This window comes from Malaclemys terrapin, chromosome 3 (genome assembly GCF_027887155.1).
Source record: "Malaclemys terrapin pileata isolate rMalTer1 chromosome 3, rMalTer1.hap1, whole genome shotgun sequence".
Lineage (NCBI taxonomy): Eukaryota > Metazoa > Chordata > Testudines > Emydidae > Malaclemys > Malaclemys terrapin.
Window position 1 is genome coordinate 103,894,381 of NC_071507.1, and position 267,353 is coordinate 104,161,733.

Below are 267,353 nucleotides of genomic sequence, written 5' to 3' on the forward strand. Positions count from 1 at the left end.
GTTTCTGGAAATCCATTCCTGTAACAAACGTGTGTCAAGATGGAAATAAACTTTTTCTTTTGGATGGCAGTGAACATTGTAAAGATGCTTTTTGCTGATGCGTTTAGAGTTTGAACTGCGTTAGTTGGGAAAGTTCATCATAGGGCAAGTCACATGGGATTTCGGCTGTGTCTCTAATTAGCTGAACTACCCCAAGTAACATGGTCATCTAAGTTCTCTGAACTACACTGAAAAAAATAGAAGGAAAAAAAGATTGTATCCTTTTTGATAATTTATCACACAGAGAATGACTGTTTGTATAAAGAGGGAAGGAGGGGTTTTGTTTCTCTTTTGGCAATTTTTCCATGACATTCTCAGTCGAAGTGGAAGAGATTTATTTTAGTTTGTAGGACACAGACCTCACACCAAAACACTAGAACAGTAGAGGGCTCCGCCTATTAATAATTCTACTAGTCAGTGTTAACCTTATTTTAACTTTTGCTGGTAGCAAAGGCTACGGTTAAGAAGTGTATTGAGACATCTGTTCCCCATTCGTTCACATCCTTAATCTTTCTGAAAATTCTCCCTTTCAGATGAAATTTTCCATGATTGGTCTCAACCCCAGAAGTGGATATTTTCTTGAACGTTGAGCCATATTCATTCACCCATTTTTAAATTTTCAAGAGTTTTAAAAAACGACTGTAAAGATTAAAGCCTTTGGCAATAACTCAAATGGCTCATCTTTATGAGTTGAAAACATTTAGCAGAGCTCATCTAAATTATTTATTCATTAGTTAATCACTCACAATGTACTTGGAGCTGCACAATACAGAAAGGAAGATCCTTCCCCAAGGATAGACTAAATAGATAGACAACACATCACACTCAAAGGGCACAGCACGATGAGCGGTTCTATCTTTGAGCATCTCAGATGAGATTCAGGAAAGCCACAGAAGATAGAAGATAATCAGAACATGCATTTTAGCCAAAAGGACAAAAGAAAGGTTGGATTTAAAAAAAAAAATTGTAAAAGAACCAAAGAGAACTAGTGTATTTTAATGGAACAAGCTTGAAGATTTCTATGTGCCAGAGCATAGTTAATAAAGTCACTGAGACCTGTAAATACTATACTTGTAAAAGGAACAGATCTTTCTAAAGGTTGGGAGGAGGAGCTGGGGAGATTGGCAACAAAATTGTGCATTAACAAGTTTCTATGCATCAGAGCCACTAGGAACTTTACTTGTAATTGTATTTTGTAAAGAAGCTTTAGTCAATTGCCCTCATAGATCCTACTAATAGAAAAAAATGATATCAGTGTCATTAGGTAAACCACATTTGGGTAAAACTGGTTGTGAAATTCTTTTCTAAAATAAACTGTACTGAGAAAACCAAGATAATAGAAGATCTTGAAGGTAAAATTTGCAAGGACCATTTGAAGACATTTAATACTTTAAATAAATCAGGATTTTAAAAAGCTATATGAGATAGTGCTAAATATCTGAAGGGCAGCAATATAGAAGAGGGAAAATAATTATTCACACTGGGTACTAAAAGTTAAAGAGTAAAGGGCTAACATTGAAAAATTATGCATTTACTTTCTGATACGTAAAATTCCAAAAATGCTACAGGCTATGCTGCTCTCTGAAAATGATATATTTTGTTTAGTCATTAAGAACAACATTTTGATACTAAGACCAGACCTGGTAACAGTTTGCATAGGGGGAGGCATTTATAGTACAGTCTGTAAAAGTGATCAAGGAAAGGATAAAAACAGATTTATGGGAAGGGTAGTGCTTTATGCAAAGAGTTAGACTACTGATCCAAAAAGATCTTCCAACACTATCTGGTCTGAATATATGAAAATAAGAGATCTATTAAGGGAAGGGGAAGCGATATTGGAATCAATCATTGAGAGGTAATACTGAGCAGAATGATGACTTCAGTTGAAGTCAATATTAAAATGTATTGATCTGAGAGATAAATATTGACCAAAGTGAAGCCAAAGTCAATATTTAACTTCAGGAACAGTAAATCCCGATAGTAACTATAAAGAGCAGCCAGCATCACCTGTGTCTGAAATATATTCTATTATATTTTACAAGGGACTAGAAGCTTTTAAATGAGAATCATTTTCTTGGATTTCGGAAAGCCCCCTGCCTTGCAGACCAATCCAAACTGTATGCACTTTATTTTCCAAAGATCATATAATGGTTGGGGTGATCTAGATATTAAGAGAACCAATCCAGGCATTTAAAAGCTGCCTATTTAACTAAAAAACATTTGTGAGCATCTTTTGCAGATTTATGTTAATTATGAAATGCTGCAGCATGTTGGAAGCTGAAGCTATTTAACAGTTTATTGGAAAATCAATTATAAAGTATGTAACGTATCTCCACAATTTTCTGCCTTTTTTTTTATTTTCCCCTCAACACATCAATTGGACCCATAAAAATGTTCATGTACATAACAGTTCCCATTATATTTACAAGTTATTTCAATATATAAACTATCAGATATTGATGCCCATAATTTTGTGCTGGTGGTGTTATTAAAATTTCTTTCAGTTCTGCTACTGAACTGTATGTGATCTGTTTCCTAACCCACTGCCTAAAGTTTTACAATGTTAAATCGAAAAATCTCTCTCTTTTACTCTCTCCCTTCCTCTATGTCTTTGCTGGTATTAATGAGATGGAGCTGATTGTCACAAGTAAGATAAAAGCAAATTAATAAATACAAATAATTAAGCAAAAAACCCACAGCAGTTAACAGCCTTGAGGCAGCTCTAACAAACAGGTTTTCCCTATAACATTCTGAAGGATTTTTATGTTATTATATTAGAAAGCCATTTGGTTTTAAAACCTGCTGTATATTTATATTTATTTTTCTAAAATCCAAATAACACATTTACAATAAAAGATTATGTGGACAGCCCTGGAGGATACCAATGTTCCTAGTCTAGACTGTAGAACATAAACACAAGGAATGATGTACCACAACTGTATACAATAAGGCTTTAATTCTATCAGAAGGGGTTTTATGACATTAAGAATCATGACAGTGAACCTCAAATGGTTTATTCATGTCACCACAACCCAAAGATTAAATTAGTTCTGATGTACTTACGCTTAGGATCATGGAATTAGAGATGGAAAACTGTCCTAAATGCCCATTTCCCAGCCAATGCCATACATTTTCTAGTACACAGTCCAGTCTAGTTTTAAATGTCCTAAGCTACTGAGAGACAATGGCCTAGTTTTTCAAAAATTTGGGTAGTTTTAGACACGAATTTTCAGAGTTTGATTTTCAGAAACTCTGAACACTGAAAACTCCATCTGAAGTCAATGTGTTCAGCACCTCTCGCAAATGAGGCCAAGATGGGTGTCTCAAGTTGGGCACCCAAAATTAGTGGACACTTGACAATTTTGTATGTGCTATTGCTGTAGCCATGTTGGTCCCAGCATATTAGAGAGACAAGGTGAGCGAAGTAAAATCTTTCAGTGGGCCAACTTCTGAGAGAGACAGGCTTTCAAGCTTACACAGAGCTCTTCTTCAGGTCAGTTTTGGCATTTGTATCTAAATTGTTCCCTCTATTAATTTTGTGTTTCTATCTAAAAAATGCAATCAAATTTGTCTGGCAAGATATTCTTTTAATATTCTTGCAGCATATTTCTCATGGCTCTCTCAGCCTCCTGAACGCTAGATGGTAAGTAATTTCTTTAATAATATTTGTTCTGTTGTTTTAAAAGGAGACATGGACGAAAGCTGGGCCATTATTTAATATAATCCAAAATTTCATACTTATTTTCCCTGCTAGCAATGAGTTAAGCACTGACAAACTGTGAGATTGAGTACTTCCTAAAATACTGGAAAAATAACATCAAACTGTATTATAATAGCATCCAGGAAGTCAAGTATTTTGCTCGAGTTAAGCATCTCTAGCATTATAAACAAAGGTGATAATACTGGGGATTTACCCATTTGAGAGAAGAGAAGAGTCAAGCTCCATTCCTAATCAGAAAAAGGACATTTTAACAGAATCACATTAAAAAGGGATTGCATTGTTACTGCAACTTGGCTTTTGAAAAGTTTACCAACAAAAGAAAACAAATAAAAAACTGTTGAACTTGTGATATTTCTGGGGACAGATAATACACTCTTTGAAAAAGAAACCTCGATATATTTTCTTTCTCAAACCCAAAAAGATTTCATTAAGTGTGGCCATCATCAAGCCTTTGGCTGGATTGTGATGATTCAGTCTCTTTGTTTCCCTCGCACAGGATGAAGTCTTTATGCAGTATTGTCTGAATGTTTGCTCAGTTAATCTCCTAGCAATGTGTGATGAACAATCTGCCTATTGACTGTCTCAGCAATTGCTAGGCCCTCCACCCTCACCCCATGTTGAGACTCATCTAGTCTCTGCTGGCTGCTCATTTTCCTTTAAAAGAAGTGCTCTGTCTCTCTTCCCATCCCCCAATTTAAAATCCCCACCTCCCTCTGCTATCCCATACCCTTCTCTTCTCCTCTGTCCCTCCCTCTGGAATCTGGAAAATGCTGCCTACATCATAGTCTGTCCTTGGATAATTACTTAGTTCCAGTCACCTTGAGCTCTCATAGCACAGAATGATCTCTCTACTGAGTTTCGTATCTTCATTTTCATACCAAGGAAAACAAACTTAGTATGAACAGGCAAGTTTTGGCAACAGCTGTCATCACATTATCCACAGAGTGCTAGTAATGGATAGTTGGCGGGGGGAAATAGTGTAGGAAGCTATACATCACGAATAAAACCCAAGAACTGATCTCAGAGCAGGGCTGTTCACTCACATCAACTCAGAAGAAAAATAGAGAAAGGACCAAATAAAAATCCAAAATGCTACATACTGAAGTTTTGAACTAGCTTAAAATCAAAACCTAGGACCCAATTCTGCAATCAATTCCACTTGGGTACGGGGCTTTGCCTGTGCATAGCCAATTGCAGGATAGGGACCCCTACCATAGGAAAAACCAAAAGTACAATTCAAAATTCCTTAAGCCTTGGTGTTTTAAATCCAGACCCCAGGAAAGTTTTCAAAAGTACCAGCATGATTTAGGAGCCAAATTCCCTTTCTCAAAAGTGACTTAGGCACTAGGACATCTTATTTTGGAACCAAAAGCACAGTCCAACAAACCAAACCAAACAATTGACAGCAAAATATTCAACACTTTAAAGGATACCAATGATTTTTTTAAAACATGGGTTTGAAAAAATAATTAGCCTTTTCCTGAAGCAGCCTCAGAGCCAGTGGTTCAAACACATATTTCCCTGTGCATATGAACTACAAGTGTAATATCACACTTACTACAAAGTTTCCCTGGTGAACTTGCAAATTTCCTTAGACCAAACTTCATCTCCATGAGCTCAGTTTGAACACATTTTGCATGTATTTCCTTAATTCTTAATGAAATTTGGGTTCAAAATTCATGTTTCATACTCAAAATGTCTCCCATTGGGTTTTAAGACAAGCTTATTTCTCCCATAGAAACATGCTAGTAAAATAAATTCTTATCTTGACAACCTTTGGTTTATCCATTGCACTATTCCACATAGACATAATTAATCACTGAATGCATATGTGTAAGGGGGTATGAAGCAGAGCTTTGTTTCCTTTTCCAGGGATCTATGATATTGTTTTTCAAAATTTTATTCTTTGCAATGGCTTATGTTTTGAAGTTCTGTAGAACCTTGAACTACAGATATCATGAATCATATTTTCAAAAGAATTCCTGATGCACAAATAATGCCTTTAAAAGGAATACATTCCAGCACTGCTTGATTCTGCCTCGCAAAGGTTCAGAAAAGGAAGAAATAAACTTGTTTTAAAATAAAGGAAAATGCTGGCATTAAAGAAACTGTGCTAATAGAAGGGGTGCGTATAGTATACCATGGTTGTATGTCTCCAGCATCTTGTTTACACCTCAGGATCTCAAGTCACACATTCTTAAGAGAAGGATTAATCAAAAGCAAGGAGTTAACTACATGCCTTTAATTAACTTGATCTCAGAAGTTTCCTCCAGTCCAGAAAAACAGGAAAGTTGCATATTTTTATGCAGTTCTCTTCTCAAAGTACAGGCAGTAACTCATCCAATTCTGCAAGGTCTTTCCTATTCCTTGTCTCTCCCTCTCCAGTCTAAGGGTACATCTATACTTACCCGCTGGTTTGGCGGCAAGCAATCAATCCCAGAAGTGCTTGCCGTCAACGCCGGTAATCCTGCTCCGCGAAAGGAGTAGGCGGAGTCGACGGGGGAGCCTGCCTGCCACGTGTGGACCCACGGTAAGTACCTTTACGTTCGAACTAAGATACTTCGAACGAAGTTGCGTATCTTGGTTCAAACTGGGGGCTTAGTGTGGACCAGCCCTAACTTTCACCCTGCTGCCTCCTCAAACACACACAACACCAAGTCACCGCCAATGCCAATTACCCTACCATTACCCTTGTGCTTACCCTTGCTAGCACAATTCTTCCCTGCCCTCAGAGCCTCCCCAACACCCCTCACTTCCCTTCAACCCGACCCTCTACCCCTTCTTAGAAACACACACACACCGCTATGCCCCAGGCTGACAACCACATCACTGACAATACAGTAGAGCTGATCATGTTTCACCAAAATGCGCTGTTCTGTCAAAGCATATTTGTTTCCACAAAGCTTTCTTTGGGAGGGTTTTTTGGGGGGGGGAAAGAGACCAAGTGGGTGGTTCATATACTGGCCTGTGATGTAGGGGACCAAGGTTCAAGAGTTGCTCTGCCTGAGACAGAGCAGGTTTTTCATCCCAGATCACTCTGAATGAAGGAGAACATGGACTTGAACCTGGGTTTGCCATACCCCAACTGCCAGGATACACATCAGCCTCAGAACCCCGCCCATTCCTACCTGCCACCCACCACCACCACCAGGCTCAAAAGCCCCCCTCTTCTTTTCCCCAGACAAGAACCTCTCCCCACCCAGGTGCTTACTGGAACTAAAGAGAGGAGGAAGAGGCAGGGGATGACTGTGATGGCTACGGAGAGCATTATGCGGTCTGTTTGTGGGGCTGAACAGAATCTGCCCCTACTCTGTTCCCTACTCCTTTCTTCCTCCCTCCACTGCCTATAGTCTATGGTCTTTACTGGATTTCTTTACTAAGTTAACTGTCAGTTTACTCGAGGTACTTACCACGTTTGATCCAGGTGACTAATATTTGTTCTTTACTCTAGGCATCAGCCCCACTAAAAGCCCATTGAAGACAGCAGGTGATCCTGAATCCTGCAATGCATCACCCACACTACACGGAGCCTACAGTGCAGCTGACAGGTGAGGCATTTTTGGTGGGGCTTAGCCCCATTAACCCTTTAAGAACAGTAGCTGCCCCGGAACACTCATGGCACAGAGGAATGAAGAAGTCTAAGTTCACATGGCCAGATCCTGGACTGCATTAGGGTCTCTCTTTACTTCTCTACTAGTGCAAATGTGCCCCAAAGACAACTTACCTAGCTATCGGAAGTCTAAGGGGATCAGCAGACGGCAGAGAGCCACTGTAGCAGTTCCTGCACTTACTTCCCTGATAGGTCATGAAGATAAAGAGGTAATCTCTGGGGGGAAATGAGAAAGTGACTGGGATACCCATGCATCCTTCTGATTTCCCAGCTGCCATAATGGCCTCTTCAGTCCATAGGCAGCCATCTTCAGTTAGAGCAGCCCCAAAGAGACTACAAAAGTGGCTCAGAATTGCTTCTGCATCTTCCTCTGATCCTCAGCAGCAGCAAACACCCTTAAGCTGTGTCTGAGGAGCTGGCATTTTAACTTCTATTGCTTTCCCCTCAAGGAGCCTGACCAGCTCCCTTCCCCTGACCCACTGTCTCTTCCAGCATCGTGGAGCCAGAATCCTATGGATTCTCTGCAGTGAGCCTTCCCCATGGTTGAGGGGGGAGGGGGCTGGCATTCCCTCCACCCCCTTCATGACCTCAGTCCCAGATGCAGCAGGAGAACATGGGCCTTGCTTTAATAGTAACGCCATGGAGGTGCAGCCTATTTGGTCACATTTATCACTGTACTAATCTAAGGTTTGCTGTCCATAATTAATCAACCTTAGGCAAAATAAATAATCCAGCATTTTTCAACTTCAAAGTGCTTTTCAAACACTAGCTAATTAAAGATCAGGAACAATTATTTCTAAGTTACTTTATAGACACTACTTAAAAATGAAATAAGGACATTTTTGACCATGTGTGTGGGTTTTTTTTAGTTTTCTATTTGTTTTTCTTGTTGTTTTGGTTTGGGTTTTTTACTTTTACTCTACCAGCTACCTGCTAACATAGTAATAATATGGAGATTTCCATGCAGACCAAATATAGCAAAAGAAACAAACACAGTTGATTCTGATCCTGCAAATATGAAACCTTGTAATACTGCTTAATTTTTTTAAAACCCATTTCACACATTTCTTTTAGCTCCTAGTGGCCACATACTTGTTAAAACTTTGCAGACTTAGGACAAGGAAGGGAGAGGAAGAGTTGGTTCCTTTTATGTGGATTGACACCTGTCAATGGCTCAGTGCTTAAATAGCAAGTTCTCATTCTTGTCTGTGTCTCTCTCTGTAATGAAAATAAAGAGAACACAATAAAAATACACTAATAATCCTGAAGCACACCAGATCTTCCATGTAGAAATCATAGTCTTTTCTCTCATGAGCTGTAAGCTCTACATAAAAATTAATTGTATCATACAACATTGTGTTAAAGTAACATGAAGAGTTTAACAGACCCACAGAAATTCTGAATTAAAACAAACTCTTTTAACACACTACCCTTGACTCATCTTCTTACGTCTTAATCTCTAACCACACATAGGCTCTTTAAAAATAACATTAAAGAACTGAGTGCGACTTAAGAGTGTGCAGCACTCTGCCCACACTATGCAAACATTGAAGTCTGAAACGTTAACTGAATTAAAAAAAAAAAAGACTGATTTCATTCAGCTTTGGATCACAGGTCCTTAGTCTCTGTGTCTCAGCTCACTAGGTGTAAAATGGGAACAGCCTATCACACAGGAATGTTGTGTGAATAAATTCATTACTATTTGTGAAACACTCAGCTACTGCAGTGATGGGCAGGAGAGGTATATTTAGTGATGTAGATTTATTAGCCTTATTGTGATATATAAACCATTCAGGGCAGAAACAATGCTCACTGATTCTCACTCTGCTTGCACTAGTTAGGAGTAATTCCACTGGAGATGGACCACTTTTACACATGAAAGTGAATCAGGCGCCAGCCATCTCTTTCCATGCATCTTTTTAGGCAGTGTAAAAAAAATAAATAGGATTTGTTTGAACCCGGCTGAGAGCACTTACAATTGCGTCAAAGGACCCAAGTACAACTTTGTTTCCACTTTGTAGTTTAGACAGGGACTTTAACTATGTTCCAGATGCATTCAAAGGCCTTGGCCTTGTTCATTTGTTTAGCACAGTAACCCTGCCTTGAACAGAGCAGCATTGTAGATGTGTTTACCCAGTTTGGAAAATAATGCCATTAACTAATTTCTGAAACGGTTTTAAAAGCCAGGCTAGCATTAGGGGGAGCAAAAGGCACCACAGCACATATTTTAGCCTTGGCATGATCTGAGGCTCAGCAATACAAAACAAAGCTCTTAGAGTGCTAGTGTTAATGGAGGTTTTCCACTTTGTAGATTGTTTTATTTAAAAGTGGGGGGGGAGATGAAAAAATACAATGAATTTTAACTATTCGACATGCGATGCCTAAAGTTCTCTGTGTACTTTTAACAAAATAGAATTCCCATGAATATGTATGTGGACAGACTGAGAACTCACTTGAAGCGGTCACTATCTATTATATAAAAGTGTGTGGCTAGGCCACAGGCAAGACTCCTCCTCTCATGTGCAGATGTCAGAGCTCAATGTCCAGGTTCTGTAGCCAAAGGTTAGCTTCTGTGTTTAGGGAGGCGAGGTTTTGTAAACCACCCTCCAGATGTTGAATTGGGCACTCTTCCACTCCATGAGTCATTGTCTGCAATGCTACCCCTCTTCCCCCGCACACACCCCATCACAGCATGGAGAGGAAGCCAAACCAGTCTGCCATATAGTTGCAGCAATTCTGGATGAGCCAGAGAATAACCCCTGTTGAACCTGATCCAGGATCTATGATCAAGAGGACAAGGAGGCAGGTGCAGTGATGGACTCCTGAATTTACATAGCATGTTAGACTCTCTTTCCCACCAGTGTTTCCATGCTATAAGAATGTTGTCGTCGGCTACTTGGTGCTGCCGATCATCCATGAGTGGTAAAGGGCCAGTAGCGTTCTTGTCCAGGAGTGCATGAGCTGCTGTAGCAAAGTGGTGTTGAAAGATCAGACATGCTGTTACAGCCAGTCCACAGGAGTGGGATTCTTCCCCTGAATATGAGCGGACCTTCGAGTTGGGGCGGCAGACCTTCGAGTTGTTCCCTGTCTGAAAATGAGTCAGTCAGTCAGCTGGAGATGTAATAGATTGGTATCATCTGTCATAGCTCTCCAGGCAGACTTAACAGTAATGACATCGCATCAAAGGTCTGGCAGAGCTATGTGTGCTAGCACATATAACCTGGAGGCTGGTGTATAATTCGTGCAGCCACTAATAATGCAAGTGACTGAATTCAGCTCCATGTCAACAAACTGAATGCAGAGGCTGCACCCCCAGAGCTCAGAACAGCATTCAGCTGGAGCAAACACCAGGCCCAATACAGATGTACAAAAGACCGGTGGGTTTGCTCCCCAGGAGGTTCCCAACAGTTTTTGTAACAAGGCAGTACAGGAAGAGATATTTTAGGGTTACCATACGTCCGGATTTTCCCGGACATGTCCGGCTTTTGGGGGCTCAAATCCCCGTCCGGGGGGAAATCCCCAAAAGCCGGGCATGTCCGGGAAAATCGGGAGGCTCGGCCGGGGCCTCTTTGTGCGGGGCCGGGGGCATGGTGCCGGGCCGGGCCCGCGGGGCTGGGAGCCGGGCCGGGGTCGGGGAGCCGGGAGCCGCGGGGCTGGGAGCCGGGTCGGGGAGCCGGTCCGGGGTCGGGGAGCTGGGAGCCGGGCCGGGCCCGCGGGGCTGGGAGCCGGGAGCCGCCGGCCCGCGGGGCTGGGAGCCGGGCTGGGGTCGGGGAGCCGGGCTGGGGTCGGGGAGCCGGGAGCCGCGGGGCTGGGAGCCGGGAGCCGCGGGGCTGGGAGCCGGGTCGGGGAGCCGGTCTGGGGTCGGGGAGCTGGGAGCCGGGCCGGGCCCGCGGGGCTGGGAGCCGGGAGCCGCCGGCCCGCGGGGCTGGGAGCCGGGCTGGGGTCGGGGAGCCGGGAGCCGCGGGGCTGGGAGCCGGGAGCCGCGGGGCTGGGAGCCGGGTCGGGGTCGGGGAGCCGGGAGCCGGGCCGGGCCCGCGGGGCTGGGAGCCGGGAGCCGCCGGCCCGCGGGGCTGGGAGCCGGGCTGGGGTCGGGGAGCCGGGAGCCGCGGGGCTGGGAGCCGGGAGCCGCGGGGCTGGGAGCCGGGTCGGGGTCGGGGAGCCGGGAGCCGGGCCGGGCCCGCGGGGCTGGGAGCCGGGAGCCGCCGGCCCGTGGGGCTGGGAGCCGGGCTGGGGTCGGGGAGCCGGGAGCCGCGGGGCTGGGAGCCGGGTCGGGGAGCCGGTCCGGGGTCGGGGAGCTGGGAGCCGGGCCGGGCCCGCGGGGCTGGGAGCCGGGAGCCGCCGGCCCGCGGGGCTGGGAGCCGGGCTGGGGTCGGGGAGCCGGGAGCCGCGGGGCTGGGAGCCGGGAGCCGCGGGGCTGGGAGCCGGGTCGGGGTCGGGGAGCCAGGAGCCGGGCCGGGCCCGCGGGGCTGGGAGCCGGGAGCCGCGGGGCTGGGAGCCGGGTCGGGGAGCCGGTCCGGGGTCGGGGAGCTGGGAGCCGGGCCGGGCCCGCGGGGCTGGGAGCCGGGAGCCGCCGGCCCGCGGGGCTGGGAGCCGGGTCGGGGTCGGGGAGCCAGGCCGGGGTCGGGGAGCTGGGAGCCGGCTCGCGGCGCTGGGAGCTGGGAGCCGGGAGCCGGCCCGCGGCGCTGGGAGCCGGGCCGGGGTCGGGGGGCTGGGAGCCGGGGGTGGTCGGCCAGGGCCCGAGCTGACCCAGGCTGGCGCCGCCAGGGGCCAGCCTGGGCCGCGCCTCCTCCCCCCCACACTCCCCCTTACCTGCTTCAGGCTTCAAGCAGGGGAGGGGGCGGAGACTTTGGGAGGGGGCGGAGTTGGGGCGGGGGCGTGGGCGGGGTTGGGGGCGGGGCCGGGGCCCCCGGGAGTGTCCTCCATTAGGAGGCACAAAATATGGTAACCCTAGATATTTATTTTCAGGCGAGGCCAGTATGTCAGGCTACAGTCCCAATTATGTGACCCCTGATTGAAATGGCAGTAACCATCCTGTACATGGATCAATATGAGTTGATTGGGGGATGGGAGGCAGATTATCCCACATCTGCCTACTGTGAGTTCTTGCCCCTTACTCTGAACCATCTGGTATTAGCCACTATCAGAAACAGGATATGGGATTAGATGGATCTCCAGTTTGATCAACCTGGCAATTCTTATTCATATGCTGGGTGGGTGGTGGTTCTAAGTCTGGAGGAACCAAACTAAGTTTAATAAATTAGATGATACCTGAGTTCTAAAATCAGGTCACCCTGACTATATTATCCTCCCACCACACATCCTCACTTGAATCCCAGCATGATTTTAGCAGCCAATATTCTCGCAAACCAGACAACCAAAGAATAACATTTTATACCAGTTGAGCGCTGAAATTACAAAGTTTCAGATGATGTGCTGTGCAACATTGTCTCTAGTTCTAACAGCTCCAGTGATAATAGTCACTAAAATCAGCTCAGAATAGAAGGCAATAGGAACATGCAAAGGCAAATGGTTGTAAAAATGGTGTGATTAAAAATTTGATCTGTCGCAAACCAAACCACCAGGAATAGAAAATATTGCCATGTATTACGGGAAAGCTAGAATTTCCAAGCTTTCCATGGAGTGTAATGTTAGTTTGTATTCCTGATGATTCACAAGACATCATACCATAAATGGTCACCGGTTGCTCAGAAAACAAAAAATACAGTGCAACTTACTAGATAGGCCAGGGTGCTTTCAACATCCCAAGCATCTGGACCCATCAAGCACTTCCATAACAGCTCTTCAGTTAGATGCCCATTACTCCACATCATATTTTGTCACTATGCACTTTGAGACATACTGATTTAAAAACGTAGCAAAAATATATTATGCAAAAAATACCAGAAGGAGCCTATCCATATCTTTAATTAATGGTTTAAAACATTCCAGAATAGTTACAATATAAATCTGACACCTATGGGAATTCCATAAAAGGAGTTATATGAATGCAAACAGCATATATAAATCCGAAGGCAAAACAAAAAAAAGTTACATTATCTCTTAAATACCCAAGGATATTATATATGTGTAGATAATAATTAGCTGGTTTGTTTGATTTGTTTTGTTTTTCCAAATTTCATATCAAATTGTCAAGAAATAAGAGGAAAATAACTATTAACAAATCCTTCCATTAATGTTTACTAATAATCAGCCAGCTTTTCAAATTCATTCAAACTTTGTCAAGTTTCAGCTGCAAGTGGATTCCTGTAGTTTAATTATCAACCGCTGAAAAAATGAGATCTATAAACTCAAAACATGCTTAACTAACAGAGACGCTGTAACATGGCATGAAAAGACTTATTGGGACTGTTGAACCAGTGCCTGAGATTACTCTAGGGTTAGGAATTCTGTGTACATTGTTTAAAAACTCCGCCTGTTAAGTCTCTTTCTTTGTCATGTTAAAAAAAAATTAAAAATAGCAAGAAGTATCCCAGCTGGGGATGAAACCTAGAGACCCCATAAGCAACTTAGGTAATTATAGTGTTAGATAAATTGCAGTTAAGCCATTTGGGTTAACTGTATTACAACCAGTAGCTAGACCAACAAAAGGGTGAAAGGGGACAAAATGTGTGTTGACAACACTACTAAAAACCAGGCAGGAACAGCCTTTCAATGTCAGAGATCTGCTGCTGGCTTCAAGATATTATAGTCCCAAAGTACTTTAAGTCATAGACAGGAATTGGCTAGCTATAGATTATATAATAAAAAAACCCAATCAAACAAAAAAATATTCATCTCCCATAAAGGCTGTGATTTCATACTTCAGATACCAGCAAAGGAACTGTATGAATTTGCTTCCCAGATATAGTCAGGAAATAATGGAAATAGGTCCATGAAATGACAAAAGAAAGGCACCCTTTATATTTAGACAAAGGGCCTGTGTTTTCTTTAAATACAGGTGATTTTGTCTATTATATACTTTAATTTTCAACAATTGAGTTATATCATTAATATTCCTGTTTCCCAGGAGAGGTCTTATGAGACCATAAAAGATAAGGTCCGGTCTGTTGTTTGCAGACATTAAAGGTCCTTCTTATTCCATATTTCTTAAAGGTAAGGCTTTCCCCATTGTCCTTAGCCAAAGCTTTCTCGCCTTCTCTGTTCTTACTATATCTTCCATGCATCAGCTAGTGACTGCATATCTGTTATTACTGTATGTACCATGTATAACACCAAATTTTAACTCAGTAACTTGTGTGTGTGTGTGTGTGTGTGTGTGTGTGTGTGTGTGTGTGTGTGTGTGTGTGAGGGAGGGAGGGAGGGAGAGAGAGAGATTGGTAATGCATTCCCTTTGAGGAAGTGTCTAGTGGGGCACTGCAAGGATTGATGTTAAGTCTGGTCTTCTAGGACTAGATCTACAAAAGAATTTGGGTGGCAAAATCCAACATTTCGGCATCACTAAGATCCTCAAAACTCTTGTTCAGCTGCTGCCTAACCCCGTAGGCACCTAAGATTTCCACACCTCTCAGGAGAGTGCCCTAACCATTGGACTATGGGATATTCTGATGTGGGTCTCCCTCAGTCTCTCCTGTTCCACTGCGTATAAACTGAATATTCATTCATCAAGGGGACTGGATCCTGGGTTCCTTGCTCTCGAGCAAGTGCCCTTGCCACTGGGCTACAGAGACATTCTGCCATTCTTTCTGCCCAATGATCCAGGTTCCAGGAGTGAAGCCAGAGATGCAGAGAGCCTGGGCCCTCAGCCTCCCCCCTTAAGCTCCAGGGCCAGACAGTCAGACAGCAAGGGTGCTCGGACTCTGGCCCTGGGGCTGTGTTCGGGGCGGTTGAGTGCCTGGGCTGTCTACGTCTCTGACACTGGAACGAGGTGGGGGGTTGGGAGGCAGAGAATCAGGGTGCTCAACCTCAGCAGCCCTCCCAGAAAGCTTTTGTCAATTTCATAGGCAGAAAGTGAAGCTGATAAGAGTCTTTCAGGCCAGCAGCCAGAGAATTGTCCTTTTGATTTTCCCAATAGAAAATTGAAATTCTCCAGCAAAACTAAAATTTTCCCATAGAAAATTATGGCTTTGTGAACTTAACAGGGTTGTTGTTTTTTTTTCTGGGGTGGTGTTTTTTTTTTTTTTTTTTTGGTTAGAAAATCATTCTGATAAAAAATCTTCAGCCAGCTCTGAGCGTAACCCTTCTGTACTGCCCATGCAGTAAGTGCCATATTCTGCAGTGGCTGCCAGGATCATCACGGATGTTTGGCTGCCCTCCCTGAAGTCCTGCTGCTTTGGAGGCCCCTAATGTAATATATGACAGTTTGGGGCAATGAAGCAGCTGTTTCTGCACCATCCTTTCATCTAAAGGAATGGAAGCATTGCACTGGTAAATTAATAACTGTGAATACCTATTGGAATTGGGGTAAAGGTAAAATACTGAGTTCACTTTTCATTTTCCTTGTTGGGGACGTATCCTATGAGAGAAGCATCGCTGGGAGAAATTTCATAAAGACCTAATCAAACTAAGAATTGGGGAATGTGATGGAAGATGTAAGTCAGTATAGATAACTACAGGTTGATGGACATTGCAGTTACAATTTAAACGACTTGTACACACTGATGGCTTCTGAATTACTGTAGTTAACCTCTCAGATCTGGCATTATCATGGACAGCTCAGTGACGAGGTCTGCTGTATGTGCAGGAGTAGTCGAAAAACCAAATAAAATAAAATGTTGGGCTCAATTCAGAAGTGGACAGGGAATCATGCAGAAGATGGACAATGGGGAAGACTAGAGGAAATATAGTATTAATGTTAAAAAATAGGAGGAAAAAAGAATGATCATAGCAATTACCATCCTATAAGTAATTTATATTCCTAGTAAGAGGCAAGAAGTCACTAAATGTCAGGAGAATAGAACCATGAGTAATAAGTAGCATGGTTTTCTAAACAAAAAATACCTTGCCACTTCTGATTAGGGATTGGGGTTTTTGTGTTGTTTTGGCAGGGGGCGGGGGAAGAATTGCAAAATTAGTAGATGGAGTGCAGTGGATGTAATATTTCCTTTTCAGTAGTGTCTGATACAATCTTATGAAAGCTGTACTCATGCCATGTCAATGATCTGTGGTTAAAACAACTGTAAACCAAGGAGGATGATAAATGGCCCCATATCACATCTAAGATGGAACACTGAAAGAATTAATGTTAAATCTGGCCTCACTGAATATTTTCATTAAACAAGGTGAAATACAGTCAGAGTCCTGTGTCTGTTTACCTACGAGATTGCCACTTCTGTGTGGACTATCAGCACTTGCAAACCTCAGAGGCATTAAAGCCAGAAGCCAGCTCCTAGAATAAACTATAGATAAGCTAGGGTCCATAGCTCTGGAATTCATTTTTTGCTTCGATTTGCCCAGCTCACATCTAATAACCTATAGGGCACTGTAAGAGACATCAGTTTCTCAGGCCTGGTCTACACTACGGGTTTAGGTCGACTTTAGCAGCGTTAAATCGAATTAAGCCTGGACACGTTCACACGACGAAGCCCTTTCTTTTAACTTAAAGGGCCCTTTAAACTGGTTTCTTTACACCACCTTTGACGAGGGGATTAGCGATAAAATCGGCCTTTGCGGGTCGGAATTGGGGTAGTGTGGACGGAATTCGACGTTATTGGCCTCCGGGAGCTATCCCACAGTGCTTCATTGTGACCACTCTGGACAGCACTCTCAACTCAGATGCACTGACCAGGTAGACAGGAAAAGACCCGCGAACATTTGAATTTCATTTCCTGTTTGCCCAGCGTGGAGAGCACAGGTAACCATGCAGAGCTCATCAGCACAGGTAACCGTGATGGAGTCCCAGGATCGCAAAAGAGCTCCAGCATGGACCGAACGGGAGGTACGGGATCTGCTCGCCATATGGGGAGATGAATCAGTGCTAGCTGAACTCCGTAGCAGTAAAAGAAATGGCAAAGTATTAGAAAAGGTCTCCAAGGCCATGAAGGACCGAGGCCATAACAGGGACACACAGCAGTGCCGCGTGAACTGTGGGATAGCTACCCATAGTGCAATGCTCTGGAAGTCGACGCTAGCCTCGGTACTGTGGACGCGGTCCGCCGACTAGAGCACTTAGAGCATTTTATGTGGGGACACACACAATCGGCTGTATACAACCGATTTCTATAAAACCGGCTTCTATTAATTCGACCTAATTTCGTAGTGTATACATACCCTAAGGCTTTTCCTGAGGAGGAGAAGATCTGCATGTTGACTGGTGGCGGGGCGGGGGTGGGTGGGAAAGTTGAGTGTAGTAAAATAGAGATTGTGTCCATAATAGGAGCTAGATTATAAGAAGGAGCTATGCCATGGCTAGGAAAGTTTTCCAGGAGCTTTGCTTTTGAAGATATGTCTATTGTGTATTACTAAATGTTGTGCTTTTGCCATGGTATAATTCTCTTAGATGTTGTGCTAGGGCAATAGAAGTTGTAAGTAATTAAGTTATTTACTCCCTCTTCCAGATCATTACATTCACAGATATTAAATTGGGAGGAGTTGCTAATAGTGATGGCAGAGGAAGCTGGAGAGGGATAGCTCAGTGGTTTGAGCATTAGACTGCTAAATCCAGAGTTATGAGTTCAATCCTTGAAGGGGCCAGTTAGGGATCTGGGGCAAAATCAGTACTTGGTCCTGCTAGTGAAGGCAGGGAGCTAGACTTGACCTTTCAAGGTTCCTTCCAGTTCTAGGAGATAGGATATTTCCATTTATTTATAAGAACTAAAACCATTCAAAACATGGGCAGAACATTTTTTTAAAAAATCTAAAAATATAAGGTATATCTGAAACACAGATTGACAAGTGGAGAAAGACACTTTGAAAGCAGCAATACCAAAAGAGACCTAGGAGCAATATGAGATAGTGAATTAGATATCAGTTTGCAAAGTAATGTGGCACTAAAAAAAGCCAATACCATTTTTAGGTTTCTTATGTTAAGGGCATCAAAGCCCAAATCTAACAAAGCCAATGTGACTGCTCATATGCCTAAATCTAAATACATGTTTTCCTGGATCAGGGCCCAAGCTGTGGAATAAAGCAGTCAAACTCTTTACAGTTGTGGTGTAATCTCAATAGAAATATTGTGTTCAGTTCTATGCACCATATACTATCAGTAAGAGATTGACATTGTGACATTGGCAGGTGCCATCTCATGCCAAGGTCCCCATGTCTCAAGTGAACACTGATAACTACATAGCTGGAATCTGGCTGGCTCACTTGTAGGTTAATATTGATAAAATAGGTATTTGAGTTATAAGAAATTGTTCAGTGTTCAGACTCTGCTGAATGCCTGTGAGTTGCTGCATACATTAATCTTACTTATACTATCTGTGTTCTATGCTGTAAAGTAATATATGAGCAATTGTATTGTGAGCCACGTGTTAATTAGTGTGAAGAGCTGCTCTTTACAGAATTTGTTATGCCCCTCCCAAAAGAGGCGACCTATGGATACAAGGGCTCTGGGTGGACCTTAAAACTGGAAACTTCCCACATCTGGATTGAGGAATTGTCAACAAAAGGACTATTGTTCTGCTCTTCTCTCTATGAAGATGAGTCATGCAAGTGGACTCCACCCATCAGCTGAGTTTGCACCTCAGAGCACATGGCAGGAAGGGGATAAAAAAAAAAAAAACCCTAAACCAAAGGAACTAAGGCTATCTATGCAGCTTGGGTTCTGGGAGTGCAAGGTGTTTCTAGGCATAAGCAAAATCTCCCCAATTGCTTAGCCCTAAAGGTCGAAACAGCTTGCTGATTATAGAAGTCTATAGTACCTTTTGAAACCTAAGTAACTCATTCCTGTGTCTACGTTTGCTTGCTTGATCCCTGTAAATAACTCTCTAATTTCCTTTTCCTATTTATTAAATCCTAATATAGTTTACTATAGGATTGTCTATAAGCGTTGTCTTTGGTGTGAGACCTAAAGCACAATTGACCTGGAGTAAGTGACTTTTTGGGGGCCATCTGTCAGAGAGACACACTCACCTGGGTGGCAAGACAGACACAAGTACCCAAGGGGACTGTCTGTGACTCCATGCTAAGGCTGCTAAAGTGCCTGAGGGGTTTGTACTTGGTTCAGTTGGTTGGCGAAATCTAAGTTTAGAATTCACAACCAATGAGAAGTTTGTGCCCTGGTTTTTGTCAGTCTGCCCTGAGGCTGGTACCCACGCTTGTGTGTCACTGTTCAGAGCATCACAGACATACTGGAGGTAAGCCAGAGGAAGCAGTAAAAAATAAGGTGCTAGCAGGATTGGCTTAAGACCAACAGCTAATACATACAGTCTGGTTGAGAAAGGATTACGGCAAGAATATTGGAACACCAGGGATCAAGAGGATTTATTTAGGATAGAACATAGGGATAGAACAGAAGGTATGTCTACCCTGCAGATTCCTCCCAGTGGCACAGAGTCCATCCCCTGCACATCCCTTCCTCCAGCTAGAATAGGTACAAATAACAATGTATAGTGTAAGTCTCTGCTTAAAGACAAGACAGAACCTTAGGGTGTGTACCCTATATGGCTCTCTACACACTTCCCCTGCCTATACTGCTATTAGCAGTGTAGTGTCCTGCTGCGGAGTCATCCACCCCGCCCCTCTACTCCCACACTTCAAGGAGTCTTTTCCGAGCACAGTGAAGGATTCCTGAAGTGGGGAAAGATTCTGGCAGTGGGGAAAAGGCTCCGGCATCTAATCCAGTTTTAGTGACTCAGCCAACAGGGTTCTACTACATCCCTTGGGAGACTATTCCATTCCATTCGACAATTTCCCCTCATATTCAGCCTGTATTTTCCATTGCTTAATTTCATTCCATCATTCATATTTATAACTCCCTGAAAACCCTAAATAACTTCTGTCTCTCTATGATCTTCACAGGCTTCCAATATTTATTCATGGTGATCTGAGATTTGATGTAATTCAGGCAAGCAATATAAATTTGGTTATTTTAATCATCCCTCATAGAGTCCGTCCTGCCTCTTCATAATATTTTCAGTTCTTTGTTGAATACTCTCCAGTTTATTGACATCACTGAGATGCCCAGAACTGAATGCATCACCCTGTGTATTGTGTCATTAATGATATAAAATCTCTGAATGGAGCCAAGAATCACAATGGATTGTCTTTATGAAGAGGGCATCAGTTCCTCATTTAGGCCATATAAACAATGATACATCACCTTTACATTGTGAGAAATGTGACCGCCATCACTAATGCAAGAATTAAAGTAACCACTGGCATAACAAGAGTCAGAAGGTCAACTTCTCCCCTTATTTTCAGGGCGTAAAACTGGAGTAACTCCATTATAGTCAATGAAGTTACTCCAGATTTACACCAGTATAACTGAGGATATAATTTGTCTGGGAGTGTCCTAGTGTCGTGGATTGGTCCTTATATGCTCTACCATGTCAGGCATGATAGGAATGTTTCTCAAATGCTGCAACCATTACGAAAGGGTAGGTTTGCCGATTAAAGAAGAGGTTTTCAAATGCACAAAAGTCAGGTGCCTAACTCCCATCGATTCTCAGTGTAAGCTGGATGCCTTATTACCATTTGTGTCTTTGACAACTTTCCTCTGAATTACCAGTCCAGTAAAGCACTAAAGTACCTGCTTCAGTTTAAGCATGTGAGTCGTCCTGCTGACTCCAGTGGAAGAATTCACATGCTTAAAATGAAACATTTTTTAAGTGCTTTGCTAGATCATGGCTAAAGGAAGAGCGAGACAGTTCAGAAAACATATGAACTATAGGGTACTATTGCCCATAACTTGAAGTGAACCCAAACCTATGAACTTGGTTATTTATTTATTTTAATTTTCACATCTTCAATTTCTGGTTTCAGCTGTGAGAAAAAAAGCACTGCAAAGTGATCCCAGGCAAGGTAGTTCTCTTGGTACTTTCTTCGCATCTGGAATTCATAGGCACGGACTCTGTGGGTGCTTTCAGGCTAGAACACCCACGGGGAAAAAATGGTGGGTGCTCAGCACCAACCGGCAGCCCCCTTATTAGCTCCCCCCACCTGCCCACCGCCTTCTGCCTGCTGGCGGGCCCTGCTGATCAGCGCCTCCCCCTCCCTTCCCTTGCCTCCCGACTGCCACAATCAGCTCTTTTGCAGCATGCAGGAGGCTGAGAGGGAAGGGGGAGGAGCGAGGATGCGGCGTGCTCAGGGAAGGGGGTGGAGCGGGGGCAGGAAGAGGCAGGATGTGGGTGGGGCCATGGGGGAAGGGGTGGAGTGGGAGCGGGGCCTGGGGCAGAGCTGGGGGTCACGCACCCCCCAGCACTTTGGAAAGTCAGTGCCTGTGCTGGAATTAGAAAGAATTCTAAAATCTCACAAAACAACCTGATCTTGAAAGATCTTTTAACCTGATTTCCAGTCCAGCATATTCTCTGTGGTTTTGGATCAGATTCAGAACTTTGAATACTTCTCCCAAAAATTAACCCTCCTGCTGAGGTTTCCCAACCACTACTAATGCAGTGATCAGGGTTTCAATTTTAGCCTATTACAAAAAGAAAAGAGTTTCCTCAGGGACAAAAAAACCACACACTCCACAGATTCACCAGCATATGTTAGTTAATACCAAAAAACTTGAATATTTTTCATGTTACCCTTAGCTCATCAGCCACAGCTGTCATTTTCATACCACTCCTAGTCAATTTCACACTGAGGAAGCACTATGGGGCTGACTGGGGACATGCAATTGGGCAAACATCTCTGAGAAATGCTTGGCAAATCTGGCTTTTCAGCTTAGCGTTTACTTGCCAAAAACATCCTCATCCCCCACTCCACCCTCCACCCTGCCTAATTTAATTTCTAAAAGTCAGAAGCTTTAATAGTGAAAATCCTGCAAAACACTGTCTCTACATCTCTCTATAAAATGCGAGTGCAAACCTTATAATTATGTTTTGTTATACATGCAGGAGAAGCCAAGTCTTGACCACAAATGCTAATACAATTACTAACTATGTGTCCAAAAAGCTACTGAATATTTCAAGGAGCACTTTCCCCACACAAAAATACATATCAAAATACTCCTGTTACCCACCCCAGCCAAACCTTGCCAGTGATCCATGAGACTTGTCTCCTAGGTTAGTGCATCTGGTTTGTATAACTATTCCCCATCTCAATGCAGTAAGAAGTTGCACAGCTCTCTAGTGAGTTCAAGGCAAATGATTTTCAACAATCCGTCATTTCTATAACTGTTATTTCAAATGGGATCTGTACATTGGTTATGAATACTGAGTTTAAAATAAAAATAGACCACTCATATTCCTGAAGACATACTCTGTGTGGTATCCTTTGCTTCAGGTCTTCAGAACATTTTTGACAAATGTGTTTTGTGTGTGCATCCACATAGGGGAGTACATATACATACATGTATGTATGTGGGGGAATGGGTAGATATAGATATAATGAATTTTAATCCATTTTGAAATGGCTGGGGAAAGTAGATAATCCTTTTCAAATATTGCAATTTTATGCACTTTATTTTACAGATGAAGAATTCTTGCTTAAAGTGAGATTTAAGGATTTGCCAATAGCCTACAGTAAATACTTTATTCTTTTCTTTTTGCACTAGTATGACTGGCCTTCTTTCCCCTTCAGTAATCATTGTCTAAAAAAAGAAAACCTCTAGGAGCACTTCACTTCTGTCCCTTCCCCCTGGCAGAATGCCCAGCCTCAGTATGATGCTTTTAAACCCTTCCCCCCAGATACAAGGTTTTCACAACATTATTGTCCTGCACAGTACAGCAGAGCTGTGGGATATGACACCATTCATGCAGTAATACCCTGAGATATCTTTTTAGAGGAGTATATGAATACTCCTCTAAAAGCTGTATGTACACACACACACACACAAAATGTTTTAGCATAATGTGTTTTATAGTTGCATTGAGTAAGAAGAATCTGCCGGAAGGAAAAAACAATGAATACACACAGAGCCCAGACTGCTAGCCTGTCTCATTTGTCTGTGTGCGCATGCAGCGGTTTTACTGAAGTTCAGCAGTAATTTTGGTAAGTGAGAAAGCAGCTGTTATGGAAAAAGAACAGTCAACAATTTCCATATACTATTGTCCAATGGGATAGTTACTAAATAAACATTCTGGGCCTGATACTGCATTCCTTGCACAATGAAGCCAATGGGAACAGTAGGGCACAAAGAATGGAGGATCAGGTACTGGATAGTACCATCTTCTATAAGGGCACTGTGGGCAGGAGAACAGAAAATGAAGGCTGCATTATTAAGGGCATTAAGTTGGAAAAAATTAACCTGATGCATTTGTATGTTATAAGCAGTGCTATAGCTTTATCAGTCACCTAGAGAATCTATATTTTTGTACTGTATCTCACTTACAGTTGCCATATAATAAAGATCTTTTGTGCCAGTTTTATTTTTAAATAATCTTATTTGACATGGAACACTCTCCATAAGTATCTCAAAGCCAAGAGTCTTGCTTGTTGCCCAACCCTGATTTCATGGACATTAGTTCAAAGAGGGACTTACCACAAAGGCTAAAGGAGATGGGGTTCTCTCGGAGCTGATGATAGTAACAACATAAAACAAATACAGAGGTTGATCACTCTGTTGTACATTGGTTTTAATCCAAATATAGTGAAGATTAAATAAATAAAAGACAAAAGCATCTAAAACAGAACTAAAAGACTCTGAAACCCCACTGGATGAGCAAATTCACTTGTTATGTTTACTGAAGGGGAAAAAAGCACTTAAAATGCTATGTATTGGCTCACAAAACCAAAATAGGTTAAATATCTGCGATGTTCAGTTATTTGTGATTTGAGGGAGTTTTTAATGAACACTTTACTGCTCAATTGGCTCCTCTCATGCTCTTTGTGATGCTTTCATAATGTGGGCAGAAGTTTTACGGGCCTTGTCTTTCAGCCGTTTACATAAACCTCCCATTGAATTCAACAGTGAATAATATTAAGGAATGATCAATAGGGCAATGAGTGCATGCGTTGTAAAACATCTGGGGTACTGCTTGACACATCAGGAAGGAAGTGTTCCTCAAACCATTCAGCAGAGCTCTGGCACAGAGCTGAGAATCATTTAGAACCATGCACACACCAGTGATTATTTTGTGTGCCATGAGGAATTAATTGTTGACTCTGCATCCAACCAATAAAATCTTGTTTTTTATAGAAATGATTCTTTGGGCAAGACCTGATCAACACAGATTTAAAGTGTGTGGAAATACCCTAATCTTATTTAGCGGCTACCTTTCCCAGAGAAAAAGAAAACCTTAAGCGGATTCTTATAACCCTCCTCCTGTTGATGGGAATTACACTCATCCAATCAGAGAGCAGAGAATGTCACTTCTGAGATTAATCACAACCAGCCTCGAACTTTGAATATCAAATATTTGCAGTAAACTGTTTGCAATGGGAGCAAAAAAATTTGCAAAATTTGACAGTAAATTTAATAATGAATGGATCTGAAGAATATGATTTCTGAGAGCAGAGAAAGAGGCTGAAATCACTATGTAAGCGATCTGCTTCGCCCAGCTCTATTCATGAACTGTGTGGGGTTTAATGTTGTTGAGCGATCCCAGCTCCTAAGCAGATGTAAGTCACTGCAAGTTTATGATTACAGGGACTCAAGTGTCCATAGAAATAAAGTACTTTCTAGTCATAAGTAATCTCCATTACCTGCAGTATAAATCTAAAATCCATTTAAACATGAGGGTATTATTATAATAGATTCTAATCCTCCATGTGGAACACAATTCATTTGGCAGGGAAAGGAGGAGGTATGAAACAAACAAAAAGCAGCAACAAAACGAGCCATGTTCCACCAAATGTGAGACTTAAGACTGAGCCCTATTGAAAAAGAATGCCATCAAGAATGTGAAACCAAACCTCTCCCACATCTGTAGTAAAATTTCTCAGTCATAGCCCGCCTGCTGTTAAGTACCCAGACAGTGCTGATGAAAGAGTTCTAAGCACATTGGAATACGTGTCCTTCTGTAAGTGTGTATACAGGTTTAAAAGGCCTGCAGGCAAGGGATAGAAGCTGAGAATGAGGAGGATGGGAGGATAGGAAATTCAAGTCAATTTATTTTAGTACACAATCCTGAGCAGTGTCCCCTTTCCGCTCAGTAAATAGTGGTTGTAGCTACTCAAAATGCAAATGTAAACTTTTCACTTTTCCATTTTCTTCTTATTTCAGGACTCAGAAGGGGCCAAAGAAATGTAACACTAGCCTGTTTTAGAATGTATAAAGTATGTTTACCAAGGCAGGAAGGAATTTAGTAAATACTCCCTCCCACAGGATCTGTGGAGCCTAAGACAGACTGAACCAAGCAGGGAAAGGATAGGGGAGTAAGGAAAAAAGAAAACAACTTGAGAGACTCTCTTTTCTTTTCTAATGCTGTTGGGCTAAAGCATTCAAGAGTAATTAAAAGTACTCTCTCAAATTAGATTAGTCCCCAGAGATAGATTATTGTTTTTTGTTTTAAAAGTAGTAGTTGTTTTTTCCAAAACCAGCAGGAATGGAATAGATTTAACAATTATTAGTCAATGATATCTCTTTTTTCTTGTGATTTGAAATGGAATGTAAACACCAACCAGCCAGCCAAGTTCAGCCATTCAAGTGGAGTTAAATTCAAAAAGTAAACAAACAGAGTAAGTGTTGAAAATGACTCTTTGTTGGTTGTGGGGGGTTTTTAGGAATTATTTGAGTTTTAGTAATCTAAGGATCTTGATAAAACAGATAGTTTAATTATGTGTGATGGAACCAATTAGGTAAGGTGCCAAGTATCTTTCACTTGTTATTGAAGCAAATGGGACATTCAGGCACTCAGCACCTCGCAGAAAATGCTCAGCACCTTGCATAATCAAACCCAATATTGATTTATTATCCGATATGACAGTGAAAAAAGATTCAAATTTTACAGATGAATCTTAGTTCTTTTTTGGCCTAGTGTGACTTTAGTCTGTGCACACTGAAACTTGCTTGGATCTTAGAAGTTATTTCCTTGCAGATTAGAATGATGGGTTTTATTCCATAACTTTTATATGCCAGTAACAAAGCACTTTACAATATAATGAAAATTAGATCCCGATCTTATATTAGAACAATGTGGGCAGGCAGATCCCTGGGCCCATACAGAGCCTCATTGGCTTCAATCGGCCTTCACATATACACAGAGAACTGACCAAATGGTTCTCAATGCAGAATTGGGGCCTCGGATATCCTGGGTAAAATTCTGGTCTTATGTCAGTTCCAAGTCTTATGTCAGCTCCAGCAAAGTCAAACATACAACTCATACTTTTTCCATGTACAAATAAAATACTATAGGCTTTAACAGACTTTACAGCTACAGGTATGGCTGTAGGCAGCATATCTTGATCTAGCGCTGGATGGAATTTAGATTGCTCATTTGAGTGTGACTGTGATGAATTGGACAAGTGTGTTGTACTTGGCTGTATATGTTGCATCTGAAAGGGAATTTGTTATGGAGCTAAGTAGCCAGAGTGTTTGGCGATAATGGTATTAAAGTATAAAGACGTGAATTTTGTTTGGCCTAGGTGGCAAGGTTGCTTTAACTGGTCATTTTGTGTTGAAAGAAAATATATTTGTACAACTTTAATTCTATGTCAACCTAGACTTTCATGGAGAATTATTATAACCACCACCTCCAATCCATTCTCATTTATAAGGTGCTCATGATTGCCATTAACTTCACAACAAACTCTCAGTAGCTCCACCTGGTGAAACTTCACCATCACAAGACTAAAGGTAAAACAGCACTTCCTCTTCTGTCATCCTCAAACTATGGCCTGCTCCTTCTGTTCACCAACTTCTTCATCTGCAGTTTCATTTCACTGAGATCAGCCATAAGTGATCATCACAGCTTTAAATACAGGGGAGAGGCTAGGCATAGACGGCAGGTATAATAGGCCAAGCGAGGCTAAGCCTCCCCAAACAGGATGCATCACACCTCCCTTTGGAGGCACACCGCTGGCATGCCGCCTTTGGAGCATTGCTGCCGAAAGGGCACCCAGGCCGTGGCCCCACCCACACTCCGCCCCAAGGCCCTGCTCCCACTCCTACCCCGTGGCCTTGCCCCCACTGCTTCTCTTCCCATTCCTGCTCTGCCTCTTCTCCCACAGCCCCACCCACCAACTGCTCGTGCCTCTTCACCCCCTGAGAAGCAGAGAGGCGAGGACTGCAGGGCCCCCCGGGGGAGGAGGGAGAGAGAGGCACGAGCGGTGTGTGGGCCCCTCAGAGGAGGGGTCAGAGAGATGTGGGCGGCTGGTGGGCCTCAGGGGTAGGGTTGCCAGGCATCCGGTTTTCGACCGGGTTGTAAAAGTCTGGTTGGCTGCACAGCGGGGGCCCAGGGCTAAGGTAGGGTCCCTGCGTGCCTGCACTGGCTCTGCGTGGCTCCCGGAAGCGGCCACCAGGTCCCTGCAGCCCTTAAGGGCACGGGCAGTCAGGTAGGCTCCACGCACTGCCCCTTGTCCTGAGTGCCGGCTCTGCAGCTCCCATTGGTCGCCGAGCCTCCCTGGCCACCCAAGTGCCTAGGGGCCACAGGTACTTGGCACCTGCTTCCTGGGAGCTGTGGTAAGCACCAGGACCCTGCACCCCAATCCCCTGCTCCAGCCCGGAGTCCAATCCCACACCCAAACTCCCTCCCAGAGGCCTCACCCCGCTGTGATGCTCTTCCTCTCTCTTCCACCTCCATCTACAGACATCACCACCAAGCAACTGAAGCACTGATCAAAAGGGGAGAGCCTGGCTGAAGGGCAACCAGCCAGCCTGTGGTGAGAAGCATCTAAGTTTGTAAGGGCACTGAAAGTGTTAAGATCAGCTTAGAATGTGTTTTGCTTTTATTTCATTTGACCCAATCTGACTCATTATGCTTTGTCTTATAATCACTTAAAATCTCTCTTTGTAGTTAATAAATGTGTTTGTTTTATTCTACCTGAAGCAGAATTATTCTACCTGCATTTGGTTTGAAGCATGTCAGAAACTCCCCTTGGGATAACAAGCCTGGAACATATCAATTTCTTTGTTAAATTGACAAACTCATATAAGCTTGCAGCGTCCAGCAGGCATAACTGGACACTGCAAGACGGAGGTTCCTCGGGTTGTGTCTGGGACCAGAGATATTGGCTACTGTCATTCGATTTCACAATCCAAGCAACTTTACATGCCAGAGGCTGTGCGTGAACAGCCCAGGAGTGGGGGTTCTCACAGCAGAGCAGGGTAAGGCTGGCTTCCAGAGCAGATCATCAGTCCAGATAACACCAGGGGAACGTCACACCCGCACCCCCGACACCCCAACTCCCTGCCCCAGCCCTGAGCCCCTCCCCTGCACTCCAAACACCTCATCCCCGGCCCCACCCCAGAGCCCGCACTCCCAGCTGGAGCCCTCAGCCCCCTCCAGCATCCCAACCCCCTGCCCCAGCCCGGTCACAGTGCGTGAGGGTGGGGGGACAGCGAGCGACGGAAGGAGAGGGAATGGAGTGAGCAGGGGGTGGGGCCTTGGGGAAGGGGCGGAGAAGGAGTGTTTGGTTTTGTGCGATTAGAAAGTTGGCAACCCTACTCGGGGGAGGGGGCCAACAGGAGCGGGGCCTGGGATGGAGTGGGAGTGGAGCATGGGTGGGGTCTTGGGGGGAGGAAGCCGAGCGGGGGCATGCCTCAGGGCAGAGCAATGTCTGGGTCCCAGTGGGCCCCCCTTACTTCTAGGGAGCTTTCGGCATGCAGGCCCAACCCCCTCAAATGTGGGAGTCATGTGCCACCCATGAGGATAGGGCAAAAAGCCTTTTGGCGAACATTTTTCAACAAAATTTACTTAAGGCCACATTCATCCCACCCCTCTTTGTTCACTTTGTTAACATCCATGGAATGCTCATGGAGAGCAACATTTTCATCTTCCACATGTAAAGCAAATTTGGAATGTTCTTGCCTGTAGTAGTCACACCCATAGCGCTAAAAGAAGAGACAATACCTTGTGATTTACAATATTTGACCCATTACACCACAGTGCAAAAGCACACATTTAAGAAACCAGAGTTTAATAATCAAACAATATTGTTGAATAATTTCAAGCAAATTTATCTGCAATTGTGTGTTCAGCACCTCACACAATGGGGGCATGATCCTGCTTCAGGTCTTTTGGTGTTAATCACAGTATGAAAAATAAAATAATTTAAATCATAGTAATAATATTAGACTTTGTTCACAGATATTCCACCACCAGAAACCAAGGCAAAATTATTGGAACAAGTTATTATTATTTGCTCAGCTCTATTTATAATACAATACTCCACCACAGCCCTCCCCCAAAAAATTTTAGAACATAAAATAACAATTTCTTTTCATGTCCATGACTGTTCACTACCTCACATTTCAATCTGAAATCCTTTTTGCAACCAACATGGATTAAATGTGTAAAAACAAAACAGGGGCTTTTTTGCACTGCTTCTAGAACAACAGACAAACACAAATTGTAGGAGGTTGCCACATCGGTAATAATTGTGTGCAACCTTTTGTTGGGTTAATAACAGGAAAGCATACAAAATCTGTCAAAAAGAGCTGAAGGTCTCTTCTTTGAGACACTCTGTGGTCTTAGAGGTTTGTATTCTTTCTGCCTCAGTGTGATATGCATTGTCTCTTTTTGGCACCGTGATTATCTTTGCCTTGTTGTTAGCCTCAGGAGAAGATATCATTTACTGTGCCACCTTTGTGACTCTTTTGGTATCAGATAACCTACTTAACACTCACTATCCAGATGTTGAGAAATCTAGACTTTACAACTATGCAGTACCTACATGGCACTGATTCCTGGATCAAAAAGGCTTTTCTCCCCTCTTCCCCTCCTACCGTGGATAAGCATTACTGAAAAACATGCCAGGAAGACAATAGCCAGGCAAAAATAGCACAACTGCGATGTGCCTGCTTTTGCACTGTTTGTGCTCTTTTTCTCTCCCTGTCTCCAGAGAGCCCCTGCCTTAATTTTTCTCCATGATTGCACTAGATTTATTGCTCCAGTAAATTTCTGCAAAAGGAAAAAAATAAAAGAAGGTACTTGAGAACCCTGGGGATTGCCAGCATGAGATCACCTGACTACTCAAGGCTTGCTTCACAACAAAAACATTCCTTAGGATTCAACTGTTTTGCCAGTGCTAATCCAGAGCTGGAGATGAGCAGAGGAAAAAAGTGTACGTGTGTTTGAAAGAGTAGGGGGAAGCAGCATTTGGAGGAAAAGTGGGGAGGAGGCAGAGGGCTCTCTCTTGGTCCTTAAGGAATAGGAGGAGCCAGGCATGGGTTTGTAGCTCAGCCTTTTTTTTTGCCAGTTCATCTCTTGAAAATGGAATTGTGTTATATCATTTGCTACATTATTTTTGTTTTATTCTTAATCTGAGCGAAAGCTTCTCTTTCTTTTTATGCATCCGAAGAAGTGGGCTGTAGTCCACGAAAGCTTATGCTCTAATAAATTTGTTAGTCTCTAAGGTGCCACAAGTACTCCAGTTCTTCTTTTTGCGGATACAGACTAACACGGCTGCTACTCTGAAATTTTTCTTTAGATGCTACTAATTTGATATTCAGTTTAATTTGGCTGCATGATGTACAATACCCCACAGAACTGTATGTGATTATTTTAAATCTTTCATCACATTAGGTTATGCTTATAGGGAAGAAAAGGAGAAAAGATCCCGAGATGGGCAAGGGAAATTTCACCCATTGCTTGAAACTTTACACAGCACCATTGTGATGCATTTAAAAGTTGACAATCCCATTCTCACATTGTGCTTCATTTAAATCTGACATTCCAGTTACCTGGAGCAACTGCCTTGATGAAGAGAAACTTAGAGGGTATTCCACCAGGACATATTAAACTGTTACAAGTCATAAAACATCTGCACCCAATGGCAAGCTATAAAGCTGAATGTATAAAGCTATTAAAGGCATAGTATTGCTCTTCTCCCTCTGAGCACACTCAACTTGTTCACACACAAAAGCTTTTTCTATTATTATATCGTGAAACTCTTACTATTATTTCAGAGACAGAAGTTGCTCATAAGAGTTTGGTTATGTAGTTAGGTGGCATTCACACATTTCCTGTGAACACAAAACAGAGACTGTTGTATACTGCAGTATTTTGCTGAGCATGTAACAAAAGATTTTTTTTAAACCCATGATAGATTCCTCCCTCATCCTTGTCACACAATTTTATAAAAATGATTAAAGCACTAAAAATAAGATAAGATAAAATAATAAGAAGGTCGAGGCAAGGAAAAATCCATCAGTGCAAGAAAATGAGATGTTTAGAAAACCACAGTAAGTATTAGCCCAATTCTCTGTTCTTCTATTCTTACACTTAGCACAAGAACAAGAAAGGTGAGGGCAGGGGGCATGGGAGGGGAGGTGGCGTAAAGCCCCATCTTTGCTGTATACTTTTTGGGGGGGGGACAGTCAGGCAGGTCCCAGTGCATGCTGGACTATTGCTCCTGTAAGAGACATGAGTAGCAAAGTTTCAGAGTAACAGCCGTGTTAGTCTGTATCCGCAAAAAGAAGAACAGGAGTACTTGTGGCACCTTAGAGACTAACAAATTTATTAGAGCATAAGCTTTCGTGGACTACAGCCCACTTCTTCGGATGCATATAAGAAGTGGGCTGTAGTCCACGAAAGCTTATGCTCTAATAAATTTGTTAGTCTCTAAGGTGCCACAAGTACTCCTGTTCTTCTTTTTATGAGTAGCAAAGAATAGTCAGAACACAGCACACTGTGGCCATGTCTGCTACCTCCCCAAATTTTGGATAATTTCTACATAGATTCCTTGTACCAGCGGTCCACTAACCAGGAAACCTCTTATTTGGGGGAATATTCCTTAGGGGCCATGACGTCGCTTTTGTGAAGAGGCATAAAGTGGCTTTAGTAGAAGAGATTATCAGAGTCAATGTATCTGTCTGCTCCCTCTGCTTTCCCTGCTCTCTCTCCACACAGGATCTTGTTGATTTCTTCTGGAAGAAACTGACAAAATGCCATGTAGCCTTTCCTCTCTTCTCAGCTCACCTTCCCTTTCTCCTCCTTTGCCCTATTACAGATGCAGAAGTTTCTCATCTGTTCTCCTTCCCTAGCTCCTCCACTTGCCCCAGCAACCCCATCCCATCCCCCAATCCCTCTTGCAGCCACTTTCATTCCCCTGACTCTTAACCTCTCACTCTCCTCTGTCTCTTCCCTTCACAATAAAAGCATGCTTTAGTCTCTCCCAGCTTTAAAAAACCCAATCAACCCCACTTTCCCCTCTAACTGCAGCCCCATTTCCCACTTATCTCTAAGATCATTGAGCAGCACTGTCTACAATCTCTTTCTCAAGTTCCTCTCCTCCAATTCCATTCTAGACTCTCTCCAATCTATCTTTTACTCCTTACACTCCAATGAAACTGCTCTCAAAGACTGGAATGATTCCTTCCTAGCTAAAGCTCAAAAGTGATTCTCCATCTTGTTCCTCCTTGACCTGTAAGCCACTTTCAATATCTTTGACAATATTCTTCTTGAAATCCTTTCCTCCCTGGTCTTTCCATGAGTGTCCTCTCCTAATTCTCCTATCTCATTAATCACTCCTTGAGTATGTCCTTCAGAGACTCCTTGTCATCTACCCCCTCCAACTTTCTGCAGAGCTCCCCAGAGCACTGTCCTTCCTCCCCTTCTCCTTGTGCTAGAGATGGGCAGGAATTGAATTTTCCATTTCTTGGGAAATTCCATCATTTTGAATTGTTTCCATTCGGAAACCGAATGAAGACAAAGTTTCAAAATTCCCTCAAACAAAATTCTGGGGGCAAAGGGGAGAGAATCACTTAAGATTGATTTTATTGAAAGAAACATTTTGATCAAAATATTTGGTTCCAATTTCAAAATTTTATATACTATAATTTAAAAAATTAATCAAAATATTTGGAAATGGAAAATCAAAACATTCAATTTTGAAAAAGTCAAAATGGAGTATTCAGCCTTATCCGAATGCTCCATTATTTTTAAAAAATTGTCACAATTGACACATTTCTGCAAAACATTTTGCTTTTGACAAATTGACATTTTCTGACAGAAAAATAATTCAGTTGGAAATTTCTGACCAGCTCTACCCTCAATACCTTATCTCTGGGTAATCTCATCTGCAAATACAAATTCAACTACCATTTCTATTCTAATAATTCACAGATCTCTCTCTCTCTCTCTCTACTCCAGACTTCTCTCTTCCTGCTCAAACTAAAATCTTGGCCTGTCTCTCTGACATTTGTTCCCAGATGTCAAGCCACCAGCCCAAGCTACGCATGGCTCACACAAAGCTTTTAATCTTCCTCTCCCCCAAAACCCTCCCAACTGCCTCCCCTTTTGAGTAATATGGATATCTCAGTCATCCTGCCTGGCTCTCAAGCATGCAACCTTCGACTCATCCCCTCTATAGGTCCTCACATCCAGGCTGTATCTAAAACTTGCAGATTCTTTTTGCACAACATATCCAGAGGTGAAAGTAAAGCCGAAGACTTACTGGTACAGGGGCCAGCTCCGGCCCCTAGAAAGGGCGGGGCCTCGGATGGAAGGGCGGGCTGAGGTCAGCGTCCCACAGCCAGCCATTCCATGCTGCCTGGCCTGCACTGCCCTGGGCTTCAGCAGCGATTTAAAGGATCTGGTAGCAGCAGCCAGGCCCTTTAAATTGCCAGCCCCAGGGCAGCTGCTCCTTTTGCCCCCACCCCTGTCAGTGGCCAGGGGGCAAAAGGGGCAACAACATTAAAGCACTGCCGCGGCAGTGCTTTAAAGTCAGCTGGGTACGGGCCGGTACTGGTGGCCACTTTTTACCAGTACGTTGTACCGGCCCGTACCGGCTTACTTTCACCCCGAACGTATCTAAGATATGGACTTTCCGATTCATCTACCCAGCTCAAACTCTCATCCAGGCTATCATCTCGATTCCTGCAGCATCTTTTCTCTGGTCTTGACAAATGCTGTTTTGCCTTGCTCATATCCATTCAGAAAACTGCCACAAATATTTTTCTAGCCACTTTGACCACGTTTCTCCTCTCATTGATCCTTCCCCTGGCTTCCCCTTCTTGGTTTAATGAAACATGAAAGTGAAGACAAGCTTAAGGACCTTCATGGCCCACCCTTACTCTACCTATCATCTCTCATTCACTATTGAAATGTCAACTCCTGCCTCCAATTGGCCCATGGTGCCAACTTCTATCACATGCTTGTTAAATTTTCAAACAAGCACCTTCGCTCTTTCTCCCACGTTGCCAGTCCTGCTTGGGAGGGTCTCCCTGTGCAACCAGCTCATTAGCCTCCTTCAAAACCCTCATTAAAATCCTCCTTTGCCACAAAGCCTACAAAATACTTGATAATGGTTATATTGCTGGAGTGCCGCAACCACTGCCTATCGTGATGACCAGGAGTGTCTCATCGTTTCCTCGTACTCCCACCTCTGTCTGTGTCCATCTGTTGTCTCTTGTCTTAAACTTTGGTTGTATATTGTTTGGAACGGGGACCATTTTGTTCTCTGTTTGTACAGCGCCTAGCACCGTGTGATCTTGTTCCATGACTTGGGGTCCTAGATGCTATGGTAATATTACTAGAACTGATTAAGAAAATTGCCTGGGTAGAAAGTTAGAATCAGAGCTATTGCATCTATGTGCTGCAGCATACAGATCTCCCCTTTCATAAAGTCCCATGATCTTGGGCAAGGTTACATACCCTTTTGTGGTTCTTTATAAATACAAGGGAATGTTTGTAGTTTGAGCAGTCCACAAAATAACCATTCTAAAGCCTATACTATTGAAATAAACATGTTTTTCAGCAATTAGTACTTCAACATACACTGTGCTGCAGGAGGAAAGTGCTTCCAGTCAAATTAACTTGAACATCCATCCAAAACTTGAACTAAAGCTTTCATTGTTTCGGGTTTTACAATGCTACATACATTTTCTGGCTTATGCTGAGACTAGAGGTGTCGATACAAAAATACCATGAGGAAAGACCTTCTCTCTCTCACTAAGCTATGGCCAAAAAGACAGAATATAGAAATTTATGTGATGCAGCCGGATATTGCAAGCTCTCCAGCAGAATTTTTTGACCATTTTGGTTTTGATATGTGTGGATAAGATTTGGTTGATTATGCAAATCCAAACTGCACTATCACCAGCTGCAGTCCTGAGATACAAAAGGGCTCACTTCAGAGAGTTGTGGCAAGCTAAACTCAGCATTTTCTTAATCTTATGGATCTATTTCTCAACTGTAATATTGTTTTAATATGGTTTTGGGGACAGATCACATCTGTGTCCACCAGCCAAAGAGCTGGCACTTGACATTTAGTTTTGTTTCACATGTTCATTTAAGTGGCAGAAAAGCTGGCATTGGCACACTTATTGTATCCTCGATAGCATAACTGTCTCAGTAAACTTGAACTACATTTCTTTGTTCCTTGTCAGAGGACAGCATCTTTTACACAGATTTGTTAAGGGTGGCATTTCATTTGTGCAGGATAAAACAGGCTTTGTTAAGCTGTAGTACCAATTTTCAAATTGTAATATTATCTTTTAAGACTTTGCATTGAAATTATTTTGGTGAATTAGGGTTCACTGATTGTAACCAAAGGACCTCAGAATGCTCACTGGCAGGGGACATAAAGATACATAGGGGCCCAGCAATCCACTGGGTTCACCAAAAGAATAACATGTAAGGTCTCTAATGAAAGCCTGTGTCACATTGGTCATCCATAATCATTGTGAGATATATGTATGGAAAATAAGAGGAGTTTTGTATATATGCTGAGAATTACGTTCTTTAGGCCTTGTAGTTAAAGCCAGATTACTCAAAGGTAGTGTGCCTTGAGACTAACTTCTCCAGACAGGAAGTGGGAGACATTTTCTCCCTGGTGGACCGTTGTGTTATGTGTCTCACAATAGAAGTCTATTACCATAGGGAATCAAATGCTAATGAAGAATTTACAGATACTTCAGAAGGAAATTAACAGGAGGAGGTAAACAGCTGAACGGGGTGGAGAGAAAACTCTGTTTTCAAGTGAAGATGAAGGTCTGGTATATCTGAGGGTGTAGAGAGATGCTATGGTATCCATCACTCTGTGAAGACAAGCTGCCAGTGGGCTTCATCTTATCAAAGGTGAATATCAGCCATCCTGGGTGACAATGCTGGGGAAAAGACTTAGGATAAGCTATGCTGTAGGGGATAGGGTAATGTCTTGTGAGTTAAGTTTAGAAATAGTGTTATGATTTTATATGTAGCCATTTTTTCCCCAGTATCATCATTTGAATCTGTTCTTTGCTAACAAATTTATTCTCGTTTTCACTATAAATATTTTTAAGCCTTGTGTGTTAAGCAGAGTGGTGATCCTGTGTTAAAACTAGCAAGCTGGTGTGTACTGTTCCTTTGGGAGCAGTGAGTCTGAAAGTGTTCAGTGGAACAAGGGCTTGGGACTCCAGAAAGATGCTAGGAGGACTCGGGAGTTGGTGCATGCCTATCCTGTACAGAGAGATTGAGGCCTAGAGGCCAGTGCTTGTTTTGCTGGAGACTGGTGTAGTCAGGGAGCTGACCCACAGCAGACACAGACAAGGTTTCCTCATGTTAAGGGTTGGTGGTACAAAGTACCTCACAACCCTGGGTACCCTGGCAAGTATCACACTAGTAAATCTTGGCGAGTGAGCATGATCTAATATTTAGAGGAGAAAGCAGGGAGATGAGGAGTCAGCACTCCAGTGCTCCCTGACTAACATAATGCTGTCTTTTTACTTATCTTGGTGTGGCTGTGAAGAGCTTAAATCCTGTATATTTTCAGATTTGACTTATGTCAGTCTCCAGAGATATTTTACAATTGGCCTGCTTTCCAGAGGTGCTGAGCACCCATCTCTCTGAATTCAGTGGGAGTTTTGGGTGCTCATCACCCAGGATTGTGTTTATGCCATAATGTGTTTATGCCATAACTCTATATTGGGGTGTACTTATACTATCCTTCTGGAATGTGTTTACATGAACACCCAGTACCTAGTACTTCTTAGGAGTGCCTGTGCTTTAGCAACACTAGTTATGCTTTTGCCAAGTTCATGTACCAGACAATGAACTTGTAAGCAAGCGTTTGCTTTATGGCAGGGCCTGACTTGCTCATAGCATGGCTTCTGCTAACTTTGGTTCAAGCCTCAGGCCTTGCACCAGGCCCTATGTTCCAAGCTCTCACTCTATCTCCTACAGGTCTGATATTCTGAGCACCCACAACTCCCGTTTAAGTCAATGGGAGTCTGCCCTATGCAGTTACTATAGGAGTGGGCTTTAGGAAGAGTTAACATACACGTGACTGAAAAAGTAAATGTATAAAAAGTAATGGCACATCAGATGTGAACAAGGAATCATGGGCTTGATCCTCAGAACATCTGGGGATGGGATGGGAGGGGGCCAGGATGGAAGTAGCTTTAAACCACCATTCTGTTCCTGTGAATCTGGGTGTCATAATGGATCACAAATGGAATATGAACAATCAATGTGATGCAGTTACAAAATTGGCTAATATTTTGGGGTGCATTAACTGTAGTGTCATAGGTAGTACTCTGAAGGTAATTGTCACACTATTCAGTACTGGTGAGGCCTCAGCTGAAGTATTATGTCCAGTTTTGGGTGTTGTGCTTTAGGAAAGATGTGTACAAATTGGAGTGAGAGAGAGACCAGAGCAACAAAATTATATGAGGAAAGGTTTAAAAAAGTAAAAAACCGCCACAATCAGGCATATTTAGTCTTGAGAAAAGAAGTCTGAGGGGAGAACTGAAATGGTCTTCAAATATCTTAAGGGCTGTTATAAAGAGGACGGTGATTAATTGTTCTCCATATCCACTGAAGATTGGACAAGAAGTGATGGGTTTAATCTGCAGCAAGGGAGATTTAGGTTAGATATCAGAAAAAAAAATCTGACTATAAGGGTAGCTAAGCTATGGAACAGGCTTCTGAGGGAGGTGATAGAATTGCCATCATAGGAGACTTTTAAGAAGAGGGTAGATAAAAACTGGTCATTGATGGTGTAGGTTTACTTGATTTTGCCTCAGCATAAGGGGCTGGACTAGATGACCTCCTGAGGTTCCTTCCAACCCTACATTTCTGATTCTATGACAACCCCTAAATTAAAGTAAATAGGGCTCTATGGTGTAGCAGTAGGGCCCACTTGAACATACTTGATTATATCGTATTCACACTGAAGGACATGATAAAATAGAAACTACGAAAATTAGTTTCTCTGTTTATTGTGTGCTTACTATGTGCCTACTTGATTGAAGTTTATAGTGTGGTCTTTTTGGGGGGCTGTGTTCTGAGCCAAGCAGCCTGAGAGCATACAAACAAGGCTCTAGCCTGAAATCCTTTGATACCTAATCCCTTCAGGATCCCTTGGCAAGGGGGCTGGGCTAACTCAGGGAAAACAGGGGTATAAAACGCCAGCTCCTGACTGACCAGAGGGGATAATGAAGAGATGAGTTTTGCTAGGGAGTTTAGAAAACCAGATACATCTAACAAACTTACTCTAACTAATAATTTCCCCCCAACTCCCTCCCCCAAAAAGATCAAAAATCCCTGAAAGAGTAAAAATAAAGCAGGCAGAAATTCAGCAGCAAAGTGGGGGCTATCCAGTTTATTGCACTGAATGCAGCACGTACCTGACTTGTGGGTAGGTGGCCTACATGTGCCTTCGGTGTAAGCAATTCATGGCCCTCAGAAACCAAGCACAGGCTCTTGAGACCAGAGTGTCTGAACTGGAGGAGACAGAGGTACACAGACAATACTTTCAGAGACACAGTAGATTGGGCCACCCTTATTCTTACAGCCTATGCACTGTTGAGGAGGATTAAATTCTTGGGGAAGGAAAACAGCAAGCCAAAATGAAGAGAAATGATCCCATAGTTGAGACCCTCCTTCCAGATGACATCCTGGTATCCTCTTGCACTGAGGACACCCCTCTGGGGGAGGTGACTCCAGTGACTAGGAAGAGACAAGCACTAGTAATGGGTGATTCGCTTATTAGAAATATAGATCATTGGGTTTGCGATGACTTGGAAAACTGCATGATAAATTGCTTGCTGGGCATGAAGGCTGCATACTTCTTGAGACTCTAGATAGACTTGTGGTCATCGTATATGTAGGTACCAATGACAGAGAAAAGTAGAAGAGAGGTCCTGGAGGCCAAATTTAGGCTGCTAGGTAAGAGATTAAAATCCAGAATCTCCATAAAAAGAACAGGAGTACTTGTGGCACCTTACAGACTAACAAATTTATTTGAGCATAAGTTTTCGTGGGCTACAGCCCACTTCATCGGTGAAGTGGGCTGTAGCCCACGAAAGCTTATGCTCAAATAAATTTGTTAGTCTCTAAGGTGCCAAAAGTACTCCTGTTCTTTTTGAGGATACAGACTAACATGGCTGCTACTCTGAAACTTGTCAGAATCTCCATGTTAGCATTGACTGAAATGTTTCCAGTTCCACACGCAGGGCCAGTTAGACAGGCAGCACTGCAGGGTCTCAATGCATGGATGAGATCATGGTAGAGGGAGAAGAGTTTTAGGTTTATTAGGAACTGGGGAACCTTTTGGGAATGGAAGAGCCTATATAGGAAAGATGGGCTTCACCTAAACCAAAACAGAACCAGATTGCTGGCATGTAAAATTAAAAAGGTCATAGATGAGTTTTAAACTAAGGGCTGTAGGAAACCTGACAGGTATGGAGGAATACAGGGTTTGGATTGAGATGCCCCTTAGGGGAGGATTTATTAAAGGGGATACACTATACCCTAGAAGAGAGGAGAAGATAGAAGTATATGAAGTACAAGTAGGAACCAAAGAGAAACAGTCAAATGGAAAAGAGTCCCATTCAATTATATCACATGAAAGCAGACAAATAAATATTGACAAATTTTATAAGCACTTGTATACAAGTGCTAAAAGCCTAAAAACTAAGACAAGTGAACTTGAGTGACTGATAGTAAATGAGTATATTGATATAATAAGTATCACAGAAAGTTGGTGGAACAATGATAATCAATGGGACATAGTAATACCAGGATACAAAATATATAGCAATGACAAAATAGGTTGCAGGGCCGGCTCTAGGCACTGGCAAACCAAGCACGTGCTTGGGGCAGCACATTTTCAGGGGCGGCATTCCGGCCTTTTTTTTTTTTGCTTCCGGCGGCAAAAAACTAGAGCCGGCCCAGGCAGCAGCAGCGCCTCATGCGTGGGGGCGCCCTGGGACCACTGCAGTTTGCGCCATGGGGGAGCAGTGCCACACCTTGTGGCTGGGCCGGGCAGGCTCCGAGCAGGGGAACTCGGGCTGGGGGCCGCCCCACGGGGCACACAGAGCCACCTGCAGGTGCCGCAGGGCGGCTGCCCCCCAGTGCCGCAGCCAGGGCTGGGCGAAGCGGCCCGAGCCGCCCAGGGACTGCGGCAGGGCGGCCAGAAGCAGCAGCAGCAGCAGAGCCATAGAGGGCGGGGCGCTGCCGTGCAGGGCCCACGTCCCGCTCTCTGGGGCTCTGCTTCCTCTGGGGCTACCAGGGCGGTCCCCCGGCTCTGCCCTCCTGGGTCCTGGCCGTTCCTGGAGGCGGGGGGGTGAGAGCCCAAGGGTGGGGTGGGGGGCAGCCAAAAATTTTTTTTGCTTGGGGTGGCAAAAAACGTAGAGCCGGCCCTGATAGGTTGCACTGGTGGGAAAGTGGTACTATATGTGAAAGAAAGCAGAGAGAATATGATATAGTAATATAGCCTTTATTTTAAATTAAATTGAATTAATGATTTTGTGTTAACCTGCAATGGGTTCAGTTCCTGTCATTACAGTTTCCAAATTAATAGGTTGGAAGTTGCCATTTACGATTCTCTTCAATTAGGAGACTTTGAGGAGCACATGAAGAATGAATACAGTGACCACAAACACAAGTTACAAGTAAACAGTCTTCTTTGTATTACAAGTTACACCCGCATATCAAACCTGAGAGAGCCTGCAACATAGCCAAGGCTGTATTCATACTCACATCCCCTAGAGTCCGGTGGATCTCTCAACAGGTGATCATCATTAGAGGGGGCGTTCCTGCTCTGGTCTTTCCACTTTTACCTAAACAGGGAACCTCTTTTATATTGTTGTTCTGAACATGCATTCACATGCATGAGCGTTCCAACCTTTTTCCTTATCTGTATTTCCACACCTCATAAATGTTGGGTGCCCCAGTTTCCATAGGTTGTTCTCTTAGTTCCTTTTTCCTTATTAGCATCTTATTAACACTTACGTCAACCTGTTTCCAGGGTAACCTGTGGTCAGAACTTTCCATGATGTTACAATCAGGTGTCTTGTGGTCTATTTTTCCGTAACATCACCTATTGGCACATCTTTACAGTAATCTTGAGGTCTTATTGATGTAGGGTCAGTCTTAGGTCACCCATTTATGTCAAGTCTCTTTAAACCCAAAGCCTAGTGTGGCTAAGCTGAAAAATTACAGGTCTTAGCCTGTAGGCCTTCCATTACTTATATCCTTAATACACACTCGTCACTCCTAAATACTTGTCAAACTTCTACTCCTATAATCCTATCCTACTTATCTATTCATCACACATTGATTATATATGAAATAACATGTGAGTCAACTACAACAACACAATTAAATGACAAAATGAACTAACTGGCTACAGGAAAAATCTTAAATGAATCAAATGATACCATAGAATCTCTATGAACACAAACTCCATGCTCGAACAATAAGAGTATAGCAGTAGGAAAATACTTCCAACCACCTGACGAGAATGGTGATGGTGATTGTGAAATGCTCAGGGAGATTAGAGATACTAAAAATAATAATAATAATAATAATAATAATAATAATAATAATGAAAAATAAAAAACAGAAAACCCAATAATAATGGGGGATGTCAACTATCCTCACATTGACTGGGTACATGGTGACCTCAGGACAGGATGCAGAGATCAAATTTATGGACATCATTAATGACTATCCCTTGGAGCATCTAGTCCTGGAATCCACAAGGGGAGTTTCAATTCTTGAGTTAGTCATAAGTGCAATACAGAATCTGGTCAAAATGGTGCATATAGCTGAACCACTCAGTAATAGCAACCATAAAGTAATTAAATTTTACATCCTTATAGGGGGAAAATCCTAAAGAAACCCACCACAGTACCATTTAGCTTCAAAAGGGTGAACACCACAAAAATGAGGAAGCTAGTTAAATGGAAATTAAAAGGAACAGTCACAAGAATGATATGCCACATGGAAACTATTTAAAACTACCATCATAGAGGCTCAAACTAAAGGCATATCCCAAATTTAAAAAAAAAAAACAGTAAAAGGACCAAAAAAATGCCACCATGATTAAACAGGGGAAAAGAAGTAGTTAAAGGGGGAAAGGCATCCTTTAAACATTGGAAGTAAAATCCTACTGAGGAAAATACAAAGGAGCATAAACTCTGGCAAGTCAAGTGCAAAACAGGCTCAACAGGTAGTGATCAATGGCTCCATGTCTAGTTGGCAGCTGGTATCAAGCGGAGTGACCCAAGGATTGTTCCTGGGGCCGGTTTTGTTCAATATCTTCATTAATGATCTAAAGGATGGAGTGGACTGCACTCTCAGCAAGTTTGCAGATGACACTAAACTGGGAGGAGTGGTAGATATGCTGGAGGGTAGGGATAGGATACAGAGGGACCTAGACAAATTAGAGGATTGGGCCAAAAGAAATCTGATGAGGTTCAACAAGGACAAGTGCAGAGTCCTGCACTTAGGACAGAAGAATCCCATGCACTTCTACAGACTAGGGACCGAGTGGCTAGGCAGCAGTTCTGCAGAAAAGGACCTAGAGGTTTCAGTGGACAAGAAACTGGATCTGAGTCAACAGCGTGCCCTGGTTCCCATGAAAGCTAACGGCATTTTGGGCTGAATAAGTAAGGCATTGCCAGCAGATTGAGGGATGTGATCATTCCCCTCTATTCGACATTGGTAAGACCTCATCTGGAGTACTGTGTCCAGTTTTGGGCCCCACACTACAAGAAGGATGAGGAAAAATTGGAAAGAGTCCAGCGGAAGGCAACAAAAAAGATTAAGGGGCTGGAGCACATGACTTATGAGGAGAGGCTGAAAGAACTGGGATTGTTTAGTCTACAGAAGAGAAGAATGAGGGGGGATTTGATAGTTGCTTTCAACTACCTGAAAGGGGGTTCCAAAGAGGATGAACCTAGACTGTTCAGTGGTACCAGATGACAAAACAAGGAGTAATGGTCTCGAGTTGCAGTGTGGGAGGTTTAGGTTGGATATTAGGAAAAACTTTTTCACTAGGAGGGTGGTGAAGCACTGGAATGGGTTACTTAGGGAGGTGGTGGAATCTCCTTCCTTAGAGGTTTTTAAGATCAGGCTTGACAAAGCCCTGTCTGGGATGATTTAGTTGGGAATTGGTCCTGCTTTGAGCAGGGGGTTGGACTAGATGACCTCCTGAGGTCCCTTCCAACTCTGATATTCTATGATTCAAAAGTATAAGGCAGGTCAAAAAAAGAATTTGAAGAGCAAGTGGCAAAAGAAAAAAAATTGCTGTTCGTTTTTGTAAGTATATCAGAAGGAGGGAGCTTGCCAAACAAACAATCAATGGGGCCATTGGATGATTAAGGTACTAAAGAAGCACTCAAGGAAGAGAAGGCTGTTGTGGAGAAGCTAAATTCATTTCTTGAATCAGGATGTGAAGGAGATTGCCACACCCAAGGCATTCTTTTTAGGTGACAAATCCAAGGAATTGTCCCAGATTTAAAGGTGTCAATAGAAGAGTTTTTGGAATAAATTGATAAATTAGATAAGTCACCAAAACCAAGTGAGATTCACTCAAGAGTTCTGAAAGAACTCAAATATGAAATTGCAGAAGTACTAATTGTGATATGTAACCTATCCCTTAAATCAGCCTCTGTACCAGATGACTGCAGGATAGCTAATGTAATGCCAATTTAAAAAAAAAAAAAAGATTCCAAAGGTGATCCTGGCAATTACATGCCAGTAAGGCTAACTTTAGTAACAGGCCAACTGCTTGTAACTATGGTAAAGAACAGAATATCAGACATAAATGACATATGTTGGGGAAGAATCAACATGGCCTGGTAAAGGAAAATCATGCCTCACTAATCTATTAGAATTGTTTTGAGGATGTCAAGAGTGACCCAGTTGACAGACTACACAGACTTTCAGAAAACCTTTGACAAGGTCCCACACCAAAGACTCTTAGGTAGTCATGAGATAAGAGAGATGGTCCTCTCATGGATCAGTAACTGGTTCAAAGAGAAGAAACAAAGGGTAGGAATAAATGGTAGGTTTTCACAATGGATAGATGTAAATAGCAGAATCCCCCAAGGATCTCTACTGAGACCTGTACTGTTCAACATATTCATAAATGATCTGGAAAAGAAGGTGAACTGTAGGGTGGCAAATTTGGCAGACGATACAAAATTAACTCAAGATAGTTAAGTCCAAAGTTGACTATGAAGAGTTACAAAGGGATCTCACAAAACGTGGTGACTGGATGACAAAACGGCAGATGAAATTCAGTGTTGATAAAGGCAAAGTTATGCACAATGGAAAAAATAATCCCAACTACACATACCAAATGGGGACTAAATTAGCTGTTACCACTCAAGAAAGATCTTGGAGTCATTGTGGATAGTTCTCTGAAAACATCCACTCAGTGTGCAGCGGCAGTCAAAATAGCTAACAGAATATTAGGAACTATTAGGAAATGGATAGATAAGAAGACAGAAAATATAATGCTATTATATAAATCCAGAGTTTGCCCACACCTTGAATACTGTATAGTTCTGGTATCCCCAACTCAAAAAAAGATATACTGTACTAGATTTAGGCTAGGTCTACACTACAGACCTTAAAGCATCACAGTGCTGTTGAAAGGTCTCCCGTGTGACCACTGTATGCTGATGAGAGAGAGCTCTCTGGTTGGCATAATTAAACCGTCTCCAATAAGTGGCAGTTGCAATGTCGGTGGGAGAGCATCTCCCACTGACATAGTGTTGTCTGTACCAGTGCTTTTGTTGGTGAAACTTATGTTGGTCAGTGGTGTTTTTTTCATACCCCTGACCAACAAAAGTTTTACCAATAAAAGTGCTAGTATAGGCAAAGCCTTAGAAAAAGTACAGAAAAGGGAACAAAAATAATTAGTTCTATGGAACAGCTTCTGTACAAGGGGAGATTAAAAAGCATTGGACTTTTCAGTTTAGAAAAGAGAATACTATGGAGGAATATGACAGAGGTCTATAAAATCATGAATGGTGTGGAGAGAGTGAATAAGGAAATGTTATTTACCCCTTCACAGAACACAAGAACCAGGGGTCACCAAATGAAATTAACAGGCAGCAGGTTTAAAACAAAAGAAAGTATTTCTTCACACAATGTACAGTCAGCTTGTGGAACTCATTGCCAGGAGATGTTATAGAGGGCAAAAGTATAACTGGATTAAAAAAGGAATTAGATAAATTCATTGAGGATAGGTCCATCAATGCCTGTTAACCATGATGGTCAGGACACCAGCTCATACTATGAGTGTCTCTAAACCTCAGACTGCCAGAAGCTGGGACTGGATGATAGGTGGATCAATCAATAATTGCCTTGCTCTGATACCTAGGTCTAAGTGATTTCAGTTCTGCAGCATATAACAAGACTCTCAATTGAGTCTAAATTAGCTCTTATTATACCATGGAGAGAGGAAGGGTCAAATGGTGTCTAGGACCCTTAAACAGGGTCCACACCGCCAGATACAAGTACCTGTCCCCACCCTCTCTCAACTCATTGGGCTTTGGAACCCATGTCCCCTGCCTAGCGAGTGCTGTTCACTTGAGGGTGAGTCCCTCCATTGGGGTATGCCAGGTACAGTTCTGCTGCCCTCGGTTCACACAACAAGGATAACAGCCTTTTATTACTCCTGTCCCACTAACAAGGAGACTGGGGATCCAACAGCAGCCACAAGTGATCATTTGGGCAAGAAGTCCCATCATGCTGAGCACCTAGGCAGGGTAGGTGTGTCCATACAAATGAGATCAACTTCTGAAGTCTTTTTCCACAGCTCACCACTAGATGTCAGGGGAGAGCTCATTCAGACTCTGCTTACACTGATAAATCCTGCATGTACAAATATGATTAATTTGAATTCATGTTTCCATTTACAATGCTTTATAGAAGATATTGCTGAGACTTAATATTGTGAGCATCTTAAAAGTAGTTGCAGGATGTTCATCCAAGCAAAGCTATCTGAGAAAATGTCTCCAGAGGTAATTACTTGTTCCTTCTTCTGTAAATGGGTATAATCATTGCCCAGACTACTTTGGAGGATCGGTCCATCAATGGCTATTAGCCAGGATGGACAGGGATAGTGTCTCTAGCCTCTGTTTGCCAGAAGCTGGGAATGAGCGACAAGGGATGGATCACTTGATGTTTACCTGTTCTATTCATTCCCTCTGTGGCCCTGGCGTTGGCCACTGTCGGAAGACAGGATACTGGGCTAGATGGACCTTTGGTCTGACCCAGTATAACCGTTATGTTCTTTTTTATGGTTCTTTATTTTTATTGCTACTTTGGTATCTCTGGTTCCTTGTTCTGTATCTTTGAGTAGGGATTTCTTGGTTTTTTAAGACCCATGTTGATCTGTTACTAGTATGCTCAATGTTAACTAGATAGCGCCATTAGCCTGAGCAGATGCATTCTAAACTCATTCAGTTAATAAAACCACAGTGTCTTTTCATCTGACAAACTTGATTCTTGAGCACTTTCTAAAAAAGAAAAATCATGAAGTTTAGCCATTCTGACATATCAAAGATAACAATGATTCTTATCACTACAGCTGGTTGGATAATATTCATAAGGTTTATTTGATTATTTGTATGTTTTTGTCCATTATTTGACAAATATTTTTTCACATATTTGACAAAAATCTATAAGGTTGGCCAAAATAATATTTTATTTGCAAATTTTTTATTATTATATTTTACTAACTCTATTAACAATTTTGAACTGGTAAATTGCAACAAGCAATGAGTGAATCTTGAAAGGTTTCTAGGGTATATATGAACCATCTCCTACTCAGGTCTGCAACATTGGATTGGAAAATTTACAAGAAGAGGCTTTCTCCTGAGCTTTCCAGTGCTTCTGCTTCTGGTCACAGCTGGATAGATCATAAGATCAGCCTTTTTTGCAGCATCTAAGGCATTTCTGGTTCAGTTCCCAGAATTGAAACTATCCTCTTCAAATGTTTCTGAATCTGAAAGTGCAGTCATAATCTGAAAAATAACTGTAAAATGGTATTGTGGCTTCCATATTTATGGTCTCTCAAATGACTTTCAAGTCACATTTGTTGAGTTTAATGTAACAAGATGCATTTTTCAACAGCCAGCTCTGCAAACAATCTGGATTCTGACAGTCAAGCTGTGTCTTTTGGGACTCATAGCTCATAATAAACATTCTGCAGGCCAAATTCTACTTCAGTTACACCTGTGCAACACCTTTGCCTTCATTGGAGTGGCACACACATAAGAGCAGAAATTTGTGTTTAGTTATTCTGTTCACGGGTGTGTATTAGAGTAGAGTCCAGGTTCCTCACCCATAGCTGTATTGGCTCTGCACAGTTAATATGAGCCAACAGAAATACAAACTTATTTTATGTCACTAAGGTGAGAAAATATGATTTAATAGATCAAGACTCAGCTCTGTTAAATAAAAAGGTACCATTTCTACACAATCATTCTTCAAAGTAAAACTGCACTTAGATTCTTGTGTTTATACAGTGGCATGTGCTTCTTTGGTTCTCTAATATGTAGCAATGAGGGTAGTAAAAGGCCACGCCTGTTATCCTTAGTCAAAACAGCCTTTCAAGTTCCTGGGAATTTTGCTACTAAAAGGATTGCATGACAGGGACCAAGAGTTGTGTCACTAAGTCATATTACCAGATTTTTAGTAAGGCTTTCTTCAAAAACTTTAATGAAGTATTAGATTGTTGGTAAATCATGTTAAATCTATGGTTATTAATACAAGGAGGCTGGGCAGGTCAGATATTTCAGATACATTTTAGACTCACGCATATAACTGTGGCAGTAGCCTTTCGTTGTCTGCATTATCTTACTCTCTTTTGTGAAATATTTCATGCCATTCACATCTTGTACAATCTGAAGCACATCATAGTCCTTTATATCTTCTAAAGCCAAAGTGTACTTCAGTATCAAAACAAATCTTATTATCCTGTCTTACCAGATGGTGTGATTTGAGAGTACTAGAAACATTAATTAGGGCTATGCAGAGAATGGAAATTCTATTTTGTGGAGGGTTTTGAAATTTGCCTCGATTCCAATCAGGAAAGAAATCTGAAAATTTACAAATTCTCTGCAAAAGAAAATCCAAACAAACAAATCTAAATGAAAATTTTGAAATGAAAAATTGAAATGTTTTGTTCTGAAAAATGTTGAAATAAGACATTTCAACATGGTCAGATCTCTCCTTGCCCTGCCCCCAATTTTCTTCGTACATGTCTTGGCATCCTGTATGTAATGGTGTTATTACAAGCAGGAATACATTATTAGTATGGCCCTCCCAAATTCACGGTACATTTTGGTCCATTTCATGGTCACTGGATTTTAAAAATAATAAATTTCATTATTTCAGCTATTTTAATCTGAAATTTCATGGTGTTGTAAGTGTAGGAGTCCTGACCCAAAAAGGAGTTGTGGGGGGGTTGCCAGGTTATTATAGGGAGGGTTGCGGTACTGCTACCCTTACTTCTGCACTGCTGGTGGTGGCAGCTCTGCCTTCAGAGCTGGGCAGCTGGAGAGCAGCAGCTAATTATTAGTAGAAACAAATACTCCTGAGTCTAACATTACATTGATTCAGAGACTGGTTGAAGGGTCATCAAGTTATCTCTTAGGGCCTGTATAAAGAGAGATGTTCATCTCTTGAGGCATAGTTTTGGCCTGGTTTGCATAAAAGTGTTGCAGAGCAGTTGCTGGAATCTGGAAAACCTTTTAAGAAGTTGGGTCTGGTGCTCAGTGTGCTGTTCCACTCTGAGAGCTGAATAAAAATAGTACCTTCCTACCCAATAGGAACCTTGTTTGTAGTTATTTGTGCACCGGTAGCATCTAGGGCTATGAACTGAGATCAGGACCCTAGTGTGCTAGATACGTGCAAACACACAGAAAGAGAATTTTTGCCTCAAATAGTTTACAATCTAACTAGACAACACAAAGAAAGTATTGTTAAGACTGTCCTGATTTTACAAGTAGAGAACTGAGGCAAAGACAGATTAAGTCTCTTGCCCAAGGTCACTGCAGTAGAGCCAAGAATTGAACCCAGAGTTTTCTGAGACCCAGTTAGGTGCCGTGACCACAATACATCCTCGCTTTCTTTCAGAGTCATATTGTCTTACTTTACTGACAAAAGTCATATTAGCCTTACAATGCTAATTCAGCTCTGGAAGAATGAGCTGAATTCTATTCTGGCTTGTGCATCATCAGTGCTTTTTTGTTTTGTTTTAAATCCTTTTAGAACTTTTATTTAGAGGACGTCTTCCATCAAGCCTTCCTTCCTTGCAATCTTTGTATTCAATAGATCTGGATTCATTGAGCAATGTTGCTTGTAAAGAACTCATACATCTAAAAACTTTTCCAAATATTGTGCTAGAGTCTATATATATTATATTTAGGAACTACATTTACACACTGTTCAATTGCGGGGTTAGCTAAATCGAAGGCAATGGAAGATGACTTTTTTCTTATTATGATGTCTGGCACAAACCACAAGAAGCAGAGGGATTATTCATCACTGTTTCATTTTCTCTTTCAAATTTAGTGCATTTTAATGCTCATGAAAGGTGCCAGAATTATAGCCCTGGAGACTAACTACAAAGTTTGATGTTTCCCCAGGTGATAGCACAAGATTTTATTGGCTAAATAACTTAGTCCCTTACCAAGGGTATAACAGGTTTGGAACTGTACCATTTATAATGTAATTAGACCCTATCTAAACTCGCCAGCAAAACTATTTGAGTGGCATCTGTCTGGTAAGAAATGTATATCAAGAATTTTTCTAGCACAAAACAAATATCAAATATTGAGAAAATAGAAGAGAGCCAATCCCCACTTATGTTATTCAACATTTTCATCCATATTGAAATTTACATGTGGAAGACATGTAAGATCACTGACACTGGATGAATCACTCTCGTGGACAGATTTGAGTGATTTCACTATCTTGCTAAAGAACAATTTTTAAACATGGCCTTACAAGAAAAGTGCCAATACCATGTCCCTGGCCAGATAATTCCCAAACTGAAGTGTAAATGGAAGATCTAGCACATATCTCTTTCCCACTTTAGCTTTAATATATTTGTACAGAGATTGGCTTAAATAGGGTTTGGTGCTTTTCTAACTATTTATCATTCCTTGTTAATGCAATCACATTCAAGCTGACAAGAGACTGACCAAGGAGCAGTAAGATTTTAGAGATACTTTTACTATGTTCACAACCTTACTAAATACAGTGCAGTTTCCTTGTCAGAATTTTGATCAAATGCTTACTAAGAATGCTAAGCCATTCAGAACTGCACTGTACCTCTGTTTCATGACATGTGAGTTATTTGCTTTCATCTCCCCTTTACTGTATAAAAGAGGATCTAAGGCTGTAAAACTTCAATCCAGAGATTCATGCAGCTGGTACATAACAGATCCTTCCTCTCTCGTCATTGCAGCACAACATCAAACCAAACAAAATGTCTTAGAAAGCTACAGTATTTGCAGCTAGGCTGTCACAGATCTCCTTTTTTGCCACTGAAGGAAAGTGGCCAAATGCCCAGCAGCTGCCTTCTTAGTGACATTTTCACAAACATCAAGGTAAAGGAATCAACCTTTGTCAGTTTCATCCCAGCGATTTGTTTGAAACAATGAAATGAAAAGCTAAGGCCTCTCTCCTTGCTACTGGATTAGAGGATTAAAATAAAGGACACTTGATTTTATTGATTTAATGAGGGATGGGGGCTTTAGAGGAGCATCCCTCGTGATTAGAGAACAAGCAGTGTTTGCAGGTACCATCTCCCAGGCATTTCTTTCCTGTTTGCTTGGCTTTCATGGGAACTTGCTTATGTATTTGGCTGTTACGATGACCCATAGCGTTCAATCCTGTGCTGCATGAAGCAGTCAAATGCCTGCAGTGATTTCAGTCTCTCTCTCAACAGGGAAAGAAAGGCAAGTTGAAGGTATTGCAGCACAGTTCTGCAAACTAAAGAGATGCAGGAGACCAGAGGGAAAATATGCTTAAACATGCAAGATAAAGCAAAGCAGAGGGGAAAGAAATGACACCTCCTACCTGCAAAATACACTGTATGGAATGTATTATTCTCTTAGTATATTTTATCAGCTAGGAATTCCTCCCGCAAGCTATGAAGTGTGAGGTAGGCTAAAGGAGTTCATGCATGGTGTTTTGTTGTGGATTGATCCATGCACAGCTAGTTAATCTCTTCCCTAAGACCTTTTACCTTTGTTCTCTTTTTCTTTAGGTCATTCATATGATATAACTGACATTTTCATATGGTAATCTCTCATTGTACGGTTGCTCTTAAAGATTAGCCAAAGGGATCAATCACACTGGATTGCTTCCCCACAAAAACCAAAATTAATTCTCTATTGTCCACTAGGCTGTGTGATAAGAAGAGTTAGTGCTACTTAGGCAGAATGTATGCATTTAACTACCATTCATAATATAAATGAATGGCTGGTTTATACATACATTAGTATGTATGATTATGTGATGTATACCTAGAGAAATATTACTGTTTATGAATGTTTATAAATAATCCATACGTATAGTATCTACACATATAGTATCTATTTCACCCACAGATGAAACACCCCAAATTCCCTGTAGTATTACTGTCGCTATGAATTGCTATCTTAAAAAGAAACAGTTCCTAAAGAGCAAGGTTTCTAAAATGCATCCCTTCCCCCATCCCTTTTAGTTTACATAAAATGAGCAACTTCCCCTCCCCCACAGCTCCTTCGCTCTTTGTAGGCAAGTAAATCTGAAACCAGGGGGCAAAATCATTACTTCCCAATTATCTTAAGCCATGCAAAATAACCTCTCTCTCAAGGGCTGATGTTAAAATATGCACATGGTTCTGATGTCTAGACAGTTATGAAATATAGGTGTAGGGCTCTGTGTATGTAGAAGAGAAATGCATCCCAAATGAAGTGCTTTTATTAAAGTAGTATAATCACTCGGATAACTAATTACGTCAATACCACACAGTTAATTAAACCCATTATAGTTACTATCCCCGTGGAGGGGAGGTCAGACAAAGCAGCCATCCCCCTGACTCTGCTGTGCTAACAAAAGAGAGAGAAATTAAATAAAGTACAATGCTTTTTGCTCAGGTTAAAAAAGAAAAAAGTTTAACTACACAGTTGCTCAACAAAGAAACTCCACAAAGGTCATTTGTGTCTGTACATCTGCATGTGTGCTTTCCATATAGGGACCTCACAATTTACCTAGGCTTCCACTACATTCAAACTAATTGAACTGTTCAGGAGAAAATATTGCTCTTAGAAAAAAAACAAAGGGCTACATTCCAAATTTGTCACAAGTGTATTTAATCACACCCATTCATCATTGGACATACTTGATAAAGCATGACTGAATATAGAAATATGGGCTGGGAATGTCACTAGGTCTAGATATTGCATTTACACTAGCAAAACCTAGTTTCCTTCTGCTCCCACCTGGAACTTGGGCAGATTATGCCAATGCGTGACATCCACAAGTGCTGGTAAGAAGTGCTAGTCTTTACTTCCTGTCCCCAGCCACCTGGCATCAGTCAGGTTCAGATTGCAGACATCGTTATTAGGGCTGGCAGGAAAACAAGAATTCCACTTTGTGAAAAATATGGAGGTTTCAACATTTGGTTTCGCTCTACATTGGGACAAGAAACCAGACCTTTGGAAATTTTTCAGTGTAAAGAGAGGGATCCCAAAACAGCCAATAGCCTAGTGTTCAGGACGCTCACCTGGGATATGAAAGACCTAGCTATTGGCTAATCTGTGTGGACTTGAGAAACCTTCAAGTCAAAAACGGATACATTTTTGGTAAAAGTTGCAGTTTTGATTAATCGGGATTTTCTCACAAAAAATATTTTGTTGAGAAAACCCCAACTAGCCCTAATCAGCATCTTCTGCTTTCAGTGACAATAGTTAAAACGAGATCGTCCACAGAAACTAGGAGTTTCCTACATCTTATCCCCTTGATGTAGGAAGGAGCAAGACAGAAAGACCATAATTGCTTCCCAGAGATGGATTAAGATATTCTGGCGCCCTGGGCCAGAGCAAGCGGGAGGGGAGGGGATGCCAGAACTGTTGCCCCACCCCACCCCTTCAGCCATGACCCTGCCCCCTGCTTGCTCCTTCCCTCCCTGTTGCAACACTGAGACCGGTGAAGCTCTGTGCCCCCACCGTGGCCCTATGGCCACCGCAAGGAACGAGAGCTCCTCCAGTCCTGGGGCCACAGTGGGGGGAGATTTTTCCAGGGCTCCCAAATTGGCCGGGGCCCCTGGGCCCTTGCAGTAATCCACCACTGCTGCTTCCCCATTAGCCTTAATGACATGTTAATGAGAAGTAGTAGAGAAAAAGCTGAGGATCCTGCCATTTTTGTGAAGGCCAGGCATAGCTAATAGCGCTCACTCATGTCTGCCTGGTATTATATACATACACCTTCTTCAAAGTGTAAGGGATAATTTTCCTGGTGAAAATAAAGACATCCACATCCTGGTCCTTATTGTCCCTAGATATCTCAGAAGTCATTGTATGACTGACATCTTCTCAAAGCAGTCCATTATGCAAAGGGGGATTTGCAGTAACTCTTCTTCATAAAGAAAACGGAGTACAAAAAAAAAAAAAAGGCTTTGCAGTGAGATTGGCTATATTTACAAATCTGACCCTACTGGTGGGGGAGGTAGGCAAGAAGAGAAAAGAAATAGAGGAGAAGGAACGCTTTGATCCTAAACATGAAATGCTGCAAGCAACTCATCGTAAAACTCAAGCCCTATCTTAACAGCAGCTATGAGTGATTTCTGCTGTTGTGGCATAGGTTGTTAAAGGAAGCAGTGAGCATTCTAGAAAGCGCTGAACATGGGGCAATGCAAATTCTTAACCTTTCACCTTTTACATTTTTTTTTGCTCACAATTTAGCAGAGTTTTTTTGGCAAGTAGTACAGAAAAATTAAGGATACATACAAATTCCAAGAACAGTTACATGAATGCTTCATCCTGCAAGTTTACAAAGAAATAAAAATAAAAGTAAGGAGACAGAATGAAAAAGCAGAAAAAAAAGACAAGAGAAGACAAGACACAGTGGTCCCTCTTTGCCTGAGATAAATAGAGAAGGGTACTCCAAAATATTTGCAGTATCTGGAAGTCTGCAGTAAAATTGTTATCTAAGCCAATTGACAAGTTTTTAATAGTGGCTATGGTAAGTGTTAAACCAGTTTCATTATTTCCATATTGTTTACTTGTATTACAATATTGCCTAAAGGATGCAACCAATATCAGGTCCCCATTGTGCTAGGCACTGAACATACACATAATAAAAGACCAACCTGCCCTGAAGAACTTAAAATCTAAATCAAACAGACAGAGTAGGAGAAAGGAAGTGTTGTTATTCCCATTTTACAGATGGGGAAATGAATCAGAAAGATTAAGTGACATGTCCCAAGGTCACATATAAGGTCCGTGGCAGAGTCAAATTGATCCCAGATCTCCATAGTGCCAGTTGGGTGCTTTAATCAGAAAAACAACTTTCCTCTAGACACCAATGACAACTTTGTCTGCACCTCATCACAGAGCCTTCCACCCAAAGAAACTTGGGGTTAGAGTTTACCATTTTTCTCCATGAGAACTTTCAACTATATGATTTCAAACAATCCTCCTGCTCCCCACCACATATTCCCTGAATGGGAGAAAATTGTATTATTATGTTCTTGAGTCAATGATGTGAAAATCCTTGACCAGAAATTACCACAACCAAGAATTTTACCCATAAATTTTGTAATCAGTCCCCAACCTTCTGCAAATAATTCTTTGGTGTCTAGGGTATGAGCAGTAATGGGATATTTTTGTTTTTATTGATCTTCCATAATGGCTCTCTCCAAAGGAAACGCTATTTTTTTATATAATTAAATTTTGGAAGAGTGGCACTTGGGAGATCCAAATGCCACGAAACCGGGCATACATGTACAAAACTTAATACACAAACAAAAAATGGTCTTGTTCATTGTTGGGTTAGAAAAGGTGGACAGGGCCCCCATGCTGCAGTTGTTCATTATATCACAAAAAGAGTGTGAAAAAACTCTACTATTTAGCTATTACAGTACAGGACAATGGTTATACAAGAAGAAATAAAGAAAACCAAACAATAATTTAGAAATAAGGGGCCAAATTCTCTGCAGATATACATGGTTGCAACTCCACTAAAGTAAATTGAACTTCATTCATTGACACCAGAAGAGAACTTGCTAAAAGAAGAAGGGCCAAACCTTTGCTTCATTACAAGATTAGTCTCTTTAAGGCTTGGTCTACACTACCCCCCCTAATTCGAACTAAGGTACGCAACTTCAGCTACGTGAATAACGTAGCTGAAGTCGAAGTACCTTAGTTCGAACTTACCTTGGTCCACACGCGGCAGGCAGGCTCCCCCGTCGACTCCGCGGTACTCCTCTCGCCGAGCTGGAGTACCGCAGTCGACGGCAAGCACTTCCGGGTTCGACTTATCGCGTCCAGACTAGACACGATAAGTCGAACCCAGAACTTCGATTTCCAGCCGTCGAACTAGCTGGTAAGTGTAGCCAAGGCCTAAGAATGAAACAGACTTAGTACAGGTCTTGGTTTGGGCTAGCACACAATGGTATGGTATATTGTCACCTTCCTGCTCTCCAGTCATTAAGCTTTCATAAAAAAAAAAAGTCTGTTATTGTTGGTGAAATAGCTTCAAAATCCTGAATTGAATGCAACTGATTCAGTAAGGTCTGTCTGTGTGTACAGAACCTGAAACAGTTCAGGAAACTCAGACCTGCCCCATTCATCTCAGTGGGTACTAACTTAGATGCCCAATGATAATACTTTAAAACATCAACATAGTTAATTCACTGCTCAAAGCATGTGAGAAAGGAGAGGGAGGATTATATTATGAAGATCTGCACAATCTAGGCTATGGCACTACATCAGCACCAATGCAGCTGTGCCAATGTAGCACGTTTGGAGAAGACGCGCTATGCCGATGGGAAAGCACTCTCCCGTCGGCACAATTACTCCACCTCGGTGAGAAGTGTAAGTTATGTTGGCGGAAGAGCATCTCCCACTTACATAGTGCCCATGTGGACAGCATGAAACTTGTGTCGCTGGGGGCAGGGGAGAGCTTTTTCACACGCTCGAGTGATGTAAGTTAAATCAACTTAACCGGTTGTTTAGACAAGCCCTAAGTGACAGCTCACTGTGGCATACCAGTGAGAGAAGTTTGGAGACTACCATCACTTTTGCCTATCCCTTCCCTCTCTGGGAAGCAGAGCTCAGGAAGCCTAATAATGCATAAGAGCCTTAGTAAGGGGAAGCAAAGCCTGAAGAGCCCAGCAGAGGCAGAGCATTAGGTGTATTCAGACACTACTGAGGTGGAGCCAAGCTCCAGAGAGCGTGCATGGTCATATTTTTAACATCTGTACAACCTATTGTGAATGGTATCTCATGTGAGTGGAATTTACTTTGTGGGCAGAGCTTGGAAAGAGTACCATGTCTTCCTGCTCGCAATCAACCCAATGACTTAAAGGCAGTTTAAGTGGCTGACTGAGAATTCTTATTCAATAGTAAAATCCTCCAGTGGCATAGAACTGACTTAACTGACTCTACACTCCCTCCCAAAACCCTAGCACAAGAGGTAAAGTACGTGTAGCCAAAGGAAAAATTCAAGGTGTTTGTTTCTTGAAAGCTGCAGCAAGGCAGGAGTGAACATTCAAGGAAGAATTTCCTCGGTGAAATAGAGTGTCTTTACGGCTGTTGTCTTTATTCCTCTAATAAGGCTTCTTGTGCCACGTTAAAAGTCAGTGACACTTCTGATGATTATTTACTGTTGTCACATGACAAATCCCAAGCCTAAATAGGACAGTTGTCCTTGGCAAATATTTTCACTAATAAAAGCTTTTGGTTTTGCTTCAAACAGAAAGCACCTGTAAGCCATCCTGTCCTTGGCACCACAAGTGCGAACATCAATTAAGTTCAGGAGTAGGAAGCCCAGCAGCCATCTTCCAGGCCTCCACCTGTATGTCTTGAGGCAGCAGCATGTTTCAAGTGCTACAAACAGGGCCGTCTCTAGGCACTGGCAAACCAAGCACGTGCTTGGGGCAGCACATTTTCAGGGGCGGCATTCCAGCCTTTTTTTTTTTTTGCTTCCGGCGGCAAAAGACTAGAGCCGGCCCAGGCAGCAGCAGCGCCTCATGCGTGGGGGCGCCCTGGGGCCGCTGCAGTTTGCGCCATGGGGGAGCAGTGCCACACCTTATGGCTGGGCCGGGCAGGCTCCGAGCAGGGGAACTCGGGCTGGGGGCCGCCCCACGGGGCACACAGAGCCACCTGCAGGTGCCGCAGGGCAGCTGCCCCCCAGCGCCGCAGCCAGGGCTGGGCAAAGCGGCCCGAGCCGCCCAGGGACTGCGGCAGGGCAGCCAGAAGCAGCAGCAGTGGGGCCATAGAGGGCGGGCGCTGCCGTGTGGGGCCCACGTCCTGCTCTCCGGGGCTCTGCTTCCTCTGGGGCTACCCTGCCCTGGCTCCACAGCCCCCTGCCGGGGCAGTCCCCCGGCTCTGCCCTCCTGGGTCCTGGCTGTTCCTGGAGGTGGGAGCCCTGGCTGGAGGGACCCTGGGCTGAGGCGCGGCCCGGGAGCCCAACTGCGTATCCCAATCCTGCCAGCGCCGGACCAGCTGGAGGCGGGGGGGGGGGGGGAGCCCAGGGTTGGGGCGGCAGGGGGTGCAGGTGGGGGGGGGTGGGAGAGAGCCCAGGCAGGGGGTGTGGGTGGGGGAGGGCACTGGTGGGGGGGTGAGAGCCCAAGGCTGGGGTGGGGGGCAGCCAAAAATTTTTTTGCTTGGGGTTGCAAAAAACCGAGAGCTGGCCCTGGCCGCAAAGGTTGTCTCACTTTGCAAGAACAACCACTGTTTGACTCACTTGCCCCAAAAAGAATAAGAGTACCTGAATAGATCAGCCTTTCATAAAGTGAGGCAGGATGACATTGGGACTTCACTATTGACGCATAGCAGTGATTAAATTGTTGCAGGGTGTGTCTACCCTGCAATGCGCCCCGCTGACCAACAGTGGGGCAGCAGACACTCTGTCTCAATTTCCATTCTCTCAGGCTCCCTTAAGAACGCCACATGATCCAAAAGGATAGAAGACAAAATTCCCCTGCTGGGGTTCTACTTTATTAAAAACAAATAAACTTGAAATAAAGTCTTTCCCCATGGGCTCAGTTGCAGAGAACTCCTCTTTGGGGCCTGAGGGTCTCAGTCCTGGCCTCTCTGGCCTGTAGTCTCTCCCCTCAGGTTCAGGAATTGCACAGTTCTCCTTCTTGGGGCTTGTGGTCTCTGGAATATCCTCTCTTAGGTGAGCTTCTTCCTCTGTGAGCACCACCCTGGAACTGACCCTTAATGGCCTTTTATCATAGAATATCAGATTTGGAAGGGACATCAGGAGGTCATCTAGTCCAACCCCGTGCTCAAAGCAGGACCAATCCCCAACTAAATCATTCCAGCCAGGGCTTTGTCAAGCCTGACCTTAAAAACTTCTAAGGACGGAGATTCCACCACCTCCCCAGGTAACCCATTCTAGTGCTTCACCACCCTCCTAGTGAAAAAGTTTTTCCTAATAGCCAACCTAAACCTCCCCCACTGCAACTTGAGACCGTTACTCCTTGTTCTGTCACCTGGTACCACTGAGAACAGTCTAGATCCATCCTCTTTGGAACCCCCTTTCAGGTAGTTGAAAGCAGCTATCAAATCCCCCTCATTCTTCCCTTCTGCAGACTAAACAATCCCAGTTCCTTCAGCCTCTCCTCATAAGTCATGTGCTCCAGCCCCCTAATCATTTTTGTTGCCCTCCGCTGGACTCTTTCCAATTTTTCCACATCCTTCTTGTAGTATGGGGCCCAAAACTGGACACAGTACTCCAGATGACGTCTCACCAATGTCGAATAGAAGGGAATGATCACGTCCCTCGATCTGCTGGCAATGCCCCTACTTATACAGCCCAAAATGCCATTAGCCTTCTTGGCAACAAGGGCACACTGTCGACACATATCCAGCTGCTCGTTCACTGTAACCCCTGGGTCCTTTTCTGCAGAACTGCTGCCTAGCCATTTGGTCCCTAGTCTGTAGAAGTGCATGGGATTCTGCACTTGTCCTTGTTGAACCTCATCAGGCCCAGTAGCTCATCATTCAAGAACTATAGTCTCATTTCCCTTAAATTAGCTCATCACAGGTATCCTGGGCCCAGATTCCCCTTAAAGGAACCTGCACCCTGTGACATTAATACAGCAAAAAGATGCATACACAGAGGATAAAGCTAAATATTATAGGCCTTACTGTTTTCAGTACATGCAACTGTCCCTCTTTTGGAAAGACTGTCCTTGTCTCTTGCTTTCTTCCCCCCTTTCCAAATTTTGTAGTATATCTATTTATCTTTCTATCAATCGATCAATTGATATATCAAGGGAGATATAAGCTGTGTCCATATTTTCATCCTACAATGTCATTAACAATAACTTTCAATTGTTGGGGATGGCTGGTACATAGTAGAGAATAGACCATATGAATGGCATCAGTCCTTGATAATAGCCTTCTAAGCAATGTATTTGAACTGCTGTCATCTGTGCTCAGCAGAGAGGATACCCCACTGTATGCCTGCCATTTTTGGCTACAATTGAAGCCTGTTTAAAAGCCAAAGGAACATGTGTAGACTAGAAAGGAGCTTTATACACGGATATTGTAAAATGCTAAATCTGCAGCAGCAGCAAAAGTGTCTGAGCTTTCCTCCTGCAATCCTCTGGTTTTTATTCAAGATGCATGTTCAGTGCTGCTACAAATGTTGTTACTGACCTCTGAGCTAGTCTAAATGCTAAGAATATAGAACAACTGACATTCCTAAAGGTGAACTAGGAGACATCTCATCCAGACTCCACTCTGTCTGCCATTCTTCCTGCTTCAGATTCTGATGTCAGTTCTGACAGCATTAGTAATGAATGGGGTGGGTGCTGACAGGTGAAGATGAGAGGCCAAGGCAGAAGGAGAAATCTTTGAGACTGATCTAGTCTTATGATGTAGACTATGACTGGGATGTATAACTGAATAAAATACAGTTTAACATGTACTGTGCCGCCTCCAAATTAACATCCATTGGATTTTTCAATTTTTGGAAACCAAAAGGCTCATGTACAGATTGTCTACATGGAGACAAGAGGACAGCCTTGTTGTAACAATGATATTATTAAAGGTTATAATGGGAACAAACAGCTTCTTGTCTTAATCAGTAAAGAAATATGTGAAAGTTCAAGAGAAAAAGCTGCTAAGAATATGAAACAGCCCAAACAACCCGAGTCTGAACTAAGCTTTCCAGATTCTATCCTGGCACTACTTGACATGTTTATCAAAGTGGTTAAAATGTACATTAATATTATAAAAGTACAAGAACTGTAACTGGCACCCTTGTTGGAAATTTTGGCCAAGGAGTCTATGAAAGAATGAGTATGACTCCATGATTCTTCTAAATCAGCATTGCATTATATTGGCAGGGCAGCACAGGAGTATAGAGTTACCCCCAACCTATTGTTAAATAGAGAGCTGCAGTCTTCAGAACTGTCAGTTTGGCATATTTTATAAGCAACGAATTCACACAATAAGGACCTGACCCCAAAGCCCATTGAAGTCAATAGAAAGACACTCACTGATTTCAGTGGGCTTTGGAAAAGGCTCTATAGGTTGAAGCTAAAAAGCCTGGCCCAGTTAAAATTTAAGAAATCTAATCTCTGCTGAGCAGTAACCTGAGCTAATACCTGGCCCAGTGTGAGAGTTTCACTCATGCCAGTCCTATGGTAAACAGTCCCATTGACTGCAATGACATCACATGACCACTGTGAGAAAGGCTTATACAGTTAAGTCAACTACAAGTAGGTTCAGCCTCAAGGCAGCTCCCCCTATTTCAACATCTGTGAAGGACTAGATATCACAAAAATACAATAGATCTACTGCAAGCTTAATGAAAAAGCCACAAAAATGTTACATAAACATGGATGCCCAACAAATACCTTCAAACTGCCAAATGCTGCTGCAGTCACAATCCAGTAAGTGAGAAAATAGCATGGTATTTTTAAAAGACCAAGCAGTACCATAAACTTTGAATAAACTCCAATATTAATTTAATCAAACACAGAATACAGGAGTTTCTCCCAAGACATACATCAGCATAGGATCTATGTGGGATTGTGACACAGGTCTATCTTTAACAGGACAGATACTTCAAAGTATGGTGCAAGCAACCCTGTAGTGGACAGTTATGGAGCAACCTGTTCATAGAGGAAGTTTCTTCCTGACCTTCACAGCTATTGAAGATCTTATGGCCTGAAGCATGAGGATTTATGTATTGCTTCAAAAAGTCTCTTAATACTTCCTAATATAACTGTGAATAGTCTCATTATTATCCATATGAACATCTAATCCTTTTCTGAATCCTACCAAACTCTTGTCCTCTTCTGATATCTTGTGGCAATGAGCTCCACAAATTCAACTATAAGTGACCTTGTCTTCAAATTAGGGGCTCACAAGATGTGTGCATAATTGAGAACCTAGTTTATGTGTGCAATTACCACAAGTATATGCTCAAATGAAATAACTGCATTCAAAAATGGCCCATTAGATATCTAACAGGCCATTTGCATATGCTTACAGAACCATGGTAACCGCACATTCAGTTTTCATGCAGCTTCCATTGCATCTAATTAAAAAAAAAAAATCAAGTCTTGCATGTGTCCTGGAGGAAATCCATCTATATTCTGTGATAGCCACACCTTACTAGACATGCAAATTAGGAATATAATCTAATAAATTATGAATAGCTCAGTTTTCAAATAATACCCATTCCAGGGAAGCAGAGATTGGGCTTCATAAAATAATCTTATTCAGTGGGGTTTATGTCAAAGTTTTCTGTGTAAATTTAGAGCTTGTGAAAAGGTGCCAAACTGACAGGCCTCCAAGATTGAAGTTCTCTGTTTAAAGGACTGATACAGAACAGGCAGCAGCCTTGCTAGCTTCCCTCACACTGCCCTGCCAATAGGTCTTATCCTTGAGATGTAGGAAGTGGCCAAGTTACATATCTAACTGATCATATGTACCCACAAGTATTGAATTTGCATGGGAAAAGGTGCAAAATTATGCTTGCAGGTGTAAATTCATTTTTGTACAAGCTTAATTTAAAAGTCAGGCCCCAAGCATCCACATAAATGGTTTATTTTTTAAACAGTGATTCATCAAGTTTCCATTTAATTTTATGGACCTACCTATATTTCCTTTTCACTTGACTATATTATGACTTTAAGTGCTATGGCAAACATTTGACAGCTTGCTCAGCAGGGTCTGGGCTCTGTGGAGCTCACACAGTGTTACCTATTATTAAATGGGTTTCAAAATGCACTCTTCTGTAACCAGAGCTAAGATGTGACTATTGTACCTGTCAGCATGAAGCATGGTGAAGTAAAGTATTTGCAATATGGTTTATAAATCCTTGTAAATTTGAGCAGTTAAGAATTAAAAAGTTTACATAAATTTAAATTAAATAAAAATTGTTATAAATGATTATTGCAAGGCATCTGCCTATTCAGCTGTTATAGTTGCTTAATGTACAAAAATAAAGGTGGGGGATGTTGATCAGTGTGATAAGGCAGGACATGGTGTCTTTTTAGAAGCAACACTTTACATCCAGGAATCTCAAAGCATTTTATAAACATAAATTAAGCTTCACAACTTTCTTAGGCTACGTCTTCACTGGGGGGGGGGGGTCGTCGATTTAAGATACGCAAATTCAGCTACGCGAATAGCCGACTTATCCAAGCCGACTTACCCCGCTGTGAGGATGGCGGCAAATCGACCTCCGCGGCTCCCCTGTTGACGGCGCTTACTCCTACCTGCGCTGGTGGAGTACAAGCGTCAATTCGGGGATCGATTGTCGCGTCCCGATGAGACGCGATAATTCGATCCCTGAGAGATCGATTTCTACCCGCCGATTCAGGCGGGTAGTGCAGACGTAGCCTTAATAAGGGGCAAAGTAGCAACCCTTGAGGAAGAAATGAGATAATAGGTGCAGGCAATGCTGATGGATGATGACCTTTGATGTGATTTAGAAGTGACTGATGGCACCCACCTAGTGTTGGTGGAAGTTCTTATGGTCAGGGACTGCAACTTTGAACTCAGAGGGCCCTGGGAGGAGGGCATGCAAACTGGTGCTTGTAGAAAGTGTATATCTGCTCAAGTGCACAAGAGGGAATTAGAAGAGGGATAGCATCTGTTAAGCTAACAGTATGAGTCCATGCAAGAAAGAGATAGAGAGGGTAAGCATAGGTATTTGCTGCCTTTCATTTTAAGGTGTGCAAAGTCTCTCTTAAAACATATTGGAAAGTCCCAGTTTACATGGAATGGTTTCTAAAATGTTGAAGAAGTCTGCTTGATGTAGACTTATATTTATCCATTCAAAAAGTTGACAGACTGACTTTTTTTTCTTCAGAGAAATTTCCAAAGAGATGTAGTACACTTTATTAATTATACTATTTAGAAACAGAACCACACATTCATGGTCACCCCCAAAAATTTGCCACCTGCCTTAGATAACTGATTTCATCACAGTATTAGTAGATATTCCCTGTAGAGAATAGGATAGTTTAAGAAACACTGCAACCAGAGCTTGAATTGTAGTCTGTGTATTGATTTTATTGGGTTTTGGATCAGGCCTTTACTAAAGTAATTATTTTCCCAAGGCAAAACTGGCAAGTTTTTAAACGCTGATCACTGCTTAGTGTTGTTCTGCAAACATCCTTCAGGAAGGTGTTTCCTATGTTCCTGATGTCTGCTTTAAGACCTGCCCTCATTGAAAGTTACAGGTGCTCAGCCTCTCTCAGAATCAGGCCCCAAGCATGGATATTTTCATGCATTATTTAATTAAGTTTCTTTCAGCCCAGTAAATGGGCAGGGAGCCCCATCATGCTATGGCATACATACAGTACACTAGCATGATCAATTCTGATGCCATTCTAGTTGATTGTTATAGCAAAGTACATATTTTAATAGGCAATTCTATTAGGAGCCAAGCTCTGGAGCTTGATGTCCGAGCTAGCCAATTTGTTACATAATATTAAAAAAAAAGGGAAAGGCATAGTAAGTGACCTGAGTATCCACTGTTTTTCATTTTCAATGACGGAGACGGGGAGGAGATGGCTCACAGCACTTGAGGATGAAAAGTGAATTCTGGCCCTACACATTCTGGGCAAAACCCACTCTGCTCGCAGTTCAATGCAATGTAAACTGCTGCAATTCCCACAAAGTATATTTAATTTGGTCATGCAGCCCACTGACCTTGTTACCAGTGAGAAAACCATACAGTGTTGTCAGTTATGCTTCAGGCAACTAGAACAGTTAATACATTCCCTAAGCCTCAACCCCCACACACAACTTGGCCTGAATTAATGCTGTTAAAAGTTCATGAGTGTGTAAATAAGTTAATACACACACACTAGAGAGAAAGCACTGGTGCACCAGGGTTTTTGGAAAGGTATTATGATACTGTAGATGTGGAAATACAAATTAATTTTTCCTTTTCAGTTTCCCAAATAATTACTTTGTAAAAACAAAAAAAGAAAAAGTAAATAGTGTTTATTTTTACTACCATTTTCCTCCTGCCATTCACACTTTTATCTTCACCCTATTTTTTTCCAGTATATAGATTCAAACAAAAACAGACTATAATTATTGGACTTACACTAGTTGGAGAAATAAAATAAAACAGCCTCCTCAAAACCTCAAAAGCAAACAATGAAATAGATACTATATTTAAGTTTAAGCCATAGAGTACTACTATTTTTCCAGATTGTATATACATAGCCACCCATGCAATCATTATTTTGACAAACAACTGGGTATCTGTGACTGAGTTAACTGGGGATACAGGATCTATGCTGAAGTCAAGAGAAGGAATCAACAAATCATGCAGTTAATAACTGGGACTGTGGGGTCAGCCATACCCATATACTGTATGGATATTGCTAAATGCTTTGTTTTAGGCAAATCAATGTTTATCTTGTTTTTCCCCCCAAATAAAAGGTGTTCGTAGTTTCATATTCCTAGGGACTCCCAAGCACTAGTCATTGGGGAAGAACCTTGAAATGTGACCAGATGATTTAAAATTGAAGTTTCTAAAACCTGGAAGAGGGTAAAGTTTTAGGTGGGAGCTCAAGCCGAACATTGTTTGTTTTAAAAAGGAAACCGTACGCAGCATTGAACCTGGCTCTTACTGTTGCTGATGAGACATGGCAAAGGATCACATTTAAAATGATTAAATACTTCATTGTCAAGTGTATCAGTTTCACCAAAATTTTACCCACAGGCAAAGTCACACAAGAAGGGGAGAAAAGTGAGGTAACAGCAGGCTGATGGAGCTGCTAGGGTCAAGCAGTAGGTGCTAGTGTTGCTAGCACATGCAGTCTAGTAAGCTATCAGGATCCTGCATTGTGCTGCTCCCAAGGGAACCTCCATTAAAGAAAGCTATTGATTCCCCCTTCCCCCAATCAGACACATGTAAGTGAGCAGCAAACTAGGCACAGCTCCTTCCTTACAGCCTGTGATTTTGAAAGGGGGCCTAAGCCTTGTGGATTTAGAATTCTGGTTGGGAGCAGAGAGATCTGACCCAATATTGGTTTGCTTAAAGTACGGTACGTGCAGAACAATCTGAAAATCATTTGAATGTTGATGGAGTCCACAGTAAACATTCCATAGCTCATTGTTTGATTTGGCCACGTTTCCTGCAGATGAGACATCTGCTCAGAACCCCTTTGTTCTGTGCAGCTACATTGCTTATGTAATCTCTCATCGTAGTGTTGCAGCACAACAAATGCTTATATAACATCACATAATGACGCACAACATAAGACCTGATGCACTACTGGAGTCATGAAGCACCATATAATTCATGTCAGGTTGGGAACCCAGGGGCAAATCTATTGGTATATAGCTGGTGCAGCTGTCTGAGGTAGTTTATATAGAGCAATTTATTTACAGCTTATATCCGTGGATAATTCATGACAGATCCCTCCAATTATTTACTTTAATAACTTTCTCAGATTCTTTTCATTCTATTTATTCTCTATACTAAATCTGGCTAAACCAGAAGAGGGAAGGCTAGGAATGGCAGCATTCCTAGACTCTCCTATTATATTATAGAGCATTGTATTGAAGAAATAAAGGCATATGGATGCAAATAATGCTTTTCCCTTAGTGCATACACTTACAAGATGACTTCCATGTCCCTTTTACTCAGCACACCAAGATTGGAAACATTTTGGACTCCCTTCAACTCTGCTGAAGCCAATCCAGATGTTAAAAGTGCAAATATTTTTTGCTTTCATTCACTCAGTGATCATCCGAGGTCTGCTTCTGTCCTTGTGTAGCCTTTTACAGCAGCAGAGAAGAGAATGTAAATACACAGGTCATTTCCTGCCTCTTCACAATGGTATAAATGACTATGTAAGATGCAAGGCAGTGGACACCCCCAGGCTCCAACTTATTTGTTGCCTGCCTGATGATAAAAGGTGACTGGAGAATAAAGAAAGTAGTTTGTTTTCTCATTAAATTCAGTAGATCAGTCATCCTTTTCAGTTTAGTAAACTGGTAGAATTGTCTAAGACCTTGATTCTAGCAGGTCCCTGCCACTTCCTAAGTTCTGAATGCCGTAGCCTGCAAAGGAGTTAAAGAGTGACCTTTGGAGTGGCCCATAAATAAGCACAACTAGATAGGAGACCACCACCACCACGATGCGGAGGTTTCCTGTACCGTATTACCAGTCCTGATATACATGCCGTTAACTGGGGACTCATGAATTAAATAATACTAGAAGACATCCTATGAAAGTTGAAGTCCTGAATAGTGTAGTTACTGGGGTTACTCTGTACCCCTAAGGGTACCTGTAGTGTGCCCAGTGTACTACATCTCAGAGGCAAGCACTGTAGGTGGTAGCTCTGGTGGGTCCCAGTAACCACATGGCTAAAGGAAAGGGAGTCTACTAGGGCTGGCAGGAAAAGGAAAGGTTGCAGATATTCTAGACACAGAAGCTTAAATGATTATATCTCAAAATGAGCAATAACGGTTCTTGTTTGGGTCTGTAGGGCAGTCCAGTCGAGAGTCAGGGCTCTTCAGGACTAGTGCCTGGGGTGCCTCTCCAGGCCAGGCTCTATTCCAGCAAGTAGTATTACTCCTGAGGGCATTCTGCGCCAAAACATTTTTTAAAAATCTGTGCACAATATTTTAAAATTCTGCAAGTTTTATTTGTCAATAAAGCAGAGGCTCCTGTATGGCAGGGGGGAGCACAGGCCACTGGCTGCACAAAGGTGGGATATCACCCTGAAGCCCCCACCCACAGAAACAGACTCAATGGGGAGGCTGCACCCAACCCTGACACAGCACAAGGCCTGGGCCTACCCCAGAAACATGCCGGGTCCCTGCTCCCCTGCCACAGGCGCACCAGGTGTGGGGCAGGTAGGCTCAACCAGGCAGGATCCACATGTGGAGATGCTCTATGTGGCAGTATCCAGGTGTAGGGTGAGAGGATTCTGTGTGGGACAAGCTGAGTACAGGCAGCTCAGTGTGGGGTCTAGGTGTGGGGGGATCTGGATGCACAGAGGCACTGGGGGGGGGGTTCCAGGTGCAGGGGCAATGGGACTCTACAGGGACTTCCAGGTGAAAGTGGTAGGGGCTCAACAGAGGATTCTGAGTGTGAGCATCTCAGCAGGGGGGTCTGGGTACTGGGGGAGTGGGGGTCTTGGTGTAGCTAGCTGGAGGTAAGTGGTGAGTGAGTCTGGATGTGCGGGCTCTGGGTGGTGCAGAGGGTGGGGAATCAGAGTGGGGGTTTGAGTGCAGGGAGCTCAGGTGGTCTGGGTGCATGGGTGGGGGTCCAGAGGCAAGGGGTCTGGATGCAGGGGGGGTTCCAGATGCAGGAGTTGAGGTTCAGTGAAATGGAGTTTGGGTATGGGTATAGAGGTCCAGATGCACAGGGGTTGGGTGGATTGGGGAGCAGCTCCCTGTACAGTGACCCCCTCCGACCACAGCTGAGAAGCAATGTGGGGAGGAAGCAGGGGAGGATGCTTACCTTCCTGCAGCTTGGGGAGGCTTTTGGGGGTGGGTCTGACAAAGCCCCAGCCATTCCTTGTAGGGGAAGAGGAAGTCCCATCCTCTTTGCCTCCAGCCCAGCTGGAACTAGCAGCTGATCCCAGTTCAGGGTAGGAGCCAGTGGCTGGGGTGTCCCCAGCCCCATGGTGATTTACCTCTCCACTGGCTGCTCCAGGTGCCTGAAATGATATCCCTATGCTTATAGGGAGTGGTGCATGACTGTTCCTGCAGCTTCCCTTTACTTCCCTGTCAGAAAGTCCTTTTTCTGCAGGGAAGCAAAGAAATCTGTGGGAGACATGAATTCTGCACATGTACAGTGGCACAGAATTCCCCCAGGAGTAAGATAGGTGCTTGCAAGTTTCCAGGCCAGGCTCAGTTAGTGTCTCTCACTGAGGCCCCACTGCACTGGTTCCCTGCACAGCACTGCTGCTCCCCCCTAAGTGTCCCACAGACCTGCACCCAGGTGTGATGTCCAGCAGTCACACAGCTTATTCCACATGCAACTCTGGCCACAGAACTTGGGGCTTCTCTCCAGCACCCTGCTGCCATGAGACTCCCCTATTCCCAAGCAGAGCCCAACCAATTCCTGGTTCAGGATCTTTCCCTTTACCTGCCGAGGAGAAAGGAGGTGCAATGGGGAGAGGGCTGATGGGAAATTAGTCCTTACTTAGCCAAGAGGAAGGGGATGAACAGTTGGGAGGGGCTGATGGGAAACCCCCTGCTTTGCAGATCTATCACAATAGTAAGACACATTACAGTATCATTTACAAATAATTCTTCTCAGTTGAACTATGCAGGTACAGTCAATACCTGGCTTATTTGGAGAATTTTCCCTTGAAAATATTTTTTGAATATTGGCAACAATGCATGATGCTATATTATTCCATACTACCACCCCCACCACCTCTTCCCTTCCCACTTGGGTGTTGAAGATGACCTGGGGAGTTACTGATCTCTACTGCCCTTGCCATAGCTGCTGGAAATAAAAGAAGAGAGGGACCCAAACTTGTATTCTAACCACTAAAGTTCTGTACTATTGAACAAAACAACCTGTGTTGGAGGAGTCTTTGACTGACACCTAAATGGTTACTTCCAAAATGCACAACATGTTCCTAAGGTGGACACTACTGAAGATGGTCCTTTAGGTTGAAGTCAATTTTGCCCCCTTAACTTCCAAACTCCTAGTGACCCCCCAGTCTAAATGTATGTGGGATTTTATAAATTGTCCAAAATTTGGTTGCATGTAAGGAGCTGCAAAACCTCCAGTTGAGACCTACAAATTTAAACTATGCCATTCCAGAGCACAGACAGAAGCCTGCAGAAATAAAGGGAAGAGAAAAATAGTTTAAGAAAATAAGAGAAGTGCACACACTAAAGGGAAATGTTTTTAAAAATTGCTTTCAAGTCTTCTTGCAAACATAGTTTTGTTAGGTTAAAGACGGCATGGTTTATTCCTTTGGCATTCAGATTTACATGCTAATAAAAATGTGCTTATAAATTTGAATAACTACACAGTCCCAAACACTGTGCCCCCAAATCTAAAAGCTGCTACTGCCAAGGCAAATATATTAGACCTCTCCATCTGCAATCAATTATATTGCCCTAATGTGACCAGAAATCCCAGTCTTTTATAGCATAATCCCATTATTAAAGTGCGGTTCTGCTGCCTGAAAATGACAAATGTCATTGGAGCATTTCCTAATTGTCATCTTCCAATTTCCATGTCAAGTGTGTTCAGTTTAATTATGATTTTTCTGTCAGCTTTGCAAATCCAAACTGGATTCTGAGAGTCGAGCTGAGCTGTTTCCATTTGGTTCATCATTGTTAATAAAGGCCTTAAAGAAAACAGAAGGGGCACGAGTTTATCAGCCAAGTGGCAGTTTATGACAAGAATTAGTGTGGGGGGGGGGGAAGAGAAAGAGAGACATAGGCCTAGGACTATGGGGAAATGTTCCTTTAAGAGTCTCTGGCACCAACCAGAACCAGTTCTCATGTTATGCAGAGGCTCATGTTAAACAATGCTAACCAGACATGGAATGAAGCAGACCTCGGTCAGGCTCCCTGGCTCTGAATGATCACTGAACATCACAAAGACTGGCTCTTACAATTATGTCTTCTCTGCATTTAGGTATGTTAGGGATCTTTAAGCATCCCTAATTGAGGGGCATATAGAAGTCAATGGATTAACACGGGCATAAAAGCAGTGTAAAAAAGTACAGAATCAGGCCCATTATGTTCCTGGCACTTGTACAACCTTTACTGCTAATCCTGCAGTATGGCTGGTTGTAAGTGACAGCAAATAGCATTATCATACATGTCAGCTAGCAGCATCATTGCCACTTTCACCCCTCAACCTTGAGCAAAGTCCAGCGGTAAGATGTAGGGAAAGAGAAGGCATTTCATTTTGCCCAGACTGACTGTTGTTAAGGACATAGGATTATTTGTTAGTGTTCCACTGTCACAAAAACAAACCAGAGGAGCTGTTCTCATAAGGTTTCCCAGAATTAATCGTAGTTTATAGATATGAATGGCAGGATGAGGAGGGCAGGGTTGTTAGTGTAATAAATTTCCAGGGTGCCCTTGTTTCGTTTGTATACTTCTGTTTAACCAGCTTTTATTTCATGTTGTCTCTATTTTCAGTGCTTCCCCAGTTAAATCCTTTTTTTTTTTTTTAAAGTAATGACAGTTGGATGTGGAGGTGATTATGTTGGAGATAATCACTTCTGAAACTCCTCAGCAAGACAGAGGAAGCTAACATTTGAGTGAGCACATGATCAAGGGCAATAGAGGTTGTGAAGTTTTGTGGATCCCAGAAGGAACAGTCATTTGATTCTTCCAGGGTCTACCTAAGATGCAAGATTGGAAGACAGCAAGCTGGCCAAATCTCAACAAATCTTAAAAAGGGGGCTGATGTTATTTGGCTGAAGGAAAACAACAGGGGGAGATGGCAGAGATAACATCTGTCAAAGGATGACTAAAATTCCCAAATTAGGAGTTCTCAGCTTCTTCTGCATTTCCTGATTAGCAGTAGCCTGGCCAAGAAGATTGGCACGTTTCCTAAAAGAGTTGGCGCTTACCACAATTATGTACGACTTTGTCATCTCCAGTCTGCATCCATGCATTATACCTTATGTGGGGGCTACCTTTGAAGAGGACTGGACATTTCAACTGTGGTAGAACATATCTCCCTACTTAGTGATAATGCACACATGAAGCATATTACACCAGTGACCTGAGCTCAGCCCCAACTTCCTATTAATTTTGGGCTGGATGATCTATAACTTTTTTTAGTTTGGGCCCTAGTATCTTAGAGAACTTCTCTCTCCATGCTTTGATTCTCCATCTGACAGTCTTTGATTTTGGTTGTGGTCCATTACTCTGAAATTCAGGTTTGAGAGCTAAAGTGGGTTGATTTTCAGCGTACATTGCAAGGCTTATTTTACTTATTCAGGATCTTCCTTAAGAGGTAGACAGGGGTTTAATGGATAGCTATAGGCATTACATTATGTTGTAATGGGAGACAAAGGTTTTATCTGCATGTGTTGAGTGAGTTACATGGATCATCCCAAATGAGTGTTGATTAAATTTGTTTACTTCAACATACTCTACTGGGCTGTGTATATGCCAGGGGCTTTACAGAAAAAAAATATTTAGAAATGTTTAGAGACAATACAAACATTATTGTTTCTATCTCTTGCATCCATCCCTCTCTAAAACTAGGTGCCATAGTTATCAATAAAGCTTTGAAGACCTCAAAGAGCTACCTAATAGATCTACAGTAAACCATAGCACCAAAATTGACAGATGCGCTGGATAGCAGTCCTGGCAACCCTCCTCATGAGATCAGCAGAAGTTAGGGCAGCACTTGCAATACTAGCAGCAGTTTCAGCACCATACCCAATGCCGCAATTCGTTTCAGCACTTAGCTGTTTCCTGACTTATTCATCAACTCTTTTTCCAGATACCATTAGAACAAAATACAGACTGACACTAGTTTATTCCACTTCCTCAGCATGCCACTTGGCCTCTTCCTGTTCTCACATGTTCAGATTCCAGATTAAAAAAAAAAAGCTTCAAAGTTAAGACCTCAATACCAAGGACAAATATTCTTTAGATATTGAATATTACATGGCATTGGCAGAGAACTAAATTAAGTTAAGCAAAGTTATAGCTCATAAAGTAGTTATGAATGTTCTCTTGGCTGAGTCCCTTTTGGGATATTTCAAGCATTTGGTCAGAAGTTCAATTTTTAACAGTTATCAAAAATGCTGTGAAAGCTTCTTAAGATTAGACAGTTCATTTTACAATCAACTTTTTAAAAAAAAAAATGAGTTGAAGACCAATATTTGCCCTATGCCACATCTGAGGGTATGGGGGGAAACCAACAGGTTACGTGACCTTGTTGTGAGGTCCCGTAAAATAAAACAAATAATCTTAAGAAATCACATAATTTATTTTTATTATTCCAGGAATACTGAACTGGCACTCTTGTCTCTGAGCATATATTGCCAAAATGAATAGGATCTTGCACAAGAGCCCGGTTGTATGCAAAATAGATCTTATTCGTCTTAATACTTCATGTTTAAGAAACAGCTTTCACATAAGAATTCCAAGTGCCATACAAATACTAATCAGTCAACCTTGTAAAGCAAGTAAATATTACTCCTGTTTTAGATATGAGTAAACTCAGACACAGAAAGGTTATGTACCTTGCCCTGCATCTCTCATCCAAAAGCAGCACTAGGAAGAGAAACACCAATTCTGTAAGTTACGTAAGCAGGTAACTAACATTAAGTACACTTCTTACATACCTTGCTGAATTGGGTCCAGATTGTCAGCTCTTTGCTTTCACTAGATAACACTGCCTTTTAAACATGATCCAGCCATGGAGTAGTTGCTTCCTAAACAGAACCGCCCTTGGTCATCCTCCACTTCCCTCTCCCCCACCACCACCATGAGTACCATTAACATCTAAAGGAGATCCATTACCAATCAAAAGCCAGTATGACACCTTTTCAATAGAACTGAGAGTACCTTTTCCTGTTAGGTTTCAGAGTAGCAGCCGTGTTAGTCTGTATCCACAAAAATAACAGGAATACTTGTGGCACCTTAGAGACTAACAAATTTATTAGAGCATAAGCTTTTGTGGGCTACTGCCCACTTCTTCATCCGTGGGTTACTGCCCACTTCTTCATCCGAAGATGAAAGAAGTGGGCAGTAGCCCACGAAAGCTTATGCTCTAATAAATTTGTTAGTCTCTAAGGTGCCACAAGTACTCCTGTTCTTTTCCTGTTAGGCATTTTGGAAATACTGCAGTTCTACTTTCAAGCCATTCCTTCCACAGGATTAGAATGGTCAGTCCTTTCCCTCCAACCTAAAGAATATAACATATCTAGTTGATCTGTCTCCCAGTTGCCAGATGCTTTGGAAGTTCTATCGTAAGGAAGCCAGCGAGTAAGATGAAAGGGAAAAACCATGGCCACTCATCTTGAAAAAAACAAACTAATTTTCCTTTTCACATGCTCCTTCCTCAGTTCATACATCTTCCTGCCATGTCCCATTTTGAACTAGGGTATCTTTCTTTCCTTTCTCTTCCTTCCCTATCACAATCAGATTCCCTGACGCTTTTATTCCCCTTTATTAGCCATAATGTAATGTTATGCCTGCAGAACATTTCTTCATGAAGCCAATAATACTCAGTCATTTGAGCGGAGTGTAACATACCTGCCAACACACCTCATCTGAGGTGAGACTCCTTAATTTTGGATTGATTTTAACTTTTGAGGCAATTTATAAAAAGTATTTAAAATAATTGTTCGGGGTTTTTTCCCCAGTGAGGCAGATACAATCTCACTCATAACTGTCTGACTCATTTAAATTGCCACAGTAGATATTAGTCATCCTGATATCTTCTAGGAAAAGAAAACAGATTCCAGAAAATAACTCTTTATTAACCATTTCATTATTGCCTAATCCAATAAGTGGATGGGGCAAAATGAACCTCGATGTACCTTCGGCATCCATTTTGAATGCTCATCAAGATTTTTGAAAATTCAAAATCTCAGTGTAAAAGCTCAATGCATTTTTTCCCTGCAGACTTGCCACAATTTTTTGGCCAGCTCAAGCCCCAGTGTTCCAATGGCATGCTGGCACTTACAAGGACATCCCAGTATTCTGCAGCAAACCTCCACAACAACAAAAACAACATGTCTGCCATGGGGTTTACAACTCACCAGTAGGATACCTTGTAGTGACTCATCTGGGGATTAGCTCTCGAATGGTCTGACGCCTCCTCCTTCAGTTGCTCGTCCCATGATCTCTTTCTCTGGACTCAGAATATTCCCTCTTCATGACTCAGGTTGCTCCCTCTCCATAACTTGGCCTTCCAGCCAGGTAATTATAGTCCTCATGTTCTGGAGTATCAAAGTCCCTCTGGACAACTATTTAAGACAGTCCTCTGGTCCACTATCCAGTCTGTGACACTTTCACACCCACTATTCTAGGCCCCAGTCCAGGGACCCTATGTCTAGCAACCATGGTCTACACAATCTCAGACCCTGTTGCTGTTTCCCTGGGCTCCTTCTTGCTTTTTCTCCCCATCTTCTGGGCCATCTCTGGGTTACCCCTGGAGCGTCCTCTGTGCCTCATGACTTCTTTACCCCCTCGCAGATTTTTGCCACAGTCTGTATTCCCAGACAGGATCCCAGGTTTTACTCCCCTCTGGGCCTCCTCTTTGTCTCTTATCAGCTCCTCTCCTCTCCAGACAGTGATTGCAGAACTCCTCCTCTCAGCCCCCTCTTACCACCAACTTCCTCTCTTTATGCTTAACCCAGGTCCTCCCCAGCTGAGCTTCATCAGCCATTAGGCCTTATCAGTCATGACTCTCCTTGAGGTGCAGCCTGTCACAAGGTTAATTGGCCCTTTTTTCCTAATCAGGCCTTGTTCTGTTGGGTAGAAACCCCATCACAATATCCCACTCAAACACAGCAATGCAAAAACTAATCCCAGTACACGCTGGGACATCTCGTACACCAGCATTACAAATGTTAAAGGTGATATTTCTACATAGTCAATTGCAGGGTTATTGTCTAGTCAACTAAGTCAAATAGCTGGTTCCTCAATTTAGACTTTTACCTTTCTCATGAATATTATGGAGACCGTTTTGTATTGTATTATATTATAGCTAGATAATCTTCACACTTACTGTTGTGCCTATCTGTAGGGCCTAATTAATTGTGCAACCTTGAGCAGGTTAATCAGTGATTTAACTGGGAAGACATCCACAATCTCCTGTTACCAAGCTGGTGTCCAATACATTGATTCACCAGCCAGGGAAGGCTGTCATTAGTGAACAAATTATAAATAAAAAAACCTTTCTGTTCTCTGGTATATGCCAATAATTAGAGCATCAACCCTCTAATCTACTTTTCTTCAGAATGAGAGTGAAGGTCAGCAACGTTCGGCATGCGGCTCGCCAGGGTAAAGCACCCTAGCGGGCCGGGCCAGTTTATTTACCTGCTGACGCGGCAGGTTTGGCCGATCGCGGACCACACTGGCCGCGGTTTGCAGTCCCGGGCCAATGGGGGTCGCGGGAAGCCACGGCCAGCACATCCCTCAGCCCGCGCTGCTTCCCGATGCCCCCATTGGACTGGGACAGCGAACTGCGGTGAGTGGGGGTCGCGATCAGCAGAACCTGCCGTGTCAGCAGGTAAATAAACTGACCTGGCCCACTAGGGTGCTTACCCTGGTGAGCTGCGTGCTTAACGTTGCCGACCCCCGCTCAAGATGCAGACAGGTGCTTTTGAAAATTCCATTGAGCACCTATCTGCATCTTTAGTCATTTAAATACTTTTGCAAATCTGACCCTCAGTCACAGAAACCAAATCGTAAGGCATCTAGCAATTTGTGCAGAAATGTGTGCTACCCTTTTTGGAGACAGCTCCATCTCCTGACTTCATTCTGGAAGGTGGACAGTCATGTGTACTCCCTGGTCCTTGGGATGTATGGCCCAGATTTTCATCATAATAGCTGCTTCTCTATAAATCATTCTGCATCACTCAAAGTTATTTTTTTGTTTTGCAACATGTTGCATGTTTTCAAAGACAGATGAGAACTTGAGTAAATTAATATTGTATTAGTGAACAAGCTAGCACTAAAGTGAGAAACCCCCAAAATTTACCAATTTCCCCAGAAACTGAAGAAGAGCCTAATTAAAGATTATGTAAATCAATGCCCAGGCACTAATTGCAAATAGCTGAGAGTGACAATGACTGTCTGTTTGGTGGCCTCTCTGCAGGTCATTCCTTAGTGGACAAGTGTGATAAATGAAGTGTGTGTGTGGGGAGGGGGGTAGCTCCCTTTTATGAACACCCAGCCAGTTAGCTGTAAAATACCTCTTGGTATCTGTTCTCTACTTGCTTTACCTGTAAAGGGTAAAAAAGTCCCCCAGGTAAAGAAAAAAGAGTGGACACCTGACCAAAAGAGCCAATAGGAAGGCTAGAACTTTTTAAAATTGGGCAAGAAACTTTCCCTTTGTTCGGTTGTTCTCTCTGGGTTGCAGCGACACGAAGCAGCAATGCCATAAGCAGGAATGCTGTCTAAGGCTTGAACCAGGTATGAAAATTCATCAGATCATACCTTGAATTATTTATTTAAAACCCCGCAAATATGTAAATAAATTAAGGGTATGTCTACACTACGAAATTAGGTCGAATTTATAGAAGTCGGTTGTTTAGAGATCGTTTTTATAAGGTCAATTGTGTGTGTCCCCACACAAAATATTCTAAGTGCATTAAGTCGGCGGACTGCGTCCACAGTTCCAAGGCTAGCGTCAACTTCCAGAGCGTTGCACTGTGGTAGCTATCCCACAGATCCCGCAGTCTCTGCTGCCCATTGGAATTCTGGGTTGAGATCCCAATGCCTGATGGGGCAAAAACAGTGTTGCGGGTGATTCTGGGTACATGTCGTCAGGCCCCACCCTCCCTCCCTCCCTGCCGTGAAAGCAACGGCAGACAATCGTTTCGCGCCTTTTTTCAGCCTAGACGCCATAGCACTGGGATCATGAAGCCCGCTCAGATCACCACGGCAATTATGAGCACTTTAAACCTCACGCGCATTATCCTGGAGTATATGCAGGACCAGAACCTGCCAAGGCAAAACCAGGCAAGGAGGCGACAGCAGCGCGGCGACGAGAGTGATGAGGAAATAGACATGGACATAGACCTCTCACAAAGTACGGGCCCCAGCAATGTGCAAATCATGGTGTTAATGGGGCAGGTTCATGCTGTGGAACTCCAATTCTGGGCCAGGGAAACAAGCACAGACTGGTGGGACCGCATAGTGTTGCAGGTGTGGGACAGCCCAAGAATCAAAACTGGCAGAGCAGTCAGCACCAGAGCCCGTCCTTGCAACCCCACCAGAGTCAGGGGAGCCAGCACCAAAGAGCACCACAGAGTCTGCACCTGCAGCAGCAGCTAAACCAGTGCAAGAGGCTCAACCGGAGCCTGAAATTCCACCTAGTGCACCAGCGGAGAGCGGTTCAGTCAACAGAAACACCCCCATCACCTGCATCACTTCCAGTGGGACTGAGCCCAAGTTCACAACCCAATGAGGAACTAATGTCTCCAGCATCAAGGGAGCAGTTCCAGGCAGAGCAGGAAGCACAGAGCAAAGAGCAACCCACCGCCTCTCAGATCTTCTAATAGATCCAAGTTTGTTATAGAAGTAGGACTCTTATACAAGGAAACCCTTTCTGGTGGGCACAAGGAGGACTGGCATCCTCAGAGACAGTTGGTAGTTCCAACTAAGTATAGAGAAAAGCTCTTGAGCTTATCCCATGATCACCCTAGTGGCCATGCTGGGGTGAATAGGACCAAAGACTGTTTGGGGAAGTCATTCCACTGGGAGGGAATGGGCAAGAATGTTTCTACCTATGTACGGTCTTGTGAGGTGTGCCAAAGGGTGGGAAATCCCCAAGACCAGGTCAAGGCCCCTCTCCAGCCACTCCCCATCATTGAGGCTCCATTTCAGCTTGTAGCTGTGAATATTCTTGGTCCTTTCCCTAAGAAGACACCCAGAGCTATATATACTGACCTTCATGGATTTTGCCACCCAGTGACCAGAAGCAGTAGCTCTAAGCAACACTAGGGCTAAAAGCCTGAGACAGGCATTGACAGACATTTTTGCCAGGGTAGATTGGCCCTCCGACATCCTTACGGATTTGGGAACTAACATCCTGGCAGGGACCATGAAATGTCTTTGGGAAGCTCATGGGGTGAACCACTTGGTTGCCACCCCTTGCCACCATCAAACAAATGGCCTAGTGGAGAAGTTTAATGGGAATTTGGGGGCCATGATACGTAAATTCGTGAATGAGCACTCCAATGATTGGGACCTAGTGTTGCAGCAGTTGTTCTTTGCCTAAAGGGCTCTACCACATCCCAGTTTGGGGTTTTCACCCTTTGAACTTGTTTATGGCCATGAAGTTAAGGGGCCATTACAGTTGGTGAAGCAGCAATGGGAGGGGGTTACTTCTTTTCCAGGAACTAACATTTTTGGACTTTGTAACCAACCTGCAAAACACACTCAGACTCTCTGGGCCTTGCTCGAGAAAACCTACAGGATGCTCAGCAAGAGCAAAAGGCCTGGTATGACAAACATGCCAGAGAGCGTTCCTTCAGAGTAGGTGACCAAGTCATGGTCCTGAAAGCACTCCAGGCCAATAAGATGGAAGTATCATGGGAGGGACTATTTATGGTCCGAGAGTGCCTGGGAGCTGTTAATTACCTCATAGCATTCCCAGACCCTACCCTAAAACCTAAAGTATACCTGTTAATTCTCTAAAGCCCTTTTATTCCCAAGAAATCAAGGTTCTCCCATTTACAGCCCAGGAGAGAGACGACGCTGAGTGGCCTGAAGGAACATACTATGAAGGAAAAAGCAACAGTGGCGTAGAAGAGGTAAGCCTTTCCATAACCCGTGGGCGTAAGCAGTGACAGCTAATCCAGGAGCTGTGCACCAGCTTCGCACCAATGTTCTCAGCCACCCCAGGACAGACAGAACGGGCATACCACTCCATTGACACAGGTGATGCTCGCCCAATTAAAGCCCAACCCTACTGGATGGCTCCTCAAGCCAAAACCGCGATAGAAAGGGAGATCAAGGACATGTTACAGATGGGTGTAATCCGCCCCTCTGAGAGTGCATGGGCCTCTCCAGTGGTTCTGGTTCCCAACCAGACGGGGAAATCTGCTTTTGTGTGGACTACTATAAGCTAAATGCTGTAACTTGCCCAGAAAAGTATCCAATGCCACGCACAGATCAGCTATTGGAGAAACTGGGACGTGCCCAGTTCATCTCCACCTTAGACTTAACTAAGGGGTATTGGCAAGTACCGCTAGATGACCCAGCCAAGGAAAGGTCAGCCTTCATCACCCATATAGGGCTGTATGAATTTAATGTGCTCACTTTCGGACTGCAAAATGCACCCGCCACCTTCCAGAGACTGGTAAATAACCTTCTGGCTGGATTTGGGGAATTTGCAGTTGCCTACCTTGACGATGTGGCTATATTCTCGGATTCATGGGCAGAACACCTGGAACACCTCCAGGCTGTCTTCCAGCACATAAGCATTGCTGCTCCATGTCCCTGCAGCCCAGAGAGAACAACCAAACAAAGGGAAAGTTTCTTTTCAATTTTAAAAGGTTCTAGACTTCCCATTGGCTCTTTTGGTCAGGTGCCCACTGTTTTTTCTTTACCTGGGAGACTTTTTAAGCCTTTACAAGTAAAGCAAGTAGAGAACAGCTACCAAGAGGGATTTTATAGCTAACTGTCTGGGTGTTCATAAAAGGGAACTACCCCCCCCCCACACACACACTTATCACAACAAGTTTGCACATCAGAAAACTATGACTGTCACAATTCTCAGGAATTTGTACCCTTGTTGACAATCTTAGTGGAAAGGCAACGGCTAGGAATGAACAGAATGGCCATGAAGACCGAATCACCCTTATAACTCTAGAGGTAATCCTGCCAAGCCAGGAAAGAGGCACAATGGACACAGTAGCATTAGAAAACTTACATGGCTGTTGTCTATGCTTTCCCTGTTCCGTATGGATGCAATTCACACTTGTGCACAGAGGCAGTACAAAGTCTATGCACCACACAAGCCAGGTCTTCAACTGGACCTAGTCAGAGGGGTGAATTTATCCTAAAATGAATAGGAGATTTCATTATCTGGGACTATCAGTCTGGTGACTTTTGCTAGCACTAAATGTGATAAAACTTTTGCATAGATATTAGTCTTTAAGTCTGATGCTTCAGAAGAAGCAAATACAGGTGCTCGTGTGCTCGTGTGGCTGAATGCATGCTGTTCTTCCAACATATGCACACATTCCAGAGGAGGTTATTATACCAAGGATCTCATTCTAAACATGACATTATAGTTTTGGGTAGTCCTTTGACTGCCTGCATTATGAAGGAGCTTGGCACTACCTGGGGCCTCAGCAAGTGATGCAATTTTTAGCTCAATTCATCCTGAGCTTATGTGGTGATGGACAGACAGTGAGCTTGTAAGCCTGGGAAAGGCTGGGAGGGTGAGGGGGAGAGGGAGGAGACTTATTTGCTTAGTCTGAATCTCTGGAGTACAGCTTACTGCCATTCTAATGTAAATGTTGTGAGGGATGCAATAAAATATTAAACTGTATGAATAATTGATATTTACTTTATAGTAATTCAGATCCTTGCTTGTTTGAATAAAATCCATTATTTACAATATTCTACTTAACTAGGAGTGATTTCTCTTTGTTCATACCACTTACTAATTACTTGTTCCATATGACACAGTTTCCAGAGCTGCATTGAAATAGTTGTTGCATGTCAGTGTTTAAGAGTTTAGTATCCATATTCCAGATACAATATGCCACCAAAAAAGGCAAAAGAAAACGTGCACAAACACATTTTTGCGTGGTGAATGGTCTCTAAATCTCACTGGGGTTTTTTGGCATGCACAGTTATAACCAAGATACTGTACTGAGGGTATATTATTGTAGCAATGGCTGAATAATGAAAAAAGGTTCACAAGTGTTTTATCTAATACCTGGTTTGATTTCAATTCATTGTCCATGTAGTTATACTCTGCATCATTCATGAATATTCAGATGACCACTGGGTATTCGTAAAAAAGTCCACAAATCCTGAAATTCATATCAGACATGCATTCTACACTATTAATTCTACTGCTTAAAAGCTTCAGTAATCCAATTACAGAGCAGAAACTGTACCATCTGATTAGTCACACAAACCTGAATAGCAAGTAGTCAACATGAACAGTTTGCAAATAGCCGATAGCTTGAAAATTATGCATCCAAAATATTTAGTCACATATGACTAAAACTCACACATTTAACCAAACTTGATATAAATTAATGTCTTGGATCGACCTAGGCTAATGTATAGTAAAGTAGGTTTCAATTTTCCCTTAAAACACAAATACTAAGGGTCAGTATACAGCTCAGCTTTTGAAACCTGCTGACTAACTAGTGAAATTAAGAAATGTATAGTTTCAGAGTAACAGCCGTGTTAGTCTGTATCCGCAAAAAGAAGAACAGGAGTACTTGTGGCACCTTAGAGACTAACTAATTTATTAGAGCATAAGCTTTCGTGGACTACAGCCCACTTCTTCGGATGCATCCGAAGAAGTGGGCTGTAGTCCACGAAAGCTTATGCTCTAATAAATTAGTTAGTCTCTAAGGTGCCACAAGTACTCCTGTTCTTCTTTTTAAGAAATGTATGTTATAATAATGATGACATAATTCCTAAGAAACGCTTTTTTTCATACAAAGTGCCAGGCGTTTCCTCCTACACACATGATGGTTACAACTCTGGAATGTTTTAGAGGTAGACTACATGCACTCATCCACTTGATAAAGAGCTTAGAAGAAGGGTTTCCCATCTTACCATAAAAGTTGCAAAGCCTGCAAGTTACTTTTACTGCTTAAGAAAAACAAAATGAATAATGGAATCTGCATCAGTCGAATTATATTGGCAAAGTACTTATCAGCTCTGCAGCCTAATGTTTTATTGGGGAGCAGGGGGAGTTTGATGTATTTATAGGCATATGATTGCTGTCTGTAAATACATCAAAGGGGTAAACACCAGGGAGGAGAAGAGCTGTTGCAGCTAAAGGGCAATATTGGCACAAGAACAAATGGGTATAAACTGGCCATAAATGAATTTAGTCTGGAAATTGGAGGAAGGTATCTAACCATCAGAGAAGTACAGTTCTGGAACAGCCTCCCAATAGAAGTAGTACGGGCAAGAAACCCAACTAGTTTCAAGTGGGATCTTGAAAATTGTTAATAGTATTTTACGACGGAAGTCCCTTCCAGTCCTATGTTACTATGGTTTTGTAACATTACCTCCAGAAAATTCATTTTAAAACAAATGCACTGATAAAGGGCCATTACTACATTCCTAGTGCTGCCTCAACTCTCAGTGACCTCTTACATCTGAGATTTCATGTGAAGTCATTGGGAGTTTGGGCATGAATAAAAAATGGCGGATTGAGTCTATATTAAAAAGATGGATAATTTTAGAGATGGCCCAGACTAAAACCTCAGATCTGAACTCAGGTTCATATCAGAGTTTGCAGTCTGAACATCAGTAATGAAGTAACTCAAACACCTCAAAATTTGAAAGTTTGGGTTCAGGTTTTGACCATTAATTTTTGGTCATTTGGGGTTTTGCTTCAGGCCCATGTCTGTATCTATTTGTTTCCGCATGCATTATATAAAAATCATACTGGGGACTATTGTATAACCAGTAAATTAAAAATGTTGATTGTTTGACAGTGCTTTGAAAAAGTAAAGCACTAACTATTTATAGTCAGAACACCCTTTTTAATTGAAATGGGCTTGAAACAGAAAAGAACCAGACCTCTGGATGCCAGCCCATTTCTTACTTTCTTTTTTTTTAAGAAAACAATGATTCTTTATTAATATTGCCTTTTTGGTACTTGTATGGCAATCATTTGTAAAATTGCTTATACTTCCTAAATAATCACTACAATTGATAGAACTGTTTTTGTTTGAGAGACTTTATGTAAGGATATAGTCCCATCTTTCTACTGGGAGACCTTAAAGGCCAATCCATTTCTGCTTGTAAAGTATTATCCCTGTCTTCCATACAGGAAAATTGAGGCACTTGCCTGAGGTCACCAAGCAAGCCAGTGACAAAGCAACATTAGAAGGGAAGATTCCTAGTTTCCAGCCCTAAATTCTTATGTTTTTCTCCCACATCTGAGAGAACATGCAGTTTCATTCCGAACGACTCACCTCTTAGTTTAAGGAAAACAAAACAAAAATGTACATTTCCTTGAGAACGCACATTGTGAAAGTCTTACTAACAGACTAAACTGAATGTGCTGTCCAAAATAGAGGGCCTCGTAGTAAATAGACATGCAGACATCTCAGAAATTTGAAGCAGCACTGCAGAAAAACAGAATCATAATAGTTACGCAGCCCCATATACCACAAGTTCAGTCCAAACAATTCTGCCTTCATGCATATCTACAGAGATAACATATATACCAAACAGAACCTACCATTTCATTTTTCAATGGATATTCACTTCTGTGAGGATAGGGAAAACCATCCAGGAAGAAATAAGACCCCTTCACCCAAAACTCAGTCTCTGTATTAAATGTTCCATATACCTCTGCACTTCCTAGCTTTGGATGGGGACAGATCCACAAGTACCAGAGGCCCCCCAAAAAGGATTTTTATCATGGTATTTGCAGCTTGGATGAAACCAGGAAATATCAAAGACTTTGGACAAAACCTGACAGTAAAATTATTCCAGTGTTCAAATAAATTCTGATAAGGTCCTAATGTGTACTTGAAAATTAGGACAATTATTTGAACTGAACATCCCAATATTTTGGGGTTTACAATCAATACAAATGATAATTGTTGCTATTAGTTAAACAAAGACCATGAGTTATGAAGGAGATTATTCATCCCTGACTTCTGATTCGCATGCATCTTCTCCCAGGAACCATTCCCAACAAAGAACATGATATTGGAAACATAAGACAGATTCTCCATTCTAGAAATATAAAACACTTTCCATCTACCAGAAATATATCATATGAAGTATCTTTTCCCTTAGGCTGCTTGAAGCTATGGTGTGACTTGTTAGGCTCATTAGATTGACATTTGATTGATTTTTCCTTGTTTCCTTAAAACTTTGACTTCTTGAATGGCCATTTATTGCATTTTCATTGCTTCACTTTGCAGTCCACCATCCTTCAAAAGGACTTGACATGGATTGCCCCATAACCCTGTTAAAAGGGTTTGAGGTAGCATGGATTGTGTGGCTGTGCTATCTTCACACACCAGCTTTCTTGGAACTGTAAACAAGAGCTTGCTGAGGATTTATTAGTGGATGTGCAGAGTAAACAAAAGCCTACAAGGATCATGTTGGATTACACTACCTGTGAGCAGCAGATTGCAAGGCATGTGGAAGAAACCTGCTGGATTTGTGAAATGCACTAGACTGACTAATCACACACTGAGAGGGCATAAGAAAATACAACATTAGATCTATGAAAACCATCCTGAACAGTTGTTAATAATATTATCCAAAGTTTTCTATATAAAATAAAATCACTTTAAAATAGCTACTTGCAAACAATATAACTAAAGAAATAAATTCCATAGCTATTTCATCTAATCAGGTACAAGTAAATCGAGGCAGTTAGCCAAACTATTTGTCATGTCTTCAGTTTTATTCCAGCTGTTAGCAAAACAAAGGTACTTTTTAAAATTTGTAGACAAATGTAGTGCTCATTAAAGCAAAAGATTTAAAACATTGGCTAAAGCCAAGCACAGTGTGAAGTTGTGCAGGCAACGTGGAAATTCACACACACAAAACACTGTTGCAGGGTTCTTCAGCCCTAACTTGAAAGCCTGTTTCTACTGTCTTACGTCCTCTCTAGAACAAATATTACTTGTCATACTGTACTGTATGAAACTGTGTGGTTTTTTGTGATGTGGTCAATTTTCTGTCAGAGGCAGGATTAAAGAAAGAATAGATAAAACTGGCAAAAGCGTGTTTAAAGTTGTTGCTTTAAGGAAACCATAAGGACACCGTACATTTTTATTTTAATGGGAATAAAAGGTATGACAGGTTGGATCACAGAAACCCCCCTAGGAGCTGCCAACTGATGTGCCAAGACTACCCCTGCTCCTATTTTCCCTGCCAGCTCAGGACTCCAGCACCCTGTCTTGCTGAGCCAGACACTCCTGTCTGCTCCAACACAGACCCAGGGTCTGAATTACTTGCCCCAAAGCTGCAGGTTTACCTGAAAACAGCTCACAGAAGTGTGCTTGTCTTTAGCACTCAGATGCCCAACTCCCAATGGGGTCTAAACCCAAATAAATCCGTTTTACCCTGTATAAAGCTTATACAGGGTAAACTCATAAATTGTTCGCCCTCTATAACACTGATAGAGAGATATGCCCAGTTGTTTGCTCCCCCAGGTATTAATACATACTCTGAGTTAATTACTAAGTAAAAAGTGATTTTATTAAATACAGAAAGTAGGATTTAAGTGGTTCCAAGTAATAACAGACAGAACAAGGTAAGTCACCAAGCAAAATAAAATGCGCAAATCTACGTCTAATCAAACTGAATACAGATAATCTCACCCTCAGAGATGCTTCAGTATGTTTTTTTCTGAGACTGGACACCTTCCAGGCCTGGGCACAATTCTTTCCCCTGGTACAGCTCTTGTTCCAGCTCAAGTGATAGCTAGGGGATTCTTCATGATGGCTCCTCCACCTCCTTGTTCTCTTCCACCCCTTTATATATCTTTTGCATAAGGCGGGAACCCTTTGTCCCTCTGGGTTTCCATCCCCCCTCACTGGAAAAGCACCAGGATAAAGATGGATTCCAGTTCAGGTGACATGATCACATGTCACTGCAAGATTTCATTACCCACTTGCCAGCACACACATATACAGGAAGACTCACAGGTAAAACACAGTCATCTGCAGACAATGGTCCTGGTTAATGGGAGTCATCAAGATTCCAAACCACCATTAATGGCCCACACTTTGCATAATTACAATAGGCCTTCAGAGTTATATTTCATATTTCTAGTTTCAGATACAAAAGTGGTACATTTATACAAATAGGATGACCACACTCAGTAGATTATAAGCTTTGTAATGATACCTTACAAGAGACCTTTTGCATGAAGCATATTCCAGTTACATTATATTCACTTATTATAATGTTTTTATAAAACCATATAGACTGCACAACGTCACAAAAGGAAAGAGGAAAAGAAGGTGTATCATATGGGGTATAAGAGAGAGAATACTAAGCAGCGTCTCAGAACTGGATGGCAGAAAGTGCCCTTGAGGATGGATTTTCCCCACTTCAGAAGGGATAAAGTTGGCTGGGTCCACAGAGCCATATCCCCATCTCCCACAAGTTGGGAGTAGATGGACTTGCCATCCTTTACAGCACAGTGCCGCAGACAATGAGTGCTGAGGGACGCTTTAGAAAGTTGCAAGAACTAATTTAGAACTTCACTAATGGAAAAGTGTTGGAAAATTCAGTAACAGAATACAGCCCCATCAAGAATTTAACTCCAGACCTTTGAAATATAAAACCAAAAACTTCAATCCCATTCTACCCATTCTAGCTATTCTTTGGTTAACATTTGTGGGAATTTTCAGGTATCAATTTGGCCAGCAAAAGGATCTTATAGTTTTATGTAATAGAAGTGTAAGATGTTCTAAGCTGCTACATCTATAAAAGTTCAAAGTGTATTCTCTAATTCAGAGCAGTCCTAAGTGCATGCACAATTTAATGTAAAACAGATTTCATTTACTGCATGTTTTTCTCCTGCCCCCATAAGTATGGAATTTTCTAAAGGAACAAATGAGGGGGGATGTGGGTGCATTGCCCTGAAAATACCAAACAATTCAAATGTATGCCACTGCATGGATCAATCTGGTCTGAAGAGAATAAATGCAGCCTGTGTCTTTCCTTTTCACGGGCTGGTTCAGGCCTGTAAACTACCCTAATTCATGCCCCATGGCATTGATTCACAGAATCATCAAGGCATTCCCTTTCCCCACCTCAAAATGCCACTCTGCAAAAGGGTCCCCTGTCAAATGACAGCAAGTTGAGGCCAAAAGAAGTGAGGGGGGAAATTAGGGATCATGGTAGGCTCAGAAAAGCAGTATGGCTTCTTATCCAAACTGAGCTGAAGTGCCAGTCAAAACATGGCATCTCAAAACAAGATTACTTTAAGCAAGTAATCAATTTTAGTCCAATACTTCTTTTGCCCTGACTGTTTTCCCCATCCCGGGGCATGGATTCCAGTCTGAAACACCTGTTTATTTCAGAAGGGAGACATTCTAACATAAGTAAAAAGAAAACATGAGCTGACAGAGAGATGACATACAAACAGTGCCATAGCAAACAGAACTTCCTGTGCACACCCCAATTTCTATTCAACACCTCTAAGCATTGGGCAAGGCAGGAACTATGCAAGATTCCCAAACATACAACTCTTATCAGTGCATTTTGATCCAGATACCATAGTTATTGTGAGTGTCGTATAATGTACCGATAATCAGATCCTGCCTAGAGTGGGTGAAAATTTTCAGATACGTTTCACTGAAAAATGCAATTTTGGTCGACCCAAACCTATTCATGAATTTGCCAAATGGTTTCAGCCAAAAAAAATTGGGGGACTTAGATGCTATTCACATGGTGGTGGAAGTGGTATCCTGTATAACCTTCAGGTCAGTGGTTAGCACACTCACCTGGGATGTGGGAGACCTTCTCTTCCCCCCTCTGCCTGATGTGGAGAAGGACTATGAATCTGGGTTTCCGACATGGCAGGAGTGTGCCCTGGCAATGGGATGACTATTATGAATGACAATGAATAGTCACTGAGCCAAAGGAAGAGTTTAGTTGCTAGATTTTCCCTTTGAAATTCCATCCTCTTTCCTGTCTGTGTTTTGTTGTGTGTGATGAGAGTGAGCATGAGCTGAATGAAACATGGTAGTAACAGTTTGTTGTTGTGAAATACAGCAGAATTCCACCCTCCCAATGGGAATGGTTGGCTGGCTATGAATAAGTGGAAGAGCCAACTTAGTCAGGCCCTGCTAGTAGCATGTGTTCAGCAGGTCAGCAAATGGAACCCTGAGACACAGAAAACAGGATTAGAATACAGAGAGAGAGAAAAGAAGAACAGAAATCATGAAAAAAGGGACCTGTGGAAAAACTGGATAGAGACACCAATATGATTTTGGACCAAGACCCTTCTGCCATTATTTATGGTAATCTTGGTTGTGTGGGGGGATTGTTTTGTTTTGTCTTGCCTTGTCTTTGGTTCCTCTCTCCATGATAAAGAGGACTCATAAGTTCTGTTTTCTAAAGGAAAAGGATGTTCCCAACCTATCAAGCTATAAGAAGCCAACCCAATCGCTTGGTCTGTATGACATGCTTCTATTACAATTGTGAAAATTGCTTGGTTAAAGATTGCCAATTGTGATGCTAAATTATGTGTTAGTTTTGTCATGTGAGTAAATGAGGATTAGAATTTCCATTCCTATTTATTGCAGTATTTGGTAAACATTGGCAGTATACTCAGTGCTGTACAAGACAGTACCTCCTCCAAAGAGCCTAGAGACCAAGCAAAAGAGACACAGAAGAGACAGAGTACACTGGAAAGCCGAGAGGAAGGAATCTCATTTATGGCTCAATCCTACAAAGGAATAAGCACAAAAAGGTCCATTTACCTGCAAAGTCCACCTGAAGTCAGGATCAGCATAAGGGCACCATGAATGAGGCCCTTAAATTGTATTATTATAGTCTATCATAGCACTTGTAGCACATGAGTGGTATGGAAGAAAACACAAATGGTTTTGGATGACACCAATCCCTGTGAGGAAATCAGAAACACATATGCAAATATTAAAAAACAAATAAAATAAAAAATTTAAACTGATCTCTCTCCAAATGTAAGAAGCCAGTGATCAAACTCACCACATCTCCTATTTTCTTCTTTTCAGATATGACATTTGATAGTTTAGTTTTTTTCTGATCACATGCAACTTTAACATAATAATTAAACTGCATATCGTTATATTCCCAGAAATAATTTTATATGGCCAACAGTAGACCTAGACATGAGAGGGTTTTTTTAAAAAAAAAATTAGGAGTTTATTTGATTTTCTGGTTACATAAATGGATTTTATGTACTGTAAAAGTAGCTAATCTTGATAGATGTGCAAGTGGTAATACAGCTGAAGCCAGACAGTGTAGCTTTCTCTTTCCATGCTTCTTATTGACGAACTGCACTGATGCTTAAGTAAATAAACTGGCAAAAAGAAAATGGATAGAACACACAGAGGGAAATGATTAAAATTAAATTAAAAATAAATCAACAAAGTTCTACTGAAATGCAACGTAGGTCTCTGAAAGCTGCAGCAGCATCACAGCATAACACAAATGAAGAAAAATGTATGGATCTCTATGCATAAGCTTAGCATTCATCTATTCATACATCATTTGGGCATTTTAGAGAACATTTGTTTGTAATAATCAAATTGATTCAGCTTATGAGATCATCACATGTCGTCTCCAAAAAACTGTTGAAGCTTATCAAAGCAGCTGATGGATCACACTGCTCCACATAAAAATAAGCCAGTTTGAACTATCATACTAAGCTTCAAATACTTTAATTTTGTATATACACAATTTGCACCATTATGCAATTTATCACATGGCTATCACCAACACACAAATTTGTATGTAATGTCTTTTTTTTCAAACAATAAAATAGCATTTAATTTATATACAGCTCTTTTTCCTCCCTCAATGTACTGTGTCCCAAAGGAATGAGATAGATTCTGGGGAGCCAGTTCTCGATTACTCCATTCCTGTGCAGGGGTGGAGCAGGGAAGCAAAATTAGTTTTAAGCCCATATTTCTATACTGAGGCCATTCAGAAAGACCTTCCCTGTGTCATGGTCAGTGGAACTGGAAGCAGAGGGCAATGTTTCCTCTGGGAACTTTTATTAACTAGAAACCAGTGGAACCTGTGATGCAGGGAGTTAGGTTGGAAGCAGCTCAGCCACCTGGACAGAGCAATGCACAGGATTTAGAAAAGTTCCACTGGTTCAACTTAACCCGTATTCAGCTTCACTCTTTGTGAATGAAACACACCCAGACTTCCATTTTAGCTGTTCTGACTTGCACTCTGCTTTCCATGGCCCCTGGGAAGTAAAGTATAGCCATAAAGATGTGCACTCCAGCCATGCCTCTGATCCTTTCCCTACATTGTGGGCTGACAGTTGTAGCCATGTGCATGGAATTTAGAGGGAGGAGCACCAGTTGCAGGAGGAAAGAGTTTGGAGGAAGCACCAGGAAGTCAGTCTGTGTGTACATGGCTAGAATGCTAGTCGGAGCTGCAGCATCTCTAAGTAGCAACAGAGAGTCCTGTGGCATCTTTAAGACTAACAGATGTATTGGAGCATAAGCTTTCGTGGGTGAATGCCCACTTCATCAGATGCATGCATTCGGATGCATGCGGATTCACCCACGAAAGCTTATGCTTCAATACATCTGTTAGTCTTAAAGATGCCACAGGACTCTCTGTTGCTTTTTACAGATCCAGACTAACACAGCTACCCTTCTGATACTTGACATCTCTAAATAGTTCTCTTAATAAAGATCAAGTTTAGTTTAGAAACAGAGTCCTTTCATTACCCAGCACACAGTACATGAAACAGGAGCAGAGCCAATGTAGAGACCTTAGGCATCAGCGCTACACCAGCGCAAGGAGCCCTCTGTGCAGAAGCTATTGTCAGGGGCCTATTTTCTGCCCACATTCAGGCTCCTGTACCCTGTGAAAGCAGCTTAAAAGGGCTTTAGTGCACTTGAGAATTGACTCATTGTTATGAGTGATTGTGTAGGAAATGCAGCAATCATATTTTTATTATTTATTTGACTTGCAAGGCCACCTAAAAGCTTCAGCCATGAGCCAGAACACTATTGTGTGCAGCATTGTAAAAACACAGAACAAAAAGATGGACCCTGTACGGAGGCCCGTCTATACCAATGCAACTGCAAAATCAGGGCTTAATAAAGCAGCTTACATACAACCTTAGGCCTTGATTTTGCAAACATTTATATATGTGCTTAACTTTGAAGTCAATGGGTGTACCTGCATGCTTAAAGTTAAAAACATATATCTATGTTTGCAGAATCAGGGCAGTAGATGCAAGTACAAGTTTACTAAGACTGACAAATTCGATGGAAAGGTTCCCATTGATTTCAAAGGGAGTAGAAGACGACTGTTGAATCAGAATATTGCCTGAGTCACTCAGGTTATCTCCTAGTCCTTTTGGAAAACGCAATGGGAACTTGAGCTTCCACTTGAACAGTCACCAGGGACCTTCATATAATTATTGAAATTAGAGAATGAAATAATCTATTACATCAGCTTGTCACTCAGGAGGAGAATACAACAGCACAGCCCTCTAGAACAGCATTGCAAATGTCAGCAGTGAGAACAAGAACTTGCATTGGTCTTGAATCCATAACCACTTTTTTCCCCTCCTTTCATTTTAAGTTACAGCAACTAAACTCAATTTCATATAAACAATTCACTTAATGGGATGGAAGGATAAATGAGGTCAGGTACAGGGGCAAAAAATAGCCAACCCTACTATGTTTATTATTGTGGGTTACTTAAATGGATATTTGAAGTTAGGAGAGAAAGCAAAATGGAGGAAAGAGAGAGATTGGAATGGAGTAGAGGAAAGACATGAAGCTTAAAAGAAAGTGGGAGGAGAACGTAAGTAATAAAAGATAATAACATAATACAGACTGCAGTCCTGCAAAAAGCTTGTCATGGGGAGTCTGCTTGGCCAATGCACAGCCCTGTAAACTTCAGTGGGGGTAAGCAAGGGTGCCAAGGTCCATCCTCAAGCAGATTCACTTGCAGGATTGGGCCCAGATATATTTGGGGAAAGAGGGAAATAGGTAGTCACTTGGTGAATGAGAAATCCATAGTGATGAAGACACTACTTCCTGAATTATAATGTCATGCTTTTGATAGCAGGTAATGCTTAATTTCTTCCATTTATGAACTTCCTATGATTGATCAAATATAAACAAACACATATGATCCATATTGTAGTACAGAATGATGTAGATAGAATTTTCATTGGCATAGGCTGGGATAAAACATTGCTGCTTATTGATTAAAGATGACAGTATCTCATTAATAATTTTGGTATTTACATTACAGTGCAATAGCATGAATTTGGAAAATAAATGCATTACCCCACTGTACCTTTACACTCACATCCTCAAACAATGAGCAGATCAAAAGATATTAACACATACATGTATTTACCAATTTGAGTTAGAATATAAGAACGGCCAAAAGGGGTCAGACCAAAAGCCCATCTAGTCCAGTATCCTGTCTTCCAACAGTGGCCAATGCCAGGTGCCCCAGAGGGAATGAATAGAACAGGTAAACATCAAGTGATCCATCCCGTCGCCCATTCCCAGCTTCTGGCAAACAGAGGCTAGGGACACCATCCCTGCCCATCCTGGCTAATAGCCTTTGATGGATCTGTCCTCCATGAATTTATCTAGTTCTTTTTTGAACCCTGTTATAGTCCTGGTCTTCACAACATCCTCTGGCAAGGAGTTCCACAGGTTGACTGTGCATTGTGTGAAAAAATACTTCCTTTTGTTTGTTTTAAACCTGCTGCCTATTAATTTCATTTGGTGGCCCCTAGTTCTTGTGTCATGAGAAGGGGTAAATTACACTTCCTTATTTACTTTCTCCACACACATCATGATTTTATAAACCTCTATCATATCCCCCATTAGTCATCTCTTTTCCAAGATGAAAAGTCCCAATCTTATTAATCTCTCCTCATATGGAAGTTGTTCCATACCCCTAATCATTTGTTGCTCTTTTCTGAACCTTTTCCAAGTCCAATATATCTTTTTTGAAATGGGGCGACCACATCTGCATGCAGTATTCAAGATGTGGACGTACCATGGATTTATATAGAGGCTATATGATATTTTCTGTCTTATTATCTATCCCTTTCTTAATGACTCCCAACATTCTGTTTGCTTTTTTGACTGCCACTGCACATTGAGTAGATGTTTTCAGAGAACTATCCACAATGACTCCAAGATCTCTTTCTTGAGTGGTAACAGCTAATTTACACCCCATCATTTTGTATGTATAATTAGGATTATGTTTTCCAATGTGCATTACTTTGCATTTATCAACATTGAATTTCATCTGCCATTTTGTTGCCCAGTAACCCAGTTTTGAGAGATCCTTTTATAGTTCTTCGCATTCTGCCTGGGACGTAACTATCTTGAGTAGTTTTGTATCATCTGCAAATTTTGCCACCTGTTTACCTCTTTTTCCAGATCATTTATGAATATGTTAAATAGGACTGGGCCCAGTACAGACTGCGGGGAGACACCACTATTTACCTCTCTCCATTCTGAAAACTGACCATTTATTCCTACCTTTTGTTTCCTGTCTTTTAACCAGTTACCAATACATGAGAGAACCTTCCCTCTTATCCCAGGACTTCCTACTTTGCTTAAGCAAGGTGAGGGACCTTGTCAAAGGCTTTCTGAAAATCTAAATACACTATATCCACTGGATCCCTCTTGTCCACATGCTTGTTGACCCCCTCAAAGAATTCTAATAGATTGGTGAGGCATGAATTCCCTTTACAAAAACCATGTTGACTCTTCCCCAACAAATTATGTTCATCTAGTTTCAACCAGTTTGCTCAGTACTGAAGTCAGGCTTACTGGCCTGTAATTGCCAGGGTCTCCTCTGGAACCCTTTTTAAAAATTGGTGTCACATTAGCTATCCTCCAGTCATTTGGTACAGAAGCTGATTACAGAGGACAGTTAGTCTTGCAATTTCACATCTGAGTTCCTTCAGAACTCTTGGGTGAATACCATCTGGTCCTGGTGACTTATTATTATTTAGTTTATCAATTTGTTTCATATGCTTTTTTAAATCTTTACTTTGTGATCTCATGAAGTATTTTTCAAAAGGAATTACAAAGAAATTAAAAGGACAAAGCTTTATTCATTTCAGGAACTTTCAGTCAGATCTGCACTGTTCTACTGTATTATATAGGGAAATAAATCAATGTAAATATCTGAAAACAATGGAGCAACAAAACCTTAGGGTTTTTTGGTTGGTTGGTTGTTTTAGCCCTGGTGCCCCAGAAAACATTCTTGTTAGTAACAGCATGACTCAAATGTCTTACTAATTGTCTCATATTAAACAAAACCAAGGCCAAAAATACAACACAGACATTAATAGTATAGAATCCAAGAGAAATGGCCTTATAGGAAAAAAAACACTACTTTGTTATACTATTAAACTTGATTGCCATGAAAATAGCCCATAACACATTATGCTGATTTTGATCATTACGTTCTAATTGTCAAAAAATATGAACATTGCAACATTTTCAAATAAATATATTGAATGGGGAGTGCACATCCATATACAAAGTAACTTAGTGCGAAGCATAGGACTTTGTAACCACATAGCTTGTTACAATGTGTTGTGGTCTAACTATTTTAAATATTATGAGCCTTGTATAAATAATGAGATACTCCAAAGAAGTCAATAAAGTTACACAGTATAAAGTTAGCATTAAGAGATGATCATGCACTGTGTCAGATAACTGCATCGTGTCAGAATGGGAGTGATTAGAAATCGTAGAAATGTGGAGCTAGAAGAGACCATTAGAAGTCACCTATGCAACCACCTGCCCTGAGGCATGACCAAGTATACATAGACCAGGGGTTCTCAAACTGGTGGTTGGGACCCCTCAGGGGGTCGCAAGGTTATTACATGGTGGGTCGCAAACTGTCAGCCTCCACCCCAAACCCCACTTTGCCTCCAGAATTTATAATGGTGTTAAATATATTTTAAAAGTGTTTTTAATTTATTGGGTGAGGGGGTCACACTCAGAGGCTTGCTGTGTGAAAGGGGTCACCAGCACACAAGTTTGAGAACCACTGACATAGACCATACGTGACTGGTGTTTGTCAACCTGTTCTTAAAAGCCTCTGGTGACAGGGATTCCACAACTTTCCTTGGAAGCCTATTCCAGTATTTCACTATTCTTATAGTTGGAAAGTTTCTCTTAACATCTAACCTAAATCTCCCTTGCTGTAGATTAAGCCCATTACTTCTTGTCTTACCTTCAGTGGACATAGAGAACAATTGGTCACTGTCCCCTTTATAGCCATCCTTAACATAACTGAAGATTTATCAGGTTTCCCCTCAGTCCTCATTTCTCAAGACTACACATGCCCAGCTTTTTAACCTTTCCTTTTAGGTCAGGATTTCTAATCCTTTTATCACTTTTGTTGTTCTCCTCTGAACTCCCTCCAAATTGGCCACAACTTAAAGTGCGGTGCCCAGAACTGGACACAATACTTCAGCTGAGGTGTCACCAGTGCCAAGTATAGCAGAACAAATGCCTCCCATGTCTTACATATTACAGTCCTGCTAATACCCTGCAGAATTATTTTAGCATTTTTCACAACTGCATCACACTGTTGACTCATATTCCATTTGTGATCCTCTATAGTCCCCAGGTCCTTTTCAACAGCACAACTGCCTAGCCAGTTATTCCCAATTTTGTACCTGTGTATTTGATTTTTTCGTTCCTAAATGTAGTACTTTGCACTTGTCTTTACTGAATTTCATTTTGTTGATTTCAGACCAATTCTCCTATTTATCAAGGTCATCTTGAATTCTAATCCTGTCCTCCAAAGTGCTTTCAACCCCTCCCAGCTTGGTATCATCTGCAAATTTTACAAGCATACTCTCCAGTCCATTATCCAAGTCATGAATGAAAACATTAACTAGCACCAGACCTAGGACAGACCCTTGAGGGACCCCACTAGACTTGCGTCTGATGAAGTGAGCATTCACCCACGAAAGCTTATGCTCCAATACTTCTGTTAAGGTGCCACAGGACCCTCTGTTGCTTCCCACTAGATATGTCCTTCCAGTTTGACAGCAAACCATTGATAACTATTCTTTGAGTTCAGTCTTTCAACCAGTTATGCACCCACTTTATAGTAATTTCAGCTCAACCACATTTCCCTCATTTGCTCATGCAAACTGTGCAGTGAGAAACATAAGTCATTACCAGGAAGTAGAGCTGGTGGGGAGGGTGCATACATAGAAAAATAGAACAGTTTTTGCTGACCACAAGACTTTTTGTTTTGTTTTTTGGTGGCAGGTGGAGTAATACTGAGTCTTGCATTGTGGTTGGGAATAAAGTGGATAAATGGGTCACTTTTAAAACTCTGTGGCTTTAAGAGGACTTTTGATCTTAACTTTTTTTGAAAGGTTTTCAAGGATTGGGTAGTCACTAAAGAAACAAGAGTCGGATTAGATCATTATTCTAATATTATGCAACCCAGAAAAGCCTAGAGTATAATGTAACAGTTAAGGTGTCTCTAAAAATACCTAATGTTGTTTGCCATTTAAAAGTTGTTTGTTTATCATGCAACAATATGGGCCAGTGAGATGGGAGGTGGTAGCTACTTACTTTTCATTGAAGGCATTGTTTTTTGTGATTAATTTAACCGATGTGGGTTTACTTAGGGGGAAAAGTTTTTTCCCCTGTTAAAAGGTGGGAATGAGTCACCAAGTTTTGCAAACAGATGTGAGTTAAATAGAAGATTGATAAACTAGAAGAGGAAGATTTTAATTCTTTTGGATAGTTGATTATGAATAATTTCTTCCCCCAAAGAGGCCTGAGTGAAGCACCCATGACTGGTGCCTTACAGTAGATTTTAGGTATGAGAAAGGGGCATAGGAACAAACAGAAAGCTGGATTTAGCCATACATTTTAGGGTGGGATTCTCAGTGCTTGTCTTCGCTTTTTGCTAGCAATAAAAACCCTCCTTAAGTTACACAATAAAGAAAAATGACTACAAAGTAGAGAAAGCTATTTTGAAAGCAAAAGAGTTGTGTGTAATCTCTCATTCCTCCCTCTCACACCCAAATATTGTTTTTATATGGCACCATAAGTGGACCAGAATAAAGAAAAACTCCCAAATCTAAAATAAATAGACAAAACACAGAAACAGAATTAGTGTAAGAGAGGTAGAATGTAAGTTGGTAAACAGCGGTAGACTGGGAAGCATTAACCTCATGTTTCATTTCCTGTCATGAGCCCCTGGGCCTGTCTTCTTTCTCCTGGGTGTGACAAAATCATAGGCTGGGAGCACATGAAGCAGCATGACCATAGCTCTCTGCTGACTTGATTGGGAGCCTTGCCTCACCTCCCTCACACAGCCCAGCATACCCAGCTAGCCTTGTGCTGATTTATTGTTCCCCTTCGGCTGCTATCTAAAAGACAGATGCCTAATTCTTCCTCAGAGTTATGATGTAACACAGCTGAAACCACACCTGGTACCAAAAGAGCAAATGAGTCCTCAGCCAGTCTGTCCACATCATCAAGCCAGCAGTCACCTTCATTTTTTGTCTGGCCAGATTCCCCTCTCCCTATACCCTGCTTTTCCTGACTCCTCAATCCTAGGTCACAGTGAGTCAGGAGAGAAAGGGTAGTCAGGCTTAAGGTGAAAGGTGGAATTTTTCAGCCGAAGCGATGGAATTGGTTGGGGATGGGATTGTTAAACAAGGAGAAGAAAACTGATGGGGCGTGGGGACGACAACGGAAATGAAGAGATATAATAAGGGGTAGATCAGATGAGTCAGCAGATCACTATCAGGTAGTTGAACAAGTGGCCTCCTCCTAGGAATGCCCTGGTGGTTCCACAGCAGCCCAACAAATGGCCCCTCACTTTACCTTTTTAAGAAGCTCCTTAAATGAACTCCACACAAGTTGGGTCCCCCTTACCCCATGCCTCTTCTCCCTGGGTCTAATTTACTGACTTTTTTAAAAAATTAAACCTTTAGTCCTGGGGCTTTTCTCCACCAAGTCTGCTCTCTGCAGGTCTTCCCTGCCTTGGCAAGCCATTCTTATCCCTATCTGGCTGAAGTCTATTCTTCCAGCTGTTGAAACTGCTCTCTTTCCATCCCATACCTTGGGATCTGGTTTTATCCACAGAACACTTCAAAATAAAGTCTCCTCAAGTCCACAGATATACCCTGTTATTATGATTCTTCCCAAGCCTTTCCTGCCTGTAGTCTCACGCCTAGGTCTCTCCACTCATACCTACTCGCTCCCAACAAACTCTGATCTCCCTGAGTGCATATTCACCCCAGTAGCTTCCCACTGCTCTTCATAGGGGAACCAGGTGATCCCTCGTCAACAGAGGTTCCTTAGTAATGAAGGTTGACTGGCCGCAGACTCTAGCCCATAAGAGGCAAGCTGCACTGTTATATAGCAAACATCAAAAGTTTTAGTTTCTGAAATGAAGTTACTGTATCTATTTTGAGGAGGAGGAATGTTAGACTATGATCCTGCAATTAGATGCAAACAGGCATCGCCCTGAGATCATATGGAGTCCCCCTGAAATTGGTGTTTCTCTGCATGGGCACAGATCTGATTGTAGGATAAGGCTCTAATCTCTGCGTGTAGCATGTAATGGTTTTCTGAAGGACCTCAGTTTACTATGATGTTGGTCACGTATTAAAGTGATTTTTAAATGAAGGTTTGTATCACAGGTATGTTTTCTCTAAATAGAGGATAGTGTTTGTATTTTCACTTTGAAAAATACCTGTTTAACAGGTGGATATTCCAGCACTTTGTAAAGTGTGATGACATTGGGTCAGCTTGATTAGATGATCCCTTTAAAAAGGCCTTTTAAAAAGTACTGGGAAAACAAGTTTTGGGTGCTTAGTACTAAGTTATCAGGCAGAGATATTATTTGTCCTGTTTTCCCTTTCATTTTGGGTTTGTCAAATCAGTGGCCACATTTGAAAAACTAGCCATAGTTAAATAAAGTCTATTTCAGTTGAAAACAATAGTGTTTTATAAAGATTAGGTCCTCCTAGTCAGAAAATAGATTTAGGTGGCCACATGATTTAGGTGGCCAGGCATTCAGTTAAAGTATTGAATCACTAATATAGTTTAATTAAGAAATACCAATAGCAAACTATTTGTAAGCAGTCCAAAAGCTGAAATTTGATCACACAACACTGTGTGAAGAACTGTGACTAGCAACAACAAAAACCTTTCACAGTCTTTTCCTGGGGAACTTATGAACAGGAGAAAGTGGTATTTTCATCAAATAATTTTTTTCTTGGGAATTCTTTGCCCAGTTCTTTCAGCCTGCCACAAGGGCTCTGTGCCTAAATCTAAATGTATCATATTACTCCTCAGGTGATTGCTATCACTGAAGGATAAATAATAAAATAGCCAGGAGCAGAGGGGAGGACGTTCTTGGTAAAAATGGAATGCTAACCAAATGTTTTAATGCGATACGTTCGGGTTTTTTGCACCCTGCCGATAAACAGGAAAACTGTCTCCATTCAAATAGATCTCTAATATGCATTTTCTTCCAATTTCAAACCTATCTGAATTACACCAAATTTACCTGTATGAAAATAGAAGTCGTCATTGGATTTTACACATTTCATAGCATAGTTTTACTGTGATAAAATAATAATAATGCTATGACACACTGTGAAGAACTCTATTTTAGAAAATTATCATGCAAGACTGGGTTCAGGTTTATAATAATAAGATTGGCTTTAGCCCACTAATTCTAATCTTTCCTGTGTCAGTAATAAGTGAAAGGCCTTACCCATCTGATGATTGTTTGGTGACCTATTTAAAATGAGTTGTTGTTCTCAAGTTCTTTACTACTGAAGAGGTGTTCATGTCACAGAAGCAGCCACCATGGTTAGAACTAATTGGTACTTGTATAGCAGTTTCAGCAGAGAGAGCAAATACTGAATAGTTATGGAGACAGTCTACACTCACACACTTAGGCCACATCTACACTACAAGTTTTGGTTGACAAGTTACATTAACTGCGGAACCTTTATTCCGTTGTATCACTTATGCGCATGCATACTTGGCCTGAACACTTGGCTTGGCGCTGCGTGTACTCACCAGGAGTGCTTGTGTCAATGCACAGTGAAGTGCACCATGGGCAGGTATGCACCTCGCCATTGTCCAGTGCGTAGGACAGAAACTAGTTGCATGGGGTTGACTAGGAGTCGGGGTCAAGTTTCCATCATGTAACTTTCTCCATCCTGTAATGCCATCCATATCCCATAATCTTCACCCCTTTTTCTGAAATCCCACAAACCCACATGGTAACTTTTCACTGTCTCTGACAGAAGCATGGAACTCTGCACTATTGTCATGAGCGTTGCAAACACAGGATGAAAGAGCCTCCAGTATTTGCAGTGTTGCAGGGAAAAATCCCACAACAATGGACAAATTGCTGCAGGATGTAGCAAAAAACAATTCAAGGTTGTTGATGGTGTTCACAGAGCAGCTGCAGAAGGTGGAATGCTGGTTCTGGGACCAAGAAATGAGCACTGACTGGTGGGATCACTGTGATGCTGGCAGACCAGGTACCTGCTCCTGCCAAGGTCCAGGGCCTCACTGTACATTGTTAAATGCATAGCTGGAAACCAGTCTGGCTCACCTGTGGGATAATATACTTAAAATAGATATTAGTGTTATAAGAAAATGCTTGTAGGATGCTACATGTATTAATCCTGTATGCCAGGGTATGAAGTTATATTGAGTGTTTACATTGTAAACCTCTGTAATTTTATAGCTCACTAAACAGGAAAAGAAGCACTAATTAAGGTAAAGGATTCATTCTGCACACAAGATGTCCCATTGAAGTCAAATGAGGCATTATGTAGCATCAAAGGACAGAGACTTTGTGGACTCCCTCACTCCCTCCAGGAAGGGGAGACCTATGTATGAACTCATCCCAGTAGTTTGGATTCTGGGATGAATGGGATAAAAATCCCTGACAAGGAGAAATTTGGTCTCTTTATGCTGCCTGGACTCTGAGGAGCAAAGATTCCTAAGCATAAGCAAGAGATCCCCATGCTGCTTGGCCTGGGTCAGTCCTAAAGGACATTAGAGCTGCTTATTACAGAAGCTTATATTACTTTTTTAAATCTAAGACTGCAACTTATTTCTGTGTATGTTTCCTGTTTTAACCATGTAAATAACTCATTTCTTTTCTTAGTTAATATATTTTTAGTTAGTTTATTACAGGATTGGCTTCAGACGTTGTCTTTGGTTTGAAATTGGAGTACAATTGACCTGGGGTAAGTGACTGGTCCTTTGGGACTGGGAGTAACCTGAATATTGCTGTGATTTTTGTTGTAAAGTGACCATCTATCAAATAGTCCAGCTTGCCTAGGTGGCAAGATAGTCTCCTGGAGCATTTCAGTCTATCTGTGACTCCATAGTAAGACTGTTAGAGTGCTTTAGGAGTTCACATTTGTTACTGGGTTGGTGAAATCTAATTATAGAACATATAACCAATTTGGGATTTCTGTCCGTTTTTTGACAATCTGCCCTGAGGTTGGCACTCATGGTCATAAGCCACTCCAGACAGCATGACAATCACCTCGTAATGCAGGTTTGGGGTGATGAGCAGTGGCTGCAGATCTTTCAGATGCACAAGGCCACATTTCTGGATCTGTTTTCGGAGCTCACTCCAGCCCTCCAGAGCAGAGAGCTGCACTGACAGTTGAGAAGTCAGAGGCTAATGCTCTGTGGAAGTTTGCAATGCCAGATTGCTACCTGTCAATGGGAAATCGTTTTGGAGTTGGAAAACCCACAGTGTCATGCAAGTGTGCAGGGCCATTACTTTTCTCCTGCTATGCAGGACATAGAGGATAGATTTGCAGCAAGGGGGTTCTTGAGCTGTGGTGGGGTGATAGATGACAAACCTATCTCTATTTTGGCACCAGCACACCTTGCCACAGAAAGTACATCAACAGAAAGGGCTTCTTTTCTAAGCTTATGTAAGAGTTGGTGGGTCACTTGGGACAATTCACTGATATCAATGTTGACTGGTCAGAGAAGGAGTATATTGCTCACATCTTTAAGAACACAGGACAGTTCAAAAAGCTGCAAGCAGGGACTTTCTTTCCTAACCAGTGGATTACCATTGACAATGTTGAAATGCCAATAATGATCCTGCAGGATGCAGCCTAGCCCTTGCTTCCCTGCCTCATGAAGCTGGACACTTGCCACCTCAACAGCACCAAGGAACGATTCAACTACCTGCTCAGCAGGAGCCGAATCACAGTTGAATGTGCTTTTGGTAGATGGAAGGGACGCTGGCATTGTTTACTTACAAGATTGGATCATGGTGAGAAAAATATCCCAATGGATATAGCTGCCTATTGTGTCCTGCATAAATATATCTGTGAGGCAAAGGATGAAAAGCTGCCGTCAGGGTGCCGGGCAGAGTGGCTGTCTGCAGCATTTGAAAAGCCAGATGCAAAGGCTACTAGAAGAGCTCAAAGCACAGCTATTTGGCTCAGGGAGGCCTTGAAAGAGCACTTTAACAGTCAGTAACAGTAATGTGGTGTGGTAGACTGCGCTCTCCCTGTTCCTGACATTTTGGGGGCTATTAGGAATTGTGTGGTGCTTGGTGTACATGTATGAATATAACACTGTGTTAATGCACCTGTTCATTTTCCAGTGCTTGCTGTACTTCTATAAATATTGCAGTGTTTGTCACTGATGCTATGGGGTCTGTCACCCCATACAGTAACAAGTAGTGGGTGCTTTCAGTAGTGCTAGTCATTCTGCAGCAGATAGTGTGAAGCAATAAACATGAATTATACCAAATAATAGATTTTTACCGTGTACCAAAGCCAGTGCAAAAAACTATGTGCAATTAACAAACAAATACAATAAAAACTTCTGAAATAAATTAATGGGCCAGAACTTAAGAGGAGAGAACATTGATGTCCATTTCAGTTCATTTTGGCTACACAGATAGCAAGCATAACTTTCACAGGAGATCACGTATGAAGCTGTAGTTGTCCTTACTGTTTCCGGTGTGGCCTGGTAGAGGTAGAGATGCAGCCCCTGATGTCACATGAAATGTTGGGAGGTGTGGGGCGGTGCTAAAATGGAGTTTTTCCATTGGCTGCAAACAGAGGCAGGTCCATGATTATTGAACCTGTAGGTCAACAAAAGTTTGAAGCATTTGTGTTTCTGCTGGAAAAGCCCCATTATGTTCTTTTCCTATGTTCCTCTTCTTTTCCTGCTGGGACTTTCTCCTCTCCACTCTTTCCTTCTCTATACAGTCTGAAATATTCATCCTCCAGGCCCTCTGTTCACAGTCTGATGTAGCACTGTCTTGCAGGATCTCACTGAACATATCTTCCTGTGTCCGCTTCATTTTCCTCCTTATCATGGTCAGGTATTCCATCGGGAGGCGGGGAGGGAGGGAAGCCATAAAGGCAGCAGGTACAGATAAAACACATAGCGATATCATTGTCAAAATGGAAGGCAAAAATTAAGTTTCAGAACTCCTGTTGCTCCCCTAAAGTTTTAAACAAGACACGCTTATTGACACTTCAGCATTGTAGCATCTCTGCACAGCTCTGCTTTCCAGTCCCAGCCTTAGTGATATGGCCCAGCAGGGGTGGTGGGTGGATCAAGAACAAGGTGGGAATTGTTCATGAAAAAAATAAAATTTCAACCCCCTATTTCCTTGGGTACAAGTCCTAGCACTTCCCCCCCAGGCAGTGGTGATTTTGGCTGATCTCTCTCCTCAAAGTAACAAAGGGACAGAGTACAACTGCTGCTGGCATCCCGAAGCCACCTCAGCTCATATGCTGCTAACCTGTTTACTGGAACTGTACCTACCAAAGTCATCATGGACTGGCATGGGAAAGCATCCTACCACAGAGAAAGAAATAAGGCTGCCATCCCTAGAAACCTTCGGGAAAGGAATGCAGCATACTTCCATCAAAATTTCCTCGAGATGTCTCAGGAGGATTCAAAGGACATCCCTGTGTGCATAAACAAACTGCTCCACCTGCTCCCCAGCAGGTACCTAACTCTACAGGGGAATTAAAAGTAGATAACAACTCTACCTCTCTTATAGTGCAAGTAAATTAATGAAAAGTCACTACCTGTGTTCTGCTACACTGGGGTCAGGCACCAGCTGTACATTTAAACATTGTAATGGGAAATGCAGTCACACACTTACCCAAGGTTCCTTCCCCTGCCTCAGGCTCACCCTGGCTAAGCTGCTGGGAATGACTGGACTGTGGTGAGTCTTGGATAGATCCTGGCTTGTGGCATAGCTGAACCCCCACAGTCTCATGTCTCTCATCTTCCACTGCCTTTTCCTCCTCCTCCTCCACAGTGCTCACAGCAGGGGTTTGTGTCTCGGGCTCCATTGAAGTATCCATGGTGACCTGCAGGCTGTTGGTGAGGTCTCCCCCAAATACATGCAGCTCACTGTAAAAGTGGCAGGTCTAAGGATCAGCTCCAGATCAACTGTCTGCTTCCCTGGTCTTCTGGTGTGCCTGCCGCAGTTCCTTCACTTTCACGCGGCACTGCTGTGATCCCTGTCATGCCTCTTGCATCCCCCATGCAGGCTTCTCATAGATGTCTACATTTTTATGACTGCTCCAAAGCTGTGCTTGCACAGCCTCTTCTCCCCCCAGGCCCAAGAGATCCAATACCTCCTCTCTACTCCAGGCAGGAGCACATCTGGAGCGTTTAGCTGGCAGGATCAGTTGGGCAGTTGCACACGACAAGCGAGACATGTTAGGTGTGCTCACCAAGATGGCCAGTCAGCAAAAGGCATTTCAAAGATACACGGGGTTTCTGAAGGGGAGGGGCAGCTTGCGGTCTTCCTGACCCCGAGCAGTGAAGTTCACAAGTGTGACCAGAGCGGTCAGTGATGGGCATTGTGAGACAGCTGCTGGAGGATAGTTAGATCATATGGTATCTACACATATGGTGTCGACCACAGAATGGTGACCATGCTCTATGCCATTCAGGGAAGTGGTGTTACTGTGTTGCCGGAATGGTGCACGTACATTGGCAGGAGACAAATTTGAGCATAGACACATGCACAACAAGGTTGACACAATTGTTAAGATGGCATAAGCTTGCCTGATGATGTGCTCTATAGTATATTTTCTGTAGATGAACAGAGGACTTAAGGCTCCAAGGCTGTTGAGTCAATACCTGACCACTAAAATGAAGTTTGGCTGAGTGACTCTTTCATTCTGTCTTACTGTTTGTAGGCTACAATGTTCTTGAATTTTTATTTTCAGTTTAATTTTCATATTACAAATAACTATCAAGATTACAGCTCCATTTTAAAGAATGCATGGGAGTACTAAGAACTGCAGTCATTCTTCAGTTGTTTTAATGTCCTTATATAAATGTTTGTAAACAGCAGGCCATAAACCTGGTCATGAAGCCAGCAAAGTGATGTAATCCTGTGCATGTAAAGCTTTCCTATGTAACCTAACTTATGTTCCTCTTTGAGACTCAAGAAGATACAAGTCTAATGTGACCTTTCTGTGTACCCTTCATCATCATATGTCTTTCTACTATAGCCCAAGGGTAACTGCATTCAAAAAAAGTCGCTAAAATAGCAAGCATTTGGCTGACTTAATTTAGCCAAAGTTCTAACTTCACACGTTGTTCACATGCAAAGTGAGATACAATCTCTGGTGAGATGCAAGCTCTAGGGAGCCGATAAGATAGGATGAAATGTTTAATGAATGCTATTGCTTGTACTGTCCACTCAGATAGCTAAAAAGAGAATTTGTATGATAAAATCTTAAATCTGTGAAAGTAATTGCTTCTGACATCTCCAACTAGGCAGCAGGCTGCCCAAACATTGCTGTTCAGTCACAAATTCTAAGGCTAATGAAGTGAGAAGAACACAGTGTGGATACAAATTAAAACTTACTTATGACGAACAGCGTAGGGTTTTAAAACTCCCTTGTTTTGTGTAGAGAGGGCAAAAATAATCTGTTCAGAATAATCCCACTTTTGTACTTTTAGAAAATGCTGTAGACTTGTGATTCACAGCAAGAAATGGCCATAGGATAATTCTAATATGTTAAGGAACCCCCACACTCCTGTAGTGCTCCCTTGTAGATTCTTTTTGTAGATTTTACATTGTGGAGGAAATGAAATATAAAAAATGTACTACTTCAAAAATGATAAATCACAGCTTGCTTGCATTCTCTTTTTTTACCGTATCTCTCTACAGCTTACCCAAACATTTAAAAGTCCAGTTTTTCTCTCCGTGCATGTCTTTTATTTCTGATGGGAATTTTGTTTACAAAGTTGAAATCTATGGGCCTTATTTTCAAACTTAGTTGACTAGGTTAGATACCTTAAATGCCTGTTATTTAGGTGCCTAAATGGGTCCTGATTTTCAAATTTGCTGAGCATATGCACTGCTCATTAACTTAGGTGTCTTGATTAGGAGTTGTGAGTACAGTGTCTTTGAAAAATCAGACCACCTAATTTCAGACACTCAAATTTAAAAAATTTGGCAATAGCACATCACCTAGGATAAAGAACTAATAGCTAATTGATAATTTTTCATAGTGGGATCAGGATCAGTGCTAAATACTATACTAGTTTTTGAGCTATACCATCAGTAGCAAACACCTACACTTTTAAAATATTGGTCATGTACCAACATCAGAGAACACTTTCTTACATCTGTGGATGTATCTATGTCTCTGAAGTAGACACAATAGCACTGGGGGGCTGGGGGGCGGGATCAGAGTTAGAGAACTGAGCACTCTCAAATTTGCTGAGGCCAAATGGTGCAAACATTTGAAGGGAAGGCACATTGTGCTGTGATGAACACTCGTTGATATTGTTTGATACTCTCTGGCATAACAGAAGCCTTTGATAAACATGCTATTAAACCCCTGTGAATAATGGAAGATCAAGATAAAAAAGCAGAAGCCATTTCATATTTAATATCAAAATATGCATCCTACAGTCATTGCATTCCCACAAGAGAGAATGCCTCCCTCTAACTTGAAGCCACAAGATTTGAAGGACTTGCATTCCCAGTGGCTTCAATATGGCATTACACATTCTTCCAGATCAGCCTAGTGATACAGTCCAGGATCTTTGAATTAGAACAGTTACATCATTCAAACTCCTTGAATCATTATGCACATTAACCTTGAGAGTTATCATTAGAGAGCGTTCACTGATGCACAGATAACCACAGACCAGACAGGAAAAAATTGTAGTAGAACAAGGGTTCAAGGTCAGATGTCACCCAAGATTGCACATAATGTGTAAAAGAGTTTGCTAATAAAGATGCAGACAAGATTCCTCAAGGTCTCAAGGACAATTTTTCAATCAAATTTTTCAATATCATTGTGGACGCTGCCATCAATTTTATGAAGAAGCATTACGAGCAATTTAGCAAGCACACCATCTACTGGACTTTCCTCTACAACATAAAAGAACTTTTAGAGGACATTACCTAGCTCACTGAGAAACCTGATATTTTCCATCTTGGTGAATCAGACTAGCTGTTTAGGTTCACCTGAATTCAGCAACCCAAATTTTTTAAGGCTTATGTAAACCCCCAATCTCAAAATATAACCCAAAACTTAAGCGTGGTAGGTAGTGAAATGTGATTACTGTTTGGCTACAACTTGTGCACATAGTTAAACAACCCTGGGTAAAATTTTCAAAAAGCACCTAAGTCCTATTTTCAAAAGTGACTTAGCATTTAGGGGTAGGTCTACACTGCATTGTAAACCCAGGTCTGTGAAACCCCTGCTTAAGAATTTGGTGTTCATACTGCATTGTAAACCTGGGTTTACAATTGCTGGACCTGGGTCTCATAACCATGCTAACATATCCATACTGCACTATGCAGACCTGACTCGGATCTGCGGCTTGAACTGCATCCACTGTATAAAATGACAGGCTTGGACCTCAGTGGACTTGGGCTAGAGGGTGGGTTCTAGGACACGGCTGACCTGAATCAGGCTGATTTGTGTCAGTAGGAGGGTTTGGGCTCAAACCTGAGTCTGAGCCCAGGTTTATAATGCAGTGTAAACATAACCTAGGAGGCTAAGTTACATTGAAAGTCAGTGGGACTTAGGATACAGTCTGTAGCAGTGAGCCTCCCAGCTTGGGTCAGACTCAGACTTGCACTAGCATTCTAAAAATAGCTGTGTAGACAGCCCTTTCAAGTTGCGGCTCAGGTTCTGAAGCCTGAGGGTGGGTTCAGCATTGTAACACCTGTCTTTAGATGCCCAGTAGAATACTCAGCCCTTAGTTAGGGGGCCAGGGTCCCTATACAAAGCACATGGAAAGTCAGGCACCTAAGAACAGGAATCATAGAAGCCAGCAGACTGAGTGGGGAGCTGCCTACTAGGAAATGCTGAAGAGAAGGCTGTGGCTTAGGCTGCACCCCTCAAAGAGAATAAGGTGCCTAAGCCAGCTCAGTCCTTTCTCACAAAAAATTGAAAAGGTAACATGGCTGATCTCCCTATAGCCCACTGGTTAATACTGGCCTGAGGAGGTGGAGGCCCAGGTTCAAATCCCTCCTTAGCTGATTCAGAGGATGATCTTGAACCCAAGTTTCCCAGGTGAGTGCCTGAATCACTGGGCTATCAAGTATTCTGGGCTGGTTATATTAGTGTCTCCTGGTTATATCAGTGGTTTGAGCACTGGCCTGTTAAACCCAGGGTTGTGAGCTCACTCCTTGAGGGGGCCATTTAGGGATCTGGGGACAAAAAAAAAAGCCTGTCAGGGACAGTACTTGGTCCTGCTAGTGAAGGCAGGGGACTGGATTTGATGATCTTTCAAGGTCCCTTCCAGTTCTATGAGATAGGTATATCTCCATATTTGTATAAAATATTTAAATTGTCATTGGACCAGAGAGAATGTGGCAGCCTCAGGTTCCAGCCCCTGCTCCACTGTACTACAGGCACACACCTCTCCTCCTCCATTTTGTGCAGGGCCCAATTCAGTAGGCATGCTCTTAGGTGGCCTCTGAGAATGCCTACTGGCTCGGGATCCTCAGACAAGATAGGTGGGGCAATGCCAAGTTTGGTGATCCTGCTGGGGCTTAGGCACCAAGCACTTTGTGGTATAAGAAATTAAGCAACTTTGCACATGCCCACAGCGGATATGTAGGTGTCATGTGGACTTTACCAGTGGAAACTTAGGTGCTCTACTGACTTTAGATGCCTACAGGGTGGAACAGGGGTATTAAGGATCTACTTTTTGGACTTAGGCACCTAAAGTAGCAGTTAGGCTCTTAAATCCCTTTGTGGAGCTAGTCCTTAGTACCTAAGTCATTTTAAAAAAAATTGGCCTTTGGCTCCTAAATCCTTTAGGCAGTTTTGATAATTTTATCAACTATTATTTTTGTTACCTTCTACCACTCCCTCATCCAGCCTACCTGTTTGTTTCATTAGCCTGTTATGTCTTGCCTGATCGTCCTTACCCCAAAGAACTGTCCTTTTGTTCTGTGTTTGTACATTGTCTGTCACAAAGGAGTGCAGGTGCTATGTTAATATAAATAAGCTAGCTGGAGCCAGGACTGTTCTGTACAGTGCCTCACCCAGCAGGACTCCATCCTGATTGAGGACTGTAGGGGCAATATCAACGATTAATCAGAAATAATACAAAAACATTAATCTGGATGACTTTTGTTACATGTAAGGATTTATTTATTTTTACTTACTAGCATGCGCTCATCAGTATAATAAACTGTGCTGAGGTCCACCACCATATGACAAAACCTTTCCTTGGTGTTGGGTTCATTTGACCAGAGGCAGAAATTTGATGGGCATGAAGGCCAAATAGTTAAATGTGATAGCAGACATTTAGCTATGCCAAATACCAAGACCTACTTATAAATCCCTTCCTAATTTCTCTCAACATCACACTACCTCCCATTGGCCCAGGATTTCACCACCCATCCTCTGTTTCACACCCTTTTGCCACACCCTGGCTGGCTCTCTCCCTTCTCCCCCGCTCCAAAACCCTGTGCTGGTCCTTTCCATTGGCACAGCCTTATCCCACTCACTTCTATAAGCATGTCTCTTTCCTGACACCAATGACCACTAAGACCCACTTCTGCTGGCCTTGCTCCTTCCTATCACACCTCCTGGGACCCAGAGGCTCCAATCCTTTTCCTTAACCTACCTCACTAGCACTGCCCCTCTATATTCATAGTCAGTATTTAAAGAATACTCCAATCAATAATTTGGTGTTTATGAAAAAGTGACAGATTTCTAATCAAATGTTCCTTATGACTGTCTAATGCCCTCTGAGGAATCTATCATGGTTTGGTGGAAATGGCACTGGATTGGGAGTCAAGAGACCTGGGTGCTAGTCCTGGCTTCTGAACTGCTGTAGGACCTTGATCAAATCATCTGACTTCTCTGTGCCTTAATTTCCACATATTTGTAAAGAGTTTTGAGATCTGTGGATGAAAAGAGCTATAAGATCTAAATATACGTAGGGCGCGTATCACTATATATCCAAGCACCGAATACAATAATTAAGATAGTGAACATCATATTGGATTCTGCTCTTCTCCCCTCCCATGGTCTTGTTACCTCTGTTTGTTTAGGAGTTGAAGGCTTGCGCATATGTTTTATCTCGGCTCTCATAAGCATCAGCCTGGGCACTATTAGCTGCAATGTTCCAATGAGTCATGAATGGGCAAGCAAGGAGGCAGGATCCTGAGGCAGTCCAACTTGAGCTGAGATTCAAGACCTTCAGTGAGAAATTCATCCGAGCCTCCATGACATGTTTACTTTCCTAATGAAACCTGGGTTGGGCTTTACGCATAACGTTTTAGATATTATTCCAACTCTGCAGGGGGGGAAAAGTGCAGATTATAACAAAATCCAGTCATGATTTGACACTTGAAGCAGATGTACTCCAAAGGAGGAGCAGCGCACACTAAGTGCTCTCCCAACATTTCTGATATCCATGGCTGCTGCCACCCACAGCTTCTCAAGCTGAAGCTCATAAAAATTTATCAGCAGTTGACAATGCATTTGGAAAGACTGAGCTCTCTGGAAACTTGCTTTGCTGAGGAAACACAGGAAAGTTGGATTGCTTACAATGAAGTGATTGAAGCCTTTGCCAAGAAAAATGCATGCAAGTTTCATTATAACTATTAATCTAATAGGTTCACATCGAGCACTCTATTTAAATCAGAAACATATCTGCAATTTCCCATACTTGTTTTTACTATTAGATTTAGGTAGAAGGGAAAAGATGAAGCAATAGGCTTGGGCCTGCAAGAGCCATGGGTGAGCTAGAGATACCATGACCATTTTCTCCAGAACTGTGTAAATTAAAGATGGGCACAAACGTCTCCAGATAAGAACGGTAAACAATGGGCCTTTCCACCAGCAGCCACAGCCAATTCTGTTTTTGCCTTCAAGACAGGCTCTTTTATTCTTCTACAACACAAATGCAAGAAATATTGAAGAGTAACCCAAAAATGTTAGTCCTGACCTGAACTGGTACTGTAGGGTTCCTTACTCCTCTGTAGCTCAAGGCCTCCTGCCTCAGTGGAAGGCCTACCGGCCTTGTTACAGCTGTCCACTGATGTCCAGGAAAATCAATCAGTCCATCCATCTGTCCTGGTCCCACACTCCCCATTACAGAGCTAGGTCCTTACTTATATCTCCCAGATGGGAATCAGAGCCAATCATTAACTGCTGCTTAGCTGGATCAACTGATTCCTGACACCTGCCTGTTGGGCTTCTCCCTAGGATAGGGCTTGCTGCTTCAAGGCTCTGCAGGCCCTCAAAGAAGCATACCATCCTGCTACATACTCTCCACCTAGATCTCTAGTAAAACTTGCTCTTTGCACAGCAGGCTACACTCAAACTCTACTTCCAAATGCTCCTGAATTTAGGCACTTGAAATCTAGATTGAAATCCAAATTTTCCCCATATTTCAGGCATTCCATGTCCAGATTTGCCTCATGTGAAGGCACACACCCCCACTCTAGTAGAGAGGAGGCCAATGAGCTTTTCTGGCCTCAGCCAGCACTTGGGCACCTGTAAGATTTCCTCTATCTGGAGGGGAGAAGCTTAAAAAGGGAAAGCCTGCACAGGAAGAAGACTGCTGTACCTCAGAGACAGACCAGCAAAGAGGGAGACCTCACCATCCCTGAGACCACATGGATTAGCTATAAAGTGGGGTAACCCAAGAGAAGGTGCTGGAGGCAGACCCTAATCCTGATTAAAGACACTATATCAGCTAATAAACCAAGCAGTCAAGGGGTGACCCAAAAGACTGCCTAAGAAACAGACCACCTTTGCCTGTCTTTTCTTTTACTCTGCTTCTCCTCTCTCTCTTTCAAGGGAGAGAGAAAAGGACCCTTTCCCCCCTTGTTTGTTTTCTTTGGAGAACCCTTTGTGTGCTACAAATGGGGGAAGGATGTTGTAAACAACTCAAACATGGTCTGGTAGGGACACAGAGGAACACCCTAGTCCCCACAAGTGGTGGAGAATGTAGGCATGACTATGCCTGATACAAGCGATTTAAAAAAAAAGACATAGAGGGGATAGAATTCAGCAGCTTTGTATAAGATGGAACCAGAGTGGTGGTATAAGTGGCTAGCAGAGATGCAGCAACAGCAGCAAGCTGCTTAGCAACAGCGGTTTCTGCAGCAGCGGACCACCCAACAGCAAGTTCAGACCACGCAACAGCAATAGTTACTGAGGGAACGGATGGCCCAGGAACAAGAGTTTCAAAAAGAAATGCTACAACAGATACTGCTGACCCTATGTCCCCAGGGAGTCCCAGCCAGTCATGTTTCCACCAAGGGGGTTTCCCCTCTGGTACCTGTGAAGCTAACCAAGTGGGGCTGGATGAGGATCCAGAGGATTGGTCCTGCTTTGAGCAGGGGGTTGGACTAGATGACCTCCTGAGGTCCCTTCGAACCCAAATATTCTATGATAATATAACAAGAGGCCTTTTTAATTACATTTGAGAAGGTGGCGGTAGCCTCCTGGTGACCCCCAGAACAGCAAGCTTTGATTTTAGTCTCATACTTGAGCGTCCAACACAGGGACCCTATCTTAATATGGCCTTGGAACAGTCAAAGGACTATAAACAAGTAAAGTCTGCCATTTTGGACTATTTGGACATTTCTGAAGAAACCCACTGCCAACTATGCAGATCTGAGAGCTACCCCAAGGGGGCCAGAACCCGAATAGTACTGCAACAGTTCAGAGAACACTGTTGGAAGTGGCTCCATCTAGAGGAACAATCAGAGGCCTAAGTGGCCAAGGCCATTGTGACGGAACAATGTATAAAGCTATCACCCATAAAAGGCAGAGAGTGGGTATTTCGGCACCATCCTGGAATGTTATCAAAGGTGGTGCAGCTAATGGAAGACTCTGTAGAAGCCAAAAGGTCACTAGAGGCAGAATCCCCCAAGGCCTCCAAGGGGCAGGGGACAAACTGGAGAGAGACCCAGGTGGGTGAACTCAACCAGTTAACTCCTTCTGGGGGTCCAACCCAAGGATGCCATCCCAGAAGGTCAGACCACCCATTAGATGAGGGGTAGTCCAAGGAGAACAAGGGGGATCAGGCGTGGACACAATACTCCAAGTGGGACCATCAGGCACCTCGAAAAACTGGAGTAGGACTCGCAGACCATGGTTCAGCCACTATTCCACAACTGAGTTCACCCCCCAACCTAGGAAAGATACTCGAAGCACCAGCCAGTAACTTGTGAGTCGTGTGGGTAGATAAGACACATGAGGAGGGAGTGCCCTGTTATGGAATGTGAAGATGCACAGAGCTGGATGGCACAAGCCTGTGCTCAGAAAAAGACTCCCTCTAAGAAATTGATGGCACCAGTGATGGCCCAAGGGAAGAGGATTCAATATACCATACTGTGGAAGTTTGTTTTGTATACTCACCATCCCATTCCGATTGTTGGACAGTTTCCTAGTTACAGAGAATGTAGATGTCATGGGAATTTGTGGTCATGGAGGGAGACCATTCTCTTGGTTATCTAACAATATAGTAGGGTTTGACTATGGAGGCAGGATGAACTATACTATGGGTTCATCACAGAGCCACTGCAGAAAGCAGAACACAAGGATACTGTGTTCATGATGCCATGTGTTACTAAATAGGCAGGCTGCTGTAACTGGAGCTATCCCTAAATACACCTCTACCCTGATATAACGCTGTCCTCGGGAGCCAAAAAAATCTTACCGCGTTATAGGTGAAACTGCATTATATCAAACTTGCCTTGATCCGCCGGAGTGCACTGCTTTACCACGTTATATCCAAATTCATGTTATATCGGGTCGCCTTATATCAGGGTAGAGGTGTAAAGGCAGTTGAGATCATCAAGCCTAGACGTCACAAATGCACCCCACATAGGGTGCATTTTCCCAACAAGCTGCAGATGGAAATAGCCTTTGTTTTGTCTTTTTCTACCATGGCTATTTGGGCATCCAACAGCATTCAGGAGTCTGAAAGAACTTAAGGCTGCTGCACCAATTTAACTAACTGAAGGTAGAATCTCTTGATAGTGGAGGATGTTAAAGAAGGAGGTCCTACAAAGCACTTTCCTCTTGCAACCAGCATCCCCCTTAAGTTTTGCCTGAGTTCAGGTGCCAAACTCAGCTAAGCACTGACCAAGCTAAGATAGGGTGCAGGTTATATTTGTAGGAAAAAGAGAGGGTAGAGGTGGGTCTCCTCTGACACTTCAGCCCGTGATATCTCACTAGCTCTTCCAGCAGTTTCTAAAACTGTATAATATAGTAGAAAGCACTGAGCCATGCGAGACTCTCCTGATGGAAGAAAAGTTGCCTATAAACAAACCTTTCGGTTTTGTCTGAAAGGAAAGACTTGAGCTCCTTCAGAGAGTTTCCAATCACCCTCGCAGCTTTTTGGAATCAGGATGTGAGTTAATACTACCAAATGTTACACAGAGGTATAGCAGGATAAGTATGGATAGAGTTCCCTTGTCTAGAGATAGGAGGAGGTCATTTATGGGAGCAAAAAGTGCTGCAGTATCATAATGTGGCCCGAGGTCTGACTGAGAAGGATTCTAGGAGCTGACAGGTTGTACTGGAGACTATTTTCTGCTACCTCTCAATTAACTTGCTTAGAAAAAAGAAGTTAGGCCCGGGGTGGTCTCTGGTGTTGAACAAGGGTTTCTTTAGTATAAAACATACTAATGCGTATTTTAGCCTGCATGAGATTAAAGAAGGTGTTGACAATCTGTGTATTAGAGAGTCCCAGGTGTTTTCCACTCTGCTACAATCCACAAAGTGCAGGGCTCAGAGGCTATATCTCCTTTTCTTCAATTTTGATTGCTCTGGTCTCTGTTTTACCAGTGTCTGACAGAGGTAATGATCTGAATAGGAAAAGCTGGATTCAACTCAGATAAGAAGCTGTCAGGAGGACTGGGGCTGGTGGGTTATGAATGTGTCTTGTAATGGAGGTAGATGTATAATTTTCCCAATACAATTCACCGATGTGGGGACATATTGGATCCTTTGCTACTCCAGGATTTCCCAGACATTTGTGGAATATAATGCCTTTCTCATCTGCAGTAAGATGGGAGCTATGACTGTTCATCTCAGATGAGGACCTTGCCAGGCCTTTGTAATCTCAAGGCTCTACGTAGTGCTATTTCTGAAAAGCACCCAGAAGCTTTTCAGTGCAGCCAGTCTCTTGTCTCCAGAATGGACCAGGCCATATAATACCAAGAATGATTAGGCCAGCCATGATGACATATGGTTCAGAATGCTTGCCAATGGGGAAGAGAGAAAAACAGCTGCTTCACACTGCCGAGATGAAAATGCTCAGTAAATGCTGAGTAAGATGAAAATTGATAGACTATACAATGAAATGATGCAAGCCATGGTGCAGGTAGCCTCCATCATGGAAAAGCTGAGCGAGAGTATTAACTGAAATGGTTCAGTCATGTGAGACAATGAGACACAGGATAAGTTGGCCAGAGAGTATAAGATCTAATAGTCACGGGACAAAGACCAGGAGGAAGACCCAGAAAAAGAGAGTTCGAGGTGGTGAAGGAGGACATGAGGAATGTCGGTGTCAGATTAGAAGGCACACTTGACAGGAATGCTTGGAGATGAAGAACAAGAGCTCAGGACAAAGCAAAAAAGCAGACTTTTAATTTCTGTAAATTGCCTACATGCTAAGGAGATGGGCAGTGTACCAAATCTTAAAGAACTAATTAAAGAAAGAATAATTGACTGGTTTCTGGTTAAATCATGACCAAAAAAAACCCTGATATTATAACAGATGATTATATATAGGAAACAATATGGAATCTTCTTTATTAGAGCACTTCCTCATGCACAAGGCAGTGTCCAGTTTGAAAGGCATTATAGACAAGATTAACTAACAACAGTATTTAAGAGAGACTTATTTTCTACTGCACTGTAAATCACAGTTTGGCTGTATGAATTGAAAAAACTGATTTGTTTTGGGGGTTTCCATGTTTGGATTTAGTAGAGGAAGAAGGATTGGAACAAAATAAATCAGATCCAGGCAAATGGAATGAGCTTTGAAACAGCCAAGATATTATACCCTGAAAATGAAGATATTTAAATACAGGTTAAAAAAAAAAAAAAGCAAAGCTGTGCAGCAATATGCCAACAGTCAAGCTTCTTTGTGGGCTATATCACAAGGTAATTGGCTGTGATGTGAATTATGCATCCTGAGCCAAATGTGAGAGTGCTTAACAGACACAAAGGTCAATTATCTCTCAGTACAGCCTGCTGAAAAGAAAGAGGTTATTGCAATTAGAATACACTATTAAAATGGTTAGTCATTTTTAGTATTTTAAATCACTATGTCTCTTTAAAAAGTTGTGCCTTGCACTTGTGGTAGCTGTAAGCATCACAGAGTAATCTGGCCTCAGAAAAGAGATCACTAAAATATTACTCATCTAGGCTTCTTCTAATATGAGCCTCAGAAGCTCAAGTTATTAGAATAAGGGACACATTATCAAAAGAGATGAGGCCTTAGCTTATTTTCATGGGTTCAAATCTAAACATGTGCTTGCTTTACTACCTAATTTCTTCCCACAATGAGGCACAAAGGCTTGCATCTGCAGAAAAACATACACAAACTACACTTGCAAAAAGGACTCTGCATTTTGAAAATGTGGCCCTGTTTATGTTTGATAGCCTGCTATGGTGTTGAGTATTGCATAATAGATAGATGGGCCTGAAGCAAAACTCTGGTCCTATACCCAACCCCACCCAATATTTGGAAAGATCTTATCTGGATTTGACTGTAATTGTTTGTTTCTATCCCTTGTATCTACAACAAGCTTAACCAAAATCCTGGATGTGAAACAACTCCATACACAGCTGAATTTTGAAAAAAACTATTCAGATTTAATTTGAGATAAAAACTTTGTCTCAGACCCATCTAAAATAGAAAGAGTATGTGCCATAAGAGAGACAAGATAGGTAAGGTAAGATCTTTTACTGTGGACCAACTTTTGTTGGTGTAAGTTACAAGCTTTCAAGCTACACAGAATTCTAGTAACAGGTTTCAGAGTAGCAGCCATGTTAGTCTGTATCCGCAAAGAGAACAGGAGTACTTGTGGCACCTTAGAGACTAACAAATTTATTTGAGCATAAGCTTTTGTGGGCTACAGTAGGGCCTGGTCTACACTAAACCCCCAAATCGAACTAAGGTACGCAACTTCAGCTACATGAATAACGTAGCTGAAGTCGACGTACCTTAGTTCGAATTTACCACGGTCCAGACGTGGCAGGCAGGCTCCCCCGTCGACTCCACGTACTCCTCGCGGCGAGCAGGATTACCAGAGTCGAGGGGGAGCAGTTCTGGGTTCGATTTATCACGTCCAGACAAGTTGCGATAAATCGAACCCAGAAGTTCGATTGCCAGCCGCCAAACCAGCGCGTAAGTATGGATAAGCCCTAGGTTAGCTAGTAGGTTAGCTATTCAGCATACACTGCAGTTCACATCTACATATAAATACTGGGACTATTTGTAAACTCTCTCTTTTTTCAGTACAGTGAAGACACCACTCCATATAAGGGCTTACTACATGCCATTTTTTTTAATATAGCCTTTGACAATGGAGCTTAGCAGACAAAAGACAAACTCTTTTCAACCATTCATTATCAAAATTAGATTGCCCAATTTATACTTTTTGTTTTAAAAACAAAAGCAACTCTTTCAACCTTCATATCAGGTTTCACCCAGCAGGCTAGAAATATAGGACACAGGTGTTGCCTAACTAGCCAAGACAGTCTTAAAAGGATGTGTGATATAAATCAAATACACTTTCTTTAAAATAATACACATACTTAAACTTAAAACAATCGTATTTTCAAAGTTGCTTGGCACCAATCTCTGTACAAAGAAGGTTACGCCCCACTCTATCTCCAGTATGCTGAATGCAGAACAAGTCAAGGCCCTACCACAAAAATAAAAATAAGATATAGGGCATAGAACATGATGTTTCACACATATAAAATACAATCTCTCAATACTCATGGGGCAATTGGCTTTTTGTCATCCCCCATTGTGTGATAAAAGTGAGAGCCTTGTTTTAAAAAAGGGATACGTTTGTCTGTTTTCCTCATCCCTAACATCAAAACAATAAAAATTATACATACAGTGACCCCTGTGGCACATACGAATTGCCTGTGCAAATACCTAAATCCAAACCCTTACTTTGTGTAGAGTTCGGAAAGTTTTACTCTTAAGATCTCTGACACATTATTCCCCTCACAACTTGGATTTTCATGTCACTGCTCTGTTGTTGTTTTTTTGGATGATGTGGTTCTATTCTATTCTATTCTATTCTATTCAGGTGCTTATGCCACACCCAAAACCATAGCACCTGCAACAGCTTTATGGATGTCTATTTGTGATGGATTTTCAGACTAAACATTGCAAAACACATCCTATAAAAATCCTAAATGTCAGGAATTTCTCCTTAGACTATAACTTGGTTGGTTGAGCCTTTTTGATAATTTTACACCCAAACAGTATATCAGCTTCCAGCAGGGCACAAAAAGGAATTTTGTCAAAATTGAAACATCTCACGGAGCTGTACCTGTTTCAGTGAAGTTTCATCAGAAAGGTTGAGAGGAAGACAGACTATAGCCTGGGATGTGGGAGACCCAGGCTGGTTCCTATCCCTGCTTTGCCTGCTTCAGAATGATCTGGGATGAAAAACTGTGCTATGAATCATGCAGAGCAGAGACATGAATCAACCCGAGTCTCCCACATCCCTGATGACCAGGCTACGCACACATTTCAAACAGCCATTTTTTGCAAAAATATTAGAAAAGGTCATGGGTTTGTTCCAGTGTGGAAGAAAAATAAATGTCTAACGTTGCCATGAAACAGAATTTTCATCCTCCGGAAACCTCTACTTGCCACCTCTATGACATCAACTTCTAGGAACAGTGTCTGAGCCTCATATCCTTCAGAGAGTCCACAGCTCTTCTGTTTATCTGGACTCCTCACTGCTTCTAGGTACACAAATAGCCATGGCTGTGAAAAATACTTGTTTCTATATAGAGCATGCTATGAGACTGCGTCCCCTCCTATTGGCTTAAGATGTCACAGTGATTCATATATTCAGGACCTCACTGTAATCCTTTGGAGCTAATATCTACCTTACAAAAAAGTAAGAAAGAAACAAAAAGCTCCAAATGGTTCAGAACACAATAGCCCATCTGCTCAGTATCACAGCCCTTGACAGCACGTCACTTCACTTCTCTGCTCTTTGTTGAATACTCGGTGATATTCAAGATTTCAGTCTTCATCTTCAAAGACTTCCATGAGAACGGCCCTACTTCCCTGAGTGATTGCCTCACTATGTTTGATCATGCCCTCCCATGACAACTGTATTCCCTTCCACTGGAACAAAGAAACTATTACCCTCAAGGGGGAAACTCACTTCTGGAGGACAGAGAGCTTTCTTTGCAACTGGCCCATGAATCTGGAGCTCACTCCTGCAAGAGATCAAGATGGCAATAAACCTCAACACTTTAACTTTTTTTTGACCCACCCTTCCCCAATAACACCAGCACCCAAATACACACGAGCACAGATTCCTACTGACTGAAGGAATATTGAAAAAGATATACACAGTACAATATGTATACACTGTATAATTCTGGGAGTTGCTAGGTCACCACAGGGAACCATAAGAACCTAACTAAGTAAGTCTGTCTTAAATACTAGATAAAAATTTAGTAACACTGAAAGCACTCACTCCCAGAGCCACAGAAAGACTTAGGCACCTAAGTCCAAAATTTTGGTGTGACTGAGATCTTTAAAACACCTGCTTAGTCGCCACCTAACTCTGGAAGTGCTTAAAATCCCTTGGCACCTACATTTTTGCCATAAAAGTATCCTAGGCACCTAAATTTATGACACACACATACTGCCTCAGTATAGGCGCCAGAGTGTTTACCTCATGCCGAAGTCCCAGCACAGTCATCACACACAATGTGTATCTCACCTGCAGGGACTGATCTGGTAGGCATTCTCAAAGCATGCCTAACCCCACGCAGAATGGCTAGGAGACTCTCACCTGGATGTGGGAGACCTGCTTTCAGTTCCTCCCTTTGCCTTATGTGGAGAAGGGAGTTGAACATGGCTCCCTACCGCTCAGGTGAGTGCCCTAACCACTAGGCTATGTGATATTCTGATGAGGGTCTTTCTCCTGTTGAAGCTGTTCTACTGTGTATAAATAATTCAATATGCAGTGTGTAAGAGACAGTATTAGAATGACTGACTCTATAGCCCAGTGGTTAGGGCACTCACCTGAGAGGTGGGAGATAAAGATTCAATTGCCTTCTCTTCAGCAGGCAGAGAAGGGAATAGAACCCTTCCATATCCCATGTTAATTCCTTAACCACTGGGCTAAAGGTTATAAGGGAGGCTGCTGTCCCTACTGCTATTCCCCCCTGGCCATTTTGTGTGGCGTCAGGCATGCACTGCCACTGTTCTTGCAAGAACACCTGACTCCAGGATAGGATTCCTGGTTGTGAATCCCAAGCGGAGAAAAATACTTCCTTCCGGCCTGGATTTAGGTGCCATACTCCATGAAAGGGGTGGGGCTCAGGTCACACCCCTTTCCTCAGCATCTCCCATTGGCTATTTTAAGCAGCTCCCTGCCCACACCCAGGCACCTATCTCTCCCCATGCATTGCATAGGGAGCCTACATGCCTAACTCAGGCTGTGTGGCTTCTACTGGGTGGCTAGGTGCCTAAAAGTTAAGAGATGCAATGCTCAGCATTGCAATGCCAAGTCCCTTTGTACAGTGAGCCTGAGTACAGTAATTGTTTTTAACAGCTTTCTCTGGCAACTTAAGTTGTATCATGATACCAGATTTTTTAAAGTGTCAGTTGACCACATAGTGTAAAATGAAACAAGTATAGTTTGCTAATTTGAAACGAGTCCTAAAGGCTTTAATATTCCTTGCACTATAGCAATGCAGAAAGTCATTCCTGTTTAATTAGTTAGGCCAAAGTATTTGCAAAACAATTAAGAATGTAATTTAATTTTGGCGTTTGGTAAACATCCAGGGATTCATTCATTGTGAACTGATGACCTACATGTTGAGTTTACTTTGCAAAGTATCATTAAACCAGTCAATTAGAACTTACAATTAAAATGCATGATATGTGGAGTCCCATATATATACTGCAGAACTAGAACTATGCTCCATAAATTCATTTTTGAAATATTTAAACATTTTAAAAATATGCAAAAATTAATTGTGGGGTCAAATCCAGATTGCTTTTTCCTCACACCAGAAGTCTCTTTGAAGCTATCAGGGTAAGGCAGACAGCATTTGCCCTTACAGGGAGCATCTTCCATTCCAGCCCACTGCTCATGTAGAAAGGTTAGTCAGCTTAGCCTGTTTGCTCAGAGGCTGCTCCTGCAAGCAACCAGCAAAAACAGTACAGTACTCCTCCAAACAGATAGGCAAACTGTGGTATTGGTGTATGTACTACAGCTAGTCTGTTGCTAGGCAGAGTCAGCAAAGCCCTTAGCATAGCCAGCCAGGCAATATGAAAATTATGATGTAGTCACCACCTAGTAATAGGCAAGCAGCAGCACTCCCTAAAACCACACACAGAGAGTCATCAGAGGCTGGCTGCCCATGTAAGAATTATTAAGCACAATAATTAAATTACATACAAAAAATATGTTAAAAGAACATTGCCATGGGAAATGCCAGAATGAGGGTTGTTTGTGCAACCTTAATTTGGTCCCTTTGTGCACATGCATTACAGTACAGTCTTTTATTACATGATCACATACTATTTTTTCCACAGGATTCCTACCTCATTCAGTGAATGAGTAGATACTTGTTTCTATCTTCCTCATCTGATGTGTGGCCCCAGCCTTATTTAACACACACCACCTCCAAGCCTTTCACTGAATACAGAATTATTAATTTCCCCTGAGTGTTTCTAGGGTGCTTTCACCGTAGTATCTGAGTGCTTCACAAATAATGAATATATCTTCATAACACCCCTGTGAGAAGAGGTGTTATTATTCCCATTTTACAGAAAGGGAACTGAGGCACAGAGAGATTAAGGCCAAAATTGCCAAAAGTGTCTATTAATTTTGGTTTCTCAACTTGAGACACCAACGACCTGATTTTCCAGAATACTTAGCATTTTTATAGCACTTCACATGTTCAAATAACAGTGCCCACTTTCTCCAGTTGCAGTTCTGTGCATTCAGCACTTCTGCAAATCATGTTGGGCAAATGAGAAACACACAGCTAGTGGCCACCTGTGAAACATTTGATTTAAGTGACTTGCCTAGCATCATATAGGCACAGGCAGGGATAGAATCCAATTCTCCAGTGCAGCACACAGCTGTCTTTACCAGGGATCCTACGGACAACAGCCTCCTTTCCTATACGACCCTGATTCCTCCACAGAGCACCATCATCCTGTGCACTGAATGAGGCAGGGATCCTCTGGAAAAAATAATATGTGATCATATCATTAAAGACTGTAACATAATGCATATGCACACAGGGATTGAATTAAGGTTGCACAGGAAACCTTAATTCTGGAATTTCCTAACTTTTTAATGCTTGGCTATGCAGCCTTAACATTCTTTTAATACAGTTTTTTTAATGTAATTTCTTAGTTTAAAAAATAAAGGAAGAATAGAAGTTCTCTCATGTGGAATCATACTGACTCCCAAAGTGGGTCATCAGCGGGGTTTGGACTGTTAGATCCACAGCACAGACCTCTACTGCTTGAACTCACAGCGTAACTGGTAGCAGTAGTAGGCTGTTATTATACAGGTGGATCGGCGCTAGAAGGGGATGAGGCACACACTTTGTCAGTGAATTTTGCAGCTATTTACTGACAGCAGAAGAATGTAGGAATTCGGGACTCCTGCATTCAATTCCAGGTACTGAAGGGGACTGTTAGTTACTTGTGGTTAGATCTTTCTGTCCCTGTCCCTTTCCTTCTATCCATATCTATCCCCTTCCATCTCTTACCCTACTTTCTGCCCAAATTCTATCCCCTTTTGTCCTGCCCTTACCCTTCCTATCCACCACCTTGCACATTGGCTCCTATCTATCTCAACCCTTCCCCTTCTGGTTCCCTTCAACCTGGAACCCCTTGCCATTCCTCACCCCACCCCTGCACGTCAGTCAAGCTGTTTCCTTCTTGCTGTCTGGGTGCTGAGAAGGGGAGCATTGAGACCGCAGCTATTCCATTGCCCAACACCATAATTGCCCCCGGCTGAAAGAAGGAGCAATTGCAGGGAAGTCCTGCTCAGCTCCAGGACACAGCATACTCAGAGAGTCTGTGAGGATGTCACACGCATGGTCAGATTGATATGTAGAAATTATGAGGTGCTGGAGCATGCTCACTGCAAATAGAATCTTTGGAGAATTTAGCTTTCAAGCTCCCATAAGTTTTCACCAAGTATGTGCAAATTGAGAATTTCCAGAGACTCATAACCTGGCCAAATTTGGGTGAATTTTCACTGGGATGGCAAAAAGCATGTCTCTGATGCCAGGGTGATATTCCTGCCAAATTTCAAGTCCCTGCACTAAAACACAACGGCACTAGAACTTTTCACAAAATACTGTAGCTATAAGAATTTTTTTACATGGGCAAAACAACATATTTTCCCCTAATCTCATTCCTGGAAACAGCTGAACCATTTTTGCTGAGCCTTTCAAAATAAAATTCAGACTGAGGCACCCACCCAGGGAAAACATCAGTTTGAATGGTGAAATTTAGGCAAAATTATAAGCTGAATCAGGATTAAATCATGAGAAGTGCCAGGCAACTTTAGTGATCAGTGGCATTACCTGTGCTGTTTATAATGTATATACACATACAATGCTTTGGCAGAGTCTTGTATAGTATTTTCCTCACACTGATGTCGATACATCCTGATCCTGCCTGGTCTGCAACACCCTTATTGTTCCAATCTCGGGTCTTCTCTGAGCAGAAACTGCCAGCCATGTGACATATATCAAATTGTGGCTTGATTTTTGTGGTATGGCCAGACACCCACTAGGGACAAGACTGAAACCACCAAACCCATGTTACATATGACCTAAGCTACAATCGAGCTCTCCAGAGGCAAAAGGCTAGTGTATTAACCTACTTTGTCACCTAGCCCTTCACTATTGATTAGTAATTATTCTTTTCAAATGAAACAAGGACACAGGATGTAAGGTCATCTGCAGTATATCCTGAGAAAATCCAAGACTTCTAAACCTCCTTCAATCATTCATTGCTGAAGGTTGATTAAAAAACAATGGTTCTCATTGAAATACAATTAGAAATGTAATTTAATTCAGGTCTTTGTAAAGAACAAAAGGTTCATGCATGTGAACTAGCTATGAAGCAGCAATGCCAGATAGGGTAGGTACGAGCTATAATCCAAATACTGTATAATTTGATAAAGTAAATTGGTCAATTAATAAATAAACCACGCAGGGACCAACAGACACTGATGACATCATCAGACTGCTTTCAGTAGTTTGCGCTTTGAACATTCTCTCCCTGTGCTGATTGGCTGTTTGCTCCAACTCCTCCAGCCCCCTTCCTCATGGTCTCCCTCCTACTCCCTTCTTTTGGCTTTGTGTATGGCTCACTAATCCCCTCCGAACATAACTCCATACACATGATTATTATAGACTTTCAACAACCAGAATCCCTGATCCAAATGCCCACAAATTTTGTGGGAATTGTAAATCTGAACCCAGATCCAAATGTTGTAGCTAAAACCTAGCTCTATAATTGGCTGGATTAAAATCCTAGCTCCAAACTCTCATCCAAACTTTCTAACTCCAGATCCATCTTGGGCCTTTTGTCTTTATCCATAATGCATGCAATACCATGCCATAGCAGGGGTAAATACCTAGGTAGATAGCTACAGTTGATAGAAATCGGATTTCTTCTAAATCACAGCTGGTATTCAGTTAATTCCATGAAACATGAGCATTATTGTCAATTTTCAATCTAACAAATATTTTGTTCAGTTTTAATGCCCATCACATTTTCCCAGAATATGGAATGGAGCTGCCTTAATTAGTGCTAGGAGATACAGTTTGATAGTGTTGATTTACTTCCGTTTTTTTCAGCCTCTACTTTAATTCAGTTTCTAAACTCAGATGACATCCCATCTCTGAGATACATAAAAGCTTTCCCCAGCATGTAGATGCAGCACATTAGCATTTTGTATTCGCAAGTGCCCTAGTTATACAGCAGAAGTTGCAGCATGCATGGTCATACAAATAAGTGAAATATATCCTGACACACAATATATTCACAAAGTAATGAAAATTGGTCAATCTCATTATGTTTTACAGACTTTCATTTATATCATACATTGTCAATACAACTTAAATATATATGGGGCCTGTTTTATTTAAAATATAATATGGAAATAAATATTTTTGACATATGGGATTTAGATTAAATACAGGAAACTACATTTCAGGGCCTGACCCTAAACCCACAAAATTAAAGAGTCTGAGGTGGGGCTATCATTCTACCAATAACTATTTCTTTCTTCCTTAAGTAACAAAAATGTCTTGGAACAGTTCTTAGTCTTATGCACATTGGACTAGATTCTTGGCCCCAGCTTTGCCTGCTGCTATCAAAAAGTTTCTCTGAAAGGAGAGCCATAGATTTCCCCTCCTAACGGGAAACATTGGGTATAGCCAGCTCTATCGCATCCACATAGAGGGTACATGAGGGAGAGGGAGTGAAGCAGAACATGCTCACAGCACAGCAGTTTGCCTCACTCACGGCTTTGTGTTCTCCATTCTTTGGCAGCTTCCTAATTTGGTTTTATACCATGCTTTGCTTTCTAATCCATGTTCTCTTCCTCATTTCTAGTTCTAATTCTTACCTGTCCCCTCAGTCATTCAGATTTGGGTCTTCTTTTATTTCTGTCCCAATCTACTACACTCCTGTCTATAAGTTGAGTGTCCAGTTAGTAGCAAGCATCCATTTCTCTGTATCCATCCTGTTACTGAAATTGACTTCGAATATATGACAGACCCATTCACAATTCCTTTTCTTTCTTTTACTCATATCAAGAACCCCATTACTAGGGTACAGACATCTTAAATATTCTCAGCTAAATCATCCACTCTTCATAAACTATCCTATTTTTAAGTTTTAATAGCTTGCTTACCTCCCCCCTTAATATTATTTTTTCTGTACTATGCAAAGGTTTCTTGCAGTAAAGACACAAACCAAGAGGCTTGGCTTTCCAAAGCTAGAATTTCAAATGCTTTTCAAGATCTGTCTGTGACCCACTCACTCTGGTATTTGTTCAACATATGTTGGAAGAGCAAGTTCTGTTTCTTTATTCAGTGGTTGTAACAGTCACTAGATTCCCTCTTCTCAATCCAAAACCTTTGTTGGATCATTGTCAGTAGCCATCATCAACTCCTCAGCATTTCCTTGACTGAACAGCATTCCCTTGAGAGTTTAAAACTGAGGTGTATGTTTGTGTTTCCCATGCCAAAATGTAAAGACCCTTTCCTCTGTTGTTGAATGTATTTGTACTAATCTAATAGCCACATCATTCCCTTTCTCTTTCTTTCCTTCTTTCTTTCTTTCTTTTATGGAGGTGAGTAGGAAATGAAATGTGAACTTGCAGACACCGTGATACAATGGTGATAAGTGCAGGACGAGTCTTAAAGCACATTTCTTTAAACAATTCTATATCAAACATATCCTTCCTGGCATTTTTAAGTTATGCGTTGGGGTTTTCTATGCACCATCCCAGTACTATATAAGAATTAAGCATATACGCACATGTTTACAGACAGACTGAATCAAGGGATTGATAATGGGATGTAGGTTAATGGGAGGAGAGGGGAAAATCAGTTGGTTACAGGCCAAAATTCATTAATGTTGTTCAGTTCTCTATATGAAATGAATTGACTGTATCTCAGTTGAGGACCTAATGACCAGGTGTAAAGCCACCACAATTGTCGCTAGTTGTCAACCTCAACAGAGAGGTTAAGTGTTCAGCGGACATAAAGAATGAGTTATCCCTAGAGACAGTCACTCAAAGTCAAGGCTGAAGCATGTTGGCAGTGCAGTGTGGGGAACCTAGAGGAGCTTGGGTTGTTTAGTCTGACAAAGCGAAGGCTGAGGGGGGATATGATTGCTATCTTTAAATATATTAGAGGGATTAATACAAGGGAGGGAGAAGAATTATTCCAGCTTAGTACTAATGTGGATACGAGAACGAATGGATATAAACTGGCCGTGGGGAAGTTCAGGCTTGAAATTAGACGAAGGTTTCTGACCGTCAGAGGGGTGAAATATTGGAACGGCCTTCCGAGGGAAACGGTGGGGGCGACGGACCTGTCTGGTTTTAAGATTAAGTTAGATAAATTTATGGAGGGAATGGTTTAATGGTAAAACATAGTAGTCAAGGAAAACCAAGCAATGGTAGGTAAATTGTATAATGGCTGACAGGGGTCAGGCTGGAGACTCTTGCCTATATGCTCGGGGTCTTACTGATCGCCATATTTGGGGTCGGGAAGGAATTTTCCTCCAGGGCAGATTGGCTGAGCCTCTGGAGGTTTTTCGCCTTCCTCCGCAGCATGGGGCAGGGATCTCTAGCAGGAGGGTCTCTGCCAATTGAAGTCACCTAAAACAGGATTGGGGACTTCAACAGCAGAGTCCAGGGAAGGGGTAGGGATGGTTTTATGGCCTGCAGCATGCAGGGGGTCAGACCAGATGATCATAATGGTCCCTTCTGACCTTAAAGTCTATGAGTCTATGAGTCTATGAGTATTGCCTTTGCTGATGCTATACCTGTTCTGTGAGTGAGCAGAGGTTCCAGGGCTGCCAATCTAGCATAACTCATGAATTATGAAATTTTCTGGACAATAACTGGTTCTTTGGAGTTGGATGCCAAGAAGTTTGATTTTTTTAAATGAAATTTTGCAGCCAGTCACCTTAGTAAATGTAATAGTCCTGTTCAATTTGGTATTTCTTTCTCTTTTTTTAAATTAAAATAGACATTATTATCATATAAATGTCAGCTGCTGTGCATATGAAATTACTTTTTTTCTTCGAGTTTTTTTTAATATGCATATCTCTATTAGAATCATAATGGCTCTGACACTATGGACTGACGTGATACATGGGACCACAATTACTCCAAAGCAGCCATTGCAATCTGGCAAGGATAAAATACACATTTTATGAATGTTTGAGTTGAGAGTACAGTCTGTCATTCAAACTTTCATACATTTCAATGACATTTTTTTTTCCCTCTGACACTAGTGATTTCAGTGTATCTGCTGCCTGGAAAGCACATTGTTCTGGGAGGTTTAGCACAAAAGCATTAAAATGAAACCACAAAAAAGATTTCAAGTAGCATTAAGAAACTGATTTAAACCCACAAAAGCAAGGAAATTTAGTATTAAGTCAGACAATTAAGGCTGACATGCTATCCTTAACTCACTCTAGAGACTGCCTGCCATGCATATACGATGTTATTGAAACCATTAAAAATATAATTTGCAGTGGGGCAGCCAGATTTCAGAGCATAGTAAATTACAACTAAGGATGGGTAAACTTCAAAATGTTCAGGGGTTAATTTGGTTCAGAGATTTAACTAAACTTTCAGGTGATTGTGCAAACCTTTGTAGCCTGTTAATTGAACTGTAAATCTTATCATAACAGCTTTCCTGCAATATTTTCAGCCAGAATTCCCCAACCTGGTGACCTAAAGTTAGGCATCTAAATCAATATATAGACAACCAAATAGAAGTGACCTTATATTCAGAAGTGCTGAGCACCCATAAGTCCTGCTAAAGTCAATGGGCACTGCAGGTAATCAGCACCTTTGAAAATCAAGCTACTTACACTTAATATTTAAATGTGGATTTTGGAACCCATTTTGAGGAGCACTTCTTTTCTCAAGACTAAACATGCCCAGTTGTTTTTTCTAACCTTTCCTGGCAGGTCAGGTTTTCTGAACCTTTTATCATCTTTCTTGCTCTCCCCTGGAATCTCTCCCGTTTGGCCACATCTTTGCTAAAGTGGACAATGTCCCAGAAGTGGACACTGTACTGCAGCTGAGGCCTCACCAATGCCGAGTAGAGTGGGAAAATTACTTCCCATGACTGACATACAACACTCCCATTAATAAACCCCAGAATTATATTAACCTTTTTTAACTGCATCACATTGTTGACTCATATTCAATTTGTGATTCACTATAACTCCCAGATTGTTTTCAGCCGTACTATTGGCTAGTTTCACTTATTCCCCATTTTGTAGTTCATTTGATTTTTCCTTCTTAAGTGAAGTACTTTGCACTTGTCTTCATTGAATTTCACCTTGTTGATTTCAAACCAATTCTCCAATTTGTCAAGGTCATCTTGAATCCCAGTGAATTAATCCTCAACCTCACTGTGAGGTATATAAGTATTATCACCATTTTACAGATGACAATATCAAGGCACAGAGCAGTTAAGCAATTTGCCCCCAGGTTACACAGGAAGTCTGTAGCAGCGCACAAATGGAATCCATATCTCATGAGTGTCAGTTCTGTACTTTACCTACATAATCATTATTTTCCCAAGACACTGTCTTTTTGTGCATGTGTCCTTAGTAATAAAAAAATAGGGAAAAGAAATACATTAAATATATGATACAGTCTATAAGCAGAACTGTCTCTAAACAATATGTCTTTCAATTTTTTCCATGAGGCATCAACATCACTCTAAGGACTTTATCATCATAACTGACACATAATCATTCCTTGCAGGTGGAAAACATTGTGCCAAGGGATAATTGGGATAGTTATTGGATATGACTCCTCACCAGTTTTAAGGCTGTATCTGTGGCATGATTGCATTCTGCTCAAAGAGAAAAATGAATGTTCTTTGCACTTATGTCAGATTGAGTGATTTATGGGCACAGTATGTACTGAATTCAGTGATGAGGGCTAACATTATCTGGTATGTTGCAATGTGATCTTAAAATATGTATGTTTTCCTCCTGTACATAAATATAAATTCTTTGGCTGTCTGGAGTCACCCTGCTATTAGTTTATGTATGTGGGTAATTTGACCCCAATTTATATGGAGGAAACTATCATTTCAAAGCACAATATTCATCCTAAGAGAAGCACATAGTGTTAAAACTCATGCTGAAATAGTGGTTTCACTAACAAACAAAAGTTATTAGCTGCTGTAGTTGAGAACTTTAGCATAACTGTTTTTTCTACACTGAGCCGACACATTTGTGAGCATTAAATTACTCACATGAATCCTCAATCCAGTGGGCAGATTAAATGACTAAACAAGTTCTGGGTTTCTCAGACTCAGGTTGCTGTTTTTTTCTAAGGGATGCAAGTGGGTCAGAATATGGGCAAGATAAAGGCCATTTGAAGTGGGAAATTCTTTAACCAAAGAGATTTCTGAGATGGAAATCTGTGCCCAGATAGAATTCCTTGCTGAGACACTAGTTGGGAAAAGGGAGACAAAATACCCATATATCTGGAAAAGCAACCAACAAGAATGAAATGTGCTACCACTTTGCTCTCCAATATCATATTCCACCTATCAGAACTCAGGAGTCAAGGAAAGAAGAATAGAGATGCAAAGTCCCTGAATAAAACTTTTTTGCAACTGTGGGTTTTGACAATTTTTTTAAATGAGTTTTCTGACCATGAATTATATACATACTGTAAATCTGGCTTCTTATTTTTCATTGTGCCATTACCAAAAAGGAAATTAAATAGAAAAACATGTACGTAATGTGAACTTTAGGTGTGTAACACAGAGAACAGAAGAGCAAGACATTTCTGTAGTAATGCTCACACTCCATCTTTAACTCAGAATGGGCCTGATCCAAAAGCCATTGAAGTCAATCTTTCCGCTGACTTCCCATAGGCTTTGGATCAAGTCCAGTTTCATTCCTGTTGCCAGAGCTCATTGTTTAATTTTAGTAAAACAAAGTTGTTTAATTTCCTTTTTAGCAGTAGAATTTTCTAAAAACCACGTTTCAATAGTGTACACTATTGTATTAGAAGCTTTTTCATTTCATGCTAGGTCAGTAGAACTGTTATGTTTTTGCCATATTATTAGGTCCTAATTTCAGTAAAAAGGATGCCCAAAACTAACAGCCCAAAAGTTCACACCTAATGCTATGGAAACCTCATGAGAAATAACAGAGAAGCCAGACATAATTTTATTAGCAAATTAAGCCCTTAGTTATTATTCTTTTGGCGCCTTCATGGGATACAGTGTCAGTATGTACAGTACTAGAGGCATATCCTGTCATTGTTCCACACGCGGAACTCCCATTGAAGCCATCGATGGCAGGATATGACTGTAAGAGTAGTAAATATTATTCTAGTGTGAAAAATCAGACTGCATAGAAAGTATGTCACAACTCTCAGACTGGTGATGACAACCGTGAGCACAGGTGTTCTTTGGAGAAGATAACAAACATGTAATTTTGGTAAAAGACACTAAGCCCAGATCACCTCTGCTGTAATTCCACTGACATCAATGAAGTTACACCAGAGATGAATTTGACCCATTCTGTTTCTTATACTATCTTTTACCCTTCCATCTTACATCCCTATCTCTCTCTCTCTCTCTCTCTCTCTCGGGATTGAGGGAGTTTCTGAGAGTGAGGCTGTGTCTGGTACATACTAGGTTTCTGTTAGACTGTGTTTTGTGTGTGTGTGTGTTACTTGCTGTTTCTTCGCTTTATAGATGTTGTTTGTTCCCCCACCCCTTTTCCTTAGTGTGGGATGAGGGGTCCATTTCAGATGAGTTTAGTGATTTGACCCACAAGCATGGGGTTCGGCATGTGCCTGCCATCTCCTGCACTGTGGAGGATGTGTTGCTGTGTGTAGGTTTCTTGGCCTAGGAGCAGCTTGTGAATTGTTTGATACAGGAGGGACTCAGGGTCAAGGAATCTTTTGTTCAAGTTTTTCCCTTTTTTCCACCTGTTACTCCCCCCTTCCTTCACAACAAGATGCTAGTGTGTAATCATTCCCATTATGGGAACGTAGTTTCTGGTGTTATGAGGATTCTGTTAGGCTGTGAGAACCCAGATGTGAGGCATGTCATGTTGTTCCCGCACCAGATTTATGTGGTTCTAAATAACCCTGAACAGCCCTTGAACCTCTTTCAAGCACCATATAGATGGAGCAGTTTATATAGTATTTGCTACCTCTGAAAACATGAAATGTTTCCTGTGTGGTGACCCGGGTCATTTGAGGGGTTCCTGGTCATGCACTGCTGGCTCAGGGGTCCCTGGGAAGATAGTGTGGAGGGGGCTGGGACATCAAGGGACTAGCAGGAGACAGAGCCTGCATCTGCACTGCCAGATTCCATCGCCCACACTCTGTGGTCTACCATTGTCCAAGGCGCAGCCCACCTCCAGAGGAATGCTTTGTTGTGACCCCATCACTTGTGCCTGCACAGAAGTAAGTCCTGGAGGTTGAGGAGCACCTCCCTGCAGAGGAAGCAGAGATAGGTTCCAGATAGGGGGGTGAAGGACAGACCTACAATATGGATTTATGCAGGACAATTTCTAAAAAGGCTAAGACATTGGAGGCCTCTGAACTACTGGAAGTGGCTGAGTATGGAGCTGTGTGCCCTAAGAAGGAGGATAGCATTGCATTGGGTAATAGCTCTATGTCTGAGGCTTCCAGTGGGGTCCTGTCTTTTCCTGGTAAGGCAACTCCTCCAGCTGCCAGTCCTGCATGCTGCAGTGAAGACACTGGGTCCTAGCATGGAGCTGCACTGCCTCTCACTCTTGGAAAAATAGATACGCTAGCTACTCCCACTGAATGTCCCTCCTTTATGAATAATGAGAATGTTACAGTGGCAGCTCAATGGTTCTTCTGAGCTGATGGAGTCTGAGGTAGATTAAGAGGATTATGATGATCTCTCTGAGTCATCACTGGTTCCTAATGTCCCAGACAGTCAGCTAGATAGGAAGGGTGGATACAGTGTGACAGAGATAGAGACTTTTTGGATAGCACTAAAGGGAAGCGGGGAGTTGAGATTTTCACTGAGCTGCCCTTGTCTTGAGAGAGACCTCAGTTGATTGTAGGAAACATTTCCATCTCAAAAAGTTGTTGAGGAAGGTGAGGAAGCGTACAGGGATTATTCAAGATAAAGAGGCCTCCCCATGGCTCATTTTCTTCAAAGTACTTCCACTTTCCATTGTCTCTCTCTGCTGCTTGGCTCTCTCCTTCTAGTCTCTATGGCTCTCTAAATATTAATGGATGCAGGATGTTCATAAAAGGGCACAACTCTGAATTTCTCAGACAAAAATGGACTGATGTCCTTTTGCAAGAGATGCACTCAAACCCTGATAATCAGGAGAACTGGTTGAATTAATGGGAAGGGGAAGCTTTTTTGAGCCCTGGCTGGGGTTGCTGTTCGCTTTTCCCCAGGGTACCAGGACACAGATCCTCTCTGGGAAGAAGATTTGCAGGGCCAGCTCCTCCAGGTGAAGCCATGTATTGGCACTATTGTTTTTAATATTTGTATTGTGAATGCCCCTACCCTGGGGCAAGATCGTGACTCCCTCTGCAGACACTTGCCCAGGCCATGCTTGGCTGTGAGCCTGATACTATTATTGTCCTGGGAGGGGATTTCAATTGCACTGCAGATTATGTTTTAGACAGGAACCACAAGGAGCCACACACTCAGTCAGGCAGGGAACTGTGTTGTTGCCTGCAGACCTTTGGGCCAGTAGATGTCTGAAGGGTCTCTGACCCCACTGTTAGGCCGTGCTCTTGGCTGAAGGGTCTCTCAACCAAGTCTCAGGAGCTAGATTGGATTGCTTTTATTCCATGCAGGCCAGTGTGAATATGTTTTTTCAGTCTTCCATGTCTCCCACTCACTTGTCTGATCATCATTATGTCTCTGTCAATGTGTCCCTCCCTCTTCCTGTCTGTGCTTCCCACTGGAGCTTTCATACCAAATTATTACAGGACTTGAATTTCACCCAGATGGTTGCTGTGTTTTGGGAGCGTTGGCGACAGCACGAGGCCCTATATGAATCTCTGAGACAGTGGTGGGATGTGGGAAAGATACAGATCCAACTGTTCTGTTCTGCCAACAGCATACCCAGGCTGACATGCTGCCCTTGCATCAGGCCATGAGTGCTCTGGAACGAGACATTCATGGCAACCTTCATGTGGGAAACACAATGCAAACACAGTGCAAATTTACCAAACCTTAACTGAGAAGTACCGATTCCTGAGGTGTTTGTTGGAAGAGAAGGTGCAGGGAGCCCTGGTTCAGGCTATTTTATTCAGCTACAAAGTTCTTTCTTGGGTTGGAAAAAAAGTCTGTGGACCATGGGCAGATTTTTGCCTGCTGCTGCCAGATGGTCATCTGATGGCTGACCCTGCTGAGATCTGGAAAGCAGTGGTTTCTTTTAACAATACTCTGCACTTACCTGAAGCCTGTGATGGGCTGGCAATGGAGGAGCTGCACTGGGGTTAGGAAAAGGGGCTCTCTTGCAGTCCAGCCGCTCTGCACAGGCAAGGTCCCAAGTATTGTTGGGCTGCCATCTGAATTTTACAAGCATTTCTGGCATTTTATTGGTCCTGACTTTTTTTCTAGTGGTCCTGGAGTGTATCCAGAATAAATAGCTGCCCCTTAGTTGCTGCAGGGTGGTGATGACCCTGCTGCACGAAAAAAGGGAACTTTGGGACTTACGGACCTGGAGACCTATTTCCCTTCTCTGCTCTGATTATAAGATTTTATCCAGGGCCTGAGCCAACTGGCTGAAGGACTGTCTGGATTCTTTGATACACCCTGTTCAAACATATTGTATCCCTAACAGCTGTATTTTTGATAATTTGTTAATTTGTGATGTTTTTACTGTTAGCAAACTTTGTACTCTGGATATGCAGCTTGTTTCAATGGGCCAGGAGAAGGCCTTTGAAAGAGTTAACCATAGTTATCTTTTAAAGACATTAGAAGCTTTGAGATTGGGCCTGTGTTCTCTTCACATATTTCTTTATTGTATCATAATGTTTTTAGTGTTCTAAAGATTAATGGAGGTCTTAGACACTGCTTCCCAGTCCTCAGTGTCATTCGGCAGGGGTGTCATCTGTCTGGAATGCTGCACGATCTTAGTTTGGAGCCATTCCTGAACCACCTGAGAAGCCGTCTGACTGCCCTTTCTGTGCCAGGAGTGCCGAATGCTTTCCTGTTTCATCTGTCAGCTTATGCAGATGATATCTCAGTCTTTATCACATTTGACAGTTACGTGCAGGCACTTTGTGCTTGTTTACAAGTGTATGAACAGGCATCTTCTGCTTGCATTAACTGAGCTAAGATCAATTTGATCTTACTGGATCCTGGGCAGTGTAGCCATCCCCCTTTATTGCCCAAACAATTGCAATGGGGCACCTCTTTGATTAAGGTGTTGGGGGTCTTTTTTGGATCTGAACAATATATTCTAATAAAACTGGGAGTGACCTGAGGAGAAGATGCAAGGCCACCTGCAGAAATGGGGCTGGCTCCTTCCTGGATTCTCTTTTGGGGGACGGATTTTGATTGCCAACAACCTTGTAGTCTCAATGTTGTGGCTCCAGCTAGTGTAGCTGGACCACACACACACACACAGTCCTTTTAGAGTGGATTCAGAGGCATGGTAACCATTTTGGGCTGGGGGGGGGGGAGAGGGGAAATAGTTACCACTAGTTGTGCCCTGTTTTGCTGTTCCTTCCATTAGATAAAGGGGGTCAGAGGCTCATGATTTAGTCAGCAGGGTGGAAGCCTTTTGCCTCCAGTCTGTTCAGTGGTTGCTGTACTCCTGTACTCTGACTCTCTACTGGCCTGGAAATCCTTTGCCTTCTCTCTCCTCCGTTGTGCTGAGGGGATGGGCTTTGACTCTCATCTATTTTTGTTGGCACCTGGTTGATTACAGAATCTAGATTTGCCTCCATTCTATAATGGCCTTTTTGATGCCTGGCGACTTCTCCAAAGACTTCTCCAGAAGAGCTGCTGTTTTTTAACCCTCTTTTTCCCAATAAAGCTCTCTCTTCCAGGAGTCTGTTTTCTGCCTTTATTCAGTCTGGGTTGACCAAGCTGTACCACCTGATTGTTCCTAGCTGGTCAAGCTGGAAGTCAGCGACAGCTCTTGCTGTGTAGAATCCAACCTGTGTGGGTTTTTTGGATAAGATCCTCTCTGAATTCCAGGCGGTGCTTCCTCAGTGGACTGCTCAGGCTTTCCAGAAAGTTTTTGCAGGGATAGTTCTTCCAGGAGGGAATCCTGTGTTCCCCTCAATAGCTGTCTTCCCTTCTTTTGATGAGATCTTTGTGCAACCAGGCAGATTGTTGTCCTGGAAGGATTTGGTGAATATGTTTCTTTTGTAATCAGGACCAAGAAACAGCTCTATGGTATGTGCCAAGGTGCAGCATTATGCCACCTTCTCTAATCTCCATGATACAGCCTGGAGGGTGTCTCTGTACTTGGGTGAATCTATAGCCCAGGCTTGGGGGACGTTGTACAAAGCTCCTCTTCCTAAGCACTCTGGGGACTTGCAGCAGCGAGTCCTACATAGTATCATGTCAACCAATTATTTTGTGTGCCATATTGCCCTTGAGATGTCTGCGCAGTCCCCTTTCTGTTTGGCTTCAGACATAGTGTTTCATTTTTTTCTTACATTGCGCCCAACTGATTCCTCTCTTTGTTTTTTTTGCAGCAGTTTTTCCAAGGTTTGGGACTGGTAGTTCTCCAAGTGAGATATGGTACTCACATTTGGCTGGTTTCCTGTTTGGCTAACTTTTTGCTGGGTCAGGCAAAACTAGCCATTTTGAAATCTAACCAGAACAGAATGGCCAGGGTAGAGCGGTGTGATGTGCCAGGGCTGTTCAGAGCACTGATTGTGGCCCGGCTGTGGACTGATTACATCTTGTATAAATTGACTTGTACCTGGACGCTTCTTAGTTGATTTGATGTTTTAATATTTTGAGTGAACTTGGTGATGATGATGTTTTAATGATCTATGTACAATGTTTGCTTAAGATGTGTTTTGCTTTATTTTATTCATATCTTTTGTGTATATATATTGTAATATTATAAGATTTTAAATAGTTTAAATGTAATTTTATGAAAATAAAGGCTTTTTCATGTCATTCTCTCTCTCTCTCTCTCTCTCTCTCTCTCTCTCTCTCTCTCTCTCCTCTTCTCCTACCCACTGTCAGAAAAAAATGGCAAAAAGAAAATCTAGTTTCTTTGTAGTTACGGATGAAGTTAACCTAATGATATAATGCTAGTTTTGGACACACACTAACTTTACCAAACTCAATGCAAAGCTAAACCTATCCACCTGAAATTTTATAGGGGTGATGTTATGTCTATTCCATCAGGATAGATGATTTTTTTTTTCCTGAAAGTTTGAGGCAAATCAGACAAGGCATTTGGAAGGTATGACAGTTTTTTTGTGATGTGATCTCAGTTCTCAAATACTTTCTTAACTTTCTTTGACTTATCATAACCCCAAAATCACATAGGTTTCATTTGCAAAAAGAAGAACAGGAGTACTTGTGGCACCTTAGAGACTAACAAATTTATTAGAGCATAAGCTTTCGTGGACTACAGCCCACTTCTTCGGATGCATATAGAATGGAACATATATTGAGGAGATATATATACACACATACAGAGAGCATAAACAGGTGGGAGTTGTCTTACCAACTCTGAGAGGCCAATTAATTAAGAGAAAAAAAACTTTTGAAGTGATAATCAAGCTAGCCCAGTACAGACAGTTTGATAATAAGTGTGAGAATACTTATTTCTCTTAATTAATTGGCCTCTCAGAGTTGGTAAGACAACTCCCACCTGTTTATGCTCTCTGTATGTGTGTATATATATCTCCTCAATATATGTTCCATTCTATATGCATCCGAAGAAGTGGGCTGTAGTCCACGAAAGCTTATGCTCTAATAAATTTGTTAGTCTCTAAGGTGCCACAAGTACTCCTGTTCTTCTTTTTGCGGATACAGACTAACACGGCTGTTACTCTGAAATAGGTTTAATTTGTTCGTCTTGATGACAAAGGCTGGTGCCTTTGTCTAGTTCCCAGGAGATTTGTTGTAGGTCTCATTTAGTTGTAGGTCTCATAGTTTACTCTGGGTTCTTGACTCCTCATAGCCTCAGTATGGGCAAAGCACAATCAGTCCAGAGGAAACATACTGTTTTGGAGGAAAATGACAGCATGCTCTGGCAGACCAGCATTCTGTTTCTAATACGGTGGAGGTGCTACATACATTGCTTACTGCCACATCCAGGGTATGCCCAAAGTCTAAATGTTGTTTTTAGGAACCCCTCATTTTACACTCATAATTTTCCCAAATACTTGGTCATTAGGCTGATATTTTCAGTTTTTCAGTTATTGGACTCTGCCTGAGCTGATGTTTTTGTTTTGTGAGGAAATTTTGTGGAAAAGGCCTTCAGCAGTTTTATGAGTTATGGGACATGAGAAAAAATACTTTTTTTCATTATAAAAATTTCTAACACAGCTACAGCAAAAAATGAGATTTTTTGAGATGTGAAACTTAGCATGGACATAGTTGTCATTGAGGACAATTGCCTATGCTTGGTGTGGGATAAGAAAATATTAAATGATAAGCAACCGAAAAATCATTCTTGTGCATAGTCAGTGGATAATTGCCATGAGGGGTTAAGGACCACAATGGCTGCTCTTGTTATGCCCTATGTCACTGACTAAAATAACCCTGTTTAAAAACATGTGATGGATCTGTAAAGCAGGGACTACAACTCCCATGAGCCCCCCCCACCCCTGCACTTCACTTTCCCCCTGCAAGTAAGGGAACAGGTCATGAATGAAGAAGTGTCTGGGTTCTGCTTGGAAGTAGGACTTACATGGCATCAGGAAGCTGTAGAGGCTCGGGAAAAAAGATGCAGAGCCTCACGTGGAACAGGCTGTGAGGGCTGGATATTACAGCTGGGTGCAGGTCTATATGGAGTTTGTGAGATCAGCTGTGGAGGTAGCTGATGCAGAGGGGTCCAATGAGAAACACTAACTGAGTCTGGCCTGGACCCCTGCAAGCACCTATTTTATGGAATAGAGACTGGACTGGAGAGGGCACCCCAGGCCCTAGGCCTGAACAGCCCTGACTATCAATTGGACTGCCCAGGGACCCAAACAGGAACTGCTATTGCTCACTCTGAACTGTCATTTTTTAAGCCTCTGTACCTAGGGCATCTGCAACCTTTCCGTTTCCTGCGAGCCCTAGTAAAATACCCTTTCCCTTAGTCATGTGTCTGAGTGGCTATTGGGATCCACCAGGGCTAGCGCCTACAAGATCTAGCTGCTAACGCACCTACAGTGCTTATTTCTGAGTTGCAGTACCCCTAGTATGCTACGAGCACCCTAGCGGTTAGGTATATTGGTCAGTCACAATAAATTACAAACAGTTATTCAACAAGACTGTGGGCTACTATATGGCTTTTTTATTGCCAATGTGGATGGGAAATATGATTCTATAACTATGTTAGCAAAGAGTGTTTTTTAGCCTGGAGGCAGTGTGTCCTAGTGGATAAACACTGCACTGGCACTCAGGAGAAGGAGTTGTTTCCATATCTGCTGAGTGACCTTGGGCAAGACACTTCACTTCTCTGTGCCACAGTTTCCCTACCTGTAAAATGGATCCTTTGTAAAGCACTTTGAGATCTACTGATGAAAAGCACTATATAACAACTAGGTATTATTATTATTAGCCTAGACTGAAACAGGGTTAATGACTAGTCTATGCTGGGCCTTTTTTGCTGAAAAATGTCCTGATGTTAACACTGACATGGTGGGTGTATTAGTGCAGACAAGCAGCAAAGTATTAAGGCCACTCTTTCACAAATGGCCACTGATTTTGAATGCCTCTATTTTGGGAAGCCCGATTTAGATGCCTGAGACAGGATTTCAGAAGTGCTGAGTACTCATAACTCGAACTGAAATCAATGGGAGGTGTGGCTGCTCAGCACTTCTGAAAAATCGGGCCCACGGTATCTCCAGTTGGGCTTCCAAAAACCAGTGATCTTTTGTCATGTAAAATATATATAAATGTAAACCAAGTGATTTATGTGAGAATTTTGGGAGCACAAGGAATGTAGAACTGGGCCTAGTCTGCTTTCATAGAAATAACTTCAGAGAGTAAATATACATATTTTTCAATAAATATTAGGTTTTATAAAACCTTCAAAAAGAAAACTAAATCTGGGCCTTCAACAACTGTAATTGACAATGTCCCTTGATGCAGGGCTTTATTTTATCAGGGGGCATGACACAATTTTACTCAGGGATGAGGGTAGCAGGGGTGTTGCCTTTCTAGAGAAATCTGACTGGACTGAACTTTAGAGGTCTATGGAATCTTTCTTGTTTGTAATGCTTTACAAGCTCTGACAGGACAGTATTGCTTCCAGAAGTACAACTCCTTAATGAGTTTCCCAGAATCCTTAAAATATTATATGTAGGCAACAGCATTCTAAGGGTCACCTGTATCCTGCTAGGATGACCTGGAAAATATATTATTTGCTCACTCGCTCTCTCTTTTTCCTGGATATATGTTCAAGACCAAAACCAAAACTGTTCTGACATTAAGGGCACTCTGCTCTAAAAAGGCCACATTTTGGGAAGCAAGAATAGTGGATTTTTTAAATCTTTAATGAGTTCTCACTTAATAAAACCAAACACCTTAAAATTTGTTGTCTCTTATGTTTATCATAAAGCATAACACGGCATCCATTTAGTGTTTTTCTTACACCATTTGTACATAGCATTTCAGGGAGGGCACAGAAAGGGGGTCAGAATTTGATAGTCTAGAAAGTCCTCATAAAACCTGATCCTGCAACATTTTCTCAAGCAAATAATACAAGTTAGTAGCACTAATTTACATAGTGTTTCCATTAGAGCAATAAATCTACTCATGTGAGTAAAGATCCTGTGATAAAAGCTTTAACCTGTAGTTCCCAGATGCTAGCTATGCAAAATCAAGTGGCTGCAGACTGCACAAATGTATTTATTTGTTCTGTTTGTTGAACTACAAAGTACCTATCATGGTTGCCACTATGTGCTTTCCAATAATATTAAACCAAACCAAATGAGTGCTCAAATGTTGACTTAGTAATCCAGCTCCCTCCCCTCAAGAAAAACTTGCCTGCCATAAAATTCCAATCAGTCACACACACACAATTATGAAAATATGAGCCTAAAAACTTCATTCAAAAGCCTGATTAGACTAAAAATAGATCGACGAGTAATTTCGCCATCATTTCTATTTTAAGTCCTGTTTTTGACATACATTGAAACGATAGTGAGTGCTTTGAAATTTTTTGTTGAGTGCAGGATTTTATGGCGGGTTTTAAGGTTTTAATAGCTTGAAATATTCCATATTAATGTTTTAAATACTAATAAAAGTGATGAAAACGCATGAAAAATCATCATTGTTTGCATAGGATTTCATTTAAAATATGATCTCTCTCTAGCTCAGTTATGATTTGTAGTGGTGTTCCCTTACAAAATGGTAAAAGGCTAAAAAGAGCTTAATAAAAAACACATGCTTTTTTCTGTTCCACCACCATACTTGGATGTATCCCCTTGTGGCAAAGTAAACCAGGCTAACCCACTGCTAGACAGCCGTATTGTGAACTGGATCTGTATAAAAACATTCCCCAGAAATTTCTAATGGATCTTTCTGAGAATATGTCTCAGAGGGTGTCTTTTTTTTTTTTTTTTAAATAATTCTTGCCATTAATGTTAAAAGGGGATGTGTCGGGGAAGGCCATCTATATTGTTCCAAGCTAATGAAGGGCTTAGCAACTGTAAGCAAAAGATTGTATATGTTGAACTTGTATATCTCTTGCCATCTAAGGATAGATAATAACTATTTCCCCCATTTCACAGATGGGGAAATGGAGGCATTAGATCAAAGTCATACAGTAGATCAGTGGCAGAGCTGAGACTAAAACCTAGGGCTTCCCAGTTGCCAATACACGCTCCCTCTCTGAAGCATGGTTCCACTCAGAAGCCTTTATTTAGACTCACTATCTGACCAGCCTTGGAACCTAGTAGGCATGTACAATAGCTGCACTTATTTATGTATTGGGGGTGGGGAAACTGAGCAGGGACCTTTGTAAAAGGAGAAGGGAGCGCTCTCCAGCAATGCCCCTCTCCTCCCGACCTACTCTGTTCAAAGATCAATGGATAATGACAGGCTCTACAGGGAGCTGCATCTGAATTGCCTCACTAGAGATAGACTCAGAGCAATGGAGGGCCTTGAGCATAATGCAAATAAAAAGATGCATGTTCCAAGAGAGGGGCTTGGAGCATGCATCTCCCCTTGCCCTGGAAGATGAAAAATAGTCAAGGTAGACAATAATAGTTTTGATATGAGGGCAGAAAGTTTTCTGGGTTAAGGTGGTTTTCAGGAGAAGAATCAAGGTAGCAAGAGTGAAAATTAAATCTACACTGTGGTTTAGAACACACCACAAGGATCAGCTACACTGGAATTACACAGTGTAATTTTTTTTTTCCCCCACACTGGTGATATGATATGTGCAACCTTTATGTCAGGAAGGTGCTCATTTTTTCTGAGTTTCTATCTCGGACCATAAGAGGTTAAAATGGGCAGAAGCAGTTCTCCTCTGTCCATATTATGCTTCATTTCTAGCAACAGTAAAATGAAGGAATTACTTCTAAGGCCAGAAATGTCATTATTTTTGCACTCATCCTGACCCCAGCATCTAAAAATACAAACTACTGGAATTTTACAGCAGGTGACATTTTAAAAAAGGGCCCAGGGAAGTCTCATAGTTAAGGCTAAATGTACTTAGGTGGTGGGCATACAGAAATAGAGAGGTATCTCTGCTACTGACCTAGGTTTAGCAAGATTGGTGACATAATTCATTTCAATTACTTCTTGTCTGTGGAGTTTACCTCTGGGTATAGACAGAAGCATTCCTCTTTTCACATAATGGATCACAGAGTCAAGCTGGCTACCTCCCATCTAAGAGTGGGGTTAATTTTAGTCTGATCCTCATGTTGAACACACAAGGAATTTATATTACTTATCAACCTTTGCCAAAAACATAGGATATCGTCTCTGAGACTTAAAGGAAGTATGCTATTTGAAAAGATTCAACTGCCTGTCATTAATTGATCCAATTCTCCTTTTATGTCCTGGGTAGTATGATAAAGCTATACAGGAAGGTGGTTAAAATTTCTAAAATGCTGTCTCACAAATTTTGAATACCAATTCTGTAAACGTTGTACTTTTCCTTTTGTAAATCACTCTCCTTTTGCTTGACAGAGACTGAGGGCATAATTCTTCACTCACAGAGATATTACTCTAATGTAAATGAATTGTCTCCTGCTTAAGGGTCCAATCCTGTAAAGTGCTGAGGGCCCTCAGTGGGTGCTCAGCACCTTGAGGATTGGACCCTGGTGCGGATGTCAATCAGATCCTGACTTTTGAATTATATACCTCACTCAGGATTTTATTATTATATTATTTTCTATTGCTGAAGAGTCATTGTTTGAGGGCATAAGTGCTAAATGCTGTCACCCAAGCAGAAAGGCAATAAGACTTTGAGTCATCGCTACTAAAGATGGGCAAATAGAGTCAGAAAAATTAAGAATCACCCTATACCTCCTCTGAACCCTAACCCATTTCCTTTCTAACAGTTAATATTCTAGTGTACGGTATGGAAGGGTGTTAGCAGTCTACCATACATGTTGTGCCCCTTCTTCCAAATTTCCCAGGCAAGCTCCCCTCTTCTATGTCCTCAAAGCAGTGATTCAAGAGATTTGGCTGGGAGGTCCGGAGTGGCTCTCTGGGAAGAAGTGTGTTTGATACGGTCTCAAAAATCAGGATCTGATAGAAAGCAGCACTAGTTTTTTGTCACTAGGCTTCTTGCTTTATGTTGGGGCGGTGGGGGTTCTGGATGTGTTATTAACTTTTTCAGAAGTTTAAACACTCTGAAATCAAAATAAAACACTCTGAAGTCCAGATCCTCAGTCGTTGTAATTTCATATAGCTCCATGAAAATTATGCTGAGTTACACCATTTGTTACCATAACTCTACCTGCCCTTTCTTGTGTGTATGAATCATGAAACAGATTTCAGTTACAGGATTCTATGTTGCTTCTCACATAATACAACACTGTATAGTATGGTGACAGGTTTCAGAGTGGCAGCCGTGTTAGTCTGCATCAGCAAAAAGAACAAGGAGTACTTGTGGCACCTTAGAGACTAACAATTTTATTTGAGCATAAGCTTTCGTGGGCTAAAGCAGTGGTTCTCAAAGCGGGTCCGCCGCTTGTTCAGGGAAAGCCCCTGACGGGCCGGGGCGATTTGTTTACCTTCCACGTCCACAGGTTTCGGCCGATCGCAGCTCCCACTGGCCGCTGCTCCAGGCCAATGGGGGCTGAAGGAAGGGCGGCCAGCACATCCCTCGGCCTGTGCCACTTCCCGCAGCCCCCATTGGCCTGGAGCGGCGAACTGCAGCCAGTGGGAGCCACGATCGGCCGAACCTGAGGACGCTGCAGGTAAACAAACCGTCCCGGCCCGCCAGGGGCTTTCCTGAACAAGCAGCGGACCGGCTTTGAGAACCACTGGGCTAAAGTTTTGAGAACCACTGGGCTTTAGCCCACAAAAGCTTATGCTCAAATAAATTTGTTAGTCTCTAAGGTGCCACAAGTACTCCTCGTTCTTTTTACTGTATAGTATTTTTGTTCACAGGATACACAGAGAGAAGTTGGATATAAACATTCTCAATGGAAGGTTGCAAAATAGCACAACTTTATCTCTTAAAATCCAGAACCCTAAGACACAAGAGCAAACAACATAGAGACAGAGACGAAGCAGGCTGCTCGCCCCCAAGCAAAGAGGCACAACTCAATCCATCTTGACTGAGGCTGGCTCTTTTCAGGCCCACTCCGATGGCACACTTCCCTACAGAGCCCCCTACACTGCAAGCAGGACCAGGAAACCCCTTGCAAACTGAAGTGATACTTTTGTAACTTTAGCACCGTTTTCCAAACACCACAGTTTTCAATACTTCTTCGATGCATGTGTAGCATCTTGTAATATTCTTATATTTTTTCCTTCCTACACCAATTTTATTATCATAATGGCTCAATGTATATTATGGATGCTGCTTGATTAGACTGTAATTGGCAAATGAATAACTTTTGAGGATTTCATTCATCCACTAGAGATGGGCCCAAACTGAAGTATGGGATCTCATACAAACTCCAGACTTTAGATGCATTCATAATGTGAAGTGAAATGAACAAACAGCCTCCATCTTTATGATAAGATGAGACAAAACACATGGTTCCAAATACCCTGAAAATTGGAGGTTTTCTAAATCTGGATTTGAGTTTTGTAGCTGGAGCCTATTTGTATGTAAAGAGGACCCTTTGTCCTTCATAGGACACTTCTTCCTCTCCTGATTATTCTTACTCCAATGTCATAGTCTGGTGAATATAACAGGATTGACTGCATCATGATTGTTGTTATAAAAGAAAATGCAGATTGTCCATGCCTTGCTATAAACACTCACAAGAAGGAAAGGTGAGGGAGAGAGGACGAAGCTTCCACTTATTCTTCCCTCTCCCCACACTCAAACAATCTCTCTCTCTTTCTTATGTGAATTGGCCATGTGTCTGAGAGCAGAATTAGGACAAAAACTTTACTATGCCAGAATTTTTATGAAAGGCAGCAGTAAAGTATTTTATCTCTACATAGAATGTTCCCAAAATTGGATAAAGGACTGAGAAGGTTATTGCTAAAACTCAGTGCCTTGCATGGTGTCAAGTATCAGGGGGTAGCCGTGTTAGTCTGTATCTACAAAAACAACAACAACAACAACAACACGAAAGCTTATGCCCAAATAAATCTGTTAGTCTTTAAGGTGCCACCAGACTCCTTGTTGTTATTGCTAAAACTATGATTTTTCCATAAATTGTTTCTTCCCTTCCCTAGTATCTCTCCATCCACCACTATCACCTTTGTCCTTCTCCTTAGGGTCAGATTCAAAATCTGAGAAACTAATAGGCCAGCAGAGGCTAAGCTCCCCTGGCACAGCTGCCACCAACCCGCTGCCAGATGCCTGGGCCATGGTGGCCCCGCCTGCGCTCTGCCCCTTCCCTGAGAGGCCCCACCACCCACTGCTGCCTGGTGAGTTCCTCCTCGCTCCTCTCCTCCACTCCACCTCCCCTCCCTCCGGAGGTCCCCATTGCTCGCCACATCCCTCCTGTCCTCCAGCCCCTCCCCACAAGATCCCCCTCCAACCCGCCATGTCCCTCCTGTCCTCCACCCCTCTCCCCGTGAGACACGCCCCCCCCCGCATCCCTCCTCAGACCCTGCTTCCGTGGGAGAGGGTGTGGAGAAGAGGAGGGGCCCGGCAAGTGGTGGGGGGCCTCATGGGGGGGAAGAGAGGAGGGACATAACAAGCAGCAGCAGGGGGTTGAACAGGGAAGGGACTGAAGGGCGGGACCTGGGGTGGTGTGTGGGTGGAGCTGCGGATGGAAGAGGCAAGACAGGGAGCTAGCCTCCCCCAGGGGAAGCTTCACCCACTGCCCATGGAGAAACTTCAACTCACATTGAAGTTAGCTGGCCTCTTTGGGTCAGATCCTCAGCTGGTGAAAATAGAATCATAGCTGACTTCAGTGGAGCTCTGCAGGTTTCCATCAGCTGAGAATCTGGCCCGTTAACTTGAATGGAAATTCAGGAAACTCTGCACCTATCTGGCTCAGACCCTTAAACCTTGATCCTGCAAAGACGTTTGCTAAATACGTGCTTACCTTTGGGACACAGTGGGGCTACTCACATGCTTAAAATTAAGCACATGCCTCTGTCTTTGGAGGATTGGGGCCTTAATTCCCTTTTCTCTTCCTATTTCCCATTACGTTTTCTCATTGGTGTTGAAACTCTTTCTCTCTCTTTGGCAATAAAAATAGGTACTTACATTAGAGAGGAATAGAAATAGGTGCCAGTTGCCACTTCCGATTTTCCAAAGCTGATAATCTAAGTAAAAATTCAAGGATTCACAATATTACTGCACTATCATTTTCCACAGAGCTAGAGGAAACCCTCAAACTCAATTTGTCTTATGGTTTGTCTAGGCTATCGTACCACAGGTGTCATATTTTGGTTTTAACAATGAAAAAAGTCCACATTCTTTCTAGTTCAGCAGAGACGACATGACAAAAGATAGTTATCATGAGCTAATTACAACCTTTTGAAAATTATCTTTATGCCTGGAAATATGCATTTTTTCTTTGCTGCTGATGAAAAAGTTGGCAGTTCAAATAAAAAATACTATTTAAGGTAATAGTACAGTTACATAACCTGTTCACAAAAATCACAGGATAACTTTTGGAGCTTTGCATTGCTTAAAGGATTATGCCACTTGTTAAGAAGATCTATGTGGATGATAATCTATAAAAAGTTTTTATAAAAAATAGTTTTTCCAGGTTGTAACCTTTGGGAAATGTAGCAATACTAAGGGTGCAGAAACTGGCAGACAAACCATCAGTCTTTCTCCTATTTATGACCATTTTTCTATTATGGCCGATCCTACCCACAGAACTGAGGTCTCCCTACCTTTGAGACCATGGGAAATGTGGACATACTCAATGACAGACTGTGGCCCTTAGTCTAGCTACATTTTCAGAAGTAGCCATTAAGTTGGGATGCTTCAATTTTTGGCTGCCCGGCTTCAGATATCTTGAGCCTGATTTTTGGAGTTGCTGATTGCCCACAGGTTCAACTGAAATTAGTGGTAGTTGTGGGTGCTCAGAAGCTCTTAAAATGAAGTCCAAGCTGTCTCAAATCCAGGCACATGCACACTGAGACAACCAAAATCCATGACGGCTTTTGAATATTTTGGCTAAAACTGTACAGCTGTCCAGTCTCTCCTGTCTTTTGTAAACCTATGTGTATGACATTTGACAGGGTCATGTATGCAGCAGATATATATAATATGACAATTTATAGTTGATTGAGGACCCATTGTGCTAGGGGCTGTACAAACACATGATGAGGAAATCCCACTCCCATACAGTTTATAATCTAAGTAAAGAGGGAATGAGAGGGAAAAGGAAAACACAAAGATGTGAAGGGCCTGCCCATAGTGACACAGAAGGTCAATGGCAGAACTAGGATTAGTAAGTAGGTCTCTTGACTCAGAGACCAGCAACTCATCTTCTAGACCACACTGCCTTACCTAGGGTCAATTCTATTACCGTGTCTACACTAAATGAAAGGTTATTGAAAAAGACATTGTCTTTAATACCTAGATTATACATGTACAACCCCTGGCTTGTACATGTATAATGTACACACAACAGCTGCTACAAGCATTTCCCAAGTGTTTGTTTTAATGGGTTGTAGCTAGTACAAGATCTGTAGCTCAGGTCTAGCTCAACTATCAGTTTATAAAGTTTTCTCCTCAGTATGGACATGAAGCTCTAAGGGTTGTAGCTCCATTGTAGCGTTGTAGCTTATTCAGTCAGTCCTCCTATCTCCCACAATGAAGTGCTCTTGTTCTCAGCAACAGTGCTAGCCGTCATGAGAGAGATGTTTCAGGAAGCAGGATCAACAGTTGTAAGTGTTGTGTGCACGCACCTAAATGCATGTGTTGCTCTGCGGGCATGTTAAACTGTTGCAAGGCTCAGAGATGTAACAAGCCATTTAACGCAATTGCTGTCCCTGCAATTTGATACAGAGTACAATATGGACGTGAACTGAATCCACAGAGATGAAAAGTTAGGTGCTCAGCCATTGTGAGGATTTTGTAAGATAGCTGCTATATGGGAATCATAGATAAAGATACCAGCTGATTTTTGATGACTGGTCTATTTGTCTAGTGGATATTGAGGCATCTGAGAGTGACTGGAAAATGAAGGAATGGAGCAGTCAGGGGGGATCTCTCTTAGTAATCCCTGCCAATGTGAGACAAAGATTCAAAATGAGGGTCACAGGACAAAAAATGCATAATTTTGGATTAATTTCTTAAAGTAATATTTTCTGTAATCTTAAATTCCTGATTCAGCATTTCTGATGCAAATCATATACTATGTACATTGAGAAATTCCCACTTCTTTTGTTGGAGGTGCTAGATTTACATCTATATTGAAGGACTATAAGAAATCCTCCACCAGCCAATCCAGAGAGCTATATTAGCCCAGATTTCACCAGATGCCACTCCCCCAAAATTGGTGCAGTGATGGTAGATAAGTGTATGGTAAATGTAAGGTGTTTTCATATGGGGAAAACCAAACGCCATGTGAATGGTGCATGAAAACTCTTATTTTTCCAGGTCAGTAGAACAAAAGAAGAGATCTCTCACAGGATCTGATATAATACCTCTAGATCCAGGGCCGGCTCCAGCATTTCTGCCGCCCCAAGCAAAAAAAAAAAAAAAAAAAAAAAGCAGCAGTTCAGCAGCAGCTCCTTCGCTCCTAGAGCAGGTGCCGCCCCTCTCCCTTGGCCGCCCCAAGCACCTGCTTGTTAAGCTGGTGCCTGGAGCCGGCCCTGTCTAGATCCATCCTGCCAACCAAAAAATAAATTACAAAATTGTAAAGAAGGGTCATGGTTTATTCTATACACCACAGAGCAATTTGGGGATCATTGTAAATCTCTTCAAATTCTTCCTCCAGTTTTGATGGAGAACATTTAGTTCTATAATAATAGTACTTGGGTAACCTGTACTTGACCTATCTTTGGACAGTTATGATTTTCCATACAAGATGTTTTGGCATGATAACACAGTGATTCAGATGCTCTGTCTTAAGGCAGCTAATGTACAAGTGGCTGGTTCTGGAATTTTTTTTCTTCCACTGCTGACTATGAATATAAACTGCATGTTGAAGGCCTTTCATGCCAGTCACATTTTCAAAGTACTCCACATAGTTAACTCATTTCCATTAGAATTCTTCTGGTTTTGATTTTGAGAACATAGCATTGTACCCATGGGAGCTGAGCTTTTCAGGTGTTAAAGAGGATTTGTTACAAAGAAAGTGATTATAATAGGATTTAATGTAATTGAAAGTCAAGGTACAGTAGCCAGGCACTGTATCAGAGTGTATTAAAACTTGTATTGAGGATGGAGGAGGTATCATGAAGTAAACAGCCAAAATGGAGCCCAAAAAATAACTACACCTCTACCTCAATATAACATTGTCCCCGGGAGCCAAAAAATCTTACTGCATTATAGGTGAAACCACGTTATTTTGAACTTGCTTTGATCCACCGGAGTGCGCAGTCCCCGTCCCCCGTCCCCCCCCCCCCCCGCCCCGGAGCGCTGCTTTACCGCGTTATATCAGAATTCGTGTTATTTTGGGTCGCGTTATATTGGGGTAGAGGTGTATCTAGTAGGTTCTTCAAATTTGCAGCCACCATGAATAAAACAATGATGAAGGGTAGTTCAGACCCTGCACAGTTGTTCACTTTTAGTTGGATTGCCACTCCAATGCATTTTCCTCTGCAGTAATCAGGACAAGCAGCAGAGCTGAGTGATCAGAAGTGTGTAGCAGAATGTCAGAAGCCACAGGAACAAAGGGTCCAGTTCCCATCCAGAGGATCTCAGCCCATCCACATTTCCCACATGCTTCTATGCTGCAGCATTGCTCTTGTTCCTATAAGGCTACTTTTAGCTGTGCCCCTGCCCCCATGCCATCCAAGGTAGATAAATGTCACAGAGGTGGATTTATTGCTGCACAGGGCATGCTTTTTGCATCATAACATATGCTGCCTTAAGACAGGCATATGCCACTTAGACAGACCATTCCCCAGGATCTTTGAACTCCTGTACAGCAGATGTGGAGGGTAAAATTAGGTATCTTCACAGAATCACTTTCACACCATGTAGTGAAGGGATCCGCTGTATGCCCATTAGTCATCCTGATAAGACAAGGCCAGGTTCTCAGTTGTGTAAATCAGTAAATTGATTTCAATGGTGCTATCGTTGATTTCAGTGATGGCTCTGTAGATACCCTCTGCTATATGGTGAGAGAGTAGAAAGGACTTTAAGGGGGTCATGCTGAAAGGAAAGGTGGTTATGTTGCCCTGATATCATGAAAAGAAATCATTCAACATCTCTGCAATATCCTTATCCTCCTCAATTGCTCTCTTTCTTTCCTTGATAGTCCAACAGCCCGACCTATTTTCTAACAGGCTTCCCATTTCTTATATACTAAAATAATTCCTTGTTAATTGTTTTTATATCTATGACTAATTGCTCTTCCTCAGACTTTCCATTTTACTGCTTACCTGTCCTAGTTTATTCTGCTTTCTATTGGTTTCATCTGTGCTGGGTCGTCATTATCTGCAGGATACTTGTTTGGCTCAAATAGCATCTTGAACTTTGCTATTTAATCATAGTAGGATTTATTCTTGCCTCCCAGCTTCCTTTTCTGCTGCCTTCTGTGTCTCTGATACAATATCCTTAAATAACCTCTCTGCTGACTCCCGTGGGTAGTTGAAGTCACTGTTATTATTTTATTTTAATTATATTTAGTGGCCTCTTTCATGTCCCTCACCATTGTGCCTTCAGTACCCTTCTTCTGATCAGAAGGCCAATAATGTAGCCCTGCTACTAGCATAGTGTACTCTGACGTCTTGAGTCAAGTTGGTTGACTTTTTTTCTCTGAACATGAACATTAATTTTTGACAATATTTTCCACCAAAAACTGAATATTTTTGGTGAATGTTTTTATCCCAAACAAAACATGTTTTCTGAGAACAGATTATTTTTCTTTTTTTTTTTATGAACATTTTTGACAAAAACAAAAACCCACACATTTTTAAAAACTCCCCATGAAAAATAATCTGCAATGTTTGCCATCTCCAGTCTTGAGATTTGTATCTATACAGAAGTTTTTTGTTTGTTATGTTGTTGTCAGTCCTGTGTGATAGGCCTCTGCTGATCTAATAGCTAATGACAGTGGGGGGTTTACCATGTAAGCACTTTCACTGGTTGCCAATAATATGCTGTTATTTATTGATTTGTTTATGGTATGGGGTGTGGGAGATGGAAAAGACTTTGGAGGTGCATTTCACTGTATGCACTGTTGATGGAACATGTTCCTGATCTTTAATCAACCAGAAGATGGATAATTGGCGTTGTACTATATACACACACCCATAGGGATCATTTTACCTCTCCTTCCCATCACTAAAATGTACACACCTCTATGGTGCTACATGGCAGCCATATAACAGCACCAGCAACAATGCTTCACCCATGCTAATTGATTCCTCCCCACCATCTTTGTCCTGCTGGGAATGTCTTCTTGCCCATGGTGTTTATAACATGGGTGAGGGGGGAAAGGAGGTATGATTACTAAGGATAGCAACCTACTGACAAAATACATGCGGATAACTCCTGTTTAACTGAAGGCCCCTCCAGTGGTAAGTGATGTAGTTAATATCTTCCTGCTATGTTAGTTGTTATTTTAAAGGGCTATTTATTAGCTGTTCATCTTGCTTTAAAGCTTTAAAGTTCAAATGGGTTGGGAGCTGAATTGGTACATTCAGCCAGAGGGAGGCTATCGTTATCGCACCATCCACCCTTCTTGTCATGCAGGGACTGGGTACTTGCTTGATTTCCCCTGAACTTTCTTTTGAAACATCACTCGAGCTCAGTTTCCCAAATTTCCAGTGGACACATACTTCATGCATTCTTTAGATGTAGGGGAGGGAAAGCTGCTTACACTATTATTTCCTTTAATTATTTCTGCCATTTCACCTCTGGTATTGTGTTAAGCCTTTTTTTTCTCTCTTTCCCAGGGAGAAAAAAGAACAATTGAGGAAGTTCATTATAAAGAAAAGTGAAATGTCACCAATAATTAGTTAAAAACACCAACCCAAGGAACCAGTTCGAGGACAAAAAAACCCCAAAACAATTAGTGTTTCAAGCTTAAAATTCGGGGCCTTTTGATGAAAATGTGCAGTGGCGAGAGGATCAATTTCTGATGATGTTCTTAAAGGGCAGAAACCGAGATAATAACTTTGATGTGGGTTCTTTGTTTAAATGACTATTGTTTGTAGTTAGCTGCTATTTAATCTCCGCAGCAGAGAGGAAGCACTTCTCCACAGCTAAACTCTCTTCTAATGAGATCATTATTTTCTTACCACTCTTTCGGATGAATGTCATTTTACATCACAAAACTACAGAGACAGCATTTTAGAACAGTGCTACCTTTTATCTAGCCAACATAAGAGACACTTGAGAAAAGGACAAGGAGGGTCAAGAAGAAAATTTATGCAGCATACTTTCTTTGCCTAGTAGGCAGGAAAAGGATAACGGAATAAGTCCATGATAACAAGAGTGACCAGGGTTATTACTGGAGATGGTTCCAAGCTGCAAAGTTTGGGGATAGTTGGATCCAGTATTCCGGTTTGGCCCAATATATCCTATGGAGACTTCCATAAGGTTTAGACCTGAATGCAAGCTTCCACAAAGTTCAGAGGTTTAGGCCCATCTCTAATTATTATTAAAGAGTTTGCCACTCGCCCACTCTCCAGTCCACACAGATAATGACAACTGTGATAACGTAGAAAATGTCTATTCTGCTTCTGTGTGCTGTAAATTTAAATGTGGAGGCATCTCCCTTCCTCCTAAAGAGGCTAGATCTACTGTAGCTCCTATTTTGTGTTTCATTTCAGGTGCATAATGTTTGAGGATCTCACTCTGTGTTAATATTGCTGTCCTTGAGCATTCAAATATCATGAATCTGGCCACAAAAAAACATAAAATTGGCAAGGCCCTACTTCACTTGCGATATTGCAGAAATTGCGGATTCCTCAATATTAGGCTTCCACTGCAATTTTGACAGTGGGAATCCTGTTGTGAACGGGACTGATAGTGGTAGCCCCAGGTGCCAATACTGAGAGCAGGAGTCCTGCTCTCAGCCCCAGGCAGCCGCGGTAAGCCCCGGGCGGCCAACAGTGGAAAATCACAGAAAAATAATGGTGGGCTTTATTACCATAAATAATAAGGTCCATTATTACTTTTCTGCAATTTTCCATGGCTTATCCACGACTCAGCTGGACTTTTTTGACAATCATCCCCAAAATATATGTTGGGAAACACAGTGGGGCACAGACTATCCAACAAGTTCTTGGACTGCATTGCAGACAACTTTTTATTTCAGAAGGTTGAAAAAGCTACTAGGGGAGAAGCTGTTCTAGACTTGATTTTAACAAATAGGGAGGAACTCGTTGAGAATTTGAAAGTAGAAGGCAGCTTGGGTGAAAGTGATCATGAAATCATAGAGTTTGTAATTCTAAGGAAAGGCAGAAGGGAGAACAGCAAAATAGAGACAATGATTTCAGGAAGGCGGATTCTGGTAAGCTCAGAAAGCTGATAGGTAAGGTCCCATGGGAATCAAGGCTGAGGGGAAAAACAACTGAGGAGAGTTGGTATTTTTTCAAAGGGACACTATTAAGGGCCCAAAAGCAAGCTATTCTGCTGGTTAGGAAAGATAGAAAATGTGGCAAAAGACCACTTAACCATGAGATTTTGCATGATCTAAAAAATAAAAAGGAGTCATATAAAAAATGGAAACTAGGACAGATTACAAAGGATGAATATAGGCAAACAACACAGGAATGCAGGGGCAAGATTAGAAAGGCAAAGGCACAAAATGAGCTCAAACTAGCTACAGGAATAAAGGGAAACAAGAAGACTTTTTATCAATACATTAGAAGCAAGAGGAAGACCAAAGACAGGGTAGGCCCACTGCTCAGTGAAGAGGGAGAAACAGTAACAGGAAACTTGGAAATGGCAGAGATGCTTAATGACTTCTTTGTTTCGGTCTTCACCGAGAAGTCTGAAGGAATGCCTAACATAGTGAATGCTAATGGGAAGGGGGTAGGTTTAGCAGATAAAATAAAAAAAGAACAAGTTAAAAATCACTTAGAAAAGTTAGAGGCCTGCAAGTCAACAGGGCCTGATGAAATGCATCCTAGAATACTCAAGGAGCTAATAGAGGAGGTATCTGAGCCTCTAGCTAGTATCTTTGGACAATCATGGGAGACGGGAGAGATTCCAGAAGACTGGAAAAGGGCAAATATAGTGCCCATCTATAAAAAGGGAAATAAAAACAACCCAGGAAACTACAGATCAGTTAGTTTAACTTCTGTGCCAGGGAAGATAATGGAGCAAGTAATTAAGGAAATCATCTGCAAACACTTGGAAGGTGGTAAGGTGATAGGGAATAGCCAGCATGGATTTGTAAAGAACAAATCATGTCAAACCAATCTGATAGCTTTCTTTGATAGGATAACGAGTCTTGTGGATAAGGGAGAAGCTGTGGATGTGGTATACCTAGACTTTAGTAAGGCATTTGATACGGTCTCGCATGATATTCTTATCGATACAATAAAATTTAGATGGGTCTACTATAAGGTGGGTGCATAACTGGCTGGATAACCGTACTCAGAGAGTTGTTATTAATGGTTCCCAATCCTGCTGGAAAGGCATAACAAGTGGGGTTCCACAGGGGTCTGTTTTGGGACCAGCTCTGTTCAATATCTTCATTAACGACTTAGATATTGGCATAGAAAGTACGCTTATTAAGTTTGCAGATGATATCAAACTGGGAGGGATTGCAACTGCTTTGGAGGACAGGGTCATAATTCAAAATGATCTGAACAAATTGGAGAAATGGTCTGAGGTAAACAGGATGAAGTTTAACAAAGACAAATGCAAAGTGCTCCACTCTCGGAAGAAAAAATCAGTTTCACACATACAGAATGGGAAGAGACTGTCTAGGAAGGAGTACGGCAGAAAGGGATCTAGGGCTTATAGTTGACCACAAGCTAAATATGAGTCAACAGTGTGATGCTGTTGCAAAAAAGCAAATGTGATTCTGGGATGTATTAACAGGTGTGTTGTGAGCAAGACACGAGAAGTCATTCTTCCGCTCTACTCTGTGCTGGTTAGGCCTCAACTGGAGTATTGTGTCCAGTTCTGGGCACCGCATTTCAAGAAAGATGTGGAGAAATTGGAGAGGGTCCAGAGAAGAGCAACAAGAATGATTAAAGGTCTTGAGAACATGACCTATGAAGGAAGGCTGAAAGAATTGGGTTTGTTTAGTTTGAAAAAGAGAAGACAGAGGGGACATGATAACAGTTTTCAGGTATCTAAAAGGGTGTCATAAGGAGGAGGGAGAAAACTTGTTCACCTTAGCCTCTAAGGATAGAACAAGAAGCAATGGGCTTAAACTGCAGCAAGGGAGGTTTAGGTTGGACATTAGGAAAAAGTTCCTAACTGTCAGGGCGGTTAAACACTGGAATAAACTGCCTAGGGAGGTTGTGGAATCTCCATCTCTGGAGATATTTAAGAGTAGGTTAGATAAATGTCTATCAAGGATGGTCTAGACAGTATTTGGTCCTGCCATGAGGGCAGGGGACTGGACTCAATGACCTCTCGAGGTCCCTTCCAGTCCTAGAATCTATGAATCTATGAATTTAAGTAGGCCCATAAAGATTGGCTTAAAAATCAGAAAAATGTAATAAATACTAAATTTAGGATTCTTTTATTTGCCTTCTGATTTTAGGTGGTCATGTTTGCAAGTTTTCCTCCACAATCATGAGGACCAGAAACTTCCTTTAAAAAAATTGAGATTCTCATGTAATCATACAATTCAGGAACGGGGTCTTTAAAAACAAAGACGACAAATGTTGTGAGATTTGTGGTAAAATCACAAGATTGTCCATAGTGTAGTATCTCTGAGTCATCAAGATTTTTGTATTTGTTCTTTCTTTGCGTTTCCCCTTAATCTGCAGCAAATCATCTCTTTTGCCCTTTATTTATGGGAAAGCAGATGATGGGAGGCTTGAGGAAAAGAGAATCATTGCTTTACTCCTCAAACACAGGGGTTCTTCATTCTTAACTGGAATGACCTTTAAAAAAATGCATCTGGTAGCCATTTTTAGTCTGCACTCAGCCTTACCAAGCCCTCGCTATACCATGCCTGATTATTACGGGTGGTGTGGGAAAAATGGGCCTCTACAACGTTTCTATGTAACTATCAGAGCATTCAGGCTTATGCAGCCATGCCAGTCCCGGTGTGGGCTTTCTTTTAATTTTGTGTGTGTGTTTGTTTGTTTGTTTGAACAGCTGCTAATCATTATATTTCCTGCTAAAGAGAGAGTTCTGGGGAATCAGGAACTTTGAAAGCCACCAGACTGATAGGAAGGGGAAGATGCTGCTCCCATCCCCCCTCTTTCTTCATGTTGGAATTCTGATACAAACAGCATTCCAGCCTCATTCCCCTCTGAAGTTAAAAGCCTTAAATTCTTTACAAGGAAGGTCATCTTTTCATAGCCAGCAGTCTGCTTTAGTCTTCCCCCTTGCTTGCAAATAAAAACCGAGGGCATACTCCAGCCTACTTCACCAATTCAAAACTTAAGCATAATAAACTCAGAAAAGAGATTGTCTCTCAGTTATTAATGTGTGTGTTAGGTACAGACTGCTTTCCAAAAGCCTTTCCAAGAATGCTCTAAGGATTGTTCTTAACTTGACCTGATCAACAGTTAAAGAGGCCTGGAGTACAAATCACATATTGTTCAGAACCTCACTGTACTTACTCAAAAGAACACTGTCAAGTACGTCTAATAGTATTAAATATTACTTATTGATTCTCCATTGTTTGTAATAATAACCTCTTAGAAGCTTGAGAATAATGTTTTTTTTTCCCCTGTAGATTTTGTCCTATCAAACATTATTTTTTTCCTGGTGTTTCTAATAGACCTTGAAATTAACATTGCATTCATGACTGTATGTACCACACTTGTTTGTGCTGGTGCACCACTATCATCAATCAAAAAAGCAAAGCGCACACACACAAAAAGCCACCTATGTGGCCTCTCTCTCTCTGGGAATAATGGAACAGATTCCCCCCTCAGACTTATGCATGGGACTCTTGTTAAGGTCAACAGACATTGAGTGTGTGTTACAGAGGCAGAATTTGACTCAGTGATTTGTTAGCTGATTGGTGCTACATAGGTAGAATGAGCATAAAATGTTGCTTTTGAATAGGTCCTATATAAACATTGACAACTGAAGATTTTTTCATTACTCTGTGATAAATGGCATGATTAAAAACAACAGGTATCTGTAAAACAGAGGAAATTCCTTATGGAATTAGAACCAACTTTAAAGTGGCTTAAATGCTGGGTCTCAACTAAATGACCGTGTCCCTTTGAACCCTGGACAAACAGCATAAGAAACATTGCTAAGCTCTCAGTGAAATATGAAATAATGGTTTTGTCAGACTGACTTATGTTTAATGAAAAGACAATTATTCCACTTACATTAGGAATTACCAATAAAATAATTTATAATGTACTTTGAACAGTTTTATTCACTAACATAAAATGTCATTAAAATAGCTATGCGGCTATTAAAAGCTTATTATGTTGAGAATCCCTGGTAAAAATTCAGCATGTTTCAGGGTCACATTAGAAAAGAGCAACGGGGAAATATTACTTTGGTGCTGTTTAAAAGGTCCCCCTATTACTTAATAGCATCTTTTCTTCTCCCATGCAAACATAAATGTGAGAAATGAGCTGACATATAAACAGTGAGAGACGTGTGGATAAGAGATGCACCATAAGCTAAGTAATAGGGCTTTGTACAAGGATTCCGAGCTCTGTGGAGGGGTTTTCCTTAGATTGTAGCTAACTGATCATGCATGGAAAGGCTGACGCTGCAAAACAGCTGGTATGGGGGAAGGGAGAAAGGAATGGGAAGGGAAGCAAAAGGAGAAGGAAAAGTATATACTGTACTGCTTTTCACATTTAGGTCTGTATTCGAGGTACTGTAGGAGATAGTTGTTAATGTTAAACCCATTAGAATCTGATGAAATGATCACACTTGCAAAGTCTGTACGCGGCTAGAGATTGCCAGAACTTCATCTGTATTTTGGGTTCTCATACAGGAAATAATGCTGGTTGATTTATGGCATTTTATTGCTCTTCTTGGCCATTGCTAACATTTTCTTCATTGAGTCATGACAGAAGCTGCAACTTGGATTTTTATTGTGCAGTTTGCCAGGTTTTTTTGCTTTTTTTCTTTCCTGGGTGAGTTTGCACTGAATTTAGGAGCTGGAAATTTATGGAGTCAGACGAGCCTCAAGAGGACCAAATCCAAACACTGAGCCAGAGAGAATGTTGCCAGAGTTTTATCTACCCTCACTGAAAACATAGTATCCTTTAAAAAATTTAAAAAGTGATTATAAAAGAGAGAGTGACTTAGCCTGTAACTTACACAAAAAATTTTGGCCAGCATTGCTGGTGTTCTTTTTTAAGCAAACAAAACAATGTTTCCTAGTTGGCAGTTCCCAAAGCCCTTCCTTTTTTTTTCTTTTCATTTTTTGGCACATTTTTGAAAGGTCATACTGATATTTTTCCAAAACATGGTCACTGAGTAAGTCTTCACATAAAATAGGGGCCCCTGCTGGAGGGCCCAATCCTGCTTCCATTTAAGGCAGTGGCAAAACTCCAATTGGTTTCAGGGGTACCGGTTTGGTACCTTAATATGGCAAATCCCAGAGACAGGTTCGGATCAGAATTATAGGTAGGGCTGCTAGCACCTCCTCTTACTAAGGTTGCTCAACACTTCCCATTATAAGATCCTGTTTGAGATTCCTTATAACTTTGCCAAACTTTAACGGTTAATTTTCCATGCTGGGTTTTGGCCTCAGGCCTCCATTTCTGAGAACGAGGCTAGGGAAAAATACATTTCCTTACCCAGGTTAAAGAATTCTGGTGACTTTTCTTTGGAAAGCTCTCGGCCTTCCAGGCTTTGAATCAGACTTGAACTCTGGCAGGGGGTTGGCCTTTGTGTCAGAGACACGCCTTTTGCTGTCCCCATCAAAATCTGACCACGTCTGATAAAGTTATAAACCTTTGAAAAATTGCAATTCATACATGCTTTGTAGAGACTATTTTAGATTTTGAAATATATGATATATAATATGCAATTAAAGACTGTGTAATAATGCCTATGCCCAGAGGGGCTGCACAGGCAACCTTAATTCTGGCATTTCCTAACTTCTGAGTGCTTGAGTTTACACCCTTAATAATGGTTTCCTAATGTAACTTTTGCAAGTGTAATATAGATCTGTTCTGTTTACATGAGTAAGTAGGAGGGATAGTCTAGCAGACAGGGTATTGGACATGCACTCAAGAATCCTAAATTCAATTCCTGTTTCAGACACATTTTTTCTGCATAACTTTGTCTACACTAGCACTTTTGTCAGCAAAACTTTTGTCAGTCGGGGTGTCAAAAAACCCACAAAAGTTTCACCGACAAAAGCGCCGGTTGGACAGCGCTATGTCAGTGGGAGAGCATCTCCCGCCGACATAACTACCATCGCTCGTTGGGGATGGTTTAATTATGCCGACAGGAGAGCTCTCTCCCGCTGGCACAGAGCGGCTACACAGGAGACCTTACAGCGGCGCAGCTGCAGTGGTACAGCTGTGCCGCTATAATGTCCATAGTGTAGACACAGCCTTAGTCTGTGCCTCAGTGCTCCATCTATAGAATGGGGCTAGTACTTCCTTTCCTCATAAAGGTGTTATGCAGCTAAAATGCATTCATGATGATGAGGCTTACATAAAAATAGGAGGGGTGATCTAAAATAGGGAGCTTCTTGAAATCATGATGGTTCTCACTCCCTTCCAATTAAACGTAATTAAAGGACATCTAATATTATTAATAGTTACTATTTATTTTATCGTAGCACCTAGGAGCCCCAGGTATGGGCCAGAACCCCATTGTGCAAGGCACTTTACAAATGCAGAACAAAAAGCCGGTGCTGCTTGATCTCCAAAACTTAGTCAAGCATCATCAGAACTGATATTTTTCTGGCATTATATAAATCTAAGCCACTGTGACACGTGTCTTTCTGCCCTGGCTCTGAAAGATGTGTGTTTTTCTAAGTTTCTTATATTTATTTGTACGAAACGAAAAGGCAAGACTCAAGAGCTTTAAGGATTCCTCAGACTTGCAGCCAATTGCCCCCCTCCTTCAGTCACTTTCAAAAGAGAAATGTAATATTGGCAGGGGCTGACGGCACTAATGCTTCTGGAGCTTGGGTTTATGTAAGGAGTTAAAAGCAAACACCAGTCTGTTGCCAGCTTGGATCCCAGTAAGTTTGTACAGGGCTGAGAGACTTTGAAAGGAAAGACAGGTTCCCTGTCACCTTTGACACACAAACATCCTGGGCAAGTTACCTTTTTGTTTATCTCACTGCAAACCTCAGAACAAGCTGTATTCAGGGTGCTTACCTTCCATAGCATGACCTTTCCAGCAAATATATCCCTTCAAACATTTGAATTCAGTGAGGTAGAATTAAAATCATTGACCTTTTATTCTTCCCCACCCCCCTTTTATAGCCTTTGCTTTTAATAACCGAGAAGCAGATTTGCAATTTTTGTTGTAAACACTGCAAAAAACATCAAGGTTTGTGCGATACCCTGGGCAAAATCCAAATGAGAGAACATGCTGCAGGGATTCACATTTAATCTCTAAATTATGTCACAGGGCAACTGGCAGTCTGCATGATTCAGAACTTTGTGTCTGTGCGGTTGCTCCACCCTCTGCCCCCGTAAACAGAAGTACAAAAAAAGTTTCAAATAACTTTGTCATATTAACAACAAAACAGAAGCTGGTTTTCTGGAATAGTTGGATATGCCTTTAATTGATGATTTAGAGCTCTTGAGCTTCCTCTCTTCTAGTCAGGGCCACTCAGCTAAGAATCTACTTCACTGCTAAAGTCATTGTGTAACTATCATTTTGTTTAAAACATGCCAGTGTTGCTGCCTTTGGTAATGCTTCAGATTTACCGTGGTGGCAGAGGGAGACTCGGGTAAACAGGGGAGGACATAGCCTGATTCTCTGCACTGCACCCAAGTGGAGTCAATCAGCTAGGTGGAAGACATATCATGACATCCTTCATTCACTGACAAAGCAAAAGCAAGAGGAAGCAAAACAAAGAAAGATGCTACTAAGGGAAGGGGTGGGGTTCTGTTTTTCTCAGAAACAGTGCTGTGCTGTATGGCTGTGCCATTTATTTTTGGCACAAATTGCTGCAGCAAATTATATAGCTTATCAGCTGTGGTTTGTTAGGCTCAGTAAAGAAACCACTGCTAGGACTTGTTTTCCTTGTTGTCTGCACCCACTTAAGAGCTCGGCACCAATCAAATTCCTGATGTTGTACAGGAGTGAGGTAGAAATTCCATTGGTATTGTTTTTACTGTAATTGACTTGAGCATGACTGGGTTACAAAAATACCCCAGTCCAATGGGGTGAACCTCTGTCTTGTATACAAAAATGGAAGCGGTCCCTATGTTCACCTTGATGCAGGTAGATTTTCAAGCACAGCTTGCATGTGAATGGGAGTGTATTAGACAAATTCAGCCATGGTGTGAACAGATGCAGCATAGAAGTCAGCTCAGTGGGACATAAGCACACTCATTCCAGGGTTACATTTAGTCCCTTGGTTTAAGTTGGAGCTATGGGCACATACAGGTTGCAGAATCAAGCCTATAGGCTTCAATTCTTTTCTCCCTAGGCTAGATTGAGCCTTTAGGACTCAGCCATGATCAAGAGATGACACACTACTGCACTGTCCCAGGCGCAGTCTTGGGAAGGCCTATGAGTCACAGCACCTCCCCTATCCCACTCTTACTCTGAGAGTCGGGGATGTAAGATGCTGCAGTGCTTGCAACTGTGCAGTTTATTTCTCCCCCTGGCACCTCATACTTGGCTAGCACCTCTGGCCAGAAAGTGTGGGGGCAAAGCCCAGGGTAAGCATGCACAAGGAGGAGAAAGCAGGCCAAATATAACCTCTTCAAGCACTGACATGTATTTGAGGGAGAAGATAAAATGTCTCATTTTATCATTGTAAACAAAATTGGATTCATTTCACATCCTTCCTTGATTATTTCTAACTTTATGTAATTCAGTGGATTAGCTGGCTTGATTAGACAGGGGGACTAGAATTCTAATTGTGAGCCTCTGGTAGGTGAAATGGATTGATGTTCATGGAAAAAACTGAGAGGCATAAAATTACTAGAAGACTCAGACCCACAGCAGACATATTGCTTGTACATGTGCATACTTGAATTGGTGCTGTATGTACTTACCAGGAGTGCTTGAGTCAATGTATGGTGCAGTGTAGCATGTGTAGGTATCCCAGTGTGCAGCCCACCACCATACAGCGCATTGTCTTTTGGAAAGTTTCAGCAATGCATGGTGAGGCAGAAACAAGTCACATGGGGTGACTCTGAGCAAGGGGTCAACTTCCCAGCGTGTAACTGACTCCATCCCATAATGTCATCTATAGCCCATAATTTTCCAAGCCTTTTTTTTTTAAATCGCACAAATCCGTGCAGCCCTCTTCACTGTGTACCATCTCTGACAGAAGCATGGAGCTCTGCACGATTGTCATGAGCACTGCAAGCACAGGCACATGATCTTCCAGTATTTGCAGAGCCATAAGAAGAACCAAATCAGCAGGGAACATGACAATTTCTTGGAGGACAGATTGCAGTGGTACCTAGCAAAAACCTATTCAAGGTTTCTGGTGGTGTTCACAGAGCTGCAGATGGTGGAGCACCATTTCTGGATTAGAGAAACAAGCACTGGTGGGATCACATCATAATGTAAGCTTGGAATGACAAGCGGTGGCTGCAGAACTTTCAGTTGCAAAAGGCCATTTTCTTGGATCTGTACAATGAGCTCACCCCAGCCCTCCAGCGTAAGGACACCAAAACGAGAGCTGCACCAACAGCGGAGAAGCAAGAGGCAATTGCACTGTGGAAATCTTACAACACCAGATTGCTACTAGTCAGCAGGAAATGATTTTGGAGTTGGAAAATCCACAGTGGGAGCTATCGTCATGCAAGTGTGCAGGGCCATTAGTCCTCTCGTGCTACACGGGACTGTGACTGTTGGCAATATGCAGGACATAGTGGATGGATTTGCAGCCATGAGGTTCCTGAACTGTGATGGGGCGATAGATGGCACACGTATCCCTTTTCTATAGTCTAGGGTTACCATATTTAAAAAATAAAAAAAGAGGACACTCCATGGGCCCTAGCCCCGCCCCTTTCCCACCCGACCCCGCCCCTTTTCCACCCCCGGCCCCGCCCCAACTCCGCCCTTTCCCCAAAGTTCCCGCCCTAACTCCCCCTCCTCCCTCCCAGCCATGCGAAAAGGGCTGCCCAGGCGCTACCAGCTTTACGGTTTGCCGGGCAGCCTCCAGACCCTGAGCCCCCAACCGGCGCTTCCCCAGCGCAGCTTCGGGCAGTCCCTATGCCTCCGGACCCCAGCTGCTGGCTGGGCACTTCTCCTCCCCGGCTCCAGCTGCTGTGCTCCGGCGGCGCAGGGTCCGGAGGCACGGTGGCTGCCCGAAGCCGGTAGCGCTGGCTCGGGCAGCTTGGCTCTTAAACAGAGCCAAAGTCTGAGTCCGGGGAGGAGCAGAGCAGCCACGGGAGAAGAAGTGCCTGGCCGGTATTTTTCCCGGACATGTTCAGCTTTTTAGCAATTTCCCCCGGACGGTGGTTTGATTGCCGAAAAGCCGGACATGTCCGGGAAAAACCAGACGTATGGTAACCCTACTATAGTCATGCAAGTTCCACTGGATCTCCAGGGATGCTTCATTGACATCAATGTTGGCTGGTCAGGGAAGGTGCATGGCGCATGCATCTTTATGAACATAGGACTGTTCAGAAAGCTACAAGCAGGGACTTTCTTTCCCATCCAGCGGATTACCACTGGTGATGTTAAAATGTCAATAGTGATCCTGAGAGACCCAGCCTACCCCTTGGTCCCCTGATTCATGAAGCTATACACCAGCCACCTTTACATCACCAAGAAAAGATTCAACTACCAGCTCAGCAGGTGCAGAATGACTATTCCAAGCCGGAGGGCATCTGGAGTGTGTACCTGGCATGGTCAGCAGGGCAGTTGCACACAACAATGGAGAGCTGCTAGGTGTGCTCGCCAAGCTGGACAATCAGGAAAATGCATTTCAAACATTTGTGTGGATTTAAAGAGGAGGGAGACTTCCACTCTCTGTGGCCCCTGCACAATGGAGGTCACATTTGTGTCAGTCATTGTGGGATAGTTGCTGAAGGACTGTTCGGGTTGACATAAGCAACACAGTGTCTACACCTGCAGTGCATCAACTTCAGTACATCAACCATGGCTCATCACATCTCGGGGAGGTGGTATTACTGCATTGATGTAACGGGACACTTACATTGGTGGGAGACAAGATTAAGTGTAGACATATGCACAATAACTTGACACAGGGCGGCTTACATCAACCTAACTTTGTAGTGTAGACCAGACTTAAGATCTTTGTATTCTGTGTTTCAATCTGTTTCATTTAATCACCTGCCTTTACCTCTACTCTGCTTCTAGGATGCTAAGAAATTATTGATTTTAAAGGTAAACAGCAAAGTTTAACAAGATAAACAAATAACTGTGTGTAAGACTTCCAACCGAATGTACCGTATATGCAGCCTTAAACATACATACGTTGACAAATAAAATTTTGTAGATGACACAAAAATTGGAGGAGGAGTAAATAATGAAGAGGACACTTCATCAATACAGAGCGATCTGGATCACTTGGTAAGCTGGGTGCAAGCAAACAGTATGTGTTTTAATCCTGCTAAATGTAAATGTATACATCAGAGAACAGAGAAGGAGGCTATTCTTACAGGATGGGGGACTCTATCCTTGGAAGCAGTGAATCTGAAAAAGATTTGGGGGTCATGATGGTTAATCGGTTGAACATGAACTCCTAGTGCAATACTGTGTCCAAAGGGCTAATGCAATCCTTGGATGCATAAATAGGGGAATCTCAAGTAGGGGTAGAGAGGTTATTTTATCTCTGTATTTGGCACTGGTTTGCCCATTGCTGGAATATAGTATCCAGTTCTAGTGTCCACAATTCACTAAGACTGTTGAGAAATTGGAGAGGGTTCAGAGAAGAGCCACAAGAATGATCAAAGGATTAGAAAACATGCCTAAATGAATAGACTCAAGGAGTTCAATCTATTTAGCTTAACAAACAGAAGGCTAAGTGGTGACTTGATTACAATCTGTAAGTACCCACAGAGGGAACAGATATTTGGTAGTGGGATTTTCTATGTAGCAGAAATAAGATACAACACAATCCAATGGCTGGAAGTTGAAGCTAGACAAATTCAAACTGGAAACAAGGTGTAATTTTTTAACAGTTTGACCATTGGAACAACTTACTAAGGATTCTCCATCACTGGCAATTTTCTAAAACGAAAACTAGTAATTAACTTAGGGAAGTTCTATGGCCTGTATTATACAGGAGGTCAGACCAGATCAGCATTTCTCAAACTTTTTGTGCCATTTGGACTTTAAAAAAAAAATCTTAAGACCATAAGACCAGCCATTCTGGGTCAGACCAAAGGTCCATCTAGCCCAGTATCCTGTCTTCCAACAGTGGCCAATGTCTGGTGCCCCAGAGGGAATGAACAGGTAATCATCAAGTGATCCATTCCCTGTCACTCATTCCCAGCTTCTGGCAAACAGAGGCTAGCGACATCATCTTGACCCCCCACTAGAAAAAATTGCAACCTCCTACCTTCAGCCCAGCCGGGTTCTCCAGGCTTCAACCCCCATTTTGAGGTCACAATCCACAGTTGGAGAACCGTAGCTCGAGATGATCACAGTGGTCCTTTCTGGTCTTGGGGTCTAAGAATCTATGTGATAACCGCCAACAGAAAGAGACTGACCATATGACCTGCCCAACTGACCATGGAAAACGGTGGTAGCAGACTCATTACTTTAAAGGAAAAACAGTACTTGATTGCAATGGACTTATATTCAAACTTTTGGGAGGTCGATGTCCTGCCTGCTATAAGAAACAAGTCCGTGATTAGCAAATTGGGGGCTTGCTTTGCAAGATATGGCATTCCAGACATGGTGGTCACTGACTCTGGACCCCCAGTTTGCATGCAAATGGGAGTCTGACTCCTCCTGAACATAGCCACAGAATAAAGGTAAGGTGGAATCAGCCGTGTAACCAGCTTAAGAGACAGTTACACAAAGCTGTTTTTTCTGGTTCAGACCACTTGTTAGCACACAGAGGTGCTACCCCATCACAGAGGTGCCAATACAGTCCAGCACAAACACTGAAGGGACTAAGGACCAAAATCCTGAAAGGGCTGTTATTGAGGGACGCCAGCAGACCAGGAAATGTGGGGAGTTAGGCTGGAAGCACTTAGCCATATGGGCAGAGCAGTCCACAGGATTTAATAATGTTCCACTTGTTCAACTTAACCTACATTCAGCTTCACTCTTTGCAAATGAAACACACACCATTTCTCTGCCAGTTCCACTGAATTTTTACTGATGTAGACTTTTGTGTGAGAGTTGGTACAACTGGGTCATGGTCTATTGATTGGTATCTTTTTAGAAACACAGCTGTTTCTGTTCTTAGTTAGCACAACTTTTCAACAATGATTTACTTCCAATAGTAGAGGCTCAAAGAAAAATAGTCCCTTTAGGGTACAGTTCCTGCTGTCAGGGTAAAGATATCTGTTATGATTCATGAAGGCCTATACCAATATGAAGGTGCAAACCAAAGATACAGTAAAAGATGGAGTGGTATCTATTGATACTGTTATGAAACTACACAACTTCTGCATGTGCTTCTGAAAATGCATGGACATCTCATTTCAAGACAGGCAAAATTATAATAAACAATGAGGCTCTGGTTCAGGAAAGCTCTTAAGTAATGCTTAAATATATTTTTGCTCCGCAATACACTTAAGTATGTGTGTAACATTAGCCATGTGTTTAGGTGCTTTGCTGAAGTCTGAATTTGAGACATGTTGCTAAAAAAGGTTTAGGCAAAAAATTTCAAACTGACAACCTACAGTTAGACACATACATAAGTGATCTGAGTTTCAGAGTTGCTGAAAACCACAACTCCAAGTGAAATCAAAAGGAATTGCAAATGTGCACTGCCTCTGAAAAATCATGCCATTTATCCAGGTGCCTAAGTTTGGGCTCAGATGCCTGGCATGAAGGCACCCACATTTGAAAACGATAGCTTTTGCTTTTAAAAATCCTCTTGCAATTCTCACGGATTGCAAGAGTTAAGCAAGCACATTTGGAGTTTGAACTTAAGTTGTACAAAAACTCCTATACACAGAGCAATGGACCATCTACCTTATTTAAGAAAATGTATACTGCAACTGTTTCATGGTCTCGCCTTTGAAGTATCTGTACTGAACCAGTGCTGCTGTATTTAATGATAACAAATTTATCTAGCTACACAGAAATAGACGTTCATTTTAAAAAGTATTATGTGTAGAAAAAGAAAAATGGAAGAAAAGAACTGCCGCATGCTTCTGTTGTGGACTTTCTGAATTTTCATGCTAAATGTGAGTTTAATGTCATTCATGAAAATACCAGCTCAGCACAGTTGAATAAGAAACTATATCCACTCCTACTTTCTGTCATTTAAGTTTAACAGATGTACACAAGCAAACTGCAAGGAGGGGGGGGGGGAAACAAAAATGAAACTCAAAAAGGCTGGCAAGAGAAGTGACCTTTGCCTTTCCTTTCATAGTATTTTGCAAATTTCTCTGCTAGTGGTTAGGAATTTTTTTTTAAACGTCTTTCAGGCAAGAGTGGAAGATTACATGAATAAAAGTGTATGCAGTCTCATGAATTTAATAGAACCATTTTAGACCCAATCATTGCTCTTTCCAGAATGCACTTTAATTTGGAGCTGAAATTCCCACTTTCATTTATTTAGCAGGTTATCTTATGCAAGGTAAGCCTTGCACATGATGTGTGTGTAAGGAAGACAAACATTTCACTTGACAGTACTCCTGACTGAACTATATTTCAGGAGAATTACAGAGCCACTGCTGAAATATAAGAAAAAGCTGGCAATCTAAACAGACTCATGTATAAATACCAAAGATCTAGAAGGGACTGTGACCTACCCTCACTACAAGTCTTCTGCTTCCCAGGAATCAAGGTCATGGTCAGCTTTTGCGCCCTTTTGCACTCATCACTATTCACAAAAACACTGATAGCAGAAATAGCTAGCAATTGTCTGGTTTAGGGTTTTCTTACTTTAAATATTTGCCTGACCAGGAGTCCCTGCTTGTGTGTGGGATCAATATGGGGTGATGGAGGATGGTATCCTGGGCACTGATCATCTACATAGATTGCCCCCATCTGCTTCTATAGCCTATGGATTTGGAAGCACCTTTATCCTATTGTATTCCCCACCACATGGAGATTGGGCCTAACAGATTTGTTCCTGAGTCTACCCCACACATAATTCCTATGCTGACATGTACAGTGTGCTGTTGTAGGAGGTTAGATCCAGGATTCATAAAAAACTGGTACGTTCATCTGCATTGTCTTCTGCATCTCCTGCTCCAGAGAGCAGCACAGTAGACGTTCCGGTGTATCATGGGCCTTCTGCAGCCCCTCCACATAGCCCTGGAAATTACCTTTTAAGTCATTATTGCAGAAATAAAGTGAATTTATTACAAGAGTAGCACACTTTCATACTTCATGTTGTATAAACAAACTTGTATTTACCCAGAACAATATTGAAGGTTAAATAAGGCAATATTGTTCTTCGTCCACACTTTATATGCATGCAGCCACATAAAATTGCATAAGAATGTAAGTGATCTGGGAAGATTCTGCTCCTGCTTCCCTAACAATAAGTCCCAATGGCCTATAGAAGGAACTAGGAGGCACAGAATTCTGTTCCCAGCTCTTCTATTCACTGGCCTTGACCTTTATACTATTTTACAAACCATACTTAGTTAGGGGCCACACCACTCTCAGGAGGACAGTGGATATAATTACACCCATTTTACAGATGGAACAATATCAGGCACAAAGTGACATAGGAAGTTGGGGTCAGAGCTGGAATTAGAACCCAGGCCGAGATATCTGCTAGGTATCTACTGTAAAAGACCACAAATCTCCTCCTCAGCAATTCCTTAACCAAGCTTTCTCCTGGGTACCTCCATGATGATTGGGGAGGAGAGAGACCTTCCAGTAACATGCCCCCAAAGTAGAATCCCGCTCCCTAACTATATTTGGAAAACCTAGTTCAAGTTTTGGTCCCTCTTCTTTTTTTTCCCTTATGGAAATTATAACAAATTTAAAACTCCCAATAAATGACCTAAAATAACATTCATGTCAATATGTGGCCTGATTTTGGTCTCACTAGAGTAATTCCACTGAAAACAATGGATTTACACAAGTGTCAAACTAGCAGAAGTGAGGCCAGAATCAGAACCCTGTTGCTCATCTGTTTAATTACCTCCTGTTTCCTGTGGCTATTTCCAAGAAAAGAGAGCAGTGATGTCACCCTTGCACATCCATGCCAATAACTAGCCATTGATCATTAAATGTTTGACTCAAGTCACTACTTTCTCTATATCACTGAAATCTTATAGAAACTATTTTTCTTTTTCTACCACTCGAGTTTTCTGAGTCTGAAGGACTCCCTCACACAAAACTCCTATTGGATCAAATCCCGAAGTGCTTACACAGTTTTTATTCAGTACTAATTCCACCCAAGTCTCCCAGTGACTTCAATCACTTTCTCCCATTGTGTTAATAAGGAGTGCAGGACTGGGCCCAATCATCTTGACACAGTTGTGTACCAGTCTGGAATCTGGACACAAAGAAAAGTGAGTCATGTTAAGGACTGTGCTTAAGAGCAAATAGTTCTGTCCACTAAGCCAAAGCCTCTACATTATCATTAGTTTATCTATCCAGGAACTGAGTCTGTCTCCCTTGCTCATGCCCTTACTCAACAAATACTCCCGTTCATTTCAGTAGGAGTTTCCATGGAGTAATTCAGCATAAGAGTAGTAGGATCAGGCCCATTGTCTAAGCATAAAGCCTAAGCATAGAGGGTAAAGGGTTTTTTTCCCCCTTAGTGTGCCATTCTGTTAGTCCTCCCTGAAAAGGAAAATGTACTATTATAATGCAGATTTCCTGCAGAATCTCATAGATCACTCTGTGCTGGGATTTCACTTTTCAGCTGAAATAAATTTCTGCAGAGGTATTGTTCCTTTATTCAACAGTTTTATTTTTAAACATAGAGCACCATAACTGGCTTCACTAATTCATTGTAAAGTTGTTAAAATGTTCAGTTTTTGCTTAGGGCTTCAAGAATCAAGTAACACTTAAACGAGTTACACTGACGTCCTTTTTATCCTTTTCTTCTTTAATTTAAAACTCACCATTAAAGGTTAAAAGTAGAAGTAAATGACCTGAAAATTCCACTAGTTTTGTTTTCATGTATTCATTTCCAATCAAGTCTGCTTCTTCTTTCATACTTTCCACAGATTTTTTTAAAACCATTATCACTGGAACATTGACCTTAGTATCCCATTTTCACTTCACTCCCATTTGTGGCAGGCCAGAGTGACAGTGACGATCTCACTCTGCTTGTCATTAGAGGCCAAATTTAGCCCCTGTGGCATTTCGGAGCACAGAGCCAGCCAGAACTCCATGGCCTGGCCAGGGGCCACAGTCAAGAAGCAGAACTGGAATTCTGAAGGGGGATTTAGAGTGATGACTGTGTACCATGACTGCAAACTCCCATTGTCCTGGCCAGAGTAATCTCTGAATTCACCCCAAGGGGATGATATTGGAGAAGTCTTGTGCATGTACTGGACCTCTCTGGCCCTGAGATGGTGACAGGATGGTCTTCTGCAATGCAGCACTAGAGGATTTTGAAGGGACCACACAGCCCAAAGTTTACCATCAGATGGCAGTTCCAAAAATGAGGAGTAGATAAGATGGCATCACTGTGAAGAAACTCCCAGTGGGAAAGAATAGATAAAGGGCATATCTGCACACCTGATCACCCTTCCCACACAGGTATTTTTCATCTGAAGACTGGGCACATCAGATTTAAGAAACCAATTCTGATCTTGTTCTCTTTTCATCCTGCAGCTGCTCTCTGGAGCTTACTGCAGCTTTTGGGGAGATAGAGGGAGACTGTGGTCAGCAAACAGCAAGACCTTTGGGGGAGAGGGTGCTCATTTGCATCAGCTACCTACCCCTGAGAAACTCCATGGGTCTCCACAACAAAGCTAAGCACTGAGCCTCTCTGCAGTACTTTCCATATAGACCTGATGATGCTTGAAATCAATAAGGCTGATTCAGATACCAAATGAGCAGGCGTAAAGTGTTAATGCACCCTTTGCCCCTGCTTAACTAGGCCTGAAGAAGTAGCCTTATGTGCACAGTTCTCAGACAGTCAGAGGAGGGTTGTCTGTCCTATATTTAGAACAGCATAGGACAAAATCATGCCTTTACTATCTTGCCCTGGGCAAAGAGGTGGGGAAATCAATGCCAGCCTTGCAGATCATGGTTACTGAGCCATCCTACCAGTACAGGGCAGATTGTCCCAGGGAGTCCAGAGGGGCGTGAGCTTGAGAACATGTCTTACGGCTACTTCCAAAAGGAACAATAAGGTGTGCCCTTGCAATGCCTACTACAGCATACACATGAAAACCAGCATGCCCAGTCGTATACTGTTAGCCCAGCTCCGGGGCTTCATTAACTGGGTCCCTCTATTAGTGTTCAAGAGAGCACTTGGGCCCTGATTCAGCAAAACACTGACGCCTGTGCTTAAGTCTCCTGACTTTGGTGGCCCTGAAGCACTTACTTAAAATTAAGCATTTGCTTAAATGATCTGCTGGAAAGGGATGGATTTAAGCACATATGCATGTCTTTTAAGTGCTTTGCTGAATCAGAGTCATAAGAGGGATCTTTCTCTGCTGCTGCTGCATTGGTGCTCTTGATGTGAAGCATTTCTCTGTTTTTTCTGTTCTCCATAAACCACAGAATGCAATGGAGAATTTAACCTTTACTTTAAAAACCCTTGATCTTTGTTAATATCAGTTGGAACCCCCAAAACAAGCTCCATGAGCTAAATTCTGTCTTCACATATGCATGTGCCACTCCTCTTGAGCTTCTTGCACACAAATTCAAGGACAGAATTTGGCCCTGGTTATGTTGGCATGTACATTACTACCCTAAATATCATTCTCTTTCTGAGGTTAAATACAAAACACAACTAGAGAGGTGCCTGATAAGACCAAACCTCATGCTTATACACCTTTACCTCGATATAACACTATCCTCGGGAGCCAAAAAATCTTACTGCGTTATAGGTGAAACCGCGTTATATTGAACTTGCTTTGATCCATCGGAGTGCGCAGCCCCGCCCCTCCCAGAGCACTGCTTTACCGCGTTATATCCAAATTCGTGTTATATCGGGTCGCGCTATATCGAGGTAGAGGTGTACTCAAAATGCCAGGCTCCCATGGATGGCATTAGAAAGAGACCTCAATAAATATGAGTTTCTGAAAAGAAAAACTGATTCGGAATTTTAAAAAAATGTTCAAGATTACACCAAAAAAGGTTAGCAGGAAAATGATACATTTTAAGCACTAATGACTATGCCTTATGAGTATAGCTTTACCCAGTGTATAATGCATGAGTGGTAAAATAGGTCAAACCCTGGAAGCATTCATATCTTTGAAATCATTATGAATGCAATATAGTGCATCACCACTTGCATAAGAGTTGCAAAGCAAAGCCTTCTGAGGAATGCAAAGCATACTGAAAATCCTTGCTCGTGTGGCAGATTAGAGAGCTACTGCAATTTTTGGACCCTTTCCCATTTGATACATTTTTGTGGCCAGTACTTCTAGATTTTCTCTCCTATTTGAGATAAAGAAATTCTATGTTTTTCATATTGCTCCTAAAACTTTTATTGTTTGTGACCCAACATTTCCGTATGTTAGCAATGATATTGTTTTTCATGCAGGGAAATCTTCTGGTCACCCCATTAGTACTCTGCTTGGGGTTTTTATTCCATAGTTTGTTTTCAGTGCCCCATCCCCCACAAACAGAGAATGCTCATTCACTCTACCTACCCGTACTGCTAAAGTTATGTCAGTGTCAGATAATGAGAAGGCTTTGTTATTTAGCAGGCAAATAATAGAGAGCCTTTGTGCAGGGATAATTACAGTGGTTTGGATATTCCTGGATTAACTCTTGGGTGAACAGTCATCACAGTAAATAACTAATGTATACATTAGCACCACACGTCTCTCCATTTTATTCTCATATCATCATGATCATATTGCACTCAAAAAACAATCTAGGGCCGTTTTTTATTCTATTTACTTCATTACAATTTGCTTAACTTTGTTATATTATTTTAACAAAACAACCTGAATCTCTTGCATATTACCTCCGTCTGATTTGCTAAACCAGGAACAACAGTAGATAGCTCATAAAGGTGTTGTGAAGATTAATTGGTAAATGTTTGCACAGCTCTTTGACTATATATGGCCTGACTCATTGCTGCCTTACTTCAGTTTTATGCTGGTGTGAAACCATGGAAATCAATGGCATTACACTAGAATAAATCTAGAGTAATGTAGCAGAGGATCCAGCCCCCTAAAGGGCTAAGTATTATTACTGTCATTATTGTACCTGTTCATGTTGCCACTGTACAATCACACCATTTCATATTGCAGAAATGGATAGTCTCCACATCATGTAAATGTGGACACCACTGTCATGATTTGTTGGAATCAAATTCCATTCGATAACATGTGGAAATCCATGAACTTAAACTAGAGTTCCCTGGTTGTAAGGGAGCTTAGAATTTCACCATTAATTTCTGATCTCTTGCTACTTAGTTGACAAACAAAAGTGTAAATTTACCATCGCAAAATAGCTTTCATTATAACATGGAAGCCCTCTGCACTCACTGACATCTTATTGTCAGACTGGGTCATAAAGAGATGCTTGAAGAGTGTAAAGAGCATTAAATATTTACTACCAAATTGTGTTGCGTGGATTAATATATATCATGCATCCAATCTTTAATATAATATCTATTTGTAGTAACCAACAAGCATTAAATACATTGGCTATGTATTTCAATATTGCCATAGCTTCTTGCTTCAGATGCTGACGTACAGTAAGTATAATAATACTCAACCTTTTGTCTAACAGATTGGTCCTAATCCTGGGGTCTGACTGGGCAGTGTTGGTGCAAATCAGGAGGGGGTGAGGTACAAACATTGCCTTACTCTCACTGGCCCTGGGATACTGAGGTGCCAATCCAGTCCTCCGAATAAATTAGAGAAGAATTCAGGTTATTCTAAATATTACCAGCTGACATCTCCCCCAGGGAGCTGAGGATTGCTGGAGCATAGCAATACCCCAGCAATGCCTCCTTTTGCCCCAGCCTATCCCAATCATCAGGAGAAGGGTGATGTCAGAGCTGCTGTGGCAGCTCTATGCCACCCATGAAGTCTCCTATTAAATAGGGAGTCCTCCAGTGATTGGCTAAGCTGCTTGTAAGACAGCATTATCACACTGAAAATTTGGGCCTGGTATCAATTTCTTACATTTCTTCAGTGACAATATTCAGCCATGCCTGCTGCCTGCCACTGCAAGCACTGTTTTCTCATGACGGAATGTCATGTTACATATTAAGTTATGCAGCTCCGTTTCAGAGGAAATTTTTTAAGCTCCTGTCCCTTTTTATTTGTGTACCTTTTCACGACAAAGGGGGCATCTCACCTGCAATGTTAACATGATGCCACCTGCATGTGAACATGGCCCAGTAAATCAAGAGGTGCCAGCAAAAGTGAAACATCATCTCCACCATGCTCACATAGCAATACATCCTTTCAGCTAGGCAAGTATCTCTTCTAGTCCATAGGTAATACTATAAATTTTTAAGTACAAATAACATACAAAGTTTATGGAGAGAAAGTAATGCTGTTATTATGGAACAAAAAGTGCTCAGCAATTGCAGTGAAAGGCTAGAAATCTATAATTTTATTGCCCAACCTAGTTTGCCTTAAAATAACAAAACTATGACTGTTAGAGATGGAAAAAGACCTATTTGGTCATTTTTTTCCCTGTCTTCTTATTAATTAAGGGTTTCTCCCTCTAGTATTCTTGATTATTTTGGCCAGTTTTAAATTACTCAAGCAATGAGGATTCCATCGCTTCCCTTGGGACACTATTCCACAGCCTCACAACTTTCACTACTAAGATTTTTTTTCTGGGGATCTGCATATTTTTTTCTTCGTTCAGTTTCATCCCATTACTCCTAGGGTATGTCTACACTACCCGCCGGATCGGCAGGCAGTGATCAATCCACCGGGGATCAATTTATCACGTCTATGAGAGGCACAGGCAGAGTTGACAGGGGAGTGGCAGCAGTCGACTCACTGTGGTGAAGACACCATGGTAAGTCGATTTAAGTACGTCGACTTCAGCTACATTGTTCACATAGCTGAAGTTGCGTAACTTAGATTGAACCCCGCCCCCCACCCCAACTGTAGACCAGGGCCTAGTTATATCCTGCTGGACCATTTCATATGGTTCATATAACATTCTGTTTCGTCATTTAATCTCACATGCCAATAAGCATTTATTTCCTACTGGAGTGAGATATTGGGCTAAATCCCAACTTCAGTAAAGTTATTGGTTGTAAACTGAGAAGACAGCATTTGGTTCGCCACAATAAAGTCCTTTATCCCTAGACAATGAGCAAAAAAAAAAAAATCACCCGATACTTAAATTCGGAGGGGGGAGGAAGAATGAACACTTTATTCTCCCCTCCCCTACCAAATGTTAGGTTTTTGCACATACAAGGCTGTCTGCTTCTCAAATTCAGTTGGACACTTAGAAAACAATTCAGACTCCAATCTGCCTCCCCACCGACCCCTGGCTAATCTAACCTTCTGGAGCTGCTAGGCAAATTGCATTGTAGTTCACATTTAAGGGGTAAAAACATCTATCCCTCTAACAGGACGTGATGCAAATCATATATTTGTCCAAATTATTAACTAAGAGTGAAAATCATCTCTATGCAGAAGATTGGCACAGGCCTATGTACCACTTTAATCCCAATTATGCCCTATTTCACCATAACTGCAGATTCCAGGACCTCCTTTCATGTAGCTGTGTGGAAGGCACCCCACCCTCAAGGTCAGTTCTGTGGAGGGTCACTTAACCATCATGGGTTATTAAATCTTGTAATGTACGCCCAGATATTACAGTGAAGGGCATAATTTCTTGAAAAAAATAATTATTATTGTTCTTCCATTCCTCTGTGCTTTCACAGTCCTTTGGGGACTCCAGCAACTTAACCCTTCATGCCTGAGTAAAGAAAGTTGAGGACTTTGTTGAAAAGCCTTTACAATTTTTCATGCATTTTTGCTACAAAACAGTAGAAAAATACCAGGAAAGGAAATGCACAGTTATCTTTTTATCTAACACTTAAACCCACGATGGGAGAAAGAGAAACCAAACCATCAGTGCTCAAAAGAACAAATAAGTTTTAGGAGTTTAGTGTTAACCTTAAATTGAGCTAATGAAATGTTTAATAGTAAAAATGTTTATGGCTTTTTGTTTCAGAGATGTAGCCTTTGATTTGGAACACAGACACCGGAAAAGGACACTCAGCTCAGCATGCGTTCTCCTTTCAAGCTCACAATCCTTCGTTCTCTGTAGTCTGTCCCTTTTCAAGCATATCTGCACTCATCCTCAGTTGGAAAAAGAACCTTGGCCAAAAGGGTCGCACCTGGGTTGCTAAAGTTAGGTCCCTAACTCCAGAGCTCAGCACTTAATTCAATAGTTAGGTAGCCAAAATAAAAACCCAACTTTAGGCATCCAGGGCCAATGTGTCTGGTTTCTGGGGCCTTGGTATCTATTTGTATTATTAATTTTCTGAGCAAAATAGTTTTGTCAAAAAAATACACTTAGTCTTTGTTTCCTTTTGTATGAGGTCAAGTCCTTTTATGCATTGCAAGGGCAGAGGGTTGAATTAAGTGAAACTCTTCAAAATTTATAACATAAACATTTGGTCCCCTGTAAGTGTCCCTTTGTCTAGTGAAAATAGGTTCCATTTGCTCAGCCTTCTTTATTTGTAATACACATTCTGGAATGATAGACAGTTCAAGACCATTTGGAACTAGTCAGCAGGATGCCCTATTGTGTAGCTGTGAAGAAAATGAATGGAATAAATGTGGTGAGCTTCATTTTTTTTTCCGTAAAACTAAATTGTTAAGGTAAATAAGTGTGTAACTACATTAAATCATAGGTATCTAGTAGTAAAAGGTGAAGCCCAGTGTGTCTGTTTAGTGGAAAAAGGTACATTCCATCTGTGAATTTCCTAGGCTGTGTGTAAATTAGGCACTTCAAATTAGTTGCTTTATATGTTCTTGTGTTTTCATTTCTTCTCTGTTTTTTCTGACGTGGGTAAAAAGAAAAAGAAAAAAAAAGAGAGAGAGAAATAAAGAAACCCATCAATACTCCCCCTTTCAGAGCTAGATCTATTCCATTCTATCCAGTCCTCATACCACGCTCATTACTGTAGTATCCGAGCACCTTCCAGTAGTGCATTAAGCACCATGACGACACATCTGTCACATGTTTATTCTTTCTTCCTCTCTTTGGCAGAAGATGTGTGTGCAGTGGAGTGATTTGGTTTGGAGATATTATAGGCAAGGTCAAAGAGTGGAAGGTGATAAGATTAGTGATGGCCCTTCATTCCCGTGGGAGTTTATTCCACAGTCTTGGGCCAGCACCTGAGATAGTTCTGTCGCCTGTCTCTTGTCTAGTGCCAACTGCCCTAAACTCCCAGTGAGCCAGAACTGTCAGCAAAGATTGGTGTTGACACAAGGGACTACATTCCCCAAGGGGTGAGTGATCTGCAGTACTTCCAGACCTCGCCAGCCCAGCAAGTAAGAGACTAGGTCCAAGAGCCCTTCATCCATCCATAGCACCACAGCTAATCCACCAGAACTGACCCACAAATGGATTTCTCTCTCTCTCTCTCACACACACACACACACACACACACACACACACACGTCCCATTCCAAAATACAAAGAAGTCTTATCAACCTCAAAGTTGGCCAGTTAGATCTAAAGGCTGAGGTAGAAATGTTTTATCTTATTTGAAATGAATTGAACCAGTTCTTGTATTGATATCCTAAAAATCAAGGTTTTCACCAGAATTCCAAAACTGTACTAATTTTTTTGCCATGTTGGAACAAGAAACCAAAAAGAAGAGATCGCAACACCTCTTTTATTGGACTCCCTTAGCTAGGATCTACTGTACACAAATACAAGTGATTTGATTACAGTTAATTTGACAAGTAATTCTAAATCATAATAGTAATGTTTCTGTGACTCGCTGGTCCCAGTGACTTATTTTTGGTTTGTCAGAGCACTTATCGGTGATTGGAGAAGATGGCTCTTCACTTCCAAGATGTTCTTCATGAAGTTACACGCAGGCAGGCTCTTTGACCAGCCCCTGCCTGGGAAGGCTTCAGCTAGGGCACCTCCCAGTTCCTCAGGCATGCACCCCCTCTGGAGTATAAACTCAAAATTATACCGTCTTGCGCTGCACAGGGAACTGTACAGCATAAAGTCATAACATTCTCCCCCTTCCTCAATGTGGAGAGGAATATGCAAGCAGGAATAGCTTTCTGCCCCTGAGTTATGATTTCCATGCACTGGCTTAGATAAAGCAAAACCACATTTATTAACTACAAAAGATAGATTTAAATGATAATAAGGGATAGCAAACAGATCGAAGCAGATTACCTAGCAAATAAACAAAAAATGCGAACTAACCTTAATATACTAAATAGATTGGATATGATTAGCAGATTCAAGCAGGCTGCAGATTCTTCAGGGGGAAGCTGCACTTGCTTACAGCTTGGAATCCTCAGGTGTTTCATTCACAGGCTAAAAATCCCTTTAGCCTGGATCCAGCACTTCTCCCAGTTCAGTCTTTGTTCCTCAGGTGTTTCCAGGAGTCTTCCTGGGTGGGAGTCAGTGAAGAACCAAAATGATGTCACTCCTGGCCTGCATATGGTGGGGACCCTTTGTTTCAAAGCTTGGTTCCCATACCAGTCAGTGGAAAAATACTGACATCCCAAGATGGAGTCCAGCACCAGGTGACCTGGTCACATGTCCCTGTAGAATCACAGCAGCCATCGCTCACTGACTGTTTGGAGTGTTCACAGGAAGGCTCACCAGGTCAGAAATCAGCTTCTCCTAAGGCCTATTGTTTCTTCCTAATGGCTCATTAACCTGAATGGACCCTTCCCAGCCAGCCTTCTAGACTGAGAGCATTTTGCCTAGTGGGTATTGCCAGGAATAGCTACATGTGAAATAGATACATAGTCAATATTCACAACTTTGGATACAAAAATGATACATGCATACAAATAGGATAATCATATTCAGCAAACCAGAACCTTTCCAATGACACCTCACATGCCTTATCTTGTATAAAATACATCATAATTATGATATAATTATATCACATTAATATCACTATGAAGAATATGGGGTGCAGTGCCACTGACTATTTGAGTGGATGCCGTGGCTTGTGAAAGTGCAACCTTAACTCTGAATTACTTGAGTTTCTAACATTTTTTTTTTTTGTTAGACACTAATGTTTTTGAAAGTTAATGCTGATATGAGCTGGCAAATTCACTCCAGCAAAGCTTTAGAATTGTCAATTAAACTCTGAAACATAAGGGTTCATAATGGAAATGGAAACCGACCTTGGTATAAAGCTGCCAACATGAGAAACAGTATAAATAGATTTATCTAATATGTTGGCTATATGTACACAGGATGCTATTCCTGCTCACGCTTCCTAACAAGGGATGGATTTTAGACAGCAATAACAAGAAATTCACCATGTGAAACATTACAGTACATTTTACTTTAAATACAGCAAATGAAGCATTCCAGCAGGTTGGATGCTGACAGTCTCATTTCATCTTTTGATTGTGTTTGAAGTGGCAGCCTAGGTGACTTTAATTTATTGTCAGCATGTATTTACCTACTAGCTGCATGAAAACTAGCCTTTCTTCTGAAGAATTTCCCATCATTGCTAAGAGTAGTACAGCTCCCCCAGTGGAAGCTCCCTCATTGAATATGCTGCTATGGACAAGGCTCCAGATGGATGCTGGTTTCTTGTCCACCATTTTGTCTAAACCTGCTCAGAGTAGTTCTACACAACACAGAGTTTCCATTAGAACACCGACTGTTGCTACCACCGGTGGAGATGCACTGAGGTGAGTAATGTTGGGAATTTTTTTCAGGCAAAAATCTAGTGAAGACAAGGCCACAGAAATGACCCCTTAAAGCCAACCCTCATTCTGCCCCACTGCTTTCTGAATCCTTTTAAACACATTAAAAAAGGGGTTAATTTTTTTTTTTTAAATGAATGGTCTTAGGAAAAGGGGTTATGTCGCACTCAGACTATCACGAGTGTTTTTAGTGTAGCTCTGAAATGTATGGTTCAAAGTGGTAAGCACAAGGAAGCCACATATGACTCACCTTATTGCAAATGAATCACCTGGGGAGGAGGGACAGGGATCAGAGGTAAAATTTCCAAAGCACCTAAATGACTTAGGAGCCTCACTTTCATTTTCAAGAGTGATTTAGGAACTTAAGATCCTAAATCTCATTAAAAGTCAATAGAACTTGGGGTATATCTACTCTGCAAATAAAAACCCGTGGCTGGCCCACGCCAGCTGACTCGGGTTCATGAGGTTCAGGCTGCGGGGCTGTTTCATTGCAGTGTAGACTTCCATACTCAGGCTGCAGTCTGAGTTCTGGGACTCTCCCACCTCACAGGGTCCTAGAGACTAGGCTCTAACCCATGCCTGAAAGTCTACATTGCAATGAAACAGCCCTGCACCCCGAGCCCCACGAGTCTGAGTCAGCTGGCATAGGCCAGCCACAAGTGTCTAATTACAGTGTAGACATACTCATAGACTCCAGGCCCATCATCTTCTATGTATATACAGCATCAAGCACACTATTGATACTCCAAAGGTTAGCACAGTCAAAGTCTCCATGTCTTGTTAGGAATGTAACAATTGCAGATGGAGTGTCCCAGTCTTTTCCTTTTTTCTTCCTGGTTCCATTTCACATTTGCCATGTATCAAGTTTTCATTTGCATAAAATGTTTTGAAAGATGGAGGTTTCAGAAAACCTTTCTGTGAGCCAGCCCTTTCTTCATCCTTCCAAATGGAATGCTAGGATCAATCACACACCAATTATTGAATTTTTAAAATTAATGAAGGAAGAAAGATTCATTTTGTTTCCTGGTGTTGACAGCAGAATCTGACGATTCATCTTTCTATTTAATGAGGTTATATGGCATACATCACTGTCACATCTTAGAGTAACTACATCTTCTTTGGGCTTTGGTACACTTGGCCTTATTCAGATTACACACCTCTTAATAAATAAACAAATAATCAGCAAGATATACCAAGAGCCCAGTGAGTCATGAGAGGCAGTGTGGTCCAGTGAATAGGGCACTAAAGTGTCAGTCATTTCCAGCTCTTCCACTGACCAGTTGTGTGTTGTTGAACAAGTCTGTTCGCCTCTGTTTGACAAGTCGAATAAGTCACTTCACCTCTCTGGCCCTGTATCTCCTCTATCCTTTGTCTTGTCTGTTTAGATTGTACAATTTTTGTCTGTTGCTAAATGTCAGTACAGCACTTAGCATAACAGACCTCCAGATGAGACTGAGGATGGTAGGTGCTACTGCAATACAAGAATCGTAGATGGAGTGCACCAGCCTGAAAGCATGTTCAGGTAGAATATTCAACTCACTAACATCAAAAGATGACCTCAAAAGTATAAACAGTGAATTACCAGATAGCAGAAAGAATTAGGCTAGCCAAATGGCTCAGGAACAATACCAAGAGACACATTCAGAAATGAATAAAAATAGCATTAGTAGCAACAGTGATCTTGTTTTTGAGCTCTTGATATTTTTTTCATCCAGCTTCTTAGCAGATTTGTGTTGCCTACTTTTTATTTCTTTTGTCTGAACACAGTATTTTCAATCTCTGAACATCTTCTTTGTAGTGGCCAAAACACAGGACATGTGGATGCAGTTCCTGCGCCAACACTGATTTATTCTCTGATCTTCACCAAGTCAATTAACAGATCTTTTTTACCTTGCTGTAAAATGGGCATAAGAATTCAGCAATTTCCCAACATACAGAAGTGTTGTGAGATTGATCAATGTCTGCAAAATGCTTTGAGGTCTTCAGCTAGACTTGTATGTGTGCAAACTATTATTGTTATTACCAGTGCATCACCTTTCTTCCAGACACATTTTCTGAGATTGCCATCAATACCAGTTCAATAAATCAGCCATTGTGGGGCAATGGGAACACCAACCCTGTTGTATCTCCACTGCTCTGGCGGGGAATGAGGGGGGAACTCAAAAGGGTGGTCTCAGATCAGGACTCCGCAAGGCCTTGCCTCTCGAATAAGACACTAAGGGAGTATCATGATGACAGCTGCACTTACATCACTGAAAATAATTATTCTGATCCAGGGACACAAGCTAAGCCATAAGAGTGGTCTTGTAAGCAAAGGTTTGTTTTAATAGAAACATAAGTATTATGCATTACAGTCTATTGTAAATTGGCTGTAATTTTCTCCTGACGCTCTGTGAATTAAACTAGTTAGGATACCAAATAAATAAATAAATAATATAACAAATGCCACAAAGCAGAAAGCAAGCTCAGTGTCTGAAGGTTAATGATTGCTCATGAAAGCTACAGAAATAAATTATCTGCCTAGGGACACTGTCACATGATCAGCACAAAAGCTGTAACAGCCAAAAATGTTTATGTAGAGGGGGAAAAAAACACTGTCAGCATCACAGAACCCTTCCCCCACTGCTAAATCCGAGTCCCAAGCCAAACAGCTGCTCCTGACTGCTTACATTAAACTAATTTGTGCTGCAACATTGCAGCTGCTTAATTTTTAGTCTGAACTTTATCACCAATAAGTGTTACAATAACAAGTGATTCAGTCGTATCTCTGAAGAAATATCAGCTCCTCAGCAACAAAAACAGTTTAACATAAGTAGATTGCAAATAAATGTAAATTTTAAAAAAATAAATAAAGACAATGACCCAAACAATGCAACTTAAAAACTTGGAGTAGGAGAGACTTAAAAGCCTGTTTTGTTCCTAAATTAATTATAGGACAAATTTTGCCCTCAGATACACGGCCATCTCCCACTGGTGTCAATGGGTTCATATGCAAGGGCAGAATCTGACCCTTCAATGATTGAATATATAGAATGTGGAATCTAAATAACAATAGCTCCTGGAAATAAAGATGTCTTGCAACCATCTGAAGGGAGAGGTTAGATTCATTTAGGTCCAGATCCTGCAGTGAATAGTTTGTGGGTGAACTGCTATGTTTGTGTGGAAAACAATGGGGTTTCTCGCAGGCCCAGCAGTCCACACATGTACTAGACATTGTAGGATTGGATCCTTAAAGAGCATATGCAGCATTTCTCTCCCTTTACCCCAAACCTAGCCTGACTTTTACTCCAGTGGAATGTGGGACTTCCTCTATTTGGATTAAATACTTAAGTAGTGTCTGTATGTCGCTCTTGCTGTGGAAGATTCTAATGTGTGTGTTGCTGTGAGAGATTTTTAAAAAGTTGCACTCACCATTAAAAAAGTGTAGCTCATTTATATGGTAACAGCTTGAACGTCCTGACCTCTTCCTCCCCCCCATGAAAAAAAATGTGTTCAAACTCGGTTGCATAGAAGGAAGTGTTTTGAGAGTGACTGCAAAATGTTGTTCCTTGGGTAACAGTCCTGCTGCAGTTACAAAATGTCACATGTTGTTCTTCATGTTTTCCTCTGAATTATTTTCCTAGCCCTGTGACACAAGCAGAGCCTCATCTTTCTGCTGATACAGACACTGACCTGAACTGGTTGTAATTCCTGCCAAATATGCAGGCACTGTTTTGCTACATTTTGGAATTTGACTTAGTCCATGTGTCAAGCATTTGCTTGCACTCAGGAAAGAACTTTTTTTTCACCCACTGTTTGGAATGCACAGAAATTTCAGTTTTTAATTAGTTTAAATATGATTAATGTTTTTAAACTGGATATCTTATTACACCTAGTATTTCCTGTAAAAAGGGATCATTCAAACTTACTAGCCTTAATTATTAAGAAAATAATTTGAAAAGAAAAATAAACATTCAAAGAGCAATTTTAGTTAAACAAAAACCTGTAGTTTCTAGTAGTACTAGCAACAGGGTTCAAAATATAATGTTGTTTGTTTGATGGGGGAAAATGGGCTTTGGGTTTTGCTAAACTAGGGGTTGTTTAGCTGCAGGCCCCATCTTCTGCAAACCTCCAAAGATTAGTTAGAGGAAAGAGGAGTTAAATGAAGCTATGCCCCATCTCTTTTTGAAATAGAATGAGGGGGGGGGGAAGAGAAGGGGAGCAGCATTTGGTTGGTTGGTTGGTTGGGGTTTTTGCAGGGGGTGAGGTTTGGTTTATTTTGTAAAAATCATGAGTCAGGGTTTTGGCTTTAAAAAGTCAAAACAAGGGAAGGTTTGACATCTGCATGCCCATTTTATCCTGACCGCAAAGGTTTTTTTTTTTTTTTGGGGGGGGGGGGGGGGGAGTGACTGGATAAATTGGTTCCTGTTTGTATTTATTACTATTTATGGAGTAATCTTGTTAGTGTGGAAAAAAATTCTGATGGGAAAAAATAATTGCCACAAGCTGTTCATATGGAGGAGGAAAGGAGAAAAGGGTAGTAGTTCCTTATATCCCTTTTGAATTCCTGAGATTCCTCCTCTATTTTTCTCTGCTTCACACTTTAAACCTAGAAACCCTTACAGATGGACACATCTAAGGGAATATACTAGAGATAAGATCAAGATATAAAATTTGAATCCAAATCTGTATTTTGAACACCCCAAGTTCCAGGGTGCGCTGAATTCTGAGTTTTGGCGTAGTCCATTATAAATACAGGCCTAACCAAATTCACAGCAATGAAAAACGCATCACGGATCATGAAATCTTGTCTCCCCAGTGAAAATCCGGCTACTGTCAGGGGATTGCGGTATTGCCACCCTTACTTCTGCACTGCCTTCAGATCTGGGCAGCCGGAGAGCAATGGCTGCTGGTCTGGCACCCAACACCAGTAGCAGCGCAGAAGTGAGGGTGGCATAGTATGGGGGATTGTCACTTTTTGGGGTGGTGCAGGGCTGGCCTATGTGGGCAAACCCCCAGGGTGCCATGCTCAAGGGGGGTGTGGTCACCCCTACACACGCACAGCCAGCCCAAGGCCCCTCTAGCCCCTGTGCTCTGGGGAGGAGCAGGGCATGGCTCCTACTAAACACCAGGCTCCAGTTGCTAGTCTTGTAGAGGAACAGAACGTCCTCTTTCCCTGCATGGGCCGCTTCTGGGGCCGGGTCACATCCACCTCCGGCGGCGGCACAGAAGTAAGGGTGGCAGTACCATACCATGCCACCCTCACTTCTGCACTGCTGCTGCTGATGGCGCTGCCTTCAGAGTTGGGCTCCTGGCCAGCAGCCACCACTCTCCAGCTGCCCATCTCTGAAGGCAGCACTGCTGCCAGCAGTAGTGCAGAAGTAAGAGTGGCAATACTACTACCACCCTACAATAGCCTTGTGACCCGCCCCCACGACCCCTTTTTGGGTCTGGACCCCACAGCTACAACACTGTGAAATTTCAGATTTAAATCTATGAAACGATGAAATATAAGACCTTTTAAATCATATGACCAAGAAATTTATCAAAATGGACCAGGAATTTGGTAGGGCCATCATTAAAAAGAAGTAAGGTGTCATCTGAAAAATATGGAGCTGGGTTTTGGAGCTGGATTGTGAAGTTTGTCCGTCAAAATTGTCAGGGTGTTTAGATTCTGGTTTCAGGTCCATCTCTACTGTATACATTATTAATTATTATTGTAATTAATTTCTCGCACACCATAAATAAAAAGATACATATGCTGCCCCAAAGAGCTTTTAGTCTATATAATGTAAGGCAAATAGAAGATGAAACAAAGGGCATTTCAGAAGAGGTAGTAGGAAAAGATTACAGATAATGAGAGGACAAAGGATTGGTTGGAGTGAGTAGGCAAGGTGGGGTAAGAAGATTTGTTTCAGCTGTAACGGCAGCATGGTAGAAGGCATAAAGCCAAGTCTATGAGAAGGAGACCAAGGGAAGATCACAGGGAATGAGAAGGGCAATAGGAGGAAATATAGGTGGAAATTTAACTAAGTGGGGCCCTATAGGTGAAGCTGAGAAGTTTAATGTGACGCAAATACAGGGATTCAAAGACGGTGGTAATATACACGTGTAGCCCTTCTTCCAGGTGGAGTTGGCAGTAACAAGAGCCAGGTTCCATATCTAGGGGTTCCTTTTAACAATACAACATAGAACTGGCTTGACCACCCCACCCAGTAATCTGGGAAAATTACACACTACCCCTGGGCGCCTCTAAGAGGGAATACTTCCCCTCTTGCAAGCACTGAGTCTGAGTATAGAAAAAAGAAAACTTTTAATAACAAGAGGGAAAGAACCTGGCATTAATTTGGGGAAACACCGCAAGCATATGACCACAAGCAAAACATCTACCCCAGAGTATGTTGGGCTTTTGCCTCAGGTTCTCACCTCATGGTGTGAAAATCCAAGAAACAAATGTTCCTTTAACATGCCACTCCCCTCTCCCTTCACCACACCCCACTCATAGTTGTTGTCCTTGGACAGTGAAGACCCAGAGTTCAGAGGTGAGTTCACCTCCCACCCCAGTGGGATGAGTCGTTGAGCAATGCCTCAGCTGCTGTGCTGCTCACTGTGCATTGCTACCTGCTGCCACAACCACTCCGGCATTCACTCCACACTGGCCGCTGCGCCGTCATCCAATCCATCGCTGGCCACTGCATTGTCATTCACTCTGCCTCTGTGCTGCTGGACCACTGGATGCTGTGTCAGTCTACTACATACAGCCTCTGCAAGATCCCACCACTTAACACAGCTCTCAGTGATGTCAGCAGTTAGTGGAGGAGCCTCAATAATAGGGCGGGTTGGTCAGTCTCTGGCACTGGAGATGTTGCTCCCCAGATGTCAGGGGAGAGTTCATTTAGACCCTGCTTGTACATGTGATGGACTGGAGGGGCAATTGATAAATTGGACAGTCATATGATACATGTATTCATCACTCCCCTTTCACTGCATTATCTGCCCACTAATCCATCCTTCCACCCTTTCCTTCAGAGTTAGTTAAACATTGAAAAACTCAGTAGCATCTAACAGCAACCAGTTCCTTTCTAAGCCAATCTGCCAGAAAAAACATTTCTTCCTTCTCACCCCAAATGTAGCATTTTTCATACACATCCAACTTATAAAATAACTGCAGTTTGAATATATGGTATGGTATAACTCTGATCTGTGGCCAATATTTGTGTAATATTATAAATTATCATGCACCTTCGACCTCTCCACACCTTTCCTCTTGACCCACTAATCGATCTCTATGGAACATAATCTAACATTCCAGAACCAGAAGGAGCTTCAAAAAAGTATCAGTTAAAAAAAATCATTCTTCTCCTCTTCCTCCCAAAATTGCACTTACCTAAGGACCAAGAAGGGCAAACTCTGTACTGAACCAATGACAGATATTATAGTCATTAAAATGTCACATATTTAAAACCTGCTACCTTGCAGCCCTGCAAGGCACCAAACAGGGAGCGCTGCATTTTCCCAGTGGATCCAAGGCTTGTTTTCAGCCCTGAAAATTTCCTGACATATCACATTTCAACCTCCTGAAGTTTTTAGCTAATTTTCAGAGGTTTTCATGGCTCCCTCTGAGACCTGTACAGATAGACTAATAGTAACTAATGCATTTGGGTTTGCAGACAGAGACAAACATGAAATTACTCTGATATCGTTTTTCAAACTCTTGAACTCATTTCTCAAATAGTTTTTCTATTGGCATAACACAGGTAGACCATTCAAAATGCAAGGTGGTGTGATGTGGCACAAAGGTTATATTGAGACATATCTGGGATGACCTGCAATAATTCACTCAGTAATAATGTAGTTAACCCAAGTCATGCAATATATATATATGCACTAAGAGTATGTATATTAGATATATATACTTAGTGCAATAAATTATTCTTTCCACTCAGATCCTGGCAAAATGTATCATATCCATTCTCATTTTTAGTAAGAAAATATGTCTTCTCATTTCTAATTATCACATAAGTTGAAGCAGTTAATGAGGTATGTAGTAATTTCTAATTCACAGCATTAATGCTCATAGTAATAAGCCTAAAATTTATCATTTTTTGGAGACAAGCAAAATGTGAGCCATTTTATGAAAATGAAAATTGTAGAGCTCTTATTTTATAGAGAGGTGGGCCTGAGCCATAAAGTTTGTATTCAAACAACTCAATAAAATGTAGGGAGGAGGGGATGCAGGAAGTGTGACCAGGGTTTTGTGTGTTTTGAAACAACACAATATATAAGGATCAAATTCTGTGCTCAAACCCATATGTTCAACTCCTCTGGGGCTAGGCCGCGCCTTTAGGCTCAGCATGTAGCTGTGTCTCAACAGGAGGAGCATTGAGAAGGAACTGTGACTATGTCACAATCCCTCCCCTGCTCTTTTCCTGATCAAGGCAGGGGGAGAATAATAATTTTTTTACAGTTTTGATAAGGGTTCAGCTCACTTCTATCCTCAGGCCCAGCCAGTTCCAGTTGCTAGAGCATAAGTGGTGGCAGAGCCATGATTCCACCCACTCCCTGCCCTAGCCACCATGTTGGGAAGAGCAGGAGCAGGGCAGAGCCTTAACTCTGCAGGGGACTCAGAACTGTGACCCACGTAGCCCTAATAAAACCTCGCAGCAGGGTAGGTTACTCCCCACCACTCCTCTGAACAGCTACTTAAGGCCTAGGCATTTCAAGTCTAGCCCTTTGACTTCAGTAGAAGTTCAGCTGTGTAGACCCATCTGAAGGTAAAAAACAAGTACCTCATTGTAAGGCAGTTTATTAATTTGCAGGACAAAACAACAAAAATACAAAAGCTCAGGTCAACAGCCCAAAGCTTCACAGCGTTTTATTAACGGCACAGTAGTCAGCTGTACACTGATGAGAGCAATTCAGAAACCCAACATCTGCAATTCAGAATCAGAGTTATCAAACAAACGGTGAAGCCTGCTATTAATATACTGTCTGCACTGATGTCTTCATGCAAAGCATCCTCCTTATGGTAGTAGCTGCAGCGTTCTTTATCGTTGTCATCATCATAGATGGCACCATTTTGGCACACTGCATGCTGATTATGAGTCACCTGTAGTTACCTGATTTATCATAACTAAGGCTACGTTTATATCACGGACATCATGGAAGTCATGGATTCCGTGACTTCCAGAGACCTCCATGACATTCTCTACTTCAGCCCCAGGAGCTGCCAGACTCTGGAGCTGGCAGTTAGCAGGGCCCTGGCAGGATTCCGGCAACAGCAGTGACAGGCGACAGGGGGCGCCTTGCAAGGTTTCAGCCACAGGTGACAGACTCCTGAGGGGGCCCTCCTCAGGGTTCCAGTGAGGGGCAACAGCCTCGCACTGGGCGAGGGGGACGCCTCAGGCGAGGGGCTGGGAGTGTCCCGTTTTCTCTTGGGGAAATATGGCCACTCTGCAGCTCCCAACTGCCGCGGGCAGAGGGGGAACCCCACAGGTCCCAGCCACCATAGTGGCAGGGGAAACCATGGAGCCGCAGCAGCAAAAGTCACAGACAGGTCACGGCGTCCATGAATTTTTGTTTATTGCCCGTGACCTCTCCGTGACTTTTACTAAAAATAACCATGAAAAAAATCTTAGCCTTCATCATAACTGTATCTTTAAAACAGCCCATATATAGTATGATCCTGCAAATATTGAGCAAAACTAATCATCCAACTTATCTTCAAGTATGTGTGGTACTGTGAATTAGGGTGACCAGATGTCCCTATTTTATAAGGACAGTCCCGATATTTGGAGCATTTTCTTCTATAGGCGCCTATTAACCCCCACCGCCATCCCGATTTTTCACACTTGCTGTCTGATAACCCTACTGTGAATGCATTCTATGGCTCCAATTTTGTACACTCTCACGCATGCAAGTTGTGCTATTGAATTCAGTGGGACTGCTCCTATGTGCAAAGTAACTCATGTTTCTAAGAGTTTTTCAGATGGGAGCTATAGTACATACACAAATTACTACATTTTAATACACAAAACCTATTGACACAGTAGATAGTGCAGCCCTGTGGAGCCCTACAATCTATTATGTCAATAATCTGAGGATTATCAGAGTGTCATACTTCCACTGACTTCTATTTCGTTGTTTGTGAACAAAAACAACAAAAAAAGCGGGAGCACTGTGGAGGCAGAAAGGTAAAACCCTGTGGAATAAGACACTTTGTGTACTGGTGTGCAGTTTGAAAAGGGGATATATCCTGATTTTCTTCAGCCAAAGGAAGCTTGGACCATATCATTTATGTTGTGTATATAATTAGATTGTATAGCACCAATCTCAGACTCTCGGGACCTGCTTTTTAAAAGCGCTGAGTACCCACAGTTTCCAGTGAAGTCAATTGAACTTGTGAGTGCTTGGCATCGTTAAGAATCGGCACTTTAAAAAATGTAAAAACAACAATATCGAATTCAAAAATTCTAATAATTAATCTATTAATTGAATTGCCATATAAGGCTCCCCCACACATACACAAACACAAACCTCTGCTTCTCAATCCATCAACCCAACCTTTCCACAAATGCCTATAGAAAAGCTGGAGAAAAAACAGTTACCTACCTTTTGTAACTGTCGTTCTTTGAGATGTTGTTCATGTCCATTACACATTAGGTGTGCGTGCGTCACGTGCACGGACGTCGGAAACTTTTTCCCTCAGTGGCTCCTGTCGGGCCGGCAGGGCCCCCCCGCCCCGCCAGAGCAGCGCCCCGCTCTAGCATATATATACCCCTGCGGGCTGACCCTCCCTCGGTTCCTTCTTGCCGGTGACTCCGACAGAGGGGAAGGAGGGTGGGAAGTGTAAAGGACGTGAACAACACATCTCGAAGAAACAGTTACAAAAGATAGGTAAACGTTTTTTCTTCTTCGAGTGATTGTTCACGTCCATTACACATTAGGTGATTCACAAGCTTACCATTGGAGGAGGGTAGGAGTCAAGTAACAATTGATTGGAGCACAGTCCTGCCAACCATCGCATCCTCCCTGGTCTGATGATGGACTGCGTAATGGGCTGTGAATGTATGTACCGACGACCAGGTGGCCGCTTTACAGATTTCCTGGAGTGGAACCTGCGCCAAGAAAGCCGCCGAGGATGCTTGGGCCCTAGTCGAGAGAGCCCTGATCGCCGGGGCCAGCACTTTGGCGAGCTCATAGCATGTACGGATGCAAAGCACAATCCATGCTGATAACCGTTGAGCCAAGATAGGCTGGCCTTTCATTCTCTCCCCAATGGCAATGAACAGTTGTGTCTACTTGTGGAATGGCCTGCTCCATTCCAGATAGAATGCCAAGGCTCTACGGACATCGAGGGTATGCAGGCTGCGGTGGCTTGGGTCCGTACGGGGTTTGGGGAAGAACACCGGTAAACAAACGTCCTGCCCCATATGAAATTGTGTGACCACCTTAGGGAGGAATTTGGGGTGCAGTCTCAGCTGCACCTTGTCCTTATAAAAAACTGTATAAGGGGGTTCCGAAGTGAGGGCTCTCAATTCTGATACCTTCCTAGCTGATGTAATGGCCACTAGAAACGCTACCTTTCATGAGAGGTGCATGAGAGAGCAAGAGGCTAGGGGTTCAAAGGGTGGTCCCATGAGTTTAGTTAGGACCAGGTTAAGGTTCCATGTAGGGACTGGCGGGCGCGAGTAGGGAAACACCCTTTCCAGACCCTTGAGGAATCGGACTACTGTGGGTTGGAAAATACCGAAAAACCCAACTCTCCCGGGTAGAACGCCAATATGGCGGCCAGATGCACTTTAATTGAGGAGGGGGCGAGCCCTTGATGCTTGAGGTGCAGCAAGTAGTCCAGTATTGATGGGTTGGAGGCTGCAGAGGCTGTATGTGATTAGGCTCACATCAGTGGGAGAACCTCTTTCATTTGGCAAGGTAAGTCGCTCTTGTGGAGCTCTTCCTACTACCAAGGAGAATTTGTTGGACCTGGTGGGAGCACCTATTCTCCATATTGTTTAGCCAGAGAGATTCCACACCGTGAGATGTAGCGACGGTAGGTTTGGGTGGAGTAGGCGACCCCGGTCCTGCGTGATGAGGTCTCGGTGCAGGGGTAGGGTAATCGGGGCGGTCGATGACAGTTCCAGCAGGATCGTAAACCAATGTTTGCGTGGCCATGCCAGTGCGATGAAAATAACTGTCGCTTTGTCCCTGCGGTTCTTGAGCAGGACCCTGTGGATGAGCGGGAATGGTGGAAAGGCGTACCTCAGGCTCCCGCCCCACTGAATCGTGAAGGCATCTGCCAATGAGCCTGGGCTGAGGTTCTGGAATGAACAAAACCGAGGGCATTGGCTGTTGTCCTTGGTGGCGAATAGATCCACCTGGGGAAACCCCCACCTCTGGAAAATTGAATGTAGGACGTCCTTTCTCAGCGTCCATTCGTGCATGTGGTATGACCTGCTGAGGCGGTCTGCTAACCCGTTTTGGACCCCTGGAAGATATGCTGCCACCAATTGGACTGAATGGGCTATACAGAAGTCTCATAGGAGGAGCGCCTTGTGACAGAGGGGAGAGGATCGGGACCCACCCTGCTTGTTTATATAGAAAATGGCGGTAGTGTTGTCTGTCAGAACTGACATGCTGTGGCCTTCTATGTAGCGTGAAAGGTCTGGCAGGCAAGGCGAACTGCCCTTAACTCCTTCACATTGATGTGGAGCAACTTTTCCTCCCTGGACCATAAGCCCTGGGTCCGCAGGTCCCCCTAAGTGTGCCCCCCAGCCCAGGTCTGACGCATCTGTTACTAGCGTCAAAGTGGGCTGCAGTGCAGCGAAAGGGACCCCTTCGCAAACTTGCTGTCGATCAAGCCACCAGCGGAGGGAGTTCGACACCCGAGCTGGGATTGTCACTATCGGGTCCAAGGGGTCTCTGCTGGGGCGATACGTTTGGGCTAGCCACAGCTGTAATGGTCTGAGTCTTAGGCGGGCATGTCTGACTACGTGTGTGGAAGCAGCCATGTGTCCCAGGAGTTGCATACACCATCGTGTGGTCGTGGGAAATTGTTGGATGGAGGTTACGGCTCTTTGAATGGCCAGGAACCTGGGAACTGGAAGACTTGCTCGGGCCTCCACCAAGTCCAGGACTGCCCCTATGAAGTCCAGTCTCTGCGTGGGGATCAGTGAGGACTTGGGCACATTGACCAGTAGACCGAACTTGCAGAACACCTGTAATGCCAGTGCCATGTGGGAGCAGACCTCGTCCTCTGATCTGCCCGCGAGGAGCCAGTCATCCAAGTACGGGTATACCCGCATCTTTTTTTTTCGAAGTAAGGCTGTCACCATGGATGTGCATTTCATGAACACTCGAGGGGCCGTTGCTAGGCCAAAGGGCAAGACCGTAAATTGGAAATGGTGTTGGTTGATGATGAAACGCAGGAACCGCCGGTGAGCAGGGCGGATGGCGATGTGAAAGTAAGCATCTTTCATATCGAGGGCAGCGTACCAATCCCCCGGATCCAGGGATGGGATAATAGCGCCAAGGGAGACCATGCGAAAGCGTGCCTTCACTAAGAATTTGTTTAGTTTGCGAAGGTCCAAAATAGGGCGGAGACCCCCTTTTGCTTTGGGAATAAGGAAAATCTGGAGTAGAACCCTTTCCCTCTTAGGTCTGGAGGGACCTCTTCCACCGCCCCTGCTCCGAGGAGGGCCTGCACCTCCTGTATAAGGAGTTGCTCGTGAGAGGGGTCCCTGAAGAGGGATGGGAATGGGGGGTGGGAGGGAGGGGGCGAGGAGAACTGAAGGGTGTATCCCACCTCCACCGTGCGAAGGACCCAATAATCCAATGTTATATGGGACCAAGCATGGTAGAAATGGGACAAACGGTCCCTGAAACATAGGGGAGGGTCCGGCATGAGGGTCGGTACGTTGTCCTCGATCGCAACTTCAAAATCCTTGCTTGTTGCCAGGTTGCAGCTTGCCTTGGCCTTGGCCTTGGTTAGGCATGTTGTTTCGCCTACGCCTGTTGTCCCTGCCCCTTCTGTGGTACAGTTCCTGCCTGGAGTGAGGGTGGTACTGTCTCTGCTGCGGCAGTTGGGGCTTAAAAGGTTTCCTCTGTGTCACTGGGGTGTGCATTCCCAACGACTTGAGGGTTGCTCGGGAGTCTTTGAGGCTATGTAGTCTGGCATCCGTTTGGTCCGAGAACAAGCCTGACCCTTTGAACGGGAGGTCTTGCACCTCTGGATTGTCTTTGGCCTGGAGGGGGCTCTCTGCGGACAATTCGATGAGGTCCCTTGCTGCCTCAAACGCATACGGCTTGGAGGGCTGTTCCAAAAGCTCCTCCAGCCCTTCCTCCTCACTCGATGCGCTTATCCCGGCGCTCGACGGGCCTTTCAGCGCCGGAGCCACTGGCACCGGGATCTGTCCTGGAGCAGCAATGCCCTTGGGCGCACTCGAGGTCTTCATGGGTGCTACCTTTTTATGCAGGGAGCGTCCTCGGGCCTTGGCTCTTCGATTTTGTCGGCGAAGATGACCGGTGCCGGGGGCAGTCCTGCTGTTTCGGTGCGTAGGCTTAGGGTGCCCTACCGGTGCAGGATCACGAACCAATGCTGGGGCACTCCGCACCGAGGCTGACGGTGCCACGGCCGGATGCGTCGAAGTGGAGGGCTGTAATGCAGCCTCCATGAGCAACTGCTTCAGTCGAAAGTCTCTCTCTTTCTTAGTCCTGGGCTTGAAGGCCTTACAGATCTTGCAGCGCTCTTTCTGGTGCGATTCTCCCAGGCAATGGAGACACGAGTCGTGGGGATCGCTGATCGGCATAGGCTTGCGGCACGTGGCACAAGCCTTGAAGCCTTGGGCGTGCGGCAGGCCCCGCCGCCCAGGGCCAGTGTCGGGATTTGACCAAACACCTAAAACAAAGGAGCTTAACTAACCACTAAAGAACTGATAACTGCTAACATTAACACTGACTACTAACGCTAAGGGACACTCTCAGGCGAGAGATAAGAGTTGTTCCAACACCGTCATGGAGGGTAAGAAGGAATTGAGGGAGGGTCGGGCCCGCAGGGATATATACACGCTAGAGCGGGGTGCTGCTGTGCACATAAATGTTCCATTACAGGGATGGACCCCCAAAAAATAGTAGGACACAGTTTTGACTTTTTATTAACTTATTCAAGCTATTAGAGGCAGAGCTACAACCAAGAAAGATAGAGTTGCTATCTGTCTGAGTCTCCTCTAGAATTAAGCAGCGGGGGGGGGGAGGGAAGAAGAGGAGGATAGGGCATGCAGAGCAGTTTATTTATGTACACAGGAATGTCCCTTGTATTCTCCTTAGAGCTCTCAATGAATCTTTCATGGAGGTACTCTGCAATCCTCTGCAGGCTTCTAGGGAGGACAGCCTTATTTCTTCCTCCTGGTAGGACATTTTCCCATGCCAGTCAGCGATAACTTCAGCAGGTACCATTGCAGTACACAGATTAGCAGCATATGGGCCTGGGCAGCTTCGAGACACCATCAGCAACTGTGCTGTCTCCACCTTTGTTACCCTCAGGAGTGAGATATCAGCTAAAATTACCACCACCTGTGGAAAACAGTGGCAGTATTCGGGACCATTGCCCTATCCTACTAGAATCATGCGCCCGGGCAATTTCCTCCTCATTTCCCCTTCCCCTGGTGGGCCATACTCACCATGGCTGGTGCTGTGACTGGCACCGTGTACAAGTAAGCAATTCCAAGCAAAGTAAGCAGGTAGTGCTTAAAATTTTAAGAGAGCCTGGGGAGTGAATTCTGCATCTTAAGTTCCATTTTCCATAGTGACTATATTGACAATGTACCTCTGTGTTTTATCTGCAGCTGCTGCCTTTGTGGCCTTGAGGCATGGGCGGCGGGTAGCATAGGAAGGGGAAGGCTGAGCCTCCCCAAACAGCCTAGTGTGACCCCGTCCATGCTCCACCCCCAGGTCTCCTCCTGCCCGCTGTTCCTTTTCCCTTCTGTGGCTGAGCGGCTGGGGCAGGCAGGCTGGGGCCGCAGTGCGCACAAGACCCTGGGGCTGGGACCACGCTGTGCCGCCCGTCCTCCCAGCACTCCGTCCATGCCACCCGCCCGCCCAGCACTGGGGCTTTGGGTGCGCAGGAGGGCCGGAAGCCATGGGGAGAGGTGTGCTTTGGGCTCTGGCAGGGGAGGGGAGCAGAAGGAGTGGGGCCACAGGCAGAGGTGGAGGAGCCAGGGGTTAGCCTCCCGCAAGGGCATGTTCACCTGCCACCCATGCCTTGAGCATCTCCCTCTCCACGCCCGTGAAACGCTTGAACCAGAGAAGAAGGAGAAAGAAGAGGGGATGACATGTTCAGTGAGATCCTACAAGTGAGTGTTGGATCGGAATGTGAGCACAAGGCCAGGAGGCTGAACACTGTGGACAGACTGGAGAAGGAAAGAGCGGAGAGGAGAAAGTTGCAGGAAAAGGAGAGGGAGATACACAGCACATAATGGGGTTTCTCAGGAAGCAAACAGCATCCTGAAGATGCTGCAGACTCTGGTGGACATGCAGGTTCAACAATACTGGGCTTGCCTCCCTCTGCAGCCCATTGAGAACTCAATATTGGGACTTTCCTATGTCCCCCTCACTATTCCACATGGCATCAGGGGCCCCAGGAGACATTAAAGACAATCACAGCTTCACATACACTGATCTGTGAAAGCCACGGTTGGTGGAGTAGCTGAAATGGGCATGAATGTTCTTTCCCCTTCATAAGTTCTGTTCTCTTAATTTATTAAGTTTTAGTAACTTTTAAAATTTTTATGGTTTTTTTTTTTTGCACTGAATTCTGTTACAAAATAAATATCCATTATTTAAAACATAACTCATCTTTATTAGTTTGCAACATCTGCTACCAAGTACTTACCAGGTCTGAAAGCAACCAATTAGTTGTTACTGACAACGTGACACAACTCATAGGATAAGCCACAAACAAAATTAATAGATGTATTGACAATGTTATATTCCTACATGTACAGCAATCACCATACAATTCCTTACAGGCCACAAAAGAGCAAGGCCAGGTAGAGCATAGTACAACAATACGCATAACTGTAGCTCACTGTTAAAATGATCTTTCACAGCCTCCCTGAGCCGTATATCTCCACATTCAGCTATTCTAATAGCACTTGGGTCTGGCTGTTCAAACTCAGCAGACAACTGCTCCACATCTACTCTCTATCCTGGTGGAAAGTTTTCCCCCTTTGTTACACATATATTATGCAGGATACAGCAGGCAACTATAACCATTGGGATATTTTTCTCACTGCGATCCAATCTGGTATGTAAACAATGCCAGCATTCCTTCAATCGACCAAAAGCACATTCAACTGTCATTCTGCACCTGCTGAGCTGGTAGTTGAATCATTCCTTGGTGCTATTGAGGTGGCCGGTGTATGGCTTCATAAGCTAAGGGAGCAATGTGTAGACTAGTCACCAGGAACACTATTGGCATTTCAACATTCCCAATGATAATCCACTGGTCAGGCAAGAAAGTCCCTGCTTGCAGCTTTCTGAACAGTCCTGTGATCTTAAAAATGCAAGCACCATGCACCTTTCCTGACCAGCCAACATTGATGTGAGTGAAGTGGCCCTGGTGATTCACTAATGCTTGCATTACCATAGAAAAGTAGCCCTTTCTACTGATGTACTCTGTGGCAAGGTGGTCGGATGCCAAAATAGGGATATGTGTGCCATCTATCGCCTCACCACAGTTAGGGAATCCCATTGCTGCAAATCCATCCACTATGTCCTGCACGGTGCCCAGAGTTACAGTCCTGAGTAGCAGGAGGTGATTGATAGCCCTGTACACTTGCAGAACAACAGCCCTGAGGTGGATTTCCCTACGCCAAATTGATTCCCAACTGTTTGGCAGGAACCTGGCATTGCAAATTTCCACAGTGCGATTGCCACTCACTTCTCTGCTGTCAGTGCAGCTCTCATTTTGGTGTCCCTGTGCTGGAGGGCTGGGGCGAGCTCAGCGCACAGATCCAGAAATGTGGCCTTGTGCATCCAAAAGTTCTGTAGCCACTGCTCATCATCCCAAGCCTGCATTATGAAGTGGTCCCACCAGTCAGTGCTTGTTTCTCGGACCCACCATCTGCAGCTGCTCTGTGAACACCACCAGAAACCTTGAATAGGTTTTTGCTAGTTACCACACCAATCTGTCCTCCAAGAAATTGTCATGTTCCCTGATGATTTGGTTCTTCTTATGGTTCTGCAGATACTGCAGGATCGTGCACCCTGTGCTTGCAATGCTCATGACAATAGGGAAGAGCTGTGCAGTCTCCATGCTTCTGTCAGAGATGGTGGACAGCAAGTAGGGCCACGTGGGTTTGTGGGATTTTTTTAAAAGGTGTGAAAATTATGGGATATAGATGACATTATGGAATATAGATGACATTATGGGATGGAGACAGTTGGACCGACATTATGGGCTGAGAAGTTGACTCCTTGCTCCTATTTACCCCTGCATGACTCGTTTCTGTCCCACCATACATTGCAAAAATTTCCCAAAAGACAGTGCACTGGACAGTAGCGGATTGCACACTGGGATTTCTTCGAGAAGTGCACTGAACCGCTCATCATCACAAATATTTCTGGTGAGTACGCGCACTGCTGACACAGTGAGCCAAGTATGCACGCATACAAGTGATGTACTTCTGAGTTGCAACTAACTCTTTAAAAAGGGGAATAAGGCCAGAGGAAGTGAATGTAATAGCAATAGTGAACTGAATGCAATCGTTATTCTCCATCGTCAGTAAGGAGGGAAAGGACTATGAAAAGGGTTAAAAAAAAAGGTGAAATTTGCCTGGTAAAAATGAGAGGGTAAAGGGCTGAAACTAATGCTCATACTATTATTGGTCACAATTTGAAGGAAAGAGGTGAAATACAAATCTGTAGAAAGATCTTTTTATAATTTAAATAAAGAGGCAATTGTATGTATTAGTACTGGTATGTGATTATATATTATGCTACAAATATATAATGAAATACATTCAGGTATATTACAATAATACTTTTTTATATGAGGAGCTGATCCAGAGAGCTCAAAGATCAAAGCCCTATTTTATTCTCATTTTATAAATAGGAAAACTGAAGAACATAGAGGTCTGGTTTTGTTTTTACTTTCCCTTTGCTACATAGTGACAGAGATAAAATCAAAACCCAGGAGTCCTGACTAATTCTTTTCTCTGGACATTACACCATGTCAACTATGCAATTAGGCAAATCATTCCTTAAAACAATGTTTGATTGTATCAATCATTAATCTGTGCTAACTCTGAACTTTTGGAGCAATTATTAAGCAGAAATCAAATTATTATTATTACTAATAATAGTAAAGTTTACACTTTAGAATGAAGATTTAGCTATCGTAACACACATGGTATCTGTGAAATCCTTAAAGGAATAAAGGAAGGGAGTTAGATGTTTTCATGAGATGAGGGCAGCAAAAAGAGTGAAACTGCATCAGTTAATGAATTTCCCTCAGAAAATGGGAGTACTGTTTATGAAAAAGTATTATGCTGAAGATTTTTGTTTTTGTTTTAATAGTGTAGGTCTTGAAATTGACAAAAGCAGCTGAAAACAACAATGGAAACTGAAGGGATGTTGTATATTATGAAAAATAACAGTAGTCTGCTTCTATAGTAAGTTTTCTAAGGCTCACAAGTTTTTAAGCAATGGTTACTAAGAGTGTGCCAAGTCAAACACTTTCCTTTTTGGTCAGTCTGCTACCACTTCTCATGGTAAATAATACATTACTCTGTGATGAGTCTACTGATCTTAAGGGCACTACTTAGAAGAAAGCACTATTCATTGTAAGGATGGTAGAATCTGGCCTTGACTGAGAAATGACAGCATCGCTAATGGAAATGGCTAGTTGGATGGCTAAAGAGACCTCTCATCAGGTAATCTTAATGGAGAGTAATAAACCTGATACGCAATAAGTGAACAATCGGGTAATGGAGTCGTGGAACCATATAGGCAAGGTGGAAAATAAATGTCAGGGAGTTGAGAAATCTAATCAATGCCTGATTAAGCTAATTGAAGCCTGGCCACTGAAAATTAATGATATGGAAAATTAGTCCTAGAAAAGGAGAAAAAGCAAAGATTATTGGATCTCACAAAAGAGACAGACAGTTCAAATGTGAACACAATTACCAAGAGATTAATAACTGTACCCTGGGTGTGGAAGAGTGTGCGATATCACCTCTTACTGCATTGAATATATTGCTCCCCAGATGCTTCTTCAAGCACGTGCCACCCAGCAAGCCTCAGAAGCCCATCGGTTTGAATTTTTTAAATTGTAAGTAAAAGGGAGGAAATGAGATTGAAAGGTGTTATGTTCTAATGGCTCCAGAATTTCTTTCCATTCCATCTTCAGTGCAGGGGTATAACAAAGGAGCTGAGCACAAAATGACAAACTTGAAGTAGAGCTGATAGACAATTAATGGCATAAAATGCAAGTATTCAAAGTATATTCTGCCCAAGTGCAAGTTTCGAGTTCCATTCACCACTCAGGGTCCTTACAACTAGAACAGCCTCAAGGTTCCTGATATTTAAAGCCCTTAATCAAATTAAAGCAGGGGTCTTGATAGAGAGACACATGGTCCAGTGGATAGGGGATGGGAGTCAGGAGGCCCTCATTGGTTCTAAGCACACATTACCAGGAATCTTAACATTTTGTTTGCTTTTTTGACCACCACTACACATTAAGCAAAGGTCTTCCTTCGCTATGAAGAGTGATACCCGGGTCTTTTCCCTGAGTTTATGTAACTTAGATTTTAATAAAATGTACAAATAGTTCAAATTATTTCTTCCAATATGTATCACTTTGTTTTAGGCAACACTGAATTTCATCTGTCATCCTGTTAGCCATATGCCTAGCTTGGGTTAAGTCCTGCTGAAGTTCCTCACAGTCTTCTCCAGGCTCAACTAACACCCTGTTCACTCCCTTATCCAGATTATTAATAAGTATACTACCCAATACCAGTCTTTGAGGCATCCCACAGGTAAACTTTTGCCATGATGAAAACTGACTATTTTCTTCTTCTCTTTGTTTTGTGTCTCTTACCCAGTTTCTGCATGGCAATACTTTACTTTACACATCATAACTACTTAAGTATCAGAGGGGTAGCCGTGTTAGTCTGAATCTGTAAAAAGCAACAGAGGGTCCTGTGGCGCCTTTGAGACTAACAGAAGTATTGGGAGCATAAGCTTTCCCACGAAAGCTTATGCTCCCAATACTTCTGTTAGTCTCAAAGGTGCCACAGGACCCTCTGTTGCTTTTTACATAACTACTTAGTTTCTTTAGTAGCCTTTTGAGAGAGACTTTGTCCAAATAAATTATATTGTCTGGTTCCCATTTATCCACTATTTTATTGACACATTCAAGGATTTGAATAGGTTAGTGAGGCACAATTTTCCTTTGCAATAGCTATGCTTATTATATCCCCAAAGTATCATGATCATCTAGGTCTTTTGTAATTCTGTTTTTAATTATCACTTCAACCAAATTGCCAAGGGCAAAAGTAAGGCTTACTTGTCTATAATTCTCCCAATCACTGCTAGATCTTTTTAAAATGCAGGTACAATATTTGCTACCCTCCAATCTTTTACTGTAGTACAACGGTTCTCAAACTGTGGGTCAGGATCCCAAAGTGGGTTGTGACCCCATTTTAATGGGGTCACCAGGGCTGGCTTAGACTTGCTGGGGCTCAGGGCTGAAGCCCGTGCTCCACAGCCCTGGGTAGCGGCGCTCAGGTTACAGGCCCCCTGGCTAGGGCTGAAGTTCTTGGACTTGGGCTTTGACCTCTTCCCCGCCCGGGACAGTGAGGATCAGGTTTTGCCCCCACCCCAGGGCGGTGGGACTCAGGCGGACTCAGGCTTTGGTCCCCCCTCCTGGGGTCGTGTAGTAATTTTTTTTGTCAGAAGGGGGTTGCGATGCAATTAAGTTTGAGAACCCCTGTTATAGTAGCTGACATTAATAAGAAATTGCATATTTTTTTACTAGCTGCCACTTCATTCTTAAATTAATTCAGAATTCTTGGGCATATACCATCTGGGGCATACTGCTGTTTTTAGCTGATCGCTTTATCATGTTTGGATTCTTCAGCAATTTATACTGTCATCTCATCAGATGAGCAGAGAGAACCTCAACTCCCAAGTCTTCATTGCCTTAAAGGTGAAATTCCTTAACCTGGTGGATGTCAAAATGCCACCCTCTGAAAGGGAACTTCCTTCAGGATTTGCCCTGACTTAATCTATTAGCCAGTGCCAGTGTCCTGGAATGGAGATGTGCACCAGGAACAGTGCTCATCACAGGAACATAGGCTTCACATCAACATCCTGGAGCTGTGGATGGTCCAACTAGCCCTTCTGATCTTCATGGAGTCCTATAACAACCACCACATTCTGTTAGAACAGACAATACAGCAGTGGTCACCTATCTGAACAACCAAAGCAGAAAAAAGGGTGAGATCCTGTTGCTAGAATCAGCTCTTTTCTTCCATATTACACATTCTGGGGAAACAGAACCTCCAGGGTGACTGAAGGAACCTGGAGGAATGGTCATTCAACAGGGAATCTTCAGAACTGTATCTCCTACAGCTGTCTTCCCTCCATGGACTGTTTGCATCCCAGTCCAAGCACTTCCTGCTCACAGGGCAGTACGTACCTCAAGCCAAAAACCTGAAATCAGGAGGCTTTCTCAGTCCCCTGAATAGCAGTTATTTTATGTACCCCCACAACTTTGCCCACTGACCTGGAAGAGACTAAATAAAGCACAGTGAGACAAGTGCCAGGTGATTCTAATTTTCCCCAAGAGGCTAAACGCCTCATTTGCTGAATATCTGTGGCACTCCTCCTTCTTCCAGATAGGCCAATCCTTTTCCAGCAAATGTCCATCCCTCAGACAGCTTTGAAGTCCTCAAGATCAAATCTCATGAAAGGAACTTCTTAAAAGTTGGATCATTCTGACAGAGTCCTGTGCACTCTGTAATATTCTCATAGGAAAAAGTATCAACTTAGGTTACTAGAAAGCATGGCTGTCTTCTCAGCTGGCACAGGTCTACTGAACTTGGGCAAAAATGATCCCCAACTCAAGTCAACTAGCTCTCTACAGGATCAAGCATTGGCCCTCAATGCCCTCAGGGGGTTTACTGAAGGAGAACTGAGTCACCCCTTTGTGACTATACTGCTAAAATTTAGTAAATATTCAAGCATTCAATCTTAAAATTAGCTTTTCTGGAGTATTCACAATTGTAACAATGGTGCTTGAGTTTTCACAGAAAGGACTGTGGACATGATCAGATCAAAATTTGCTTTTGAATTCAAATGAATGATTGCATACAATTTTTCCCACTATTCAATCAGCTCTAGTCAGATTTGGCACTGATATAGCAACGTACCAAAGCATGCATACTGTGAACGCACTTAGAGGGTGCACTATGTTAATATGTTTGTATGAAATTTTAAAACTAAGAAATGAAATTGTCCTATGAAACAGATGAAGTAATTATTTCTGTTCGCTACTGTTGTAAGTCAAAGTGTATATTAGAATTAGTCAGGAAATGCACATATTCATGAGAGGTTGGGTTGTATCCAGGCTTCATATAGTCTTACTCCACCGTTACATATTGTGATGTGATAGTGATGAACAGGTATGGTTTAAATTGGGTGTGCAAGATGCAAAAAAAAAAAAAACCCAAAACCAAGCCAGTCCTCAGGTCAACTCAAAAGCATGTCCACTCCTTCTTCCATGTTGCCTGACACTCATGGGACTCTCTCTCTGAACTGATAAGGTTACTACTCTCTCCTTCAAATCCCTACTCAATACCAACCTTTCTTCCACCATTTAAAAGAAATTTTCCAGAAGCAGGTGGGGATAACTAATAATTTATCTACTTATAATAATAAAAAAGCAAATGTGTATATGTATGTAACAAGGATATATATTTGAGTGTATCTTTGGCTACCCTTCCACATACATCAAATGTCACCTGTCTTTTAAGGCCCCAGTCAAACATATGTACATGTTTAACCGTAAGCATGTGAGTAATCTCAATGAGCCAACTTTAATCAGGTGAGCAGTCTCAGGATCATGCCCCCAAACAGTAAGTTTTATGTGAAGGGGGCCATATCTCTATATATGTAGGCACATTGCCTGTCACACTGAAGCCTTGATCCTCCTGATCAGGGCCTCTGGGCTCTACTGCAATATAGGTAGCTACTACAATATAAATATTACATAATAATAAAGTGTTTCACCTGAAACAGTAAAAGTTAAATTCCCAGACTGAATTTAATCTTCTCCCAACAAAGAAATATGAACTGTGTGATACTCTTTATAATTTCATGGTGTATCCCAGTGTTACCACAAGCCTTGAAAGATAAGGGGTTTTTCTTTTAGGAAAATAAGTTATTAAATTTGTCAGAGAAGACACTAACAGAAATGTACTATAATATTTTTTATTAATTACAGAAGGAATTTAGTTTGAGAGTAGCACAAAATTTTGTTCAATTTTCACAGATAAAATATATTATATTAAAAAAAGTCCTAGGATTTTAATTTTGTAAAATCCAATAGTGTTTAACTGAGCAAGTTATTCACTGTTTGGAGAAGTGCTCTGCAGGACTGTTTCATTCTTTTACAGAGCATTAGTTTAATCACCTAGGAGATTTCTAACAAATGATGAAATCTAAATGAGAACAGAAACTTAAGTTATCTTTGGATGAATATACTTAGTTTTACATTTTGTCTTAGCACCAGACAATGTGCTGAAAATAAAACAGTCTAAATGCACTTTAGTTTCATCCCACAAAATGTATTTGGCTCCTGTTAAATATAAAAGAGCACTTCCAGAATACTTTCTATGGACGTTATAGGGATTTTTCACTCTTTCCTGTTAACAACCCTCTTGAAAGTGAAATCTTTTTGATTCTTTAATTTTAAGTTTATTATTTTCCAATATAAAATAATTGCAATCAGTATAGTGGCAAATTATTAATTGCATGAACAAAAGGAGACAAAACAATACACAAAGGAGGAAAATCCTGTACTCCCTATTCAGGAAAAACTGCCATTACATGTTTTTCCTGAGCAACAAGTACAGGATCAGGCCCAAACAACATAACAATCATAATAATAAATACAACTCATAATAAAACAGACATGGTAATACAAGTTAATAATGAAAGACCACATTAAAATTGAGTATATGCTGCTTCCCTGTATAGTCCTACTTCCTCAATGCTGTTAGCAGTTGCAAATGTGTTCTGCTCTATAAAATCCATAAAGATATCCCATACATACAGCTTGATATTCAGTAAATTATCCTGAAGTTTATACAGAAGACAGACAAGCTATTTGACCACCATTTTTTCTCCATCTTTGTGCTCTTGCACTGTTATTGTAGGGTTGTTGGGCTTGTAATTATATTTGTTGTATATAGTTCACAGTTAGTAGCCCTGATAGCCCAAAGGTTGAAGTACTCACCAGGCACCATCTAATTCTAATAGACATATCATCTTAATAGTGTATAAATATAAATAGGAGCTAATATGCAATCTTCTTGTCTTACTCATGAATCGCACCAGTACATCAGAAAGTTGACATTTGATTCCTGCTTCCCCATTTTTCCAGGTAAACTGCACTAACCCTATACCTCCCTCTGCTTCCCTCTTCCTCCACACTGGTTCAACTCTGCTAGCCAGTACATTGGAGGAGGTGAAGTCAAGGCTCCTCCCATTCCCTGCCTTTGTTCATTCACTCCCCATCCCCAACTGCTGGAAAGGAACAAATGGCCATGGCAGCGATGCTGTTCTCCTGCATAGGCTGCGATGAGGGGAGCCCACACAGGGGCATACTCCCCTGCATGGTGCATAAAGCAGCTTAAATGGAGCCCAACGGAATTAGGATGCAGTATGGAGGATATGAATAAATTGTATTGTCTTATTTACATGGTAGATATATTTAAAGGTTGGACACATATTTTCCTTAGGTTAATTAATCTGAGCCCAATCCTGCTGTTATTGAAGTCAAGGGAATTTTACCATTGATTTCATTGAGAGAAGGAGCTGACCCATGACTTAGCTAGTTATAGGTTTAGACTGGCTCCTTCTCCAGTGAAATCAATGGGCCTATGCAAGGGGAGTATATAAAATGTAATTGTCAGTTATATTTCTTCATATTCATGTGCATACATTTAAACAAAAAAGTAAAGCATGGAAAATGCTTGATTAAGAATATGCACATAGTGTAATAGAAATGAATGTGGTGTAGTACTAATGCAATACTTACTGAGTACGCTGGTGAAAGAAAAGGAAAGGTCATGACCCTGTTTCAGTACTATGAGTTCTCAGAAAGGAGATCTCAGAGTAGCAATGGGAACTCTGAAAAACAAAACCTCCAGTGCTAAGAATACACTCAAAATGGATCCTGCATGTAGGAATCTAAAGACACTGAAGACTGGAAAAAGCATAAACTACACATATATGATAACCATTCAAAACATTTATTCATGATTACATTAAAATTTGTACTAAATAACCCGGCATCTTGACCTAACCTGTAGACACTGGATGAGAAAACAGATATAGATAGTCAAATATTTAACTCTCGGAGAAGGAACCGTTTTTTTACTTCCAAACATTTGCACAGACAGTTTTCATATTTACATCAGAATTATGTGGATAGCTGCTAAAAACCCACTTTTATTTAGATTGTATGTTCTCTGGGACAGGGACTGTCTTTAACTCTGTGTTTGTACAGAAACTCTGTACAGGGCCTCTGTCACATCCTATATTGTTATTATTTGTAATACAGTTGCACCGAAAGGGCCCATCTGAAATCACTGCACTAGGCATTATATACTCTAAGAGATGGTCCCTGGCCAAAGGTCTTTCAGTCTAAATAGACAAAGTGTGGGAGATATGAAGTGATATTATTCCCATTTTACAGAGGGGGAATTGAGGCATAGAGACTAGTTCAGTGACATGTCCAAGCTCTCACAAATTGAAGCTGCCTCTTCTGAGTCCCAGGCCAGAGCTATAAAAAGTATCGGGTTTTTATAGGTAGATTTTCATATTTTGGAATCCAATACAAATTCAGGCTGAAGAACAAAAGAAGCAATGCTTTAGGGGAGCCATATTAGATTTCTCTTTTAGTAGGGAAGAAGTGTGACTGAGTGTTTAGAGCAGGGAATTGGGTGTCAGCACTCTTGGATTTTAGTCCCAATTATGACACTGACTCTGAGCGAAGTGAGGACAAGCCACAGTGCCTTGTCTGTGCCTCAGTTCCCTTATCTCTTAAATGGGGGTAAAAACACCTCCCTACCTCAAAAGAGCGTTGTGTGATGTTCCAATAAGGATTGTACAGCATGTCAAGTTCCTCGTATGAAAGGCCCAGTTAAAAGTGTTATATTTTACGTCTCCTAACTTTTAGTATTTGTAGTAAGCAGTCCAACTGGATGCTCTGGCAGGGTCGCAATTTTGATTCTGAAGAATCAGGCCAATCTGAGCTATTATTAGTTACCCTCATTCTGCTGCAGCCCCTCCTATCCCAAAGCCAGAATCCCACAAAACCTCTATGCAGTCACACTGCTGCTTTCCAGCCTCTCCTTTTCACCCAGCAATTTTATTCTTTTTGTTTGTTTGTTTTTCATATGAGTAAACCCATCCCACAGAGTCTGTGGAACAATGTGAGACCAAACAGATTTTATTTTTAAAAACTTCTTACAGCCTGATCTCAGGCGAGAGTCTAACTCCAAATGAGCTTCATTGAGTGCAAATACAAAGCTTGGAGCAAAGCCCATTGGGCAAAGAACCTCAGGGGCTATTAATCCACAGCCTACAATTTGTAAACGTGCAGGATACTGAGTCAGTAAAAAAATAATTTTAAACATCTGTGGTATTCTTTCAATTCCAGATTAATTACACTGCTCAGATTTTAATGTTAGCCAGAAATTTCAAGTCTCTCCACTGCTATGTTGGGAATGTTGCATTTTCCTTTGTGTTTATCACTCCTCTGCTACGGTAGGAGGCTTCCTGTCCAACACAATCTAATGCTGTCTTCTGTGTCCTACTTTATTCCGCTGCTCACCTTGTCTGCCTTTTCTTTCTCTCTTTGTACTGTGACTTTCTGTAACTCTTTGTTAAACAGCATTAATTATTATTATTACTTTTAAGACAAAGGCTGTGTATATACCCCCACATCACTCCATCAAAATGGCGATATAAATGAAAATCTAAACAGGCTGTTTAATCCTTTTGAGAAGCTAATAATTATTTTCAATCAGCAAGGACTGCTCTGCCATTTCAAAGAATGATTAATGAGAGCAAATGTGTTAGTAATTTATTAGCAGCAGCTTTTGGGCGGGGGGACTCAGAAGTGGCAGCAGTAGCATCAACATCTGACTATGTAGAGGCAGTTCTTCGGCGCCGTATTATAGTCAAATATGAGCCCCATACTCTACAGTGATCTATACTCTATATAGTGACATAAAGCAACTGGATCTTCTTAATGAATGGCTGCATGATTACCTTTTGTGGAAGTTTCATAGAAAAAACACCATTAGGTACCTCTTCCGCAACACTTACTCAGACATCAGTATTCATCAAGGTGTGTTTCTCTAAGAACAGAAACATATTCCACCAGAACATAGTGGAAAGGGTGTATAACAGGACGTGCATGCCCCGCACTGGAACTGCAGGGAATAATTCCTCTCTTTGGGCCAAGGAGGCCACACCCCCTCAACCCTTCTGGGCATGATCCGGTTGGAGGCGAGGTATAAAAGGGAACAGCCAAGTTCATTTGAGGTTGACTGCCAGAGAGGAAGGAGGTGTGCTGCAGATTCCTGCTAAAGGACCGCTGACACTTGACGACACAGAGGCCAGCCAGGCAGTGGTGACCCGTGACCCCCAGGCGCTGGATGCCACAGAGGGAGGAGAGACTGGGGAGATCTCCAAGACCACAAGCCCTGGAGAAGAGGGTAGGAAGTAACCCAGGGAGACTTTGCAGGGAGGTGATTGGAGAACTAGAGACTAGCTTGGCATGTTTCAGGCAGATCCCCACTGAGCTGGTGGCGGGCAAACCCGCCACCGTCAGGGTCCTGGATTGGGACCTGGAGAGGAATGGCCTGGGTCTCCCAATCCCAGTCACCACCCACACTGGGGTGGCAGCCTGCCTTACCAGCCATATGGACTTTGGCCGCTAGGCTGCACAGTCCTGATTGTGAGGGCTGCCCTTCGGATAGCCATGATAGAGAGGGCAGGTGGATTGACTTTTGCTGTTAGGCCACATTACTCTGAGATCCAGAGGGGGTTGCGCAGACTTGACCATGGGCCTATAATGACCTGTGTCCCATTCCCAAAAGGGGACAAGGTGTATAAGTTGGAAAAAGAAAAGCAGAAGATGGGGAGGTAATAGGGAGGAAGGGAGGAATATCTATTGTAAGTAGACTAGGCTAATTACATGAGCTCCATTACCATAGTATCTGAGCACCGCATAATCTTTAATGAGTGTATTTATCCTGTGAGGTAGGGAAGTACTATTGTCCCTATTTCATGGCACAGAGAGGCTCAGAGAGACTAAGGGTCAGATTTTTAAAGGTACGGAATGTAGGCCTTCTTCTGTTCAACATTTAAATCTCTTTAAATTTAAAGAGCCACAGGACAAGTTTACACTTAAAATGCTGCAGCGGTTTTTCACATCCCTAAGCGACATAATTATACCGATGTACGTTTTTTGTGGAGACCTGGCCTCAGACTCATTGAAAAGCAATGGGACTTAGGCTTTTAAAAGCCAGATTTTTAAAGGAGTTCAGATGTCTAGTGAGAATTTCAAAAGCATCCAGGCACCTGACCCCTTTTGATTTCAATGAGAGTTAGGTGTCCAGGTGCTTTTGAAAATCCTGCTGGGCACCTATCTGCATCTTTAGGCACTTAACAGTCTTTCAAAAACTGGTCCTAAATGCCTAACTGACTTTTACAAATGTCACTTAGGCTCCTAAGTTAGTTAGGCATTGCAACATCAAGCAGAGCCATGCCTAAATACCTTCTCTAAATCTTGGCCTAAATAACAGGGCTCAAGGTCACTCAGGAAGTCTGTAACAGAGCAGGGAACTGGACCCCACTTTCCCACATCCAGACTAGCACCCTAAGGTCCAGACTGTCCTTCCTCTCAGGCATTATGACCTTCCTTGGGCACTAGAACATGCACAAAGGAGCAATGAATTCACATTCATGAATGGAAGAATGTAAAAGTGTTCTGAGAACTCAACAAATTACAGTTGTTCCAAACAGTTTTAACTTGCAAACCCAGCACTTACCACACAAAGCAGATATAACTCAAGCAGACACTGAACTTGGCAGCATTACAGGGATAATATTTTCCTAAGGATGAACTATTCTTGTAGAATTTTGCCAGTATATTAGACACAGATATGCTTTCCTTCATTAACAGGAATGCATGTCTTCTTGTTCCTCCTCATTCTTATTTAGCCTATGTATTTACAATGAACAATGCAAAGAAGGCCCATTCTTTGGGATTTCTCCATGGTGCATTATAAAGTAATTTTTTTTTTTTTTTGGCCTTCCTTTACAGCATAGAGGATTGACCACTGCTGGAAGCAAGATACTGGACTTCATCGACCAATGAGCTGAGCTGATGTAAAAAAGACAATCTTTTGTTCCATTCCCTTTGACGTCCCCTTCTCCATGAATTCTTTTATTTTTGTTCTAAGTGTTGTATTTGTCTGAACAAGATTATAAGATCCTGAATTAGACAAGCTTGGCCAAGATTTTCAGAACGGACTAGTAATTTGGTGTCCTCACATTTTGGGTACCTACCTTGACACACTATTTTTAGAAGGTGTTGAGCACCCAGCCTCTGGAAAGCAGGCCCCTTTTAGGGTTCTTTCATCTCCCTCTTACAGTGCACCACTGTATTCGTCTGTCTGAACTCAATGAGCAGAGGACTAAACTTATAATGAACAGTGCCTCCCCCTAGCCCAAAGTACTGATAGAATACAAAGCTGTGTTCTGCATTTGACTTTAGAGAATGCAGCAGTAGTTAGAAACTGTCTGCACCAATGATTCAGGGACTGATTGTGCCCCCAAGATCTGTTCACAGAGGGGGGTCTTTGTATATGGATTTTGCCTCCCATGCAGAAGTGGTCTCAAATGCCTTTTCAGAAGCATTCCCCACAACTACCCCTGCAGCTCCATGGATAAATGGATCTGTGAAGGGGGAGATAACAGGCAGTGGGAAGGCTGGGGGAGGAGGGGCAGGGCCAGACATTATTTCTGTGTCCAGTAGAACCCAGTAGAGTGGAAATGTAATACAGCTTCTGTGGTGGGGACCCTTCTTTAAGGTGGAGTCCCAGGGTCTGCCACCTGCTGCAAAAGCCCTAGCAGCAGAACTCTAATGGAGCCACACTGTCTAGTTATGGAGATGGGGGCAGTGTCAGACAAAGGCATAGAGCCTGTGCACTGGTGAGCCTCTCTTCCTGCTGATCCTTCAGGATATATAGGCCTTTTGGGTGAGTCCTGGGGTCCATAGGGCTTGTAGGGGGGGAAACCCTTCTTCCCCCCACCCCAATGGAAAACTTCTCTCTGTATCCTCCTGCAAAGCATTGCTACAGAAGGGGATGATCAGTCCCTCATTATTTAAGCAATTATACTTGGTTTTCCTCATCTTATAATATGAAGATCTGGAATATGTTCCTTGACTCATTAGTCAAATATGTGTAGGTAGGGGAATGACAAAGGACAAAGAGGCAAAAGCTTTTGAAGTATCTCATGCTTGCATCAGGAAAGTGAGCATGAGCAAAAACCTGATGCAGGTGTCCTGTTCTGCCTTATGATTCAAAATAAGTTTTGTGCATTATGGATGGAAGGCTACTTTTTGCTGCTGAACACAGCATAGCATTCAGTGTATTACAGGACATTTGCATCCTGCTCTCAGGAAGGCAAAATGGTGGCAAATCTCTTGTCAGTCCTGAAAATGGACCCTCCAGAATAGTACATCTTGATAATGTTCGTATAACCATGCCAGAGCACCACAATGAGCTGGCAAGGGTTATGTTCACGAGGCAAAATGAGTATTTCCCATATATCTGCCTAATGAAATCAAATATATGAATAATTCCAATCTTAATTACATTTATCAAAGTATACGTTATTAAAAGATGTGTTTATATTTCACTGAGTTATTAGGAGAACTTTCTCACACCGTTTCTGTGGTTTCCAATTAGAAGAAAGGTACTACTGGTCCTGGCTACAACTGATCCTGCAGACCTTATCTGGGATATCTGAGAACCTCTTGGTAGCATCAATTCTCTGATTGTTGGGCAGGAGCAGACAGAAGATTTTTAATGGGAAACTTTAGAAAAGCAAAGTTTTTTATTTTTCAGAAAATGCATTCAAATGTTTAACTGGAACTACTGTACTGTTCAGTATTTAAAAGGTAAGGGAGCAAAGACCTGATGGAACATATTTAATTTGGTTCTACTTATCATGCAGAGCAGATTTATCCCAGTTTTCAAGAAAGCGAGTAGAAGCACAAACCAGTTATCGTGGCTTGCCAGAGAGATGAAAATTATGTGATCAAAAAAGAAATGTCTTTATAAAAAGTGGAAGAGTAGTGGGGTGAGGTGAAAGGATGAAATAAAGACTAGTTTCAATGAGTTATCTTGGGCACGTACAAGAAGAATCACAGACAAAAATGTGTAAAGAGCATGGTAGCTAAAATAATATGATGTAGGACTCCTGAACACTGAAGCAGTAGAGACCTTGAAAGAGGATATGAGAATGGCTGAAGATCTGAATTAAGGTCTTTTCTAAGCTATTCATTAACATTAGGAGATGAGCGATCCAAAATATATGCTTTTAAATGTGCAAGGAGGCAAGAGATGAAGATAATTTTATAATAGCCACAAGCATTGTGTCCAAAAATTATACATAAACTGATGGACATAAACTGATGGACATAAATGGTTTATATCTCAAAATACTAAAGGAGCTCTTTCAAATCATTTAGTATCTATAAGCAATGTGTGTTAGGTCTCAGGCATATACTAGACAATTGGAAAGGGGCTCCTATTAACTCCATCTTTTAAAAGGTCTGAATTCTGAAATGTTAGGGCATTATCTATTCAGAGGGGGGTGAGGAGGGGTCAGATTCTCAGCTGGTGTGAATTGTCATTTACATTGCTGTAGCTGTACAGATGTAGGTGCACCAGTGCAAACCCCTAGTGTAGACAAATTGCTCTGATGCAAAAAATGAGTTGCAACAGTGCAGTTTAGCCTGGGTATTCTGATGTAGCATGTCTACATTGGGGATTAACACCAATGCAGCTACATAAATGCAAAAAACCCAAAACAAAACAATGTAGACAGGGCTTCAGCCAGTCCTAGGTAGAACTGTGTAATCTAACATAAAGGACAAAATGATAGATGGGCTTATAAATAAAGCAAACAAAGATACATAGTATTACAAAAATATGTGAGGCCAACTTTTTTTTTTAAAGAGGAACAGAGTAAAACTATTCGTCTACATTACTGTCTCTGTAAAGCTTTTGCCAAGCATTTCTTTCTAGGGCTTTGTCTAGACTAGAATCTAAGGGATGAGGGTTAATACATTTTAAAAGTCTAACACAGGCAAGGAACACTGCCTTTAACATATGTTAGCTGGTTGTGGTACAGAAGGTGGAGTTTATGCTTTGACTCAGCCAGGTTAGCATGTGTTATAGTTAACGTGTGCTAACATCACACCTTTAAATCCTTGTCTAGACTCAGAGAGACCAATTTCTATGTGGAATGCAGATATATAAATTAGAAAGCAAAATGGTTAAATAGGCATAAGCAAAAAATTAGTGTGATGACAATTGCAGTGGACAGAAGTCACCAGTAGGGTACCTCAGGAATCAGTGCTGGGTCTGTTGCATTTTGTGTGGTTTATCAATTGCCTAGAACAGGGCTGTGCCTGTAGATGGGCAAATTTTTGTGACGACTCCTAAATCATTATTAATACCTTATGTGACTCACAGTACATCTTCATTTGTGCATTATCTTGACTTATCTACACTCAGGTAAAAATGGCCACACTGAAATAACACTCCAGCTGCTGTGTCCACACTGGTGCTGCATTCACTCATGTGTAGCACTAAAAAGACTTCTGGGGGAACATCCCATGATTTTTTGCATTGTAGTAAACTTTAAACTGAGCCACTTTATGAATTCTTCCTCAGTGAATTGTGGGAGAATTTGTCTGTCCTTCTTGGACACATGGAGGGAATCATAGAAAGGTATTGGAGAACTAGCAGCACTCAAGTAGTGCTAACTTGTGTCCACACTACAGAGTAGCCATGATACAAAGGGACAAATTGTGTTTATTCAAGCTTTAGCCTATACCTCCTAACAGGACAGCCAACTTGTGTTAAAAGCATGATGGCACTGGATCTAACAGCTTTTGTGTGTGGAAGGGACTTGGGTTAGGAGGACCAACCCTTGAGTTATAACTTGAGTTAACTTTATTGTGGGTTCGATTGGCTGCACACTCAAAAACTGGCATTAAAATTAGAGATTGGATCTTAAAATCTGGTGCTAAGTGACCACAGTGAGGTTGTTGGTGTGTTGAGACCACAGTCTATCATGCTGAGCAACACTGTCTCATTGGTCTCTGTCATAGGGCAGCCCCTTCCTGGAGCGCCCTCCTGATCTGGCCAGTTCTGGGTGAAACTAGGACATGGATGGAAGGCTCTCCCTGTCCTAACCCAAGTAACTTGGCCTGGTCAGGGGCCTAACCTTGACAATACCTTGGCTCTCTATGAAGGACTAGTGTTTATATTATGGACTTTAACACCTAGATGGCTATTTTTGAGTTGAGTTTTAATTTTTCCTGTTAACTACAGGGCTCGATTGAGAGCTGACCTGGCCGGAGAGCTAGGCCATGGAAGCAGCAGACCAGTGTAGAATCAGGACACTACAGAGGAAGAACCCCTGCAGTGCAGAGGAGGGTGCTGTAGTCATAAGTGCACAGGATAAGAGTCTGTCTATACCCATTTGTTGTCTCTTATTTTATACTTATATTGCAAGCTTCTTGGGGCAGGGCCTCTCTTTTTGTTTTGTGTTCATACAGCACCTAGAGAGCTGGCAGGTCACACGGTACTGGCTCCTGCTCCTTGTTACCAGCTGAGAGAAACAACAGTTGAGAGGAGGAAATAAATAAGGAGCAAAAGTAGATAGTGTGATCCACTTTTTTCCAAAAAAAAAAAAAAAAAAAAAAACATGAACACATTAAAAGACAGCTAAGAATATATATTTTCCTAATATTTTATCTTGTAAAAAAATTGCTATAGTTGCCACAGGGAGGTTACGTGTTTACAAGTGGTCTAAGCAATTGTGAATGGTAGCAGGGGTATCCACTTCACAGTCTCTCTGTTAATGTGTGGTCCACACTATGCAAAAGCTTAAAATTTAGCCTATTAACTCTAGTATCATTTATTTGAGTGTATTTGCCTCCCATTTTAAAAAATAAGCTAGTCATAAGCATTACCATACTTTATGTCAGACAGTTTCCCTGTGCAAGTTAGTATATAAAACATAACTTATAAATGGCTACCCACTGGGCATTAAAGTAATGTAATGAAGTTAAAGCAGCTGTTTTAAAACATATTCAGACAAAATCTAATCAATGAGATTTGGCTCTCTGAATTTCATGTTGTACTAATAGGTATTTAAAATGTAGCTGATATTAAATGAATTCTTCAAATCAAGTGAAAAGTCTAGCTATTTGAACACCTCATTATACTACACTGAAGATTTTTTTCATCCATGATATCCTATTAAGGGTTGTAGTGATAACCAAAATTGTATTCACTGGTATAATAAAAAGAACATACACAATACTATGATCCTGATCCTGCAGATCTTACACAGGCATAACTCCTGTTTATCTCAACAGAAGTTTTGTCAAATAAGGACTACAGAATCAGGCCTTTACTTGTTAGTCTACAATATGACTTCCAACAGAAATGTAATTTTCTGCTGCACCTTAAAAAAAACCCAAAACTTCAATCATGATTAAACACTTATGCAGGGATATTACTCTCCCTTCCCATTCACAGATCTTCTTTGAAGCAGGATGAGTGCATTAGCTTCAGGCTATTTAGCCTTAAATGGGACACCATCCGCTTCAAAACCACATTTCTCTTATGCCTACAAAACGTTATATCTTTCCCAGTAAAAATGCTACCTAAGATTACTATAACTGAAAGGAGTTAGCCTTGTTTTTGTTTTGTTTTGGTTTTTTGGGTTTTTTTTTTTGCTATTTCTTTTCAATACTTTTACTTTGCCCATTTGACCATCGTGTATAAGCAGTTTCACTCTACAGTCAGGCTGTTTATATGATCAGGGTCTTAGTTTCTCCCTTGCTAAAAAGACCCTTATAAACTGCAGCAGGGGAATAGAAAACCTTTAATTTTTAAAGGATTTTATTTTAATTCAGGACCTATTATTTAAAGGGCACGCTACCAGAAATCTTGATTTTTTTTTTTTTTTTAATTCTTAATTTAAAAAAAACAACGAACTGACGGTGTCCTTTTAAAATATTCAAAATAAAAGAGCATTCATTCAGGTAGGGTGAAACACATTTTATATTAAAGTATAAATGATAGATATGGGCCTGGCTATTCCAAATTCAACCATAAAAAATATTCTGCAAATACTAATGTGGAATGAACAGTGTAGTAGAAGGGCCCCAACCTTAGGAAGGAGAGCATAGAAAATGCATGGTTTCAATGTACAAACATGATCCAGCTTTAACTAAAGTCAATGAGTATTTTGCTATTAAATTTAGTGGAAATAGGTGAATGACTTTTGAGAAGAACTGGTTCAATACAATGTATTTTAGCTAATAATTTCTGATACCTACATAACTAATCCTTGTCCTAGGTGGAGGCTATCAGCTATTAATATTTATATACTACAAGAAAATGTACTGCCCCAATCTTTTCTCTTAACATCTTCCTTCTGATTATTCCCATCATCTTCCGAAGCAGTCATCTCATTATATCTAGTGAGCCAAATTAATTGCTGGTGTAATTCAACTAAAGTCAATGGTGTTGCACCACATAAGAATTTACCCAACGTGATCACTATTAGATAAATATTATCAATATATATGGCTAAAATGAAACAGTTAATTTCAATCAATAGTGAAGTATAGAGACACCTATGAAGAGTAAAATAAAACTGAACAAAAGATTCAAAGAAAACAATTACTAATAAACAAATAAATGTGTTTTATGCTAAATCACTTCTGGAGTAAAAACAAAAAAATCTAGCTACAATAATTGCAAAATGAGCAGTATCATTTTAAAATAGAACCATTAGTCGAATGGATCCTAAATGTGACAAAAATCAATATCCATGTTTTGTTGAATTTAGTTTTATATTCCCTTCATATCACATTCAGCTTTTTCCTCACATTCTCCTCCCATTTTTTCCCTTCCTTGGTCCCCTCCCTTTCTTTCTTTTCAATTTCAATGTGGATGATGTTTCCTCCCCCAACTGTGTTCTGAAATGTACTAGAATCCTTAGGGGTGTATACTGAGCATAAATAGTGCCACAAAGGTGAGAATTCTAGTAACTGTCTCTTTGGTGTTGGCCCATCAGAACTACATGAATGTGACATGGTCCATCTCTGTTCTCCCAGTTGATCCAGGAACAAAACAAATGTATAAAAGAGTGAATGCATCCGAAGAAGTGAGGTTTTTACTCACGAAAGCTTATGCCCAAATAAATCTGTTAGTCTTTAAGGTGCCACCAGACTCTTTGTTGTTTTTGTAGATACAGACTAACACGGCTACCCCCTGATACTTGAAAAGAGTGAATGGCACATGTGTACTTTAGCCATGAACCTGATTGCCTTTTTAGCTGCTGCTTCTCTTTCATACTTTTTCTCTTCTCTCTTTCACACACTGAAAAAATGGGACAAGGGGTACCATTTGATTGTTCTCATGCCAAGATGAGGAAAATAAACACCCACCCACCCACCCCCCCCCCAAAAAAAAAACCTAACTCCTAGTGTGGGGGGTTATTTAATATTCTGAGTTGCTTTATGATCTAGTGGACTAAGCACTTGACTGGGAGCCCAGGAACTCCTAAGTTCTAATAATAGCTTTACCAATGAGTTTTTCCATGAACTCGATCAATTCACTAAGCCTCTCTGCCTCAGTTTATCTGTAAAAATTGATATAATAATTCTTGTTTGCCTCCCTCACAGGGTTGTCAAGAGAATTAATTAGGTCCAGTTCTGTCCGTAGGTGTGTGTGGACACCATTTCCATTGTCTTCAATAGGAATTGTGCCTATTTATCTGAGAGTAGAATTAGGCCCTTGAGTGTTGGACTTTGCACTGCTCTTTGAAGATGTGACAGGCTGAGTATTATTATAAATGTATTAAGGGAGATGCGACATATGCAAAAATATAAATGTTGAACAGGAAGTTGTATTACTCAGTCATACCCCTTAAATACTGTACAAAGGAGAGGAAAAGGCAAACACTAAATGGAGAATGGAATTATCCTTTGAATTAGTACAAATGTATGTCCCAAAATAGAAGGTGAAACAAGAAGATGGTTGCTGTCGAAGGAAAGTATGTTAAGTGCCTAAGACACTGAGTAAATTGTTCAAGAACATTTCATGCTTACTTAATGAATGATTACTCTATAATGTTGCCAAGGTCAGCAAAACCTTGGGTTATCTGTCATGTGAATGCCAGTTCCATGAGTTAGTGACCACAAATGCAGTAACTTAACTGATGTTTTTCAAAGATGTGTGTACCTCTATTATTTATTTCTTTAGACTTAGTAAAAATGTGCCTATCCCATATGCTGTTGTACAAGTACAATCTTTACAAACTATATATTAATAAACAGTGCCAAGGTCCAAAACAGGGGATTCTCCCACTTCCTCCCTCCCACCCCCATATTAAAAAATGTCTTGGAAACACCTCTCTCATCCTTTTACCTTACTCCCCCGAGAACAGATACTATGACTTGAAGGTGCACAAATTAAGGCTCTGGGAAATAAATGAAGGAAGTATGTTCCATAGTATAAAAGATCCCCTCACTAAATTTGCCTTGACTACAACCCTTCAAAACAAAATCAGGATCTGAAGAAATATTAAAATAAGACCTGAAGAAGAGCTCTGTGTAGCTTGAAAGCTTGTCTCTTTCACCAACAAAAGTTGGTCCAATAAAAGATATTACCACACCTACCTTGTCTCGCTAATAAAATCAGGAGGCTGTTTCTTAAATATATCCAGTGCTGTATTACCACCTGTGGAGAAAGGCAGTCCTTGAGTTAACTAGGACCAAATACATTTAAGGCTTTAGGGCTTAAAACTAACACCTTATATTCCATCCGGAAACATATCAGAAGCCAGCTTGGATCACAGAGCAGAAGTGTAATGTGCTCTGTATGACAAATACTACTCAACGAGAGGGCTGCCACAGCTGCATGAGTTGAAGTTTCTGAATGCTGTCATGGTGGAGCCCCATGAAGAGTACTTTGCTGTAATCCAATCATGAGTTGACAAAAGCATGGGTCACTGAGGTGAGGTCTGAAAGGTTGTAAATGGTAAGTGCTTTTAGACACTCCTGCCGGACATCTAGAAACACATGATTAGTGAATCTGTGTAACACAAGGTGGGCATACTCCCCCAGCTGAGGGAACAACTATCAACTCTTGCTACTTCTTCCAGTTTATTCCTCCAACCTACCAGCATTATCTTGACCTTGTCTGGAATACATTGCAAACCCTGATTCTGGCAAGACACTGGGTAAAGCAATCAACCCTCTCCTCGGGAAAAGAATAGACCTACTCAGCAATGACTCAATTTTTCATTACCAGGGCTAGATTTACATATTGGGCACTCCTAGGCACTGCTGCGAAGCTGTTTCATTGCAGTGTAGACTTCTAGGTGTGGACTGGGGCCAGAGCTCTGGGACCCTCCCACCCCGCAGGGTCCTAGAGCCCAGGCTCCAGCCTGAGCCCACAAGTCTACACAGCAATGAAACAGCCCAATAGCCCGAGCCCTGTGAGCCTGAGTCAACTGGCATGGGCCAGCCATGGGTTTTTCTTTGCTGTGTAGATATACCCCATGAGGGCAGATTCCTGTGCCTGCCTGGAGCTTCACTGACTTAAGTGAAGTTTCATGTGGGCTCAAGGATCTACCCACTGGAACCTAGGTGTAGAATGGTGACAATGCCTAAAAGAGCACTATAGGTCAGCAATTAGTTTCCTTAACGAATGGTTCATTTTGTTGTTAAAACTTTTTAATATATACCTATACATCAATGTTTGTAATTATTTGTATAACTATTAATTATTCTTGTGGGGATATATGATATATACCGTTAACTTTGTCTAATACTGTGCTATTCAGATTTAATCCTGGGAATCATTCTCTATTATGAACAGTTTTCTTGTAGTAATTTACTAAGCATTTTTTTTAAATGTTTATATATAGATATAATATAAGGGTTATATAGCCACTGTAAAGTAGATTTTGGTGCAATTGTGTGACTGCCTGCTGAACTAGCCAAACTGAATTTATAGCCTTATCCTGTAAACCCTTAATTCACACAAGTAGTTTGAATAAGGTAAATTGGAGTTGTGCATACTCAGCACCTCTCAGGATTAGACTCTTCTGATGTAATGTAATACATGGACCAGTCCTGCATTCCTGTATGCCCAAAACTCCCACTGGTGCTAATGGAAGTTTGGAGTGAACCAAGACTACAGGAGCAGGCACATGATATTTTGTTCTTGCTCTCAAGTGCTCTTTATGACTAGGTCATTTTTTTGTATAAAGAGGTTTCCCCCTCCCCCTCAGTTGGTTTATTTTTCCTGGTTCAATTAGGTAGTGCATTAAAGTGAACCAAACAGTTATTACTGCAAGTGCCACAATTCAGAAGTGGTTTCTTGAATAATTATTTACTGTTTTGTTTTTGTTTGGTCTGCTGGGTCTGTACAGTCTGTTCTGTCAGTGCACAGAATTTAAAGAATAATTCTCAGTGGATGTTATTAAACCAGTGCCATCTAAGTGCTTCAGTTTTCTTATTTATATACACAAAATAAAAATACTGCACCTTTTTGTTGTTGCTAAAATGGAAAGGATCTTGGTAACAATTGCTCTTTAATTTACTAGCACTGATAAACCAGACTTATTTTGATGGAGCCTTTGTCTAGTAACTGTTTGTTCTGTAGATTATATCAAAAAAATGTTTCCATTCAGAATCTGGAAATTCATTCATTTTACCATTCATAAAAAAATTAATTTGTATGTAAATATAAGCTGGTGGACTGTGCTACCTTTGTTTCCTTCATTTATTTTAATCTCATTTGGAAGGTTTTTCTTTTTTTTAACTGTTTGTTGATTTTGTACGAAAAGTGATATGTCTGTGTTAGATGTGGCTTTGGAATTCTCTTTAACATTATAGCACTTGTTTTGGACCAGGTGTTGACCGGTCAAATTACAGGAACATGAAGTATAATTTGTACTTGTCACCCAGGCAGCCCTCGTTTAAAGATGTTAAGTACTATCTTTTTCACCTGATTCAGTGAAAGGCCATCTAAATTTGTAGTGGGCAGTTATACCCTCTCAATGTGCCTCCGCCCTCAGCACTCCCTCACCCTGTGGATAGTGCTTTGTTATTTGAGCACTGGAATTATGCAGGACACAGCTGGTGAAGCAAGCTAGAGAGGGGTGGATGTGGGAGGGATGGAGCTTAGAAACCATGCCTGAGTTTGTTAATAGGGAAAAGCTATTTCAAATTGAGAGGATGCCATTTCCAAGTGATTAAGCCAGAGAGAAACATGATTTATTATTCTTCCATGGGAACTGTAGGAGATATGCAGTTATACCCTAATGCACACAATGGTCCAGATTGTCAAATGTAGGTGCCAAAAATTAGGTTCCTAAAAATTTAGGCACCTTAAATAAAAGAAGCTTGTTTTTCAAAGGACTTGGGCACGCACAGCTCCCACTGACTCTCGCTTAATATTGACTGATTATATTTGGACTCATTAGAATAATATTAACATACATAATAATGACCAATTAATTGAAAGGTATAAGAAATATTAAAGTTGCATCCCACTCTTTTGAATGCATCACATAGCACAGTGTGGGCTATAGTCAGAGTGGTGGTTGGAGCAGGGGACTGGCAGTCAAAACTCCTAATTCTTGTCCCAGTTATGCCACTAGTTTGCTGTGTATACTTGGGCAAATCACATAACCTCTCTGTGCCTCTGTTACCCATTTTACAAATGGGTATACCAATACTTACTTACCTCATAGGGGAATCATAGAGTGAAAGTCACAAAAATACTTAGGCCTCTTAGTCTGGGGGTTAGGTACCTAAATCCCAGTTTTTAGGCTCCTTGAGATCCACAAAACTCCCCCCAAAGCCTGTAGGTGCCCAAATTCACTCAGCCCCTAAGTTTTCAGGTTAAAAGTTCCCTAGGTGCCTAAGTTTCTGCCTCTGAACATGTGCACCGCTGCCCCATGCTAGGCAGCCAGATGCCTATCTTCCACCTAAGCCCTAGATTGATCCATGAACTGGGGGAAGATAGGCCTTGCCTGCCTAGCTCACATGAGGAGCCCAGTTTGACAGGCATGTACAGAAGCCACCTACCAGAGTAGGTCCCATTCAAAAGCTGCTGGTGGTAGTCCAATGGTTACAGCACTGATGTGGGATACTTGGGTTCAATTCCCCACTCTACCTGATGGGGAGAAAAGATTTGAACACATGTCTCAGCAGAGTCCACTGAGTTATGGAGGGGCGGGGGGGGCAGGCTCTCAGGCTTTCCTGTTGAAGATTTTTCCAGTTTGTATAAATAATTGGAGTCACTGGGCTAGAGAGAGAGTGTGTGTGAGAATGACTTCATACCCTGGCATCAAGGTAGGAGACACAATCCAGTCCCTCTGCGCCGATGATGACTGTTTATTTAGCTACAGTGGAACAGCTTTGACAGGTGAGATTGAGAAAGCCCCATATCAGACTATCCCATAGCTCTGAGGTTCAAGCATTTACCTGAGGTGTGTGAAAGATCCCATTAAAATCCTTTCTCCCCCTCAGGTGAGTTCTCTAACCACTGCACTAAAGAGTATAAGGTGGGCACCAATTCCTCTTCCAGATGTTTTGTGTGGAATGAGGCAGGCACCTAACTCATTCTCACAAAACCTGACTTAGGTGCCTAAGCCACCTGACTGCAGGAGAGGAGTTCCCAGTTGTGGATTGCAAGCAGAGACAGCAATCCTTGCAGCCTGGACTTAGACACCTATCTCTTTGAGAAGGGAAGGGCTTAGGATGCACATCTGTCCTTGGCATCTCTTGTTGGCTAGTTTGATATCTCCCTGCCTAGCACGCTGGCTTTTGTGGATTCCATTCTTAGGCACCTATCTCTTCCTGTGCATTGTATAGGGAGCCTATGAGCATAATTCAGGCTTTGTGGATGACAGTATTATTCCTGTGATTTTCTAGATTCCTAAAAATTAGACATTACAACATTCAGCATCACAGCACCCAAGTGGATCCAGGTCATAATGCTTAGTTAGTTCAAATTTGTAAAGCACAAGACTTTCATATAGAAGGTACTATACAAGTCCAGTCAGGAGTGCTGAAAGCTCCCTAGAAGTGGGGGGGGCCACCAGCACCCAAACCATGGTTTTCCCCCTTCCCCCATGGCCCCACCCCTTCCCCAAGGCCCCGCTCTTGCCCTGCCCCCACTCACTCCTCTCCACCCACTTTGTCCCCATCACCCACCCTTAAGGCATGTAAAAAGTGATGGGGCCATGCCCCCCTGTTCCAGCACCCCTGAATCCAGCATCTTTTTATTTTATATGTTGTTCTTACTGGGACTGATTCTGCAAAGATTTGAAGATTGCAAAGCTCGCAATTAGGTCAACTGGAGTTTCAGCGGAAACTGTAGAAGGAGGCCCACTATAATACTCATTGACAAGATTCATTATCAAGGCTCCTTCCGAGTCATTATGAGCTACATCAGTACTCTAAAATATTTTGCTGATGAGTGGATTATTTAAATTTCTCAATGCACCATTAGCAAGACGATTTTAAAAATTAAATAGCAAAAGGATGATTTTCCTTTCCTATCTTGCTCTCTAGCCCTCAAGGCTGTGGAGGAAAGTTTGAAAATATGTCATGAGTCCACCCTAATGGCAAACAGAAAGAACAACCAAATGTATTGTTTTTAAAATCTCATCCTTTTTAAGCCAATCTCATGATTTTGGTAGGTCTAACTCATTATTTTTGAACACGAGGGGTTGGCAATACTAGTGAGGGGGAACTGGCCTTAATCTGTCTCTTTCCCTTCAATTCTGCAACTGGAGGGAGACTGGATTAAGTTACGCAATGCAAAACTTGGGTGGAATGTGGGATCCCCCAAGAAGTAGAGCGCCTCTGAAGAGCAGGAGTCCAAACAGATTCTGTCTTTGTGCCTGAGGCCAGCCCTCAAAACAGAGGGTCGAATTCTCTGGTGCTCTAAGTGCAGTATCACAAAATGTTATTGCAAGTCTCGCAATATTTGGTGGTTTTTCTAATGCCCAGCAGCTGGAATCAAGAGATTGCATGAAAGCCTCCGTTTTCAGTGAAAAATAAAAAATGGTAGCCCCCACACAGCGGTGCAGAACCGCTGGTAAATGTGAACCAAGCATACCCTGAGGACTTGGAAACTAGAGGGCAACTACCGTATGAACACTCTGAAAAACGATATTTTAAATATCTCGTGATTTTTGAGCCAATCTCACGATTTCTGAATGCTTGGGGCTCGCAAGGCTCTAAGTGGGTGCCACCCAGTAAAAGGCCATGCAGTCGCAGGTGGTTCTGCTGCTCCCTTCACGCCACACCTGCTTGCCCTTGCGTTTGTCTTAGCTGGCTGCAAGCAGTCGCCAGCTCCATTGCACGCTGAGAAGGGAACAACAAACAGCCTTGCACAGAGCGGATCCGGTTTACACCCCCCGCGTCATCCCACCCCTGCAGCTGCCCGCAGAGCTGGACGCGTCCTGAGCGCAGCCCTGCTGCCTCTCGCTAACACAATGACGCTGCTGCTTTCTTACCACAGCGGGAGCGCGTCGCAGCAGCCCCTCCCTCGCAGCTCGTCTCGTTCGGCCCAGGGTGGGGAGAAGGAGAAGGAGGAGGAGGGAGGGAAATGGGAGCGCGCAACATAGGCGCAGGACTGATCGAACGCGCCCCGCCGCGCGGGCGCAGCGGGGGCAGGCTAACTAGGGTGCGGCGCCGCCGCTGCTACTGCGGGGTGGGGGAAGTGCCCAGTGCCAGCAGTGGCGGGGAGGGGAAGAATGGCTGTTGGCTGAGGAGAGGGGGGCTGGCGTTGTGTTGGGGGCGTCCAGCTGATTAGTTTGAGGGAGGAAGGGAAGTGGGGGATGTGGCGAGCCGGGAGAGCGCTTAGCTGGGGGGAGGGAGAAGGTGGACATGTGGCTGGAAAGAGGGATGCGGGAATGGGGCGATAGGGGAGGGGGAGAAGAGGGAAAGGTGCTGAAGAAGGGTTTGGGGCGTTTGACTGAAAGAGAACAGGGGGGATTTCCCCCCAAATCATATAGGGCTGTACGGTCAGTTAGCATGCAGGAGAGTCTGTCCCTGAAACAAACATAGCTAACCAACCCTCTGACTCCCCCACGCCAGGCATACACTCACACCCTGGAGAGGACGTGATTAAAATATGGCTTCACCTTTGCAATCTTTGCTGTCATGCATGTGCAAAAACGAGCTGCCTGAGTGGCTCTTAGGGTGAAAATAAGCCCTTCACTGGAGTGAGACCTGTCAAATATTAGTCCTAGAACAGGTCTGTGGTGCTTTCTCATTGGGAAAACTTGATTTTCCTGATTTTTTTTTTTTTTAAAGAAGCCTGCAAGTGGTTGAAAGACTTGCCCCTGGAGGGTTTCTAATCGTGCAAAATGGATCAGCCTCTTGAATGTATTTACCTTGCAAAATAGTTCCTCTCTGCTGTGGCATTTGATTAAAATAGGACTAAGAATGACTCCTGCATTTTTGGAACATGTTGGGATGACATAAGATTTTTTAAAAATGCTGCTAAATAATAATATTACATTGAAAACGGCTGGATCAAAACATGTTTTTAAAGGACTCTGAAGTTATGTTTACAGGCTCTTATTTTTAAATAGAATTTTATAATGGTAACAAAATAATGGATAATAGGGAACCAGTGGATGTAATTTATTTAAACATTCAAGAGGCTATTAGGGAAAGTTGCTAACCACGGAGGGAGAGGTAAATCCTGTCAATCATGGATTAAAGTCTAGTTATGAGATGGGCGGGGGAAAGAATAAGAATAAATGGCAAATTCTCATTGTGAAGAAAGTTAATAGTGGGGTGCCCCAGGGATCAATACTAGGCCCAGTGTTGTTTAATATATTTATTAAGGGCCTGCTGGAGATGCTGACTAATGAGGCACTGAAATCTGCTCTCTTCGCAAATGATATAGGTTAGACAAGATTGGGAAGGATTGTGAGGCACAACAGAACGACTTGACAAAACTAAATAATTGGGTAATGCAATGGCAGATGGAATTCAGTGTAGGTGAGCTCAAGGTAATGCACCTTGGAAGGAATGATTTAAACTATTTGTACACACAGATGGGTTCTGAATTAATTGTAACCTTTCAACAACAGAATGTAAGCATCCGTGTGGACAGCTTAATGAAGATGTCTGCTCAATATGCTATGGTGGTCAGAAATAGCAAATAAGATGTTAGGCTGTAATAAAAAAGGAACAGAGAAAAATACAGAAAATATTGTAATACCATTATATAAAACATTGCTAAGTAGGTTCTTCCTTTGATTATTCTGTTTTGGTCACCTTTATCTTAAAAGGTATTTTGGCATAACTCTGTATGAGGAAAAAATTGAATGACTGTTTAGGGCTCAATCTTACAAAGTTCTGAGTGACCTAAACTAGTATTGACTACATTAGTAGCTCAGTAGTTCAGCACCTTACAGGAAAAGGGCCTACATTTTTGTTTTTTGTGCAAAAAGTACAATTATATATATACACACACAACAAAGGATGGAAGAGAGATGGCCATGTGACATCCTTATTTTATCTTGTCCCTCAATAGTAAGGGGATATTCAAAAGTATATAGTTTATCTCTGCAATGTATAATTAATCTGTGAAACTCACTGTCAGAATGTTATTGATGAAAATAGCTTAGTTTAATTCACAAATGGATTAGCCACATGCAAAAAAGAGCAGGCCAAATCTGTAGCTGGTGTAGAGTGGTGTAGGTCCTTCAAAGTCCATGGAGCTATGCTGATTTGAGCACCAGCCGGGGATCTGGCCCAGCATCTGCAGTTATACAAAGATAAAATTGACAACAGCTATCCATCTTCCTGTTTTGAAGCCAAAACTGAATGCCAGCTGGATTAAGATAGAAACCCCCCAAACATATATCTTCACCACTGTATACATAACTGTTTGGCTGCTTTATCTTGGGCAGTTTGTCTTCTGAACTATGGGGCCAGGAAAAAATTCTTCCCATTCATCCATGGTATAATACTGTTCAATTGCAGGTGCATTATAAGTCTTTATTAGAAGTAGTTAATGTAGACACTACTGGAGGCCAGATCCACTGGACTAAGTGGGTCACTAGCCTGTTTTGTCACAGCAGTTCCTATGTTTAGGCAAAAGATGTGTGACTGAACTTCAGATGTCCTTTTAGCTGTTTGTTTTCCTTCCTGAAATCAAATCCCTGAGCACTGTGCAAAACAAAAATAAACCAAGGCTAACTAGCAATAATGCATGAGCAAGAACAAACCTAGTATTAGGGTAAAAATAGATAAATTCAATTTAAGGTTGCTACAGTCACAGAGCAGTTTGTTTGTTTGTTTTTATTCTGCAAGCATCATAAGTATTCTGTGAGGAATCAACTGCCCTTGACAAGTTATACATTAAAGATAATGATTGAAGTGTTAATAAAACATTATAAACTGACAGAAGTTTTCTTCTCAAATATGAAGACCTTTAGAAAATCTGTAAATGAAATTATTGAGCAATTAATGTTTGTAAAGCCTGTGGAAGATTAAAAGCTTTACATAAATGCTTATTAGTGTATTAATAACAAGCCTTACCCTATCAGATTTACTACCATTATCATCTAGGGTGGGTTGGGCAGTACTCCATGGCAGATAGAGGAGTGAGTCAGTGCAAGAACATCTTTGAGAACATCTTTCACTAAAATTCCTGGAGACTATCCCCAAGAAAACTTCAGATGGATTTGAGGGCTCTCACACAAGGCTTCCATCCCCTCCATAACCACACATTCACATCCTGGAGCAAGCTATGAATGGGTTATTGGGTCGTGGAGGGCAAGATAATTTTGAGGGGACTATTTGCTGGGTGAGTGGACAAACTGGTTGATGAGGGTGTCCTGGGATTAATTTTGTGAGAGTTTGTTTGGAGGGAAGCAGAAGGTTGGGGACAGTGTTGTGGGCAGGGAGAGCTGATGTTGAAGAACATGGATAATTTGTTGGGCTGCTACTGTTTGCTGTATCAAGGATATTTTTCTAATGGGAAGTTGCAGGTAAACTGCAGGAAATGGGTAATTTGGAAAGAAAATTGCAGTGATCTTACTGAGCATAGACAGTGAAGATTGAGAGTTTGCAGGGATACTTTATCCTGGAGCTGAGAGGAAGCAGGGGTTCCCAAAAGGTCGTTGTTACAGGGGTAATTTGTAAGGGCCTTGGAGGTGGGATATTTGGAACATATAGAAGGGTAAGGGGAGAAATCAGTGTTTAATTCTGCTGTTTGGGTGGGAGTGTGGAAAGGAACTGCTGCCAAGGGGTTGGCAGCTAGAAATGTATTGTAGTATAGGTTTAAATATATATAGGACAACATCATAGCTCCATTGTAGTCAATAACAAAACTCCCATTATCTTCAACTGGGCCAGGATTTCATTCATGATCTTAAATAAAAACAAGGAACCAGCATAGTCTTAATAATTGTATGACAACAACTACATATAATAATAATACTCAAATTAATGTAGTGTCTTTCATCCAAGAATCTCCAGGCACTTTACAGAAGTGAGTACATGTTATTATTCCATTTTAAAGACAGAGAAGATGACGTGCATTTAGGATTGAGGGGATGGAGTTTTCAAAAGTGCATAAGGAAATCAGATGTCCAACTCCTGTTGACTTACATGTCACTGGCAGAGTTGGGAAAAAAACACATCTGACTCCCAGTCCCTTGCTATAACCAGTGGCATAAGTCATTATATAACTAATTTACCTTTCTGATTACACAATAGCTATTTAAATATATCAAATGCTTCTCCTTTAGAAAGTAAGTAGAAAAGAATGTATGCTAGCTTCTAGAGTAATTAGTTAATGTTGGTATTGTGCTTTGAAGCCATAAGGTGCTACTTTATGTAAATATTAAGTAGTAATATTATTATTTACTATTATTAGTGCATGAGTATGATATCATCAAGCTGACTCATGTGGACAGTAGTGTGAAAAATCACATACAACCTGCTCAGCTCGCCTAAAAGTTAAAGTAAAAAATTGCACAATTGCCTAACATATATTTGATTAGAAAACAGGTTTTAATTTTAGGTTTCTAAGCTATTGTTATTAACAAAATTTAAGTTTAAAAATAATTTTTGAAAGTATGAGTAATTTTATATTTTAGACATTTCTTTTTAAAATGTATTTACTTAGTTGTTTCCCAGAGGGCTCATCTATGTTACTGTACATATTCCAACAGTTAGACAACAATTAAAATCTATCTGGACCTATTGTACTGCTTCTAGACAGGGGCGGCTCTATGTATTTTGCCGCCCCAAGCACGGTAGTGAGGCAGCCTTCGGCGGCATGCCTGCGGGAGGTCCGCTGGTAACACAGATTCGGCGACATGCCTGCGGGAGGTCTGCCGGTCCCGTGCCTTCAGCGTACCCACCGCTGAATTGCCGCTGAAGCTGCAGGACCAGCAGACTTCCCGCAGGCATGCCGCCGAAGGCAGCCTGACTGCCGCCCTCACAGCGACCGGCAGGCCGCCCTCCGCAGCTTGCCGCCCCAGGCACGCGCTTGCTGTGCTGGTGCCTGGAGCCACCCCTGCTTCTAGACCCAATGGCCCAAGAACCAGCCACTGACAAAAATGAAAATAGGCACGCACAAAAGTTATCCAAAAGGAAAAGAAGGTAAAAAAGAGAGGCTTCCCAAAGGACACAATTCTAATGGAAAAGTCTTAGAACAGGGGTAGGCAAACTATGGCCCGTGGGACGTGTCAGATCCATCAGACATTTTAATCTGGCCCCGGAGCTCCCGCTGCAGAGCAGGGTCTGGTGCTTGCCCCACTCCAGCGCTCCAGCCGGGGAGCGGGTTTGGGGGCTTGCCCTGCTCCGCGCATGCCATGGCTCTGCATGGCTCTTGAAGCAACAGCATGTCCTCTCTCCGGCTCCTATGCGTAGGGGCAGCCAGGGGTCTCTGCACATTGCCCCAAGCACTGCCCATGCAGCTCCCATTGGCTGGGAACTGCAGCCAATGGGAGCTACAGGGGTGGTGCCTGCGGATGGGGTAGCACACAGAGCCGCCTGGCTGCGCCTCCGCATAGTATCCAGTGGGGGGACATGCCGCTGCTTCTGGGAGCTGCTTGAGGTAAGCACCACCCGGAGCCTGCACCCCTGACCTCCTCCCGTGCCCCAACCCTCTGCCCCAGCCCTGATCCCCCTCCTGTCCTCCGAACCCCTCAGTCCCAGCCCGGAGCACTCACCTGCACCCCAAAACCCTCATCCTCAGCCCCACCACAGAGCCTGCACCCCCCGCCGGAGCCCTCACCCCCCCCCACACCCTAACCCTCTACACCAGCCCAGAACCTCCTCCCACACCCTGAACTCCTCATTTCTGGCCCCACCCTAGAGCCCGCACCCCCAGCCACAGCCCTCACCCTCTCCTGCACCCCAATCCCAATTTTGTGAGCATTCATGGCCCACCATACAATTTCCATGGCCAGATGTGGCCCTCGGGCCAAAAAGTTTGCCCACCCCTGTCTTAGAGCAAGTCTTGATGGCTGTAACAGCAAGTCTCCTCTGGATATGTTCAGAAAGGGAGATCCACAGACATGTAGCTTCTGAACTGAGAATGCCCTACCCAGATAAGATTAACTCTTATGACAATGAAGCAGGACAATTCATCTTATCTCAAATGCCTTAGGGAGACAGTGGAGGAGTGTTGAGTTGAGAGCTGGCCTGAGTTACAAAGCCTGAAACCTAAGGGTTTGCAATAAAAATTATTACTGACCTGTAACTAAAGATATGCACTGAAGGGCTTTTGAAAAGATTGGTCAGACTGGGATGTTTTCCCTTTCCTGGGGGTTATAATTGTAAAAGGAAATCAAATCAGGGGAAGTGTGTGTGAAAGAGTCTCACAAAATTCTGACTGTACAAAATAAGAAGGCTCAGAGCTTATAAATTCCCTTGAACCACAACATATTCCTGATAGTCCTTGCGTGAATGTTTTTGCCATTGCACACATTGTATACACATTATAATTATTTAATTTAGAAGAAAAACAGAATCAAATCAAAGGGGAAAATGTAACTAGTTCTGCAACCGTCAGCAATGCATAACCCATGACCACTACCACCATTACGTGTAACCCTTTATCACCAAAAGTAAATTGGAAGGATTCAAATACTTCACAATTTATATAAATAAAACATAATAATTAAAATTAGCAAGGATGCTGGTGAAGCACTAGCGGCAGCCATGGTCACAGTGACAGCAACAGAGCAGGAATTACTTACATACACAGACCTTGGTCCTGCAGACACATGTACTGAATTTTGATCCTATTTGAAGTCAATTTTTGTGTGCAAATTTGAAGCTACTGCTCCACATGAAGATGTGAGATTCAAAAAGTGTATGCAAGTATGTACTTACCTAAACCTGAAACCTAATACCAAAGACAGTTCTCTTATATATCCTAATACATTATTACAGTCCAGCTTAATATGCCTAATATTTTTACATATATGTAATAATGGAAATGTAAAGGTAAAATGCAGGTTTAGTAAATAGAAAAGTGACATTCACATTTTAGATTTGACATGAAAAAATGTTGGGCCGTATCCTCAGATGGTGCATATCAGCATATCTCCATGGACTTTAGTGGAGCTATGCTGATTTACACCAGCTGAGGATCTGGGCCTACAGAAGTCAAAAGTGAGATTGACATCATGCTTATGTCTGAGTTGCCCAGGTTTTGTCATTTTAGATCACAATCATAATGGGCCAGGCAGCAAGTGTGAAAAATCAGGTTGGGGTGGGGGTAATAGGAACCTATATAAGAAAAAGACCCCAAAATCGGGACTGTCCCTATAAAATCGGGACATCTGGTCACCCTATGGGCCAGATTCTGTTAACTTTGCTCAGGCGGCTGAGCAGTGAGTTCCCAGGTAGTCCCATTGATTTAAATGCGAGTTTGTGGTATGCAAGGAATGAAGTGCAAGGCCCTAATGTGCAGTGATCTACAAGAATATAATAGAGCACATGTTACTCATGTGCATACGTAGTTGCAAGATTGGGGCCTATACTTGTAACCACAAATCTTTGTGAACAATAGTTGCTATTTTTTTTTTTTTTTTGGTAGAACATTGCAACACAGTCTAACAACTTATCCAGTGAATAATGTTGGTGATCTGCATTAAATAAATTACTTGTCAACTACCAATTAAATAATTTATTCAATGAATATTTTCTCACATGTTCAACCTCTAGGACATAATTAGAGGGAATTCTCTGTTTTCTGTACCAAAGAAGTTTTCAAAAATGTCCCACCAAGACATCTGCATGCACTTATAAAATACAATACATAGTATCTGTATGATCATCTTTTATAAGGTCATCTTTACAGGGCTTGGATCCAGCCAGTAGGTGGTAGTATGGTGTCTAACTACCTCTCTCTGGAGGTTATCTTGGTCTCCAGAATCTCAGTTTTCATTTTTTAACAGTAAGGACACATCTTCACTAGCAACGTTAAGCACTGCCATGGCAGCGCTTTAATGTGGCTTGTGCAGTCGCGGCATAGCACTGGGACCAGCGCTCTAAAAAAAACACCTCCATGACGGGAATAGCTCCCAGCGCTGGGAGTGCGGCTCCCAGAGTTGGTGCACTGCCTACACTGACGCTTTACAGCACTGAAACTTGCACTGCTTGGAGGGTGTTTTTTCACACCCGAGCGAGAAAGTTGCAGCACTGTAAAGTGCCAGTGTAGACAAGCCCTGAGTTGTTACCTGTTGTAGTTGTAAAGAAAACCTCAAATATTTGAACGGAGAGTAACCAATGTGGAGATGTCTACATGAGTCTGCAAAGAGCCTGCCACAATAGCTCTGAGAGGTATGAACTGCCCCATTCATTTGATGGGTGTTAACTGAGATGACCAGTGATGATAATTTTATGTTAACTATTTCATTCCACATATAAGAAAGGACAGGAAGGATCACAGATCTGAAAATGTACTATGAGTGAGATCTGATTTTGGTGCCACAAATAGCTAGCATTTAGGAGATTTCACCACTTATTTTTTCCCCCTCAATCAAGGAGCCAAGTCCTAGGTACCTAGCAGAGTCTATGGGCATAGTCATGGCCCACCAAGGGAGAGTTAAGTCAAGGAGCCCAATGCTGCGCAGAGAGATGCAGTCTTACTTTTAACATCTGTACAATCTACTACATGTCGTGTTTCATCTTACCAATTCACAGGAGAAGGGCTTATTTTCTGTGTGGAACTTGGAAGAATACCTCCAGCTTTTTGTTCTCAATTTGACATCTATCTTTAGTGTTAGTTGTCTGTTCTTGTAAAAGGGAGGTTTTGATGGATTTCTGTGTACTTCAGGTCCACAGTAGTATATTTTATCAGATGAAGCAACAAGAGTGGTATAAAGGGGTCCAAGTTTAAAGTGAGAATCAAGCCCAAGTCCCAAGTTAGGACGCGCACCACCAACAGAAGTAGGGTAGTGTGGACATCAGCCATCTCAGTAATTACTGGCTGTAAGTAAGAGGTGATTTTATCATGGTCACAAGTACCTTCATGGAGAAAAATAAATTGGATAGTAGACAACTCCTTAATGTAGCAGAAAAAGACATAAGGAGATTCAATGGTTAGAAGCTGAAGCTAGACAAACTCAGATGAGGCGCGCATTTTTAACAGTGAGCGTAATTAACCATTGGAGCAATTTACTGAGGGATGTGGTGGATTCTCTGTCACCTGAAGCTTTTAAATCAAGTCTGTATCTCTTTCTAAAAGATATGCTATAGCTCAAACAGAAGTTGTGGTCTTGATATATAAAATAATAAGTGAAGTCCTTTGGCCTGTGTTATGCAGGTCAGACTGGATTATCACAATGGTCTCATCTGGTCTTAAAAGTCTGTGCAGCTATGAAATCAAGACAGGGACTACAATTTTAAATATGGTCTCCATCCTACAGATGCTTATGCACTAAGTAAAGCATGTGAGATTATGGCTGAAATTGGGAGACTCCAAAATTATGCTGCAGATCTAGGTTCAAATTGTATTCAAACTCATTTTTACCTATGGTTTCTTGACCTTAGTCTATCTCCCAGTGAATGTTTGTTCACATAACAAAACTACAATAGAGTCTGGTACAATTCAGCATACCTGGAAGCCTCTGCTCAGGAGAATCCTAGCATTTACATTATGAGGTGGTAAAGGAGAGAGGTTTAATTTATTAAAACAATCAATAGATTAATTTATGGTGAACATCAGTATTGAAACTATCATTGGTATATGGCAACTATTCTCTACACTTTATAAGTAACCCAAAATAGCCATCTATGAATATAGGAATCATATTTAACAAGAGTTGAATTTGTTTTAAAAAGATACAAGAGAACTCTTTCTAGACTAGATTAAATCTGTTATTAGTTCTGCTCCCATTTCATATAACCTTTGTAAATCATATAAACCTAGGTGTGATTTGAGACATTCCCTTTTCATTGTAAAATGTTTAAGATTCATTCATAAATATTTTTAACTGTGCTCCTGAAAGGTACTAAATTAACATCTCTGGAAACCAAAGTCTTCTGTTTATTCACAGAAGAGGCAGTATGGGCAGAGACAATGTAAACTTCCCATGTCCCATCAATGTTTCAGTCTAGTTGTGGAGATACCTTGCTGAAGGTCCCTAGTACACAGCCAGGCAACCTCAGTTTGGAAGATCTCACCCATTGAGGTACCCCCTAAATAGCAATGTGCTGTTTGCTCCCCCAATATCTCTTTCCTCTGTCCTCGTGACCTCAGACAGAGTCGTTCAATCTTTGTGCCTATTCAGTGTTTCACCTTTTTGGTTGAGACTTGCAACAAGGATAGATGGCATTTTATACCATTTGTCATGTTTCTTTAATGTATACATTTGTCTACTAGAAACTGGACAGAGACCTTCAATTTATTTCATGGAGGCCACTGAGCTATCAGTTGGTGAATACTTTTCGTCACAATTAATTTGGGCTGAATTTGAGCCCAGTGACCTTGACCTTACTTCAGAAGCCATTACCAATCTCCTAAATGCCCAAAGAAGTTCCCATTCCTATTCTTTAGTCCCATTTAATAACAATATCCAAAAGATATAGAGATGTACTAAAGATGTCCACACTGGGATTAGGTGTGACAGAAGACAAACATAGTGAAATTTAATGGATGATTATTTTGATTATTGTATCTTCTTGAACCGCCTGAGGAAATAACTTTGTACTGAATAGTCTCATTTTCAGAGTTAAATTTTAAAAGAAAATGTCTTGGAATAGAATTACACTTACAAATCAAAAATGTTAACTATGTTCCCTCAGCTATGAAGTAAGTGTATGGGGAAGGGGACACAGTACAAAAAAAAAGGGGTCCTAGCAGCCACCCATTATCCTGGCATATGTCCCTCAGATTAGAACATCTCTTCACAGAACAAACCTATGGTTCCTGGCATGTAACTGGGTAATTTAGGTATGGGGGGACCGCTCACTAGTGGCAGTGTGTTATTAGCTCCCCACTGTCACTTTACTCTGGCCTCATGACCATCTGTCACCAGAGGACATTAACTCCCTAAGAAGCCCAGCAAAGAAAAAAATCTGACCTGTGCAGATAACTCTCTCTCTCTAGCTTTCCTTTCTCCCATACTAATTGACTGTGGCTTCTCCACTACAGATTCTGCCTCTTGCAGATGCTTGTCATCAGTCTATTAATCTTTTAGCATCATGCCACTACTGGAGAGGATTCCCATTGGGGGAGCTCTCCCACACCTGGGCTGGCTGGTTATGTGCCAGGGTTTATAGAGCCACTAAGTAGCAAGCTTCACGGTTGTGAGAGGATGCTCTAAATAGGAAGACATATGGTAGGCTCTGGGGAATTCCTGGCTTGTCTACAGAACCAGTGGAAGGAACAACAATGGTGATTATTTGAGGCTTGTGCCCGGCATTGCACGCTGTAGCTTCTCCAGCTCTATCCTATTGACTTTGATGATATCCAAACTAGAAAACTTGCCAAAGTCATTTTCTTCCAGCTGGATAATCAAGGAATCTGGTGCTGAGGTTTATAACCAACTCTGCAGTGTCTACTACATTCTCCTTCTACCAAACCAAGTAAAAGTGACAGACTCCTCAGACAACCCTAACTGTTGTCCTTCTGAACTAGTCTTTGTCCACTGCTCTGAACAATGTGTGATAGAATGCTCACAAACCCACTCCAGGATGGTTTGCATTGGCAAGGTCACAAATGAGTACAGCTTGGCTTTTCAAAGAGAGTCAGACGCCCAAATCCCATTGAAATTCACTGTCCCAATGAGAGAGATACCCTGATGTCTTCCTGTCATTGTATGTCAAGAGCTGAACATTGTTGTTGGTGAGTGAGGTAATATCTTTTATTCAACCAACTTCTATTGATTAAAGAGACAAGCTTGCAAGTTACACAGAGCTCTTCTGCAGGTCTGGGAAAGGCAGCTGTACATAACATTTATAGCATCTGCTTGGATTCTTCTTTTTGGTTTTCCATTCTGCTATGCCTATTGCTGTTGCTCTAAAGTGGAAGGAATGAGAGAGTAGAAACTCAGGATCCCACCTCCTGCATGGTCTTCTGCTTCAAACTCTTAACTCCCAAATGGGCGGGGGTGGGGGGGTGTTCCATCTTCATACTCCTGTGCTGGCACATTGTCAGATATTTCTCCGTTCCTGTTCTGAACACAGTACTAACTTTACCCAAGAGCCTGTTTCAGCTGGATCAGCTTTTGAACTTCTCATATGCAGTGCCCTACTTTCTCATTAGCTGATGGCAGCACCAGCTCAGTTATGCAAAAGCCCCTAAAGAACACCAATGTGTATGCTGCCCTAAAGAATTGTGCTTCACACTGGACCTGGCAAACTGATGGATTCTTGCCCCATTACTGTCCCCTACCTTGTCTTCCTGTTTTTTTCTGATTTTCTATAGAATCCTATGCGTCCCTCTAGTGAACCATAAACATCAGGCCCTAACTTTTACATATAAGATGTAAATGCCTGAAAACACCTCTCAGGCCCATAGTATGTTGGGTGATATGCCTACTCATCTTTCTTGCTGTCATGTGTCAGTCCTCCACAATCTGCTTTGGCATCTCTACTTCTGGTGCTATCTTCCAGAATCTGTAAAACTGAAAATAAGAAAGGGCATCCAAAGCAGTGTTAATCCTAACTGATACGTGTTGGGCTCTGAAAAGGCATTACAATACAAATGGTCTTACCAGTGTCACCATGGATTTGTATTTAGCAGATTGCTTGCTCAACTGCCTGGTTGTCAAACGGCAGCAGTATATCCTCAATACTCATTCTTTTGCCCACAAAACTACCACTACCATCGAGGGGAAAATCTCCAGGATGGTGGTTGTTCCTCTTCTTATCACTCATGGCCCAGATTGGAGACCATGGCTAAATCATATTCCCTAAACCAAGAGCTTCAGATGTGCCAGAGAGAAAATGATTATCCTCTCCAGCAGGACAGATATTGCAACACATGGCAGAGACTCCATTCAATTCCTGTAGAAATTCCAGCCAGATGATGAGGTCACTTCCTTAGCAATGCTGTTCTGGTGGTTTCCTTGCTCCCATCTTTTAATGATTCCTGCCACCCCTTCCCCCAGGGAATTCCATCCTTTTCACGTGTTGTTGTTTTTTAAGTCTGCCTCTCCCCTCCTTCAGTTCACTTATCAGCTCTGTGCTTGGATCTTACCCACTGTGTGCAAGACTGCTGACGTCTGCACATCATCTGCTCCAGTTGCATCTGTATCCTGAACCCAAGTTGGTTCCAGATAGCACTGTTCACGTTGCCAGCCAGACTAAGTCCCTCTAAGCTGTGCGGCCACGCAGCAGTCTATCAAGGGCCATGCAGGTGCACAGTTGGGAGAGGCGCCTCTCCCCCAGGCCACAGCCCCAGAGCTGTGGCAGCGGGAAAAGGCGCTCTCCTCCAGCCCCAGCCTGCTGCAACGAGAGAGGGCTGGGGGGAATCATCTCTCCTTGCCGCAGTCCCTGGGCAGCCTGCACCCCAAACTGCTCACTCCTCTGCACCCCAACCTTCTGCCCCAGCCCTGAGCCCCCTCCCACATCCCAAACCCCTCATCCCCGGCTCCACCCCAGAGCCCACACCCCCTGCACCCCAACCCTCTGCCCCAGCCCTTAGCCCCCTCCCACACTCCGAACCCCTTGGCCCCACCCCCACCACACATCACCTCCATATTGGTGCACATAACAAAATTCATTCCACACATAAATGTAACAAATTAGAGGGAACATTGCCACTAGAGCAATTAGGCAGAAAAGCATCACCTTTAACTGACCTTTAAATAGGTTATGGCCAGAGTAGACAAGTAAGGCCCTGGCCAGTCAAGCTGCTCTAAAGGAGGGCTACCAGTCAGACTTCTCCTTCCCCAGTAGGGCCCTACAGCCTGCCCAATGCTGTCACAGCAATGCCCTGTAGTTCTACTCTTTGAGATGCATATGTGCCAGCGCACACTTCTGTTCTTGCTCTGGGAAGTGGAGGGGGCAGAAGCATTACTGCTTACTACTTGATGGCTGTTTGGACCTAACAAGGGGTGTGCCCCATTCTTTGTCTCCGAGCACAGCTGCCATAGAGCTGAACCAGAGCCTTCAGCACTCTCAGTGAGCTGTGACATAGTGTCCCTTCTTAAGAGTTTTATATTAGATAAGATTTAAAATAGGACAGTATCCAACTTCACTGCAGTGTTCACAACCCTCCTCCCCCTGTCCTCTCCCTCTTGTGTGATAATTTAGTGCAGCTGGGTAGATCTGGTGGATTTTTAGCTAGAGTTGCAGTTTGAAAATCCAGGATTGCTGATATTTGGGGTTCTATTTGCATGCCACCCCACCGTACCAAATGAGTGCTGAATGTTAGATGTGCTGTGCTGAAGGGCGGGTTTATGGTGTTGTGCCTCAGCATACAGGACTACTGTATTTACAAAGCAGTTACCGTGTTTATGTATTTCTTTTTTCTTTTCCAGCAAAAAGCAGTGTCAGATAGCACTTCTATTCGTTCCCTGCAAACCCGATCCCTCTAAATCAGCCCCAAATCATCACCAGACAAAGCCAGCCAGGCGAGAGGTTGTGCAACTTTGCAACCACCTCTTTCCTCCCCCACCTCCCGGATCAAGGGCAGCAGCAACAGCAACCGTGTATGTGTAAAAAGGTGGATCTCGGGAATGAGTCTTGCTGAGTTTGTTTACAGAGCAGAGTCGCCTCCGTGTGAATGCCAAAGCTACCGAGAGAGGTAAACACAAACTTAGCAAAAGCACACGTACATGGAGCAGCCGAGTGTAACCCAGAAAGCGCGGATTGGATCTGTGTCGCTGTGTGCCATGGAGGACAAACATCCCCGGTTATATTCTTTGCCACCTGCAACCTCTGCTTTATGCGTGCGACAGCCCCCTCCAAATAGAGGCAGATGAAGAAATACCTAGAGGATGTGGGGAAGGGAGTTACCCCTTTCTAAAAAAAAGTAGCATGCCAGACATGCTCACAAAAACAGCATTAATTCTCACGTGTTTGGAGCTGTATCGAGGAAGCCCAGCAATTCTGGACAAGGCACGAGAAAGGCTGTTCAGTTGCTTTCAGTGTAATGCTTGTAATCGGAAGCAATGTTGCAGAATTGCATGGGGGGGGGGATACCCTACAGACAACCCCTGCTCCATAAATCAATGGCAGTTTAAAACAGCCTGATGGATTTGAGCTGGGAGGGAGTGCAAGTTGAGTACCATATTATGTGACAAAACCGAAGCCTGTTAAGTTATTCTTAGCAGTGGTTGCAACAGTGTCCATTATGATACAGGATCTATTTTCCCTGTCAGTCTTCTCTCCTCCAGTTCTATGCAATATATTCGTAATTCCCTCCCCCTCCGTCGCTTTGAGATATAAGAAGAGTGTAGCAGGGATATGGCTCCTAGCATTAGCTGATCTGAAGACACCGCATAAGTGATCAGCAAACACACGTGTCGCTCAACCAGAACGAACAGGATTCTTTGGATTCCTTCCAGATCCGCCTGGCTTTTTTTTTCCCCTTTCTTTCTTTCTTTTTTTTTTCCCCCTCCCTCGCTTGCTCCAGGTTTTACTTCTGGTTGCCTGTGAGGGTTTTGCTCCTCCCTTCTGAAATCCTATATTAACTGTGGCCAAAGCTGGGTAAGAGAAACACAGCTCATTGTTGGCAAGTGCTGATGAGCCTCGCAGAGGAGCGAGAAACAGCTTTTGCGTCTGCAGCAGCCGCAGCAGCAACAATACCAACACTAATTAATAATTAGTATCCTCACGTAACCACAGGGAAGAGAACAAGAAAAGCCCTCTCTATGCTGGGCGAGTTTTACTGACTGATTTTATCAACACCTTTGGAGCAACAACAACAACAACAACAAAAAGAGAGAGGTGAGTGTAATGGAGGGGGGGTGTTGATTGTTGTTTGCTTGTTTATACTTTGGTGTACAGCGGCAGCACGAATGTGTACGGTGCAAGAAAGAATACGGGTCATTCTCAGCTGTGCACCATAAGCTCCTTACATACGCGTTATAAACATAAAAGAATGGGAAAAGGCTTGCGGACTTAATTCTAAAAGTTGCTGACAGGGGGAGGTGGGACTCGTTTCCTTTGCTGTTCTTTGCAGGGTATCTTTTGAAAGGTTTCCATGGCTTGGAATGGAAAGAATGGCTAATTCGTTTGGGAGGCGGGTGTTTGGTGGACGCGATACTTTGAGTTGCTAGGTGTGCAGGAGTTGCAATGGGAAGGTGGGTGAGTTCTTAGGATTCGCAGTACGGACTGGGTTGGACTGCAGACTTCTTTCAAATAAATCAGTAGCATTGTGTGGAGGAGCGTTGCTGCACGCTCTCGGAGGGGAGAGGTCGCTTTTTAAGGGACCCATGTAAGTGTAAAGGAGTGTGGCTTTTCATAAATATCTCTTTCCATATGTTAACTTCCTAGGTGGCAAATGGCAGACCACATGATGGCCATGAATCATGGGCGATTCCCTGATGGAACCAGCGGGCTTCATCACCACCCTGCACATCGAATGGGGATGGGTCAGTTTCCGAGCCCCCATCACCATCACCAACAGCAGCAACATGCCTTCAGCGCCTTGATGGGCGAGCATATACATTATGGAGCTGGAAATATGAACGCAAATGGCGGGATCAGACATGCAATGGGGCCAGGGAACGTGAATGGGGGGCATCCTCCCAGCAGCATGCCTCCCACGGCAAGATTTAATAATTCACAGTTCATGGCCCCCCCTGTTGCAAGCCAAGGAGGCCCCTTAACGGCCAGCATGCAGCTGCAGAAGCTAAACAACCAGTATTTTAGCCACCATCCGTATCCTCACAACCACTATATGCCGGACTTGCACCCTGCAAATCATCCGATGAACGGAACAAACCAGCATTTCAGAGACTGCAACCCAAAGCATAGCGGCAGCGGCAGCGGCATGCCTCCTTCAGTTCCCCATGTCCCTGCAGCAATGCTGCCTCCCAATGTCATAGACACTGACTTCATCGATGAGGAGGTGCTCATGTCCTTAGTCATAGAAATGGGTTTGGACCGCATTAAGGAGCTTCCTGAGCTGTGGTTGGGACAGAACGAGTTTGATTTCATGACAGACTTCGTTTGCAAACAACAGCCCAGCAGAGTGAGCTGCTGACTTCTTTAAAACAAACAAAGGACTTTCTATCAGTGCGAATGAAAACATTCCCTTACACACAGTATCTCGCTTTTCAGTGCTCGAAAGGTTGAGAATCTGGAAAACAGAGTAAACTATAAGCTTGTATAAATTGGGGTTGTTTTTAAATAATTGCTGCCATTTTTTTTTTTTTTTGGTAGTTTTGACACACACTTCCTTTCCTGTAATAATTTCTGGCTAACTCTGGCTTTTTATGGGTTTTCCCATCCCCCTGCCCCCTTATTTGCCTCACAGTAACATGTCCATAATTTCAACAGTGCTCAGCTGTTAGATATTAATCTTGGCAAATTGCTTAATCTTGTGGATTTTGTAAACAATGATTTCCAATTACTTGAACTGCATTCAGATTCTGAGTGAACAGGGAAAAAATTCCATTAGTTGGTTGCATGAACTTCGAAGGGCAGATATTACTGCACAAATGCTGCCATCTTGCTTCATTTTTAACTATGCATTGCAGTGCAGACTAATTTTTTGTTTTTTAATATGCTAAACTGGAAGCTTAACAGATGTGGGCCAACCCCTCCTAGATCAGGAAAAGAATGTTACTTAAAGTCTGCTACCCTCTCCCCCTCCCCCATATGTACAGACAATAATATGGTGTGGATGGAATCTTGACTAGTCAGTGGCAAACATTTCACAGATTTTTATTTTGTTTCTGTCTTCAGCATTTTTGACACTGTGCTAATATAGTTTATTCAGTACATGAAAAGATACTACTGTGTTGAAAGCTTTTTAGGAAATTTTGACAGTATTTTTGTACAAAACATTTTTTTGAGAAAATATTGTTAATTTATTCTATTTTAATTTGCCAATGTCAATAAAAAGTTAAGAAATGCTTTAGTTTTTCTAGAAGTCATTTACCAAATTTTTTTCTTCAGAACTCCCCTTGCCCCTGGTAAGTAGAACATCTACCTGTAAAACTGTGTTGGTGTGCAGGAAAACATTCCAAAGTAGAATTACATTGCACCAATGTATATTGAGCTCAGGAGAGCAGGATTTAAACATAATTATGGCATAAAGCTTAATAAGAAACATTGTAATATGCCTGTCAGTGTGGTTTTATCAAAAATAAAGTTGCGAAGAAGCAACTTTTTGTGTGTGACTTGCCAACATAGTTGCTTTAAATGTAGTTGTCCAGAATTATGATGCATAAAGTATTTATTATATTTATCTATTAAACTTGTAATTTTATAAATTCTCTTTCACTTACACGCTAGACTTTTTCTTTTGTATTTTTACTGTCATGTTGAAGAGTTATTTAAAAGATGAACTCATTAGGTGGTGGGGATTTTTTTTTTCTATGCAATCTTTTGATTATTTGGTTTACATAGATTGCTGTATGAAACTAAAAGACATGCATCACATGGAAATCTACTATTTTTCATGTTTAGTGATTTTAGGAAAAGGAAATACCTAGCAGTTATAAGTTTAAAATTTTCTAGTGTGGGACAATCCTGATTCATTTCTTTTCTCAGACATGGTTGCCAACTAATTCCCAATTAAATGAAGTCATATACATTTGATTCTAGTATTTTGGAAGGAAAAAAACCTCCTTTCATTATAAGGCAATGTATACATTTGTTCTTTTAAGGGCCAAATCTTGATGTCCTCTTTTTCTTCCTCTGCCCCCTTTCCTTCCCCAAAAACCCCAACAAAATCCCTTCCATGTAAATCCTTACTTCAGTAAGGACAGCAGGATCATATCCCTAATAATACTTATAATCTCATTTAGCTATGCTTCCCAAGTTTGACACTGATCTGACACCATCCTCCTAATTCTTTTTAAATTATTTTTTTCAGTGTTGTGAATTCAAGTGTGATGGGAAAGAACAAAACTATTATGTAGTTGAATTTTTGAATGTGGGTGTGTAAACAGAGGACAATAACCCCAGATTGTGTGTGTGTGTGTGTGAGAGAGAGAGAGAGAGAGAGAGAGAATTACAGTGTTATGAATCCAGCTGGGAAATTAAGCTGGTTAGTAGTGCCAAAGATGGTAAAAGTGATACTTTAGCTTTACCCTTTTTACACACAAACTTGTTAGTAACTCTAGTTTATCAATGTGAAAAATCATACTAATATTCAAAATGGCTAATGTTCAGAAAGTACACCAACAGACACAACGAGAGTAGGGTGACCAGATGTCCCGATTTTTGGGTCTTTTTCTTATATAAGCCTGTATTACCCCCCACCCCCTGTTCCAATTTTTCACATTTGCTGTCTGGTCACCCTAAACCAGAGACAAGCAGGTTTGGGGGAGCGGTAGTATAATGATCCCTTACTCCCCAGTATTTCCAGTTAGGAAACATTCTCTCCTTACACCTGCTTCTGAAGAGACAAAAGTATGTTTCAGACAGTGGTCACTAATTTTGTGTGACACTAAACTTAATATCAAATGCCATTGAACCATATCATCAATTGTCCTATAACTTAGTGCTTAGAAGAATGCAGATATAGTGTTAAAAGCTGCTGCTTAATTTGGCACTAAATAAATCTTTTTCCATTTTTGAGGCTGTTTGTCCTACACATTGCTTTGACAGCCTCCTTTAGTTTGTTTTACACCAGGAAAAAAAACCTATCTGAATACTATACTTATTGCTATTTAACGCCTCTTCAATAGACAACTAAAACATAAGAGAATAGTCTTCTGTTTACTGCTACAGATTCTTGATTTATAAAGTTGGTGAAAACATAGATTCTTCTTAGTGGAAGCATTACTACTTAGTCTGTGTGCAGTGATAAATCCTCCCATCTAAGCTTTTCCATAAATAGGTAGTTTTATAGACCCACAGGAAAAATCTATTTGCATACACCTTATTGCATAACTCCTGTGCTCTAGTTCCTCCAGACAATGTCAGAGCAGATTGAACTGCTAAAAGCACTGGTCTTGTCGAGAGAGAAATAGTGTAAAGAATTTGTGTTGCTCTTTGAGATTATACCACAGATAAATTTGCAGAACATATTTATAATCACATCACCTACACTGTCACTTAATTGCTAATAAGGAGTCAGATAATGGTGGATGTCATAACTATATTTCTTTTGCTACATTTCAAACTACATTTTCTTTTTCATAGCATTGTCTACCAAACAACAGTTAGGGCCTGACCCTAATCTCTCTGAACTGAAGTCAATGGCAAAATTCTCACTGACTTAATGTGGAGCAGCAGAAGGCCTTGAGTTGTTCTATCTAGCTTTTTATAATGTTTCTAGATATGTTTAAATAATTTGTAGTTTGGGCAAAATAATTAGTGAAATATGTACAGTGACCTAGTTTACCAGATATTCATAAACCTTGTAGTCTTGCATCCTGTTAATTTGCTTATAGTACAGGAAACCTGACCTCTGTACTTTGGCTGTTTTTCAAAAAGTTCTAATATGGTACATGAGATCTACTGTTCTTTAAGCCATGTCCATAAATAGACGCACTGCTTTAGTTGCAGGGGAGATCAAGGATAAGCTTTCACATAACACCAAACACACTTGTCAGAAAAATAGATACTGATTAATAAAATAATTTCAGTGTCTTGTGGTTGAAAAAAATATAGGGCCAGTTTGCTGGTGCTGATAAAGCCATTACAGCCTTAGCTGGGTCTTGCAAGAACAGTTACCTCATCACAGCTGTTTATGGGGTACTCTACAGAGCACACCAAGAATAGGCTGACATCTATTGTGAAGTTTATAGTCTCAATGACTTTTACAACTGTAAAAGCCTGGGCTGGATATAAATTCATGTCATCAGTAAAGGCCAGGTCCTTTAGAGCAAAATATTAATCCACTAATCTGTTATGGGTGGTCAGCTTTGAAATATAAACTCTTTACAACCCTGAATATATTAGGTGTTTGCGCCCCCTTGTGGTTTGCGTATTAAAAGGAAAACAACTATGTTCTTAAAGGGATATTTTTTCAGAACCATTTTTACCTGTGGAATAACAAGCATACATCTGAATGACAGATGTCCAGTTCAATTAAAGGGATTCTGAAAACAAACTAATAAAAACTGGAGAAAGGAGGTATGTTAAAACTCAGAAGAAAATAACCTTACATGCCAAAGAGTTATAACAAACTGTATGCAGCTTACTGCACTCCTTACCCCATGAAAATTCCCAGTCAGGAATCAATGCTACAATATTCTACAGGAGCAGTCCAAAACACTGTTGTATAATATATGTAAACAGGGAAGCTCTGAAGTGCAGTCACTTTCAAGTGGAAAGATGGCAACTATTCTGCGCCCTAGCATCATTATCCACACTACTGGGGGATGAAGTGAATAATAAGGTATCCAATCGTACCCGCAAGGAGTCAAAATATAATTACTTGGCTTGGAAATTGCCTTGTTTTTGTAAAAAGGGCCAAAGTGAGATGTTGTGTATTTAAAAGTAAACAAATTCCCTTTCTATGTTACATTCCACACCATATGTAACTAAAAATGAAATCATTTCCTTTTCACTATGAATGCTCTTTGTTTATTTTTAATATTTCTCTCAGCATGGACAGTGAAAGCAGGCAGATCACTTTTTAGTCAGTTCCATTTTCTTGTTCTTATTCACTAGCACAATGTTACAGAGTTTGGGTTTCAAGTGCTGCAGAAGAATGTTTGTTTTTAAAAAGCAGCTTTCCCTTATAATTAGAAAAAAATATGAAAACATTTCTGTCAGGGTCAGATATTGTAAAAGTTTATTGTTCTACAAAATCTAAGAGTTAAACTGTCCCCTGCTTAAGTTATTCCTGTGATAGGAACTGGAAACTGCCGAAGTCTGGGTTGCATGCAGTGTAGTTGTAGCTGTGTCGGTCCCTGGATATTAGAGAGACAAGGTGGGAGAGGAAATAGCTTTTATTGGACCAGCTTGTTTCTCTTACCAACAAAAGTTGGTCCAATAAAAGATATTACCTCACCCACCTTGTCTCTCAAGTCTGGATTGGTGGAGTTTCCATTTAAATGTTTCTTTGGCAGAGACACTGTTTTCCACACACCAAGATCTGGTAGGGAGTTTATATTCTGCAACCTATGGATCTTTGGAGATTGACCAGAAGCTACCATCATCTCTCTATAGGGAGACCCTCTATTTCATTCTGTTTCATGGCCCTTCTGTGTCTGTCTCCCTACTGGCTTCTCCCAACATTTCTCCTGGGTGAGGTATTACCATGCAATAGGGAGTACAGGGTTAGTTACTACTGAAGGGACCAATGTTCATTTATACTGAAAACCTTTACAGGGCTGGTAGAGAACATGATGGAACAGAAAGTTACCATTGCCCACGCATGGGCCTTGTACCCTCTCACCCATGGAGCCTTCAATTCCTGTAGAGCAGCCACTGAGGTGTTCCCACATTACTGAGGCAAGGAAGGCTTATGCTATGGATCTGGCCTACCCCTTAAACTCATCTGTTCCATCTGTCTTTCATCTCTCATGTTGACAGAGGAGTCACTGGGGACTAACTACGGGACCAAATCTGACCTGGCAGTGAGGGTAGCAGAATAAATGATGAAGGCAAAGTCATTTACTTTTAAAAAACTGTCAGATAACATTGTCAGGAAAATAGAAATAAGTCTAGAAATCAAAGGCATTTGGGACCCAAGGCAGTGGCAGTTTCTCAGGCTTGCATGTACTTCGAGTACATTTTGTCTATAGAAAAGAGTTTCAGAAATTGTATTTACTCATTCCAATAGCCTGCCACTATCGTTAAGATCAGAGCTCACATACAGGATAAAGCTGAGTCTCAGGAACTGCAACAATAGAGAAGCACATCAAATGACTGAACAGATGAACCACTATTATTGTATGTTCTGTTTTTCTTTTTGTCCCATTATAGAAAAGACATTTGCAACATCAGGATTTTAATAGAGAAGGGTCAGGTGTTTCAATCCCAGTCCATCTCTCTCTCTCTCTCTCTCACACACACACACACACACACACACACACACACACACACACACACAATCTCTCTCTCGCTCGCTCACTCTCTCTCTCTCTCTCTCTCTGATGGGCAGTTTGATCAGTGTCCAACCTTAACAGCCATATGAAAGAAAAAGAGATTTGCTTCATTAAAAAAAGAAAAGGCTTCCATCCATTGATATTCAGTATTCCTAAAATGCTCATCATTTTTCCTCATCTCTTTTCTTTTGCCTAGTCTTCTTTTTGACGCTTCTTATAGTAGAATGTTTACCAGGAATGCTATTCACCAACTTGACTATTGCTAAGGCTACTGGTAAAGTAAAATAAAAGATAATGGGCATGATTTTCAGAAGTGTCAAACACCTATACTGGCAGCTAAAGTTCACAGCAAGTGTGGGTGCTCAGCACCTCGTAAAATCAGGCTCCAAGTAATAGATACACTAGGGTGCTTTGGGACAAATGTTATCCTGTCCTAGCCTCCTTGTGTGCCATGTAACAAGTTGATAGTACATTTGATTGTTGTGTAGGAAGAAATTAGGATCATGGTAGGACTTTAAAACCTATTTTGCCTTTTTATCTGCTGCTTAGATAAACAAAGAAGGACAATACAAGGGGGGTGAGAGGGAAATTGATTTTGAGCCACTCAAAAGGTTATGCATCCGAAGAAGTGAGCTGTAGTCCACGAAAGCTTATGCTCTAATAAATTTGTTAGTCTCTAAGGTGCCACAAGTACTCCTGTTCTTTTTGCAGATACAGACTAACACGGCTGCTGCTCTGAAACCTGTCAAAAGTACTGTGATTTTTATATCACGGCCTAGTCAGCTAATGTTAGACCACTGCACAAGAAAGGAAACAGTGGGGGCGAAAGACCTCTCTGGCTTTAAGATTAAGCTTGATAAGTTTATGGAGGGAATGGTTTGATGGGATAACGTGATTTTAGTCAATTAATCAACAGCGTGCCATCGCTGGTAAATAGTATAAATGGTCAATGAGGGTCTGGCTGGAGAATCTTGCCTGCATGCTCAGGGTTCTACTGATCGCCATATTTGGGGTCGGGAAGGAATTTTCCTCCAGGGTAGATTGGCAGAGGCCCTGGAGGTTTTTCGCCTTCCTCCGCAGCATGGGGCGGGGGTCGCTAGCTGGAGGATTCTCTGAGACTTGAAGTCTTTAAATCACAGGATTTGGGGACTTTAACAGCTGAGTCAAGGGAAAGGGGGTGGGTCAGCTTTTGTGGCCTGCATCATGCGGGAGGTCAGACTAGATGATCATACTGGTCCCTTCTGACCTTAAAGTCTATGAGTCTATAAAGTGTGAAGTTTTTTAAGTCTGTAAGATGTCCATTCTGCCTTCATTTAAATAAGTGCTTGGTATATCTTTGCTTCACCTAATTCAGCAGGGATCATTCACCTTCTCATGTCAATCACAAAGTTAAGATCAGGCTTGTCCAAGATGCAGTCTTAAGCCTTTTGCTCAACCTTTTTAAGGCTATCATTCCTCCATTTCCCACGATCCATTGATCTCTCTCTGCACAACTTCACATAATCCCCTGGTTGAGAAGACTGGCAGGCAGCAGAGTTCAGTTTTACACTCCTCAATTTAATTTAGGTTAAATAAATACCAAAATAAACACTTTAAAATGTACTTTATTGTTTTTGGGGAAGGGGAGTTGCCTTTAAGACACACATTGGGACTGTTTGCAGGCTTGTACCCTAAAATAGTATGGAATACCTGAATTGACCTATCAGAGAAAACTGACCCCATGCCAACAAAGGATGAGAACATCATTACATAGGTAACCCACCTAGTCCATGTGTTCACTGATCTGGATCCTTATGATCTGGTGCTATAAGCCACTAGATCATAAGCCAAATGGCTCTTGAGAAAATGTTCTCACCTTTTGAAGCGAGCTCCTTTTTTCCAAAGCTTTTAATCAAACACTGCAAATGAAAGACAACAGTGCACAGATGATCACACAGATTTGTTAAGGAGCCACTTAAATTGTTGAAACTCTAACATGAAATATGTTTAGAGTCAATTCCCATTGTACATATTGAGATAGAACAGAAGTAATTTAACATGACAGATTAAAAAAAAAATCTACTGGCATGGCTGCAAAGAGTCTGCGGTACTCAGCCTGTGGCCACTAGATGGAGCTGAAGCTCTGTCTTATTTAGGCATATAGTTAGCGATAGATATTTCTATTTGATTTATAATGTACATCTTAATTAACTGAAAGGCAGTCAACAAAAATGAACAGTTCTTCATGTTAATGGACTACTGTTCTTTTTCACTTTAACTTCATCATACCATGCTAAAAATTCCATAATGTAATGTAATCACAGAAATAAAATTAATATGGAAAAGGTCATCTACTCTGTCCTCTTCCCAGCCAGTACAGGATAGTTCTTTACTTTGTTCATTCTAGCCGTAAATGTTTCAAGCAATGGGGCTTTTCACCACTTCTGTTGAGAAACTGTTCACAGTCCATAGAAGTCATTGAAACTCTCCCCTTCCCTCCCCTCCCCGCCCGTGCTATCACTAGGGACTCTATTGCAAATACACCTCTACCGCTGTCCTCGGGAGCCAAAAAATCTTACCGCGTTATAGGTGAAACCGCGTTACATTGAATTTGCTTTGATCCACCTGAGCACGCAGCCCCGCCCCCCCGGAGGGCTGCTTTACCGCGTTATATCCGAGTCATGTTATATCATGTTATATCGGGTTGCGTTATATTGGGGTAGAGGTGTATCAGCTCTGCAGCTGCCAAGCTATTGAAATGTCACATAATTCCAAAGCTGAACCATTGCTTATTATTGCAGTTCAAGAGACTAAAGGAGAATTCTGTAGTCTTCCCTGCAGGTCCTTTTTGCAGGTGCTCAGCTGCAGCCCTTAAATGGTCACTATAAGGTGGTCAAGAAGGTGGAACAACACTGATCTCTTTGGTTGTGGATGGGGGAGCCAAACCAAGAAAAGATTTGGAGTTAGCTGTAAAGCAGAATCAATATATTTACTCTCAGTTTCATCTTCAGCTAGCTCTCAGAAGGCTAGAGTATGTGCAGATAAGGATCCTGGTTTGTGGTCCATGGTGATTAATAGTGGTTAATAATCATCAATCCATGATTTGACCGGAGATAAGGGCCATGACTTTGCAAGCATCACCAAAACTGATTCAATGACATTGCTGGGCTGGTTCTGGCCCAGGTGTGTATGACCTATATTTGAAACAGCATAAAACTATGTAAGATTGATGGGTTGGTGATGTAGCTGTGCTGATCACTTCCAGTCTGAATTGCAGGCAGACTCCTTTAACAAAATTGGATCAAATCCACTGGACCTGATTCTCATTTACTCTAAGGTACCTTTACACTACTGTCAGTGTCAAGGTTTCTTAAAGTCTGTGCAAATTATATCTGTGCCCATTTTAAGGGACCTTTACACTGTCAACATGGTGTAAAGGGGCCTTGGTATAAATAAGAATCAGGTCCTGTGCGTGTATCTTGAGAATGCTGGAATGGTGTACTGTGAAATCCCTGCACGACCTGTTGAAGATTTACGTTGGGGGAACAGTGATATGAGGTTAGAGCACACCATTGGAGTGAGGGACCTACTTTGATGGTCCAGTCTTGGAGGTTAATGGTATGAGGGTTTCTGGTAGAACCGGTGTGTTTCTGAGTAGTTCTAAGATACAATATTGCTTTTCTGACAGGCCACACTATAAATAATTTGATGGAACTTTATAATCTTTTTCCTCCGCTAATGATGAAGTAACCCTTGGGTATCTTCTTTCCTAACTTTGTCTTCACACATCACCAGGGCTTACAGATGACTAGTGACAACTGAAGTGGGATGGAAGTTGTTTAGACTGTCAGTAGTGGAAATTTTGTGCTGAATCTGCCTGACTACCATAAAGATTTATTGAAATGTTTTACTGTAGTTGCATGAGAGAGAAAGAAGAATTTCTTTGCCTCCATCTGTCTCCACAAAGTCTTGAATGGCAGAACTGTTCCAAGTAGTGGACACCCTGCTTAATCTAAGCTATTTTAGATCAGTGGTTTATAAATGTCTCTCTCATTGTGAGGAAGTTACAAATCACTTTTTAGAGAAAATTGAGTGGATTCAAATTGAACAGTCTTCTTTCGTGGATGCAGAGTGATATCTGCAGGGTACAAATGCTTCGACTTCTCTACTTGAGATTAGACTGCTGACACTCAGTGACGAACTACAGGTGTTGGGAAATTTTCATGTCCCAATCTATGCACTGGACCCATCTTCTTCTGCGCCAGGGAGGAGGAGATTGTCAACACTTTCCTTAGGAAGGGCAAGTCACAATCTCATACAAAGGCAGCTGTTGAGTTCAGCTGCCACTCCAAATAAATAAATAAAATAAATAAATAAATAAGAAATTTCCCGATGTGGATAATCATGCCAGCTACTTCCTAGAATCTTCTTCTTCCTTTTTTTATCAAGATTACTGAGATGGTTGTGACAAGTCAATTTTTTGAACATCTAAATGCCTCTGGCCTCATTGAGTGGGAGTGTCTACAGTCCAGGAGAAGACCTGGCTATGGCATAATATGAAAAGGTAAAGGCACTGCAGCCTGAAAAGAATTAATGGGTCCCAGTTGGTCACATGTCTGCTTGGGACAGAATATAAACGGAAGAGGAACCTGGCTCAAAGGGAATGGGTGTGCCTTCTCTCCTGGTTGGCTATAACGGGGAAAAACTCTGGGGTACTAGTAAGCAGTATTTTTCCAGTTGATTTGTTTTTGGTGATTGTTTAGTAGAGATAATAAGCAAGCCTGGAGGAAAGAGCCTCAAAAGGACTAAGTCTTGGAGGTTCATTTCCTTTTCCTGGCTAGTGAAACTACTCACCATCGTACACACACTGACTACTCTGGTTGTTTGATAGATGATCTCCTACTGGCACTGGATAAAGATCAAGGTCCTGATTTGTCCTCCACATCTGAGCTGTGTGGGAGGCAATGCAGCCACTTCTGCCAGCTTTCCACCCACAGAGAGTTCTCCTAGGCAAGAGGAATTCTTCACAAGCTATCTTCAGTCATTTTAAGACTGCTTTGTGCTGCTTATGTGGCACAAAGTGGCCTTAGTGGACTGGAGAACCAGGCCTCTGGTATCCATGCTCAGGTGATGTTGACTTTTCTGTGAATAGATGGGGATGCCTTTCAATTAGGGCTGTCAAGTAATTTAAAAAATTCATTGCAATTAATCGCGCTGTTAAACAACAATAGAATACCATTTATTTTAAATATTTTTGGATGTTAACTATATTTTCAAATATATTAATTTCAATTACAACACAGAATACAAAGTGTACAGTGCTCACTTTATATTTATTTTGGATTACAAATATTTGCACTGTAAAAAAAAAAGTATTTTTCAATTCACCTCATACAAGAACTGTAGTGCAATCTCTTTATCATGAAAGTTGAACTTACAAATGTAGAATTAAGTAAAACAACCCTGCATTCAAAAATAAAACAATGTAAAACTTTAGAGCCTACAACTCCACTCAGTCCTACTTCTTGGTCAGCCAATCACTCAGACAAACAAGGTTGATTACAATTTGCAGGAGATAATGCTGCCTGCTTCTTGTTTACAATGTCACCTGAAAGTGAGAACAGGTGTTCGCATGGTACTATTGTAGCTGACGTTGCAAGATATTTATGTGCTAGATGTGCTAAAGATTCATATGTCCCTTCATGCTTCAACCACCATTCCAGAGGACATGCTTCCATGCTGATGATGGGTTCTGCTTGATAACAATACAAAACAGTGAGGACTGACGCATGTTCATTTTCATCATCTGAGTCAGATGCCACCAGCAGAAGGTTGATTTTCTTTTTTGGTGGTTTGGATTCTGTAGTTTTTGCATCAGAGTGTTGCTCTTTGAAGACTTCTAAAAGCATGCTCCACACCTCGTCCCTCTCAGATTTTGGGTGGCACTTCAGATTCTTAAACCTTGGGTCGAGTGCTGTAGCTATTTTTAGAAATCTCACATCTGTACCTTCTTTGTGTTTTGTCAGATCTGCTGTGAAAGTGTTCTTAAAATGAACATGTGCTGGGTCATCATCCGAGACTGCTATAATATGAAATATATGCAGAATGCAGGTAAAACAGAGCAGGATACATACAATTCTCCCCCCAAGATATACAGTCACAAATGTAATTGACGCTTTTTTTTTTAACGACCGTCATCAGCATGGAAGCATGTCCTCTGGAATGGTGGCCGAAGCATGAAGGGGCATATGAATGTTTATCATATCTGGCATGTAAATACTTTGCAACACCGGCTACAAAAGTGCCATGCGAACGCTTGTTCTCACTTTCAGGTGAATTGTAAATAAGAAGCAGGCAGCAGTATCTCCTGTGAATGTAAACAAACTTGTTTGCCTTAGCGATTGGCAGAAGAAGTACGACTGAGTGGACTTGTAGGCTATAAGTTTTACACTGTTTTGTTTTTGAGTGCACTTGTATAATCAAAAAAAATCTGCATTTGTAAGTTACACTTTCACAATAAAGAGATTGCACTTCAGTACTTGTCTGAGGTGAATTGAAAAATACTGTTTCTTTTGTTTATCATTTTTACAGTACATATATATGTACAGTAACTCCTCACTTAACGTTGTAGTTATGTTCCTGAAAAATGCGACTTTAAGTGAAACGATGTTAAGCAAATCCAATTTCCCCATAAGAATTAATGTAACTAGGGAAGGTTAGGTTCCAGGCAAATTTTTTTCACCAGACAAAAAACTATATTTTTTCACCAGACAAAAAACTATATTATATATCTATATCTATATCTATCTATCTATCTATATATATATATATATATATATACACACACACACACAGTATAAGTTTTGAAATGAACAATTTAACACTGTACACAGCAATGATGATTATGAAGCTTGGTTGTGGTGGTGAAGTCAGAGGGTGGAAGAGGAAGGGATATTTCCCAGGGAATGCCTTACTGCTAAATGATGAACTAGCATTCGGCTGGGGCCTCAAGGGTTAACGTTGTTAATGTAGCCTCACACTCTACAAGGCAGCACGAATGGAGGGAAGGGAGACAGCATGGCAGATGGAGTGTCAGTGAGAAGATAAGGTTATATGACTGTCTCGTCCAATCCAGCCAGTGCTGTCAAATACTTTAGCAGGTGTTCAAAAAAGACTGGAGCATGGAAGAAGATTAGCTGATTGCATATCAGTCCAGTTAAGACCGAAGTGATATTGGTAGAATGGGAAAGCCACGAGAAGCTGCAGTGAGAATATGTGCCCATAATTCATTATAAGAATCTGCAATCTATGCATACTCAATGTCTTATAGCAGCAGTGCCCAGTCTAGCTCATTTCCAGCCATATATGGCCAGTAAGTTTGTCTCAGTTCTGAGCCTTGTCACCATGATGTGTGACTTTGTTAAATTGAGATTAGACTACTACAATGCATTTTATATGGTGCTACACATGGAGGCACCTCGGTCTCTACTTGTGGTACATAACAGTGTAGTCTCATTCAGTCTAACTTAAGATATTGGGCTTAATAGAGGAGTATCTAGGGGAAATTTAATGACTGTGATATAAATGATCTAATGATCCATTCTGCAAAAAACCTGAGCTCTACCAATGTATTCTTGTGATTCATGTCTCTTCAATGGCCAGTTATATGCTTTAAGAATCTAAAAGGACTCTGCATTGAAAATAGTGAATAGTAATTAAAAAAAAACAGTGACATCATTATTAATTATTATTATTACTATTAATTTGTATTGCAGTAACACCTAATGGCCTCAATCTGAAATCAGGATCCCATGGTGCTAGGCACTGTACAAACACAGAACAAAAGGATAGTCCATTCCCCCAAAGAATTTACTGTATTGGTATAAGATAGGGTGGGAGGGGACCACAGGGTAGCAATGAGACAAGTATAACTGCATTTCATTAGACCAAAAGAGAAAGGAGGGAAGTTTGTAAGAAAAATAGAATTATTAATTAATGTATTATTACGACAACAATGGTGATGTGTGCAGAGCTGGGAATTTTATTTGCAAGTTGACTGTGATGGCTTAGGGACAATCACAAAATGTTGTCATGTATGTCCCACAAATGTCGCATAGGAATAATTACTTTCATATGTTAATTTCCCAGTTGCAGTGTGTGTATATTGAACTAAAACAACAGCTGTTTTGAACATAGAGGACTACTTTTTATTGACCACTGAAGGTGGCCAAACACTTAATGACCTCTTACCCTGCAAGCTGCTCATGTGAACCCCATACTGTGAAGGATAGCGGCAGGGTTTAGAGCTTTGGTATTCAAGTCAGTTAGAGGGAACTAAAACAAGGTCCTGATTCAAAGCCCACTGAAGTATATGGAAATCCTCCAAGGCCCCAAGAGCCTTTTTAAGGTGGCTCCATTTTCTCCAAGCATGTGCATAATTCCCATTGGCATGTCTGAAAAGAGTGTGTCTAATGATTAAAGCAAGAGACAGAGTCAGAACTCATTCTGTTCCCAGCTTTATAGCTGACTCACTCTGTGATTTGGGCCAGTCATTATATTTATGTATTTCTATTTAACTTTTCTGTGCCTCAGTTTACCTATCCGTTTAATAAGTACAATAATATATGCCTTCCATACCTCACCAAAGCGTGTTGTGGAGCTCAGTTAATAGATGTTTATAAAACACTTTTAGATCCTTGCATGGAAATTACTATATAAATGGAAATCATTATCACAGAGAGCAAAGGAGATCACTTTATTAGTCCTTTAACCTTTCACATCAAAACTAGTTCTTAATTTGAAAAGTCTGACCTATGTTTTTAAAAAAGGCCTGTTTATTTTAACACAGCTAATCCATGATCTGTTTACAAACAATTGTTCAGTTCAAGCAACATGATCAAACCATCGTTAATATTATGAATAAGTGATTAACAAACTTAAGAACAAAATAAAAATTTGAGCAGTGACAAGTCTTTCAAATCCATAATAAAATAAACAGAATGCTGATGATCATTTTGAGAAATGCTACAAACTAAATCATAATCTTGCCTTTATAATGTTATATGCAGAGGAAAACTTGTTATACTTTTTGAAATTCATAATAGAGAAATTTTAAGATATATCTGAAGATATTCAGGGCTAAATACCACCCACACATCTCTCTATAACCCACTGAAGTCAGGGGGCTGCAAGGATATAATTTAAGACAGAACTTGGTGCTCACAGTATATATGACAACACACACACTGACTTCTTATATCTGGGGACATGAAGATTTATTATTGATCTTGGCTTCACTTCAGTCATGTTTACCTTTCAGGTTAATAAAACTTGATATTCCCCATATCAGATCTGGGTTTTTTTCTATTTGTCTCTACCCCGGCTGTTTTTTATTTGTTTGTTTTTCTTCCTATGTCTTAACTCACTTGAGCTTTGAACTCTTCTCAGTAGAGGCATGTTTGAGGAGATGAGTCCATGTACATAGCAGGCAAACTCCCACGCCTACATATCCATATGCTAGGTCTGCAATCCGACTTTAATTTGTGAATGGAAACATATTTCTAATACCTATGTACTAAGAGGCCGCATGGAAAATATTCTTCATGTGGTGCTTCTGTGCCCATAGACATCTTAAAATGTGCTTCAATACAGCAAAGTTGTTGTTTGCACTACAAACAGCTTTAGACAGCACACAGTAAAATCTGCTCTTTCTGTTATTCACTGCATGCTCCCTTCTGAACAAACAGTTCATCTGCCAGTCTGTCTAGAAAATAGAGTTATCATTATACTTAATTCACCATCATTGTGTCTATTATTGTTTCTACCTCTATCTACATTTCTCTGTCTTCCAACACAAATGTCCTTACCATTTCCAAGTACTGTACATCTATTAACTCAATTTTTAACCTTCTACTGTATCAATCTTTATTCTCCCATTTGTATCATTGGCTAAATATTGTTCAGATCTCCTTGCTTAGATTTCATTGTCATCAGAATCTGGTTCCGGGAGGGACACTCCAGATAAAGACTTTTGGCTCCAATCCTAAGATGCCTTACAGCCCATGCATCCTGCACTGCTGAGGATCTAGCCTTCAGTTTCCAACTTTCTTATGTTCTATTCTCCTCATTAACAGGTGTTGCTTGTGGAATCCAAGGAAGTGCCACATACAGAGCAGCTTCAGAAATCGGCCCTTGATAGATCTTCTCTAAGTTTAGTGACCTAAACAGTGGTGCAGGTTGATAATAACTTTGATGTAAGTGAATGTTATTTTCACACTTAAGGAGGTAGAAAGATGATGTAGCAGGAAAAACAACTAGCAATGTAAGAAGGTATTATATAAAGTAAGCCCATCCTACTTTATCTTATACACCTTTGGTATAGTTGCTTTCCCTTTTATTATCCCCAGCACTGTCCTTGGCATGTAAATTACTCCAATTTACATGCAATGTGAAACTTCAGTAATACCGGAGTAAAAAATATATATAGGGTTACCAGATAGCAACTGTGAAAAAACGAGACACGGGGTGGGGGGTAATAGGCGCCTATCTAAGAAAAAGTCCCAAAAAACTGGACTGTCCCTTTAAAATGGGACATCTGGTCACCCTAAATATATAGGAATGATGGAGTAGGTCATGCTGGTGGGGGAGTGGCACTATATGTGAAAAAAAGCATAGAGTTAAATATAGTAAAAATCTTAAATGAATCAAACTGTACCATAGAATCACTATGGATAGATATTCCATGCAGATATAATAAGCGTATAGCAGTAGGAATATACTACTGACCACCTGTCTAGGATGATGATGGTGACTGTGAAATGCTCGGGTTGATTAGAGAAGCTATCAAAACAGAAAACCCAATAATAATGGGGGATTTCAACTATGCCGATATTGCCTGGGTACATGTCCTTCAAGTTGGGATGCAGAGATAAAATTTCTAGACACCATTAATGATGGCTTCTTGGAGCACCTCGTCCTGGAACCCACAAGAGGAGAGACACTAAGTGGAGCACAGGATCGGGTCCAAGAAGTGAATGTAGCTGAACTACTCAGTCATAGCAACCATAAGGTAATTAAATTTAACATTCTGGTAGAGGGGAATACCAAAGAAACCCACCACAGTATCATTTAACTTCAAAAGGGGAACTACACAAAAATGCGGAAGCTAGCCAACAGAAATCAAAAGGAACAGTCACAAAAGTGAAAGCTAGCAAACTGAATAGAAACTATTTTAAAACACCATAATAGAGGCTCAAATGAAATGTATATCCCAAACAGAAAAAGCATTAAGAAGACCCAAAATTATCACCATTGCTAAACAGCAGAGTAAAGAGGCAGTTAGAGGCAAAAAGGCATTCTTTAAAAATTGGAAGTCAACTCCTGCTGAAGAAAATAGAAAGGAGCATAAACTCTGACAAGTCAAATGTAAAAATATAATTAGGCAGGCCAAAAAAGAATTTGAAGACCAACTAGCAAAAGACACAAAAACATACAGCAATTTTTTAAAGTACATCTGAAGGAGGAAGCCTGCCAAACAAACAGTGAGCCACTAGACGATCAAGGTGCTAAAGGAGCACTCAAGGAAGACAAGGCCATTGCAGAGACGCTAAATGAATTCTTTGAATCGATCTTCACTGCAGAGGATGTGAGGGAGATTCTTACACCTGAGCCATTCTTTTTCAGTGACAAATTTGAAGAATTGTCCCAGATTGAGGTGTCAATAGAGGAGGTTTTGGAACAAACTGATAAGCACAAATAAATTACAAAGGAACTCAAATATGAAATTGCACAACCACTAACTGTGGTATGTAACCTATCGCTTAAATCAGCTTCTGTACCAGATGACTGGAGGATAGATAATTCAGCATCCTATTCAGATGGCATCCATCTCATGAGAACAGTCCTCTGTCCATGAATGTCTCCCAGAGGTCAAATATCCCAAAGCCCTCCTAATAGCACCACAGCCTGAGCCATCTGTTGGTCATCATAATCTTGTCTCACTTTCATTCTCCCCCTCTAGGGACAGGTAGAATCTCACTGAAGATCACCTGAGCCTCCATTTCCTTAAGCGGCTTCCCCAGCCTGGCATCGTCTACCTTGATGCGTTCCAGTGAGAATCTAGCTGTGTCATTTGTTCCCACATGAAGGACAATCAGTGGATTCTTTCCTGCTTCCATTAGGATCCTCTTCAGCCCCAGGTCCACATCCCATATCTTAGCTCCCGGCTGACAGCACACCCTTCTGTTCTCTGGAGCAGCTCTGGTGACAGGCCTGTCTGTTCTTCTTAGTAGAGAGTTACCAATCACATAGACCTGCCTTTTCCTGGTGATGGTGTGATTCTCTGGTATTCCTCCTGTTCTTTCTGGCTGCAAGTCCTCTTGTCTTTTATTCTCCCTTGCAATCTTCTACGAGTCATCCTGTATTCTCCTGGAGCTTTGAGCTATGGGTATTTCCATTGATAATTCTCTTCTTCTTACAGGACTAGCTGCTCTTCTCTTCTTCCTTGCCCTCCCTCCTGCAGTTATAGCCTGCTCTGCCCCTTCTTCATTTTCCAACTCCACAAACCTGTTCATGGGGTCTCTTTCTTCCTCACTATCTGGTCTTTTCCTCTGCCTGGTTCTCATAGTCATGTTTCCAATTGTTACTTTCCTCACCCAGCAGTCTCCCTTCACAGTTCTTCAGGCCAGCTTGCATCTGCAAATCTTGACTTTTCCCTTCAGCCTCCTCTTGCCTTCCCTCCATCATTTGCTTGAATCCCCTTCAAAACTCAACCATAGTTTTCTCCTGCATCTCCAAACCTCGGATTGTCTCTTCCATCAGTTCTATCAAACAGCACTTCATACAAACTAAGCCCTTTTCAGGTACCCGCTCCAAGATCACATACATCCCACTGCTTCCACATATGGTCATCTTCATTGTCTCTTCTATTGCTTGGTTCACTACCATTGCTGCCTCAGTGACTATCATAGCCTCCCCAGCTCAAGTCTTCTCAAGGAAAAAGAAAAAACAAAACAAAAAACATCAAAATAAAACCAGAACATTCCCACCCCCCCCAAACTCCCCTTATAAACTCTCACTCATACACCTCTGTTTACAGCTCTGTTTGCTGGCTCCTGTGCCGCTGTAATTTTTCTGTTCTGTTCATTCCCTCTGAAGCACCTGGCATTGACCTCTGTCAGAAGAAAGGATCCTGGGCTAGATGGACCATTGGTCTGACCCAGTATGGCCATTCTTGTGTTCTTATATATATAATTTACACCACTATTTACATTTGAATTTGTTCCAGAGACTTCCATGGGATTACACCTGCTTACACCAGGTCTAAATTTGGCCAGTCAATCTTGGATCCCACAGGTGCGTTGATATGAAGTCTTTTTTTGGTGGAGGGATGACACATTTTTTAAGAAAGTTGGACTGAAATAGATGGTGTTGAAAAAAACTGTCCTCGGTTCAAGGATTTTTTTGCACTTCTGTTCAGATTCTGCTCCAGTTTACAGTGGTGTTAATCCTCAGTAGCTTCACTGAAGTAACAGAATAACTGAGCCGAAAATCTGGCCCCTTTTCTTCTCATTAGATTTCCTGCATATATTGGCGTAAAGAAAGGCTGTTTCAAAACTGCAGAAATGCATTCAGATATGACTGCATGCTCCACCTGAGGGATTCCCTTACCTTCAGTGGGATTTTTCGTGAGACTATTAACTAACTCATCAAGTTTCCTCAAACAGCAGATAACATAACAGATTTATAGCGAGTTTATCTCTTGGGCAAGCTGAAGTGGTGGAAATTGCCTGGAGAAAATTGACACCCTAATAACTGATTCTTTTTGCTGTTAAGATTTTGAAAGTCCTGAGTCTTTCCAAGATCAAATCAAAACTGCTCAGCAGCAAGCTATGGGGAATTCCTCCAGATTCCTAGAGCAGCTTTCTTGCTTAAATCCAGAAATGATACTGTTACAGATGTAGATTTGAATGAAATTATTTGCCTAAAATAGATAACTCTGTTACCTCTAGGGATTTTCAGTATCTGCTAATTTGGCTGTGTTATTAACTTCGTCATTGATATCCAGAATCTATGAATTGTAGAGGAAAGCTGCAAAAGCTTAGTTATATAAGAAACCCTCGAGGCCATGAAATGTTATTAAGAGGCAAATCATAAACTCACAGCTCTTCTGAGATTGATTTGGAGCCAGAAGATCAGAGGGAAATGAATACTGTATGGGACACCTGGTTTATGTATGTAAATAAATATATGTGCATATGCAAATATGATTTTTCCCCTTCTCCATTTTGATGTGGGAGCTGCTGGTGATAGCAGAACTTCTTCCCACTGCCAGCAAGGTCACCATTCAAAAACCATCTGATTGATCCAAATGTTTACCACATTCCTACAGGGGTAAATGAAATCTGAAAGAAGACAATTCATGACTCACAGTAGGGGTTTGAAGGACCATGGGCACTGGAACAATTTGTATAGTGGGGGTGCTGAGAGCCGTTGAACCAAACTGTAAACCCTGTATATGATGGAAACCACTTCAAGCCAGGGGGTGCAGCAGCACCCCCAGCACCCCTAGTTCCAGCACTTATGTGTAGCACCTTATGGCAACAAAACTGTAGCTGTATATGGCAGAGAAATACTGCCAGACTAAGCACAAGCCTCTGCATTGTTTGCATCAAAATGTGTCCCCACATATCCTGAGAGTTTTATGGCAACAATTGTTATACTGTGTTCATTCCACGTGATACTTCTCTTATGTGTTTTGTAAAATGCATTGCACATATGTTTAAATATGATGGGCCAAATTTATCCCTGGAGTAGAATTACACCAGGAATGAATTCTGCCCAGTTGTGTGTAAACCCCACACTGGGACAGAAGGGATTAAGGAGCCATTCTGGGCCCAGGTGACTCCATCCCGCTAGACTTGTTGTAGCGGAGAGAGCAGCTTAAGAGGGAGAAAGCTCAGAAGGGGACAGTGGAGGGGAGGGAGGGAGCACGGTAGAGAAGAGACGAGAGGAGAGGAGACCTATCTTGGGAGCTCCTGAATAAGGGTACAGCAGGAGTCCTTTCTGAAAGGGTGGGCCAGCAACTGGCAGCTGCTCGAGGCCTTAGAAAGGGTCTATGGAAGAGATCCAGCTGTGAGCTTTCCCTCTTGGGCAGAGGGCTAAGAGAAGCCTGGGAGGCTGAGCCCTGAGCTGGGAGCCTGGCTGGAAACAGGCCTGATCAGGGACTGCAGCCTGTCTGAAACCATGGATTGAGAGAGAGCATGGCAGCCTCGAGCAGTGGGAATAAAACCCAGGAACTTGCCCCAGCTTGAAGTGGGGTCCAGCCTGCAAAGAAAAAGGCTACCAGCTGCGCTGAAGATTCAGTTGTATTTGCTCTCTTCTATTGGACTTGAAGTGAAGGATTTTGATGCCTAATGGGGAAGCAAGTGGTAGGAAGTCCCCAAGGGAGGCAGCCCTGAAGCATTCTGGGGTGTTTGATATCACTGCCTCTCATAGGGCTCAGGGTCAGATCATGGTGGAGAGCAAGGGCCTGGGCTCCCCTAGCAACCACCCTTTTTGTGGAAGGAGTATAAACCCAAGGAGAGGACAGAGACATTGTAAGCACTGAGTCAAGGGCGTGTCACCCAAAGGGGCCCGGAGGAAGGCTGAAACTTTTTTCTTTTGCGGGGACTTTGGGCTGTATATATTTTGTTGGATTCTGTTACCCCAGAAGGAAAAAAGCTCAACTGATGACCTGACTGGGGGTGAGATGGTAGGAAACCAAGGCAGGTTTCTGATAGAATGTTATCAAAATCTACATAGTCTTGCAGAACATGTTGAATTTGACAAATTGACAAATTCTGACAAAAACATGTTGTGCCAAATTTTTTCCAACAGCTCTACTAATTCTTCCTCAGGATTTCATGGCACTCACTACCCCACCAGTGTGCACTCCCAGAGGGCTAGGAACAATCTGACCCAAAATGTCTGCCGTTGCCAGTTTTTAAGAAATTTGAATCAGTAGTAGCATATAAATTGGTAATGCTGGTAAACTCTGTCTGGGCTTTCTCTGTGTTCTCTTCAGGAACCCTACTTTTGAGTGTCCTACTTCATCCCTCTCTGCTTACAGAGGCATTGTCAAGTTACCAATGTTAAAAAAGGATTTCCCTTAAGGACTGATTTTTCTTGTAAGCCATAATGTCTGGATTCCCCCTGGATAATGTGTGAAACCATATTTCCCATGTTGAGAAATAAAAGCAAGCAACAAAACTCCATGAAAAGTGTGCATATGTGGACTCTTTCCCCTAACTCAGCCACTGTCCCTACTGCTGCGTCAGGATCTTTAGATCCCACTAAAGTCAGGTTGAGATCCTGG

The 267,353-nt window shown here is 42.1% G+C and overlaps 1 protein-coding gene and 1 long non-coding RNA gene across 2 annotated transcripts; one reads left to right on the forward strand and one right to left on the reverse strand.

Moving 5' to 3' along the window:
* Positions 1-9,811: 9,811 nt before the first annotated feature.
* LOC128833536 (uncharacterized) lies at positions 9,812-228,041 on the reverse strand. Its single transcript, XR_008444261.1, has 5 exons — positions 227,915-228,041; positions 222,051-222,111; positions 148,497-148,555; positions 89,736-89,878; positions 9,812-10,458 (listed from the first exon to the last, which is right to left on the reverse strand). It is a non-coding gene; the product is annotated as an uncharacterized LOC128833536 (long non-coding RNA).
* A 15,498-nt stretch (positions 228,042-243,539) lies between these two features.
* CITED2 (Cbp/p300 interacting transactivator with Glu/Asp rich carboxy-terminal domain 2) lies at positions 243,540-246,297 on the forward strand. Its single transcript, XM_054022247.1, has 2 exons — positions 243,540-243,788; positions 244,338-246,297. The coding sequence occupies exon 2, from the start codon at positions 244,345-244,347 to the stop codon at positions 245,047-245,049; it is 705 nt and encodes a 234-aa protein (XP_053878222.1). The 5' UTR covers positions 243,540-243,788; positions 244,338-244,344; the 3' UTR covers positions 245,050-246,297.
* The last annotated feature ends 21,056 nt before the right edge of the window (positions 246,298-267,353 follow it).

Coding starts and splice junctions, on each gene's coding strand:
- CITED2 (XM_054022247.1), top strand. CDS start 244,345: ATGGCAGACCACATGATGGCCATGAATCATGGGCGATTCCCTGATGGA.